Raw genomic sequence first — 255,047 nt, forward strand, 5'->3', positions numbered from 1 at the left:
TTCAAGGCCAACCATGGTACTGCAGCATTGTTAGCAGAAAACAGGATCCTCCATTATTGTGAATCGAAACATGGCGATCTTCGTGGTCAATCTTCTTGTAAAGAAAAGTTTTGAAGATAATCATGTTACCAATAATTGCTTCTAATAGACCAGATGTATTTCCTCGAACCAATTATTTTAAAATCGCACACAGAAAAAGTAATGATAATTTAGTTGCTAACTGCAGCCTGGAGTAACCCAGTCGGCCTTCAAATCAAAAGGTAATTGCTCACATACGCATGTTTAGCAGGTGTTATTGCGGGTGAGTCGAAATGGTTTTTTTCTAGCTCCAACAATATAGTAATATATAACAATTCTCAACAATACATACAAACCTAAAAGTAAAAGAATGGAATGAAGGAATATAGAAATATTAGGATTAGCAATGTCAGAGTGGCATAGACTCAAATACAGTAGAATAGAATACAGTATATACATATGAGATGAGTAAAGCACAAATTTGTAAACATTATTAAAGTGACTAGTGTTCCATTATTAAAGTGGCCAGTAATTTCAAGTCTTATGTATATAGGGCAGTAGCATCTAAGGTGCAGGGTTACGTAACTGGGTGGAAGCCGCCTAGTGATGGCTATTTAACAGTCTGATGGCTTTGAGATAGAAGCTGTTTTTCCAGTCTCTCGGTCCCAGCTTAGATGCACTTGTACTGACCTTGCTTTCTGGATGATAGTGGAGTGAACAGGCAGTGGCTCGGCTGGATGTTGCCCTGGAGAGCTGATAGTTTGCCACTCGTGATGCGGTGGGCAGACCGCACCACCCTCTGGAGAGCCCTGCGGTTGCAGGCGGTGCAGTTGCCGTGCCAGGCGGTGATACAGCCCAACAGGATGATCTCAATTGTGCATCTGTAAAAGTTGAGGGTTTTAGGTGCCAATCAAAATTTCTTCAGCCTCCTGAGGTTGAAGAGACGCTGTTGCACCTTCTTCACCACTCTGTCGGCGTGGTTGGACCAATTCCGATGGAGCAGTGGACCGTCGGTGATGTGTACGCTGAGGAACTTGAATCTTTCCACCTGCTCAACTGCGGTCCCGCGGATGTGGATAGGAGCATGCTCCCTCTGCTGTTTCCTGAAGTCCATGAGCAGCTCCTTTGTTTTGTCGACATTACCAGGGCTCTCACCTCCTCCCTGTAGGTTGTCTCGTCATTGTTGGTAATCAGGCCTACTACTGTTGTGTCATCTGCAAACTTAATGATTGAGTTGGTGGCGTGTGTGCCCACACAGTCATGGGGGAACAGGGAGTACAGGAGGGGACTGAGTATAGGAGGGGGTTGACTGGAGGTGTTGTTTCCTACCTTCACCACCTGGGGGGCGGCCCATCAGGAAGTCCAGGACCCAGTTGCACAGGGCGGGGTTCAGACCCAGGGCCCGGAGCGTAATTGTGAGCTTGAAGGGTACTATGGTGTTGAATGCTGAGCTATAGTCAATGAACAGCATTCTTACATAGGTATTCCTCTTGTCCAGATGGGATAGGGCAGTGCGATGGCGATTGCATCATCTGCGGATCTATTGGGGGCGGTAAGCAAATTGAGGTGGGTCTATCTACGGTGTCAGGTAAGGTAGTGGTGATATGATCCTTAACTAGCCTCTCAAAGCACTTCATGACAGAAGTGAAGAGAGTCATTTAGTTCAGTTACCTTTGCTTTCTTGGGTACAGGAGCAATGGTGGACATCTTGAAGCAAGTGGGGACAGCAGACTGGGATAGGGAGAGATTGAATATGTCCTTAAACACTCCAGCCAACTGGTCTGTGCATGCTCTGAGGACGCGGCTAGGGATGCCGTCTGTTCCGGCAGCCTTGCGAGAGTTAACACCTTCAACTTGAGTTCAATGACTGTATATGAATGGACAAAGCTATTGATCATCTGCCACTATTAATTCCTATGTGAAGACTCAATAATGTATTAAAGCCAAATAAAGTATTGAGCAACCCCACTTCTGACCATTGAAGCAAATTCGGGGTGGGTGTAGGCGGCTCAAACCTGTCACTGCACATTACACCAGAAGGTCAAAAACTCTTGATGAAGTCACTAGGCATTGTTCTAAGGTAAACAAATACCTATAGGCATCCCATCGCTGCCACCAATGTAGCCAACCGATGTAGCGCAAGTGAATGCTATAGTGCCTTCCAGGGGGTTTTCAAACCTCTCGTAGCGGACCTCCAGTCATGTATTTGAATTATTCCAGAGCTAGCACACCTGATTCAACTAAGCAACTAATTATCAAGCCCTTGATTAGGTCAGCTACACTGAACAAAAATATAAACCCAACATGTAAAGTGTTGGTCCCATATCTCATGAGCTGAATAAAAGATCCCATAAATGTTCCATACGCTCAAAAAGCTTATTTATCAAAAATCATGGCATATCAAGTAGCTGATTAATCAGCATGATCATTACACAGGTACACCTTGTGCTTGGAACAATAAAAGGCCATTCTAAAATGTGCAGTTTTGTCACCCAACACAATGCCATAGATATCTCAATTGTTGAGGGAGCGTGCAATTGGCATGCTGTGTGCAGAAATGTCCACCAGAGCTGTCGCCAGAGATTTTAATGTTCAATTCTGTACCATAAGCCGCCTCTAACGTTGTTTTAGAGAATTTGGCAGTACAACCAACCGGCCTCAGAACCGCAGACCAAATGCAACCATGCCAGCCCAGGACCTCCACATCTGACTTCTTCACCTGCGGGAACGTCTGAGACCAGCCACCCAGACAGCTGATGAAACTGTGGGTTTGCACAGCCGAAGAATTTCTGCACAAACTGTCAGAAACCGTCTCAGGGAAGCTCATCTGCGTGCTCGTCATCCTCACCAGGGTGTTGACCTGACTGCAGTTTGGCATAGTAGCCGACTTCAGTGGGCAAGGGCTTGCCTCTGATGAGCACTGGCACGCTGGAGGTGTGCGGATTAATCCCAGTTTCAACTGTACTGGGCAGATGACATTGTGTGGGTGAGTGGTTTGCAGATGTCAACGTTGTGAACAGTGCCCCATGGTGGCGGTTATGGTATGGGCAGGCATAAGCTAAGGACAACAAACACAATTGCATTTTTTGACAATTTGAATACACAGAGATGCCGTGACAAGATCCTGAGGCCCATTGTCGTGCCATTCATCCACCGGCATCATGATAATGCACAGCCCCATGTCGCAAGGATCTGTACACAATTCCTGGAAGCTGAAAATGTCCCAGTTCTTCCATGGCCTGCATACTCACCAGACATGCCACCCATTGAACATGTTTGGGATGCTCTAGAGTCTGGCTTGGCGTGTACGACAGCGTGTTCCAGTTCCCGGGAATATCCATCAAGTTCACACAGCCATTGAGGAGGAGTGGGACAACATTCCACAGGCCACAATCATCAGCCTTATCAACCCTATGCAAGGAGATGTGTCACGCTGCATGAGCCAAATGGTGGTCACACCAGATACTGCCTGGTTTTCTTATCCACTCCTCTACCTTTAAAAAAAAGATATGTGACCACCAAATGCATCTGTATTCACAGTCATGTGAAATCCATAGATTAGGGCCAAATTAATTTACTTGAATTTACTGATTTCTGTAACTGTAACTCAGTAAAATCTTTTAAATGGTTGCATGTTTCGTTTATATTTATGTTTAGTGTAGTTCAGGGCTACAACCAAATTGTTAAACTGGGGGTCCCCAAAGAGAGCTTTGAAAACCACTGCCGTAGTCAACGAGTTTTACCACCTCCACCGCAATAGCCCAGGCCTTGGACAGAGTCCAGTGTATTTTGGATGTAGCTAACGAATCCGACACAACTAACCAGTTTTGTTAGCAGGTTTCCAGGGCTTGGATCCTGAATGCTCAGATGTACTGTGAGCCTCACTGTATTACAATTTACATGGTAGTTCAGTGTATAGCATCTACAGGCCTCAAACTTGACTCTAGATCTCGAAGCCCATTCCACTGCATTTTTTCATTGTTCCCCTCTAATCAGGGACTGATTTAGACCTGAGACACCAGGTGTGTGAACTCTTTCTCACACCGGGCTGCTACACCGGATGCCAATTAGCAATACTCAACCAGGGTGGTGTTCAATACGCATGAAAGGACAAAAATGGTCAAAACGGGAAGGTACTATCTGGACTAGCCCAATAAGATAAGCTTTATTCCCTTTTCCGTTGCAAACGTTTTTACACTGTCTTCCCTAATGAACAAGAACCGTCTCACCAATCACAGCAGAAGGCACAACTTGATAAAAATATCCTAAAATGGTGACCGTGAAAAGATCGATGTTCCTGGCACAAGCTCTATGAATATGTTGTGGAGCAATTGGGATCTCCCCGGTGGCAGCGCTGCAGGCAGAGTTGGGAGAGATGCCGTTAAAGTTAAGACAAAAACTAACCATGACATATTGGGTTATTCAAGAGTTTTGGCCAGGTGTCCGGTTGGTGTATGCCATTCCTTAAACCAAGGATAACACTTTGCGGAAGAGCTGACAGTAACGTGTGTAGAACCTTAAGAAACATTTTTGTCTGCACTGAGGTGAGTAGCTAGCTAGTGCATTTGCTAGGCTAGATATACACTACATCACCAAAAGTTTGTGGACACCTCTTCAAGTTAGTGTATTTGGCTATTTCAGCCACACCCGTTGCTGACAGGTGTAGAAGATCGAGTGCATAGCCATGTAATCGCCGTAGACAAACATTGGCAGTAGAATGGCCCATACAGAAGAGCTCAGTGACATGCAACAACGGATCAGCCTCAAAGTGGTAGGCCACACAAGCTCACAGAACGGGACCGCTGATATGCATAGCGTGTAAAAATCGTCTGTCCTCAGTTGCAACACTCAATACCGAGTTCCAAACTGCCTCTGGAAGCATCGTCAGCACAAGAACTGTTTGTCGGGAGCTTCATGAAATGGGTCTTCATGGCCGAGCAGCCTCACACAAGCCTAATATCACCATGCGCAATTCCAAGCGTCGGCTGGAGTGGTGTAAAGCTCACCGCCATTGAACACTGAAGCATTGGAAACACGTTCTCTGGAGTGATTAATCACACTTCCCCATCTGGCAGTCCAACGGACAAATCTGTGTTTGGGGGATGCCAGGAGAATACTACCATCCTCCAATGCATAGTGCCATCTGTAAAGTTTGGTGGAGGAGGAATACGGGTCTGGGGCTGTTTTTCATGGTTCGAGCTAGGCCCCTTAGTTCCAGTGAAGGGAAATCTTAACACTACAGCATACAATGACATTCTAGATGATTCTGTGCTTCCAACTTTGTGGCAACAGTTTGGAGAAAGCCCTTTTCCTGTTTCAGCATAACAATGCCCCAGTGCACAAAGTGAGGTCCATACAGAAACCCTATCAAACACCTTCGGGATCAATTGGAACGCCGACTGCAAGCCAGACCTAATCGTTTGGCTGAATGGAAGCAAGTCCCCGCAGCAATGTTCCAACATCTAGTGGAAACCTTCCCAGAAGAGTGGAGGCTGTTATAGCAGCAAAGGTGGGATCAACTCCATATTAATGCCCATCATTTTGGAATGACATGTTCGACGAGCAGGTGTCCACATACTTTTGGTCATGTAGTGTATTTTGGATGTAGCTAACGAATCCGACACAACTAACCAGTTTTGTTAGCAGGTTTCCAGGGCTTGGATCCTGAATGCTCAGATGTACTGTGAGCCTCACTGTATTACAATTTACATGCTAGTTCAGTGTATAGCATCTACAGGCCTCAAACTTGACTCTAGATCTCGAAGCCCGTTCCACTGCATTTTTTCATTGTTCCCCTCTAATCAGGGACTGATTTAGACCTGAGACACCAGGTGTGTGCAATTAATTATCAGAACAAAAAGCAGCAGGATCTGGACCTCGTACTGTTAGAGTTGAGTACCCCTGATCTACAGTATGTCTACATTGGGATTTAACAACTCAACATTGATTTGACTTAAAATTGTTATATCACAGCATTTCATTGAGGGAGAGCCAACAGTGAGATACCCTCCCTGACCCAGTGCCTTTTGATCCTCAAGGTATACTTGCCATAGGGAAGAGAATGAGCAATTGACAGACATCTCAAAAAGCACAAGAAAGAGGATTTCGACAGCCACCATCTCAGATTGTTCTGAAATCGTTTCTGAAGTTAGAAATGGTTAAGATTAGCATTCCTAATCTTATTTATTGCACCCAAATTAGCCCGTTTAATTGATAAGATTCTTGTAATCTTCAATAAATATAGTACCTTAATCTGAGTTGGACCATAACTACATCTAACAATGAATAAGACATGGAGAATCCAATGAAATGATCAAAAGCCACCAACGGACGCCACACACCCCACGCCAATCCCACCCCAACATCCAGTATACAGTATCAGTTCTCTATGTCTGACATGTAGTGTGGAGCTGCTGCTTAGACTATTGCTTCTTCATCCTTTGTAATGTATTCCCTGTGAATCTGGTGATGTTTTTTTTTTCCTTTCAAAGAAATTAGAGAATTGAAGTTGATGCATTATTTACCGTAATAATTAGTGGGAAAGTACCACGTTTTGCCCACTAGACGCCACTGTTCCTGCTACTGCCACCACACTATTTTATCCATGTTGCTGGTCTTTTGTGTTTATTAAATGGATCATATTTTCTTTGTAACTTTGGGTAGAAAACCAATAGATTTTGCTCATAATGAAAATGCATTGTATGGTCATCCTCACAATTCAAGCAATTCAGTTTGTCCTTCTCTTAGGCTTAATTTGTGTCCTGGAAACTGTAAATTATTCATTCCGTTCAAAAACAGGTCTGGATTGTGACTAAAATGTTGTGACTAAAACGACAAAATCTAGTGGGCAAAATCTGGTACTTTCACACTAATTTATGTTAAATAATTCCATGGCAAATTTCTCTGAACAAGGGGAAAAAAGCATCAACATATTCACAGGTAATATATATCAAAGGGTGAAGAACAATACGCCAAGCCTCAGCTCAATACTACTTATCAAACATGGAGATCTGATGCTGTAGACTGGTTGTTGGGGTGGGATTGCTGTGGAGTGTGGGGGTCCATGGGTGACTTTCAGCAATTTTTTGGATTCCTCATGTCTTACTCAAGGGTAGGAAGAATTTTTGTCCAAATCGGTAGTTGGGTACTGTATTTGTTGAATATTATGTGAATCCTATAAATAAAATGAAATGGTCAATTTGGGTGCAAGACATTAGCCTAATTTCTCAGAGATCAAATACAATTTAAACAAAAAAAAAATCAGGAATGCTAATCTTATCTGTTTCGAACATAAGAAACGATTTCAGAACAATCTGAGATGGTGGGTGAAATAACATGGAATGACCCAGAGGTTAGTTATTTGCAATATACTAATTCCTATTAAACAACTGAAGAAAATTATTTAACTACGGGATTGATGTCCCTAAACCGGGGCAGTTGTTGCTCAATATGTGATAATGTGACTAGAAAACATTGTAAACAACAGCCAACTTCCGGGACATAGACATGTCTGACATGGGCATAAAGCTTATATTCTTGTTAATCTAACAGCAGTGTTGAATATACAGTAGCTATTACAGAAAAATAATACCATGCTAAGAATACCATGCTATTGCTTGATGACGACAAAATACTTTTATCATTGTTTGATACATTCCCCTCGGAAGGTAAATGTACTAACATTCAGTAATCTTGCTCTGAAAATGTAGTGTAGATTTGTTTGAAAAAATACATTTCTATATTCAATTGTAGGAACTGGTTCTACAGTTTGAACCCATTGCTGTCTCTGGCTCCACACCCACCCCGCCCGGTCATCTAGATGTGTGAAGGTTAGTGTATTTTCTGTAGGGAAGCTAATTATCTATCATGAATGACATTCCTGGGAGTGTGTACAGTCATGGCCAAAAGTTTTGAGAATTACACAAATATTAATTCCACAAAGTTTGCTGCTTCAGTGTCTTTAGATATTTTTGTCAGATGTTACTATGGAATACTGAAGTATATTTACAAGCATTTCATAAGTGTCAAAGGCTTTTATTGACAATTACATGAAGTTGATGAAAAGAGTCTATATTTGCAGTGTTGACCCTTCTTTTTCAAGACCTCTGCAATCCGCCCTGGCATGCTGTCAATTAACTTCTGGGCCACATTCCTGACTGATGGCAGCCCATTCTTGCATAATCAATGCTTGGAGTTTGTCAGAATTTGTGGGGTTTTGTTTGGTCACCTGCCTCGAGGCTTGACCACAAGTCCTCAATGGGATTAAGGTCTGGGGAGTTTCCTGGCCATGGATCCAAAATATTGATGTTTTGTTCCCCGAGCCACTTACTTATCACTTTTGCCTTATGGCAAGGTGCTCCATCATGCTGGAAAAGGCATTGTTTGTAACCAAACTTTTCCTGGATGGTTGGGAGAAGTTGCTCTCGGAGGATGTATTGGTACCATTCTTTATTCATGGTTGTGTTCTTAGGCAAAATTGTGAGTGAGCCCACTCCCTTGGCTGAGAAGCAACCAGCATCCCAGGACACTTTACTGTTGGCATGACACAGGACTGATGGTAGCGCTCACCTTGTCTTCTCCAGACAAGCTTATTTTCGGATGCACCAAACAATCGGAAAGGGGATTCATCAGAGAAAATGACTTTACCCCAGTCCTCAGCAGTCCAATCCCTGTACCTTTTGCAGAATATCAGTCTGTCCCTGATGATTTTCCTGGAGAGAAGTGGCTTCTTTGCTGCCCTTCTTGACACCAGGCCATCCTCCAAAAGTCTTCTCCTCACTGTGCGTGCAGATGCACTCACACCTGCCTGCTGACATTTCTGAGCAAGCTCTGTACTGGTGGTGCCCCGATCCTGCAGCTGAATCAACTTTAGGAGATGGTCCTGGCGCTTGCTAGACTTTCTTGGGCGCCCTGAAGCCTTCTTCCCAACAATTGAACCGCTCTCCTTGAAGTTCTTGATGATCCAATAAATGGTTGATTTACTGGCAGCAATATTCTTGCCTGTGAAGCCCTTTTTGTGCAAAGCAATGATGACGGCACGTGTTTCCTTGCAGGTAACCATGGTTTACAGAGGAAGAACAATGATTCCAAGCACCACCCTCGTTTTGTAGCTTCCAGTCTGTTACTCAAACTCAATCAGCTTAACAGAGTGATCTCCAGCCTTGTCCTCGTCAACACTCACACCTGTGTTAATTAGAGAGTCACTGACATGATGTCAGCTAGTCTTTTTGAGGCAGGGCTGAAATGCAGTGGAAATGTTTTTTGGGGGGATTCAGTTAATTTGCATTGCAAAGAGGGACTTTGCAATTAATTGCAATTCATCTGATCACTCTTCATAACATTCTGGAGTATATGCAAATTGCCATCATACAAACTGAGGCAGCAGACTTTGTGAAAATTATTATTTGTGTCATTCTTAAAAATTTGACCACGACTGTAAACTTACATTTTTTATTACGATAGCACTTTTGTATGTTCTCTGTAGTTATGTACTTGAAAATGTATAAATTGACCAATTCGGCACATTTGGGTAAACTCCTGCAGACATGAAACAAAATATTGTGTAGTGAATCAATTGCCAGAGTTAAATCTCAAAAGCTCCTCTGTTCACACAGACATAATATAGTTCTAAGAACCCCCTATTGTTTTGCATAAAACAACCATTTGATGCAATAACAGTATTATAACATAATCTTGTAATTTCACCACCACACACTGTGAAACTATAATTTCCCAAGGATATCAAAAATGTTCTGCACAATCAGGTCAGTTTATGTATCACAGTATCCCAAATATGATCTGTTGTTCATAGTATCAATGTGATTTCACTAAATCTCAACAATGTCCATCCTGCCTATAGACTATTTAGAGCACACCCATAGACACCCTTGTGTCAAAAAGTTTTTTTTATTGCATTATGTCCCGTAGGATTAACTTGCAGATACATGTTGGAGAGGGACCAAACTTATCAAGGCACAAGGTGAAACCCAGATGTAGACACAGGAGGCAGATGGTTGGAGTCTTACAATGTTTAATATTCCAAAGGGGTAGGCAAGAGAATGGTCGTGTACAGGCAAAAGGTCAAAACCAGTTCAGAGTCCAATAGGTACCAAAGGGCAGGCAGATACAAGGTCAGGGCAGGCAGGATGATCAGACAGGCGGGAAAGTAGTCCAGAGTCAGGCATTGGTCAAAACCGGGAAGACTAGCAAAATAGGATAGAAAAGGAGTACAGGGAAAAACATGCTGGTTGACTTGACTAAACATACAAGACGAACTGGCACAGAGAGACAGGACACACAGGGATAAATACACTGGGGAAAATAAGCGACACCTGGAAGGGATGGAGACAATCATATGGGGAGGTGAAACAGATTAGGGCGTGACAATACGAGTGCTCCCAGTATCACAAGTGCTTCATCCGAAGTTCCACTCTGGCCAAAGACCATGCTCCTGCCCCACCTGTGGCAAAAGCTTGATGTGCCCCACCTGCTGCAAGGTGATGTCAATCAGCATCTGGTGGTGCATGAAGATGTTCTTCCCTTTGCCTGTGACCAGTGTGGTAAAGGCTTCAAGCGGGCAGGCTGCCTGACCAAGCATCAGAAAGTCCACTCCACAGATACGGGTACTATGTTTGGGTGCTGCAATGGTGACCAGTGAGCTGAGATAAGGCGGTGCTTTACCTAGCAAAGACTTATAGATGACCTGGAGCCAGTGGGTTTGGCGACGAACACGAAGCGAGGGCCAGCCAAGGAGAGCATACAGGTCGCACTGGTGAGTAATATATGGGGCTTTGGTGACAAAACGGATGGCACTGTGATAGACTGTATCCAATTTGCTGAGTAGCTTGTTGGAGGCTATTTTGTAAATGACATTGCCGAAGTCAAGGATCAGTAGGATAGTCAGTTTTACGAGGGTATGTTTGGCAGCATGAGTGAAGGATGCTTTGTTTTGCGAAATAGGAAGCCAATTCTAGATTTAAGTTTTGATTGGAGATGCTTAATGTGAGTCTGGAAGGAGAGTTTACAGTCTAACCAGACACCTAGGTATTTGTAGTTGTCCACATATTCTAAGCCAAAACCCTCCAGAGTAGTGATACTAGATGGGTGGGCGGGTGCGGGCAGCGATCGGGTGAAGAGCATGCATTTAGTTTTAATTGCATTTAAGAGCAGTTGGAGGCCACGGAAGGAGTGCTGTATGGCATTGAAGCTCGTGTGGAGGTTTGTTAATTTAACACAGTGTCCAAAGAAGGGCCAGAAGTATACAGAATGGTGTCCAAAAATGATGCAGAAAAATTAATCCATGCTTTTGTCACTTCTAGGTTAGACTACTGCAATGCTCTACTTTCCGGCTACCTGGATAAAGCACTAAATAAACTTCAGTTAGTGCTAAATACGGCTGACTAGAACCAAAAGATGTGATCATATTACTCCAGTGCTAGCCTCCCTACACTGGCTTCCTGTCAAGGCAAGGGCTGATTTCAAGGTTTTACTGCTAACCTACAAAGCATTACATGGGCTTGCTCCTACCTATCTCTCTGATTTGGTCCTGCCGTACATACCTACACGTACACTACGGTCACAAGACGCAGGCCTCTTAATTGTCCCTAGAATTTCTAAGCAAACAGCTGGAGGCAGGGCTTTCTCCTATAGAGCTCAATTTTTATGGAATGGTCTGCCTACCCATGTGAGATACGCAAACTCGGTCTCAACCTTTAAGTCTTTACTGAAGACTCATCTCTTCAGTGGGTCATGTGATTGAGTGTAGTCTGGCCCAGGAGTGTGAAGGTGAACGGAAAGGCTCTGGAGCAACGAACCGCCCTTGCTGTCTCTGCCTGGCCGGTTCCCCTCTTTCCACTGGGATTCTCTGCCTCTAACCCTATTACAGGGGCTGAGTCACTGGCTTACTAGGGCTCTTTCATACCGTCCCTAGGAGGGGTGCGTCACTTGAGTGGGTTGAGTCACTGATGTGATCTTCCTGTCTGGGTTGGCGCCCCCCCTTGGGTTGTGTCGTGGCGGAGATCTTTGTGGGCTATACTCGGCCTTGTCTCAGGATGGTAAGTTGGTATTTGAAGATATCCCTCTAGTGGTGTGGGGGCTGTGCTTTGGCAAAGTGGGTGGGGTTATATCCTTCCTGTTTGGCCCTGTCCGGGGGTGTCATCGGATGGGGCCACAGTGTCTCCTGACCCCTCCTGTCTCAGCCTCCAGTATTTATGCTGCAGTAGTTTATGTGTCGGGGGGCTAGGGTCAGTTTGTTATATCTGGAGTACTTCTCCTGTCCTATCCGGTGTCCTGTGTGAATTTAAGTATGCTCTCTCTAATTCTCTCTTTCTTTCTCTCTCTCGCGGAGGACCTGCCCTAGGACCGTGCCGCTGGACTACCTGACATGATGACTCCTTGCTGTCCCCAGTCCACCTGGCCATGCTGCTGCTCCAGTTTCAACTGTTTTGCCTGTGATTATTATTATTTGACCATGCTGGCCATTTATGAACATTTGAACATCTTAGCCATGTTCTGTTATAATCTCCACCCGGCACAGCCAGAAAAGGACTGGCCACCCCACATAGCCTGGTTCCTCTCTAGGTTTCTTCCTAGGTTTTGGCCTTTCTAGGGAGTTTTCCCTAGCCACCGTGCTTCTACACCTGCATTGCTTGCTGTTTCTGGTTTTAGGCTGGGTTTCTGTACAGCACTTTGAGATATCAGCTGATGTACAAAGGGCTATATAAATAAATTTGATTTGATTCGGTGTCGTCTGCGTATAGGTGGATCAGAGAATCACCAGCAGCAAGAGCGACATCATTGATGTATACAGAGAAAATAGTCAGCCCGAGAATTGAACCCTGTGGCACCCCCATAGAGACTGCCAGAGGTCTGGATAACAGGCCCTCCGATTTGACACACTGAACTCTATCTGAGAAGTAGTTGGTGAACCAGGCGAGGCAGTCATTTGAGAAACCAAGGCTGTTGAGTCTGCCGATAAGAATACGGTGTTTGACAGAGTCGAAAGCCTTGGCCAGGTTGATGAAGACGGCTGCACAGTATTGTCTCTTATCGATGGCAGTTATGATATTGTTTAGGACCTTGAGCGTGGCTGAGGTGCACCCATTACCAGTTCGGAAACCAGATTGCATAGCGGAGAAGGTACGGTGGGATTCGAAATGGTCGGTGATCTGTTTGTTAACTTAGCTTTCGAAGACTTCAGAAAGGCAGGGTAGGATAGATATAGGTCTGAAGCAGTTTGGGTCTAGAGTGTCTCCCCCTTTGAAGAGGGGATGACCGCGGCAGCTTTCCAATCGGATAATTTTAGAAAGCGGATAATTTAAGAAAGAGAGGGTCCAGATTGTCTAACCCAGCTGATTTGTAGGGGTCCAGATTTTACAGCTCTTTCAGAACATCAGCTATCTGGATTTGGGTGGAGAAATGGGGAGGCTTGGGAAAGTTGCTGTTGGTGGTGCAGAGCTGTTGACTGGGGTAGGGGCCAGAAAAATGCTTACTGAAATTCCTGAGTAACATAGATTTATCGGTGGTGACAGTGTTTCCTAGCCTCAGTGTTGTGGGCAGCTGGGAGGAGGTGCTCTTATTCTCCACCGTGTCCCAGAACTTGTAAGTGGAAATCATGATGTCTTTATAAGGCAAATTATTTGAATTAATTTATTTTGTTTAGCTTTTGTAACATTGTGAATTGTAATTTAAATATCAGAGATTATTTGAGATTATTTTATTTTGTAATCTAGGAGGCCTTAATGACTTGTTGATCATGTTTGTATGGAAATAGTGAGTCAATGGTATGATGACACCAATAAAAAGGCAGAATAATTTAAAAAGCCTTTTCTCAAATTACGAATTGGTTGGTATCATATACACTTCACAATGTATATGTAACTGAGTAAGAACGTACCGCTCACTCCATAGCTTGCTTGAAAAATCACCAATGGAGCCATCCAAGAGTTACAGTTGAATTCGGAAGTTTACATACACTTAGGTTGGAGTCATTAAAACTCATTTTTTAACCACTCCACAAATTTCTTGTTAACAAACTATAGTTTTGGCAAGTAGGTTAGGACATCTACTTTGTGCATGAAACAAGTAATTTTTCCAACAATTGTTTACAGACAGATTATTTAACTTATTTACTGTTTCACAATTGCAGTGGGTCAGAAGTTTACATACACTAAGTTGACTGTGCCTTTAAACAGCTTGGGAAATTCCAGAAAATGATGTCATGGCTTTAGAAGCTTCTGATAGGCTAATTTGAATCAATTGGAGGTGTTTGAGTCAAAAGGCCGCTCAGCAAAGAAGTAGCCACTGCTCCAAAACCGCCATAAAAAAGCAAGACTACGGTTTGCAACTGCACATGGGGGCAAAGATTGTACTTTTTGGAGAAATGTCCTCTAGTCTGATGTATATAGAACTGGGGGAGGCTTGCAAGCCGAACAACACCATCCCAATTGTGAAGCACGCGGGTGGCAGAATCATGTTGTGTGGGTGCTTTGCTGCAGGAGGGACTGGTGCACTTCACAAAATAAGGCCAGCATCACGGAGTCGCCTCTTCACTGTTGACGTTGAGACTGGTGTTTTGCGGGTACTATTTAATGAGGCTGCCAGTTGAGGACTTGTGAGGTCTCTGTTTCTGGACACTCTAATGTACTTGTCCTCTTGCTCAGTTCTGCACCGGTGCCTCCCACTCCTCTTTCTATTCTGGTTAGAGACAGTTTGTGCTGTTCTGTGAAGAGAGTAGTACACCGGGTTGTACGAGATCTTTAGTTTCTTGGCAATTTCTCGCATGGAATAGCTTTAATTTCTCAGAACAAGAATAGACTGATGAGTTTCAGAAGAAAGGTCTTTCTGGCCATTTTGAGCCTGTAATCGAACCCACAAATGCTAATGCTCCAGATACTGGAGTCCAGTTTTTTAAAGTCCAGTTTTATTGTTTCTTTAATCAGCACAACAGTTTCAGCTGTGCTAACATAATTGCAAAAGGTTTTTCTAATGATCAATTAGACTTTTAAAATGATAAACTTGGATTAGCTAACACAACATGCCATTGGAACACAGGAGTGATGGTTTCTGATAATGGGCCTTTTGTACGCCTATGTAGATATTCCATAAAGAATCTGCAGTTTCCAGCTACAATAGTCATTTACAATATTAACAATGTCTACACTGTATTTCTGATCAATTTTATGTTATTTTAATGAAAAAATAAATTGTGCTTTTTTTTTTTCAAAAACAAGGACATTTCTAAGTGACCCCAAACTTTTGAACAGTAGTGTACATGGGCCCATTGTGTAATGATTAACAAACATGGAGATGTATAAAGGTCATTCAACTGTCCGGTTACGCTTAAACATTACCTACTTTCCCAAATTAGGGTATTGATCCGTGCTACTTGTGCAGAGAATATATCTCATCCCTATCCTTAAGACTGAGACAAATTAAAGGATTGTGCCTTGCTGGCAGACCCATGAACACGCAGACAAGAGAGTCCTTAACTTCTGGTGTGGTTATAAACATGTCAGCGGCTCTGTAGATAGGCTGAATAGTGTGTAGGGGTGTTGCATGTTGAGGGGTTTGACCTGGAGTCCACCAAGAGCAGAGGAAGATGGCAGGCTGCCAAACTGAACTCGCTGACACTCATCCAGGTCCCTGAGCTGAGGCCAACATTTGGACGGGGGCGAGGCAGCTAAACCTGGCCAACTGGAACACTTCTGGATTTCTAAGGTCTTTCACACAGTGAGTCAGATTGCTGCCCCTGATCGCCACGCAGATCCAACTCCTGCCCACACAGCCATGCCGATGCCTTTTCAGTCTCACCCAAGAGTGTGGCAGGCAGGAAAACGGTAAACAATCCTGTGGCATACAGTGAAGCTCAACAGAACCATAAAAAAACACAGCACATACAACCTATGGAATGGTATTCTGATAAGTGTACTTACTGATTGTGTTTTTCTGGCCTTTGCCATCCCTGGATATTGAACAGAATTGAGATGTGTGTGGCTAGGGGTTATAATTGCAGAGTGTAAGTAGAGAAAGTCAAAGTTGCAGGTCCATTATGATATTCTGAGCGAGCATCTTGGCATATATAACAAGGCAATTAGAAATGCCAGACGGGGTCATTTATTGCTCTTCTCGACCATTGATGGCCTGATAAATCCTATCCTCGCAAACCTGTGAACTTTCCTCCACATCTATACTGTATGTGATGAGTTTGTGGCATATTTTAGAGATATGATAACAAACATTAGGTTGGTTATCAGTCAAGCTGGAGACTTATATCTCTCTCACTAACTTCAAGCATCGGCTGTCAGAGCAGTTTACCGATCGCTGCAGCTGTACACAGCCCATCTGCAAATAGCCCATCCAACCAACTACCTTCTTCATCCCCATATTTGTTTTTGTTTTTTATGCTCTTTTGCACATCCTCATCTGCACATACAGTGGGGCAAAAAAGTATTTAGTCAGCCACCAATTGTGCAAGTTCTACCACTTAAAAAGATGAGAGAGGCCTGTAGTTTTCATCATAGGTACACTTCAACTATGACAGACAAAATGAGGGAAAAAAATTCCAGAAAATCACATTGTAGGATTTCTAATGAATTTATTTGCAAATTATGGTGGAAAATAAGTATTTGGTCAATAACAAAAGTTTATCTCAATACTTTGTTATATACCCTTTGTTGGTAATGACAGAGGTCAAACGTTTTCTGTAAGTCTTCACAAGGTTTTCATACACTGTTGCTGGTATTTTGGCCCATTCCTCCATGCAGATCTCCTCTAGAGCAGTGATGTTTTGGGGCTGTTGCTGGGCAACACGGACTTTCAACTCCCTCCAAAGATTTTCAATTGGGTTGAGATCTGGAGACTGGCTAGGCCACTCCAGGATCTTGAAATGCTTCTTATGAAGCCACTCCTTCATTGCCCGGGCGGTGTGTTTGGGATCATGCTGAAAGACCCAGCCACGTTTCATCTTCAATGCCCTTGCTGATGGAAGGAGGTTTTCACTCAAAATCTCACGATACATGGCCCCATTCATTCTTTCCTTTACACGGATCAGTCGTCCTGGTCCCTTTGCAGAAAAACAGCCCCAAAGCATGATGTTTCCACCCCCATGCTTCACAGTAGGTATGGTGTTCTTTGGATGCAACTCAGCATTCTTTGTCCTCCAAACACGACGAGTTGAGTTTTTACCAAAAAGTTATATTTTGGTTTCATCTGACCATATGACATTCTCCCAATCTTCTTCTGGATCATCCAAATGCTCTCTAGCAAACTTCAGACGGGCCTGGACATGTACTGGCCTAAGCAGGGGGACACGTCTGGCACTGCAGGATTTGAGTCCCTGGCAGCGTAGTGTGTTACTGATGGTAGGCTTTGTTACTTTGGTCCCAGCTCTCTGCAGGTCATTCACTAGGTCCACCCGTGTGTTACGATCAACTAGGTGTGGTGGGTGGAATCAGGCGCAGAGAGCAGGGTTCAGTCGTTTTTTAAATTTATTCCCCAGCGCAACAAAACAGTCACGCCAACACACAGGGCGTATGTATATAAGTTGCCAGTCCAAACAACAGGACAAAATAGTCCGGAGAATAAATACACAAATAAATCACACCATCAAACACAGAGTAACAAAAACAAGCCCGCACAAATACCCAGCGGGCCTAGTGCCCTTAAATACCCTACAAACAAACCCTAATACAAAACAGGTGTACCCAATTACCCAATAACCCAAAACAAACGGAAAGGGAATCGATGGCAGCTAATAGGCCGGCGACGACGACCGCCGAGCACCGCCCGAACAGGAAGAGGCACCATCTTCGGCGAGGTTTGTGACACCGTGTGGTTCTGGGATTTTTGCTCACCGTTCTTGTGATCATTTTGACCCCACGGGGTGAGATCTTGCGTGGAGCCCCAGATCGAGGGAGATTATCAGTGGTCTTGTATGTCTTCAATTTCCTAATAATTGCTCCCACAGTTGATTTCTTCAAACCAAGCTGCTTACCTATTGCAGATGCAGTCTTCCCAGCCTGGTGCAGGTCTACAATTTTGTATCTGGTGTCCTTTGACAGCTCTTTGGTCTTGGCCATAGTGGAGTTTGGAGTGTGACTGTTTGAGGTTGTGGACAGGTGTCTTTTATACTGATAACAAGTTCAAACAAGTGCCATTAATACAGGTAACGAGTGGAGGACAGAGGAGCCTCTTAAAGAAGAAGTTACAGGTCTGTGAGAGCCAGAAATCTTGCTTGTTTGTAGGTGACCAAATACTTATTTTCCACCATAATTTGCAAATAAATTCATAAAAAATCCTACAATGTAATTTTCTGGATTTTTTTTTCTAATTTTGTCTGTCATAGTTGAAATGTACCTATGATGAAAATTACAGGCCTCTCTCATTACTTCGCCACTATGGACTATTTATTGCCTTACCTCCTCATACCATTTGCACACACTGTATACAGATTTTCATTTGTGTTATTGACTGTATGTCTGTTTATTCCATGTGTAACTCTGTGTTGTTGTTTTTGTTGCACGCTTTGCTTTATTGTGACCAGGTCGCAGTGGTAAATGAGAACTTGTTCTCAACTAGCCTACCTGGTTAAATAAAGGTGAATAAAAATAAATAAAAAAAGCAAGACCTGTTAAAAAATTTGATATGTGCCCTAGCCTACCACACAAAGGCACTATGGATTTATTCTTCCTGGTTGACACAGACATGCTCAGGAAAGTGATATCACAACTTAAGACTTCTACCTGCCTTCTCGATCATATCCCCACCATTTTCTTCAAAACAGTTTTTAATTGCATAACTAAAGAAGTGCAAGCTATTGTTAATCACTCTCTGTTTACAGGCACTTTCCCACTGCACTAACAACTGCTATGGTGAAAGAATAAATGTAATCAAGATTCTTCAGCTCTTAGCAATTTACGGCCAATCTCCAACCTTCCATTCTTAAGCATTCTTGGTGTTCAAATAGCTAAATTACTGCCAACTCTAGTTTTTTTTTTTTAATATGTCAATCTGTTTTTTGTGCCCACCACAGCACAGAGACACCTTTGGTTAAAGTGGTAAATGATCTTAGAGCCAACAGACGCCAAACAGCTCTCTGTCCTTGGATTTAAGTGATGCATTCTACACTGACCATGATGTCCTTCTGGACAGACTGGAGATGTGGGTTGGCCTCTCTGAGACAGTTCTAAATTGGTCTAGGAACCTATTTAACTGGTCAATAGTTCTTTGTCACCCTTGGTGAACATAAATCAAAGAAAATACAGATCACACGTGGTGTACTGTTCAGTTTATATATATGTTACCCCTTGGCAGTGTTATCAGAAACCACAGCATTGATTTTCACTGCTTTGCAGACAGTACACAACTTTACATCTCTGTCTCACCAGAGGATTTTAGCTCCACGGATAAATGATTAGACTATTAGTGATTTAAATACTTGGATGGCTCACAATTTCCGCCAGCTAAATCAAGACAAGTCCGAGGCACTTATTGTTGGAGCCAAAGCAGAGAGAGAATCTAGCCACACATTTTAATTCATGGGCAATAAAGATTAAACACCAGGTAAAAAACCTTGGTGTTATTTTAGATTCTGAACTCAATTTCGAATCACAGGTTAGGAATGTGTCCAAATTAGCTTTTTACCACCTGAGGAACATTGGCAAGGTATGGCCGTTTCTATCTCAGGCTGATACAGAGAGACTCATCCATGATTTTATTACAAGCAGGCTTGACTACTGTAATGCTCTCCTGTCTGGTCTACCCAAGAAAGCCATTGGTCAACTGCAAAACATACAGAATGCTGCAACATGGGAACTGACCAAGACCAGATGGAGAGCACACACACTACACCGGTTTTAAGGTCTCTGCACTGGCTGCCTGTGAGCTTTAGAAATACTTTAAAGATTATTCTATTGGTTTTAAATCAATCCACAACTGTGCACCCAAATACAAGTTAGACATGATTTTAAGTTATGTACCCAGTTGGTCCCTCAGGTCCTCTGGCACTGGCCTTCTAACTATCACAAGCCTAGGACCAAGAGGCATGGAGAGGCAGCCTTTAGTTACTATGCCCTCAGCCTCTTGAACAGCCTGCCAGAGAACATGAGGGGGGGCAAAACTGTGGACATATTTAAAAGAGATCTTAAAACACACCTTTTTAGCTTTGCTTTTCCTTAGGGTGCTTTTTAGTCATTCAGTTTTTGTTATTATTTTGTTGTTTATCCTCTTGTGTTTACTGTGTAGTAAATATATAATATAATTTATTATATTTTATTTTCATTGATTTGTATTTGTTTTTTCCTGTATAAATAAAGCTTGATTTAATAATGTAACCTCTCACATAGAAGCCTTCTCCAGGTTGAAAAAGTAAAGGAGACACAATCTGCAGTTTATAAATGAAATACTGCTGCCCCCTAGAGGATTCTGAGGAGAGACTCCAAGATGTGTTTGAATACCCATTCTAACATATTGTATACTACATACTTAATGACTATATACTACATACTATTAGTTAATTCTAGTATACTGTAAACGAACGGTATTGTTTCAGTTGAGCGTACTAGAGCTTCGCCTGTCTACCAGATGTTGATGCTGTTGCTATGCAACCTCTTACTAGCTTGATGGCGTAACAAATGACTAGCTAAACATTTTACGTTTTCGGGTGTGTTTGGAAATCCAATCTGGAGTGACAGAGCGCGCTCTGCGCGTTTGTATATTCTGCTCGTTGTCAGATTGTCTGTTAGTAAATTCAGAGCACACACTGGACGCTCTGGCCGAGGAATAGCCTGTAAATTTGATCCAAGCGTTCAATGGCAGTCAAACACTTAAGCTAACGTTGGCTAGCTACTTCCAGACACAAATGAGAGAACACCTCACTGACCATTGTACTCTCCCTAGCAGAGCTGGTTAGGCTGTTTTCCAGAGCGTTGGTGACTGTAACTGCTGCTGGCAACAATTTAATTATGCTGTTTTTAGGACTTTTACTGACACCGGCCATTTTCAACTTTGTGTTGAGTGTTCATAAATTAATCAGTTATTCTGCACGAGAGTTCTCTGAAATCGGAATAGATAGCCAGAATTAACCATGTCAAATGAAATGCACGACTATACCGCTAAGCTAAGAATTAATGTGAATAATCATGTCAATAAACGTTGTGTAGTTAGTTAGATATCATATACTTTAATATACTGCCTAGCCAGTTTGTTGATTAGGTGCCAACTAACGTTAGGTAACTAAGTTAGCTAACATACCGGTACATTTATTTATATATTTTTTATTTCACCTTTATTTAACCAGGTAGGCAAGTTGAGAACAAGTTCTCATTTACAATTGCGACCTGGCCAAGATAAAGCAAAGCAGTTCGACACATACAACAACACAGAGTTACACACGGAGTAAAACAAACATACAGTAGAAAAATAAGTCTATATACAATGTGAGCAAATGAGGTGAGATAAGGGAGGTAAAGGCAAAAAAAAGGCCATGGTGGCAAAGTAAATACAATATAGCAAGTAAAACACTGGAATGGTTGATTTGCAGTGGAAGAATGTGCAAAGTAGAGATAGAAATAATGGGGTGCAAAGTACCAAAATAAATAAATACAGTAGGGAAAGAGGTAGTTGTTTGGGCTAAATTATAGATGGGCTATGTACAGGTGCAGTAATCTGTGAGCTGCTCTGACAGCTGGTGCTTAAAGCTAGTGAGGGAGATAAGTGTTTCCAGTTTCAGAGATTTTTGTAGTTCGTTCCAGTCATTGGCAGCAGAGAACTGGAAGGAGAGGTGGCCAAAGAAATAATTGGTTTTGGGGGTGACCAGAGAGATATACCTGCTGGAGCGCGTGCTACGGGTGATTGCTGCCATGGTGACCAGCGAGCTGAGATAAGGGGGGACTTTACCTAGCAGTGTCTTGTAGATGACCTGGAGCCAGTGGGTTTGGCGATGAGTATGAAGCGAGGGCCAGCCAACGAGAGCGTACAGGTCCCAGTGGTGGGTAGTATATGGGGATTTGGTGACAAAACGGATGGCACTGTGATAGACTGCATCCAATTTATTGAGTAGGGTATTGGAGGCTATTTTGTAAATGACATCGCCGAAGTCGAGGATTGGTAGGATGGTCAGTTTTACAAGGGTATGTTTGGCAGCATGAGTGAAGGATGCTTTGTTGCGAAATAGGAAGCCAATTCTAGATTTAACTTTGGATTGGAGATGTTAGTTGTCCACATATTCTAAGTCAGAGCCGTCCAGAGTAGTGATGTTGGACAGGCGGGCAGGTGCAGGCAGCGATCGGTTGAAGAGCAGGCATTTAGTTTTACTTGTATTCAAGAGCAATTGGAGGCCACGGAAGGAGAGTTGTAAGGCATTGAAGCTCGCCTGGAGGCTTGTTAACACAGTGTCCAAAGAAGGGCCAAAAGTATACAGAATGGTGTCGTCTGCGTAGAGGTGGATCAGAGACTCACCAGCAGCAAGAGCGACATCATTGATGTATATGGTCCAAGAATTGAACCCTGTGGCACCCCCATAGAGACGGCCAGAGGCCCGGACAACAGACCCTCCGATTTGACACACAACTCTAACTCTACATTCAACATTGGTGCGGTTGGCTTCCGGGTTGGATGCGCGCCGTTTGTTCCTGTTTTTATGTTATTCTGTATTTTTCCGAGACAAAATACAGAATAACATAAAAACAGGAACAAACGGCTACTTAAAGGCCGAGAAAGGCCATGGCCCTGAAACAAGCCAGCTCACGTTATAAGCAGCCTGACTAGTTGCTTGACCGTATTGCTTGACCGGACAGGGCTAGTTGCTTGACCGTATTGCTTGACCGGACAGGGTTACACAACCCAACCAGCCGCACTGCTTCTTAACACAGCGCGCATCCAACCCGGAAGCCAGCCGCACCAATGTGTCGGAGGCTACACCGTGCACCCGGCAACCTTGGCTAGCGCGCACTGCGCCCGGCCCGCCACAGGAGTCACTGGTGCGCGATGAGACAAGGACCAAGCCCTCCCTAACCCGGACGACGCTAGGCCAATTGTGCGTCGCCCCACGGCCGGTTACGACAGAGCCTGGGCGCGAACCCAGGGACTCTGATGGCACAGCTGGCGCTGCAGTACAGCGCCCTTAACCACTGCGCCACCCGGGAGGCCGCCTAGATCATGTTAAACAAGGTTGGAGTGTTGGAATGTGGAGCAATGAAATGGTGTATAAGTACTCGGTGACACCTACAGAACACAACTGTGAAGAGTTTATGCAAATATTAGCCTCTTATTGCAGGACTTTGACTATGGGAAATCACCTCCCCAGTCAGCCTATTGTGCATATTGAAATTCAAGTTGCACTGTACAGCCTTACCTAAGGATTGGGGATCAATGAAATGAGGTATCAGTCTACTCAGTACACAAGTGCTTTTTTCCCCAAAGTCCTCAGAGTGATCAGGCTCCAAAACATCCACATTGCATAGTTTCTCCTCTGGAATTGTGTTCAATACACATAGTAGGTTCACTGGTAATATGTGGCTCAATTCAGTTGTTTAAGAGTCCTGCAATAAGAGCTACGACGCTAATGTTCACTAGATGTCACTGAGTAGACTGATACCCCATGTCATTGATCCAAAATCCATAGGTAAGGCTGTACAGTGAAATAGGTATTCCCCAAATGCAATTCTATAGTCGTAACAATGTGATTTTCTGGATTTTTGTTTTAGATTCCGTCTCTCACAGTTGAAGTGTACCTATGATAAAAATTACAGACCTCTACATGCTTTTTAAGTAGGAAAACCTGTAAAATCGGCAGTGTATCAAATACTTGTACCCCCCACTGTATATTGTGGCTAATATATATATATATATACTCCGTATTTTGGCAAATTTAGTACGACATCCGGGAACTTTTGGCATACTAACTATAGCCATACTATGACCAATAAGCATACTACTAGATTCACGTCATAACTAATACGGTTAGTGAGAGTATTCGAACACAGCTCCTGTTTCACTATTAACTACTGTACTGTGGTCATCTCTACATGCCATGACAATGCTAAGTAAACACATATTGATCAAGGACAGGTGTGATAATATACAATGAAGAGAGAACATACATTCCACATATGAGTTTATCAAGAAAACATGTTTCAATGATTCATGTCCACAGAGCTAAATATAGATTTCCTGCCCAATTATCATGAGGAAATCATATTTAGAAATGGGGCACAGTACACAGTACATTCAACAGTAAAACAAATTATGAAACTGGGCAATTCAAGTACCAGAAATGAGGTGTAATTTAGAGCTATATGGGAACAGCAATAGAAAGTGATATTTTGCTGATTACACAAAACATATCAGGCCAGGACTGATAAGGGGGTGAAATCATGTTGTTTGGCCTCTGTACTTGACATTTGTAATTCTTTACAAATTGTCCCCAAATCTCAATTACGCATAATTAATGTGGTTTGTGTGTTTGAAATTCCATACAATAAGATGCAACAACTGGCTCAGAATGACCCCAAATAAAGATTTTAAATAATTTTATTGAAAGATCAATTTCAGTCCCAGACCCTTATGGTTTCAAAAAGCAGGCTTTGGGTTTAAGCGACAACATCCCAGACTCTTTTCCAAAGCCATCTCTTTGCCAAAACAGCAGCATTTGTAATCATATGAAAACTTATACAACAGGTCACTTGGCACATCCAATTCATACCATGGTGTACTGTTCTGGCAGTTAATACTTAACACAACTAGTTCCATATCCAAGCAAATGGATTGACCGCAAGTGAAATGTATACAGTAATCATATCAGAATGTCTCTATAAAACAACTCAATGAGAGTATGAGACCAGCGAAAAGTTGCTTCTTATTTAAAGAGCTCATCATTACTGGGTGATGACAAGAATGGATTCTGGTCACAAAACATTCACCAGACCGCAATGTTCTCTTTCCAGAGGCAATCTGTCAGCCCCGAATGAATCTTTCAGCATCAGCCATGTTGCGTAGTGTTTGGATTTCATGTGTGATGAAACAGTAAACTTACACGGAAACATCTAAGCAGAGGCATGTAGATCCATTTGAAGTGAATAAGAGCCCCACTCACATCTTAACCAAAGGCTTGATGACATGTTATAGGGCAATACTGGTTAAAAAATGGGATGTTCAAAATAAACCAGCATTTACTCTGAAATGGATTATTATGCCATTTGGTCAATTCCTGGGAGAGCATCTTGTTTTGGTATTGAATATGGTCAGAACAATGTCAAATAGTTTCCATATTGAGGTTTAAAATCAGGGCTTTGCATGTCGTTGGGAAGCTGTTTCAAGTAAAGATACTAATACGGGGCATTAAGACATTCGGAAAGCATGCACTGATGGACAAAGTGAAAATATACATTTTGACAAAACCCAGGTAAGAGTAATATTTGCAACAAAAAAAGTGGACTTTTCATATTCACATAAAATGTCAATATCAGAAATGCATTAGTTGACTAGACCAAACTTGACTGAAGGGATTGAGAGCTTAGTGAAGAACAGTTTCCAAAACATTACAGCTTTTCTGATCATTTCAGGGGCTTTCAGGACATGTTGAAGAGCTGTAATACTGTAGCCTGGCAGATACACAAGAAGGATAATTGAGTCATCCACTCCACTTGGAAGATGTGAGGCTGGTCCTGGGTTAACAGTCACCTTGACAATCATATTGATGAACAAACACGGGGTTGAAAAAAAAAAAACTTGTTTAAGAGCAAATTGTTTGTATTGACTAAAGGGAAATTATAACCAAAATATTCCACTACATTGAACAGAGAAGTTACAATAGTAAATGCTGCTGCATGGGGTATACTATTATCTTCCAATTTATGATTAAAACAGACAACATTATGTTGAAGCTGATTATTCCATCTTCCCTGTTTGCATTAGGTGATAATTTTGCCTGAGGAGTGGGTTTTGCACATTTCTGACAGTGAACTGGCTTTACAATTGCGTAGGGAAGCTGAAAACAACCTTGCCCCACAGCAGATCGGCATAGCCAAGTACCATCACTAACTAGAATTACAGTTTACCATGACCAATTATGAAAAATACTTGACCAGCCTGTGTTAACCCTTTATATTCATTAAGCTCCTATCAGCCGAGGATGCAGCTGCTCTTCCATGATGTCCTTCTGGTTAAGACATATGAACAAGAAGTAAGAAAAGCCAAACAGAGGCACCTGTGCCTGACTGGAGTTTTTATAGCATTGTCTTTATTAATTGATGGGGAGTTGTATCTCTTTAAAAGGAAACAAATTATGAACAGCAACAGATGGATAATTTGATGGCAGCTTTTGCATAAAATACTGGCTGACATTCAAGATGAAGAAAAAAACAAGACACTGCCTTGTAGTACTGATTGAGGAGTGTAAAATTATAACAGATCTTGTTTCCCCTATGTAAGTCCAAAAGAAAAAAATAAATTAAAAAAGAAAACATAGTAAAATAGTTGATCAGAAAACGTGATATCACAATCCATATTTTTTTTCTCTGAAACTATTTGCATTTGGCTTAAGATCTGCTGACTCCCTTTCAGTGTCACTATCACCCCCCAGTCTACAAACCAGGAAAGGCTGTTTGGAGACGTCCAAAGAATGTGGATTTTCCATTTCTACTCTTTGAGAAATCTGTGTGCACTAAGGTGGGCTGAGAGTATGAGAAACACCACCACAAAGCTTTTCCGGATGCAATGTAGCTACACAACGATCTGGCCAAACATGCCACAGTCTTAAAAAAAGAAAATATAATGTGGTCTGCTTTGTCCTCACTAGTGCTTTTGGCCCCAATGAGGGGAATACTCCCTTCATGGCATCTTTAATAAGTACTTTTAGAGCAAGCAGAATCCAGTTTCTTTCTCTGTCTGGTTTCCAGAGAGAAAAGAGTAAATGTCAAACTAGTGCCAGTTATGAAGTTGCTGATGATCATATTCTGCTATAAGTTTCTTTATATGTGCCAGTTTGTTGTGTAGATATTCACAGCGATTCTTCTCTTGGCTATAGTTTCGATTCGTCTGTGAGGGATAGAAAAACAATTAGTATTTGCGCAGAAATTCCTTGAGCAGCTTTACGAAAAGGAAAAAAAAAGAAATCACAGATGCAAAGCTTACCTTTTTTATTTTACGATACTCTTGGAGTATCTGATTGTGGATTGTCTGTAAAAGAAAATACAAAACGATTTATAAAATGGATCAATCAGTGATTTCATTCAAATTTTAATCCTGAAGTCAAACATGAAAACAAAAATAACTCTGGACGGCACCATAGTGCAGCTGAAGTGCTTAGGCAGAACAGTAGTCACAATGCTCCAGGGGGTGTACCTTGTACTGGTCTGTGCCTTGTTGGAGCTGCTTGAGCTCAGTGTCGAGCACAGTGAACTGCCGAGTGATGCCCTCTATCCGAGAGTGGAGGCCACGGTACTCACTGTACTCAGTATTAAAGTCATTCTTGTAGGTCTGACGCTGCTCGGAAGAGCCAATCACGGTATACTTCCTGTTCAGAGAGGGGGGGGGGGGGGGGGGGGGAAATGCAGAACTAAGAAAGAGGAGTGATTCAATGAAATACCTTTCAATTGCGTACTTTCCATGTCGTCAAGATCTGTTGCTGGAAACAGTCATTTCATTATACATGTATTGTGGTTTTGTAAGAAGAAGGAAGTGCTTACGATAAATAGTCTGCCATCTCAGTCGATGACGAAGGAACACTGGTGTTGTTGCACATTCCATTGAGATCTGAAAGGAAGCACAAGGTGACTTAGTAAGATAACCCTTCTCCATTGAAGCCGATACATGAAGACTCACTATTTATTATCACTTACATCAGTCAGAGCTTCCATTCACAAGAACGCAGACTGCAGTAATCTAGGTAGTGTTCATATATACATTTGATCAATTCATGTCAATTGGGACAAAATCAGATATTTGAACTGTAAGGATGAGTATGTGTTGTCTTTCCATTGTGCAAAAAGTCTGATGAATTACCCGATTTAAAACTCATTAACTAGAATCATGCTTAGCAGTAGAGGTCCCCAATTTTGCCAATTGGTCACCTGATTTAACTGAGTGCCAATGTGATTACTACAAACAATGACTATAGATCTCTATACTATGACAACTCACCTGCGCTCCTGTGTGGAATACTGCTGCTCTTCAGGTTGTCAGGGCTGGAAGTGATGTCACAGGCCTTTCTTGGTTCAGGAATACGCTCCTCCACTCCCTTCCTCTCCCTCTCTTTCTCTCTCTCCTTGGACTTTTCCTTGTCTTTGTGTTTTTTGGACTTCTTCTTGGACTTGCCGTGCAGGGAAGGCGAGGAGCTCTTGCCTCGGGGCCTGTCAAGGCCCATGTGTCTGGGGGACGAGTGGCCCAGGCTTGGTACGGACAGTGCTGCAGGCCCAGAGAAGACGGGTGGCTGGCTCAGTCTCTCGGCCATGGCTGCCTCCTGGCTCTCACAGTCCCGGCCATTGTGGCTGGAGTCGTTGCTGACGTCAGAGAGTGGGTCGAAGGGCCGGGGTATGTCCAGCAGGGGGAGCTGGGAGCTGGATGTCACACTGTCTCCTACTGCCGCGACCACGGCCCCGCTCACCTCCTTCCCATTAGAGGAACTCAGCTTGCCATTTACTGGTCCCGCTGCCTTGTTGGCTAGGTGTGATATCCTGGGCTTTTTGTTGGCCAGTGGATCGATGAAATCCGCAGCCGGCCGTTTCTGGCAGAAACAGAGTTTGAGGCACAAAATGAAACTGGGAATGTGAACTCATTTCACCTCTAAGGATTCTGAGAAAAACTATGAGCTATAGTTTCTATTGATGACACATCAAGATAAAGAATATATACAAAAATTAAGTTAATGTGAAGTGCTGGTGAGAAGCAGAGGAGAAGGTCAGAGTAGTCAGAGTGAAAGGGAACTCAGCTACACTGAGTGTGTGATAACCGTGCCCTTTCCACACAATGCATGGTATTGTATTACTAACAGACTTCATTTGAACCGGCCTACACTAACAACTTCAGAAGTGGCTGACCTAATCACAGTGGAGCAGGAAGTCCTTGGTTCTGAAATAATACTAGGCCCAGTTTAAAGCCCTGTGGACCGGCACAGCTCCTTAACCTGTTTAGTTTGGCAGAACTCCTCGAACGTCTCTCACCAAACCAAACTGGCCACATAGACAACTGCTCCGCTGTGGGTTTCTGTTTACAGCTAGTGTTCAAAAACTCCCTCTTTTCAACACCATTGCACGTTTGTGTGTACGAAGGAGGGGGAGACTGGAGTGTGTATTTGCTAATGTGTAAGGGAGGGAACGGAAGGGAAAGGACATGAGGTGTCTGAGGTGAAAACCCAGAGGGGAAGGAGCTAATAATAAAATCTATAGTAACTCCACAGAGAACAATGAGACATATTTCCCTGGATGTATAAATGCTCCTTGCTTGTTCTGCCCACTATGACTAATTTGCTCCCATTGGAAACGACAAGCTGTGGTCTCTCTTGGTTTAGTTATAAAAATCTTTGGTAACTCCTCCTTAGAGGACGCTCTGTGAAGACGGTGGGGAGGAGGTGGAAAATATTAAAGGGGTGGAGGAGCATGGCGCGTGTAGCTCAGTTGGTAGAGCACAACGCCAGGGTTGTGGGTTCGATTTCCACGGGGGACCAGTATGGGGGGAAAAGTATGAAAATGTACGCCCCTCACTACTGTAAGTCGCTCTGGATAAGAGCGTCTGCTAAATGACTAAATGGCTAAATGGCTTACCTGCAACGGGGAGCTGCTGGACAGCTCTTTGGGAGGGCTCACTGGGAGTGGGACCTCAACTGGAGGTGGCGGAGCCACTGTGGTGGTGGTCGTCGTGTTCTGAGTCTGACTTTGGGCCTGACTCATTTTCCTAAAACAAAGCAAGTCACAAACTGAGTCACCACACAGTGAGACATAAATAATACATTGCAGAGGCCAAAATTTTGACTTTCATTATTTGGGGGAAAACTTTGAGTTCGGGTTAAATCTATTACTGAAGTAGGTCGAGGCACATTGGGGCCATATCTGCGAATATTAGAAAAGTGTAAACTTTCTCAGGTCTCAAAATGCGCATCAGACAATTAAAATCAATCAGCGTAGTTGCACTTGATGAAATACTACATACTGTATATCCACCAACCAATGGCATTTCTTAAAATAGGTCAAATTGGCCACCAGCAGGATATTTTAAACCTCCAGATTGAAGTGTTGAATGCCAATATAGCATGATGCATTCTTGACTAGGCTACTAACGTTAGACAAAATGCAAAAGGCAAGTCTTCGCATATAGGCCTATGACAAAAATTAGATTTTTGCTAATCCGTTTCACACACACACTCTTCTGTGGGAAAAATATCAAGGTCTATACAACATTTAATGCACATGAAAAAAAAAAAAAAAGTCAAAGAGCCATGGCCTTTTCAATTGGCTGTCATGTACCATCATCACATCCTGGTGGTACACACTGCCAAAGAGTTTGACTCTAAAATGGCAGTGTACATTAAAAGGAAAAATCCGACAACACTGGAAAAAAAAAAAAACTGTTTGGTGAACAAATGTTTCATTTTGGCATTATAATAAGGTTGGTAGCAACATGGAAAATCTTTGTGGAAACCTGTTGCAGCTCAAGTCGACAAAAAAAAATCCACAATGCAATTCTCTGTGCTGACTGGCTAGCTAGGTAGCCAGCCAGCAAATGTAGCTACACACAATAATCCCAAAGACAATATCAGCATGCAAAGTAGCTAGTTCACTGTAAAATCACCTAAACAAACTGCACTATCAATTTAGAAGTCTAGCCCATTTTTTTCCCACAGCAAGAGAGTTGCCATATTAATACAATAAACCCTTTTTCATTATCAAGCCAATTAAGAATATCGTAGAAACTTGTAACGGCGTTAGAAATGCAGTAATTATTATATTGTGAAAAAAACACATTGTGAGCTATGACATGAAGTAATTTGAATATGTTGCAGGAGAATAATTTGCCCTTATTTAACTCGCCAGATCATTTCCCATCAATGGATGTCGATTTAACTCGATTGAATGCTATGATTAAGCAGTAAGACACAAGTGGGTATGGGAGCCAAGTGGTTAGAGTGTTGGGCCAGTAACCAAAAGGTTGCTGGATCGAATCCCTGAGCTGACGAAGTAAAAATGTGTCGTTCTGCCCCCGAACAAGGCAGGTAACCCACTGTTCCCCGGTAGGCCGTCACTGTAAATAAGAATTTGTTCTTAACTGACTTGCCTAGTTAACCTGTTGAGTCTATGGGGGCGCTATTTCATTATTGGATAAAAAACGTGCCCGTTTTAAGCGCAATATTTTGTCACGAAAAGATGCTCGACTATGCATATAATTGACAGCTTTGGAAAGAAAACAGTCTAACGTTTCCAAAACTGCAAAGATATTATCTGTGAGTGCCACAGAACTCATGCTACAGGCGAAACCAAGATGAAACTTCAAACAGGAAATGAGCAGAATTTCTGAAGCTCTGTTTTCCAATGTCTCCTATATGGCTGTGAATGCACCAGGAACGAGCCTGCGCTTTCTGTCGTTTCTTCAAGATGTCTGCAGCATTGTGACGTATTTGTAGGCATATCATTGGAAGATTGGCCATAAGAGACTACATTTTCCAGGGGTCCGCCCGGTGTCCTGTGTCTAAATTGGTGCGTAATCTTCAGTTGCGGTCATTTTCTCCTGGAATTCAGGACAGAAAGCACACTTCCACGAACGATATATCATTGAAGAGATATGTGAAAAATACCTTGAGGATTGGTTCTAAACAACGTTTGCCATGTTTCAGTCGATATTATGGAGTTAATTTGGAAAAAGGTTCGGCGTTTTGATGACTGGATTTTCGTTTTTTTTTTTGGTAGCCAAACGTGACGCACCAAACGGAGCGATTTCTCCTAACCAAATAATCTTTCAGGAAAAACTGAACATTTGCTATCTAACAGAGTCTCCTCATTGAAAACATCTGAAGTTCTTCAAAGGTAAATTATTTTATTTGAATGCTTTTCTGGTTTTTGTGAAAATGTTGCCTGCTGAATGCTAATGCTAACGCTAAATGCTACGCTAGCTAGCTACTGTTACACAAATGATTGTTTTCCTATAGTTGAGAAGCATATTTAGAAAATCTGAGATGACAGTGTTGTTAACAAAAGGCTAAGCTTGAGAGCTAGCATATTTATTTCATTTGCGATTTTCATGAATAGTTAACGTTGCGTTATGGTAATGAGCTTGAGTCTGTATTCATGATCCCGGATCCGGGATGGCTAAGTGCAACTGGTTTTAAATAAAAGGTTAAATAAAAATATGGCCAATATACCACGGCTATGGGCTGTTAAGCATGACGCATCACGGAGTGCATGGATACAGTTGTTATCCGTGGTACATTGGCCATCTACCACAAATCCCCAAGGTGCCTTATTGCTATTATAAACTGGTTGCCAATGTAATTGGAACAGTAAAAAGTATATTTTTGTCATACCCGTGGTATATGGTCTGATATCAAATCAAAGTTTGTCACGTCCGCCGAATACAACAGGTGTAGACCTTACAGTGAAATGCTTACTTACAGGCTTTAACCAACAGTGCAAAAAATGTATTAGGTGAACAATAAGTAGGTAAAGAAATAGAACAGTAAAAAGACTATACAGTAGCGAGGCTATATACAGTAGCGAGGCTATATACAGTAGCGAGGCTATATACAGACACCGGTTAGTCAGGCTGATTGAGGTAGTATGTACATTAAGGTATGGTTAAAGTGATTATACATATGATGAACAGAGAGTAGTAGTAGTGTAAAAGAGGGGTTGGCAGGTGGTGGGTGGCGGGACACAATGCAGATAGCCCGGTTAGCCAATGTGCGGGAGCACTGGTTGGTCGGCCCAATTGAGGTAGTATGTACATGAATGTATAGTTAAAGTGACTATGCATATATGAACAGCTTTCAGCCCAATCAGCATTCAGGGCTCAAACCAGGTTTATAACTGTAAATAAATCCCCTTTGCGGATATGCATAACCATAGATAAATCCGACAGCAGAGTTTGAGTGATGAAAGTTGGACAGAGGATCTTAATCTCTGAGCAAGAAATACTTGGACGAACATAATAAATTAATGCTAGGCTATTTCCTGGCAAATGTGCTGTTATTTCCCAGATGTTAAGACTACAAACCATTATAAAATAGCCTATTTGTGAGATTGACTTGTCATTTCAATAGGCATAGGCTACAGACTGATTGCAATTCAACTTTGCCATTGTTTGCTTAGACAAAGGCAGGTAGCCTATAGGTCTACATCTCATTTCAGATTGTCTAAGCAACTGTAGACTATATGTAGTCAATATGTAAACTCAATGATTTAGCAGCTTGCTTAGTTCAAATTAAGATTTATTCAACATGAATAGCGAGGCGATTTTGAGGTAAGTGCTTGTGTTTCCCAAACCATGCTGGAATAGGCTACTGAGGATGGGGTCATAACTTTAAATCACTGAATTAAATATTAATGTATATGAAGTGAATATGCTTGTCAACAAAAGTATTTTGTTTTGTTTTTTAACTTGTAGCCTAATCTAATCTGACCGCTGTTACCGTCAACTGATCGGCAATTGCGATAGAGCTTTGATAGCTTCCAATTTATTTAACTAAACATGTCCCTTAATAATGGCATAATAACATTGAAGTTAGGCTATTTATTAAATTGGTTTGCCAGCTACAGGTAGGCTACACAAGTGACAAATTGATTTGCAATGACTTCAGTGATATCGTCATTTCAACATATGTATTGTATCAAATGGTTACTCACAATGGCATATAAATTAATAGGCTACTTGATGGCCAGAGGAAAATGTATCATTCTCCACATTTAATGTCAGTTTCATTGAGGACTTTTGTCAATGAAAAGAACCACGCAAGGGTGTTCCATAACTTCCACTTCAAATTCTCTCTTGGCCAGCCCCCGAGACCAAAGAATTGAGCATGTGTAAAACCCTTCGCTTTATATGGTTTTCCATGAGAAAAGTTGACATTGGAATCAACAGAATTTTGCAAATATATCCAATGCGCTCTAGAGCGCCTATAGTCGTTTTTCCTGTGCTTTGTTGCCTGATTTCTTGATGTGCATCAGTTCTAGCGCGTTAATGTTTTATGGAAGAAAGGTTGGAAATAGGTGTCTCCATAATGACAACGTGAACGTGATTGGTCGACAATCTGCTGGTTGAGGCGTTATACGTTCATTGGATCCATATCTCCTTTCTATAATATCTCTAGGATTTGGCACCATGCGATGCACCCCCCTGGACTAAAGGGGCAGACAAATAGGAAACATTTGCAAGACCCTCTGTTAAATTACACATTTCCTGAGGTAAGAATATCTTAAAAAAAAGATATATATATATGATCAATGGCTCATTCGAGAGTTGTGACATCAGATAGTATTGAAATCTGACATGTATGATAGACGTTTTCGCGATCTTAAAGTCGTATTCTTATTAACTTCCAATGTAGCGAAAGACTTCATCACAGCGCTACATCATGCCGGACGGATTTCTACCTGGTTGAATACCAATAACTCACAGATACACATGAAAACATTAAATGACCCAGGTAAATCAACAGATCAGAGATGCACAAAAACAACATAACATTCAACAAACATTTTTGTTAAGGAAAACACTTCACTGCTGTCCTCGATTCAAAATAGCTCATGTGATTATAATTAGGCATATAAAATATTGTACATGTAAAGTGTAGTATAGCAGCAATTATTATTTAGGTAGCAGTGCCAGTAGCCTGTGTGTCAACAAGATTATATTTAAATGTATTTGTAACAGTTATTTACAAGATTTTGGCTCCACTTCTCAACACAGCAACACAATAAATGTAATTCCACATTTCAAAAGGGGGAAAAAAATTAATGTGAGATTCAAACCCTTTCCATAATCTGCGACAATTACGCAGAGCTAGGCACTACATAGAGCTATTTGACCAGTCAGTCAAGCATGAGATCGAGTTTAATTGGATGATATGGAATTTGAATCATATATAAAATCACCACCAGCTGTGCAGGTTAACACAGAGCTAAATCAGCCAGGTTATCGGCGGGGAACAGATAACAGTGTGTGCTCACGAGCAACTACTTTGACGGTTTTAAATTACTAATGCGCATTGAGATGGAGAAAAAAGTTTAAACAAACCTTTTCTAATGTTCTGTTAAGGGATTTATTTGATCAATAATGACTAATTATGTATACATTTCAATCAGGACTAACTAATCAGAATACTATTATGTTACTGTATAGATGTATGAATATTATTTTAATCCTAGTACTGAATATAATGTGTGTAATTATAATCAAGAATTAGAACAATGACTGTCTGTTCCTTGGTAGAAACAAATTAACTTATCGTCAGACTGGCTAGAATGCTTATCTACACAGGAAGACCTTGGCTCGGTCATAAATGATCTAAATTGGAGGGAACGATGCAGGAAGACTTGAGAACTAAACTGCCATTGTACCGGAGTGGAGGAGAGACGCGACAGTTCGAAACCTAAATGAAGTCATTTTCAGTTTATAACCTGTTGTAAATTGTATCATGTTCAGTACTCTCGAGAATAAACGCTAGTGCTTGATTTTGAGACTGGTCTCCACGCATTTTATGCAAATAAGTTTCTTACAAATCCTTAGAAATGAGCTGAGTGTATTAATTTAATTCCTCTAACATGTTCACAAGTAGAGCCCCATTGAGTTGGCAAGTCTGGAATGAAACTAGTACTAGGTGGTTGTGTTAATTCATAGCACCAACTCCAAGGTTAACTCTATTCTCTGTTCCAATGGACCTGTGACATATTGGCACATGACAGCATTATGGTGGCCTTGCTCTACATTGTTATTTTCCTCAACTCAATGCCATTCAGTCTCAGACAGATACAAATAAAACTGACCTGGTTTAACACAAGTCAGACATCGTGAACAGATCATTGACAAAGCCTTGGGTGAGATGTTAAGTTACAGTTGCATAAAAAAATAGAAAGTGTGTAATGTGTACATAAACAGAAGGTTATTTGTGTATGTTGGTAGTGTGGACAGTAGGGGGCAGTGGGATACACTGGGGAAATCTCCAAACCCCACCCCGACAGAGAGCAAGTGGTAGGGAGGAGAAAGAGGGAGAGAAAAAGCGAGAGTGCGCTAGAGGGGTGGGGAGAGCAGACTAGGGGAAAGGCTAGCTGCTGTGCTCTGGTCAAGTCCCAACTGAAGACGAGCAAGCCCAGGCCTGGACCTTGGACCAGTGCCACCTCACACATGGATCAGCATGTGCTGGAACAGTGTTGCATCACAGGCCTTCCGATCATTTTGCTCACTACTCTTGCGTGACTACAGCTGGTGTTCAAACTTTAGGGGAGGGAGGGTGGTCAGCTCATAAGCTAGCCAAGCTTAAAGTCCAGTCCAAAAATACATATGGTTGAAATATATTGCTTTGGGATGACTTCCACAGAAACATTGAATAATTGAGTATGTGAAATATTCCCTGCTATATTGAGTCCAACAAACTTTGGGTCAACTCCGTAAACCCAGCTAAGACCTCTGCAATGCCTGCTCTAAATTTAGCTGGGATGTACATTTCCTTACTGCCCCAGATCTTAAAAAACAGCTTTTTCCACTGGGTCCCACCAAGAAAAAAAGCCAGCTAGTTCTGTCAACAAAACAGGGCAGAGGGAATACTCAGAGCAGGGACCCACACAGAGAGAGCAGTGCCTGGTTTCAGACTAGAATCTACTATTCCCTGAGCATACCTGGAGCTCCTGGGATTCTATGGAAGTTTGTTTAAACCAACACACAAAGCAGAGGTGATAAACTCCAGAAACCAAAGTGGGGATGATCCCATTATTGCTGGTTTATGCTGCTGGCAGTTATTGACATGTGGAGCTACACACAAAAGCATTGGTTTAATATGGCATGCGGTATAGTAATATAGCACCAACTAGCACATACCGAACAAGGATCCGCTTCAGAAGTTGCTGGTCTCCCTCAGTGTAGCCTGGCCAGTCCTTCTGAATGTCCTTAAACAAAGAGTCCTTCAATGTGAAGGTGTTGTCTCTCCCATTTAGGTTAGCCACCTAGAGACAAGCGACAGCAATCAGTGTATTACAATAATGCCATGATGCAGTATTCTGGAAGAATGTATTTCCTAAGCCTGTTCAAGAAATATACCATTATTAAATACCCTGCACCACTGGCAGTGACTGACTTGTTTTCAGTGGGCTTCAGGGCCAGCTAGGACTTACCTGTAACTACAGGCTAAGCCCTGGCTCGAAGTGTCTTGAAGGCTTGGGTCCTGTGACTAATTGATCAGTTGTGGGACAGAGCTCAGAAGGGCCCTCGGTTTGCCAAGGTCCAGCATACCCAACCTGTTGTGAAAGGCACTCTACCTTATGAGCATGGGTGTTATAAGATGGGTGGCACCGGCCTGAAATATGATTGACCCCATGTGAATTGGGGAGAGGGGGCACTAAGGGTGGCCAGAGCGCTGTCAATCTGGCTCAGATTAGAGAGAAAATACAGTGCGTTTGTTCTGGCAGTTTAGTGGGCTGGCTTTGGGACCAATGTTCCCTCTATTTCCAGCACCGAGCAAATTTCAGGTCTGCTGAGCACAAACTTGGATGTTTTGAAAAGTCAGTGCAACTTCCAGTGTGGGTTCGTTGTGAGCACAGAGGCTGTACCTGCTTTAAATTAAAACTAACTAGGGTTGTCCCAACTAAAAATAATCTTGGTCAACCAAGAGTCGTCTGTTCTTTCGACCAATCAATTGGTTGAAATGTTCAAACGTGTATTTTTCCATATATAGACATCCTATGTGTTTTATTCAAATTAACTATATGCACTGAGCTTGTATGATGTTTTAAGCGAACTGTTCAATTAAATAATTAAGACACAAAAATGACTAGATTTAGTCTGACCGCACTGACGAGCAACCGTTGTATCTCTTCCCTGCTGCAGCGACCACCACAGAACATCAACAGTGTGTATCGTGCTGCTGAAGCTGCATCATAATTACAGCCATTTCTGACTGAGAAGTTGTTACAGAAATCCCTCATTTGTTTAGGAAAAACAATCCCTATTCCCTCAACCCTTGCTCTCTTTACGTGATGTATGCAGATGACCAATAGGGCCTGACCTATAGCATATCATAATCACATAAATAAATCGATTATAACAAACTCTGAACACATAACAGCAAAATTAATGCATAGGACTTGACAAATAAACCTGAAACGGAGGAATGTTTACTGGTTGCTCAGGAGGTAAAGGGGAAGTCAAATGTGTGGAAAACAATTGACTTGTGGAAAATACTGATCAAGAAAAAGGAGCAAGTGCTGCATCCATATTAGGTGTGTCAAACAGGTGCTGTTAGATTACAATACAACTTTTGAGCGATTGGAACAATGTAAAAAACATTTTTAAAAATAAAGCGTACCAGAGAGGCTGTTAATTACAGCAAATACTAAAAACAGTCATTCATTTGTGAATGTAATTTCTGAAATGGAACAGTTTAGGCCTATTTAATATTCAATGGTCACTTTGCTTTTTTTAATTAAAAAAAACAAATGCTTTGATTGCATTTCATATCATGAATGACTGTATGCGGTGTTATGACGAACTAAAAATGAATGATTGATACAGTAGCCTATAAAAGTATTGAAATATAGACCTAACTAAGTTACGGTATTAAGAATTAACAGGATGTGCTCTTAGGCCTACAGCTTGATGGTGGTTATACAAGGATGGGTGCTCCCAAGCGGCGCAGTGGTCTAAGGCACTGCATCCCAGTGCAATACCTGGTTCGAATCCAGGCTGCATCACAGCCGGCCGTGATTGGGAGTCCCATAGGGTGGCGCACTATTGGCCAAGCGCCGTCCGGGTTTGGCTGAGGTAGGCAGTCATTGTAAATAAGAATTTGTTCTAAACCGACTTGCCTAGTTTAAAAATATATATTTAAGGCTGCTATGCTAAGCCTATTAATGATAATGAAATGAATTATCATTAGCAATAACAATAAGGAGATCAAGGTTATAATTATTATGAACAGTGTAAACACAAATTTAATTATAAATATTACCAGAGAGGCTGGTCTAACGGAAAAAAAGTGTGAAGCCTTTATTACAGCATAGCAAAGATTAAAAACAGACTCATTTGTGGTTGCCTGAGGCTTGGTGCTCACAGAGCCAGTAGGCTATTAAACACACAAACAAGCAACTGAAGCAGGATCTGTCTTATTTTAGTAGATAAGGATGATTTATAAAGCCAGGCACATTTAACAGTTAGGCTATTGATTAAAGAACTAATTAAGTTGGGGTTTCCTCTCTCCTCACTTTTCTTAGACAATTAAGGCAAGGGCTGTTGTCTCATCTCAATAACTCCGCTGCCGCCTCCGGTGCATTGTTCTCAATACCAATATGCTGGATACCTTTGCTATTATGCACATAGCAACATGGTCTAGGAAAAGGCGCCAATTCAACAGCGCACCGACGTGTTTCAGAATCGCTATCCAACGCGGGAGAAAACATGTTATTTGTTGCACCATTGTTCTTACATATAACCATATAAAATTCAGTAAAACAGAAACGTCCCTTTTTCCCATGCTTATTCAATGACCCATAAACAATTAACATGCACCTGTGGAACGGTCGTTAAGACACTAACAGCTTACAGACAGACAGTAGGCAATTAAGGTCACAGTTATGAAAACTTAGGACACTTAAGAGGCCTTTCTACTGACACTGAAGAACACCAAACAAAAGATGCCCAGAGTCCCTGCTCATCTGTGTGAATGTGCCTTAGGCATTCTGCAAGGAGGCATGAGGACTGCAGATGTGGCCAGGGCAATAAATTGCAATGTCCGTACCGCAAGACGCCTAAGACAGCACTACAGGGAGACAGGACGGACAGCTGATCGTCCTCACAGTGGCAGACCACATGTAACAACACCTGCACAGGATCGGTACATCTGAACATCAAACCTGTGGGACAGGTACAGGATGGCAACAACTGCCCGAGTTACACCAGGAACGCACAATCCCTCCATCAGTGCTCAGACTGTCCGCAATAGGCTGAGAGAGGCTAGACTGAGGGCTTGTAGGCCTGTTGTAAGGCAGGGCCTCACCAGACATCATCGGCAACAACCTTGCCTAACCCAACGTCGCTGGACCAGACAGGACTGGCATAAAGTGCTCTACACTGACGAGTCACGGTTTTGTCTCACTAGGGGTGAAGGTCGGATTGCCGTTTAAGACATCCTCCTCCTTCATGTCGTACCCTCCTGCAGGCTCATCCTGACATGACCCTCCAGCATGACAGTGCCACCAGCCATACTGCTCGTTCTGTGCGTGATTTCCTGCAAGACAGGAATGTCAGTGTTCTGCCATGGCCAGAGAAGAGCCCAGATCTCAATCCCACGTCTGGGACCTGAGCACGTCTGGGACCTGTTGGATCAGAGGGTGAGGTCTAGGGCCATTCCCCCCAGAAATGTCCAGGAACTTGCAGGTGCCTTGGTGGAAGAGTGGGGTAACATCTCATAGCAAGAACTGGCAAATCTGGTGCAGTCCATGAGGAGGAGATGCACTGCAGTACTTAATGCAGCTGGTGGCCACACCAGATACTGACCGATACTTTTAATTTTGACCCCCCCCCCCCTTTGTTCACGGACACATTATTCCATTTGTTAGTCACGTCTGTGGACTTTGTCAGTTTATGTCTCAGTTGTTGAATCTTGTTATGTTCATACAAATAGCAGGTGACAGTGAGAGGACGTTTCTTTTTAGCTGAGTTTACCATTTCAGTAGCACATGTCTTAGTGATGGACTGTGCCATCCCCACAGCCTCCACAATGGATCAGTCCACTCAGACAGGTGCCAATCAGACAGGTTTCTTGTACACAATGATCACCATTTTTTTGCAACTTGCTCAACTAAAGAAATCTCGGTCGACCAACAGCCTATCGACCAAACCGGGTCAGCCCTAATTTTAACAGCGGCCAAGTAGACGACTGTGTCTTTGATAATGTAGGCCTACCAGAGTGGCCTACCATAAAAAACAATGCAGAAAATCCATCCCACAACATTTTAACATGGAAGTTGCTGTTCTATCCTTCAGCCTACATTATCAGCCAATGTGTAGTGTTCAATGAAGGCCTACATTCAATGAGACTTTTGAAAAAACATGCAGGGTTTGACATGAACCTGTCTATCCACTTGTCCTTCAGACAAGGTGGTGACTGAAAATGTTGTATTGTGTTTGATGCAAGAAACCACAATCAAATAAAATGCATTAATCATATACCATCATCACTATAGAGTATATGACAAATGTACGCTACTCTGCGTATTGGCTACTTAGTTTATTCAAGCCTGTCTAGAAATACAACAATACCCCTTTAATAAGACATAAAAAAGCTCTTGACTCACTTTTCAAAGAAGTCTAGGAATGTACACGTTTTGTGCTCTTGTAGGAAGCAACCACTCCCCCATTGTGACCAGAAATGAGCTATAACTGGAATAATAACTCATCAACTAGCAAAAAATACGAACATATGGCTACATGGAGCCTTAGTTTTAATCTAAAAAAAAGTGCATCTATTCCTGACCGCTTGTGCCTGTCAATGCAATAGAATCCAACTCCGACACACTGCAAAATCTCCTGCATTGTTAGTTTTGCATTAAGATTGGATGATATTTGGGTAGAACACTATGATATGTTACTCCAGAGATCGCAATATCATCGTTTTACTACGTTAACAGGGACAAGTGAAGTTCAATCTCATGCTTCTCTGCTCGGGCTGGAATTTCTTCTGTGCGGCAGAATCGAGGGCTCTGCACGCAGGAACATTGTTTAGGAACATGCGGATGGATGCCTTGGAGCAGGTGCGAAGGCTGTTAGATTGTCTGGCTGGCTTTAGGACCATGGAGAGTGCAGCTGCATTGACTGAAAACTTTATAGTGCGAGGTTGAAGATGGATAGCTAACTGCTGTTTGACTTGACAGGAAACTAAACAATTGTTTTTAATCCCAGCGCTCAGCTAGTGTGAAGCAGCTAATTGCTATGTGGCATGCGTCTGTCCTAAAATGTTATGCATCCCTTATCGACTGAGTTGAATGAAGCTACAGCAGCCAAGTTGATAATGTCTGGAATAATTATTGCTGTTCTCGAAATCACATTTTAAAGCTGAAATCCCTAGTTGCTACATCCATTTATTTTAAGTATAAATAAATTACAGATACACCTCTTGATTCTTGATGAATATGAGCTTAGTTCAACTGTCGTATCCCATCAGAAGCCAAAATATAAGATTATTTTACGACAATGTTTATAAACAATGTAAATGTAAAAACACTGTATAGCCTCAAAACATGGTTAAAACTATCATTTTGATTTCATGAAAGGTAATTCCTTGCATCCATAGCGCTATCTATGAATTTGAATGGTTACATTTCTTCAGGCCCATCAATCAGATTTTTAGCAAAGCCCATTTTTTATTGTTTCAATTGCGGTGACTAGCTTTAAAATTGCATAGAAATGCAGCCTTTACAACATTTCTTGGAGGGGGGAAGGGGGGAAGAAACCACTGAACTAACTTTTATATTTTCCCTATGTTAATTTTCAAATGAATTTATTTTAATAAATTAGGGCAGATACAAATTAACACAATGCATCAATTTTCAAAGCTATTTGTGATACCCCAAGAACCCATGACTGGTTTTTGGTCCCCCCCATTAAAAAAATGTCTAGAAAGCCCCTGCCTATGAGTCTGACTGACTTGACTAACCTGTTGCAGGAGGCTGTCAAGAGAGTCTTTGTCGAAGGGCAAGAGGCCGTCCTTCTGCAGGCGCAGGATGAGCTCCGGCTTCCTATAGGGCTTGAGGGCCAGCAGGTGGGTGAGGCGCTCCCTCAGGGGCCTCTGCTGCGCCGTGCTCTTTTTCCCCGTGCTGCTGGAGATTATGACAGGCCGCGACGTCCGCCGCGACGGAGCGATGTCAGACAGGCCAGGCGCTGGTTTCCGGATCTGCACCTTCTTACCTGAGAAAAGCAACATTGTTGTTGAGCCTTTGTGACATCTAATCATGAGAGGTTGGGATTGTTATGAGAAGTTCTAGGGTTATCTGAAGTTCTCTTCAACAGAGAAAAGAAAACACTCCTATCAGGGTGAACTTTATGAGAGAACCTACGTTGTCTAGAAAGTTACCACAGTACAATTAGTTGAACAAGCTGCTTCCTGGCAAAACAGCCACATTAATCAGACATCTGTGAACCTGTGATGGTGTTTGTGGTGACTGGGCAGTTAGTTGGTTCGTTTGAGTCAGAGACGTGAAGCTCTGAGCACCTAACCATCCGGCCAGCCCATTGGGCCCCACACAGGGATCCATGAGCATGCAATTATCCCTACGCTGTGAGCTCAGCCATTTTCACCAGAATTAAGGTCATACGGAGATAGTGTGACTAAGGCACAGCTTGGGACTCAAAATAAATTAAACCACACCGTTTCTGACTTCCTCTCCAACAAGTCAATTACAGCGTATTCTAGAAGCTTAAAAAAAAATGCATAACAGAGATTATGGTGTTTCGGTTCTAGGTACACTTCTACTTCGTTTCTGTTCAGGGCTACTATGGTCTTTACTGAAGTGCAGCAGAAACAGTTTCAGTATGCAGCTCTCCTGAGACTAGTAAAAAGCCCACAGTCTGATGTTCACTTGAAGCAGCCATGCATGTCTCTGTGTGTGCGCGTGTGTTTTCAGTGTGGAAATACAATCTCTAGACTGGAGGCAGCTAGGATAGGAGGCTAAAACTGCCACTGGACAGGGCATCACTAGGAGGACGAAGAGCTGCTTGACTGATGCGGAAATAACACCATATTGAATTATAGCCTAGCTGATGAGCCTGCCACTGCTCTGGCTCACTGTCGCGGGACCCAAACACGCCCTAATATGAGACGGCTCACCATCAGCATTCACCCTGGATTTGAACCGACATGAGGGAAAGTGTCACAAAACAAAAACAGGAATGTAAAACCTCTTTCTAATACAGTATGCATACAGTATACATACATCCCTGACAGGGCTACAGGCCTTTTAAATTAGTAGCCTGTGTTCTGTTTGACTGAGGGCCTTACCACAGCTGAGTGTAAAGCGTAATGTCGAAGGGCCTTACCCACGTATCTCCCCCCAGGCTTGATGACGATCGCACCCCTGCTGCGGGTCTCCTCCTCTGCCTGAGCCATGCTTTGCCTGGCCTTCTGATAGGAGTCGTCTGTGGCACACACAGTGATCTTGTCCTGGATCCCACCCAGGCAGTCCAGCTGAATGCTCCCTTCACTGGGACAACAGAGGACAGGGTTACACAGAAACAAAGCCCTAGAGGTCAACTCACTCCCACGCTTGGGGAGATTCTCTTAGCTTCCCTACAAAAACCAAATGGCATTAGCTTACAGTTTGAGGAACATGTAACGAAAACAGAAACTAAATCAGTGCTTTTATTGCTACATTTTTTTTATTTTTTAATGTAACAATTTAGCCTTTCTTTATGCTGCCCAACGCACCTTGCTGTGCTAATATTCATGACATACCACTGCCTTGAGTGCACCATCATTTGATTGTCTATTCAACTGTGGATTCCCACATTATCAAACCAATGTTGCATCAAATCCTATTCTTTCCTGGTTTTCCCTGCCTTTGATTCCTCCTCACATTGATGACGGTTTGGCAGGGGATACAACGGAATTGGCAGCCCTCAGTGGCTCTGCCCCGGGTTTATGGCGGAATTAGAGGCTCATGAGGATCCAGGTCGATGGGTGAACTCCAGCCGACCCAGTCTCTCATTAGAAATAGTTGAGGACATGGGTGTTAAAAAACTAGACAGTCAGAGCCAGGATTCAGTTCCTCTCCTTCCACCTCAATACGCAGACATCTGGCCCAATTCAATTAATTTGCTCAACATTTGTCTTTGATCAGACTGGGAGGCAAATAGGACAGAAAGCACACATGAGAGCAGATGGCACTCACTCTGCACCAAAGCCTGTGATCAGGAAGTTCTCCTCCAAACATTTATCAGAACTCTCCTAATCCAGTTCATCTCTTGACCATGTTAACAAACTCCTCCGTATGCAAACAAACAGTCACTCAATTTAGCCTGTCCAAATATATTTTTTCAAACCTACTGACATAGTGGAGTCAAGGTAGCTTCATTCCAAAAAAAATTCATTTGAAATAAACTGTGTTTGCATGCATCAATGCTTATTATGCATGTATATGAGTGATGAATGTCTCATATGTCAAAGAGGATGAGGCCAGTGCCTCTGTGCTCACTCACCTGGTGATGTACTGCTGAATGCAGTCGAAACTTCCCTGTGGGTTGTCTCTACCAACATTGGACAAGTAGAAAGTAAACGTCCGCAGCTCATTTGGATTTTCCGACCGTGGTATTGAAATTTTCTGTGGACGGAGGAGAAAATTAAAAATCAACGGCCGACATTCTTCACGAGAGTGCATTTAAATTAACAATATAGGAAAGGTCATCCATAATATGTTCCATCCAATACATCCAGCAGCTGATGTCACAGATTTAGAGAACAAAAAAGTCTTTGCTGAACGTCTCACTCAACCCAACTGTGTCAGTAGGGCGTTTGGGCCACCGAAATCCCGAACAGCTTAAATGCGCCTTGGGATAGATTCTACAAGTGTTTGGAACTATTTTGGAAGGATGCAACACCATTCTGCCACAATAAATACCATCATTTGGTGTTTTGTTTATGGTGGAAAACACTGTTTCAGGCACCGCTCCAGAATTGTTGAGATCTGTTGAGATCTGATGGCCGACACACACACCCTTTGGGAGCCCTCTTTCAAAGACACGGAGATCTCTTCTTCTAGCCATGGTAGCCCAAATAATGGGCAACTGAGAATTTTTATACATGAAGCATGATAGGATGTTAATTAACTCAGGAACCACATCTGTGTGGAAGCGCCTGCTTTCAATATACTCAGTATCCCTCAATTACTCAAGTGTTTCCTTTATTTTGGCAGTTAACTGTATGTGTACTGTAAAAACAAATGTACAGTATAGGTAGGTGTCGATCAGGCTTGCATGGTGGCGATGTGGGAGGATGATGAGTAACAGGGTGAGGCTTGAGGCTAAAAGATGGGAATGCATAGCTGAGCTAGGCTAGTCTACAAGTCCCCACTGATCTGTGACATTCTGCTTGTTTAACTGGTAATGTAAGTAAATGTAACAAGCAGTAAATCGTTACACATAGGTATTTCTGAAGTAGTCAAGCCTGCTTAGCCATAATTGCTCTACTACTCCCACGTTACAGGTGTAGCTTCTAGGCAAACTTGGGAATGAGTGAAATTACCACCTAGACTACTGCCCAGCGCGGAGGCCTCTTAATCACAGGGTTCGTAGCTGGCCCACACATCTGAGGGAAAATAATTAGCCAAACACTGGGCTGCTTTTAAGAGACCCATGTGATGCAGATGTTGGGTTTTCTTGTAAAACGGATCCCGATTCCAGTATCACTATAGACAGGTGATGGTTGAGCTGTCAGAGTTCCGTTTTCAGTGAAACACCCTGTAATCTTCTTCAAACAACAGTGAGTAGGTTAAACTGGTAGTGAGAGTTTGGAGAAATGAAGACCGATTTTAAAGCCATATGCCTCTCTCCTACAATGGAAAACAAATTCTAGAATTTGGGCCTGGACTCCCATGAGGATTTTAGTTTTTTAAACCTACGCCTGCTGGGGTAGAGGGTAGTTGGCTATGTGAGCAAGTCTGACTTGTCTAACAGGAGTGGAGCTCCAGGCTTGAGAGAAGAACAGAGTGTTGGCTGGGGTAGAGCGAGGCATGGCAGGGGAGAGGGTGGTGTTGTTGGGAGTTCTGGCAGGCTTGCTGAGCAGGATGACCCCTGGCTTGGTCTGTTGGCTTCCTGCAGTGTTGGAGAGCTGTGACCCACTGCTCCTCTAACACACTGGGGCTGATATACTCAAAGACCGCTATCTCGGTCTCTCTCCCTCTCTCGCTAGCAGCCCAACTCGGTTTACCCAAGGTCCTAACACGTGTGGAGCCTGCAGGTGGCCAACTATAAATAAACACTGGGCTCTCGGTTATGTGAGACGCTCAGCCTCAGCTCCAGTACAAACCTGCCTTTTATGCTCCACATGAAGAGATCTAGCCTTTCACAGTGTGGAGTTATCAACCCATTGCTTTGTGTGTTTATAAGAAACTCTGAAAGGGATTAGACCCATTATTGTAATGTCCAATTGAGGTAGCCTGGATATTGCAAGAAGAAAACAAACAGGACAATGATCATGCTTCCTCATTCAAACGTTCAGCTGAATATGATCCAATTCACCATTTCCTGATCATGCTTCCTCATTCAAACATTTCAATGAATATGATCAATTCACCACCTCCTGATCATGCTTCCTCGTTCAAACGTTCCACTGAATATTATCAATTCACCACCTCCTGATCATGCTTTCTCATTCAAACGTTTCAATGAATATGATCAATTCACCACCTCCTGATCATGCTTCCTCATTCAAACGTTCTACTGAATATGATCGATTCACCACTTCCTGATCATGCTTCCTCATTCAAACGTTTCAATGAATATGATCAATTCACCACCTCCTGATCATGCTTCCTCATTCAAACGTTTCAATGAATATGATCAATTCACCACCTCCTGATCATGCTTCCTCATTCAAACGTTTCAATGAATATGATCAATTCACCACCTCCTGATCATGCTTCCTCATTCAAACGTTTCAATGAATATGATCAATTCACCACCTCCTGATCATGCTTCCTCATTCAAACGTTTCAATGAATATGATCAATTCACCACCTCCTGATCATGCTTCCTCATTCAAACATTCTACTGAATATGATCGATTCACCACTTCCTGATCATGATTCCTCATTTAAACGTTCTGCTGAATATCAATTCACCACTTCCTGATAACTGAGGTGACTGCAGATGTGCACACCAGACACCCCTCTCATCAGTAAGACTATGTCAATCTCACACACACACACACACAATTTACAAGGGTAGTGAGTGTATATGTATAACCTGTGATGATTAAGAGGCAGTGGGACTCACTGGAAGGCAAAGGAGGGGTGAGTCAGTCTGACACAGTACAGGATTACAGAGTCGGGCCCCAGCTGTGAATGTGGGCTGATTGAGGCTCCACGCAACAGATGCCCTGAACCCACTGCAGGCAGGCCGGGGCCAACCAACCAACAGTAATGCTGCAGCAATGGGCTACTGCTTGAGCCTACTGGCAGTTATCTATGGACACTGGAACTTCACATAGACGTTACAGTCAGGTGGTGAATTACTACCCTCTCAAAAATACTTTATCAACATGAAAACCAGCGAGCCTCAAACCCACACTACAACCAGACAGGTCGGAAGCTGCCTTCTCTCAGAGGAAATGCCAAGCCAAAAGGATGCATTTTATTACCAAAACCTGCACTCAAATGAGAAACAGGGAGCATGGAGAGGGGTAGTCCATCCTCAACAAAAAGCTGAATGAACAGCACACTCCAGCGCACCCTCTCCACCAGACAGACACGGTCACCCACCCTACCCCCTCTTCCATCTGAAAAGCAAATGGATTTTAACAACTATTTCCAACCCCCTTTTCTCTCTGCCTCCAGCTCCCCTCATCTTTTGCACAGTCCTGCAAACAAAGCCTCTTTTCAGGCCAGGGACACTGGAGAGGACTGGCCCTTCACAGCAGCTCCTCCTTAGCGCTGTAATTAATGAAACAGCTGAGGGAGAGGCCGTGCAAAGCAGGGGGCATTCATCGCTGACACAAGCCTGTCCTCCTCGCCAAATACAGCCAGACATACAGCCTGAGGAACACTGACACACTGTCGTCCACCCACACAGGATGTTTACCATCCTTGGCCTGTTTACCTTTCCTGACTATTCTATGAGCTGGTTCTATTATGCCACCTTGACCCTGGAAGTGACTGAATGAAAGCTCTGCCAATATGAATGAATGTAAATGCTATGGTCACACTGAGCAGCCAACACATCATTTAGCAGCAAACCCCCTCACTCCCCCGCTCTCATTAGCATTCCAGTGAACTAATAGAACAGGTTCCTATCCGGCCCAGCCATGATTCAGCCATTAAACACATGCATAATTCAGCACTTCAAACACCCAGTAAAAACACCATATTTTCTAACCATCTGATCTCTCAAGTTGATGGGAGCAATTACTGATACCTCCCGCTCCCACTAGAAGCATGAATTGGAGGGGGGGGGGGGGGGGGAGACAGGCATCTGATGAAGATTTAAACTACCATATGAAAACGCAGACACTTTAAACACCCTCCAGCTTTATCAAATATTAGACTGAGGGTTTCAAGTTTTAATGTCATGTGTACAAGTACATGCCTTTATTGCAAGCGCTAAACCCAACAATGCAGAAATCAATATTAATGTAGTACTAAAAATAACATACGGTAGAACAAAAACACAAAAATAAGAAAACAGGGAATAAGCTATATATAGGGTCAGTTCCATTACCATATTTACAAATGGTTAATTAAAAACAAAAACATGGTTGTGCATTGCTTCAAATGAGAGAAAAGACTGTTCAAGACGTTTAAAGCACAATCCAATGGCACTGAAACCTCTCACTTTGTAACCACGTTAGACACTGGATTGCATGTGACCCAACTACCTTCTGTACACAGTACTGTTCAGACAGCTCGCTTAGCTTTAGCTTATCTAGGCCTAAACAGTACTTATTATCCAAACAATGTAAATTCGACACATTAGCAACATCTGTGGCACCGCTCCAGTTTATGTTCTGATGTCTGAAATGAAAACAAATCTAATCTACACCGCCAAACACTTCAGTGTAAATGTCACTAACAAACTGACTCACATTAGTGAGGGCTTGTTTGATGGAGAGATGTTGGACCAGCAGCGTTAAATGTCTGGAATGCATACAGTGCTGCTCATACTGAGAATGACAATGCTCGCCTTGAAGAAAATATATTTTTTCTACGGGCTAATTTGTACAGGCTGATGCTGTCCATAGTAGAAGAGCATGTGATGGGACTTGTCTGGGTAGTGTGTCCAGGCAAGTTCCTTGTCTCTCAGACAGACGTTCTGTCCGTCTGTCCACCATGCGAGGGGAATATCTAGGCCTGCTAGTACAGCCGCTCTCGTCCAGCTCAGTGCAGATGTAATTGTAGCCACGCATGTCGCTGCCAAAATATGACAGGAAATCTAATCCTGCCAGCAGCTCGCAGACAACACAGCTCACTGCAGCTACAGAGGCCGTCTAGTCAGTACTTGGTTATACACACACAGAACACAGTCCCTGAGTTAATGCTTTACCGATAGAAAAATGTAGTATGTGGTGCAAACTCATTTGCAGACAGTGATCACATAATTTTACTGCAAAATATAAAGAGTTGTTATTTATAACTGAAATGCACTTACCCCTTGGTTTCCAGTAAATCGGATCAGAGGTTGTGAAGACAGGTCCTGAGAGAGATAGAGGACAAATAAACAGTCACATTGAAAACTGATCCTACTGAACAAGTGGATTTAAATGGGTCAAACTTCATAGATCCTGCTTGGTGGGCAAAAAAGAGGACCGTTCAGTAAAGCCCATTCAGGAGACAGGCACATTAAACAGTATAAACACTGTGCATTACAATTGAAATCTAACCACATCCAAATGACCACTGGATTACTATGATGAATATTTAACTAGTCTAAACATACAGAAACCAGATAAGTAATCTGGATAATCTAGCTGTCCTTTATGATGGGACTAATCTGTCAAGCAGCGTCACCTTTCACACAGCAGTAACAGGTGAGGAAGTAGTTGTTCTCCCATATGCATACTACTCACAGTGGACCGCTGCTTGCATGGAACATTTAAAAAAAAATCCTGTTTGGATGAGGTAAAAGCCTTCTGTATTTCATATCAAGCACTCAGTTTAGAGTTTTTTCTCGAAATTGACTCGCTGTGCTGCTCCAACTAGCCTCCCTAAAATGTCAAGGCCTTGCCATCACTCAACATATTAAAACAGTCTTTAGAGGGTGACAGGATAGAAATGCAAAGCAGGCAGCAGGCCATCCACGTCAATCAGCTGCGCTCCCTTCCCTGTTTTCATATTTCACCTACATAGGCACACAAAAAACTCACACACAGGCATTTCCTGCAAAACAATCTGTACACAAAAAGAAGCATGCCAGTTGTGCTGCAGTAAAATAAATGTGTGGTGTCCTCATTTGTTTTTCCATCACTCAGACTATTCAGTGCACCGGTAAGCAGTTGGTACACTGCCAGCCAATCAGAATGGTGTTCCTGGTGCTGACAATTTTGTTGTTGATATTTTCCACTGTTAGCAGCCACCAGATGAGGCTCAGATAAATATGGTGAAGTTATGGGGGACAAACATAAAATAAATCTAAACTCCATAGATGTTTGCAAAGCACTTGCATAAAATCAGATGAGCAATGAGCATAGGACTTGCCTGATCAATGTACTCAAGAGCACAGCCAATCATATTCATTTCATAATGACACAGGCAGACTATTCACACAACTGAGTTGTGTGTATAGCCATGTGAATTACTGCACAAAAAGCCTAACACACAAAATGTTTTTGTTGTGACCAAATATTTGTTCTAAGTAAAGTAACTTTGGTAAGTAACAACTTGTACATAAACTTTTATCCATAGCACTGCGGTTCTGGAACGCCATCAGTGTAGTCATCTACAAGCCTTACCGTGTCCGAATGTGTGGAAGAAAAATAAGATGGTTTAAGAACAGGCGCTGAACTCAAAACAAGTTACCCCTTTCACCTAAGGTAAACCTTTAAACCTATTGCACAATGGGGCACACTGCTAAAGAAGCCATGGTCTGCAGTACAGCAGACCACTGGGCACATCAGCATAGAGCTTACTCTATCAAGTCAAGCAGACAAAGCAATAAACACACCACTACTGAACAAACCATTGATTGCATGATAGGAGACTATACAGGAGCAGAACATGATTTACTTGAACAAATCAAAAGTTACTTGTCACATGCGCCGAATAATGCTTACTTACAAGCCCTTAACCAACAATGCCGTTAAGAAAATATTTACTAAATAAACTAAAGTTGAAAATAAAATAGAAAGGCACACAAAACAATGAGGCTATACACAGAGGGTACCAAATCAATGTGCAGGAGTACAGGTTAGTCGAGGTAATGTCTACATGTAGGTAGGGGAAAATTGACTATGCATAGATAATTAAACAGTGAGTAGCAGCAGTTTAAGGGGGGGGGGGGGGGGGTCAAAGCAAATAGTCTGGGTAGCCATTTGATTAATTGTTGAGCAGTCTTATGGCTTGGGGGTAGAAGCTGTTAAGGAGCCTTTTGGTCCTAGACTTGGCGCTCCAGTACCGCTTGCAGTGTGTGGTAGCAGAAAGAACAGTCTATGACTTGAGAGACAGGTGTCTTGGGACAATTTTTTGGGCTTTCCTCTGGCACCACCTAGTATATAGGTCCTGGATGGCAGGAAGCTTAGCCTGGGCTGTACGCACTACCCTCTGTAGCGCCTTACAGGATGCCAAGCAATTGCTGGCTAGTCTAGGAGACTAAGCACAACATGTTTTCCACTAATCATAGCCAAGCTTCAAGGAGGAACATGCCTGACAACTCTGACAAGCAATTGAGGAAGTCCCTCTGGTTTCCTTCCTCATTGACACTTCTGGAGATCACATGTGAACCAGGAAGAGGCTAGCCTGCCCGGAGCACAGAGGAGCCTTTGGAAAGAGTAGGGTGACGCTGCCATTGAGCAGATGGTGGCACTGCAGAACATCCAACGGCTGACACTGAGCCCACTCACACTGGCAGATGTGAACATGGCACGTTGTGAACCGGGTAGCCCCCTGGTCTGTGGACTTTCCCATTAACCAATGTAAAATACAGGTTGAAGTTCTATACATTTATTTGCGGTCTGAAAGTGTATTCTAATCATGGATGACATTGTAGTTTCCTTACATTTTGCATTATTCCATTACAATGTTAGTTTACCTTTCTTTCCTCTCAAGTTTGTGTGGTTGTGCTCAAATCAAAACATGTAAAAGGAATACATTTCCTACGTCTGAAACGGGCCCTATGTAAGTAAGGTGCCAACTGGCTGAACTCACTTTTTATGATGAATGCAATTGGGCATAAAGAACACAACGCACAATGTATCAAAACCAATTGTGACACGATGATTTGGAGTGGAATACGTGATGCAACATGAGAATTTCACAAGTAATTTCGAATCCCATAGTCATTGAAACATGCATGTCAAATTTCAGACCAACAGAATAGAGATCTTTTCCCAGTACAACCCTGGCCTTTACTGGCTAGTCTAAAACCCAGACCTAGGAACCTGAGCACTAGGTCTGGGGAGGATGTCAGATTCTATAGGACATTTGGAAAGGGGAACAATTTTTATCCAGGGAGGATCTTCTTCACAGACAACTCTACCAACAAACCATGAGTTCGGGTATGCAGGGCTTAAAATAAAGGCGGGAACTGTGCTCATGTTTAGCTAGGGTAACAAGCGAATACAGCAATAAAGTCACAGGTGACACGCCTCTCATTTCCAACTGACGCCGGAACTTCTACAGACATGTAAGCTGGAATATTGGTGCATTGCGGGAGGCAACCAGTCTGTAGAGAGACCATTTCCTGAGATCTAGTTTTACCCAGACCTGTGCTCAATCTGAACCAGCCAGCCATTCAATGGAGCCTGCACGTTCCGTCAACCCCACCACTGCAACGTAAAACAGAGTACCGAATTTAGCTCCCCCTCCCCCCCACTGACATAGTGCAACACTCAGCCTGTTCATTTGAATGGGCTGCTGATATGTCACTATTCTCTGGGACTGGAGCCAAGAATGTTCCACAGAGCTAACCGTAGGACAGAGTGTGGCTCCTGAACGGGCCATGGATGTTCACAAAACTGGAGAACGGCCACCAGCTGGTGTCACGCAAATAAGAGAAACCTCAACGAGTCTAAGCCCAAGATTATTCTGGGGCGTACCTTGGCATGACGAAGATGAAGCTAGAACAGAGAGTTGGGGTAGGGCTGGGCGATAAATATAATTATTTAGACTCATTCAAATATATGCTTCTGCGCGATTCCAAATGACTGTATCCAAGAATCAAGTTTTTATATATATATATATATATATATATATATATATATATATATATATATATATATATATATATATATATATATATATATATATATATATATATCACGCTGAGTGTTTATGACATGTTCTCATGTCTTTTTGGTCTTGTCTCCTTCGCTCCCTCTGTGCACCTTTCCATTTTCCCCAGTGATCTGTATATAATGTCTCCGCCCTAACAATGGGAGTTGTTTTCCCAAAGGCGGGAAGGCAGGCAGCAAGCTTATGTCTAAAATAAGCCCATAGAAACGCATTGGGCTTATTTTGGACACATTTTGGCGAGACACACACACACCCACCAAGCCCGTCCCCATCATTTAAAACAAAGATGAGAGATCACTTCTTCCTCTCTGACAAGTGGTTTCAAGATGCTATTTGCGTTGGAGGTTTGGTCCAACAGAATTGGTCGTATGGACACCGAAACAGACTTTATTTTACAGTAATAGAGCATAGAAAGGCTAACAATACTCTTTTTATGTCTCAACTGCTCAAGTTGCATGCAGACACTACCAAAACAGGATAATCAATGAACATTCATTTTCCAGAATTAAATGCAGTTTTCGCACAGCCACATCCCGCAAGCAGCATTTTAACTGTTTTACTGTCTAGTCTGTTTTATAAATGTGCAATAAGCATAAAACACAATTATATAAAAGGAATTGGCAACTCGTTCCCATTCTGAGAAATAAGGTAGGCCACTTGATTTCAACATCTGAACAAAGTGGACAGGCTAGCATGCTGTTCAAAAAATGTTGGAGACGGACAGAAGGGTGTGTACATAATAATTAAACTTCTGCCTTGTTAGCTAGCAAATAGATCCAAATTGACTAAACATATATATATATATATATATATAAGCTGGCTACTTACTAGCACGTGCATTATGCATGGTTCTGGTCATTTAAAAACATTTGAAAGAGTTTGAAAGCCAGATCAGTGATTACTATAAAAAAGGGTGAACTATTTTGATAAAATAATGAATTGTTAGTGGGTCTTGTGGTTGTGGAAGACTTACAGGCCCTTCAGAAAGTATTCATACCCCTTTCCTAATTCCATATTTTGTTGTGTTACAGCCTGAATTCAAAATTGATTAAATTTATGTTTTTCCTCACCCATCTACAAGCAATCACCAGAATTACAAAGTGAAAATATGTTCTTAGAAATGTTATAAAATTGAAACACACAAATCTTATTTACTTTTTCACATCTGACTCTTTGGCAGCGATTACAACTGTGAGTCTTTCTGGGTAAATCTCTATGAACTTTGCACACCTGGATTGTACAATATTTGCACATTATTATTTTAAATTCTTCAAGTTGATTGTTGATCAATGCTAGACAGCCATTTTCAAGTCTTGCCATAAATTTTCATGCCGATTTAAGTCAAAATTGTAACTAGACCACTCAGGAACATTCAATGTTGTCTTGCTAAACAACTCCAGTGTAGATTTGGCCTTGTGTTTTAGGCTATTGTCCTGTTGAACGGTGAATTTGTCTCGCAGTGTCTGTTGGAAAGCAGACCATCAGGTTTTCCCACAGAATTCTGCCTGTACTTAGCACTATTCCATTTCATTTTATCCTAAAGAACTCTATAGTCCTTGCAGATGACAAGCAAACTCATTACATGATGCAGCCACCACCATGCTTGTTGAATTTGCCCTAAACATGACACGTTGTATTCAGGACAATAAATTAATTTCTTTGCCACATTTGTTGCAGTTTTACTTAAGTGCCTTATTGCAAACAGAATGCATGTTTTAGAATATTTGTATTCTGTACATGCTTCCTTCTCACTCTGTCAATTAGGATAGCATTATAGAGTAACTACAATGTTGATCCATCCTCAGTTCTCCTATTACAGCCATTAAACTAACTGTTTTAAAGTCACGGTGAAATCCCTAAGTGTTTTTCTTCCTCTCCAGCAACTGAGTTAGGAAGGATGCCTGTGTCTTTGGGTGTATTGATACACCATCCAAAGTGCAAAAAATATCACCATGCTGAAAGGGATATACAAATCTCAATTTTACCCATCTACCAATAGGTGCCCTTCTTTGCGTGGCATTGAAAAACCTCCCTGGAATTTGTTTGCAATTCACTGCTCGAATTATGGACCTTACGGGTAATTGTATATGTGGGGAACAGGGATGCGGTAGCTATTGAAAAATAAAATGTTAAAACACTTGTTGCACAACCTGTGACGAACAAATGTTTACTTCTGAACTTATTTAGGCTTGCATAAAGGGGTTTAATACTTAGACTCTAGACAGCTTTTCATTTTTTATTCATTTGTAAAAAAATAAAAACATAATTCCACTGTGAGGCCATTGGGTTATTGTGTGGAGGCCATTGACAACATCTCAATTCAATCCGTTTTAAATTGAGGCTGTAACATAACATGTGGAAAACGTCAAGGGGTGTGAATATTTTCTGAAAGCATTGTACTGTATATTTAGCCTAGGTATAATTTCACAGGACCTGAATTAAGATTATTCCTGACTGAAAAGCAGTGCATTTTTACCTTTGATTGTACAACAAAGCATAGAGAATACAGATATCATAAATACATTCATTTGAAGGGAAAAAATGTACATATGATTTTTAGGCTATAATCACCCAGCCCTAAATTGAGGGATGGTGATCCTTCAACATTCAACTGTTGTTGGCAATTTAATGGGTGATTTGGACACTGGGAAGTTCTTGACGTGCAGATTAGTTGGCAAAGTGTCAGCTGATCTGCATGCAAAGAGATAAGGCAGATTACATGCACAGACCGTGCCAAAGTAAAAGGCACAGCACAATGTTTTCACCAGTGCTTTCCCCTTTTAAAGTTAGGCCTCTAGTTGGATTAGAGTCCTGCAATAGAATAGGGAGTTCTAATCCCCATCCACAGGACCTGCCGGTAACCAGACTATCCAAGGACTAAAATGTCACAGGGTCATTAGGAGACCTAGTCCTAAAACACTGCAGGTGGCAAATTTTCACTGTGCATTTTGTACCAAATCAACATGCCTGTAGATAATCTCAACAGTGCAGTGATGAGACTTCCCTCACCTCTCCGGTTCAAGTTTTAAATTGAATGTAGCATCAATGCTCACAAAAATCAATCATTGCGTCAAAGGAGTCCATATTGGCACAGATCTTTGAGATAAAAATGTATTGTTTTTAAACAGAAATCAAGTTATATAACTGCTAAATGTATTAAAACAACATTAAAACAGCTAAAATTATGATTGACTGCATAAGAGGCTGTCTCCACATGTAAATGTGTTTTAGAAATATCACAGTGGCATAGCACCAAAGTTCCAATCATTGGGAAGATCTGTGTAACACTAAACACACTCAGGTAGTTTACAACAGCTGTCTGCAGAGGAATTGATAAAAAATTCCATAAATAAAAAGTTGCAACGTGAAGGTGAGAATTTCTATAAAGCTTCTACAATCATCTTAAATTGGAACTTGATGTAATCTACATATTCTTTAAATAACTTTGCGAAATCACCCAATGACACCAAAACACAACAGTTGGGAGTTCCAGTTGTAGGTAGGAGCGAGGGAAAACTATTCAGCATGTGACAAAGCACCAGCCAACTCAAACTTCAAATATCAGCGCATGTCAAATCAAATGACCATACAAATATGTGACATTAACTAAACCTGTGACACGAGTGTAAGAACAGACGCTGTTATGAGGATAACCCTGAACTTTCCAGGACTCCTCTATGAGGGGGCCAGTGGAACGGAGCAGCTCCCCACGTTGGCCCAGGGCCTGGGACATGGTGCTAAGATCCACCAACCGCTCATTTCCACACACAGTGATGGCACCGGATCAGCACTCAGCAGGACAGGACATCATCTGGGGCAGCTCCCAACGCTTGACTACTGGGAAATTCACAGCGCAATGACTAGACACATGAGACCTAGCAAGAATGCAGGTCAGCTCTGTACACAGTGATACCAGACCATCCAGTGTGACTAGCCCACGGGACTGAGGGCCACACCATCCATGACATTTTGGAGTCATATTTGGCTGTGGTTATGATCTCGCTAGCTAGTGCCCCATTTGTTCTGTTCAAACTGGGGAGTCAGCATTACATAAATATCCATGGCACCAGGGGCCTCAAATATAACCGCTGCGTACATTTTACACTAAATATCTGAGCAATTTTAGAAAAGACTGCGCACATACAAAAATAGATATATAAAATTGCTGCACGCCATATATACACATATTTCCCATTATAAATCAGACCCATCCTGAAATTGTGTGCGTGAACGAGCATTAAAACTCAGCCTGAAAAATGCCCTTATATGCTGTATACTTTGGAAGAATTGAAATTAGGCAAAGGATATTTAAGGAAATACCAAGGAATAACTTGATTAAATATCTCTGGAGGTGTTGAGAGAATGTTTTATTTTACTTATTCAGTGACATTTGCTGTATTTGACTGTTTCTGAAAGAACAATCTATTGCAAATTGTGATCATTTCAATTCACTAATGTTTTGCGTTTACTTTTTCTAAATATGCTGCACTGCCCACATTTCCTAGCATGTCTACTCAAAAAAAAAAATGTTTTAATTACAGTAGGCTTACTTAGTGGTTCATAGCGCAAAATACTTGTTCAACACACACAAAAAGCTTAATTCTCTGAAATTATGTGCACAAATTTGTTTACATCCATGTTAGTGAGCATTTCTCCTTTTCCAAGATAATCCATCCACCTGACAGGTGTGGAATATCAAGAAGCTGATTAAACAGTATGTTCATTATACAGGTGCACCTTGTGCTGGGGACAATAAAAGGCCACTAAAATGTGAAGTTGTCGCAACAATGCCACAGATGCCTCAAGTTGAGGGAGTGTGCATTTGGCATGCTGACTGTAGGAATGTCCACCATAGCTGTTGCCAGAGAAGCGAATGTAAATTTCTCTACCATAAGCCGTCTCCAACGTCGTTTTAGAGAATGTGGCAATACAGCCAACCGGCCTCACAACCGCAGACCACATGTAACCATGCCAGCCTAGGACCTCCACATCCGGCTTCTTCGCCTACGGGATCGTCTGAGACCAGCCACCTGGACAGCTGGTGAAACTGTGGGTTTGCACAACCCAAGAATTTCTAACCAAACTGTCAGAAACCAAGATAATCTGCATGCCCGTTGTCCTCACCGGGACCTGACTGTGGTTCGAAAATATTCACCTTCTATGGCCACTGGTACGCTGGAGAAGTGTGCTCTTCACAGATGAATCCTGGTTTCAACTGTACTGGGCAGATGGCAGACAGCGTGTATGACATCGTGCAGGCGAGCAGTTTTCTGATGTCAACGTTGTGAACAGAGTGCCCCATGGTGGCAGTGGGGTTATGGTATGGGCAGGCATAAGCTTTGGACAACGAACACAATTGCATTTTATCAACAGCAATTTGAATGTACAGAAATACCGTGATGAGATCCTAAGGACCATTGTCATGCCATTCATCTGCTGCCATCACCTCATGTTTCAGCATGATAATGCACGGCCCCATGTCGCAAGGATCTGTACACAATTCCTGGAAGCTGAAAATGTCCCAGTTCTTCCATGGCCTGCATACTCACCAGACATGTCACCCATTGAACATGTTTGGGGTGCTCTGGATCGACGTGCATGACAGCATATTCCAGTTCCCGCCTGTATCCAGCAACTTCTCACAGCATTGAAGATGAGCAAGACAACATTCCGCAGGCCACAATCAACAGCCTGATCAACTCCATGCAAAGGTGATGTGCTGCATGAGGCAAATGGTGGTCACACCAGACACTGGTTTTCTGATCCACGAACAAACCTTTATTTTTTTGTAAGTATCCGTCCTCCCATTCATGTGAAACCCATAGGTTAGGGCCTAATTAATGTATTTAAATTGACTGATATAAAACTGCAACTCAGTAAACTCTTGAAATTGTAGAATTTATATTTTTGTTCAGTGTAATAGCATACAACAGACCCAGTTAAATGAGAGATGAGTATGGTAATTTCTTGCAAGTTAAACGGTCATCGGGAATATGAACCCATTATGACAAGAAAAAGCAGTGAGGAATTAGTGTAATGTTATGAAAATATGTATTATGTTTATTCATAAAACATTGTTTGTTTACTTGCGATATTAGAAATGACAGTAGGCTATTCAGAGACATATACAGTAGCCTAAAACACAAATGGAAAAGGTATATAGTCTGTTCTACCGTTAAACTGTGCTCAGGATCAGATAGATCAAAATACTTAAAATTGTTTATATTTAGTGTAAAGTGATGGCACTTTGTAGGCCTATATGTTACTTCAGAAGTATGAAACCATCAGTCAGAAAAGATGAGGAATTTATTCTGAAATGATAATGGAAATTAAATAGATGCCCATTTCTAACTATTTTAGAATGCAAAAATGCCCCAAAATCTTAGCGCTTCTCACTAACAGCAAATGTTTGCATCTTATTATATTTCCCCGTTTTTTGTTATGAATAAGCGTGTGGTCATATCCCCCATTTTCTCAAAATACTAAGCTACTTGCAATGCAATACTTCAACCAATAGAAACGGTGCATACACATGGTCTACAGTTAATGCGAAGCACATTCTCACGTCAACTTTTGCGTGACAATTGGCGCACATGTTTTAGGGTATATTTTGTACGTACGCACTGGAGACCTGCACAAAACCTGTACCAGTCGCTGTTACTTAAACCTACCTTGAAGAGTCACAGAGCACATGAAACAAACTTCCAATGTGCGTTCTTTGTCAATTAAGCAAATTACATTTAAGTTTCAGATAACAATATATGGGATACAGTTACAAAATTGGTTTCATCCAAAGCGTGGGAATTTTTGTTGTAAAAACAGCAACAAGATGTAAAAATATACATTTAATTTAGTCTTACTTCATGGGATGATTGAGCAATTGGGTGGAAATTGTGTATTCCATTCTTATAAAAGACACATTGCCAGTGACAGAATTGAAGGCTTTCACCAGGAGAGGTAACAAAAGCTCATACTAAGTGGGATAGAGGACAGCTCTCATTTAAGCTCAAACAGTTCCTTGTCTCTGGTGTCAAGGTGAATTTTTTTTTGCCCAGAGCACTAATGTCACTCCTTGTGCCCGTCAGCAAACTAAAAGGCTTTAGCCTAGACGGAAATGCTCCACAAAGACGAGGCTAGTTTGTGAAGGAACTTATATCAAATATCTCTGGAAGCCTACTAGCAAGACTGGATCACTTGTGAGAAACACAAAATGTTCATGTTGTATTCTGAGTAACTTAATGGGTAAAAGTTTTGGCTAAGCTTTAATGAAAAACTCATTTGAAATTAGAAACACTTCTGTTCACCCTTGTATTATATATTGAGCTAAATTCTCTACACATACCAGGGGCCTGAGGGTTGATGTACTGTGTAAGGAATATAATGTAAAAATTCACTGCCTGCACAGAATCCAAGAATAACCTGGCCATTACCTAACCCACTGACACCAAAAGGCATTGGGCCAAAACATTAGTGTCAATCATACCACAGAGGGACACCAAGTTCAACTCTTTAAATCCATTTAGCTGAAATAGCACATTTTAGGAGCCATTTTAGCTGCCAATTTTAGGTGCCATCTTAAAGGTTCTGGCATGATTTGATACAATGACTGCTTTTCTATAAAAAGGTAACTGCTGAAGTAACTTGAGGCATCTGGCAGCAAAATATACTTAAACAGAAACAGGCAGCCAGTTAAATAAACACTGCCTATCAACAGAAGACTGTACAGTAATAGGATGTTCTGAAAAGGTATTGGACCGGTATTCAATTCTTTACATCAGGCTAGTCTGACAATAGGGGAAATCTAGGCCAGAGAATTACTGATTCCTCATAAGAAAATGGTCGTGTTACAACACTTTGCACAACATTAATTATTTTCTGGATCAAAAAGGGGTTTAGGTGGTGGGCCTGGCAGGTGGCACGATCAGCACATCTACATTTTACAGGACCCATTTATGGCTGCGTAAAGGATTTTGTTCATTTTTAAAGACAATTTTCTAAGATTCTACATACTCTGCCAAGGAGCTGAGATAAAATTGTATAGTTTTAAAGCTAGTTTCCTGACATCCTATGAATTTTGCCATAGCTAATGCGGTGTGCTTTTGCTCAAACAATCAAATGAATACTGTTTAAGTCAGTGTTTTTGGAATTTTCAATTCTCCCTGTCTAGCTTTTACTGTAGTAATGTTTAGTTCTCAAAGATATTATAGGTCCATTGTCATTTACACATACTTTCTAGTTTAAGAGGTTAACGTTTACACAAAGCATTTTTATATCACGAAAATGTAATTTCCAATTGTATTTATAATAATTTCTGGACTTTTTTTCCTCTTCCTTTTTCAGATTGCCTAGGGACCAGCCCAAAGATAGATAGATAGATGGATAGATGGATGGATATATAGTAATTTTCAACTGAAGGCACATTATTTCCTCATGTGTGTCAGTCTCCAGGCTGAGAATCCCCAGGATGGAGCTCCAGTTCACTCTGTCCTTCTGATCAGATGTGCAAACAGAGCAACGGGTTGACATTGGCACTGCTCACGTCAGACATGGATAACAGTCTGTCTGCCATGCTACCTGAGGAATATTGCACAATGCACTTACAAAGCACAATGCTCTAAAGGCTGTATATTATAATACCATTCTCTGAGTAGGACTTGACCTAGACAAAGAATGAATGAATCACTGGATGGTGAAAAAGGACATGGTGTTAAAACAAAACTTTTTATATGCCATATGTTAGGGGGTTCACTCACTGCTCTAGAATGTAGAGAAAAACAGCGCAATTCAAGGGGGTGCTAAGTAATGTCAAAACGTAGTTCTTTGCCAGAATTAATTAGATCGTTCTCTACAATATTGTAACCTTAATGTACTTGACAGTGTTGATTAAATAAGAGCGTTAATTTTCTGTGACAGTTGCTTGTTTTGACCATGCTGCTCTTGGTTGCATCTCCTCCATATTTGGCGTTGGCAGGTGGTACCATTTGAAGGTGCTTCTGTGGGTTGAACCAATCAAAATTAACTTAATACGTCGTCATTTTCATTTCCAGATCCTTGTCTTTCATTGGCTATATTGGCGATCAATCTACATTGAGAGGCCGTTTCTATGGCGATTTAAAGGGCAAGACTCAGAAATACACAATGTCCAAGGTCAGATATTGAAATTCAGTCTTAATATATATTTAAGTCCCCATTCAGTTTTATATTCAGCAGATTTCATTTAGAAAAAGCCCATGTTTTCACTCACGAACCTGTAGCCACTAGTTTGAATGTCTGCTGACAACCAAAGTTATTGCCGTTCTACCGCGAAACAGCGCCACAGAGTTCTATTGAGCAGTGACCACTTTTTGATCATGCCCATGATGACATTCCATTCACTCTAAACATGCTAAATTCTCAGAGTAAATCTGTAACTTTTGAACCATATATGGCAAAGACATGGAGTTTGGATTATTTTTCTGAAGCAATTCTGCATTTGTTATAAACCTTGAATTAATAATTTTATGGGTGAACACCCAAATGTGTTATCGACTTCCTCCTGGTCAATACAGGGCCAGAGGCAGTACTTAACTATTTAATCTACAAAACATTTAAGTAATTCTACTGTGTGTTTGGAATAGACATAGAACTCCCCAGACAGAGGAAAAGGGACCAGTCAGACCTTGGGAAATCACTTCACAGCTGTTTATCCTGGGCACAGATATCAAAACTGGAGCACAAGGCATTGCTTGTCATCTTAAACCGCAAAGAAGGGAGGGAAGTTATGGCCTTTTTCAAGATGGCTCTTATTGTGTTTTTGTCTCTGTGGCCAGTCGACTACAGGGCTGCGGCTGAGGGACAACACCCCCTAAATGATGCAAGATTGACCTCTCACCCCTCCCAGCTTCAGCTTCCAAACCACAGTGTTCCATAAGGGGGGGGGGGGGGGTCATCAAAAGGGAATCAATGGCTCCCTCTAACAGGAAAAGAAGATGTCTAGCTAGGCCAAACTGTGACTAAGGGGTTATTCTTAAACACCAGTGAATATAGGACGAGGTATACAATGACACAGTTTAAGTGCTTACTCAGGCATGTCTGTACAGGAGGACTTGCATATCAACTGTAAAAAGGCTTAAAGTGGGATACATTTCAACACCTCAATCAGCAGATACTCCAATATGAAAATATCATACCAAGTAGTGATTGGGGGAGGAGGTCATTACTGATGTCAATCACAATACATACTAAATTGTGAGAACCACAATACTTATGGGCACCTAAGTGTAGTATTAATATCCTATTGTGAGGTCCCTGGCAATTCCCAGCCCTAGTACTAAGTATCAAATGTTTGTTACATGTGTTGAACACAACTGGTGTAGGCTTTACCGTGAAATGCTTGCTTATGACACCTTCCCAACCATGCAGAGTTAAAAAATAATAAGAGGCTGTATCTTTAACTCGTGTGCAGTAAGCACAGACACAAAAAAAAAGCCAGATTCCCACAAATTGGCAATTAGACAACAGTACAGTGGACAATGGAGCCTGGGGATGAAAGGCATAAAAAAGTGCCTCTATTCATCAACTACAAAGCTGCGTAATGTCTGCATCCTCTGAAATCAGAGCCAAGCTGGGGTAGGGAAATAAAAGAGAAAAGCTACGGTACTATCCCTCCAGCTGAACGACTGCAGCTTTCATTCAACAGAATTGGCCAGTTCTCCAATGACTAGGCATCACAAAATACATTTCTCAAGCACAAATCCCATACACAGATTCCTGTAATTTCAAACCCTTGAATGTACAATATTTGTGTATCCAACATCAACTGTAACTAACAATGTAGTCTTTAAATCAATGTTTCTTTAGCGGGCAAAAATGTGCATGAACAGCATGATTACCACATATTTGGAGCAAGATTAGCACGTGTTACAAATAAAATGTTTTAATACTAATAGGCCATATTTTTCAAAGAAAAGCACAGCAGGATACCATCTATGTTCTTATTAGCTACATCAAGGACGCTGCATTGCTATCAAGCTAGGTACATAATGTTGTTTTTTTTCTCCAAACGGTTTCAAAGCACACTGGCTATGTTGGCCACTTCCTCTTCCCTAACTTAATCAATTTAAAGACAAGAATCATAAAACTACTTGCCATACTACTGGGTGTTAGACTGTAGCTAGATGTGCATGAACACAAACCTTGTAGTTGGTTTCCTGGCCTGCCAGGCTTTCTCAGTCAAATGTATGTATGTTTTGTTTATTCCATGTGTAACTCTGTGTTGTTGTATGTGTCGAATTGCTACGCTTTATCTTGGCCAGGTCGCAGTTGCAAATGAGAACTTGTTCTCAACTAGCCTACCTGGTTAAATATATGTGAAATAAAATAAAAATAAATAGAATAAAATATAGATGGCATGGATCAATGTAGCCACCGGTGGGAACCATATATATCTAGCTAGCAATTCAAAACAACTCAAAGTCCATGACTGAATAACATCACAAGAACATTATTTACCAGCTGGCAAAAAACAAAAAAATCAGTCAGGGAAATGCTGTAAGTGGGAGGTTAAACTGACAAAAAAAAATACAGCAAGCTCGATATGGTAATTTGGGCTACTGGTGGCTAGCCTCCAAGATGTCTCACTTTTCACGACTGCCAGAAGTAATATAAGCAAAGCAACATAACGCAAGGGTTTTATTGCACTTCACTTGTTGACTGCAATTCATACATGGCTGGTTTGCTAGATAACGTTGAACAAACGACATTGCTCGCCTGAGTTTAGCGTCAGCTCAGCAAACTTACCTAGCCTCACGTTTGCTACTAAACTTGGCCAAATGTCATCGATCGCTGTTCAACATCACTACATGGATAATTATGCGTTTTAGCTAGTTGGTTGTGATACGCCCCTAGCTTCATTACTGACCCTAAATCAAAGGTTTAACATCAAAGCTAGCCAACTTAACTAATTGGCTGGTAAGCGAACGTTACAGTACCATAGTTTGCAACGTTATGTAAATGTTTGCTAGTTGGCGAATCAAGTTGACCGTTTTGATCGTTCCAATTAGTGGTGGTAATGAAAAAACTAGACATAACTAGCTAACAACCTGAATCCTTGCGGAATTCTTACTTTGCCTGCCAACATAGCTAGCGCACTTGTTACGTTAGCTAGCAAATCTTTAAAGGCTGATTGGCTTGAGTTTTATATTGAAAACACACACACTGGAAGCTACCAGCCTCGTTTAACACTGGGTTCATTTAAAAGGGTAGCTGAACGGTAATCCTAAAATGACTCGTTTGTGTGTAGTAATAAACATGCATCTAACTCGTGTAGCTAGCTAAATAAATAAGTAACGATGGCTAATGAAGCTTGCTGGCATGGCAGCGAAGTAGCCAGTTGCTAACCAGCTAGCTATGTCAGCCAACGAGCAAAATATACCTAATATGTAGTTACATTTACTTGAGTTGTTCAATTACCTTGCTACTCTGGTAACCTTCAAATGCCCTCAAGGCGCTGTCAGTGAGTTTTACGTGAAAGACGGAGACATTACTGCCATTGCTCACTCGTCCACAGGACAGTCCGTAGCACTGCTCCTCCTTCAACGCCGCCATCTTGCTACCATTGCCTCCACGCTCGCGCACGAGCAGCACTCTGTCGTAAACGCAGAAAAACTCCCACAGCTTTCTAATGAATATACATGTTACGTACACGGCGTGATGAAGTCATAAGTTAATAATACATTGAAACATGCTACATAATATAAACATAACATTTATGCGCGACAAATAAGTTCAATTTTATCGGGAGGATTTATCATAAACTGTTTCTTTACTTCAATAAAATGAAGCACTGAGGAGAAAATATGAATCATTAAAACATGAGACATGTCTGACCACTGGTTACCAATGGAAAGCATATCAGAGATGTGCGTAGGAAGGAAGAAGGAAACATTAGGTCACTGGACTACGTCAACGTCTCATTGAATCCATGAGTTGGGAATGTCCAGTCTAACACATTGGTACCAAAGAAATGGAACATGAGAGGAAACACTAAGTAAATGACTATCGGTCTTCAGACAGATACAGTTAGTTGAAAGGAGAGGAGTGTCAAACAATACAAAATAAATAAAATCAAGGACACAAAAAACATCACAGTCTAGTGGTCTCTACCTTCTATAGTGCTGTCAATCCATTTACTAGGAGAGTAACAGTGGCGAGCTTTCAAATTGGCCCAATTGTGTAGGCATGGAGTCTATGCACTGTAATAACAGAGGTGATGAAGTACTCCCAACCTGTCAAAGATAGCTTGACAGTTGTATGGATGACAAGACAACTTCAAGATTACAGTATTATCAACCTTCCGGAATCTAATGAAACAGCATCGATATCCATGCTTATAAACCTAGGGTTGTTGCAATAAAGGTTACTTGGCTCATAGTAAAAGAGTTGACAAACTTTTATTGAAATAAATACAAAAGCAACAAGTGCGAGAATGTGAGAAACTCAAAAGCAACAAATATCTGCAACATTTAACTCTTTTTACATATGGTCTATTGTAGAGAAAAAAACAATTTCTCATGTGACAACAAAATGATAGAAAAATACACCTCAAAATAGAAACATTTCACATTTAAGTTGTCAAAAACAAAAACTACAAAACAAGCAAAGTGACCAAACCTAAAATTGGTATTAGAATGTACACCCTTCAAAGTTTGGTCTCAGAATCATCAAAAGTGAGGTACACTCCATTTACTTTATAAATAACAAATTATATATTAAAGCATGGGTTTTAAAGGAATGTGACAGTTTTCATTGACCAAGACTGTCTGAGTGTGGATCACAGGGCCAGATAATACACCACCTAGATTAATCCCATACCCCCCCAACATTGGCACCATCCCAATAACAAACAAGAGCAGAATACCTTTAACATTTTTTTTTTTTTACAGAATTGTACACTTAAAAAAATAAATTAACACACATGACCACATCAGCTAATTTTAGATAATTGACAGATCATTCCTAGAATTATAATTTCAGAGTGCTCAATCAATTCATTTTTAGAATCACTACCAGAGGAGCTCAATTCATTGGCAGCAATTAACAATTAGTGTCTGTCAAATGGACATACATACATTTGAAAATCTAGAACTTTTCATATACAAATATTGATTGTATGGTATTTGTCACATATAATTATCATTCTCCCAAGGAGTAACAGAATAGTGTGACAAACCTATGGACAGCCACACTAAAGAGGTGACATAAGACCCATTTATCCCCTTTTTTTTTGTTTGTTTAGTTCCAAAAGGCACTGCCAGATGTCCAGTTGCTTTTTGTGGGTCCCACTTTGCATGGAGCAGGCAATCACCAGAAAAGTATTTCTCTCATCTAATTTCTGGCAGCTATGACAACTGACAAGGCGACACCTCCAATGGCTACTGCAGTGGCACCGAAGAGCCATTTCCAGCTGACAACCTGTGGACAATATACAAGAAATGTAAGGCTTTCTGTTGACACCTGGAATAAATCAATTTCTGATCCCCAGCTGATTTTACATCAACTAGTGTTAATTCCAGCATCAGTTTGTTGACATGAGCAGGTGAAGCATCTTGAGAGGATGGTCTCACCCATGAAGACCTGGCCTGGTGTTTCTGCATGCCGCTGCTGCCGCTGGCTGGGTTGCCTAGCATCTTCTTGTACATGGCCTGCTCTGCGCCTTTCTGCTCCGAGTGCTTCTTCACCAGCTTGGAGAGTTCTGCATGGATGGTCTACCCCAGGAGACAGAAAGTGTGAGAATAATCTGAGGCGTACTACTCCCCACTCACGTGTATATCATACACATTCACTCATAACACTTTCCCAATGGCTTGTGCACCATAATCGTCAGGTGTTCTGGTAACTGCAGATGGCTTGATTATTGGCCCTTGATGCTACTGTGAATTTAATTTGCTTGCTAATAAAAAAAACATGACTTTATATCAAGTCTCTGACTCATTCCTCTGAAGGGTTGGTAAGTTGGCAATTTAGGACATTTTCACAGCATTGGTCAAAATGTCTTATACAGCCTCTGAGGAGCCACTTACTGGCACTGTGTTGTGGACAGAGGACGGTAGAGACTTTGGGTAAGTGGCTGCTCTTAGTCTCCTCTCCCACTGCTGCTAAGACTAAATGGGTGCTTGACAGTATTACATTTCTACAGGACACCATTGGCTTCTCCATGTTGCAATACTTCTGATCATGTACAGTCGTAGCCAAATGTTTTGAGAATGACACAAATTTTCACAAAGTCTGCTGCCTCAGTGTCTTTAGATATTTGTCAGATGTTACTATAGAATACTGAAGTATAAATACAAGCATTTCATAAGTGTCAAAGACTCTTATTGACAATTACATGAAGTTGATGCAAAGAGTCAATATTTGCAGTGTTGACCCTTCTTTTTCAAGACCTCTGCAATCCGCCCTGGCATGCTGTCAATTAACTTCTGGGCCACATTCCTGACTGATGGCAGCCCATTCTTGCATAATCAATGCTTGGAGTTTGTCAGAATGTGTTTGTTTTTTTGTTTGTCCACCCGCCTCTTGAGGATTGACCACACGTTCTCAATGGGATTAAGGTCTGGGGAGTTTCCAGGCCATGGATCCAAAATATTGATGTTTTGTTCCCCGAGTCAATTCTGACAAACTTATGGCAAGGTGCTCCATCATGCTGAAAAAGGCATTGTTCGTCACCAAACTGTTCCTGGATGGTTGGGAGAAGTTGCTCTCGGAGGATGTGTTGGTACCATTCTTTATTCATGGCTGTGTTCAAAGGCAAAATTGTGAGTGAGCCCAATCCCTTGGCTGAGAAGCAACCCCACACATGAATGGTCTCAGGATGCTTTTCTGTTGGCAGCGCTCACCTTGTCTTCTCCGGACAAGCTTTTATCCGGATGCCCCAAACAATCGGAAAGGGGATTCAGAGAAAATTACTTTACCCCAGTCCTCAGCAGTCCAATCTCCGTATCTTTTGCAGAATATCAGTCTGTCCCTGATGTTTTTCCTGGAGAGAAGTGGCTTTTTTGCTGCCCTTCTTGACACCAGGCCATCCTCCAAAAGTCTTCGCCTCACTGTGCATGCAGATGCACTCACACCTGCCTGCTGCCATTCCTGAGCAAGCTCTGTACTGGTGGTGCCCCGATCCTGCAGCTGAATCAACTTTAGGAGATGGTCCTGGCGCTTGCTGGACTTTCTTGGGCGCCCTGAAGCCTTCTTCACAACAACCGCTCTCCTTGAAGTTCTTGATGATCCAATAAATGGTTGATTTAGGTGCAACCTTACTGGCAGCAATATCCTTGCCTGTGAAGCCCTTTTTGTGCAAAGCAATGATGACGGCACGTTTCCTTGCAGGAAACCATGGTTGACAGAGGAACAATGATTCCAAGCACAACCCTCCTTTTGAAGCTTCCAGTCTGTCATGCTGATTGAGTTCAAAAAAACAGAGTGATCTCCAGCCTTGTCCTCGTCAACACTCACACCTGTGTTAATTAGAGAGTCACTGACATGATGTCAGCTGGTCTTTTTGAGGCAGGGCTGAAATGCAGTGGAAATGTTTTTTGGGATTCAGGTAATTTGCATGGCAAAGAGGGACTTTGCAATTCATCTGATCACTCTTCATAACATTCTGGAGTATATGCAAATTGCCATCATACAAACTGAGTCAGACTTTGGTGAAAATGTATATTTGTGTCATTCTCAAATTTGGCCACGACTGTACACACCAGTAATGTTTGAAGACAGAAATGACATAACTGCTGCCGTTCTTGTCATCTTTCCCCATTTCACAAAAAAAGTTATTTGAGAAGATAAAAGCTAATTGCGTTTACTTTAATGCATGTATTCGGACAAGAAAACCATAACATCCATAAAAAAATAAGTAGGGAGTGGACCAACATTTTTTCATCTAAATCTGCAAGCTTTTAATCTAGACCCTTGAAATTATATCTGTAATGGTTTATTGCTCCTAATCTTAAAACACTTCAGTGAAAACATCACCACAAACATGCCCGGGTAGCTACACGTTAGAGAGTATACAACCAACTCGTCAGTGGTGCACTCTGCATCCCAGTTCAGATGGCAAGAGCATGCCTAGTGCTAATGGAAGATTTAAAAATAATAATAATAATAATAAGTTTAACTAGGCAAGTCAGTTAAGAACAAATTCTTATTTACAATGATGGCCTACATCAGCCAAACCCGAACAACGCTGGGCCAATTGAGCGCCCCCCTATGGGACTCCCAATCACAGCCGGTTGTGATACAGCCTGGTTTTGAACCAGGGTGTCTGTAGTGACGCCTCAAGCGCTGAGATGCAGTGCTTTAGACCGCTGTGCCAAATCGGGAGCCCCAAGAACCACTGAAAAACCTTAACCACCCACAAAACACACTTGTGCACTACATTAGAGCCCGAGAAACAAAACACACTGTATGGGACATTTATAAAAGACATTCAGCGAAAGCACGATTTCACAGGTTGGTGTGCAGGACTGAAAAAAAAAAGGACAGTCGGCAGGAGTGGGGAGGGTTGGACATGAGTGGTAAGTATTAACATGCAGCTGGTCCAAGAAGACCACACTCTGTAGTGCGCTCTGTCAGATTGCCCCGTTCACTGAGCCTCATGTCTAAGCAATGCCTTATCACCTGGGAACAGAGGAACCAGCCTATTTACAGAGACAACAACAAACTCAGATCACCAAAATGAGTATGCAGTCCACCTGGTTTCCCTTGTCATCAATATTAGAGAATGTGGTACCACCTGGTGGATGTAAGTGAAAACTGCAACAAATTGTGGTCCTGAGAATTTGTTTACGTTCTCCAGCTTTCTAAATAATGTTTTTGTGAAGGTGGAGTGCAATACCTTGTTACTTGGTTCCAACTTCAGGGCCCTCTTCAAAATCTTTATAGCTTCAGCATATTCCCCTTGCAAGGCCAATACCTAGAGACACAGATGTAGTCCATGGTGATACTTTCAGAGACGGACAGTCATATTCACAATTACACAACTGGTCAGTTGTGTGAGACCTACCTTGCCTTTGCGGAATAGGGCTTTTATGTTGTCTGGCTGGTGGGCCAGTACTGAAACGCAGGACCGTAGTGCCGCTTCATAGTGATCCAACTTGAGCTGGGCAGCTGCCATGTTGTTTAGACACTTCACCTTCACGTCCATCAGCTCCTCCTCTTCCTCCGGGCTAATGTCCACTGAAACAGACACACAGCAACAGTAAGTTACAGGGAGCCCAGCCCCATCCAAAAACAGTTATTTTGCAAAAAACACATCTCTGTCACCTTTAGAGCTGGACTCCGTGACCTGCAGGGCGATGCCATAAGAGTTAACAGCGAAGGCATAGTCCGCTCTCTGGTAGTAGACATTTCCCCTCTCCCTCTTCTGCCCAGCCAGGGCGATCCTCTCCTGGGGGGACAGGAGCTCAAGGTCGGGGGCCTCAGTGGCATCAAGCAGCTGGACCTCCAGGGCCAACGCCGCATTGGGAGGCACATCAGGGGCAAGACTGCCAGCGGTGAAGGCCAGGGCACGGAATCAGAGAGCAAAGTCAGGACGTGTACTATAAGCACTGAGCTCTAGAGATTTTTACATTTATTTTACCAGGTAAGTTGACTGAGAACAGATTATAATTTACAGCAACGACCTGGGGAATAGTTACAGGGGCGAGGAGGGGGGGGGGATGAATGAGCCAATTGGAAGCTGCGGATGATTATGGGAACAGTGATGGTATGAGGACCAGATTGGGAATTTAGCCAGGACACCAGGGTTAACACCCCTACTCTTACGATAAGTGCCATGGAATCTTTAGTGTCCACAGAGATTCAGGACACCCGTTTAACATCCCACCCGAAAGACGGCACCCTACACAGGGCAATTTCCCCAATCACTGCCCTGGGGCATTGGGATATTTTTTAGACCAGAGGAAAGGGTGCCTCCTACTGGCCCTCTAACACCACTTCCAGCAGCATCTGGTCTCCCATCCAGGACCAACCCGCTGAGCTTCAGAAGCAAGCCAGCAGTGGGATGCAGGGTGGTATGCACCATTTCACTCACTGCTCTTTCTGAGAAAGAAAGAGGGCTGAGGTGTTTAGCTTTGCTCCCATTAAAAGGTGCAGCTACAAAGAACCATATCAGGCACAAGTTCATGATATCTACTACGACTTCATGAAGCATAGGGAGAATTTCAGAGTTATCTTTATAGGAAATTACAATCTCAGAATAGATTACTTGTTTGGGTAACAAGACATGCCAGTGAAACCACAAAGAACCAGCAAGATTAAGAAATCCTCCATACCTCCCCAAGGCACCATATGCATATTTAGCATTGGCTTGGACAAGGGCCTTCTCCCTCATTTCCATGAGCTGCACTGTGAGATCCAGAGCCTACAAGAGCACAATAGACTTAAAGCACTTCTCACCATCTTGGTTTGGATGCATTGCTAGTGAATATAAACTCGACACTGAACTTGAAATACAATTCCATCCATTTACACTTCTGAGATCGACTAACATCATCACTACCTTGTATGCAATCAGATCGGATTTGCCTTCACATAAAATACTGAGTATTTTAAGTGAATACTGAATGTACCTGGATGACATCACCATCTCCCAGAGTGAAAGAGAGCTCAGGTTGCTCTTCTATAAGAGTCCCATCAGCCAGTGAAGTCTTCAGGTGAATCATGACATTCTGGCCTTTTGTGGGCCTGCTGTCTGGCCCATTCCCTACCTGTAGGACTTTCTTCTTTAGCTGGCCATTACCTGCAAATAGATATGTGAGAATATGACGGTCACCCAGTGATGTTCCTTTCTCTTTGACCTAAAAATAGAAAAGGTAATTTTGTTACCTAGCATATCCATCCATTCATCTAGTGGAGCTGAAGTGCCAGTGTTTTGATCCTCTGCAGGCTCCTCTGTTTTAGTCTTCTTCCCACCCCCAGCATCTTCCAAAGGAGGAGGGTTGTCATCAATGTCATCATCCAGCATCTCAAAGTCTTCCCCACTGTCCAGCAGCGAGGCTTTCCCTGACTTCTTCCCTAAGAGAACCATCTCCGGGTTATCCCCTGCACCCTTCACCTCTTTGTCAGTCATCTGTTGAAATGCCTTCAATGCGATTTAGAAATACAGATGAGAATAAACAGGGGTAATTTGGTTAGCAGCATCAATTGTGCTGCCAATTAAGGGGTGTTATTGGCTATACACACACTCTCTGGCATCATACCATGCAGCTTGTTTGGAAAGAATGGGTTGCTGTGGTTTGGCCAGAATCATCCATGATTCTGGGTCTGGTAACGTTAGCTAGATACCACAACAGTGAAGACGCATGGCGTTCATGGCGCATTGACGTTCACTCCCACTGCACTAAAAACTGCTATGGTGAAACGCCTTCTGAAGAAAAGTAATCTAGATTCTTCAGCCAATCGCCAACCTTCTATTCTTAAGCAAAAGTCTGGAGAAATTTGGTGTTTAAACAGCTAAAACGAATTAACTGCCAACTGTATTTTTGAAAAATTCAAATCTGTTTTTTGTGCCCACCACAGCACAGAGACACCTTTGGTTAAAGTGGTAAATGATCTTAGAGCCAACAGACGAAAACAGCTCTCTGTCCTTGGATTTAAGTGATGCATTCTACACTGACCATGATGTCCTTCTGGACAGACTGGAGATGTGGGTTGGCCTCTCTGAGACAGTTCTAAATTGGTTTAGGTCTTATTTAACCGGTAGAGTGTGTTGTCACCCTTGGTGAACATAACTCAAGAAAATACATTTCACGTGGCTTTCCACAAAGTTCGATTTTGGGTCCGGTACGGTTCAGATATATATATATATATATTACCCCCTTGGCAGCATTATCAGAAAGCACAGCATTCATTTTCAATGCTACGCAGATGATAACATTTTTATTTCTGTGTCACCAGAGGATTTCAGCTCCACGGATAAATTATTAGTGATTTAAATAATTGGCTGGCTCACTTCCTCCAGCTAAATCAAGACAAACTCGAGGCACTTATTGTTGGAGCCAAAGCAGAGAGAGAATCTAGCCACACATTTTAATTAATGGGCAATAAAGATTAAACACCAGGTAAAGAAAACCTTGGTGTTATTTTAGATTCTGAACTCAATTTCGAATCACAGGTTAGGAATGTGAAGAAAATAGCTTTTTACTACATGAGGTACATTGCCAAGATGCAGCCGTTTCTCTTTTAGGGTGTTACAGAGAGACTCATCCATGCTTTTATTACAAGCAGGCTTGACTACTGTAATGCTCTCGTCTGGTCTGCCCAAGAAAGCCATTGGTCAACTGCAAAACATACAGAATGCTGCAACATGGGAACTGACCAAGACCAGATGGAGAGCACACACACTACACCAGTTAAGGTCTCTGCACTGGCTGCCTGTGAGCTTTAGAAATACTTTAAAGATTATTCTATTGGTTTTAAATCAATCCACAACTGTGCACCCAAATACAAGTTAGACATGATTTTAAGTTATGTACCCAGTTGGTCCCTCAGGTCCTCTGGCACTGGCCTTCTAACTATCACAAGCCTAGGACCAAGAGGCATGGAGAGGCAGCCTTTAGTTACTATGCCCTCAGCCTCTTGAACAGCCTGCCAGAGAACATGAGGGGGGGCAAAACTGTGGACATATTTAAGTGATCTTAAAACATATTTTTAGCTTTGCTTTTCATAAGGGTGCTTTTTAGTTGTTCAGTTTGTTTTATCTTATGTCTGTAGTGTAGTAAATATTTCAGCTTTTATTTTCATGTTTTTAAATAATCGTTTTCCTGTAAAGCACAATGCGTTGCAATCCATGTCTGAAATGCGATGTATAAATAAAGCATGATTTGATTTAGAGAAACGTCAGAAAACAGACAGATAGCTAGCTAGGTAATTAGTGCGTTAGCTAGCAAGCAATGTAGCTAACTAGGACTGTGCATTAGCTATTGGTAACTACTATCGCTTGCCAGCCATATTACTTAGCTAACTGTTCACATTTTTAAAATAATTTTGGTGATAAGAATGTACAGGATTTCAGTGGATGTTTCGAGAACTTTGAGAAGTTTCTTGTTGAGAGACTACTTTAGCTACAGTATTTAGCTACCCGGTTTCGTTATCTTATACAAATTGACTTAACTGTAGCTTCGTTAAAATGAACATGAAGAACAAAATGACAACAAGGAATCAATTAAATTACAAGTTACCTTAAAATATTATATGCTTGGTAAATAGACTGAACACTTGATCGAAGAAGAGTTTGTGATGATAGCTTCGCTTGATCCTTCAGTAAATTCAGCAGGCTCTTCCTGTTCACCTTGGGCCTGACATCTTTCCTGTATTTCTATTGGCTTATAATATTTAATCAATCACACGATTGGTAGATCCCAATGACAGTCAAACAAATGACCTGACTGTTCAAACCAATAATGTATACACACCCTGGATTGCTAAAGATATGTATTGGCCCTTGAGAGTGTTTGAAGCAGATAGTATGCCATATTGGCACTCCTCAGTAAGAATAGTCCTCCATTGGAATGAATGGAATTCTGCAGTATTTCAATTAAATGTTTCAAGGACTAAAATACATGTATTTAAGCATTTTTGTTGTTATAGTGGGGACATTACATTAGTCATCTCCAAAAAAGTATACTTTAAAGAAATTGTTTTATATATACTTTTTAAATGTTTATGTTAAACTCACATAATTTAAAATAATAATTGTGGCAAAAACGAATGTCGACATTAATAGACATATTTCTATGGCTTCCAAAATATTTTTACGTCGTGACGGAGTGATAAAGATGGAAGCACAGTGACTTCAACACAGCGCCCCCTATAGTCATCTAGTGTATATATAAATCGTTGGTTCAAACGTGCAGTTGAAGTTAGAAGTTTACATACACTGAGGTTGTAGTCATTAAAACTCATTTTCAAACCACTCCACAAATTTCTTGTGAACAAACTATAGTTTTGTGAAGTCAGTTAGGACATCTACTTTGTGCATGACAAGTAATTTTTCCAACAATTGTTTACAGACAGATTATTTCACTTATAGTTCACTGTATTACAATTCAAGTTGGTCAGAAGTTTACATACACTGACTGTACCTTAAAACAGCTTGGAATATTCCAGAAAATGAGTCAATTGGAGGTGTACCTGTGGATGTATTTCAAGGCCTACCTTCAAACTCCGTGCCTCTTTGCTTGACATCATGGGAAAATCAAAAGAAATCAGCCAAGACCTCAGATTTTTGTAGACCTCCACAAGTTTGGTTCATCCTTGGGAGCAATTTCCAAACACCTGAAGGTACCAAGTTCACCTGTACAAACAATAGTACGCAAGTATAAACACCATGGGACCACGCAGCTGTCATAATGCTAAGGAAGGAGAAGTGTTCTGTCTCCTAGAGATGAACGGAGTTTGGTGCGAAAAGTGCAAATCAATCCCAGAACAACAGCAAAGGACCTTGTGAAGATGCTGGAGGAAACCGGTACAAAAGTTTCTAGATCCACAGTAAAAAGAGTCCTACAGTGCCTTGCGAAAGTATTCGGCCCCCTTGAACTTTGCGACCTTTTGCCACATTTCAGGCTTCAAACATAAAGATATAAAACTGTATTTTTTTGTGAAGAATCAACAACAAGTGGGACACAATCATGAAGTGGAACGACATTTATTGGATATTTCAAACTTTTTTAACAAATCAAAAACTGAAAAATTGGTCCACGTATTCTAAGTCAGAGCTGTCCAGAGTAGTGATGCGGGATGGGCGAGCAGGTGCGGGCAGCGATCAATTGAAAAGCATGCATTTAGTTTTACTTGCGTTTAAGAGCAGTTGGAGGCCACGGAAGGAGAGTTGTATGGCATTGAAGCTCATCTGGAGGTTAGTTAACACAGTGTCCAAGGAGGGGCCAGAAGTATACAGAATGGTGTCGTCTGCGTAGAGGTGGATCAGGGAATCACCAGCAGCAAGAGCAACATCATTGATGTATACAGAAAAGAGAGTCGGTCCGAGAATTGAACCCTGTGGCACACCCATAGAGACTGTCAGAGGTCCAGACAACAGGCCCTCCGATTTGACACACTGAACTCTATCAGAGAAGTAGTTGGTAAACCAGGCGAGGCAATCATTTGAGAAACCAAGGCTGTCGAGTCTGCCAATAAGAATTTTGTGATTGACAGAGTCGAAAGCCTTGGCCAGGTCGATGAATACGGCTGCACAGTAATGTCTCTTATCAATGGCGGTTATGATGTCGTTTAGAACCTTGAGTGTGGCTGAGGTGCACCCATGACCAGCTCTGAAACCAGATTGCATAGCGGAGAAGGTATGGTGGGAACCGAAATGGTCAGTAATCTGTTTGTTAACTTGGCTTTTGAAGACCTTAGAAAGACAGGGTAGGATAGATATAGGTCTGTAGCAGTTTGGGTCTAGAGTGTCATCCCCTTTGAAGAGGGGGATGACCGCGGCAGACTCGACAGCCTTGGTTTCTTTGGGAATCTCACACGATACGAAAGAGAGGTTGAACAGGCTAGTAAAAGGGGTTGCAACAATTTCGGCAGATAATTTTAGAAAGAGAGGGCCCAGATTGTCTAGCCCGGCTGATTTGTAGGGGTCCAGATTTTGCAGCTCTTTCAGAACATAGGCTATCTGGATTTGGGTAAAGGAGAAATGGTGGGGGCTTTGGCGGGTTGCTGTGGAGGGTGCTGGGCAGTTGACCGAGGTAGGGGTAACCATGTGGAAAGCATGGCCAGCCGTAGAGAAATGCTTATTGAAATTCTCAATTATAGTGGATTTATTGGTGGTGACAATGTTTCCTAGCCTCAGAGCAGGTTGCAGCTGGGAGGAGGTGCTCTTATTCTCCATGGACTTTACAGTGTCCCATAACTTTTTAGAGTTAGTACTACAGGATGCAAATTTCTGTTTGAAAAAGCTTGCCTTAGCTTTTCTAACTGCCTGTGTATATTTGTTCCTAACTTCCATGAAAAGTTGCATATCACAGGGGCTATTCGATGCTAATGCAGAACGCCACAGGATGTTTTTGTGCTGGTCAAGGACAGACAGGTCTGGCGTGAACCGAGGACTATATCTATTCCTAGTTCTACATTTTTTGAGTGGGGCATGCTTATTTAAGATGGTGAGGAAGGCATCATCTACTGACGGGATGAGGTCAATGTCATTCCAGGATACCCCGGCCAGGTCGAATAGAAAGGCCTGCTCGCAGAAGTGTTTCAGGGAGCGTTTGACAGTGATGAGTGGAGGTCGTTTGACCGCTGACCCATTACGGATGCAGGCAATGAGGCAGTGATCGCTGAGATCTTGATTGAAAACAGCAGAGGTGTATTTGGAGGGCAAATTAGTTAGGATGACATCTATGAGGGTGCCCGTGTTTACTGATTTGGGGTTGTACCTGGTAGGTTCATTGATAATTTGTGTGAGATTGAGGGCATCAAGCTTAGTTTGTAGGATGGCCGGGGTGTTAAGCATTTCCCAGTTTAGGTCACCTAGTAGCACGAGCTCAGAATATAGATGGGGGGCAATCAGTTCACATATAGTATTGAGGGCACAGCTGGGGGCAGAGGGAGGTCTATAGCAAGCGGCAACAGTGAGAGACTTGTTCCTGGAAAGGTGAATTTTTAGAAGTAGAAGCTCAAATTGTTTGGGTACAGATCTGGATAGTAAGACAGAACTCTGCAGGCTATCTTTGCAGTAGATTGCAACACTGCCCCCTTTGGCAGTTTTATCTTGGCGGAAAACGTTTTAGTTAGCAATGGAGATTTCAGGGTTTTTGGTGGTTTTCCTAAGCCAGGATTCAGACACGGCTAAGACATCTGGGTTGGCAGAGTGTGCTAAAGCAGTGAGTAAAACAAACTTAGGGAGTAGGCTACTAATGTTAACATGCATGAAACCAAGACTTTTACGTTTACAGAAGTCAACTAATGAGAGCACCTGGGGGGTGGGAGTGGAGCTAGGCACTGCAGGACCTGGATTAACCTCCACATCAGAAGTAGGATAAGGGTACGGCTAAAGACTATACGAACTGGCCGTCTAGCACGTTCAGAACAGAGAGTAAAAGGAGCAGGTTTCTGGGCACGATAGCATAGATCCAAGGCATAGTGTACAGACAAAGGTAAGGTAGGATGTGAGTACATTGGAGGTAAACCTAGGCATTGAGTAATGAAGAGAGAGATATAGTCTCTAGAGATGTTTAAACCAGGTGATGTCATCGCATATGTAGGAGGTGGAACAACATGTTTGGTTAAGGCATATTGAGCAGGGCTAGAGGCTCTACAGTGAAATAAGACAGTAATCACTAACCAGGACAGTAATGGACAAGGCATATTGATATTAGAGAGAGGCATGCCGTAGTCAAGTGAACATATGGGTCCAGTGAGGGGTTAGCAGGCTAACAAGCTAACAGTTAGTAGGCCGGAGCTAAACAAGCTAGCAGCTAGTAGACCAGGGCAAGCTAGCAGTTAGCAGGCCGGGTTAGCAAGCAAGCAGTTAGCATGGGCTAGACCTCAACTGTACCTGTGGTTCAAACACATCAAGTAAATTAATGCATTTATAGGGTTATCAATTGCATTCAAACATGCTCAAACCACACATTTATTTATAATTTAGTAAGTTAAGTTGTCTCACAGGCTTTGAGATAATGGAATATAAAATACTTTGGGAGATCATACTCTTTTTTTTAGCTGAAGATCAAAAGAGGTGCACAGAAGACTCAAACAATTGGGAAAAATCAAATTACATTTATTATTGATGCGGTCGTTTCTTTTGATAAGCAAATATTTTATTCTTTCAGTCTAAAGAAACTTTACAATATAAAGAAACATACAAAGGACATCTTTATTACCTACACAAGACACCTAAGTCCCTAAGACAAGATCTGAACTATCCTACCATGAAATACAAAGCAAACCCAAGAGACAGACTGCTTCATATAGAATACTGCCAAGTCGTCAGAAAGGACAATGAACGATACAGGATAATATTTTTTTCATTCCCCCTTCGACTCCCCCCCCAAATCTGTCTAATGTTACAGTATTATATATCACAATATAAGTACAGAGATGGCCAACAATTGTATTACACAGAGGACTGAGAGAGGATCAGTGAGCATCAATCTTTACAACGCTATTTCATCAGGAGTAATAGCAAGGACACAGTTTTCCCCCATAAGTTTGACTTTTATCTTTAAATTTAAAATGAGGTTCCTTTAGTATTTTTTCATTTTAAAAGTTTGTCTTAAATTGATAAAAATCCTTCATATTAAAAACTGTAATATGTGGTCGCATGTTAACGAGACGATGGCCTTTGAGTAGGCAATAACCATTCTTGGAACTAATTTGAGATTATTTCCATTGGCAACAGGGGTCAAGGACAGAGTGAGGACGCTGTAGTTGCAAGAATAAACTGTATCAATGACATCAGACATCCCCTTCACCTCTCTCTGTCCTTACAGCTAAATTAAAGGTAGATTGTTTTCACATTTCCTACATGTATACTGACCAGAAACAATAGTGTTTAGGATGCAGTTACTGCATGTTCACATGTTCAAGTAAATATACATACATATTTAATTTTTACCACAATTTTGTTTTTAGCCAACTTAAATCAAATGTCAAGCACATCGTCTCTTTATTATGAAAACATGGACAGTTCACTTAGAATTTACTTTAAGCTGTATTCATTGGTAGTGACTGACATATCAAAACATGTCAATGATATCAAAATGCATTATACAGTATTTACAAAGAGGAAATGAAAGGAAAGGAGGGCTCAAGAGTGAGGATGGGGCTGTAGGGGGCGAGGGCGGGACAGAGGGCTGTGTGCCAGTCAGTCTGCTAGAGGAACACTGGAGCGAGTCATTCCTCAAGACAACCTACCCAGAAGATGGACCTGTTTAGCTCTGAATCTGTTTAGCTCCGAATCCAAGCTACTCCATACCGGATCTGCCAACACTATAGCAAGGTCACTGGCAAAAGACCAATCACAGACAGAGGCCAGAATGATTTTAAATAAGAACAAAAATATGTAACTTGTTGATAAATTACTTTTTTTCAAAAAAGCACAACACGTCTCCCTCCGCAAGAGAGTCGAACCCCTTGGATTAATAACCATTTCATATGAAAGTTTGAGGAACAGCCTTAGGCAAAGTCTTTCCTTAGGTGTGCAGATTCTATGGGCTGTAAAAAAATAATCATCTTAAATACACTTAATAGAAATTCAAACAATATCAAACAAATAAACTAGAATAAAAGAAATAGTTTGACTCACAATTCAGTCCAACCAGGTAGAATTGTCTCATTTCTCAAAGTATGTATTTGAGGTGAGCAGGTGGACTTAAAGGCAGTCTATGCTCTGTAGAACACTCCTTATTTGTAGCGGGAGAGTGAAGCCCCACCGTGTAGTCACTCCAGTAATTTCACACTCCCATCACCAGTGGTGTTACACCCCCCCCAAACACAGGATCTAACAGCCCATGGATAGGCCTAGACCCACAGAGGGAACTGGTGGATGGGAGCTCTGTGGTGTTAAGGCGTCAGCATGCTTCAGTTCGGCTGGCACCTAGTGGAACTCGGCTAGCCGAACCGAACGAGTGTGATCTCATACTCTATTACAAAAATACCTTTGCGGCAATAGTAAGGTTTGTCCATTTTGAGACGCTGTAGCCAGTATACACTTCCTCAAAATAGTAAGAATTCATCTTAGATAACTCAAGAAATCTGTCAATAAGTTTTATGTTTTTGCCGAGGAGATCTTAGTCGTGCAACTTTACATCTAACAAAGATGTTTGGTGCACTATTTCTCAATTTTTTTTATTTTTACAAAATGTCATAATATATGCACAAACTCAATCGAACGGTTTCAGATGGGAAGCATGCGGACACCTTTTGCCCCTCGCTAAACTATGGTTGCATGTGAGAGGGGTCAGACACCAGATCATAAGGATCTGTGAGGTCAACCCTAACTGGAAGGAAGCAGCTAGAGGTTTGTACACCAAAGACAACATGGAAACCAGTAGCAAGGGGCCTGTATCACGGGATCAGATCAGTAAAATAACATTGAGCCTTGAGTTTGTATGCAGGGTAACAGTGAAATCAATGCAGGAGAAGGAACCACTTTCAGGATTCTCAAGTTGTATATCAAAACAACAAATAAACAAGCACAATACAAGCTCAATATGTTGTATTTACAGGCAAGAACAAAGCCATAGAAGAGCATAGAGGGTCTAAAAACCCTTTCTCTTTACTGAATAGGAAGGACACTGGTCGCAAGACAGAAACATTATTGTTCCAAACCACCTGAACTGAAAGTAGAATTAGGAGCAACTGTCCAACTTACATTCGATCAGTCCCTCCTTGCACAGTAACAAGCCTGTAGAAATACATATATTATGACATTACATTTTGGGAGGGGTGTGTGTGACCAGACATGTAGATTGACAGACTATTGAGTACCAAAAGATAAAGACATTTCTGAGATCGCCACCCTTTTCACATTCAGAAGTTTTGGGGAACTCCCATGCTAACATGGATGGATGGATGGATGGATGGATGGATGGATGGATGGATGGATGGGAGTTTTAGGAAGGATTATTGTTAGATAAGAGCGATTTCAAACAGCTATCCTTGTAGTCCTATAACACCCTGCTTGAGTGTTGACATTTTTTCTGACATATTTTTCTGGTAGTAAAGACACTGGCCACAAATTCTGCGAAGAACAGAAGACAGAGGTATGTGTAGGGGGTTGAAACCAATAAAACAAACAAGAAACATCCAATACCTAAAATCATGTAAACAGAAGTGTCATTGTGCATTTTTTGAGTGTGTGCTCATTCTGTTGTGTATGTTGTTGAGATACAATGTGCCATTAACAGGAAATCAAAACTACAACATTATAGCAATATCAATTATGAAAATTATAACAATAATATTATTAATAAAATACAAACATATCATGAAAACTGTTCTTGCCCTAATATATCACCAGTTCAGCTTTTCATTTCAACAAAAGGACACAGGAATTGAATGAGGGTGAGCTTTGAACCTCTCACTCAACTGCTGCATGCAAAAACAACATTTCAATAAAATAAGAATACAATTATTGAGTGGAGCCACCAGCCTTGATGCTGAAAGGCCTGTTGCTGAGGGGAGTTCCTGCAGACAGCCAGACAGACAGAGTCCCTCATTCTCACTGTCCTGGGCCTGTGAGGAAGCCAGGCAGGCAGGAAGAATCACTGAGTTGGCTCTTCCTGTGGCTCTGAGACTGTTTCCTGCCCTGAACCCCCACTTTGCAAACACTGGGATGGGTGGCCTTGATGGGAATCCTGCGATCCAGTGACATCCCAGGGGGCTGTGAAACACAGCATGCCATCCAGGGGGGAGGAGGAGGGAGAGTAGTGGGGGGGTGGGGGGGGGGAGAAGGGAGGAGAGGAGAGGGAAACGCAAGATGCAGCGGGGTGAGAGGGAAAGGGGGAGAGATAAAAAAAGAAAGAAAATAAAGAAAAATAAAATAAAAAATAAAATCACACACTCATCGTCATGTTGGGTGAATACTGCAAAGAGAGAAGAAGGGAAGGGGGGAAATAGATGAGCCAATGCTAGATTACACTGTTTATATGATGCTACAAAATTCAAGATGCAAGCAATAAGAAACTCCACTCAATGTAATTATGATTCTGTCAATGTATAAGTTTGTTATCATGCATAAGAAGTTTATATAAGACACCCAGGTAAGAATGATACATATTCTCTATGTTGACATTATAAAACAAATCTAATTTCGACAAAGTAAGGTAAAGCCTGAAGGGAAAGTGTTTAGGATAAAGGAATCAAGTCAGCAGTGAGATGAGAATTTCCTCTCAGAAGCACGCTGCCTGATGGTTGCGGGTTAGTGAAGAGAAGGACTGTAGTGCTGTAAAGTACTCACACTTTCACTTTGGAATGGGTTTAAAAAGTTCCCTGCCATCTCCCCATCATCCCGCGGAGTTCCCGGAGGGTTGTTCATGACTGCCATGTTGTTGGGAGAATTCTACACCAAGAGGGAAAGAAATCCAGATTTAGGCTTGCCATTTCTAGTGAATGGATGTTTCATTATAAAGTGCCATTATTTAATGAATGCCTGCTTTGGGTCCAAACCAAGTCATCAGTATTAGAAGTGCCTTCGATAAACTTTAGCTGATGGGTCTGCATTGAAATGAATGCAAGTTTATCTGGTGTGGAGTCTTTAAAGTCTCACCTTTGGCAACCCATCCATGTCACCAGAGCCTGAAAACAACAAGAGAGAGAGATTGACATGAGAGAAAAGCTCATCAATATAAAGCTATGATCAACTGCTCCTCTGGCCGGGGATCACAGGTCATATGCTTTAATTAAGCTATTTGTTTCAAATACAGATGAAACCCAACTTCATTGGCTTCATGTCTCACCTGCCTACAGAATCAATGTGCCCGCTTGCTGCCCATATAATCTGCTTCCATTTCAATCAATATTATGAAAGGAACGATCCCTCTAGTGTCCACAAGGGGGCACAGTCACACTAGGAAAGCGCTACTTCTCAACTCAGCTACCGGATTTCAACAATTCAAGCCGGATGACCACATTACTATTGTACAGTAATTCTAAATTACCGCCTAATATTTATATAAAAGTTTCAGAAATGTAAATGTTCATGTTTGTCAGAATGATTGAATGAATTCCAGGTAACAGTTTTACGTGCTGCTGACAGATGAGAAGAATATCATCATATTGATCAGCTGATAGCTGCTATTAAAACTCACCTAGCGATCCGTTCATATGGTGTGGCTCCATGCTTCCCATTCCACCCATTGGGCCATCAGGGCCCGGCCCCATTGTGAACTGTAAGAAAAAAACAAAAGAACAACACAAAAAACAGAGTTACAACTTAATGATGTTTGTCATTATCATATCAAATTGCATAATCAGTGCCTCTACCCATTTCAAAACAGGAACCCCATGAAAAACAAAGAGCCTACTTACATTAGGCCTGTTACCACCAGGGCCAATAGGATTCATCATTGTGTAGATGTTTTCACTGGAATTTGTGGAGTCTGGTGAAAAGGAAACAACAGTTAGTCCAGCCTACAGTATATTTAGGGCTCCCGAGTGGCGCAGCCATCTAAGGCACTGCATCTCAGTGCTTGAGGCATCACTACAGACATCCTAATTAAATCACAACCGGTCGTGATTGGGAGTCACATAGGGTGGCGCACAATTGGCCCAGCGTCGCCCGCGTTTGGCCGGTATACGCCATCATTGTAAATAAGAATTTGTTCTTAACTGACTTGCCTAGTTAAATAAAGGTTAAATAAAAATAACAAAATAATCATATTTGAGCAGAACTACACAGTACTGTATTGCCTTCTCCCACATGAATGAACAGCCTTGAGATTGAACACTACAAAACCACCAAAACATGCCAATGATTCACACTTAAACATGCAGGCTATAATTCATCTACCCAATGCCTAATGTCTCACACTTTTCAAATCTCATGTTCCCATGAACTTGGGGTTAAATCCTGATGACTACAGAGCCAGTGGGAAGTAAACAGGACCAGCACATCATGCTGCTCTCATTGTGTCTCCATCCTGCATAGAATATGAGAATTGAAGGGACCTTGATCCGACATTGTAGTGTGGTCAGAGTAGGAGATAGATGAACATAAAAAAATAAAGGAAGAGAGGGAAAAAGAGGGCAAGAGAATGGGAGAAAGAGAACAATAAACAGAAAGAGGTAGGGAATGTGGTGTAGTATGTGCAGTCGTGACTGGGTGTATGTGTGTGCAGTCGTGACTGGGTGTATGTGTGAGCAGTTGTGACTGGGTGTATGTGTGTGTGGGGAAGGGGGGGGGGGGTCTTGGCGACTGTAGTGGAAAAGCATGTGAGAAGTGCTGTGCCCATGTTGCCCAGGCAACACATCACAATAGGTGTATGTAAATAATAAATAGTGGATACAAAAAGAAACCTCTCCACACCCCAACACACCCAGCACATCCACAGGATGTTTGTCCAGAGCGGTGTGTTCTGACAGTACTGTCAACAGGAACATCAGACTGATGCAGCATCAGTGAGAACAACAGATGATCGCAGCTTGGTAGTCTGCCAATTCATACACATCCAGTATGTAGCTATCCACAAAATAATCAAAGATTCCTTAAAATAAAAATGATTAGGTAAACAAAGTGGCCAAGTGTGACTGACAGCAGAATGGTGAATGAGAACAACCAGTTTAAATAGACTGAGGAGTGATATGGAGACATAAGTGTTGCGTACCTCCTGGGCTAGGCATGATGGGAGTTCCTGGTGGGCCTCCGCCCCCTGGAGGACCCTGGGAGAAAGACGAGAGGAGGAGAGAGAGAGATTTAGAGGAAAGATATTTCCAAAACATCTAGACATACAGTGCCTTCAGAAAACATTTACACCCCTTGACTTTTTCCAAATTTTGTGGGGTTACAAGGTGAGATTAAAATGTATTTATTTGTGATTTTTTTTGTCAATGATCTACACAAAATACAAATATTTATGAAAAATAAAACACTAATATATGTTGATTATATAAGTATTAAAAACCTTGAGTCAATACATATTAGAATCACCTTTGACAGTGATTACAGCAGTGAGTCTTTCTGGGTAAATCCATGAACTTTGCACACCTGAATTAGAAAATAATTGCACATTTTTATTAAAAAAAATATTTAAACTCTGTCAAGTTGGTTGTTGAGCATTGCTAGACAGGCATTTTCAAGTCTTGCCATAGATGTTCACGCTGATTTAAGTCAAAACTGCTAAGCCACTAAGGAACAGTCAATGTTGTCTTGGTAGGCAACTCCAGTGTATATTTGGCCTTGTGTTTTAGGTTATTGTCCTGCTGAAAGGTGAATTTATAAGCTTTATTCAGTTTATTTTTATCCTTAAAAACTCCCTAGTCCTTGTCGATGACAAGCATACCCAAATCATGATGCTGCCACCACCATGCTTGAAAATATGAAGAGTGGTATGCTCCAAACATTACACTTTGCATTCAGGACAAAGTTAATTTCTTTGCCACATTTTTGGCAGTTTTAATTTAGTGTCTTAAGTCCAGGTTGCATGTTTTGGAATATTTTTATTCTGTACAGGTTTCCTTCTTTTCACTCTATCATTTAGCTTAGTATTGTAGAGTGACTACAATGTTGTTGATCCATCCTCAGTTTTCGCCTATCACAGCCAATACTCTAACTGAACTTTGAGCGGTTTCTTTCCTCTCTGTCAACTGAGACACCTGTATCGTTGTAGTGACTGGGTGAATTGATACACCATCCAAAGTGTAACTAATAACTTCACCATGCTTAAAGGAATATTCAATGTCTTTTTTTTTTACCCATCTACCAATAGGCACCATTCTTTGCGAGGCATTGGAAAGCCACCCTGGTCTTTGGTTGAATCTGTGTTTGAAATTCACTGCTCAACTGAGGGACCTTACAGATAATTGTAGCCCTTCAAAAATCATGTTAAACATTATTATTGCACACAGTGTGAGTCCATGCAGCTTATTATGTGACTTGTTAAACACATATTTACTCCTGAACTTATTTAGGATTGCCATAACAAAGGGGTTCAATACTTAGACGCAATACATTTCTGCTTTTCATTTTCTATGAAAAACATAATCCCACATTGACATCATGGGGTATTGTGTGTAGGCCAGTGACACACAATCTCAATTGAAATCGGTTTTAAATTCAGGCTGTAACACAACAAAATGTTGAAAAAGTCAAGGGGTGTGAAAACTTTCTCAACGCACTGTATACAGTAGCATGCCAGTCAGATGTCAGCTATGGCTAACAATACTAACCAGTGTTTAGGCTTGAGACTTACCACATAGTTGCCAGGAGATGACGAGGAATAGGCTATCTACAGAAAGAGAATAGAAAGGGGAAACAATCAGTAAACTCATGACTTTCACAACAAAGAAACTCCTCTAAAATCAATGAGGCATTAGAGTGAGTGAGAAGGTGAGTGAGCATGACTTACTGAGTTTGCGTTGGGATTGGGCCAGGGACCTCGACCTCCAGGACCCCTGAGACAGAGAGAGGGGAGGAAAATAGGCTGTGTGAGAGAGGCTCACTGCGGAACAAATTAGAGCTTGTATTTGCTCAAATTGTTACTTGTCAAATATTCTTACATACTATCAGTGCTATTAATAGCAATTCCAATCGTACTTCAGATATTTGGACCAAAAAATATCATGGTAAGTAGATGGAGGTGATTAAATGCCTTTGGAGAATGACTGTACTCACATATTCATCCCTGGCATTCCTGGCCCCATGGAGTTGGGAGGAGGCCTCATTCCACCACCATAGTTCTACACAGAGAGAGGAATAACCCGCGTCAACCCTTGGTACTAGTGAGGACAATACATGCCAGGGATCCCCTTCTCATTTGTTGTGTTTAAGACAGATACCCGTTTTTAATGACTTGATCCTGATCAGCAATGTACGTGCATAATAATAACAGGGGCATGTGTGTCTGAATATGTGGTGTGCGTTTGCACGTGTGTGTTGTGATGGTTGCACAGTGGGGGCTTGGCATGACAGTAGCGTGGAGCAGGACACAGAGTAGCTCCATTCAGAGGTAGAGTTTTGTTCAGCGGATGATTACACTGGTCGAGCAGTTGTCGCACAAGCTGCTGAATTGTTGTCTGCCAAAGTTACACAATGAGGGTAGCTGGGAGGGGTAGGGAGAGGCAGGGAGAAGGGGAGGGAAAAGGGCATAGAGAATGGAAGGGAGAAGGGGAGGGAGAAGGGCAGGGAGAAGGGGAGGGAGAAGTTGAGGGAGAAGAGCAGGGAGAAGGGCAGAAAGGCAGGGAGAAGGGCAGGGAGAATGGTAGGGAGGGGCAGGGAGAGGCAGGGAGAAGGGGAGGGAGAAGGGCATAGAGAATGGAAGGAAGAAGGGGAGGGAGAAGGGCAGGGAGAAGTTGAGGGAGAAGAGCAGGGAGAAGGGCAGAAGGGCAGGGAGAGGCAGGGAGAAGGGCAGGGAGAAGGGCAGCGGGGCACATGAAGCTCAAACTGACTTGGTGATTGGAAACGAGACTGTGGATTTATACTTAACAAGGAAAGGGGTGCTACTTGAGGGGTCTGATGTCGGGCACGCTTTGAGACAAAGCAGATAGAAATAGCTGGGGGGAAAAAAGTAGCAAGAGCGATTCAGGTATTCCAAAACAACCACAGGTGCTCTTGGAGGGGAATAGTACTAGAAAAGCTTAAGGAGAAATTATAACCACAAATAAATGCTAAGTGGCATAAATGCTAAGTGGCATAATCCAAGTCCAGGCACTTGCGTGAGTTAAAGGCTAAAGTCAAAAAGCCTTTAAAGTGTGGGCTACTACACTATTAAAATACACCAATGCGTTTTCGGCCTTCATTTTTTAAAATGTATTTTATTTCACCTTTATTTAACCAGGTAGGCTATTTGAGAACAAGTTCTCATTCACAATTGCGACCTGGCCAAGATAAAGCAAAGCAGTTTGACACATACAACAACACAGAGTTACACATGGAGAAAACAAACATACAGTCAATAATACAGTAGAAACAATTCTATATACGATGTGAGCAAATGAGGTGAGATAAGGGAGGTAAAGGCAAAAAAAGGCCATGGTGGCAAAGTAAATACAATATAGCAAGTAAAACACTGGAATGGTAGATTTGCAGTGGAAGAATGTGCAAAGTAGAAATAAGAATAATGGGGTGCAAAGGAGCAAAATAAATAAATAAAATAAAATAAATACAGTAGGGAAAGAGGTAGTTGTTTGGGCTAAATTATAGATGGGCTATGTACAGGTGCAGTAATCTGTGAGCTGCTCTGACAGCTGGTGCTTAAAGCTAGTGAGGGAGATAAGTGTTTCCAGTTTCAGAGATTTTTGTAGTTCGTTCCAGTCATTGGCAGCAGAGAACTGGAAGGAGAGGCGGCCAAAGAAAGAATTGGTTTTTGGGGGTGACCAGAGAGATATACCTGCTGGAGCGCGTGCTACAGGTGGGTGATGCTATGGTGACCAGCGAGCTGAGATAAGGGGGGACTTTACCTAGCAGGGTCTTGTAGATGACATGGAGACAGTGGGTTTGGCGACGAGTATGAAGCGAGGGCCAGCCAACGAGAGCGTACAGGTCGCAATGGTGGGTAGTATATGGGGCTTTGGTGACAAAACGGATGGCACTGTGATAGACTGCATCCAATTTGTTGAGTAGGGTATTGGAGGCAATTTTGTAAATGACATCGCCGAAGTTGAGGATTGGTAGGATGGTCGGTTTTACAAGGGTATGTTTGGCAGCATGAGTGAAGGATGCTTTGTTGCGAAATAGGAAGCCAATTCTAGATTTAACTTTGGATTGGAGATATTTGATATGAGTCTGGAATTAGAATTTACAGTCTAACCAGACACCTAGGTATTTGTAGTTGTCCACGTATTCCAAGTCAGAGCCGTCCAGAGTAGTGATGTTGGACAGGTGGGCAGGTGGTCGGTTGAAGAGCCAGCATTTAGTTTAACTTGTATTTAAGAGCAATTGGAGGCCACGGAAGGAGAGTTGTATGGCATTGAAGCTTGCCTGGAGGGTTGTTAACACAGTGTCCAAAGAAGGGCCAGAAGTATACAGAATGGTGTCGTCTGCGTAGAGGTGGATCAGAGACTCACCAGCAGCAAGAGCGACATCATTGATGTATACAGAGAAGAGAGTCGGTCCAAGAATTGAACCCTGTGGCACCCCCATAGAGACTGCCAGAGGTCCGGACAACAGACCCTCCGATTTGACACACTGAACTCTATCAGACAAGTAGTTGGTAAACCAGGCGAGGCAATCATTTGAGAAACCAAGGCTGTCGAGTTTGCCGATGAGGATGTGGTGATTGACAGAGTCGAAAGCCATGGCCAGATCAATGAAAATGGCTGCACAGTAATGTTTCTTATCGATGGCGGTTAAGATATCGTTTAGGACCTTGAGCGTGGCTGAGGTGCACCCATGATCAGCTCTGAAACCAGATTGCATAGCAGAGAGGGTATGGTGAGATTCGAAATGATCGGTAATCTGTTTGTTGAATTGGCTTTCGAAGACCTTAGAAAAGGCAGGGTAGGATAGATAAAGGTCTGTAGCAGTTTGGGTCAAGAGTGTCCCCCCCCTTTGAAGAGGGGGATGACCGCAGCTGCATTCCAATCTTTGGGAATCTCAGACGACACGAAAGAGAGGTTGAAATTTTAGAAAGAGAGGGCCCAGATTGTCTAGCCCGGCTGATTTGTAGGGGTCCAGATTTTGCAGCTCTTTCAGAACATCAGCTGACTGGATTTGGGAGAAGGAGAAATGGGGAAGGCATAGGCGAGTTGCTGTTGACCGGGGTAGCGGTAGCCAGGTGGAAAGCATGGCCAGCCGTAGAAAAATGCTTATTGAAATTCTCAATTATAGTGGATTTATCAGTGGTGACAGTGTTTCCTATATTCAGTGCAGTGGGCAGCTGGGAGGAGGTGTTCTTATTCTCCATGGACTTTATAGTGTCCCAGAACCTTTTTGAGTTAGTGTTGCAGGAAGCAAATTTCTGCTTGGAAAAGCTAGCCTTGGCTTGTCTAACTGCCTGTGTATATTGGTTTCTAGCTTCCCTGAAAAGCTGCATATCACGGGGACTGTTCGATGCTAATGTGTTGGTTAAGGGCAGTCAGGTCTGGGGAGAACCAAGGGTTACATCTGTTCCTGGTTATACATTTCTTGAATGGGGCATGCTTATTTAAGATGGTTAGGAAGGCATTTAAAAAAAAAAAAAACAGGCATCCTCTACTGACGGGATGAGATCAATATCCTTCCAGGATACCCCGGCCAGGTCGATTAGAAAGGCCTGCTCGCTGAAGTGTTTCAGGCAGCATTTGACAGTGATGAGTGGAGGTCGTTTGACCGCTGACCCATTACGGATGCAGGCAATGAGGCAGTGATCGCTGAGATCTTGGTTGAAGACAGCACAGGTGTATTTAGAGGGCAAGTTGGTTAGGATGATATCTATGAGGGTGCCCGTGTTTACGGCTTTGGGGAGGTACCTGGTAGGTTCATTGATAAATTGTGTGAGATTGAGGGCATCAAGCTTAGATTGTAGGATGGCTGGGGTGTTAAGCATGTTCCAGTTTAGGTCACCTAGCAGCACGAGCTCTGAAGATAAATGGGGGGCAATCAGTTCACATATGGTGTCCAGAGCACAGCTGGGGGCAGAGGGTGGTCTATGGCATGCGGCAACGGTGGGAGAGTTGTTTTTAGAGAGGTGGATTTTTAAAAGTAGAAGTTCAAATTGTTTGGGTACAGACCTGGATAGTAGGACAGAACTCTGCAGGCTATCTTTGCAGTAGATTGCAACACCGCCTCCTTTGGCAGTTCTATCTTATCTGAAAATGTTGTAGTTAGGGATGAACATTTCTGAATTTTTGGTGGTCTTCCTAAGCCAGGATTCAGACACAGCTAGAACATCCGGGTTGGCAGAGTGTGCTAAAGCAGTGAATAAAACAAACATGCATGAAACCAAGGATATTACGGTTACAGAAGTCATCAAAAGAGAGCGCCTGGGGAATAGGAGTGGAGCTAGGCACTGCAGGGCCTGGATTCACCAGAGGAAAAGAGGAGGACTATGACTATCGGTAGCAAGCTAGCATAGGATGGAGGTCTGTTTTTAGCCACCTCGTGCGTTTCCGTCGGTAGGATTAGTGGGGTCCCGTGTGGTAGAGGGGATCAATCCAATTCGCAAAAAAATTATAGATATAGTTATAGAGGCCCAAGAAAAAAGAAAAAAATTGTCCAATAGATCTTTTCAGATAGCAGCCGATAAGACAGCTAACGATTAGCGGGCCGCAGATGGGCGTTCAGGTAACGTCGCGACGGAGGAGCTAGCTGGATAACTCCCTCGGGCAGATAACATCGGTAGTCCAGTTGTGAAGGCCCGATGGAGCTCCGCGACGGCAGTAAAACGGGTCCGGATAGGTGATTGTAGCCCAGGAGTGGCTGATGGAACTCTTCAGCTGGCTAGCGCCGGAATAATTGATGTTTGCTCTGGGATCGACGTAAGCCGATAGTCACACGGATAGCAGCTAGCTAGCTGCGAGATCCAAGTATAAATGTCCAGAGCTTGCGGTTGAAATCCGGGGACATGGAGAGAAAAATAGGTCCGGTATGTTCCGGTCCGAGCCACGCCATACAAAACTGGCGATAGATTTTCGAGCTAAAGGATAGCTGATGACCACAAACCGTGGTTAGCTGAATACTAACGATTAGCCAGTAAAGAAGCTAACTAGCTTCAGACTAGCTTCTGATTAGCTTCTGGTTAGCTTCAGGCTAGCTTCTGGCTAGCTTCTGGTTAGCTTCTGGTTAGCTTCTGGCTAGCTTCTGGTTAGCTTCTGGCTAGCTTCTGGTTAGCTTCTGGCTAGCTTTTGGCTAGCTTCTGGTTAGCTTCTATGGAGGATTACAGATTTTAGGTAAATAATACTTTTTTAATAAATTGGTGAGGCGTGTTGCAGGAGAGTGTTTTGAAGTTGAGTTTATGGAAAATAAAAAATATATATAAAAAAGGTATGCGAAGAAAGTTGTAAATATATATATATATATATATATATATATATATATATATATATATATATATATATATATATACACATACAGGACACGACAAGGACACCACATGACCAAAAGTATGTGTACAGCTGCTCGACAAACATCTCATTCCAAAATAATTGCCATTAATATGGAGTTGGTCCCCTCTTTACTGCTATAACTGCCTCCACTCTTCTGAGAAGGCTTTCCAATAGATGTTGGAACATTGATGCAAGGACTTGCTTCCATTCAGTCACAAGAGCATTAGTAAGGTCGGGCACTGACGTTGGGCGATTAGACCTGGCTGGCAGTTCCAATTCATCCCAAAGGTGTTAAGGTCAGGGCTCTGTGCAGGACAGTCAAATTCTTCCACACAAACCATTTCTGTATGGACCTTGAATTGGGAATGGGGGCATTGTCATGCTGAGACAGGAAAGGACCTTCCCCAAACTTTTGCCACAAAGTTGGAAGCACAGAATCATCTAGAATGTCATTGTATGCTGTAGCGTTAAGATGTCCCTTCACTGGAACTAAGGGGCCTAGCCAAAACATGAAAAACAGCCCCAGACCATTATTCCTCCTCCACCAAACGTTACAGTTGGCACTATGCATTTGGGCAGGTAGCGTTCTCTTGGCATCCGCCAAACCCAAATTCGTCCGTCGGACTGCTAGATGGTGAAGAGTGATTCATCACTCCAGAGAAGGCGTTTCCACTGCTCTAGAGTCCAATGGCGGCAAGCTTACACCACTCCAGCCAATGCTTGGCATCGCGTATGGTGATCTTAGGCTTGTGTGCAAGCTGCTCGGTAATGGAAACCCATTTCATGAAGCTCCGGGACAAACAGTTATTGTCCTGACATTGCTTCCAGAGGCAGTTTGGAACTCGTAGTGAGTGTTGCAACCTTGGACAGATCATTTTTACGCACTACGCGCTTCAGCACTCGGCGGTCCCGTTCTGTTAGCCCCACCCCTTCGCGGCTGAGCCTTTGTTGCTCCTAAACATTTCCACTTCACAATAACAGCACTTACAGTTGACCTGGGCAGCTCTAGCAGGGCAGAAATTTGATAAATGGATTTGTTGGAAAAGTGGCATCCTATGACTGTGATGCATTGAAAGTCACTGAGCTCTTCAGTAAGGCCATTCTACTACAAATATTTGTCTATAGCGATTTCATGCAAAAAATAGTGTATTTGTGATTACCGTAAAAAGCCGCTACTTTTTTCCCACGCTTTGAACCTGGCGGTTTATACAATGACGCGGCTAATTTATGGATTTTTCCCGCTTTCACAAGATTCATGCCGCCAAAAAACTGAGCACCGTCACATAATGTGACGTAAATCGAGCGCGCTCAAACTTCCCATCATTCTGATTACGGTAGTAATTTTGTCACCCTCATCATGGCAAAGACACGGAGAAATGCATATGATGTAGTTTTCAAGTTGTAGGCGATCGATCTGGCTGTTGGAAAAGGAAATAGAGCTGCTGACAGCGTGGAGCATTGTCAAAAAATCCACTATCATCAACGGGTTTCGAAAGGCTGGACTGCTGCGTGTTGAAGGGGCAGCATGAGCTCAGCGGGGAATTTGCCTCCGGATGAAAGTGACGAGAGCGACAATGAAAACGATCCAACATCGGATGAAGCAATTCTGAGACTATTCAACTCCAACACCAAAGGAGATGACTTCAGTGGTTTCAGAGCACAGGAGGAGGAAGATAGTGACCAATGACTTTCTTGGTAGGCTACTGTTTACTGCTATTTTTTTATTTTTTGTTACAAGCCGTGTTTCGTTTAAAAGCCTATTTATTTTTGTTACAAGCCGTGTTTAGTTTAAAAGCCTATTTATTTTTGTTACAAGCCGTGTTTCGTTTAAAGGCTGTGTAAAGTTAATTTGTTTCAATGTACCGGTAGGCACCTGCGGCTTATAGACATGTGCGGCTTATTTATGTACAAAATACATATTTTTTTTAAATTCAGTGGGTGCGGTTTATATTCAGGTGCGCTTAAATAGTCCAGAAATTACGGTATACATTTTTAATTGAGCTTTTCCAGATAGAAATACTTTAGGTTGGGACAGACATTAGTGAATAAGTAGCGATGAAAGCAACCTTGTGTGTTTAGTGTGTTATGCTGTAAATGGACATGGGGATCATGGATAGAGGGGTGGAGCAGCAGAGTTTAGGGGGAGTCATGGTGTCTGCCTGTACCTGTGGGCCCATGCCACCCATCCCTCTGGGGGGATTCATCCGCATCGGGCCGCCCATGTTTGGATGTCCTGGAGGAGGGATGATCGAGAGGAAGTCCGTCAGCATTGGACAATTTCAGACCAAATACATTCTACAAGCACATATCCCTAAAGCTGCAATATGCAATGTTAGTTATAGATCTGTCATTTTCATTGAAAGCAAATCTAAGAAGCAGTAGATCTGTTCTGTGTGTACAATTTCTATGCTTCCCGTTCTTAAGTTCCGTTTTTGCGTATTTTACTTTGGGTTTTGTACACCAGCTTCAAACAGCTGAACATACAAAAATGGTGGTTATTGAAAAAATATTTTACAGCGGTTTAGATGGTTTTGCTTGTTTTGTCACAGAAACTATTGGAATTTTTGCAACCAGGAAATGGCGGAGTGATTTCTGCATATTGCACCTTTAAAGGGATATTGCACCTTTAAAGGGATACTGTGGGATTCTGTATTTAACTCCTTTTTGGGGGTAGGCACAAAACTACCTTTATACTTCCATAAATGTTATCTTCAGACGAGTCCTGTGACACTTGGAGAACCCCATTGTGATCGTAAGAATCTCCCCTTTCGCCTCCCGGGTGGCGCAGTGGTTAAGGGCGCTGTACTGCAGCGCCAGCTGTGCCATCAGAGACTCTGAGTTCGCGCCCAGGCTCTGTCGTGAACGGCCGCGACCGGGAGGTCCGTGGGGCAACGCACAATTGGCCTAGCGTCGCCCGTGTTAGGGAGCGGTTGGCCGGTAGGGATGTCCTTGTCTCATCGTGCACCAGCGACTCCTGTGGCGGGCCGGGTGCAGTGCGCGCTAACCAAGGTTGCCAGGTGCACGGTGTTTCCTCCGACACATTGGTGCGGCTGGCTTCCGGGTTGGATGCGCACTGTGTTAAGAAGCAGTGCGGCTTGGTTGGGTTGTGTATTGGAGGACGCATTACTTTCAACCTTCGTCTCTCCCAAGCCGGTACGGGAGTTGTAGCGATGAGACAAGATAGTAGCTACTAAAACAATTGGATACCACGAAATTGGGGAGAAAACGGGGTAAAATTCAAAATAAATAGAGAATCTCCCCTTTCCACAGTGGAGTCACATTAGTTTGTAGCCCAAATGCAACTAACAGAAGTTGGCACATCGACGGTACCGACGTCAGACAAGTCCCCTGACACTTGGGAGGGCCGTAGAGCAAAACTGAGAACACCATCGTGAGAGTGTCCTCTTTCCATAGAGTGGTAATGGTTTCTAGGTCAAACTGTTCAGACGCTACAGACGTTTTCGTAAGAAGACCGATTTTTGGATATCTCATGGTCTGACAAACACCATTCTAGCTCTGCCACCTTGTTATGTCATTTAGATTGATGCAGTGGTGTGTCAATCGACTTTAGGGGGTTGAGGTGTTTTTCTACCCAGAGGCAGAAAACATACCCCCCTGCAGTACATACCCCTTTCTATCACGAAAGCAATGATGTCCGATGATAAGAAAAACAGTGTTCGTTGTGGCAGTTTCACCAAGTACTGATTCCAGCTTTAAGCTAATAGATATTACACGTTACAAAATGAATAGAAGTGTGAGGTGTTTACCCTGTGGTCTGGTGGGGTCCAGGCTGTTTGGCAGGAGAGGCTGTGACCCTGGGACTCCCACAGGGGGCTGAGAGACAAAGGGTAAGAGACAGGAACATTAGCACAGAGCATTCAACTCCCTGACAATGTACTACTCACATATAAGACACATACTTCTAGTAGAGAACACCTTTTTTGGGGGGGGGGGGGGGGGGTACTTTACCTGATTTGGCATGCGGAGTGAGGGGCGAGGTCCACCTGGGTACCTTGGGGACATGAAAGGCTGCGGGGAGGAGGACAGATGTCAACGTCAGTCTTATCCATCATGTTACTGTACGACTTTCAGCTGTCAGCAGGGGGAACCATTGTGCTGGAGAAAGTGAGCTTTGTTTGCATTCTACACAAGGCAAAGGTTGTGTCTGAACAACAGTCTGAACAATAGTCCTCAGATGCTGAAGACTAATAGAACAGAATAGAACAGGGGAAATACAGAGGGAAGATAAAGAGATAGGGGGGGAAGAGATGGAGAGAGAGAAAGGTGGAGTAGAGGATGGGCGTGGGTGATGTCAGCATGTTGAATGAGGGAACTGTAGAGGATGAGGGATGAGGATGGGAGGGTGTGTGCAGGAGGGTAGTGGAAGAATACACATCTATATCGGTTTTTACACACGCACACACCCCCACACACACAAACACAACTGACTGTATTGATCAATTGTCCAACAGAGCTACCAGACAACATTTTGACAGTGTGATAGAACCACAGAAAATATCTCAGTGTATCTAAAGGTGTCAACATGCTTCAGTTCGGCTGGCGCCTAGCCGAGTTGTGCTCGCATACTCCTTTAAAAAGACCTTGGCTTGAAGAGCAAGAAAAAAGCAGCAATAGTACCGTTTGTCCATTTTAAGACACCGTAGCCAGTATACCCTTCCACAAAATAGTCTGACTTAATCTAAGATAATTCAAGAAATCTGTCATTAATTTTGATGTTTTTGCCAAGGAGATCTTAGATGCGCAATTTGACATCTAAATAAGGTGTTTGGTTCAGTATATCTCAAGTGAGAAAACATGCAGGAGTACATTCAAGAATTCCTACTGTTGAATAATGTCCGATGAGGGGGCGTAGACTTCGGCTACTGACTTCAGCTTGCCTCGAGAAAAAAATCCAAGACGTCACAAAATGTTGTCATAATATGTGCATGGACTGTTCTGAACTGTTTAGGCTGAGAAGTATTCGGACGCCTTTGTCTAAAAAATACTTTCATTAATCAAGGGAAAACAAAATATAATAATGATTAAGAACGCAACTAACCAGTCTTATTGACAATGACATAACACACAAATTATCATGCTATGAGAGATGTGTACGGTCAGGCGAAACATGACGCCATGACAACACAGAAACAGGCTTTCAGAGCCAATTAAACACAAGGTACTACTTGGTCGAAGGGAGACGAGGCCAGCTGGAGGACAGGTTAAGTAATGACCAGGCCCTGGAGGGAAAGACTGCTATTTCCCCTTCACCCTCTATCGCTCTCCCTCTATCCCTTCCCCTTCTCCCTCCATCTAGCTGTCCTTAATTCTCTCCCCCCCTCTCCCTTCTCTCTCCCCTCTCCAATCCCTCTCTCCTCTCTCCCATCTCTCTCTCCTCTCTCCCATCTCTCTCTCCTCTCTCTCTCTCCTCGCTCCCATCCCTCTCTCCTCTCTCCCATCCCTCTCTCCTCTCTCCCATCCCTCTCTCCTCTCTCCCATCCCTCTCTCCTCTCTCCCATCCCTCTCTCCTCTCTCCCATCCCTCTCTCCCCCTCTGCTTTTGTCTAAGCCAAGTTGTGGTGAGTTTGTGTGTGAGCGCTCCACAGTGCAATATTAATGGGACATGAATGGGATATTGATGGGATATGGGATAGTGAGTGCCGGGGTCAGGGAGAGGAGAGAGCATGCCTGCTCTGCTCAGCCTTGCCAGATGCACCCCCACTCTTCCTCTATTCTCTACAGCTGGGCCAACACAGCTGAATTATTTATCCAATCTACAGCGTCATGGCCACTGTCTGTCCACAACTAGAGAGCAGGGCTGTTTGTATGGACATATGTTTTGGGGGGTGGGAGGTGGGTAGGGAGTGTGGGTGAGAGACAAAAAGAGACAGATAAGGAGTGAGGGAGTGCAAAAGAGGAAGAGACCGAGGGAGACAGAGGCCTCTCAGTGTGAGTGGACAGGCAGAGAGGAAGAGACCAAGGGAGACAGAGGCCTCTCAGTGTGAAGTGGTCAGGCAGAGAGGAAGAGACTAAGGGAGACAGAGGCCTCTCAGTGTGAAGTGGTCAGGCAGAGATAGTGAGTGAGAAGTGAAAGAGGGAGTGCCTGCCTATGCAGCAAGAGGTGAGGGAGAGGGGGCAAAGCGTGTGTGAGAGAGAAGGGTGTGTGTGAGTGTGTCTTACCTGGCCATGAGGTCCCATCATGGGGTTGTTGGGGTTGTGTGGGGGTGGCTGTGCGTGGGGTGACGGCTGGGAGCCGGGAGGTCCCTTTAAGAGAGAAGAGAGAGGGAGATGAGTGACACAGTGAGGCTCGGAGGGCCATGGAGTTGAGCTAGCTATAGGTGTTGATGCTCCCTCTACATCTAGCACACATAAAAACACCTGCCCAGGATAGAAGCACTACACAACCTCTGGCTCATGGATCAGCTGTGCTTTTAAACACACTAGACCACTATGGCTAACTGTTTAGAATTCATTCCTATTTCACTGCAGGTGTGTGTACTGTGTCTTTATTCATGAAATGTGTTAAAATAATCAACTTAAACTTAAATATAATATAATTTAATTAATCTCTTAGCAAAACAGTCATACTTAAGTAATTCCCAACTGACAGTGTAGAAAAGGAAATCTTACCACATACAGTAACTATGTACGTAAATACATTACATAAAACATCTAACCTCAGAAATATGTATACCTAGATAACCCATTAAGAAAGCACCTCCTGTTCTCACTTGAACACACCGTATGTAAACCCAATCATACAGAGGAGACCACACACGTTCACAGTCATGTGTTGTTTTATCAGCCAGTCTTTCAGAGCCTCCATGATGCCTGAAGCTCTCAGGTAACCATGCAGTAGCAGCATACCCCCCCCCCCCCCCCCCCCCCCCCCCCCCCCCCCCCCCCCCCCACACACACACACACACAACGTGCACACCAGTCACGCATGCATACACACCCTGCTGCACTGCTGAAGCCTTCAGGTAATGTAGCAGACTGGTAATCCCCTAATCCTGCCATTTCAAATCTGCAACACCAGACACACACCTGTATGAGCACTAACTAAACACACACACACACACACACACACACACACACACACACACACACACACCTATTTCAACTGAATGTCTGCCCACGGGAGCAGACACTTATCTGTCTAACACACTACACATGTCTGCACCTGGCCAGGAGACAATCCTTCTATTTAACACATCTCACTAGAAGATCCAACCTGTCTGATGAAACCTAATTCCTACTAAATCAAACAAACTCTCTTCAGTTCCGACAGACCAAGCAGCAGCAGACACCAGCAGTATCTCCCCTTCTCCTGCTCAACCACCCTGAGAAGCCCTGGCACTGGGGAGAATGGTGGTGCGCTGACAGAGGGGAGAGCAGTGAAACAAAATTTACAAAAATTGAGCTTGAGAATGAAAATAAATAAAATCTCAACTCTAATGCATTCAACTACTTTTTTTTAGCAGTACAACAATGCTTCAGCCCTAAGAGGCAAGCAGCAAGACAACCAATGCTGACTTAGAGGTGTACAGTGTTAGAGGTATATGTACCCACTAAGTCATCATCGTCCTCCTCGGCCACCTCATGTACAGGCCTCTCCAAGTGAGTGCCGTGTTGATAAGGCACATAGCTATGGACTTATGAGGAGCTCTTGTGATTAAGTGTTTCCAGCGAGAGTTTAACATGAGGTTTTTACAAGTGTGTGTTGTATGTAAAACCCACTTACTATAGCAGCCTAATGCTTTCATTTACAATTCTAACCTAGAGAAGAGAAAAAATATGACATTTTTTAACAGTAACAAATATGACTGCAGCTGTAGAGTTCTGTATCTGAGTAAGTGTTATGAAAAAGACAGATGTCACAAGTCATGATAGTAGACTAGGTGAAAAATATGTCGATATATCGTTAAACAAGACAATTAACCCTAACTGCACCTGTAAGTGGCTCTAGATAAGAGCGTCTGCTAAATGACTAAAATGTCAAATGTAAATAGTAGCGTTGCGGCAATGGCTGAGCATGGGGCCGAGGTAGCTAGCAGCTTTTTGGATGGTGGTCAACACCAGCTGCACTACCTGGCCTCCCAGCAGTTTAAAGTGGTGGACTGTGTGTGTGTGTGTCTGTACGGGTGCGTCTGTACGGGGGAAGAAGGGGTTGGGGGGGTGGGGGTTAAATGAAGCAATTAATAAAATCATTTTCTACACAGCTAAGGAGATAACAGCTTGGCAGCGTACCACAAACCCATCAACAAAAGCCACCCAATGTACTCCCAGACTCACCCTCCCCAGATCTGCTTTAGGAACAACACAACAACTCTGCTGCTTTCCCTGAAAAGGCAGTAACTGAACACAGATTGGATGGCAATACTGAGCCAGTCATGTGTGTATGCATATACAGTACTTCTCCATCTCCACTAGAGGGCAGTGCAGATCTACCATAGACAGGCCCGAACACAAAAAGGCAAACTGAAACACAACAAACAAAGCCTGGTTGAACAACAGCACAACGCACACTCATTGTCATTCCTTTCTACATTCCAGCAGCAGTGCTACAGGCTCATGGCATGGCAACCTGTCAGCTCAGTGAGGAGAGACTGCCATGAGGGTTTGCTCCCCGAGGAGACTGAAGAATAGTGCGCTGATTTAGCGTGTTACTATGGTATGAAGCCGCGAGTCACTGTCGTGTATCTGTGATTCCTGCCACAGTGGTCAGGAATGTCAGTCTTCGTTTCAGTGGCAGACCTGGAATAGGCTCTGCAATGGTTGAACATAAACTAGAATCCTGAATCAACAGCTCAAGAGTCTTCGTCATTAGAATCCAAACCAGGTTTAGTTGAACCACTCATACAATATGCTACTGCCAGACTAGGCTACAGAGAGACAGTTGACAGCGTGAACAACAGACTGGGACTGGAGAGAGAGAAAGAGTTGGCCCAGGAATGCCAATACTCCTTTTCCAGTGGTTCTATTCACATATCACTTCTACCAGGCATTCTCAAACTTTAACCCATAGGATCCAGTCTAACCTTCTACCATAGAGACCAAGACATGTTCAAACACAATGGGTAGTCCATCAACCCAACAGAGTTCAAATCAAATCATAGAAAATATTATTAAAATCACATGCTTCGTAAACAACAGGTGTAGACAGTGAAATGCTTACTGGATGGCAGGGAACTCGACCCCAGTGATGTACTGGGCCTTACGCACTACTCTCTGTAGCGCCTTGCCAAACAGTAGCCATACCAAGTTCTGAAGAAACCAGTCAAGATGCTCTTAATGGTGCAACTGTAGAACTTTTTGAGGATCGGAGGGCCCATGCCAAATCTTTGCATCCTCCGGAGGGGGAAGAGGCGTTGTTGTGCCCTCTTCACGACTGCCTTGTGTGTGTGTGGACCATAATAGATCCAGAGTGATATGGACACAGAAGCTCTCGACCCGTTCCACTACAGCCCTGTTGATGTGAATGGTGGCGTGCTCGGCCCTCCATTTCCTGTTGTCCACAATCAGCTCCTAGTCATGTGTGAACAGGGAGTACAGGAGGGGACTAAGCATGCACCTCTGAGGGGCCCCCGTGTTGAGGGAAAGGGGGATATCTAGTCAGTTGTACAACCGAATGCATTCAACCAAAATGTGTCTTCCGCATTTACCCCAACCCCTCTGAATCAAGTAGCGTGGCAGATGTGTTGTTGCCTACCCTCACCACATGGGGAGGCTCGTCAGGAAGTCCAGGATCCAGTTGCAGAGGGAGGTGTTTAATCACAGGGTCCTTAGCTTAGTGATTAGCCTGGAGGGCACTACGGTGTTGAAAGCTGAGCTGTTGTCAGTGAACAGCATTCTCACATTGGTGTTCCTCTTGTCCAGGTGGGAAAGGGCAGAGTGGAGTGCGATAGTGGTTGCGTCATCTGTGGATGATTCTCTAGAACAGAGTAGCTACTACACCCAAGCTAGACATTATCACCTATCAGTACCTTGACTCTTAAGACTCACTTGACCAACAAACCCAGCCCCAGACGACATAACTACGATACGCACCAACGGTGATCCAATTTTAGATGACAGTTAGCTAGCTGTCTCTGACTATGGAGAGACATTCCTGTAACAGTGCATATACTGTAGATTAGAAACCAGCTCTGTTCTATTTATGACCACGGTTTACTGCTTTAAGAATATGGCTTGAAATAACAATGGATTGAAATAGGAGCGGCAGGTAGCCTAGCAGTTACGAGCGTTGGGCCAGTAACCGAAAAGACTCTGGTTCCAATCCCTGAGCCGACTACGTGAAAAATCTGTTGTGCCCTTGAGCAAGGCACTGAACATGAATTGCTCTGGATAATTTTGAGGCTTCCGAGTGGAGCAGTGGTCTAAGCCACTGCATCTCAGTGTTAGAGGCATCACTACAGACCCTGGTTTGATTCCAGTCTGTATCACAGCCGTCCGTGATTGGGAGTCCCAATGTCGGCGCACAATTTGCCCAGTGTCGTTTGGCCGGCGTAGGCCTTCATTGTAAATAATAAAACTGACTTGCCTAGTTAAATAAAGGTTAAATATATATATATTTTTTAAATGTAAAACCTAATAATTTAACAATGTTTTTTGCTAACCTCACTGGGGTAGCCTGCTGTTACTGTGTACCAGCAGTCTCCTGGTCCTCCACTCTCCTAGTGTGCGTTGGGCCTGCCCTTCCCAGTGAAGTTTTGCCGTGAGGATTATTAAGCGGGCCGACCCCTGCTATATCAGGGAGAATCGCAGATCCGGGCCAGATGCCAACACACAGGCTTTGTGGTCCTCCTTCCCCAAACTCTCCATCCTTCCATCCCTTCCTCCCTCCCCTCCGCTGCAGGACCCTGATGTGAGCCCTGGCCTATGAGGTACAGATTAGGGGAGTCTCTCGGGCTGCTCTCGGGGCTACCCCATCAGTGCTGGGGTCACCTATGTTAATTACCCCTCTCCTCTGAATTTGGGAGGGATGCTGGAACACACACCACTCGCTACTATTGTACAAACACGCATATACAGCCATGTACAGGCACAACCACGTACACACACACACACACAGCCACATATACACACATGCACACGCACACACACTCATGCATACACACACATTCATGCACGCACACACACACAAACTCATGCACACACATACACAGCCATGCACACACACAGCCACGCACACACTCACAGCCAAGCACACCAGCACACAGCCAAGCACACCAACACACACGCACAGCCACGAACACACACGTACACACACACACACACACACACACACACACACACACACACACACACACAGCCTTGAACAAACACACACAGCCTTGCACAAACACACACAGCCTTGCACACACACACACACACACACACAGCCATGCACACGCTCACAGCCACGCACACACACAGCCACATACACGCACACACACACAGCCACGTATACACACACACACACAGCCTTGAACAAACACACACACACACACAGCCATGCACACACACACACACACACACACACACAGCCTTGCACACATACAGCCTTGCACACACATACACACACACAGCCATGCACAAGCACACATCCATGTACACGCACACACACACACACACGCACAGCCATGTACAGGCACAACCACGTACACACACACACACACACACAGCCACATATACACACATGCACACGCACACACACTCATGCATACACACACATTCATGCACGCACACACACAAACTCATGCACACACACACACAAACTCATGCACACACATACACAGCCATGCACACGCACAGCCTTGCACACATACAGCCTTGCACACACATACACACACACAGCCATGCACAAGCACACATCCATGTACACGCACACACACACACACACACGCACAGCCATGTACAGGCACAACCACGTACACACACACACAGCCACATATACACACATGCACACGCACACACACTCATGCATACACACACATTCATGCACGCACACACACAAACTCATGCACACACACACACAAACTCATGCACACACATACACAGCCATGCACACACATACACAGCCATGCACACACACAGCCATGCACACACACAGCCACACACACACTCACAGCCAAGCACACCAGCACACAGCCAATCACACCAACACACACGCACAGCCACGAACACACACGTACACAGCCACACACACAGCCACGCACACAGCCACGCACAAGCACACACACACCACACACACATACACACACACACACAGCCTTGAACAAACACACACAGCCTTGCACACACACAGCCATGCACACGCTCACAGCCACGCACACACACAGCCACATACACACAGCCACGTACACACACAGCCACGTAGACAACCACGCACACACACAGCCATGCACACCAACACACATAGCCAAGCACACAAACACACACGCACACACAGCCATGCACACACACACACAGCCATGCACACACACACACACACACAGCCATGCACACACACACACACAGCCACGCACACATAGCCATGCACGCACAGCCACGCACACACAGCCATGCACACATAGCCATGCACGCACAGCCACGCACACAGCCACGCACACACAGCCATGCACACACAGCCATGCACGCACAGCCACGCACACAGCCACGCACACACAGCCATGCACACGGACACAGCCACACACACAGCCACACACACACACACACACACACACACAGCCATGCACACGCTCACAGCCACGCACACACACAGCCACATACACGCACACACAGCCACGTACACACACAGCCACGTAGACAACCGCGCACACACACACACACAGCCATGCACACCAACACACATAGCCAAGCACACGAACACGCACACACACACAGCCATGCAGACACACACACAGCCATGCACACACATACACACAGCCACGCACACACAAACACACACACACAGCCACGCACACACAGCCATGCACACGCACGCACACAATCATGCACACAGCCACGCAAAAGCACAGCAACGCACACAGCCACGCACACACAGCCACGCACACCGCCACACACACACACGCACTCATGCGCACAGCCACGCAAAAGCACACACAGCCATGCACAAGCAAACACACACACACACACACACACACATACACAGCCACACACACACACACACACACACACACACACACACACACACACACACACACACACACAGCCTTGAACAAACACACACACACACAGCCATGCACACATACACAAACATACACAGCCACACACACAGACACACACCAGCACAGCCATGCACACGCACACAGCCACATACACGCACACACACACAGCCACGTACACGCACAGCCACATACACACACACAGCCATGCACACACACACCAACACACACACAGCCATGCACACACACAGCCTTGCACACACACTCACACACACAGCCACACACACACACGCAGCCACGCACACACACACAGCCACGCACGCACAGCCACACACACACGCAGCCATGCACACACAGCCATGCACAAGCACACACAGCCATGCACAAGCACACACAGCCATGCACGCACACACACTGCCACTCACACACACACGCACTGCCACTCACACACACATACACACAAACACTACCACTCACACACACACACAGCCATGCACACACACACACACACACACACACAGCCTTGCACAAACACACACACGCACACAGACTTGAACCAACACACACGCAGACACACAGCCTTGCACACACACACACACACACACACACACACACACAGCCTTGCACAAACACACACACGCACACAGACTTGAACCAACACACACGCACACACACACACACACACACACACACACACACATACATACAAATACTATCACTCACACACACACACAGCCATGCACACACACACACACACACACACACAGACACACACACAGCCATACACACAGCCATACACACACACACACTGCCACTCACACACACACACACACTGCCACTCACACACACACACACACAAACACTATCACTCACACACACACACAGCCATGCACACACACACACAGACACACACACAGCCATACACACACACACACACACACACACACACACACACACACACACACACACACACACACACCACACACACACACACACACACACACACACACACACACACAGCCATACACACAGCCATACACACACACACACACTGCCACTCACACACACACACACACTGCCACTCACACACACACACACACAAACACTATCACTCACACACACACACAGCCATGCACACACACACACAGACACACACACAGCCATACACACACACACACACACACACACACACACACACACACACACACACACACACACACACACACACACCACACACACACACACACACACACAGCCACACACACACACACACACACACACACACAGCCCCCCCCACACACACACACACACACACACACAGTACTGTACAACCTTGCAAGCACATGCAAAAACTCTGATTCATGCACAACTTTTTAATACTTTTTCTTGTACTTTTTTCCCTGACAGAAAGAAACAGACAAGTCAGCTGAGGAGAGAGAGAAAGAAGCAGGAATATTGAGGAATGATGGGTGATGGTGTAAAAAGTGAGGAAGGTAGCTGAATCCTGCATGGAGGAGAGATTAGCAGAAGAAAGAGGGGGCAGAGGCAGAAGTCACTGTGTTGTTGTTGTGTGTGTGTGTGTGTGTGTGTGTGTGTGTGTGTGTGTGTGCGCGCGCATGAGATGTTGAGAGAGTGAGACAGAGAGTGAGTAAGAGATAGAGAACAAAAGTGAATGAGAGAAAGATAGCAGGCACATGAAGGAGGAGGGAGAGGAGGAAGGTCATTAGTAAAGAGAAGACAGAGCTTGTCCATAACAGTGAAGGGGTTATCATTTTTCAGAACACACCACAGCTCTGCTGGAGAAACCTCTACAGAGGGCTAAGCTTGGATAACAAATACAGTAGTGGAAACAGAACACATGATTAGTAAGATCTGACTGTGCATAGACAACAGACTAAATGACTCCGAGGGGCAGTCTGTCAGAGAGCTCTGTCTGTGTGTGTGTGTGTGTGTGTGTGTGTGTCTACAGTACACCATTGTAAAACGATGCCAAGGGAATAACTGGTGTCATCTTTGCTCCATACTTTACTACTACACACTGACCCAGCATGCTTGTGTGTGTGTGTGTGTGTGTGTGTGTGTGTGTGTGTGTGTGTGTGTAGGCTTTTGTTTCACCCCCCCTCCCCCGCCCCACTCTCTTTTGCCTGACTGGCCGCTGAGCAGGGAGGCAATTGCTGCAGTGGAGAACAGTGGAGTAAGACTTCCCTTCTCTCACTCCCTCCCTCTACTTATCCATCTCTGCCTCTTCCTCCCTCTCTGCCCCATCTCTCCTCTCTCTCCCAGTCCCTCTCTTTCTCAGTCATTCCCTCATATCTGCCTCTTCTCTCTCTCCATCTTTCAGTCCCTCTCGGCCTCTTCTCTCTCTCCCTCTCCCCCCTCTGTCTGTCACACACGCTCATGGCTAACAGAAGACAGTACAACAGCCAGCCCCGCAAAAACACACACTGGACAAAAGCCCACACACTGGACAAAAACCCACACACTGGACAAAAACCCACACACTGGACAAACACCCACACACTGGACAAAAACCCACACACTGGACAAAAACCCACACACTGGACAAAAACCCACACACTGGACAAAAACCCACACACTGGACAAAAACCCACACACTGGACAAAACTGGAAACCATATTTGCAGTAGCTTCATGACATTTGATCAACAAGAGTATACAGTGCCTTGCGAAAGTATTCGGCCCCCTTGAACTTTGCGACCTTTTGCCACATTTCAGGCTTCAGACATAAAGATATAAAACTGTATTTTTTTGTGAAGAATCAACAACAAGTGGGACACAATCATGAAGTGGAACGACATTTATTGGATATTTCAAACTTTTTTAACAAATCAAAAACTGAAAAATTGGGCGTGCAAAATTATTCAGCCCCTTTACTTTCAGTGCAGCAAACTCTCTCCAGAAGTTCAGTGAGGATCTCTGAATGATCCAATGTTGACCTAAATGACTAATGATGATAAATACAATCCACCTGTGTGTAATCAAGTCTCCGTATAAATGCACCTGCACTGTGATAGTCTCAGAGGTCCGTCAAAAGCGCAGAGAGCATCATGAAGAACAAGGAACACACCAGGCAGGTCCGAGATACTGTTGTGAAGAAGTTTAAAGCCGGATTTGGATACAAAAAGATTTCCCAAGCTTTAAACATCCCAAGGAGCACTGTGCAAGCGATAATATTGAAATGGAAGGAGTATCAGACCACTGCAAATCTACCAAGACCTGGCCGTCCCTCTAAACTTTCAGCTCATACAAGGAGAAGACTGATCAGAGATGCAGCCAAGAGGCCCATGATCACTCTGGATGAACTGCAGAGATCTACAGCTGAGGTGGGAGACTCTGTCCATAGGACAACAATCAGTCGTATATTGCACAAATCTGGCCTTTATGGAAGAGTGGCAAGAAGAAAGCCATTTCTTAAAGATATCCATAAAAAGTGTTGTTTAAAGTTTGCCACAAGCCACCTGGGAGACACACCAAACATGTGGAAGCAACAATGCAAAACGTTATGTTTGGCGTAAAAGCAACACAGCTGAACACACCATCCCCACTGTCAAACATGGTGGTGGCAGCATCATGGTTTGGGCCTGCTTTTCTTCAGCAGGGACAGGGAAGGTGGTTAAAATTGATGGGAAGATGGATGGAGCCAAATACAGGACCATTCTGGAAGAAAACCTGATGGAGTCTGCAAAAGACCTGAGACTGGGACGGAGATTTGTCTTCCAACAAGACAATGATCCAAAACATAAAGCAAAATCTACAATGGAATGGTTCAAAAATAAACATATCCAGGTGTTAGAATGGCCAAGTCAAAGTCCAGACCTGAATCCAATAGAGAATCTGTGGAAAGAACTGAAAACTGCTGTTCACAAATGCTGTCCATCCAACCTCACTGAGCTCGAGCTGTTTTGCAAGGAGGAATGGGAAAACATTTCAGTCTCTCGATGTGCAAAACTGATAGAGACATACCCCAAGCGACTTACAGCTGTAATCGCAGCAAAAGGTGGCGCTACAAAGTATTAACTTAATGGGGGCTGAATAATTTTGCACGCCCAATTTTTCAGTTTTTGATTTGTTAAAAAAGTTTGAAATATCCAATAAATGTCATTCCACTTCATGATTGTGTCCCACTTGTTGTTGATTCTTCACAAAAAAATAGAGTTTTATATCTTTATGTTTGAAGCCTGAAATGTGGCAAAAGGTCGCAAAGTTCAAGGGGGCCGAATACTTTCGCAAGGCACTGTATTTTCAGGATACAGTATGTTTAAACGACGGTGTGTGTGTGTAGTCAGATAGGGTGCGCACCCCCATCATCAGGTGACCTCCCTAGCTTCCCAGACAGCCATCAGACAGCAGTGATGACAGGAGGAATTAGCAGAGTAACACAACCCAGAGAAAAACCTCCCTCCCATCCCAACCTCCCTGTCCCTGGCCAGCCAGACCTAGTGTACTGCAAGCGAGCGAGAGATCTTACTTGAAAGAAGCCCGGGGGCATGGGTCCACCAGGCATGCCATCGTTGGGGGGCATGTTACCCATCACCGGACTAGGGGCAGCAGCTGCACTCTGCAAAACACAAAGTAAACACACACACACACTTAGTACTCTGAAACAAACACGCACACACAAGTCATTCACACTCACTACTCAGAACAACACATATCTTATACATTATACTACACACAAAGGCAATTAAATAAATCTGTCCCTTCACAATAGAGTCTGATGTAGCCTAGTCTCCACTGCTTGGGGTTGTATTCCACATGAGGAAAGATGTGGATTGTTTTGGGTGGTTTTGGCGTTTTCAGACAGAAGAAATGGGTGGAGTGTAAGGCGTAACATTATCTGCAACCTGACCGTCTGGCTCAGATTGCTTCTTCTTCGCTGCATTCAGACCATATTAAAAAGACAAGCATCTGTCTCTCTTTATGAATTTGTAAACATTTATGCTGAGTAGAAATACAAAATAAATGAAATATATGTTGTGTGTGCTTTTGTTTGTGTTTGGCTAGCTGTGGTGAAATCTCTCCTAAGCAGGGGGTTGAGCCCCCTCCCCCAAGGTATGTAAGGCAGTGGCTGAGTCTGTTGTATGTTTCTCAGGCTGTCTATTCACCAGGCAGCACCCAGTGAAGGGGATTACACAGCTGCCCAGAGCCCTCTCCTCCCCTCTCACCCCATGTAACCAGACCCCCCCAGCCATCACAGTGCAAACAGCCCCTCCATCCCTAACCCGCTCGGCCCAGACACTCACTAACGGGCCCTGGGGCCACAGGGCAGGCTGTGTGTGTGTGCAACACACACACACACACACACACACTCACACACACACACACACTCACTAAGCGGATAAAAAAAGCTTGATGTGATTGTAAGATAATGGTAGTGGGAAGGTATTTTCATTACATATAGTTGAACCAGTTGCCAGGGAACAGAGGCTATGTAGTTACTGCTTTATTCAGTAGACAAAGAAAATATAGTGACTGCATAAGTGGTGGATTATAAATGTCTTCAAATAGCTTCAAACCTGCCCTATCTGGGCGAGGACCAACTGCTGACCATTTAGTTACCGCTCAACGACTTCTAGTGCATACTATGTATGGGAGGCAGCAGTGTGAATGCTTGGTCATGGAGAGGGGGAGAGGGGATAAAAGAGAGGAGAGAGGGGGAGAGGAAAGAGTGTGACTAAGGGAGGGATGTGATGATAGGAGTGAGGGGAGAGAAAAGAAGAGTTGGAGAGGAGAGAGAGGAGAGTGAGGGGGAGAACAGAATGAATGGAGAGGGCAGAGGGGAGGTGAGTGAGTGATGAGAGGTGGTTAACTGGGTTTGTCAGCATGTACAGTATTTAGTCAATGGCAGCTGTTTGTCCAGTACAGTGGAGCCACCATGTTGGCTGATTGAAAATGGAACCCAAGGCCACACTACTACCATCATGTTAGTTTTTTACGATTGCTTACACACTAAAATTGAACTTTTCCCACGAATAGCAAAACCTTACACTCAAGGAGCAAAACACAAGACTAGATTTTCACAACTGTAAGCACATTGTCAGCTTCACACTATTTGCAAAACATTACACACAGTGATTTGCAAAACACTAAACACACTTGTATACATCAGACACAGAGGTATATCATTATGTCAATTCCTTGCAATTCCAAAGCACTGACTGTCAAATTACCACACCTATGAGCCAATCTGTTAAACACAGCCATCAGGTGCACAAACACATGACTGCTAAATTGTAGACACACCAATCAGGTTTAAGCACTATAAAAATGCAGCAGGTAGGTTCACCTGCCTTCAACCAAAATGGAAGGAGTCAGAAGAAGAGTGAGGGTGAGAGGAGGGGTACACAGAGGAGGAGAAGGAGTACACAGAGGAGGAGAAGGAGTACACAGAGGAGGAGGTAGAGGAAGTGGCAGAGGCTGAGCCAGAGGCCGAGGAAGACCTGAAGCAGGAAGAGAACGTGCACAAAGAAGAAGAGGACCAAACTTATCAAATGACATTCGTGCAACACTAGTGGACCATGTTGTGACCACGGATTGACGCTGAGGGAGGCTGGACTGAGAGTTCAGCCAAATCTTAGCAGATATACAGTGGCATCTGTCATAAGGACTTTTCGACAGGAAAACAGGTAAAGGAAGATCTGTCAACAGTTACAGTAATCAGCTGCTTATTGTCTGCACCATATCAGCACTTGTGATACCCCTTCCTGTGACATTGTACAGTAAGTTACATGTATTATTCTCCACATAGGATTGAGGGTCGGGAACGACAAGGAGGAAGGGGGCCCATATTCACGCAAGAACAAGAGAGAGAGATAATAAACATGGTTTTGGCCAATAATGCTATCAGGCTCAGAGAACTACAAGCCAACATTATCAGTGACCATGCCATTTTCAATAATGTCCATCAGGTCTCTGTCAACACTGGCACGCATCCTGAAAAGACGTCAGGTTCAAATGAAACAAAGAGATCTTCTGTTGAATCTGACAATTAATCTTAATGGTTGTACAGTCGTCTCAAATAAAACGGTGAAGGACCTCAGCGTTACTCTGGACCCTGATGTCTCTTTTGAAGAACATATCAAGACCATTTCAAGGACAGCTTTTTTCCATCTACGTAACATTGCAAAAATCAGAAACTTTCTGTCCAAAAATGATGCAGAAAAATGAATCCATTCTTGTCACTTCTAGGTTAGACTACTGCAATGCTCTACTTTCCGGCTACCCGGATTAAGCACTAAATAAGCTTCAGTTAGTGCTAAATACGGCTGCTAGAATCCTGACTAGAACCAACAATTTATATCATATTATTCCAGTGCTAGCCTCTCTATACTGGCTTCCTGTCAAGGCAAGGGCTGATTTCAAGGTTTTACTGCTAACCTACAAAGCATTACATGGGCTTGCTCCTACCTATCTCTCTGATTTGGTCCTGCCGTACATACCTACACGTACGCTACGGTCACAAGACGCAGGCCTCCTAATTGTCCCTAGAATTTCTAAGCAAACAGCTGGAGGCAGGGCTTTCTCCTATAGAGCTCAATTTTTATGGAATGGTCTGCCGACCCATGTAAGAGACGCAAACTCGGTCTCAACCTTTATGTCTTTACTGAAGACTCATCTCTTCAGTGGGTCATATGATTGAGTGTAGTCTGGCCCAGGAGTGGGAAGGTGAACGGAGAGGCTCTGGAGCAACGAACCGCCCTTGCTGTCTCTGCCTGGCCGGTTCCCCTCTTTCCACTGGGATTCTCTGCCTCTAACCCTATTACAGGGGCTGGCTGAGTCACTGGCTTACTGGGGCTCTTTCATACCGTCCCTGGGAGGGGTGCGTCACCTGAGTGGGTTGAGTCACTGATGTGATCTTCCTGTCTGGGTTGGCGCCCCCCTTGGGTTGTGCCGTGGCGGAGATCTTTGTGGGCTATACTCGGCCTTGTCTCAGGATGGTAAGTTGGTGGTTGAAGATATCCCTCTAATGGTGTGGGGGCTGTGTTTTGGCAAAGTGGGTGGGGTTATATCCTTCCTGTTTGGCCCTGTCCGGGGGTGTCCTCGGATGGGGCCACAGTGTGTCCTGACCCCTCCTGTCTCAGCCTCCAGTATTTATGCTGCAGTAGTTTATGTGTCGGGGGGCTAGGGTCAGTTTGTTATATCTGGAGTACTTCTCCTGTCCTATTCGGTTTCCTGTGTGAATTTAAGTGTGCTCTCTCTAATTCTCTCTCTCTTTCTTTCTTTCTCTCTCTCTCGGAGGACCTGAGCCCTAGGACAATGCCGCTGGACTACCTGACATGATGACTCCTTGCTGTCCCCAGTCCACCTGGCCGTGCTGCTGCTCCAGTTTCAACTGTTCTGCCTTATTATTATTATTATTATTATTATTATTATTATTATTATTGGACCATGCTGGTCATTTATGAACATTTGAACATCTTGGCCATGTTCTGTTATAATCTCCACCCGGCACAGCCAGAAGAGGACTGGCCACCCCACATAGCCTGGTTCCTCTCTAGGTTTCTTCCTAGGTTTTGGCCTTTCTAGGGAGTTTTTCCTAGCCACCGTGCTTCTACACCTGCATTGCTTGCTGTTTGGGGTTTTAGGCTGGGTTTCTGTACAGCACTTTGAGATATCAGCTGATGTACGAAGGGCTATATAAATAAATTTGATTTGAAACAACTTTATCGAGTGCCTTTTTAGCAGAATTCAGAGAGGGTCAAACGGCTGCGGCATGAGTATGTGGAGGTTTGTATTGTTCACTTTAGCACTGTGATGTTGCATACTGCACACATTACTTTTCTACATTGACTGTATACTAGACCTATCCTGAACTACACAATCTTATCTTTCACTGTATTTCAGGGAGTTTTGCAGATGGATGCTGAGGAAATCCTGCATGAATTCATATATATTGATGAGGCAGGGTTCAACCTCACAAAAGCAAGAAGGAGAGGCAGAAATATCCTTGGCCACAGGGCTATAATAAATGTCCCAGGGCAACGTGGGGGTAACATCACCCTTTGCTCTGCCATTTCACAGCAGGGGGTTGTCCTCCGTCATGCCAAAATGGGCCCTTACAACACACATCACATTCTCCTTTTTTTTTGGACCGATTGCACCACATCATCACAGCAGGTAATGAAATGCACCAGATGCAATACACGGTCATCTGGGACAATGTGTCATTCCACCGCTCTGCTTTGGTCCAGAACTGGTTTCAACACCATCCACAGTTGACAGAACTATACCTTCCACCACACTCTCTGTTTCTAAACCCTATCAAAGAGTTTTTCTCTGCATGGCGGTGGCTGGTTTACGATCTCCAGCCCCAGGCTCAGGAACCCCTCACCCTCATTCAGGCCATGGAGGTTTACGATCTCCAGCCCCAGGCTCAGGAACCCCTCACCCTCATTCAGGCCACGGAGGTTTACGATCTCCAGCCCCAGGCTCAGGAACCCCTCACCCTCATTCAGGCCACGGAGGTTTACGATCTCCAGCCCCAGGCTCAGGAACCCCTCACCCTCATTCAGGCCACGGAGGTTTACGATCTCCAGCCCCAGGCTCAGGAACCCCTCACCCTCATTCAGGCCACGGAGGTTTACGATCTCCAGCCCCAGGCTCAGGAACCCCTCACCCTCATTCAGGCCAAGGAGGTTTACGATCTCCAGCCCCAGGCTCAGGAACCCCTCACCCTCATTCAGGCCAAGGAGGACGCCTGTGACCAAGTCGACGCCGCAGCTGTTCAAGGATGGATTCGACATTCAAGACGGTTCTTCCCGCGTTGTCTTGCTAATGACGATATTGCTTGTGATGTTGATGAAATTCTCTGGCCAGATCCAGCTAGACGAAGAGGTAATGTATAGTATGTTTACTGTAGTATTTTCTGTACAATATCGGCAGTTTTTTTTCAGATGATTGTTTGTTTGTTGTTATTTACTGTAATTGTAACCTGTACTGGATACAGTATTTTACGTTTGTCTGTTTGCTGAGCTAACAGTGTTATGCACACTACTGTAGTAGCATGAAAACTGAGACATGTTATGTTGTGATTCTCCATGTTGACATGCTGACTGATTTGGGTATATGGAGAGAAATAAATGATCATTTCCTCAGTCTGCAGCATTGGTCTTGTGTAGTGTTTGTATAGTTGCACTTTCTCTGTGTACTTCATTTACAGTACTCTAATCCCTGACAATTAGACTTGCTAAAAGTGTTTTAGGTTAGCAACAGCAGTGTGTAACTGGTTCAAAAAGATTGAAGTCTTATGAAATGTGTGTGTTTCGTATGGTAACAAAATTTTATTTTTATGAAGTCGTGTATGGTTTTGACAAGTGTTCCATTTTGCAAATTATCTGAAGTGTTGTGCTACTTTGTAGGGTTGTGCTAATTGTGTGTAGTGTTTTGACAAACCGGGCCCTGTTTTCAAAATTGTGCTTAAACAATTGAAAAAAACGAATGCTAGAAAGCCATCAGAAACACACACAGCAGCCCTCAGCATGTTAAACATGTACGACTGAGCGAGGGCTGAGCCAGTGGAAGATCAAGGGAGAGACAGACTGGACTAAACAAAAACAGGTATAATGGAGGCACATAGGAATAAAGAATTTTCACTGGTGACCCCAAATAAACTACTGGTAGTTGTATGTCCAGTCAGTTGAGGATACTGTGGATAGAGGATATTCACACACAGAGGCAGACAGTGGCGAGTCTGTCTGAGCAGAGAGAATTACAAGCGGGCTCATCTGCATAATCTGCAGTGTGATCAGAGGCATTCTGGGTAGCTGTGCTGACCGCAGGCGGCCAGTTGGTCAGTAGAAGCTGACATGGACTGGTCAGGGTAGGGAGGAGGAGAGAGGAAGAGGGGAGGGGATGAGGAGGAGAGGAGGGGTACATGTTTGTGAAGCACACAGCCAGTCAGCCAGCCAGCCAGCGATGTTCCACTGCACTCCCAGGTAAAGCAGCAAAAGGCCTGTTCTCCTTGTTGCCATGACAACACCAACCTCAGCTCTCTCTCTCCAGTGCCCATTAAAACCCTCAGGCCGTCAATCATCAGCCTGGCCAGGGAGCAAGAGAGAGCGAGCAAGAGAGAGCGAGAGAGAGCGCGATGTAGTTTAAAGGAGCCTGTGGCTTTTGATAGCTGGTCTGTTAGCCACCTCTATCTCCCCCTCTCTCAATCTCTCAAACACACAAACGGATACACAAAATCCCCACAGTATTGAACCCTTTACACACCATTGTCTCTGCTCCTTCTCTCTCCTGTATTTATGCAGCAGCAGCACTATGCCCTGCTTACGCTCCCATCCCTCCCTCCTAGCCATCAATAATAAAGTTTATGATGTCTTCCAGTGGGTCTGTATATCTCCTAAGAAGGAACACACAACCAACCCAAACCCATTGATTGTTCTGTGAGCACTCTGAAGTAATTAGCTACTGCTTTTTTAATTATCAGTATCACTTGCTGCCTAGCTGGACATGAGACAGTGAGTGAGCGCTGCAATCTGCCCCATTGATCTGGACATCGGTTCCAGGGGGGTAATGGATCCAGTCTTATCTGCTCCGAGACAAGCAGGGCAACACTGATCACCTGCTGGCTGGCCACAACACACACAGACACAGACCGCCAGACTCCTGCAGACACACACACTGCTCTGCACATATCCAGGAGTGGATTTAGCCACTCGGCTAAGCCTACAATATCCACCAATGCTATGGCTTTTCTATTTCTGCTACTGGAACAATATGAATATCAGAGCTGGAGCTGGAGATGGACAGCAGAGTGGAGTTAATTCATGGTAAGACGCTGAGGTTTATGGGGGATGGGAGGATTCAGAAAGAAATACATCTGGAGCTGATGAGCAGGTGGGAGAGGCTCCAGACAGGTTGGAATCAATTCATTTCGGAAAGATGGTGCTGCGTGTGTGTGTGTGTGTGTAGACAGTCATACACTCAGCCAGTGGTGGGACTGTAGTAGTCAGTAGATCAGAGTGGAGCTGGCAGACAGACGGCTTGGCCATGCATCTGCCTGGGACTGGGACTGGGGCTGGAAAGCCTCAGTCGATCTCCATGACAAACCACTGCATTCATGGCCACGCGACTGCTGCCTGTCATCACCGCCCCTCCCTCTCCTCCTCTCTCCTCCTGTCCTCAGACCCAGCTTGAACTGCTCCAATAACTCTGTCACTGAAGTCAGCTCTATAAAGATTAGCAGGAGAGGCTGGAATGCGTAATCAGGGCTGCTGGCTTACAGATGTGCCCTTTAATCAATTGGAGAGAGAGCAGCATGGTGCAGGAACTTGACTCCAAACATGACTACATGGGAAAGCCCTCCATGACAAGTGGAGAAAGGAGGCCGGCTCGGCACACCGCTTGCTTTCCTCCCACTGATCCGGCAGCTGTTGTGTCAATCAGGAAAATGAATTATCAGTAAACAAATCTTCCAGGGAGGGAAGAAGGAACCCCCTTGCCGCCCTGATCTACCACCATGACCAAGCCAATCCTCAGACCCCTCCCAACCACACACACATCTGCCTCGGCAGCATCCCACATCAGGGCCCCTGGAGCATCTGACAGCCCTGTGAGATGTCAGCCCAGGAGGAGGACTCTTGGCTGGGGGACTGTCTCCACTCAACACCCATCTTGCCCCAGACCCCCTGCTTTGGCTCCTGCTGCTTAACAATCTCCCCATCACAGGCACACGGAGGCAGATATAATACCTGGCCGACACTTGTGCTGAGAGCAGACCAACACATACAATAACCATCAGTGTGTCAGCATTCATCAGTGTCTGGCTAATGTTTGCGCAGTAGTGGAAGAGCCTAACTAGCAGTTAGTTTATACAGTGGGGCAAAAAAAGTATTTAGTCAGCCACTGATTGTGCAAGTTCTCCCACTTAAAAAGATGAGAGAGGCCTGTAATTTTCATCATAGGTACACTTCAACTATGACAGACAAAATGAGAAAAAAAATCCAGAAGATCACATTGTAGGATTTTTTATGAATTTATTTGCAAATTATGGTGGAAAATAAGTATTTGGTCACCTACAAACAAGCAAGATTTCTGGCTCTCACAGACCTGTAACTTCTTCTTTAAGAGGCTCCTCTGTCCTCCACTCGTTACATGTATTAATGGCACCTGTTTGAACTTGTTATCAGACACCTGTCCACAACCTCAAACAGTCACACTCCAAACTCCACTATGGCCAAGACCAAAGAGCTGTCAAAGGACACCAGAAACAAAATTGTAGACCTGCACCAGGCTGGGAAGACTGAATCTGCAATAGGTAAGCAGCTTGGTTTGAAGAAATCAACTGTGGGAGCAATTATTAGGAAATGGAAGACATTCAAGACGATAATAATCTCCTTCGATCTGGGGCTCCACGCAAGATCTCACCCCGTGAGGTCAAAATGATCACAAGAACGGTGAGCAAAAATCCCAGAACCACACGGGGGGACCTAGTGAATGACCTGCAGAGAGCTGGGACCAAAGTAACAAAGCCTACCATCAGTAACACACTACGCCGCCAGGGACTCAAATCCTGCAGTGCCAGACATGTCCCCCTGCTTAAGCCAGTACATGTCCAGGCCCATCTGAAGTTTGCTAGAGAGCATTTGGATGATCCAGAAGAAGATTGGGAGAATGTCATATGGTCAGATGAAACCAAAATATAACTTTTTGGTAAAAACTAAACTCGTCGTGTTTGGAGGACAAAGAATGCTGAGTTGCATTCAAAGAACACCATACCTACTGTGAAGCATGGGGGTGGAAACATCATGCTTTGGGGCTGTTTTTCTGCAAAGGGACCAGGACGAGTGATTCGTGTAAAGGAAAGAATGAATGGGGCCATGTATCGTGAGATTTTGAGTGAAAACCTCCTTCCATCACCAAAGGCATTGAAGATGAAATGTGGCTGGGTCATTCAGCATGACAATGATCCCAAACACACCGCCCAGGCAACGAAGGAGTGGCTTCGTAAGAAGCATTTCAAGGTCCTGGAGTGGCCTAGCCAGTCTCCAGATCTCAACCCCATAGAAAATCTTTGGAGGGAGTTGAAAGTCCGTGTTGCCCAGCAACAGCCCCAAAACATCACTGCTCTAGAGGAGATCTGTATGGAGGAATGGGTCAAAATACCAGCAACAGTGTATGAAAACCTTGTGAAGACTTACAGAAAACGTTTGACCTCTGTCATTGCCAACAAAGGGTATATAACAAAGTATTGAGATTAACTTTTGTTATTGACCAAATACTTATTTTCCACCATAATTTGCAAATAAATTCATAAAAAATCCTACAATGTGATTTTCTGGAATTTTTTTCTCATTTTGTCTGTCATAGTTGAAGTGTACCTATGATGAAAATTACAGGCCTCTCTCATCTTTTTAAGTGGGAGAACTTGCACAATTGGTGGCTGACTAAATACTTTTTTGCCCCACTGTACATGAGGTTGTAGTGTGTGTGTGTGTGTGTTTGTTCTTGATAGGGTTAACGTGTGACAGACTCTCTGGGGATGTGTGTGTGCCCCCATTACAGGTGTAAAAACAACAAACACACCTCTCTCCATTCTCCCTGCGTTGGCGTTTAGAGAGCAAGGAGCAGCTACTTACCTGAGCCTTTCTGTCTGTCGGGGTTAAATTACAACTAAATGAAACTGACACAAAACCGCGTGAGAGGGATGCAACATCAGTCCGGATGCACAGGGCTGTGGAGGCCTTTATTGGCCGCGTCAGATGTTAATAACCAGTGGTGAGGATACCCTTCTGTTTATTTCACTGACCCCGTTCCACTGGTCCCCCCTGCTGGCCTGCTCTTTAATTACTGAGAGGAGAGGACACTGAACCCTGCCCACATACACACAGCTACAAAACATCACATTTAGGAGCACCAGGAAAGAATGTTTGAAATAGATTGGGATATACCCTATATTGGCCCTTTACGTATTCTAGCTACTTCTGAAGTACATGTTGTACCCTAGATACTTAACTTCTTGGTGACAGGGGGCAGTATTTTCATGTCTGGATTAAATGCATGCCCAAATTCAACTGCCTGTCTCTCATCCCCATTAGATAAGATATGCATATTATTAGTTTTGATAAAAAACACTCTGAAGTTTCTAAAACTGTTTGAATCATGTCTGTGAGTATAACATAACTTATTTAGCAGGCGAAACCCCGAGGACAAATCATTCAGATTTGTTTTGGTTTTGAGGTCACTCTCTTTTCAATGGGTTTTCATTGGGAATCCAGATTTCTAAGGGACCTTCTTGCAGTACCTACCGCTTCCACTGGATGTCACCAGTCTTTAGAAATTGGTTGAGGTTTTTCCTTTGTGTAATGAAGAAGTAGCCCTGTTCAGAACGAGGGTCACTTGTAGTGTACTGTTAGATAGAGGAGCGTGACCAGAAAGCTAGCAACAGTTTGTTTTCCTCCTGTATTGAACACAGATCATTCCGTCTTCAATTTTATCGATTTTTTACGTAAAAAAATACCTAAAGTTTCATTACAAAAGTAGTTTGAAATGTTTTGGCAAAGTTTACAGGTAACCTTTGAGATATTTTGTAGTCACGTTGCACAAGTTGGAACCAGTGTTTTTCTGGATTAAACGCGCCAAATAAATTGACATTTTGGATATATATCAACGGAATTAATCGAACAAAAATACTATTTGTGATGTTTATGGGACATATTGGAGTGCCAACAAAAGAAGCTCGTCAAAGGTAAGGCATGAATTACATTTTTATTTCTGCGTTTTGTGTCGCGCCTGCAGGGTAGAAATAAGATTTTCTCTTTTTGTTTACAGAGGTGCTATCCTCAGATAATAGCATTGTTTGCTTTCGCCGAAAAGCCTTTTTGAAATCGGACACGTTGGCTGGATTCACAACAAGTGTAGCTTTAATTTGCTATCTTACATGTGTGATTTAATGAAAGTTTGATTTTTATAGTAATTTATTAGAATTTGGCGCTCTGCATTTTCCCTGGTTTTTGGCCAGGTGGGACGCCACATATCCCAGAGAGGTTAAAGGTAACACTGTAAATACATTTGTTAAAATTGTTTAAAAAAAACACAATTATACAAATACCTGTTATTGTACACTGTCTCTTTAAGAACACTGTGAGTGAGGACATGCAAGAGATCAGTGATTAATTTATTGCTATGATCATTGATCTACTGAAGAAGCTATCCATTTCCCTTTCTTTCTGTGTCCCCAAAATTTCAATATAGCCTACCAGTAAAGTTACCAGGTTGTTAGCTAGCTAGCTAACAACCTAGCTAGCTAGCTAACAACTTAGCTAGCTAGCAAAATATTTTGGAGCATATGCAACCAAAACGTTCACACTTTAGAGCCCTGCACACACACACACACACACACAACACACACACACACTCCTTGTAGTGTGAAAGGTGGGCACCCCTCCTCTGCCTGTGACCTTTCCCTCCCTCATTAGGTCAGTGTCAGCCACTAGAGAAAGGTGCCATGATGGAACTTAAACGATTTAAATGAAATCAAATCCATTTTTATTTGTCACATGCTTCGTAAACAACAGGTGTAGACTAGTGAAATGCTTACTTATGGGCCCTTCCCAAAAATGCAGCTCCAGTCTAAACAAGGACAAGGCGCCTCTCCTGACTGCCACTGGCCACACACAACGTTTAATTAGGGAATAAGGTGGCTGGCGCTAGAGGACTCCACTGTATGTGTAATATACAGGAGCACAGAGTGTGATGTTGATCTCCGCCTCTCCAAATCCTTTAAAACTGCTTTCACATTTATTTTATTTTATTTATTTCACCTTTATTTAACCAGGTAGGCAAGTTGAGAACAAGTTCTCATTTACAATTGCGACCTGGCCAAGATAAAGCAAAGCAGTTCGACACATACAACGACACAGAGTTACACATGGAGTAAAACAAACATACAGTCAATAATACAGTATAAACAAGTCTATATACGATGTGAGCAAATGAGGTGAGATAAGGGAGGTAAAGGCAAAAAGGCCATGGTGGCAAAGTAAATACAATATAGCAAGTAAAACACTTGAATGGTAGATTTGCAGTGGAAGAATGTGCAAAGTAGAGATAAAAATAACCACATACTGTAGGTGTCACCACTGCTCTGCTCTGACGGGGACCATATATACTATATTGACTGAGTCAGACAGACAGACAGATCCTGGGGATTTCTCCAAATGCACTCTACAGTGCTCCGAGCACGGGAGAGTACAAATCAAAATATGTAATATGGAGCATGGAGGGCACTTCTCAAATGTGTACTCTGTTTGCATGCTTCAAAATATGTACATCGATGCAAGCTTCAACGGAAAGTATGCAGAGAAAAAAATGACGTTTCTTGAAAGCAATGCCGGATATTATTTGAGCTGAAGACAGAGAAAATACACTCGGACTTTGGAATGAATGTTGCCTATTCACATCTCATATGTTCCCTGAATATAATATTTTACATTGGCATGATAATAAATACATGCCATGTTATTTTGGCATGTTCACCTGCCTACAATACTTACTGTGGTGTGCATAGATCGCAAGTCCATAGTACATCACTAGGGCTAAATGGATAGCTACTACTGTTCGTTAGCCAGATAACAATTCTTCATGGCTATCTACAGTGCCTTGCAAAACTATTCACCCCCTTAGCATTTTTTCTACTTTGTTGCATTACAACCTGTAATTGAAATCGATTTTTATTTGGATTTCATGTAACGGACATAAACAAAATAGTCCAAATTGATGAAGTGAAATGAAAAGTAGATCAGAAGTTTACATACACTAACTGTGCCTTTAAACAGCTTGGAATATTCCAGAAAATGATGCCATGGCTTTAGAAGCTTCTGATAGGCTAATTGACATCATTTGAGTCAATTGGAGGTGTACCTGTGGATGTATTTCAAGGCCTACCTTCAAACTCAGTGCCTTTGCTTGACATCATGGGAAAATCAAAAGAAATCAGCCAAGACCTCAGAAAAATAATTGTAGACCTCCTCAAGTCTGGTTCATCCTTGGGAGCAATTTCCAAACGCCTGAAGGTACCACGTTCATCTGTACAAACAATAGTATGCAAGTATAAACACCCTGGGACCACGCAGCTGTCATACCGCTCAGGAAGGAGTCGTATTCTGTCTCCTAGAGATGAACGTACTTTGGTGAGAAAAGTGCAAAACAATCCCAGAACAACAGCAATGGACCTTGTGAAGATACTGGAGGAAACAGGTGCAAATGTATCTATATCCACAGTAAAAAGAGTCCTATATCGACATAACCTGAAAGGCTGCTCAGCAAGAAAGAAGCCACTGCTCCAAAACAGCCATAAAAAAGCCAGACTATGGTTTGCAACTGCACATGGGGACAAAGATTGTACTTTTTGGAGAGATGTCCTCTAGTCTGATGAAACAAAAATAAAACTGTTTGGCCATAAAGACCATCGTTATGTTTGGAGGAAAAAGGGGAGGCTTGCAAGCCGAAGAACACCATCCCAAACGTGAAGCACGGGGGTGGCAGCATCATGTTGTGGGGATGCTTCGCTGCAGGAGGAACTGGTGCACAAAATAGATGGCATCATGAGGCAGGGAAATTATGTGGATATATTGAAGCAACATCTCAAGACATCAGTCAGGAAGATAAAGCTTGGTCGCAAATGGGTCTTCCAAATGGACAATGACCCCAAGCATACTTCCAGGTTGTGGCAAAATGGCTTAAGGACAGTTTACGGGAATTTTTACTAGAGGGCCACCCATCAAAACTCACAGACCAGGCAAGGAGGGCATTAATCAGAGGCGCAACAAAGAGAACAAAGATAACCCTTATTAAGGATCTACAAAGCTCCACAGCAGAGATTGGAGTATCTGTCCATAGGACAACTTTAAGCAGTACACTCCACAGAGCTGGGCTTTATGGAAGAGTGGCCAGAAAAAAGCCATTGATTAAAGAAAAAAATAAGCAAGTGCGTTTGGTGTTCGCCAAAATGCATTTGGGAGACTCCCCAAACTTATGTAAAAAGCTACTCTGGTCAGATGAGACTAAAATTGAGCTTTTTGGCCATAGAGGAAAATGCTGTCTGGCACAAACCCAACACCTCTCATCACCCCAAGAACATCATCCCCCAGCGGAGCATGGTGGTGACAGCATCATGCTGGGGGGGGGGGGGGGTTCATCGGCAGGGACTGGGAAACTGGTCAGAATTGAAGGAATGATGGATGGTGCTAAATACAGGACATTTTTTGAGGGAAACCTGTTGTTTCAATCTTTCAGAGATTAGACTTGGATGGAGGTTCACCTTCCAGCAGGAAAATGACCCTAAGCATACAGCTAAAGCAACACTCAAGTGGTTTAAGGGGAAACATTTAAATGTCTTTGAATGGCCTAGTCAAAGCCCAGACCTCAATCAAATTGAGAATCTGTGGTATGACTTAAAGATTGCTGTACACCAGCGGAACCCATCCAACTTGAAGGAGCTGGAGCAGTTTTGCCTTGAAGAATGGGCAAAAATTCCAGTGGCTAGATGTGCCAAGCTTTTAGAGACATACCCCAAGATACTTGCAGTTATAATTGCTGCAAAAGGTGGCTCTACAAAGTATTGACTTTGGGGGGGTGAATAGTTATGCACTCTCAAGATTTCTGTTTTTTTGTGTTATTTCTTGTTTGTTTCACAATAATAATATTTTGCATCTTCAAAGTGGTAGGCATGTTGTGTAAATCAAATGATACAAACTCCCCAAAAATATATTTTAATTCCAGGTTGTAAGGCCACAAAATAGGAAAAATGTCAAGGGGGGTGAATACTTTCAGCAGCCACTGTAGCTAGCTACCCATGAAGAATAGACATCTACCTCACATAACATTAGTTTTAGGTCATTTTTGCCTGTTTAACTAGATGGCTAGCTAGATTATTATGATTCACATATAGCTAGCTGATAATTATGTCATAAAATGTTTTCTTTGTGAATATATTATTTCATCTCAATTGTTGTACTTGTCCTTGCTGGAAGAAGGTTGAGTGAATGGGGAGGTGCAGCATTAGGTAATACAGTAGGGGGAGTGCGAGTGTTTAGCAAATGTAATGTTTTATGCATTCTCCACACAAGATCGTACTCAAGAGAACGTCCTCTGAGAATGCACTTGGAGCATGACAGTGCACGGTAGTATGCATATTGAGAAACACTCCTTGTCTTTTTCACTCATAAGTTAACTTCAGTCAATGGTAGTATATGGCTGGAATAGTAAGTGTATGTTCTTTCTAAAAAGGTTATTTTGAGAATGAGGCATGAAGCAAGTCGGACTCTAGAAACAATAAAACTAACAATATAAACACAAAATCCAACAAGTCCAGCACCTTGGCATTGAATACTACATACAGACCTCAGATAGGGTAGCCAGAGTGAACTGTATAATCCCTGTCTGCCAATGAGATGTCCAATGAGGTCTACAGAAATCATCACGGCAGTTCTGATGCACCGTTTCCTACCTGCAGGCTGCCTGATCAAAGGGCACATTTTGTAGGCCTCAGACAGACTTCCTCTCTCTCCAACACTTAAAGGGCCAGTGTAGTTCCAAACCAGGATCCCAGTACCCCAACTTGGCCAGAAGGTTTGTATAATATAATATACTTTATGGGCAAGACCTCCTTTGGGACTTATTAAAAATGAAGAGTTTCTGGCAGTCTGGATACCAAAATCCACCCTCTCCCTTTTTCCTCTCTCACTATCCCTGCACAACTGGATTTGCAGAGTTGCGAAAGTGGAGGATGGAGGGAGGTGAGGGGAGGGGAGGCTTAGAGAAAGAGAAAGAAAGAAAGAAAGAAAGAAAGAAAGAAAGAAAGAAAGAAAGAAAGAAAGAAAGAAAGAAAGAAAGAAAGAAAGAAAGAGCAAGGAAGTTAGAGAGAGTTGCAAACATTCCAGAATGCCAAAGGCAATATGGTTGGACCTTAAAAGCCTAAACGAGACGTCTATAAATCGCAACAATGAAATAATTACCATATATTACTCCTACTAATGTAGAGTAAGGAGAGAGAGGTGAGGGAAGAGGCGAGAGCAGGAGCAGTTTTCTCAACCGTGGGGTTTCTGAGTGCTACTTTCAGGGACAGTATCACTTGCATGCTGTCAGTATTGTCAGAAATGAGCATACATGTTGTGACCATTTTCAGCAACTAGGGCTTGAGAAATGCTAATAAAGAACTAAGTAACACATCTCCAATTGAACAAACATACACCTCCTAATTGGAAAGGCAATAGATGGGGGTTGAGCTGCGTGTGGAAGGCTGAGACCTTTAAAACGGTCCAAGTCAGCCCAGTCTGATCCAGTTCCAGTTTAGCCAACCTATTTCAGATGGGGAGTATTATGGGCCTGGCTGGCAGGAAGGGCAGTCTCAGGGGAGCAGGCGTCTGCTCCAAATCCAGAGGGGGGTAAGGCGCAAGGGGCGATTGCCAACCTTTCACTCAGGAGCACCACTGTCCCTATCTCCCCTCTGACCCTCCACAACGGAGGCACCAGTCCTTTGTTGACAAAACCTCAGCTCATACACCTAATGGTATACCTAGTGATGACTGTGTGGCTACTTGGGGAACCCCTGGCTGTTGTTGACCATCTCATGTCAGTGTTGCTGTGACACCAGCTTCTGGAAACATTTTGGTAAGTACATAATACTAGGGATGCACTTTAGAGTCTTCGACCGCTACTCTTAACAAAGTGATTTTCGAAGAAACACAAAAGAGCATAGGTAGGAATTTTCTTGCGCTCACCCACGATGCACATACATTTCAGAAAGCCATTGTCGAATATGATCCAAGTGAAAATCAACTAGTAGGTTTATAAACATTTTTTTTTTTCAAGGACAAAGGGAGCTAGAGGGAACAGGAATCAGACGAGTAATTCACAGGCGATGAGAAAAAGGCAAATGTGAGACCTCCTAATAAAGAGCAGCTGTCTTTTCAGCATACCGAGACAAAGGTTTCCCCCTGTACGCCCCACGCACACAGACCTCCCGCTCCACTCCTCTCCAGGTCTCTGTGCTGTTTCTCAGGTCAGAGTCAGTAACCTAGTGGCCATCAGGACCCAGGAGCACAGCAGAGCACAGCACCCCAAGCTCCTGCAAGAGAGAGGGGGGAGGATGAGAGGGGAAGGAGATGGGGAGGGAGGAGACAGCTACCACATTCCCAAGACAATGGAGGGTCTGTGGAGCTGCCTGGACCTTTGAGGGGCCTGGGGTACGAAGAAAGAACGAGTGGCAGAGAGAAAGAATGAAGGAGAGCGAGAAAAGGAAAGATAGAAGAGAGAGAGAAAGAGGGAGTAAACAGAGTAGAACGAGAGGGCAGAGGGAGAGACAGAGCAGGAGAGTGTGGACACAGGGGAGGAGGTGTAAGAGTGAGTGAGGGTTGGCACGGCTGTAGTATGGAACTGATAAGGATAAAATGGGCTGAAAGAGAGCAGGGTAAAAAAAAAAAGGATGGAGCTAGTTTTCAAGAATACAGGGTAGGAGAGCTGAGGAACAGAACATCTCTCTTGCTCCCTATCTCTCACGTCGCCTGCCTGCCTACCTGTGCAGCCATTACAGAACTCTGGGAATACAAAATGTTCTGTTCGCCGCACCACCGAGCATACACACATGGTCATTTAAAATCCCTTTGTCATTAGCTGTCACTGAGGACTACATGAGTAAAAGGCAGGAGTTATTTGTGAGTGGTACTCCCATAAATCACGTCTCTGTCCATCCACCCTGGCCCGCGTCCCTTGGAGCACAGGGGAGAGACAAGCGACTGGCAGCAGAACCACGTTCCCTAGAAGAGTTCACTGGGCTGACGGTGGGGCAGGCAGGCAGGCAAACACACACAGGTCAAACAGCCAGCACCCTGACATTTCCTGGGTTCCAACTGCCATTTGGGCACTATCTGGTAAATATTTACCTACCAAGATGATTGTAATGAGGGAGAGGGGATGTGAGAGGAAAAGAGAGGAGAGGAGAGAGAGGGCATTGGTAAGATTTTCAGAGAGCACCTCTTAACATGCGTGTGCATGTTCGTGGGCTAACCTGCACCAGATTCACCATAAATAAATACATCCTAATAGAAACATTTCTCACCCTGCATAAAGCACACCACTATCATGCTTCCTCAGAGAGAGAGAGAGAGAGAGAGAGAGACAGAGAGAGAGTGAGTGAGAGAGGGGTCAGAGATCCCCCCCATTACTTTTGTTGTGAGAGGGGCTCCAGTAGACTCCTCAGCGGAGGGGATTCATAGGAGTGAAACATGTGGTTTACTCCTGTTTGGTTTGTTCTGATGGGTTTCCCCAGTATTTTCCCCCCCTAACAGCACCCCTCCTCCCAGCCAGCCACTCTCCCATCCGACCCCTGGGTCTTACCTCCCCAACCCCACAGGCTGTCCTGTAGCAGTGCTGCGACCCCCTCTCTGTGCCTCCTTTTCAACTTCTGGTTTTGATTTGGTAGCAACCGCCCTTTGACCCTCTCTCTGTGACACTGTACATTGCTGCCAACTGGAAAGGGATACTCAAACGCGTTTGCAGGCACAACTAGAGACGTTTACTCCTTCTAGGGTGTATGGATACACACCAACAAACAGGCAAAGACATGAGCCCACACACACACAGATCAACACAAGGGACCATATTCATAGCCACATGCTCCCCCTCCTCGATTATTGGTCTAAATATGTCAGTGTTCACAGAGAGGCAGACCGCCCTGATCTCACACTCTCTCCCTCCTCCTCCTGCCTCTCGTTGCCTCTCCCTCCTCCTCCTCCTCCTCCTGTCTCTCGTTGCCTCTCCCTCCTCCTCCTCCTCCTGCCTCTCGTTGCCTCTCCCTCCTCCTCCTGCCTCTCGTTGCCTCTCCCTCCTCCTCCTGCCTCTTGTTGCCTCTCCCTCCTCCTCCTGCCTCTCGTTGTCTCTCCCTCCTCCTCCTGCCTCTCGTTGCCTCTGCCTCCAGTCCCTTACTCTCCTCTCCTTCGCTCTCTCCCCATCTCTCTTGCTCTCTTTTCTCCCTCTTTTCTCCCTCTTTCATACAGTTTTCATTAGCTATGTTCACTTAGAGCTGAGGCGGCAGCCTGCCAAACTCCACATAAACACGGTGCACTGCATTTCACAGCCATTCCGCAGGTAATGCAAACACTGAAAAGATTTCAGCCACATCAACAGTCCACTGTATCTCAGTCAGAACCATTGTCTCTGTGCTTTGAATTTAATCTTGCAAGATCAATTAAGAAAGTTTCCATGAACAGGTGATCATGAAATTTAAGAAAAGTGGATCTTCCAGTGTTCTCTGGATCAAATTCAATAAATTGAAATGGAAACAACCGTAATGATATTAATTCAGGAGGAAAGCACACATTTTAGGGCTGCAAAAGTGTTTAGAACCAGAGTCAGTCCTTGGTTTCTGGCCTCACGTCACATCAGAACCATGGTGATATTTCAGAAGTCAAGGCTTCCATCTTTTCTTCATCAATGAACGCAAGATCTTTCAGTCCAAACTTACAGCTAGCCACAGAATTGGCAGGTGCAGCACATACAACCAGGGTTCCACAAAACTAGCAATACCATCAACCAGAACGTTGGGTCTTTAACTTTGAAAGGGAGAGGCAGTGAGACCCCAGTAATCCAGTGAGTTTAGATCTGATCCTAGATGCTTCTCCAGATAAGGGTGTGTAAGAGGGATGGAGAGGAGGGACTCAGAGGGCTGATCTGAGGAGACTAGAGCAGGCCATTCACAAGCTACTGTTGTTGAAACGCACATAGGCCAACAAATGCTATGGAAACATCCCTTGTTTTACAGTCGGCAGGGGTCAGTTAGTGAACAAACACACACGGAGGCGCACACACACACACACACACACACACAGATAACTGCATGCGCTACAAGGCACTTTGAGAGTACCATCTTACAGTACATTGAAACTGATGTATGATTCATATACTAGGCCTATATAAAATAACATATCACAGCTTCTAAAATGACACCACAAGCCTCTTGGCTTCAGTCTGGCCAAGAACAGACATGGCCACTAGGACCTAGGGGAGATCCCTTATGGACACGCCCCCACACCCTTCAACACACAGTGCCCAAACTGCCTCCTTCTCCCTCTCTTTATGCTAATTCTGCATGTGAACATGAGCAGGTCGCAGAGTCCCTGGAGGAGAAATGGGGTCGTCTGCCTCCACCCTCCTACCCCCTCTTCACCCCCCCCCCCCCCAAGCCAATAGAGTCTGGGTGTCAGGCAGCTCACAGAGCCGTTGTCATGGTGACAGCTCCTGTCTGTGCTCTGTCCCTCAGGCATCTCAGATCGAGAAAGCATCATGTTTACGATAGAGAGGAAGAGAGAGAGAGAGAGAGGAGAAAGAGAGGCAGATAAAGAGGGAGAGAGAGGGAGCGCAGAGGAGAGAGAATCTGTGTGTGCTGGACAGAGGAGAGAAAGAAAGAAAAAGGAGGGGTTAGAGATGAGGGCAGAGAGAGGGAGAAAAACAGACCTAGAGAAAGATGTGAGGGACAGAGAGGGGAAGGAGGGGGTTGAAACTGTCCTTCTTTGACCAGCTATTGTTCTGCTGATCTGGGTTTGGGAGGGCGGTGTGTGGGCTGGGTGGGGCAGGCCTCCCCGCTGGGGGGCTCACATGGCCTGGAGACACCCAGGCATCTCACACCCCTATTCCTGGCACCTCAACCCAATCTCTGACCTTTCCTCAACTCCAGCATACAGACAAGGCTGACCCAGTCACAGGACCAGTCACACTTTTATTCCTACTCTCTCCTTCTATTCCTCAGGGTCGCACATGGACCCCCTGCACATTTGCTCTGGATCATGTAACAAGCACTAAACACCCGGCACCTGGTGTCGCCTAAAATAAAGTCGCCAGCCGCTGATCCGTGGCGTGACGACGACAGGCTGCTCAGTGGTGCTGTGTCAACGCCAGGGCTCCATCAGGAAGACTCCTCACCCACAGCCTGATACCACGGAACAACATCCCAGACACACACAGCACCAGGGGGAGGGACACACATGGCACTATCATATGGCAGCAACATCATATCCTAACCATGCCATAGCCATCATAGAACATACTAGCCAAGACAGATATGAGCTAATAGCTGCTTGGCCATCTTCCTGGTCACCCATTATTTTAAAGAATGAAACGCACAGAGAATCTCACTGCAGATAGACTGCTGATAGGTACTTATCACAGCGGGAGGCCGTTCCTTCTCTTGCTAGAACTAAAGCGGTACCTGCTGTGTGCCGACCCAGTAGCAACAAACCTGCCCTTTCTATTTGTAGAATGGCAATGCTCGTCAGTGGCCAACAACATGACTTTGAGCCAATCAGAGAGCATGAACCCCCACGTGGGGGAGCCAACAGGAGTGATAACAAAAATTAAATAAAATGTTCACCTTACGTTCTTATTTATCCAACTATCACAAGTGCATAGCATACAGAACCTATTTTGAGTGGGATTTCTCCTGCAGATCCTCAGCTGGTTGCTGCTGGAGTAAAACGGGGCTTTTATAAGCTCATTCATTGCTCAACAATTGAAAATGCAATCGCGTGTTAAAAACAGTTATGTGCACGATTAAAAAGAGCTTCTACTAGTAATTGAAGCTTGCCTCCCACTCACCATTCATGTGCAGGCAACAGGCTATCAGCACGCCACCCACTACTTTACAATGTAAGCTGGAAGCAGTATGCATTTTGAAAATATACTTAACGAATGACATTTTATTTTCATGTCAAATCGCCAATTGGCAACCCATCCCTTATGGGATTAATTGACACATTAACAAACATTACAATAATTCACCATGGTAATGAAATGATCATTCTTCCTCCAGCGTACTCTGCATTGCCCCTCACATAAAGAGTGAAAAAAATACAATACATCAATACATAATAGTCAATAAGGTTATCCAAACAATAATTACATCCCTATCCTAAATTGTTTGAAACCTTCATTGTTTTATTTCCTATTATGAGGCATGTCTTACCCTTGCTTCAAAGTAGCCTATAGGCAAAATCTCACCATGGAAACGTGAATATCTTTCATAAAGACTTCATAGGTGACGTGTGACTTTGGGGAAGCTTACAATTTATCCAACCATTTCTACTGTTCTGTGTACCAGTTATGATTTTCAAAATGTGCATTTTCATGGAACTGTTTCATTTCAATAATAACGTTTTTGTTTCTCAAAAGCTTTGTCACATGGTTAATCGTAAAAATATGAATTTAAATGATTAAAAAATCTAAAAAGTTAAGTCAACTAATGTGAAATCCCCAGCCTCTGCCATAGACACAATGATACACCATGATCCAACGGCGGCTAAAGAAATGAGCGCATGGAACTCATAGCGTATAGGCCAATGCAGCAGTAGGCCTATAACTTCCATTGCTTTTTCACACTAAGGATGGCCGGTTATCGAGGGGGAGATTGTTGTAAAGATTTTTCAAAATAGCTTACTCTGACACACTATTTTTGAATATATTATCATTCGCAATGGATGTTCAAAAAACCCTTTCCTACATATCACCGCACAGCAGGCTAGGTACTTCTATGCCTGCTCAGGTGCGTGCAATCCCTCAACATTATCAGAACTCCCTCAACATTATCAGCGCCGAAAAACCACGCACCTGCTCATTGATCACATGGGGAGCCCTCCAAACAAAAGACGATGAAAATATTTACAAATCTTGTAAATGATGGTTATGAAATAAACCAAAACATGATTCTCACAAGTGTAGCAAGTTGTGAACTCTGCAAATAAAATGTTTCCACTCCAAGAATGAGAACAGTAAACTATTAATTATTAATACAGGAAAGGGCACATGCAGTAGCCCTTTCCTGCAGTCAATGACCAAAAGCGCCCTCTTTGCCCTCATGGGAGGATTGTTATTTTTTTTAAATAATTAATACTTTTGTGTGGGGGTGGGGGGGGGGGGGGACAAAAATCAGGTGTTTCTATGTCAAACGGTTTTGTTATACTGTATTTCAGTCTTCTGTGATGTACAGTGGCAAGAAAACGTATATGTGAACCCTTTGGAAATACCTGGATTTCTGCATAAATTGGTCATAAAATTTGACACAACAATAGACAAACACAGTCTGCTTAAACTAATAACACAAAAACAATTATAGGTTTTTGTGTCTTTATTGAACACACCGTATAAACATTCACAGTGTAGGGTGGGAAAAGTATGTTGGATTTAATAACTGGTTGACCCTCCTTTGGCAGCAATAACCTCAACCAAACGTTTTCTGTAATTGCGGATCAGACCTGCATAACGGTCAGGAGGAATTTTGGTTTTCACAAAACTGTTTCAGATCAGCAATATCCTTCGGATGTCTGGTGTGAACTGCTCTCGAGGTCATGCCACAGCATCTCAATCGGGTTGACGTCAGGACTCTGACTGGGCCACTCCAGAAGGCGTATTTTCTTCTGTTGAAGAAATTCTATTGTTGATTTACCTCTGTTGCATCACCCAACTTCTGTTGAGCAATTGGCGGACAGACAGCCTTACATTCTCCTGCAAAATATCTTGCTAAACTTGGGAATTCATTTTTCCGTCGATGATCGCAAGCTGTCCAGGCCCTGAGGCAGCAAAGCGTCTCTCAACCATGATGCTCTCTCCACCATACTTTACAGTTGGGATGAGGTTTTGATGTTGGTGTGCTGTGCCTTTTTTTCTCCACATACAATTTAAATCAGAAGTTTACATACACCTTAGCCAAATACATTTAAACTAACTTTTTTCACAATTCCTGACATTTAATCCTAGTAAAAATGCCCTGTCTTAGGTCAGTTAGGATCACCACTTTATTTTAAGAATGTGAAATGTCAGAATAATAGTAGAGATAATTATTTATTTCAGCTTTTCTTTCTTCCATCACATTACCAGTGGGTCAGAAGTTTACATACACTCAATTAGTATTTGGTAGCATTGCCTTTAAATTGTTTAACTTGGGTCAAACGTTTTGGGTAGCCTTTCACAAGCTTCCCACAATAAGTTGGGTGAATTTTGGCCCATTCCTCCTGACAGAGCTGGTGTAACTGAGTCAGGTTTGTAGGCCTCCTTGCTCGCACATGCTTTTTCAGTTCCGTCCACAAATGTTTAATAGGATTGAGGTCATGGCTTTGTGATGGCCACTCCAATACCTTGACTTTGTTGTCCTTAAGCCGTTTTTCCACAACTTTGTAAGTATGCTTGGGGTCATTGTCCATTTGGAAGTAGGTAGGCATTGAAATACATCCACAGGTACACCTCCAATTGACTCTAATGATGTCAATTAGCCTATCAAAAGTTTCTAAAGCCATGACATAATTTTCTGGAATTTTCCAAGCTGTTTAAAGGCACAGTCAACTTAGTGTATGAAAACCTCTGACCCACTGGAATTGTGATACAGTGAATTATAAGTGAAATAATCTGTCGGTAAACAATCGTTGGAAAAATTACTTGTGTCATGCACAAAGTACATGTCCTAACCGACTTGCCAAAACTATAGTTTGTTAACAGGAAATTTGTGGAGTGGTTGAAAAATGAGTTTTAATGACTCCAACCTAAGTGTATGTAAACTTCCGACTTCAACTGTTTATTGATTGCAATTATTCCCAAATGAGGGAGCGTTCATGTGCAAAGGATTAGCATTTCAATTAATATAATGATAGTAGTACTGTGTAGTGAGCCCTCTGTTATTTCCCGCCTTTTCAGTCCACACCCACTTCCCTTTGTCCACCAAGCCGTCATTGTGGCCTTGCCCACTAGGGAACCTCCCCTATCATTTCCTTGTAACCATAACGGTTGTTTGTTTATGCATTTCTGTGACCATTTAGTTAGTTAGTAAATAAATGATTAAGACAATTGGTGTTTGTATGATTCATAGTAAAGGCTGGGTTCGTGCAGATAACCAACAATTTACGATGTTTGGAATTAAACTAACGTGAAGAATAATTAATTAATTAGAAGACTAATTGATCAGATATTCAAATATCTGAAGAGTTATATTGGGAACATTTTACTTTATAATCTGAAGATTTTCCTTGGTGCCCCGACTTCCTAGTTAATTACATTTACATGATTAGTTTAATCATGTAATAATAATTACAGAGAATTGATTTGATAAAATAACAGTCTTCACTTTAATGATGCCAAAGACACGACACTAGCGTGTGTGTGTGTGTGTGTGTGTGTATGTGTGTGCGTGCACGTGCACGTGCGTGTGTAGGCTGCCTGGCCCTCCCCTGCAAAGCATAGGCGTGACTCAGAAATGAATGAGAGGTTTTTAATTGGAGAAGAATGGATTCACTTTTCAACGATAGTTAAGGATTATTTTGGTTACAACCGCTGGTGCTAGCTAGTGAATATGCAAACATTAGCAAGCTAGCTAAACATTTGGCTATGGGCTGGCACTATCAGTATGGGATTATGAAGAGTGAATTAAATTGTATATTGTACCATCAAAGGCATTTTACAAAATAGCCACATTTGCGCAGCTAGCTAGCTAACATTGAAATCAAGACCATAAACTAAGCAACACAGAGACATGCATTACCAAACAACGCTACCGCCACCTTCTGGATTGGAGTATTTTAACAATGCTGAGTGGCTGACAACTTCTAGCTCTTTGCTGTGTGAACACAAAGATCTTGACTGCAGAAGTACTGTCAGCAGGCAAACGTTAACAATCCAACCTTTGTGTCTGAGTTATAAGCTATAGTAATGGTGATATTATTGCAAAGGTGAAAGGGAACAGAGCTCCAACATGCAGTCAAACTAGGGAACTACATTACCAAAAATTCACACTGCTTGTTAAATCATCCACTGCTACAGTATCGCTGCCATCGTCAAGGATATGCCTCTTTCCTTGGCAAAGCTTATCCGAGGCGTTAATTGTAATGTAAACTATTGGAGAGGCACATTACCCCCACAGGAACCCCTTCTGAAGTTGGAGGTTAGCTAAGCTCCTTTTCATAAAATCAGAACAGAACTGGACAAGTACCAGTTGGAAGCTAATCCCTTTTGGCGACCGGACTCCTCCCCTGAAATGGCATAGCGGGGTGCCGCTGATGAAAGAGGGGGTGATACGAAGCACATGAAAGGCTGGAGAGGCTGGGGCGCAGCTGCGTTTAGCCAGCATTGTGTTGTGCCACTGTACAATATGCTAGTTAAATCATTAAAATGGTACAATATGGTTCAAGTCATTTTGTTATTTGGAGAAGGGCAGCCATCCAACACGTACCTGGATACGAGCCTCTGTTGTGAATGTTAAAAGCCACCTGATGCAGCTATTAAGACAGATCTCTGTCTACAGGAACACATGTTCTACTACTGCGGTGGTTGTTACCACCAAAATGTCAAAAATAAATAGCTCAAACCTTGGTTCACATCAACATAAACATTTATAAAATTAACAATTAAAAGTAAAAATTTGACTAATGGTGGAATTAGAATGATTCTGACGAGACAGAAAAATGTGATATTGAAAAATATATTTGTTTATCCATCTGTTTTCATATCTACTTTGATGTGCTGTGTTTAATTATTGGTGTTGTAATATCTGAGCAACGTACAACCAAAGACGTAAGACAACTTGATAACAGATAGACACAGATTAATGGCAAAATAGCATTAATATTCCATCTCTTAACCCCCAACCCAACCCTAGCTGTCATGTGCCTGCCTGCCACCCACTCTCCCAATGTACAGTGGGGCAAAAAAGTAGTTAGTCAGCCACCAATTGTGCAAGTTCTCTCACTTAAAAAGATGAGAGAGGCCTGTAATGTTCATCATAGGTACACTTTAACTATGACAGACAAAATGAGAAAAAAAATCCTGAAAATCACATTGTAGGATTTTTAATGAATTTATTTGCAAATTATGGTGGAAAATAAGTATTTGGTCACCTACAAACAAGCAAGATTTCTGGCTCTCACAGACCTGTAACTTCTTCTTTAAGAGGCTCCTCTGTCCTTCACTCGTTACCTGTATTAATGGCACCTGTTTGAACTTGTTATCAGTATAAAAGACACCTGTTCACAACCTCAAACAGTCACACTCCAAACTCCACTATGACCAAGACCAAAGAGCTGTCAAAGGACACCAGAAACACAATTGTAGACCTGCACCAGGCTGGGAAGACTGAATCTGCAATAGGTAAGCAGCTTGGTTTGAATAAATCAACTGTGGGAGCAATTATTAGGAAATGGAAGACATACAAGACCACTGATAATCTCCCTCGATCTGGGGCTCCACGCAAGATCTCACCCCGTGGGGTCAAAATGATCACAAGAACGGTGAGCAAAAATCCCAGAACCACACGGGGGGACCTAGTGAATGACCTGCAGAGAGCTGGGACCAAAGTAACAAAGCCTACCATCAGTAACACACTACGCCGCCAGGGACTCAAATCCTGCAGTGCCGGACGTGTCCCCCTGCTTAAGCCAGTACATGTCCAGGCCCGTCTGAAGTTTGCTAGAGAGCATTTGGATGATCCAGAAGAAGATTGGGAGAATGTCATATGGTCAGATGAAACCAAAATATAACTTTTTGGTAAAAACTCAACTGGTCGTGTTTGGAGGACAAAGAATGCTGAGTTGCATCCAAAGAACACCATACCTACTGTGAAGCATGGGGGTGGAAACATCATGCTTTGGGGCTGTTTTTCTGCAAAGGGACCAGGACGACTCATCTGTGTAAAGGAAAGAATGAATGGGGCCATGTATTGTGAGATTTTGAGTGAAAACCTCCTTCCATCAGCAAGGGCATTGAAGATGAAACGTGGCTGGGTCTTTCAGCATGACAATGATCCCAAACACACCGCCCGGGCAACGAAGGAGTGGCTTCGTAAGAAGCATTTCAAGGTCCTGGAGTGGCCTAGCCAGTCTCCAGATCTCAACCCCATAGAAAATCTTTGGAGGGAGTTGAAAGTCCGTGTTGCCCAGCAACAGCCCCAAAACATCACTGCTCTAGAGGAGATCTGCATGGAGGAATGGGCCAAAATACCAGCAACAGTGTGTGAAAACCTTGTGAAGACTTACAGAAAACGTTTGACCTCTGTCATTGCCAACAAAGGGTATATAACAAAGTATTGAGAAAACTTTTGTTATTGACCAAATACTTATTTTCCACCATCATTTGCAAATAAATTCATTAAAAATCCTACAATGTGATTTTCTGGAATTTTTTTCTCATTTTGTCTGTCATAGTTGAAGTGTACCTATGATGAAAATTACAGGCCTCTCTCATCTTTTTAAGTGGGAGAACTTGCACAATTGGTGGCTGACTAAATACTTTTTTGCCCCACTGTATGTGTGTGAGTGTGTGGGTGCATGAGTGCATGCGTGCGCCTGTGTGTGTTGCGGCTTCACCTGGTCCAAACAGGAACAATACTCTAAACAATGGCCTTCCCCTCATGCAGCCCTGCAGCCTCAAGGAAAAATAGAGAGAAATCCCTTGGTGGGACGGCCAGATTAAACTGCCACTGTAATCGGCTTGGCTTTCACCTTCTTGTCCTCAACCGAAGAGAGTGGGAGAGAGGGACGCAGGGAGAGAGGGACGGAGGGAGAGAGGGACGGAGGGAAAGAGGGACGCAGGGAGAGAGGGCTGGAGGGAAAGAGGGATGCAGGGAGAGAGGGCTGGAGGGAAAGAGGGACGCAGGGAGAGAGGGCTGGAGGGAAAGAGGGACGCAGGGAGAGAGGGCTGGAGGGAAAGAGGGACGCAGGGAGAGAGGGACGGAGGGAGAGAGGGAGAGAGGGAGAGAGGGCTGGAGGGAAAGAGGGATGCAGGGAGAGAGGGCTGGAGGGAAAGAGGGATGCAGGGAGAGAGGGACGGAGGGAGAGAGGGACGGAGGGAGAGAGGGATGGAGGGAAAGAGGGACAAAGGGAGAGAGGGCTGGAGGGAAAGAGGGACGCAGCGAGAGAGGGACAGAGGGAAAGAGGGCTGGAGGGAAAGAGGGACAGAGGGCGAACAAGAGCGAGATGGAGGTGGAGAGAGAGAAGAGGTGGAGAAAGGGGTGAGGAAGAGAGAAGAAGCGGGAGGGAAGAGGAATAGTGAGATGGAGAGGAGAGGGAGGTAAATGACAATAACGGCACAGAGAAAAAGAGAATAACAATTTTTTCACTCACGGCAGAATTTGAAGAGCTTCAAAATAATGAATGCTGTAAAAGACATATGAAGGGAGTGTAGAAGAGAGACAGCAAGAGGAACGCTGGAAACGGAGGGTAAGAATGTAACAGTTGCAGACCATGTAATAATATCCATCGCAGCATTGAAACCTGATGTGGGCCCTTAGCAAGGATTGTCTATTCATATAGCGAATTGCACAACAATATACACTGTAACCAGTGCCACTCAATAAACATATAGTCTAGACAATCTCAATAAACATAGTCTAGATAATCTCAATAAACATAGTTTAGATAATCTCAATAAACATAGTTTGGACGAAGATGATTTATTTAATGAGTCTGACGCAAAGGATATACTGCTTTGTCAAGGCCCAAATCCCTGTCATCAGCGTGAAGAAAAGACAGAGAAAAAGGGGGAGGAGGGCAGGGTGCCTTGTAAGAATTCACTGACGAGTAGGTAAACCACCACCACCCTCCCTATTATTGGCCAACGTGCAATCATTGGAAAACAAACTGGACGATTAAGAGTACGCTACCAACGGGGACATTAAAAACGAATATCTTATGTTTCACCGAGATGTACAATGGCACAGATAATATAGAGCTGGCTGCCTTCTCAGTGCATTGGCAGGTCAGTGCAGCTACGTCTGACAAGACGAGAGGAGGGGGTGTGTGTCTATTTGTCAAAAACTGCTGGTGCGCGATGTCTAACATTAAAGAAGTCTTGAGGTATTGCTCGCCTGAGATAGAATACCTCATGTTAACTTCTTGGTGACTGGGGGGCAGTATTGAGTAGCTTGGATGAATAAGGTGCCCAGAGTAAACTGCCTGCTACTTTTTAAACTTTTTAAAAATCTGACACGCTGGGTAGATGAACAAGGTGTTTATCTTTCATTTGAGGTATTGGACTTGTTAATGTGTGGAGGTTAAATATTTCTAAGAATATTTTTGCATTCCCTGCGCCACCGTTTCAGCTGAACGGGGGGGTGTAGTTCCCGCATGGGAACCCATAGGCACAACAGGTTCAGCTTCTACCCCCAAGCCATAAGACTGTTGAACAATTAATCAAATTGACACCTGACCTACTTACATTGACCCCCCCCCCCCCTTTGTTTTTACACTGCTGCTACCCCCTGTATGTAGCCTCATTATTGTTATGTCATTTTCTTGTGTTACTATTTGATTTTATTACTTTACTTTATTTTGTAAATATTTTCTTAACTCTATTTCTTGAACTGCATTCATTGTTGGTTAAGGGCTTGTAAGCAAGCATTTCACTGTAAGGTCTACTACACCTGTTGTATTCAGCATTTCACTGTAAGGTCTACTACACCTGTTGTATTCAGCATTTCACTGTAAGGTCTACTACACCTGTTGTATTCAGCGCATGTGACAGATACAATTTGATTTGATTTCATTTGATTTAGCCCCTCTCAACCAGCCATAAGACCTCCTGCATGTTCATTGTCATATAATTGACAACGATGGATGAAATAGATGGGCCCAGGTAGAACCAACATACAGTGCCTTGCGAAAGTATTCGGCCCCCTTGAACTTTGCGACCTTTTGCCACATTTCAGGCTTCAAACATAAAGATATAAAACTGTATTTTTTTGTGAAGAATCAACAACAAGTGGGACACAATCATGAAGTGGAACGACATTTATTGGATATTTCAAACTTTTTTAACAAATCAAAAACTGAAAAATTGGGCGTGCAAAATTATTCAGCCCCCTTAAGTTAATACTTTGTAGCGCCACCTTTTGCTGCGATTACAGCTGTAAGTCGCTTGGGGTATGTCTCTATCAGTTTTTCACATCGAGAGACTGACATTTTTTCCCATTCCTCCTTGCAAAACAGCTCGAGCTCAGTGAGGTTGGATGGAGAGCATTTGTGAACAGCAGTTTTCAGTTCTTTCCACAGATTCTCGATTGGATTCAGGTCTGGACTTTGACTTGGCCATTCGAACACCTGGATATGTTTATTTTTGAACCATTCCATTGTAGATTTTGCTTTATGTTTTGGATCATTGTCTTGTTGGAAGACAAATCTCCGTCCCAGTCTCAGGTCTTTTGCAGACTCCATCAGGTTTTCTTCCAGAATGGTCCTGTATTTGGCTCCATCCATCTTCCCATCAATGTTAACCATCTTCCCTGTCCCTGCTGAAGAAAAGCAGGCCCAAACCATGATGCTGCCACCACCATGTTTGACAGTGGGGATGGTGTGTTCAGGGTGTTGCTTTTACGCCAAACATAACGTTTTGCATTGTTGCCAAAAAGTTCAATTTTGGTTTCATCTGACCAGAGCACCTTCTTCCACATGTTTTGTTTGTCTCCCAGGTGGCTTGTGGCAAACTTTAAACGACACTTTTTATGGATATCTTTAAGAAATTGCTTTCTTCTTGCCACTCTTCCACAAAGGCCAGATTTGTGCAATATACGACTGATTGTTGTCCTATGGACAGAGTCTCCCACCTCAGCTGTAGATCTCTGCAGTTCATCCAGAGTGATCATGGGCCTCTTGGCTGCATCTCTGATCAGTCTTCTCCTTGTATGAGCTGAAAGTTTAGAGGGACGGCCAGGTCTTGGTAGATTTGCAGTGGTCTGATACTCCTTCCATTTCAATATTATCGCTTGCACAGTGCTCCTTGGGATGTTTAAAGCTTGGGAAATCTTTTTGTATCCAAATCCGGCTTTAAACTTCTTCACAACAGTATCTCGGACCTGCCTGGTGTGTTCCTTGTTCTTCATGATGCGCTCTGCGCTTTTGACGGACCTCTGAGACTATCACAGTGCAGGTGCATTTATACGGAGACTTGATTACACACAGGTGGATTGTATTTATCATCATTAGTCATTTAGGTCAACATTGGATCATTCAGAGATCCTCACTGAACTTCTGGAGAGAGTTTGCTGCACTGAAAGTAAAGGGGCTGAATAATTTTGCACGGCCAATTTTTCAGTTTTTGATTTGTTAAAAAAGTTTGAAATATCCAATAAATGTCGTTCCACTTCATGATTGTGTCCCACTTGTTGTTGATTCTTCACAAAAAAATACAGTTTTATATCTTTATGTTTGAAGCCTGAAATGTGGCAAAAGGTCGCAAAGTTCAAGGGGGCCGAATACTTTCGCAAGGCACTGTAGACCTTCAATAGAAAAATACAGAACTAAGACTGCTCCTTCCTAACAGCATACTCTAGCATCCAGACATCCTCTCTCTCTGGTTGTGGGAGCATTTCCGCAGGGTATTTGGGAAGACTGCTAAAGTGTGGAGAAGAAATAGAGTTAACATGTATTCCCCTCAGCCCCCACCCCTCCATACCTCTATCCCGTGGGCTGAACGAGAGAGAGAGAGAGGGGGAATAGAGCTAGCCTAGGGAGAGTCAGACAGGAAGTAGGAGGATATCCTGTGAGAAAAAGAGGGGAGGGGTATACAGAAAATACCCACGCCCTGAAGCAAGGTTCCAAAAAATTGGAATGGAAACGGCGCTCCACCAAACTGGAAGTACTCAGACTAGCTTGGAAAGACAGTAACGTGCAATATCGAAGAGCCCTCACTGCTGCTTGATCAGCCTACTTTTCCAACCTGATCAACAAAACAATCCAACATTTATTTCTGATACTGTTTCAAAGCTAACTAAAAAGCAGCATTCCCAAAGTTAGGATGGCCTTCACTTCAGCAATGAAGTCATGAACTTGGACAAAAAGATCATGATCATTAGAAAGCAAATTACTGACTTCGAATCAGTGTAATTCTGAGTTTTGTAGTTGTCCTGAGTCTGCACAAGACCTAGGATCAATGGAGACACTCAAGTGTTTTAATCCTGTATCCCTCGAGACATTCACGAAAATAGTAATGGCCTCTAAAACCTTTCAGCTGCCTACTGGACCCGATTCCAACTAAACTACTGAAAGAGTTACTTCTTGTGCTTGGCCCTCCTATGTTGAACATAATAAATGGCTATCTATCTTTCGGATATGTACCAAACTCACTAAAAGTGGCAGTAATAAACCCTCTGCTGAAAAAGCCAAACCTTGACCCAATTGTTTAAAATAATAAATAAAAATCATCCCCATCCTGAAGACAAATAATGTACACGAAATGCTCCAGTCTGGGTTTAGAGCCCATCACAGTACTGACATTGCACTCGTGAAGGTGGTATATGACCTTATAATGGCATAAGACCAAGGCTCTGCATCTGTCCTCGTGCCCCTAAACCTTAGTGCTGCTTTTGACACCATCGATCACCACATTATTTTGGAAAGACTGGAAACCCTAATTGGTCTACAGGGACAAGTTCTTGCCTGGTTTAGAGCTCATCTGTCAGAAATGTATCTGTGGATGGTTTGTCCTCTGACAAATCAATGGTAAGTGTTGATGTTCAAGGTTCCGTTTTAGGACCACTATGGTTTTCACTATATATTCTACCTCTTGGTGATATAATTTGGAATTTGGAACACAATGTCAAATTTCCCTGCTATGCAGACAACACACAGCTGTACATTTTGATGAAACCCCAAACATGACCTACACTGGAAGCCTGTGTTTCACACTTAAGGAAGTGGATGGCGACAAATGTTTTCCTTTCAAACTCGAAACTATCAAAATAAAGAGAGTCGCACACTCCATATATAAACTCCCAGTTATTTATTGGGTATTTACCAACGTTTCGGAATCACTGTTCCTTCTTCAGGGTAATGACATGAATACTTGAACCAGGTTATGTAGACAAACAATGCAAATAGTGCAACCAATGACAATAGTGAGGGGTGTGTCATAATGATTCAATTAATTAGAATGAATTAGAAAAACAACAGTTTATGGTATATTAAATATATTAGGCTATTGTTATCATACAGAAACATAATTGAATAATGTACATAATATTAGCATCAACATAAATTGAATTAAACAATAATGTAACATATTTCATCGTTTCGTATTTCATTTCGGACATAACAGAGATGCTAGTTCTAGGTCCCAAAAAACAAAGAAATCTGCTGTTTGATCTGACAATTCATCTTGATGGTTGTACAGTCTCAAACAAAACTGAAGGACGTCGGCGTTACTCTGGACCCGGATATCTCTTTTGACGAACATATCAAGGGCAGCTTTTTTCCATATTCGTAACATTGGAAAAATCTGAAACCGTTTGCCCAAAAATGATTCAGAAAAGCTAATCCATGCTTTTGTCACTTCTAGACTACTGCAATGCTCTACTTTCCGGCTACCCGGATAAAGCACTAAATAAGCTTCAGTTAGTGCTCAATACGGTGGCTAGAAACCTTTTTTTTTTTTTTTGGCTGGAAAACGATGCCCAGAGCACATGATCGTTCTAGTGCTGGCTTTAGTTCTTTTTGAACCACCTACAAAATATTAGAGCTAACACGTGTGGGCTCCTTACTTCCTGTTGACAAACTGTTGCTACAATTTCTCTTCTTTAAATGTGATTTTAAACCAAACCTTAACCCTAAACATAACCACACTGCTAACCTTATTCCTAATCCCAACCTTAAATTAAGACCAAGGAAGACATTTTAATTTTCATGAATTTGTATGCAATTTTGACTAGTGGAAACAGGCTACTGTGGCTTACTACCAGTCAGCAATGCACTTCGACTGTCGGGAGATATCGGATGGGCTAATGCCAGTGAAATGTTAAGAAAATAGCTATATTATTCTGATGAGTGGATGAAGTGGATAGCTGAAATGTCAACACAGCTGGGACTCGTCGTCATTTCTGGAGACATGTTATAGCAAGAGTGGAGTTAGCTAGCAAGTAGCAGTTGCTCCCTAACTACACAGGTTTGGCTGGCAAGCTTGTTTGGTCATTTATTGGTCCAGGGACTAGGTTAGCTAGCCTCTCGCGCCGCCTGTAAAACTCCAGCATTACCGCTAAACTCTTTATTCATCCCTGATCATTCAATTCCATTGCAGAAGAGAGAGGAGAGTGAATGTTCCTTTGCCTTGTCGTAGCTACCGTTAGCTGTGCTCCGTAGTGATTAGCGAAACTACCCTGACTTTTTCTGATTTGTTTACAGATCACGGAGTGTTGACTGTGCCTGAGAACATATGGGCTGTGCACTCGTAGGAAGGTGGAGACATGCCAATATTTATAATGGAGCCTGAAGTCGGTGTTCGGGGTTTGGAAGAAAACAAGCTATTCCGCACTAGGGCAGGAATTAGGTTGAAATAGTGACGGCAACTTCCTCTGGAGGGGTCCTTTAATGTTTCTAGGTAGGAAGTGATAGTCCCCTATAACATTCTATAAAAATGCCACTTTGGAAAATCCCCTCAAAGTAAAGCTGTGTGTGAGTATAGTAGGGGGCACCTACAGACCGACACCAGGGGGTGCCTTTTATGTTGAAATGAGCCACGTCAAGTGACCCCAACAACAGTTTTCTGAACGTCAATTTCAAATCGGAGTGATGGAAACACACTACAGCACATGGAGATGTGCAGGGCTGCTTGTCGTGTGGAGTGGATAAGGGCTGGTGTGTTGAGGGGTTCTCACCCCCTGCTAGGTTGCACGCACACACACACACACACACAGGTTAGGGATTGATGGGTTCAGGAAAGGACTCTTCAGCTCGGGAAGTCCATTCTGGGTCAGTCACAGTCCACGGACACTGGCCTCGGCATGGGCACCGTCAGCACGTGCTCAGAGGGCCTCCACCTCATCCCCACACTCTCCACACAACGCCTCACAGCAGTCAAGAGACACAGACCACTTTTTTCTTTTCATATTGTATATATTTCTACCAGAAAGCATATAATCAAACCATTCCACGACTGAACATACTCAAACACACAGGCTGACACACACCGACACAGGTCAGTAAAGCAGTGACAGGCAGGCATTATTGGGCAATACAGGGCAGATACCTCTAGGCAGAGGGATAAGGAGGGGGTGAGGGGTGAGGAGGGATAAGGAGGTGTGCATACAGCACACACGTTCCAGTTTGGAGAGGGAGTGTGTGTCTGCGTCCGGGCTGCATGAGGCCGTTTCTGACGGAAGCCATTACAACAAATAATTGAATGCCAAATGAAGACAAATGGTATGATTGCACTGCGAGCACAGCAGTCAATCCCCCATCTTGGCGGTTCCCATTCAAACGCATTGATCAGCTTTAGAGCCTAAGTTGCTGGCCAGGAAACTAAATGGTGGCGATCAATGCTTTTTAACAGATTATTAACTGTTGACTGGTTCTTCCAGGGTTTAAAATAAAAAGGAATGGAGAGAAATAAGCTAATAAAATAATGAAATGAAAACAAATGAAATTGGAATCTGTTCCTGTGGATCACTGATGATGAATGGGATAGGAAAACACACTGAGGCAGGACAGAGTGTGTGCGCTCCTGTGGTTCCCTCTGTGCCTGTTTTTCCCCAAATTCTGCAGGTTTACAAATACAAAATTGGATTAGAAGCTAGGCTCTGTCCTTGAGTCAGCATCGACACACTGCATGTGGAGCGAGAGAAGAAGTGTGCCGGTTCGATACTGTTTAAAGACTCTTACTAACCACAGTTTAGCTGATGTAGATAGGAGTCCAATAAAAATAATGAAACACCGTGCCAACACAGCCTTCTACCCCTGGGATCTCATACCAACATATACTGTACTAACATACAGCCTCAGTGGCTGTGGATCATATCAACTCCTCATCATGGGAGCGTTGCTTAGAAAGGTTGTAGCACAAAGAACAGAGAGAAGGGGGAGAAAAGAGGCTGCTGAGAAATGAGGGGGGTGGAAGTGTGTGTGCGTGTGTGTGTGTGTGTGTGTGTGTGTGTGTGTGTGTGTGTGTGTGTGTGTGTGTGTGTGTGTGTGTGTGTGTGTGTGTGTGTGTACAGAAGGGGGGTTAACACCCTCCACCGATCCCAAAGCGCTGTAGTGTTTTACATACACAGCACAGTGTTACCATAGTGACTAGGCCCAGTTCTGGGGCCTGATCCATGAGGCAGTGCCTGCCTCTGTACATGTACTGTATGTTACTGTGATCTAGTCAGTACACTTGGAGACTCGCAAATATCTAAAAATACAAATAGGCAATGTAAGGGTTCTATGTGGAACGCATGAATGTCTTCAGATTCAATTGAGAGATTTGGTGCAAACATGTTTACTACGATTCAACTACAACGCATATATATACACATATGTTGTTTTGATTTCCCCCCCCCATTTTTGCATGCAATATGTACATTTACTAATGCCAACTTTTTAGGAGAAATAATATATGTGAATATAAATTGTATTGAGCATTCAAGCATCAGTAAGAGTCTGTTTGCATGTGCATATAGGAATGTGGATTTGCAGGAGTTTGCATGTAAGTGTGCACCTACTGGTATTTAAAAGCTGTGTGTGTGTGTGTGTGTGTGTGTGTGTGTGTGTGTGTGTGTGTGTGTGTGTGTGTGTGTGTGTGTGTGTGTGTGTGTGTGTTTGCCGTTTCTCAGTTCAGCAGAACCTCATTAATTCAGAAATTGAAATCATTTCTGCATGGAGTGCACAGGAGATGAGAGCTATGGCGAGGAGGAGTGCACGAGAGAGAGAGAGAGAGAGAGAGAGAGAGAGAGAGAGAGAGAGAGAGAGAGAGAGAAAGACAGAGAGACAGAGAGACAGCGAGAGAGACAGCGAGTGAGAGAGCGAGAGAGAGAGTGAGAGCGCGAGAGAGAGAGCGCGAGAGAGAGAGTGAGAGCGAGAGAGAGAGCGCGAGAGAGAGCGCGAGAGAGAGAGAGCGAGAGAGAGCGAGAGCGAGAGAGAGAGCGAGAGAGAGAAAGAAAAGTCTTAACATTCATGGCATTGAGATGTTCAGTATATTATCATAAGGAGTGTAAAGTTGGTTATTTGGGTAGCAGTCTATGCTCTAGATCTTGACAATTATTTTACAGTTGCCAGTGTTAATTGGTTGATAGAAGGTAGAGTAATCAATCTAGATTTTGGTATAATACTTCAGTATAATATAAAAGTATAAAAACACATACTGTATAGAGATTTAGTCCATGAAGTGCAGAGTATAAGACATATTACAAATTCATATGAAAATACATTGTAAAACATAACACTAAATTATTCTGGTATTGAGAGGTCAGAAATATGAACAACCAACCTCAAGAGTGTTAGGTTTGAAAGATGTTCACCTCTCAATACACATGTAGTACATCATCATAGGTATAACTGTGGCCATGAAAATACATCATCACCTTTGTCATTGAAATGTACACGTGAATATTATATTGTTACTTCATTAGTGTACCAGTCAGTCAGTTAACAGACACACATTAACACTGCTAATAAACTTACTGTACATCCACTACTATTGATTAGACTAAATGAGGAATAAAGTCAAGGCAATATTCAATACCATGGAAACAGTGGATATGGGACCAGACGGTAACCTATACTCTCCTACTATAGAACCTATATTATTTTTGAATATGTGATGTTGTGAAGTCAACGTGTGCATAAATAAACAAATCATGAAATAACTGGCTAGTAGTATAAATAAATAAAGAGCCATCTCCCTGTCGGAGGGGAGATCCATGCTGAGCCTTTTAGAGCAGCCTCCTCCCGCCCCCAGACAATATGGAGCAGACAGTAATCTGGCCATGCACTGAGGGGATTAGAGCCTCCACAGCACAGCACAGCACAGAAGCCCCCAAACAAGGTCAGGCTAGTCCCAACGTAGCACAGAGCCTCCGCAGCAAGGCACATACTGTACAGCACAGCACCTCAGCCCCTAAACCAGGTCAGACCAGCCTCTCTCGGTCCGGACTAATCCAGTCCAGTAAGTACAGCCTAGATCAACACAGCAGCCACCAAAACCAGGTCAGCCCAGTGTGTGGCAAAGGCCAGCATAGATCAGCCCAGATGGGTCAAAACCAGCTTAGTCTATAGCATGCAAGAATGCCATGTCCTACTATGTAACGACTGCATCTTATATATAAATAAGACCTGAGGGGGTGTGGTGTCTTGCCAATATACCACAGCTAAGGATTGTTCTTATGCACGACGCAACGCGGATTGCTTGGATACAGCCCTTAGCCGTGGCATATTGACCATACATCATACCAGTGGTATACGTTCTGCTATACCACAGCTGTCAGCCAATCAGCATTCAGGGCTTGAACCACACAGTTTATAAAGAACATTATCTGATCTAAAGCTTTCACTCAGCAACTTAACTACAAAGGTTGGAAGCTCAGGCAATGTACCGTCGAGGACATGGCAAAGTTAAAGCAATGTGTGATTTAAAATGTAGGATTCCGGTCCTCTCAGAATTAAAAGAACTAAGATTAACAATGGGACAGCTCTGCTCTGACCCCTGGATAACCCCTGGCCTGCCTGACAAACACAACACAACAGCAGCAAAAGCCACATAAAAAAACACAAACTGGGACTGATTGCACAGGATGACATGACTCTTTACACAGTGCAACAGTGCTATGTATCATCCCAGATACCCTAGACCCACTCCAATTCGCATACCGCCCCAACAGGGTAGGCAACAACACGACTCCACAGAGTCCAGTTGGTGGTGGTAATGTACCTTAAAGTTGGATGCCAACTGCCATATAAAGTCCAAAGAAGAAGAAGCCTGAAGTAGTAGAGATTACTAGAAACAAACTCGGTTTACCATTTTATCTGTAGATTAATTGTCAGAGTAGAGGACCTTGTGCATTTCAGGTAAAATAACAACACAACATTTATATCCCAGGACAAATTAGCTATCAACAGCAAGCTAGCTAGCTAAATTGTCTTAAATGTTTGCTTTTCGACCTGTCCCTAAATTAATTGAATTGAATAAGAGTTTGTTTTGATATTTCAACGTGTATGTCCTGATAGCGTCTGGTGTGGGTGGACAAAATGAACATGCGTGCGCGAGTGGCCGGTTTGGTCAACATGTTATGACACAGTGGTTGACTTGACAGGGAAAAGTACCATGCTGGGGCAGTGGTCTAACTCTGCGTGCGTGCGCGCGCGTGCGTGTGCGTGCGTGTCCTACCAGTCTTACATTAGCCCAGCCTGATTCTATGTGATCTGCTGTCTGGGGGGAGAGGAGTGCTGGGCACCCATGGCAGAGACCCAGAGAGAGACCCTCAGTGCTGTCAGATGTGTCACCTTCTCATCTCCTACACCTCTGTCCGAGGTCCAGGCTAACGACAAGTTAACTACAGGCCATAGGAAGGGATTTCACTTGCCCCTCCCATTCCTCCAAACGTGTAAATATTGGACTATAAATTGTGCCCTTCTGTACTATACTTATGCTAACACATTTACTCTATTCTACTAAACCATTTACTTCATGTTCCTATATTTCTTATTTCTTATTGTTGTTGCATTGTCAAGAAGGAACCTGCAAGTCAGCATTTCATTGGACGGTGTATACCATGTGTCTCCTGTACATACGACTAATAAAACACATGGCCGTGTCACACCACACAGATGAAGATGCACTGTTATGTTGATAATGAGTACTGCTTCTTACTGACCACGGGGAGAGAGCTGGATTAAATCAATTCAATAAAAATACGTTGTTGCATGTTTTTGTGCAATTTTGGCTGATTCGGCATGAATTGGAGCCAAAGCTCCCGAAAAGGCACTTGCTTGCTCACACACCCACTCTTGAGAGTACACACACACACACACACACAGGGCCCAGTAGCTCCCACATGGTGTGTGTGTCTTCGTGGGGATGAGGTGCTGATAGAAGCTCTACCCCGGCGCACATGCTTCCCTTTACTGCTATCCTGGGCATATTTACAGACAGTGACTTTAATGCACAGTAATGACTATTTTTATACCATGTACTTCCTCGGCCTTTTACTGAGAGTCAGTAAAACAGCTCCCCACTGACCTAGTGATTACCTTGTTGGCTGCCAAAGTACCTGGCTCCCCACGCCGGCCTCCCCCTGGCTCCCTCCTTTACCTACTGGAGAGACGCCTCGCCAACACCCCCAGGTTCTCCTCAAGGCCCTGTGGATGTGTGTGCGGAGCTGTGAGGGATGAGGTACTCACTTTTCATCCTGATTCTTTGCATTCTTTCCATCATATTGGCAAAACGCTTCAACAAGGAACATTTTGTTTTCTAAATATAGACAAACCTAACCAAAAGCACCTTCATTATCCACTATAACATTTAAATGTTATTATAGCAACAAAGTCATATCCAGACAGAGGCTTGAATTCAATCTCTCTGTGTTTACTCTGCCTATTCAAAATATGGGGATTACGTCTGCATTTAGAGAATTTAAATTGCAAATAAGACTAATTGTTTTTGTCTTTAATCCTAGCAGGGAGGGCGTCAGTGTAATGTGAAGTTGCACCTCTCAGGAGGAGTGGGTTTGTGTCGCTACTTAATACGCATGGTATACAACTGACACACACACAGATATTAAAAGAGGCAAGTTTATTTTTTATGAGTTGGGGTGCCCAGCTGGTAATTGAGACTGTTACATTGGTAGGCCTTGGGTGGCACAGCTAGGGAGCACTACAGCAACATAGCAGACCCACAGAATGGCAGCAGCACTGCCAGCCCTGCCAACTACACGGCTGCCCACTGACCCCTCTCTCTCGCTGTCAGTGTCTGGGAGTGAGAGTGAGTGAGGAGATTGTTTGTTCATGATTCTCTGCTCAACAGAATATAGTTCAAACAGGAAAAAAAAGCATATGATGTCAATCAAGGAGAGGAAGTGTAGAAGGGGTCAGAATGGGAAAAAGCAAAGATAATATCAAAGATGCTTGTTAGTTCAATCATTAAAATAGGCAAAAAAACACTACTCTGTTAACACTTCATATACCTAGATACTCCCCTGCTCATCTTTTTAAAGTTGTCATACACCTAGCTGGATTGTGATGTGTACTCTTGGACCATAAAACGCAATCAAACTTGTGTTATATTAACTGAAGCAGTAGCTCAAACATGAGTAGATTCAATTGGGGATTTGTGTGTGAGAAAAAAAGCCTTCCCTCTACAACTCCCAACAGCAATAACAAACGTATGTTTGAAGATCCATTTCATTCCCGTGGAATTAACTGACAATCCATAGAACCATCAGGGTTTGCTCTCTAATGAGGGATGGCATCGCCACTGTGTTTCTTCCTAGCCTCGCAGGTGTTGGAGTGACTACATGGCACGACCAGGTTGACCATGGGCATTCTACACAAGAGCTGGTGTGGACACTCATTGCCATCTCAAAGAGGTTGCCCTTTCTTCCTGTCTCCCCCCTCAGCAAGAGGGGTAAGTGTACCGTAATAACAACAGGTTGCCCTCTATCCCATATCCCCCCCAGCAAGAGGGGTAAGTGCACCGTAATAACAACAGGTTGCCCTCTATCCCATATCCCCCCCAGCAAGAGGGGTAAGTGCACCATAATAACAACAGGTTGCCCTCTCTTCCCGTCTCCCTCCTCAGCGAGAGGGGTAAGTGCACCGTAATAACAACAGGTTGCCCTCTATCCCATATCCCCCCTCAGCGTGAGGGGTAAGTGCACCGTAATAACAACAGGTTGCCCTCTCTTCCCGTTTCCCTCCTCAGCGAGAGGGGTAAGTGCACCGTAATAACAACAGGTTGCCCTCTCTTCCCGTTTCCCTCCTCAGCGAGAGGGGTAAGTGCACCGTAATAACAACAGGTTGCCCTCTATCCCATATCCCCCCTCAGCGTGAGGGGTAAGTGCACCGTAATAACAACAGGTTGCCCTCTCTTCCCGTTTCCCTCCTCAGCGAGAGGGGTAAGTGCACCGTAATAACAACAGGTTGCCCTCTATCCCATATCCCCCCTCAGCGTGAGGGGTAAGTGCACCGTAATAACAACAGGTTGCCCTCTCTTCCCGTTTCCCTCCTCAGCGAGAGGGGTAAGTGCACCGTAATAACAACAGGTTGCCCTCTATCCCATATCCCCCCCAGCAAGAGGGGTAAGTGCACCATAATAACAACAGGTTGCCCTCTCTTCCCGTCTCCCTCCTCAGCGAGAGGGGTAAGTGCACCGTAATAACAACAGGTTGCCCTCTATCCCATATCCCCCCCAGCAAGAGGGGTAAGTGCACCACAATAACAACAGGTTGCCCTCTCTTCCCGTTTCCCTCCTCAGCGAGAGGGGTAAGTGCACCGTAATAACAACAGGTTGCCCTCTCTTCCCGTCTCCCTCCTCAGCGAGAGGGGTAAGTGCACCGTAATAACAACAGGTTGCCCTCTATCCCATATCCCCCCCAGCAAGAGGGGTAAGTGCACCGTAATAACAACAGGTTGCCCTCTCTTCCAGTCTCCCTCCTCAGCGAGAGGGGTAAGTGCACCGTAATAACAACAGGTTGCCCTCTCTTCCCGTCTCCCTCCTCAGCGAGAGGGGTAAGTGCACCACAATAACAACAGGTTGCCCTCTCTTCCTGTCTCCCTCCTCAGCGAGAGGGGTAAGTGCACCGTAATAACAACAGGTTGCCCTCTATCCCATATCCCCCCTCAGCGTGAGGGTGGCCTGTGTCAGAACTTTGCCTACAGAAAGGTTAGGCTTCCCAAAAACAGACGCAGCAGCATTACTTGTGTAATCCCAGAACTACTGTCGACCATACAGCTCGGGGGCACAGATTTCAACCGTTTGTTCTGAGGTTCAGCTAGGAAACGTCTACACAGAGATACATACAGAGACATGAGAAGTGGACTGGCCCTTTCATTCCAAGCAGAGAGAAGAGAGGATGGGAGACAACAGTAAACACAAAGCAGAAAGAAAGCCCCACTCATTCACAGGTGTCAGCCCACAGCCAAGAGACAAACTGTTTGAAAGCTAGGGAAAACAGAGGACAGGAAGAGGAGGAGAAGAGTAGCACAGAGAGCGAGCGCTACGAGAGAGAGCGAGAGAGAGAGAGAGAGAGCATGCTATTACAGTGTGTACATATCACCGTAATGCAGGGGGATATGTATGAATAAGATCTCTCTCCTCCATGTCGTCATCCCGCTTCTCTCCTTTCCCCGAGCGAGACAGATTACCCAATCAATCTCCTCAGAGAGAGAGAGGGAGACGAGATGGAGAGGAATAAGGAGGGGACAGAGACGAGGAATGGGGGGGGTAGCAGAGTGAGAAAGACTGTGCTCTACACCTAAGAGAAATTGAGGCAAGAGAAAGGCGTAGGATGAGAGATTTTTTTTTCAAGGACAGAAGGTGAGAGGGAGGGAATAGAGGCAAAGAGAATGGTTTTAAAGTGAGCACCTGTTGTGGATGAGAGAAAAGGGTGGCCTCTCAATGGTTGTTGTTTACAGAGAAGCCCCCCAGCCACCTGTTTCAGTCCTGCTGGACACTCAAGTCTGTTACAGCTTGGCTACATCTCAAATGACACACTATTCCCTATCAAGTGCACTTTTGACTGAACCATAAAAAGGGGAAAGAAAAGTGTAATCTCAGACACATCCCCGTCATTTGCCTGCCCTGACACCCAGCAAACCCCTACATTATACCATCATGGACTGTATATAAGTGTTATCACACTTAGGTATTCAAGTCAGCGCAGGTGTCAAAGTGACATTTTACAATAGAAAACCCTGTCACACAGACCAACATAATGAATGTCATTACTGCCTGATGCAACAGGACCTGTTTTGAGGCACACAGTAGACAGAGGAGAGTTCTGGAGTTCTTTGTGTGGCTGAGGAGTTCTGGTCACTGCTCACAACTCAACGGCCCAGCGACAAGCCAAATCAACGCTTAAAATGAAATCTTCAGAGAGTTCAGGGCTCAATGATAAGCAGTTGCTATTTTTCAGAATGTATTGATAATTATCAGAAACTAAAAAATTGCCTTTATTATCTTCCTTTACTTGTTCATTGAAAGGTTCCCCACCTCCATTGACAGGAGAGTCTCCCTCATAGTGGTCTGAATGATCAGTCAATCCACAAATCATATAGACAAGCACGGAGCTTTATGCAGAGAGGAGCACTAAGGCATTGCTTTTTCAATGACGCACTACTGTCACTAAATCAGTGACACTCCGGAGGCGCTGATGTCACAGTAGCAAGAACCGCAGATGTGTGGGGTCATGACCTCTAGCTTGTGCAAAGAACAAAGTCTGTAACGATGGGGGCCTCCCAGCATGCGTTTCTGACTTTCTTCATCATTTATGCCTCTATCCCTCTCATCACTCAGTCTGAATTACCAAAAGACGTCTCATTATTTCAATAAAACATTTACTCCACAAACCACTCCTCTTTTGAGGAACATCCGCATTCAAGTAGGAATGACATAGGAGTGTGGATTTTCTCTCAGTAAGTAAACATGAGTGAACACAGTTTCAACAATTAGGAAGAAAGGAAAATATAACTTAAACAAATCTACTAAGGCTGTGTTTCACTTCCATGTTCAGTATAACATTGTGGTGTGTTTAGGGTGTGTGTGTGTAGGTTTGTACCACATTGGTTCTCCCATCCAGGGGTGCAGAGTCCTCTAGTTCCGGGAGCCCAGCCAGAGTCACAATCCCACCAAAATCCAGGGATTAGCCATGAACCATCCCTCAGATTTTAGGATTAGCACATTATATTCCATTATCTTCTCCAAACTGGAGGGCCTACAAAGTCTTCCACCCTGGGTCATGGTGGATTCCTTCTAACCCAGCCAGGGCCACCATCACGTCTGTGGACAACAGCCCCACTCCTCAACAATACCCTGACACTGAACCAGTCAGTCAGAGATGGCACCTAAATGTGTGGACCCATACATATCCAGTCTAACACCAGAGAGCAGGTCTTCTGTTTCTCCTGTGAGAGTGACTTACTGGAGTCGTGTTTTTTCGTGTCCATGTGATCCTGGGAGACACGGCGGGGGATTAGGGCTGTTATCAGCCGGGCCGCGATAGCTACTTGGTCAGGCTGCTGGTCCAGAGGGATCGGAGGGGCTGGAGTTAATCAGACAGAGACAGGCCGCAGAGCAGCGACCCAGGGGATTCACGCCTCCACCCCCACACCCCGGTCCCCCCGCCACAGCCACGTCACAGCCCCAGATAAGGTTCTTCACACAACATTAGCCCTGTGTCTGTCTGTCCATAACGCCAACACACACAGACACGCCGGGTTCACCAGCAACACTGACAGAGTTATGGAAATGAACAGGACTGACGGATGGGGAAGATGACTATAGACAAACTCATTGAAACATTTCATGGTTATGCATTTTCATACAGTCCAACCTTCTCAATAACCTGCTCAATCCATCCAATACAAATATACAGATAAACATCTCGAATTACAACAAACTTGCCGACCACCAACAACAATAATTTACTGTCAAATGATATTGATGACCAGTGATATTGATGTACTCCTTTCACACACACAGAGCCCTCTCAGTCCATCAATCTGGAGGTCGCCGGACGGACGGATACACTCTGACCCTTTAAACTTCAGCCAGGTCAGAGGTCAAGGCAAACTGGACATTAATCCATGAACTAGAACAAAAGAGCAGGACATCTGAGCCCCAGTGACATTCCCCAGAGCCCCACTGCGGCCACACTGATTGACCACCCTACCACTGGGTAGGACAGACCCCCTCAGAGGACCTTGGAATGGAGCCCCACATCTGGACAATGGAGCAGAGGGAGGAAGTCTCAAGGACACGTGTGTGTGAATTGTGTGGGTTAGGTGCCAAACGAAGACCATGTTGGATGAGAAACGTTGTGCGCACGCGCGTCACTAAAAGCTTGCGAGCGGACATTGCTTTATTTATTTGTTCAGTGCCTATGTCACATTTAGATGTATGTAAGTACTCTCTTTTCTAGGACGTCGTAACCACCTGTCCTGCTACCAACCTAGTTAGTTGGTGGTCAGAGTTAGCATGCAGGGCAGCTGACTGTTGAGACACCCAGGTAGCTAGATACCTCGGGAGATAGGCTAGGTGTTGGGAATGATTAGGCATATAGATTAATTGGAGACACTTGTCAGATTTAATTAACCATGGGGTTTAATTAACCATGTAATTAATCTTATGCTGGTGTAATATACACTCAAAACAAATGAGTCTGTTCTGATGAGGTCTGGTCTGTTCATACTTGTCAGACTACATGGGAGTGCGGAACTGCAGAGAATTTAGAAACCGGCTAAATTGAATGTCCAGTGCAGGAATAGAACCATCATGATCCATTTCCAGAGCTCCTTCCCTAACGGCCCAGGTGAATGATAAGCTAGTAGTAATACAGTCTGACCAACATAACCTATTAGCTGCATAATCCTTACTTTAAATGTATTAAAGGGTATGTATTTAATACCACTATTTAGCATAGCCAAAACACCAGAAAAGGATAATTGTACGCTAAAGTATAGCAGTGACAAAAAAATCTAACGGATTTGACTTGAGTGGGGCAGATGAAGTAAGAGGACTGCAGCTTAACCTTCAATCATTCAGGTCCTGGCACTGAGTTAGAGGTCACAATTAGTGGGCTCATTAACATGGTCATTTGCAGTCCAAGGGCTGTGTCAACAAAGAGCCTCCTTTTGTAAGCCGGCCACTCTGAGGCCCTCCACACATGTTCAAGCAGCACATCAGTGCTAGCGCCAGTGGAAGCTCCAGCTCTTCTACAGATGAGAGGGTCAGGGAGGGCAAGCCCATGACCCCCAGGCCACCCCCAATCGTCCCCCATCCATCGGCCACAGCATTGTACTTAATCCAGGCCAACAGCTCACCCAGCTGCTTTATTTGCCAATAAAAGCCTTGCAGCAGCCTGACATTTCACCTTCAGCCGACAGTTTAGGTAAAGCTCGAAGGGGTCACAGGGAGGAAGTGAGGGAGGTAGGCCGGACACTTTCACTGAGTTTAGGAGGATAGAACCTATTGCAGTAGGAGACGCTACAGAAACCAAACAAAACTACATTCATATTGTGACTAAAACAATCATGTATGCAAATGTATTAAATTGATATTGAGAAACTAACATGGATTAGAGATAGACATTCTATAGCGATGACGATGGCCACCCGTGCCTCTGACACAACACCAGTGACAGGTTGACTCACATAATCGTGGAAAGCCTTGGCCTCGCTGGAATGTTCACATGTCTCCCTCCGGTCTGGAGCAGCGCAGTACAGATCCCAGAATACACTATGGGGAGAAGAGGAGAGAGACAGAGAACATGGTTGGACATAGACATCAGAGTACAGCAAACACGCAGATAGTTTCAGTTTACACAACATTATCAACAGTTGGGGATGGTTCACATGACTGAGTTGGTTGGAGCATGGTGCTAATCCCATCTCTTAACACATTCATGAAAATAGAAATTGCCTCTAAACATTCGAACTGCATACTGAACCCTATTCCAACTAAACTACTGAAAGAGCTGCTTCCTGTGCTTGGCCCTCCTATATTGAACATAATAAACGGCTCTCTATCCACTGGATGTGAACCAAACTCACTAATAGTGGCAGTAATAAAGCCTCTCTTGACAAAGCCAAACCTTGACCCAGAAAATATAGATTTTTAAATGAATCGGCCTATATCGAATCTCCCAATCCTCTCAAAAAAATTGAAAAAGCTGTTGCACGGCAACTCACTGCCTTTCTGAAGACAAACAATGTATACGAAACGCTTCAGTCTGGGTTTTAGACCCCATCATAGCACTGAGACTGCACTTGTGAAGGTGGTAAATGACCTTTTAATGGCGTCAGACCAAGGCTCTCCATCTGTTCTCGTGCTCCTAGACCTTAGTATTGCGTTTGACTCCATCGGTCACCACATTCTTTTGGAGAGATTGGAAACCCAAATTGGTCTACACGGACAAGTTCTGGCCTCTTTTAGATCTTATCTGTCAGAAAGATATCAGTTTGTCTCTGTGGATGGTTTGTCCTCTGACAAATCAACTGTAAGTTTCGGTGTTCCTCAAGGTTCCGTTTTAGGACCACTATTGTTTTCAATATATATTTTACCTTGGTGATGTCATTCGGAAACATAAAGTTAACATTCTATGCGGACGATACACAGCTGTACATTTCAATGAAACATGGTGAAGGCCCAAAATTGCCTGGAACCCTGTGTTTCAGACATAACGAAGTGGATGGCGGAAAATGTTTTATTTTTAAACTCGGACAAAACAGAGATGCTAGTTCTTTGTCCCAAGACACAGAGATCTGTTGGATCTGACAATTAATCTTGATGGTTGTACAGTCATCTCAATTAAAACTGTGAAGGACCTCGGCGTTACTCTGGACCCTGATCTCTCTTTTGACTAATATATCAAGACAATTTCAAGGACAGCTTTTTTCCAACTTCGTAACATTGCAAAAATCAGAACATTTCTGTCCAAAAATTATGCAGAAATGTCCATCCATACTTTTGTCACTTCTAGGTTAGACAACTGCAATGCTCTACTTTCCGGCTACCCTGATAGAGCACAAAATAAACTTTAGGTTAGTGCTAAACACGGCTGCTAGAATCTTGACTAGAAGCAAAACATATTACTCCAGTGCTAGCCTCTCTACACTGGCTTCCTGTTAAGGCTAGGGCTGATTAAGGTTTTACTGCTAACCTACAAAGCATTACATGGGTTTGCTCCTACCTATCTCTCCCATTTGGTCCTGCCGTACATACCTACATGTACGCTACAGTCACAAGACGCAGGCCTACTATTGCCCCTAGAATTTCTAAGCAAACAGCTGGAGGCAGGGCCTATAGAACTCAATTTTTATGGAATGGTCTGCCTATCTATGTGAGAGAAGCAGACTCTGTCTCAACCTTTAAGTCTTTATTTGAGACATCTCTCTCAGCCTTAGGACCATGCCACAGGACTACCCAGCCTGATGACTCCTTGCTGTCACCTGTCCACCTGGTTGTGCTGCTGATCCAGTTTCAGCTGTTCTGCCTGTGGCTATGGAACTCTGACCTGTTCATCGGACGTGCTACCTTGTCCCGGACCTGCTGTTTTCGACTCGCTCTCTCTACCGCACCTGCTGTCTCTATCTCTGAATAATTGGCTATGAAAAGCCAACTGACAACCACTGTGATTATTATTATTTCACCCTGCTTGTCATCTATGAACATCTTGGCCATGAACTGTTATAATCCCCACCCGGCACAGCCAGAAGAGGACTGGCCACCCCTCAGAGCCTGGTTCCTCTTTAGGTTTCTTTCTAGGTTCCTGCCTTTCTAGGAAGTTTTTCCTAGCCACCGTGCTTCTACATCTGCAATGCTTGCTGTTTGGGGTTTTAGGCTGCGTTTCTGTACAGCACTTTGAGATATCGGCTGATGTAAAAAGGGCTTATAAATACATTTGATTGATTGATTGATTGTGGATTTGATTCCCTCATGGGACACATACTGAATGTATACATGTGTATGTGTGAAACGTAACGCTAAAATACCATCTATCACGAAGTGAAACTTGATCAAGCTGAAGTTATAAAGGGAATGAAAAAATATATATTTTAGTCCACCGCTCGCCTCAGAGCTTCAGCAAAGTGAGGTCATCTAATCGAACCATTTCATGTAGCTATCGTTCTGCTTGGCCAGAGCTGCAGGCGAATGATCTATTAGGCATTATATTTGTTAATTAAGGCAAATCCAGCACTTAAGGGCTGGAAGGGGCACCAAGTTCCAATCCAAATACACTCTTAATTACTTAATTAAGCACCTGTTTAACTGGTCCACATTAAATGGTTCTTTCACCTAAGATATTGATTTAATGGGTAGCACATAAAAGCTGCTGATCTGACTGGGGCTCAAGAGCAATGTTACGCTTTTTCCAATCCATTCAAAGACGAAGATTCCACGATATGCATGCTTTCTGCTGAGGCGGCGAAACCAGACTTCTAACAACGTGTGATACACTGAGCACTTGATATGACTGCAAAATAGAGCAGAAAATATTAGCTGATCACCCATAACAGTGTGTAAGATATTTTGTTACAATTCCTATAGAGTGATACTAAACATGTGTATTTACTGCATATGGAAGGTACATTTGCATGTACTGTCTTCTTACTGTGTAAGCACAGTAAAGTAGTGAAGATACAACTTCCCTGTTTTATATCATAACAAAGCATTTCTGCTGAAGAAATGCTATTTTCTACAAGCCCCCGGCCTTTGCTCTCAGGTGTGCACTGTCTGGGTCAGCTGGACAGGCTGATGCACAGCACAGAGAAACAGAGAGGAGAGGGAGAGATCGAGAACAGAGGTGTGTGTGTTTGTGAGTGCCTTGCGTGCGTGCGTACGTGCATGTTTTATGCGTGCATGCGTGTGTGTTGAAGGGGTCATGAAGCCTGCCCCTCAGTCACTTGACAATAAAGCCAGGCTGCATTATCATATCTATCAACTGCCGTTAAAGAGATTGCAGCTTTGTCAGAGCCGTGCCTGCCTGCCGGAGGGAGACAGCGGGATCATCTCAAATCCAATCAGCTCTCTGGGAAATGAAATAAGACACACGTTAGAGTTTGTTACTGACAAGCCACAACTAGGTGCAAACAGGGGATGGGGACTGGAGAGCCGGGTAATCATAACCTGACACCCACCAAAGTTTCAAATAGTAACTTATAAACTGGGTGGTTTGTGCCCTGAATGCTGATTGGCTGACTGCCGTGGTATATCAGATCGTATATGACAAAACATGTTTTTTTACTGCTCTAATTACGCTGGTAACCAGTTTATAATAGCAATAAGGTACCTTGTGGGTTTGTGGTATATTATACCATGTTGCGTTGTACCTAAGAACAGCCCTTAGCCGAGGTATTTTGGCCATATACCACACCCCCTCGGGCCTTATTGCTTAAGTAGATCATATCTGGGTGGGACTGCTCATGCAACACGGCTAAAAAAGGTAAGACTAGCTACCTACAGGTTGAGAAGGTCAGCAGTTTCTTTTTGTCAACTGAAGATTTTCATACTGTGGATACACTCTCTCCTCTGACTCCTTTAAATACATTTACTTGGCTGTGTGGAATCCCTAAGATCAATCTGGGTGTGAGATTCATAGTCCAGTTTAGAAGGCATGCAAATTCTGCCATATTCAAATTAAATGCCAGTCAAAACAATGTGGAAGTGTGGACTGACAGCATAAACAGGACATACACACTTTCCACTTCATTGTGTCCCGAACAGCGGATTAGCATCCACATTCACAAGACAATTACAACAATTAAATACCATCATGATAATTATTGCAATTAACTGTAGTCTGACAACGCCTGGAGGTAACAATGTGCCTTCCGCCATAATGGGCAGAGTAAACAGAGACACATGGTTGAAGGGGCCTAGGCATTAATCCACACACTCTAGACTGGGGTGAGTTCCTGTCAGGCAACAGAGAAGCCATGCTAAGGAGAGGAGAAAGAAGAGGAGAGAGAAAGCCAGGTTGACTATGGCTGCTACTACTCTTATCAGCCTGAGCTGCTCTTAATGGGACAAAACGCTACAATCAAAGGCAGAAGAAAACAAAACCTTTCAGAGTGTTTTTTACCCCACTGAAGTTTGCTATTCTCCTGGTATTAATGCTTGCATTGTGAGGCAACAAGAGAAATAGGCACTCCGTAGCTCTTAAAACAGCACGCCATGTAAATCAGCTGTTCTATAATTCCCTGGGAACACTCCCCTCGGACTTCGCTAATAAATTCAACATCTGACAAGGGCCAAAGAAGGAAAGAATAAAAGGAAATGTATGTTGTGTGCATATTGTTGAATATGAGATACAGTAGAATAACTCCTTTATTAATCTAACATGGGGAGGCTCAATGGTCAGGCCAGATGCTCTAGCGCAGGGATGGGGAACTGGCGGACCCCGGATCAATTCCCTCCACCCTAAAAAAGTATTCTTATTTTGCAACTCAGTCAGGGCCTCAACTTACTGTTGAGAGTTAGAATGGCAAGTTACAAGTTTAACTGGTCGTCCAACAAAGCGCTTACTTGCAGGTTCTTTCTCGACAATGCAACAAACAAACACTATAAGAAATATACATTTTAGCATTAGTATAATACAGGAAGGCGCAATTTCCAGTCCAAGATATAAATGTGTATCGGGGGAAAGGGGGGGCAAGTGTATGAATTGAGCAGTATAATAAGAGTCAAGTAAATATTAGGAAGGTGTTCTTAATGTTTTGTACACTCAGTGTATGTTTGTGTGGGTGTGTGCATGAGTAAGTGCATGTGTGCTAAGGTGTGGAGAATCAGAGCAGGTGGTCAGTCCAGTTCAATTATCAGCTGTCTGATGGCTGGCAGATAGAAACTGTCTCTGAGTCTGTTGGTATCAGACATTATGCTCCGATAGTCTGCCCGGCGGTAAGGGAGAGAACAACTTGTGGCTGGGGAGTGTGGGGTCCTTGAATATGCTGCGTGCCTTCCTCAGGCACCGTTTTGAGTAGATGTCCCGGATGGGTGGATGCACGGTCACAGTGATGTACTGGGCAGTCTTCACCCCCCAATGAAGGGCCTTGTGGTCGTGGAGGAGCAATTCTCATACCAGGCCATGATGCAACTGATGGTCTCAATGGTGCAGCGGTAGTATTTGGAGAGGAACCGGGGCGGCATTCTGAATTTCTTCAGCCGCCTTAGGAAGCAGAGACGCTGTTGCGCCCTCTTGACAAGAGTGGTGGTGTTGTTGGTTCATGACAACTCCTCGGTGATGTGGACGCCCGGGAACTGAAAACTCGTGACTCTGTACTGTAGTCCCGTTGATGTGGATCGGGGGCATATTCCCTACTCTGCTTCCTGAAGTCAACAATCAACTCCTTTGTTTTGCTGACATTGAGGGAGAGGTTGTTATGACACATGTGCCTCGACCTGTTGTTTCAGCTATTTATTTCAGAAGTTTTATTTTGTTCATAAGTGTGTGTGTTAAAACCTGCTGGTTTGGACTGAATGTTTACCAACTAGCCAGCTAGCTAGTTACCTAGCCAGCTAGCTAGCAATGGAGCCCGCTATGCCTGAAATGGCTAACAAATATTTCCAATGCTGTAGAAGCGGTCTTTATTATGCTCTTGTCCGGGACAATATTAACAATCCGGAATTTCAAATGTGGCAATTGTTTGCTTGTGGGGGGGGGATTACAGGAATCAGGTGGCTATCCTTAGCAAGCAAATTTCAATTCTGCGTGAACTTATGGGGAAAACGCAAACGAGTCCTCAACTCCTGTGGCAAGACGCAGCTTGGGCTTAATGGATGTATCCCTGCATTGTCATCTGTCCCTATCCGAATGGCCTATGCTACCTGGAATTTTCCTGCTAAGGAAGTTGTTTCAATCTGCTTCTCCTCCATCTTGTAGTGGAGTAGATGGAGAACAGCAAGAGGATAGTTCCAATCAGCGCTGGTCCCATGTCACAAGTCGTGGAAAGCAAAGGCAGCCGCATGCTGCTAAACGGAGGTCTGTTTAGTGAGAGGTCTGGAGCAGATTGACATGAGAAATAGCTTCACCACCCTGGTGCCTGATCTACCTGCGCCTTCATCGCTGGGACTACCTGGGTCTGCGACAGCTGTGCCGACTCCAACAGCGGCTTCGTCGTCATGCTCGGCTCTCTTACCTCTCTCTGGATCTGACGGGGTTTTGCCTGATGTTGGAGGTCTGGACCTATCCCTGGGAGCTGCAGGTGTATGCGATCTGCTCCTCGTGGGCCCTTGAAACGATCCACAAATTGTGTGAGGGGTAGGAATGGGTGTATTTCTCCATCCCCTTCTCTGGCCGTTGTGTTGGCCAATTCAATGGTGAGAACTTTCTCAGTACCTTGAGTAAAAACATTTGTGCTATCCAGGAGCACCAGTATAGGACATCAATAAACTGCTCCCAAACATTTTAAACCTGCATCAGGAAATTGAGTCTATCATAGTTCATGTCGGATTCAATGAAATTATGAAGGAAAGCTAAGAACAGCTGAAGATGGATTTTAAAGAACTGATTGGGTCTCTGCTTAACACCAACAAACGCATAATCTCTGGCCCTGTGCCCTCCCTAAATCATGGCATTGAACATTCAACAGACTTTTAGCTCTCCATAACTCGCTACGTGCCTATTGCAGGTACGTGAGTGTATCATTTATTTTCAATTTTGATACCTTCTGGAAACAAAGCTTGTTTAATAAAGAGGATGGGATCTACCCAAATCATTTAGGTTCCTGGATCCTTTCACAGCATTATAAGGCAGGAAGAGTAGCTGCTGCCTTGGAGCAGCTAATGGGGATCCTTAATAAATACAAATAGAGTGCCAGTTCACTTACCTCCTCCCTATAGGCGGACTCATCATTGTTGGTTTTCAGGCCTACAACCGTGGCGTCGTCAGCAAACTTGATGATGGAGTTGGTGTCGTGCTAAACCACGCAGTCGTGCGTCAACAGGGAGTACAGCAGAGGACTGAAGACACACCTCTTGGGGAGGCCCTGTGTTAAGAGTCAGTTTGTAGGTGTTGTTGTTGCCAATCCTTACAGCCTGTGACTTGCGCGTCAGAAAGTCCAGGATCCAGTTACAGAGGGTGGTGTCCAAACCCAGGGTTCTGAGCTTGATGTCGAGCTTGGAGGGAATAATAGTGATACATGTTGAACTGTAGTCAATGAACAGCATTCTCATAGGTGTTCCTCTTGTCCAGATGCGTTACGGCTCTGTGAATAGCGATAGAAATAGCATCTTCCATGGATCTGTTGGAGCAGTAGGTAAATTGAAGCCTCTCCAAGCACTTCATGATGACAGAGGTGACCGCGGCAGGGTGATAGTCATTTGGGCATGTCACCTTGTTTTTCGGGCACTGGGACAATAGTTGTCCAGCAGGTGGGGACGACAGCCTGGGACGGGGACAGGATGAAGATGTCTGGTTGGCACCCACTCGGAGGATGCGGCCAGAGATGAGCCGGTGGCTATGTTAGTATTCAAGCTTTTGAGAGTTATACTCATGTCAGCCTCAGTGCGTAAAAGCACCTAGTGGTCTGGAGAAGCGAGTCTCTTCCTGGATGGCTCGGTATTGTCTGCCTTGAAGGGAGCATAGAATGTGTTAAGCACGTCTGGGAGGAAGGCTTCTGTGGGTACCGCACTGCTGGATATGCCTTTGTATTTTTGCATCCCTAATGGATTTGCGGAGCACGTACCTGCTTGCCTTGGAACGACTCATCAGGGTTTGTTCTACTGACATTGAATGCTGCAGTTCAGGCTTTCAGCATTGCACGGATATCTCTGTTCATCCAGGGTTTTTGGTTTGGATATGTCCGTATTGTAATTGTGGGTACAACATCAACAACACATTTCCTAATGAGGCCTGTGACTGACAATATATATTCCTCAAATGTTGATGGATGAGTCCTTGGTGAAAATTTGAACATGTTCCAATCAGCATTCTCAAAAGAATCCTGCAGCATTGAGACTGCCCTATCTGTCCAGCACCTCAATATTCTCTGTGTTGAAGGCTCTTTCTTGAGTTGCTGCTTGTAGGCGGGGAGGAGGAACAGAGAGACGTGTTCTGACCTGCGTTGTAAGTGTCACGGATGTTGGTGTATACATGGTCAAGCACACTGAATCCTCATGTGTGACAGGATAGATGTTGGTGATATTTTGGGGAAATGTGTTTTAGACCGGCTTAGTTTTAGTCACCACCAACAAAGACTGCTACCGGGTGAGAGTATCATTGCTGGCTAATGATCTTGTACAGTTTGCTGAGTGCGCTGTGCTTGCTTATGGCGGTATGTACACAGCTGTGATAAGACGCCTGAATTTCCTCTGGATGTGTTTTATTTTATTTAACTCGGCAAGTCAGGCAAGTCAGTTAAGAACAAATTCTTATTTACAATGACGGCCTACCGGGGAACAGTGTTTGGGGGCAGAACAACATATTTTTACCTTGTCAGCATGGGGATTCGATCCAGCAACCTTTCGGTTACTGGCCCAACGCTCTAACAACCAAGCTACCTGCCACGCCAAAATGGATATAAGGTAGTGAAATATATACAGCCTTATTCAAAAATGTATTCAGTTGTTTTTTTCCACCTTCAATCTACACACAATACCCCATAACCAAATCAAAAACTTTTTTTAGAAACTTCAGCAACTTTACCAAAAATAAAAATGGAAATATCACATTTACATAAGAATTCAGACCCTTTACTGAGTACTTTGTTGAAGCACCTTTGGCAGCGATTACAGTCGAGTCTTCTTGGGTATGATGCTACAAGCACACCTGTATTTGGGGAGTTTCTCCCATTCTTCTCTGCAGATCCTCTCAAGCTCTGTCAGGTTGGATGGGGAGCGTCGCTGCACAGCTATTTTCAGGTCTCTCCAGATATGTTTGATCGGGTTCAAGTCCGGGCTCTAGCTGGGCCACTCGAGGACATTCAGAGACTTGTCCCGAAGCCACTCCTGCATTGTCTTGGCTGTGTGCTTAGGGTCATTGTCCTTTTGGAAGGTGAACCTTCACCCCAGTCTGAGGTCCTGAGCGCTCTGGGGTAGGTTTTCATCAAGGATCTCTCTGTACTTTGCTCTGTTCATCTTTCCCTCAATCCTGATTAGTCTCCCAGTCCCTGCCACTGAAAAACATCCCCACAGCATGATGCTGACACCACCACGCTTCACCGTAGGGATGGTGCCAGGTTTCCTCCAGACGTGACGCTTGGCATTCAAGCCAATCTTGGTTTCATCAGAGCAGATAATCTTGTTTCTCATGGTCTGATGGTCTGAGAGTCTTTAGGTTCCTTTTGGCAAACTCCAAGCGGGCTGTCATCCAAGCGGGCTGTCATGTGCAGCCAGCTCTAGGAAAAGTCTTGGTGGTTCCAAACTTCTTCCATTTAAGAATGATGGAGGCCACTGTGTTGTTGGGGACCTTCAATACTGCAGAATTTTTTTGGTACCCTTCCCCAGATCTGTGCTTCGACACAATCCTGTCTCGGTGCTCTAGGACCATTCCTTCGACTTCATGGCTTGGTTTGAGCTTTGACATGCACTGTCAACTGTGGAACCTTAAATATACAGTTGAAGTCGGAGGTTTATATACACTTAGGTTGGAGTCATTAAAACTAGTTTTTCAACCACTCTTCAAATTTCTTGTTAACAAACTATAGTTTTGGCAAGTCAGTTAGGACATCTACTTTGTGCATGACAAGTAATTTTTCCAACAATTGTTCACAGACAGATTATTTCACTTACAATTCACTGTATCACAATTCCAGTGGGTCAGAAGTAATACTTATTTTCCACCATAATTTGCAAATTAATTCATTAAAAATCCTACAATGTGATTTTCTGGACATTTTTTCTCATTTTGTCTGTCATAGTTGAAGTGTACCTATGATGAAAATTACAGGCCTCTCATCTTTTTAAGTGGGAGAACTTGCACAATTGGTGGCTGACTAAATACCTTTTTGCCCCACTGTATGGGCTGAAAGTAACCACAAAGCCCCACTTTCAGCCTGATTATACCTGTTTTATAAAATATAACCAGGAGATTTAGGATGGGGTAAGTCTGTTTTGCTTGACTTCTTTTCTTTGCCCCTCGCAAGGATGAATTTCAGCTGGAAGCAATTTGAGGGATGATCCGTGTACATAGTATTGTGGTGAGGTTCTGAGAGGGTGAACGAGTGGATGTCCATTGAAAACTGGTTAAAACAATTGATTTGGTCAACAAATGAAGAGGGCTAATGAAACAATCAACACCTGCACCCCTCTCGGAACCCTGGCTTTATCCCTGCGTCCATAACAACAGATGTGGATGACCTACCCCCCACCTCCAACCCACCGCAACCTGTAGCTCCCCCCCTCAGCCCATTCAGGCCTGCACGGCCCAACTGGAAACTGCTTGAGACAGAATCAGGGAAGAAAAATAGCCAAATCCCCCACCCTGGGTTAACACAAAAGAGACTGGAATGCAAGGAGTTAATCTGTTAGGGGTCTCTCTGCAAACAAAGGACAAGCCTCCAGACAAAGGTTGAGGGAGTGGGAGCAGGGGGGGGGGGTTGGCTTTCCCTTACCATCTGGACCCTTTGTTTGGGGGAGGAGGTTGGTGAAGGGGGAGGTGTCCTGGTGAAGGGGGAGGGGTCCAGTGAGCCTCCCCATCCAGTGCTGCAGCCCCAGACAGACAACCCAGCTAGCACATAACATTCTGAGAACCATATGTTTCTTAGAACGTGGTTGTCCTATGGTTATTTTGCAAACAACTTTCCCACAACTTTCTGGAAATGGTGCAGAATAATTGCTTGGCTTTGTAACATTCTCAGCACATTTAAGGCACTTGAAAAAAACACTATTTTCTTGGTATTTCATTACTTTAACAGTGCTAGAGGGGTCAATACAGACCCGGGTTCGATCCCGGGCTGTATCACAACCGGCTGTGATCGGGAGTCCCATAGGGTGGCGCACAATTGGCCCAGTATCGTCTGGGTTAGGGGAGGGTTTGGCCAGGGTAAATAAGAATTTGTTCTTAATCTCTGAGCACGGAACCCGGTAGCGGGATGAAATTCGACAACGTACGGTGATCGCTAGATAAATAGTCATATTAAACATTCATGAAAATACAAGTGTCTCACAAGTGTCTCACACTCACGGGCGACAGGGTAGCCTAGTGGTTAGAGCGTTGGACTAGTAACCGGAAGGTTGCGAGTTCAAACCCCCGAGCTGACAAGGTACAAATCGGTCGTTCTGCCCCTGAACAGGCAGAATTGACGCACAATTGGCTGTTCCCAGGCCGTCATTGAAAATAAGAATTTGTTCTTAACTGACTTGCCTGGTTAAATAAAGGTAAAATAAAATAAATAAAAAAATAATAAAATAAAATGTTTCGAAAGCCTAGAATCTTGCTAATCCAACTGCATTGTCAGATTTAAAAAATGATTTACTGCTAAAGAATATGATGCGATTATCTGAGGATAGAGCCCCATAAAAAAACTACTATTTCAACCAGCACAGGCGTAACAAAATCACAAACTGCAATAAAATAAATAGTTTACCTTTGATGATCTTCCTCTGTTTGCAATCCCAATGCTCATTGTTACACAATGAATGGTCTTTTGTTTGATAAAATCCATTTTTATAGCCTAACACGAAACATTTTGTGAACCGCTTGTGTCGTGAATTCCGCTTGTGTGAACCGCTTGTGTGAACACATTCGAGGTAAATACACACGCAATGGTTTCATTGCAATCAACTGGTTTGTTTGTAACACAACCAAACCTGATGGGTCATTTCACGGGACGTATTGACTGAAAGAAACCGATTTGAAGACAACAAGTAATGACATCATTTGGCACCAATGATTTGCCCGCTGTTTCGTTGATTGACTGTATTTTAACCCAATGACCACTGATCGTCTTGAAATCTAGCTGGGTAGATAGCCAATGAGCTGAGGTAAACGGCAATATTTAATGTTTATGTGTTGGAAGACCAACCCATGTAGTAAACTCCGGCGTAAAGAGGTTCATTCGCCATTGACGATTCATACCGGATGGAGCAACGCATGTTGCGCACAGGCTTGTTTTGGTAAAGTGCATATTCAGCTGTTTATATATCAATCAGTGTGGCGACTAAGTCTGGAAAAGCAAAATCTAAGTCTAGATATACAGATGTACACACAATTTTAGAAGAAATTGATCGAGGACGATTCATTTATCGATTCCCAAATGGAGGAATATTTTTTGAACAGAGAGGACGTTTTGGACTGGTAAGTTCTTCTCATGCAAATGCTGTTGTTTGAAATTAATAATATAAAATAGTATTTGTGAAATGAAATAGCCTACTTGAGGCTGTTGAGGGGAGGGCAGGCCCACAACAATGGCCAAAGTGAAATGCAGACAGTAGATCTAGCTGAGATGTCATAATATAAATGAGACAGTAGATCTAGCAGGTCTATAATAATATATTCAACCTTATGTTCCCTGTACTCTATATATATATATGTTTATTATACCTGTTGCTACAGGGCTCATTTGTGAAACTATTCTAACTGAACATTTTCTTTCACAGTGACATTGACTCCGAATGGGAGCCCCCAGTGCCAAGGTGTCCATCCCCCACTGAAGCTGGTTCATCCAGCTCCTGCCACAAGTGGTGTTCATCTGCCCAAATGTATTTCTGCAGGCATGGATGTGCTATGGCACCTGGCATCAGCAGCATAATATTGTGTAGAGGACTGAGGGTCTTCCAAATATTGAAAGTGTTATTTTGTAAATGTATATATTTTTTTCATGTTTTTTCAAAAAAATTTTTTTTGGGGGGGGTGTGTTTGAATACCATTTTGGTATTTTGTATATAGTTATTCCATTCAAAATGTATAACTTCACCAATTTGGCCACTTTGGTACATTTGGGCTACTTGTGTGGGACACCTGGGTGACTTCATGATAAATGTCATGTAGCACACTCATTTTGGAAGTTATCATTCTGAAACTTTGCACAAGTACTGTTGCCCTCTTATGATTTTCACTGAAATTGTCCCCATCATCCTATCTGAATGTTTGTTTTATCTTGTTCATTTTAAAGATGATACAACAATAAAAATAAAAAACGTATGTTTTTTCATTATATTATCTAAACCAGATCTATTGTGTTATATTCTCCTACATTCAATTCACATTTACACAAACTTCAGAGTGTTTTCTTTCAAATGGTACCAAGAATATGCATGTCCTTGGTTCTAGATTTGGGTATGTCTTCGGGCGGATATTGAAAAAAGTAGGGGGTAGCTCTAAGAGGCTATTCACTGACTTGCCTAGTTAAATGAAGGTTACATTTAAAAAATGACATTGTCCGTCGCTTATGCCTTTCCATACCATAACCCCTCCGCCACCATGGGGCTCTCTGTTCACAAAGTTGACACCAGCAAAGCGCTCGCCCACATGACGCCATACCTTCGGTCTGCCATCTGCCCAGTATAGTTAAAACCAGGATTCATCCGTGAAGAGCACACTTCTCCAGCGTGCCAGTACGACGCCAAACTGCAGTCAGGTCAAGTCCCTGGTGAGGACGAAGAGCACACAGATGAGCTTCCCTGAGATGTTTCTGACAGTTTGTGCAGAAATTCTTTGGTTGTGCAAACCCAGTTGGCTGGTCTGACGATCCCGCAGGTGAAGAAGCCGGATGTGGAAGTCCTGGGCTGGTATGGTTACACGTGGTCTGCGGTGGTTACACTGCCAAATTCTCTAAAACGATGTTGGAGGCAGCTTATGCTAGAAAGATTTACATTAAATGATCTGTCAACAGCTCTGATAGACATTCTTGCAGTCAACATTCCAATTACATGCTCCTTAAAAACTTGAGATATCTGTGGCATTGTGTTGTGTGACCAAACTACACATTTTAGAGTGGCCTTTTATTGTCCCTTGCACAAGGTATACCTGTGTAATGATCATGTTGTTTAATCAGCTTCTTGATATGCACACCTGTCAGCTGGATGGATGAATATTCTTGGAAAAGGAAAACGACTCACTAAAAGGGATGTAAACCATTTTCTACACAACATTTGAGATAAATAAGCTTTTGATGCTTATGGACAATTTCTAGGATATTGTTTTCAACTCGTGTTAAGTGTGTTCAGGTGTGGTGGCGCAGCCACTAATCATGGCCACACCTTAATGAGTGCTTGTTTAGTTTGAAATGGGGTCTGTTTGAATATACAAAAATGTAACAGCTTTGTATATGTTAAAAAACATGGCATGCTAACTCTAGCCTGATGGCGAAGTGGACTAATTCCATGGATAGAGAACAGAAGAATATAGCTTTGAATCTCACTGATAAAAAAAGGAATGCATTTCCACGATTAATGCCTAAGGAAATTAATTTCAATGTGTCCTATTCAGTAGCAGTGCCTGGAATTCCAAAAAGTTAACCCAAAATATGCTAGCCGTGTTATTAAAACACTTTCAGAGCGTCAATAAAACCTACCAGGAAAACTTAAGGAACTGGAGTAAAATGCTCTCTGAAACTCCCTGCAACTGAAAAAATATTTTCTATAAAAAGGACAGTAAAATTGAATGTTTTTTAAACAGTCAGAAAACATGGCTTCGTTACCACAACCAATGCGAAACCCAAATACATACGTTCCCACAACTTCAAATGAACCAAATGTGCTAGCTGGGAACCCTCCACTGGGGCCCTGCTCAGCTAATAACCTGCCTACTCTCCGACTGCTCACACACGCACACGCACACACACACACACACACGAGGCTCCCTCAAACCATGTCTCAGCACATCAACAAACCCTGAGACTTTACAACTTCTCTAGAGGGTTAGGCAACGTGAAAGTAAACTTTGTCTAAAAAAAGGTATGTTTGTATATGTCAATCTGTCTGCAACTCTGGTAGCTTTTCAAGTGAAATCTGTCAGACGGAGGGAACACAGGCTCTCTTAAGGGCCATTATGAGCTGTGTAAACATGATTCACAATTAAAGCATGTTGGCGATTCAGGGAGAAGAATGCAGCTGAAAGACCCCTGTTCAGAGATTGAGGGTAGAGGGGCTTTTCGGGATGAGCAGCGCTGGACAAACAAAGACTGCCTGTGAACTCACTCCCTCTCTCTTTCTCCCAGTCTCTCTCTCTCTCCTTCGATCTCTCTCTGTCTCTTCATCTGTCAACTGGAGGAGAACCCAGGAATGGGCGTTTCCTTCTCATCCAGTGAGACTGAGAGAAATACGTGTCAGCCTGTCAGTCCAGAGGCAGACCACTTCCAGATAGCAAATACACTGAAGAATTTTTTGGGCATTAACACCTCTGAAAGGTCGGCTAAAACATATACAGCACAAGCTGGTTCTACGAATATCATGGATAGAGATCATAATGAGTTAGCTGTTTTTTTACTCTGGCCAGAAACTATAAAAGCTATTTACAGTATAACAGGTATACAGTTGTGGCCAAAAGTTTTGAGAATGACACAAATATTAATTTTCAAAGTCTGCTGCTTCAGTTTGTACGATGGCAATTTGCATATACTCCAGAATGTTATGAAGAGTGATCAGATGAATTGCAATTAACTGCAAAGTCCCTCTTTGCCATGCAAATGAACTGAATCCCCAAAAAACATTTCCACTGCATTTCAGCCCTGCCACAAAAGGACCAGCTGACATCATGTCAGTGATTCTCTCATTAACACAGGTGTGAGTGTTGACGAGGACAAGGCTGGAGATCACTCTGTTAAGCTGATTGAGTTCGAGTAACAGACTGGAAGCTACAAAACGAGGGTGGTGCTTGGAATCATTGTTCTTCCTCTGTAAACCATGGTTACCTGCAAGGAAACACGTGCTGTCATCATTGCTTTGCACAAAAAGGGCTTCACAGGCAAGAATATTGCTGACAGTAAATCAACCATTTATTGGATCATCAAGAACTTCAAGGAGAGCGGTTCAATTGTTGTGAAGAAGGCTTCAGGGCGCCCAAGAAAGTCCAGCAAGCGCCAGGACCGTCTCCTAAAGTTGATTCAGCTGCGGGATCGGGGCACCACCAGTACAGAGCTTGCTCAGGAATGGCAGCAGGCAGGTGTGAGTGTATCTGCACGCACAGTGAGGTGAAGACGTTTGGATGATGGCCTGGTGTCAAGAAGGGCAGCAAAGAAGTAACTTCTCTCCAGGAAAAACATCAGGGACAGACTGATATTCTGCAAAAGGTACAAGGATTGGACTGCTGAGGACTGGGATAAAGTCATTTTCTCTGATGAATCCCCTTTCTGATTGTTTGGGGCATCCGGAAAAAAGTTTGTCTGGAGAAGACAAGGTGAGCGCTACCATCAGTCCTGTGTCATGCCAACAGTAAAGCATCCTGAGACAATTCATGTGTGGGGTTTCTTTTCAGCCAAGGGAGTGGGCTCACTCACAATTTTGCATAAGAACACAGCCATGAATAAAGAATGGTACCAACACATCCTCCGAGAACAACTTCTCCCTACCATCCAGGAACAGTTTGGTGACGAACAATGCCTTTTCCAGCATGATGGAGCACCTTGTCATAAGGCAAAACATCAATATTTTGGATCCATGGCCAGGAAACTCCCCAGACCTTAATCCCATTGAGAACTTGTGGTCAATCCTCAAACAAAAACCCACAAATTCTGACAAACTCCAAGCATTGATTATGCAAGAATGGGCTGAATGTGGCCCAGAAGCTAATTGATAGCATGCCAGGGTAGATTGCAGAGGTCTTGAAAAAGAAGGGTCAACACTGCAAATATTGACTCTTTGCATCAACTTCATGTAATTGTCAATAAAAGTCTTTGACACTCATGAAATGCTTGTAATTATACTTCAGTATTCCATAGTAACATCTGACAAAAATATCTAGACACTGAAGCAGCAAACTTTGTGAAAATGTATATTTGTGTCATTCTCAAAACTTTTGGCCACGACTGTACATACGCAGTAAAGCATAACTTCACTTTTAAAGTAATACTGACTATGCTCCAATTTGAGGGAAATGGAACTTATTTGAGTTGGGTTCCATTTTCTTATCAGGGCAAGTTCATCATCCAGTGAAGAGAGTACAGTGACGTCAGAAGACATTGCGCTTAGCATTCCCCAGAAATGACCTCCTCCTCACTCCTACACATTCTTTCATGTCGTGAATAAATTGCAGCTGAGTGTGTTTACAGTGTGTGGTGTTAAATGGGCATCTTTGTAAAATCGCTCTGGATTAGAATGTCTGCTAAATGACTCAAATGTCAAATGTACATAGACAGTGCACGTACCACCACCATGAGTGAAGGAATCCAGGGGGCTCCCCCAGTGTAATGTTCTTCTCCCATCGGATCTAGGAGAGGAGGAAGATAGTGGAGAGACAGAGAGTGATAAAAAGAGGGAGAGAGAGTTAAGACTCCACTGCATGTGCATCCATAATGCATAAAACACCACATCTCACTCCACTTCCACCTCAGACAGACACGCAGTAAGAATGGAGTGCAGAGAGTGTGGTTCTGACTCTAAAAACATCTTAGGAGCAGCTCCTCACGCTTCAAACACCTACTCCCCATATCTGGTGACTGAGATAAGATCAACCCAGAGATTGCTAGCTACCACACTCAGCCCTATTATCACTGTCTGTGGCCACTGTGTAAGCTTCAGTATATTGCAGGTACTGTGCGTAGCCTCCCTTGTGTACCAAGATTTCTCCGCCTTTCATCTCATAAGTAGGACCCAGGGTTCTTGCCTTTGTGACTTGACCAGGAAAAGTTCATGTAACTAGGGCCAGGACCTTTTCTTGGTAAGGGTCACATGATCGGGCAACAACTCATACAAGTGAGCCTTAAAACGTGGCATGTAATAGAGGCTACCTGCAATGCAATGTAGTTCTAAGGCATATGTCTTGTGGTCTACACTATATTGTAGGTGGATCATCTCCTATAAACCCCACAGCTGGTGGATGAGACGGAGTTGTGTGTGGGACAGAGAAGCTGTTTTAGGAGGTGTTCTGCTGTGAAGGGGAGGGGCTGTGGGGACTGACTGTGTCCCTGGGGGACAGGGTCGTGTGCAGGGGGAGGATGGGAGGTTAATTGAGAGGCAGTAGGAGAGTCCAGGCGATAGCTCTCATTAGGTGCAATGAGCAGGTGTGTTTTTCTTCAGCCTACCTGTGGGGACTGAATTTTCTTATCTGTTCAGGGATTTTGGGGGGAGAGGAGGGTTGGAATGGGACGGGATGAACATGCTTTGGAGAGGTCCTGAGACTGACAGGCCTATATTAATGTAGTAATTGAATTGGAGTGACGTGGCTGACTGTAGCACTGTTGACATCTATTTGATGAAAAGAGACAATATAGTTGGAAGTATCATTACCAGGATAAGTTATAAAAGCATTTTATTTTTTATAATGTGTACTTACTCATAGCCTATGAAGGACAAGCAGAGTACCAGAAAATAATGGTTTGAAAACATCCCTGATCAGCATCTCTGCATTATACTTTGTATGAGATTTCATACATTCAAGACACAACTACAGTACAAGCAAATTACCTTGACCCTGGCCTCTGCATGCATGTCTCACGGACGTGGACTTTGTGAGGAGCGGTGTCTTCGTCCCATTGCCTGTGACCCATAACTTAACCCCTATCCAGCAGCACACCATTAACACTCCATCTCAGGGAGGAGATTCACCCAGGAGGGTTCTGCTATCAGAACCTCACTTCAGCCCTGCTACTTAAAGTGGAACTGACAGTATTTTAGCTAAATTAAAATCTGTTCATATACACTCCCAGGAATATATATATATTTTTTTACATTTTCTGACAAGCGTGTTTGGGAATTACATGTTCTAATGCATTTGTGAAAATTCTATAGCAATATAGTGTGGGAAAGTGGCTGTGCGCTTGGACAATTAATAGACATGGCAGTAAACAAAACCTAATAAAAACATTGTCTCGTCCAGGACCAGAATCTGCGCAGAGGTACAGTAGGCCTACATGCAAACAGTCCATTTGCCACAAGGGCCTGCCATCATTCACTTTGAACTGGACTGTGTGTTTACAAGCAGTTGCAACAGCGTGACTTTAGATCATTAGAACGCATTCATCAAAAGCCATAAAATACACTTGAATGGATTTCTGCAAATATGTAGCTAAATACCACAGGAGTCACCCTCAAACTTTTACAGATGCACAATGGAGAGCTCCCTGTTAGGCTGTATCACCGCCTGGTAAGGCAACTGCACCGCCTGCAACCGCAGGGCTCTCCAGAGGGTGGTGCGGTCTGCCCAACACATCACCAGGGACAAACTAGCTGCCCTCCAGGACACCTACAGCACCCGATGTCACAGGAAGGCCAAAAAGATCACCAAGGACAACAACCAACCGAGCCACTGCCTGTTCACCCCGCTATCATCAAGAAGGCGAGGTCAGTACAGGTGCATCAAAGCTAGGACAGAGAGACTGAAAAACAGCTTCTATCTCAAGGCCAACAGACTGTCAAATAGACATCACTAGCACATTAGAGGCTGCTGCCTATATACATATACTTTAATAAATCACTGGCCACTTTAATAAATGAACACTAGTCACTTCAATAATGTTTACATATTTTGTATTACAAAACTCATATGTACATACTGTATCTTAGTCTATGCCATTCTGACATTGCTCATCCATATATTTATATATTCTTAAATCCATTCCTTTACTTAGACTTGTGTGTATATGTTGGGAAATTGTTAGATATTACGTGTTAGATATTACTGCACTGTTGGAGCTAGAAACACAAGCATTTTGCTACACCCGCAATGACATCTGCTAACACGTGTATGTGACCAATAACATTTGATTTGATTTGAGTCCTCCTACATTTGGGAACTTTACAGTCCTATTGATCAAACAACAATGAAAAAGGTTGGCTATATTTCCCTATATGCACATCAACAAGATCAACGTCTAATGCTAGCCAGAGCAAGAGGAGCTCAAATCTAACAAAGGAACATTAGATAAACCCTCTCAAACTTTTTCAGCTATACTGAACAAAAATATATTAAACGCAACATGCAACAATTTCAAAGATTTTACTAAGCTACAGTTAAGGAAATCAGTCAATTGAAATACATTCATTAGGCCCTAATTTATGGATTTCACATGACTGGGCAGGGGCGCACTGGGGAGTCAGGCCCAGCCAATCAAAATTAGTTTTTCCCTCACAAAAGGACCTTAGAGACAGAAAGTAGTTTCATTTCAAGCTAAAGTGTACTGTTAGCTTGCTAACGTTAGCTGGCTGCCTCCCTAGCTAATGTTAAGTGTATGACATTATTCGTATCCCAGAACCGTTTGATTTGCTAGAGCCTAATGTCAGCTAGCTGACATTGAACCTGGTTCGTTAGATCCCAGCAGATTCATGCAGGGTAGTAACGACATGATTTGGCACTATGTTCATTGTTGTTTAACTAGCTAACTAGCTACGTGTGTGATCTTACACATTGTTTACCTAGCTACATGTCTTAAGCTAAAGTGTACAAAGCCAATTGAATATGGCCAGTGTCAGTAAATGTCGGCAAAAAAGAGTAATGAAATTGTTGCCAGCAGAGCTGGTTAGGCTGTTCATGTTATCCAGAGGTAAACATATCATCGGCCAGAACGCCAAGTGTGTGCTCAGAACACTCCAAGAGCGAAACGAGATGTGTGAGGCTTAAGCTTAAGCGGGTGTAAACTATGCTGAATGGATGTAAACAACAAAGAGCTCTTCACTAGATACTAAAACATTCAAAGGCCATTTTCTCAAAAGTAAGTTTATAAGTTTATCAACTAAACTTTTATCCAATGTAAAAAAACACCATTTCAAATGTTGCTACACAAGACCAAATCAAGGTTGTGAGTCACAAACATGTAAACAAAATAAGAGAAGAATATGGAAAATGTGAGTACGGAAAATTCACTGGGATTTGTTTTTCAGCTCATGAAACATGGGACCAAGAATGTTTGCCCTTATATTTTTTTCAGTATAGTTAACATAGATATTGCACCGATAAACAATGGGGAATGGCCTGCACGTCCTTCTGTAGCTTGCCTGCCAATGTATGCGTTGTCCCAATCAAGCACCAAAACGAATTGGCTAAAGTTGGCTAGCTTGCTAGCTAGCTACTTTCAGATACAACTGAGAATACCTCACTGACCATGTTACTCGCGTAAGCAGAGCTGGTTAGGCTGCTTACATGTTCTATAGAGCAATCGTGACTATTAACTATTACTTTTTTTGCCTAAGTTTTACTGACACCGGTCATATTATCCATTTTAGAATAAGGCTGTAATGAAGTGCCTCCCGGGTGGCGCAGAGGTCTAAGGCACTCCATCGCAGAGTCTGAGGCATCACTACAGTCCCGGGTTTGATCCCAGGCTGTGTCACAGCCGGCCGTGACCAGGAGACCCATGAGGCAGCGCACAATTGGCCCAGCATCGTCCGGGTTGGGAAGGGTATGGCCGGCCGGGATTTCCTTGTCCCATCGTGCTCTAGCGACTCCTTGTGGCGGGCCAGGCGACAGCAAGCTGACTCCGGTTGCCAGCTCAATGTTTCCTCCGACACACTGGTGCGGCTGGCATCCGTGTGTCAGTGCGGCTTGGCAGGGTCGTGCTTCGGAGGACGCATGGCTCTCGACCTTTGCCTCTCCAGAGTCCGTAGGGGAGTTGAAGTGATGGGACAAGACTGTAACGACCAATTGGATATCACAAAATCGTGGAGAAAAAGGGGTAAAAGTAAAAATAAGTCTAACTTAACCAAATGTGGAAAAAGTCAAGGGGACTGAACACTTTCTGAATTCATATTTAGTTACGTTACAGACTTATATATATTTTTTAAATCATGTTTTTTCCCACTCATCAATCTACACAAAATACCCCATAATGATAAAGGAAAAACATGTATTTTCAGGACTCTCCAGAGATGGGCCGGCGGGCAGGCAGGCAGGCATACAATTGAAGTCAGAAGTTTACATACACCTTAGCCAACTACATTTAAACTCAGTTTTTCACAATTCCTGACATTTAATCCTAGTAAAAATGCCCTGTCTTAGGTCAGTTAGGATCACCACTTTATTTTAAGAATGTGAATAATAGCAGAGAGAATTATTTATTTCAGCTTTTATATCTTTCATCACATTCCTAGTGGGTCAGAAGTTTACATACACTCAATTAGCATTTGGCATCATTGCCTTTAAAATTGTTTAACTTGGGTCAAATGTTTCAGGTAACCTTCCACAAGCTTCCCACAATAGGTTGGGTGAATTTTGGCCATTCCTCTTTGCCTCCTTGCTCGCACACACTTTTTCAGTTCTGCTCAAATTATCTATAGGACTGAGGTCAGGATTTTGTGACGACCTCTCCAATACCTTGACTTTGTTGTCCTTAAGCCATTTTGCCACAACTTTGGAAGTATGCTTGGGGTCATTGTCCATTTGGAAGACGGATCTGCGACCAAGCTTTAACTCCCTGACTGATGTCTTGAGATGTTGCTTCAATATACACACATAATTTCCCTGCCTCGTGATGCCATCTATTTTGTGAAGTGCACCAGTCCCTCCTGCAGCAAAGCACCCCCACAAAATGATGCTGCAACCCCCGTGCTTCACGGTTGGGATGGAGTTCTTCGGCTTGCAATCCAGAAAATCAAATTGTAGGTACTTTAATGAATTTATTTGCAAATTATGGTGGAAAATAAGTATTTGGTCACCTACAAACAAGCAAGATTTCTGGCTCACACAGACCATCTTTAAGATGCTCCTCTGTCCTACACTCGTTACCTGTATTAATGGCACCTGTTTGAACTTGTTATCAGTATAAAAGACACCTGTCCACAACAGTCACACCCCAAACTCCACTATGGCCAAGACCAAAGAGCTGTCAAAGGACACCAGAAACACAATTGTAGACCTGCACCAGGCTGGGAAGACTGAATCTGCAATAGGTAAGCAGCTTGGTTTGAAGAAATCAACTGTGGGAGCAATTATTAGGAAATGGAAGACATACAAGACCACTGATAATCTCCCTTGATCTGGGGCTCCACGCAAGATCTCACCCCGTGGGGTCAAAATGATCACAAGAACGATGAGCAAAAATCCCAGAACCACACGGAGGGACCTAGTGAATGACCTGCAGAGAGCTGGGACCAAAGTAACAAAGCCTACCATCAGTAACACACTACGCCGCCAGGGACTCAAATCCTGCAGTGCCAGACGTGTCCCCCTGCTTAAGCCAGTACATGTCCAGGCCCGTCTGAAGTTTGCTAGAGAGCATTTGGATGATCCAGAAGAAGATTGGGAGAATGTTATATGGTCAGATGAAACCAAAATATAACTTTTTGGTAAAAACTCAACTCGTCGTGTTTGGAGGACAAAGAATGCTGAGTTGCATCCAAAAAACACCATACCTACTGTGAAGCATGGGGGTGGAAACATCATGCTTTGGGGCTGTTTTTCTGCAAAGGGACCAGGACGACTGATCCGTGTAAAGGAAAGAATGAATGGGGCCATGTATTATGAGATTTTGAGTTTAAATCCATCAGCAAGGGCATTGAAGATGAAACGTGGCTGGGTCTTTCAGCATGACAATGATCCCAAACACACCGCCCTGGCAACGAAGGAGTGGCTTCGTAAGAAGCATTTCAAGGTCCTGGAGTGGCCTAGGCAGTCTCCAGATCTCAACCCCATAGAAAATCTTTGGAGGGAGTTGAAAGTCCGTGTTGCCCAGCAACAGCCCCAAAACATCACTGCTCTAGAGGAGATCTGCATGGAGGAATGGGACAAAATACCAGCAACAGTGTGTGAAAACCTTGTGAATACTTACAGAAAACGTTTGACCTCGGTCATTGCCAACAAAGGGTATATAACAAAGTATTGAGATAAACTTTTGTTATTGACCAAATACTTATTTTCCACCATAATTTGCAAATAAATTCATAAAAAATCCTACAATGTGATTTTCTGGATTTTATTTTATTTTTTGTCTGTCATAGTTGAAGTGTACCTATGATGAAAATTACAGGCCTCTCTCATCTTTTTAAGTGGGAGAACTTGCACAATTGGTGGCTGACTAAATACTTTTTTGCCCCACTGTATATATTTAACGAGGCAAGTTAAGAACTAATTCATATTTACAATGACAGCCTACCCTAGCCAAACCTGGATGACCCTGGGCCAATTGTGCATCGCCCTATGGGACTCCCAATCATGGCCGGATGTGATACAGCCTGGATTTGAACCAGGGACTGTAGTGATGCTTCTTGCACTGAGATCCCTCATTACCAACATTTCTGAGGATGAAATATTGTCCCTGTGTCCATTGTTTGATGCTGTAGTTTTGGGTTGGTTAACACTTCATGAGGCAAGCAGACATTCCGATCACCAAAACTAGGCCCCAAAGGACTCGTCTGCTGCCTAATGGTTTACGATCGACGTGAGGTGTCATAAAACCCCCACATCCATGCCTCTCCCCCTAAACGGGAGAGAGAGAGAGCTCTGTAGAACTGATCCACTGTAACCTGATCTCTTGGATCCTCACAGGAGAGTCATGACACCTGCCTGATGACATCACCAGGCCATAAATTACACCAAAGAAAAATATAAAATGCAACATGTAAAGTGTTGGTCCCATGTTTTATGAGATGAAATAAAATATCCCAGAAATGTTCCATAAGCACATTTGTTTACATCCCTGTTAGTAAGTGTTTCTCCCTTGCCAAGAAAATCCAGCCACCTGACAGGTGTGGCATATCAAGAAGCTTACTAAACAGCATAATCATTACACAGAAGCACCTTGTGCTGGCGACAATAAAAGGCCACTGAAATGTGCAGTTGTGTCACAACACAATGCCACAGATGACTCAAGTTTTGAGGGAGCGTGGAATTGGCATGCTGACTGCAGGAACGTCCACCAGAGCTGTTGCCAGATAATGAAATGTTTATTTCTCTACCATAACCCGCCTCCAACGTCATTTTCGAGAATTTGGCAATATGTCCAAACGGCCTACAAACCGCAGACCACATGTAACCACACCAGCCCAGGACCTCCACATCCGGCTTCTTCACCTGTGGGATCTTCCGAGACCAGCCACCCACACAGCTGATGGGTTTGCGCAACCGAAGAATTTCTGCACAAACCGTCAGAAACCATCTCAGGAAGCTCATCTGCGTGCTCGTCATCCTCACCAGGATCTTGACCTGACTGCAGTTCAGCATTGTAACTGACTTTAGTGGGCAAATGCTCACCTTCGATGGCCTCTGGCACACTGGAGAAGTGTGCTCTTCACGGATGAATCCCAGTTTCGACTGAATATGGCAGATGTCAGACAGCCTGTATGGCGTCGTGTGGGCGAGTGGTTTGCAGATGTCAACATTGTGAACAGAGTGCCCCATGGTGGCGGTGGGGTTATAGTATGGACCGGCATTAGCTACAGACAATAAACACAATAGCATTTTATCGATGGCAATTTGAATATACAGAGATACCGTGGTGAGATCCTGAGGCCCATTGTCATGCCATTCATCTGCCGCCATCACCTCATGTCATTGTAAATAAGAATTTCTTGTATTTGATAAGAGATTAAAAAAAGGCTGCATTGGACCTTTAATCTCTTTGAGCTTGTCCCAGATCTGTAATTCATATTTTAGTCCACTTCTGTGCCTTGTTGGCACTTAGTCAAACCCTGCTGCTGTACTGAAAGGTTTAAGGCAGAAGGAGGCAAAAGCATTTGGGCAAGTTAGGTGTTTGATGGATTGATTTCTCAGCATTGTGATTGACTAGACTACTGTATGACGTTCTGTTGTGTTAACCTGGCCAGGTTGTGGCTTGATTTAGTCTTGCAAACACACATAACACCTGAACAGCTACCTTGATATCCACCCTTTTATAATATGACCATTAACCTGAGAGTGACAGATTATTTCAGTTCCATTGAAGGCTGCTCTCTTATAACAGGTCAGTTATGTTTTTATAACACTTCCACATATGGAATTTATGATTAATTGTGAAAGATAACGAGCAACAATTAAGCTTAAAGGGTAGGAACCTTGAGTTTTACTCACCAATGTAAAAACAAACAGTGTGGTCAAAGACTTAGTAAGTAACTTAGTTGTAGTCACGTTCGGGTTATCTATAAGTACAAACAGTTATGTTTTTGGAATATTACATATTTATGAACTTATTTCCCGATATCTTCTAAGCTACTCACAATGCACTATTTGTCAATGTCATATGGAGGATCAATGGAGGATTTTCCACCTTGGCTTAGTTCTAGCGCACTACCCGACGGACATCTGGAATCTATGCATTTAATATTTCCCTGACTCTCCCTCTGCCCGGCGAAGTGCCCGCCTCCCCCTTGCTTTGGTAGCCAACTCAACATGCACGCTTTTAAAAGTTTTACAATCGGATGGGCCCCAGCGATCAATATCTCTAACTCTTTCAATCTGAGGTTGTGTTGTGTTAGTTGTGTTCTAGCTCATCTCCAGTAGTTGGGCTCTAGCTTTCCGACCATAACGGTGGTAGTTGGCTAAGCTACTAGCTAGTTGACTAAATAGTTCATGTTGGCTGGCTGCTGGCTAAGATGGCTATATGCAGTTAATATTCTTTCATAACTGGTTAGATGGCATTATGTAGTTTCAAAACTTTGGTTTACTTTAATGTAGCTGTAAGCTAGGGGTTGATAGCAACTGGCTAACTCATGCACTGCTAATGTAAGGTTGGCAGGCTGGTAAGCCTAATGTTAGCAGGCTAGTTGGCTAGCAACCTTGCAGGTTGATTTGTAAAAATACATTTATTACGTATTTGCTTGTAAGTTGGTTGAAAATGTAATTGAAACTAGTTGTCATCAGCGCAAACAATTTGAAGTTATACATTTAAAAGTTATTTCTGTTGGAGTTTACATTATAGGGTATAGGCTGGCTTGTCGGGTCCTACATATTACACCACACCCCAGAAAAACCCTTTTCCGACAAGACTTTTAGATTGGTTTTATGTTATAACTCGAAAAATAGAAAAAGTGAGGTGTAACTTTGCATTGGGACTTTTGATGTGTATACTAATGTAAATCCATATGTTACATGTTGTGACGTTTATGCTACCTACACTGTAAGGCTCGAGGGGAAATAAATAAGTATAGCATATTGTGTATAACGTTGTGCCATTGATTCCATGTCTTGAGAGTATCTCAAAGAAAATGAGGCCGTTTTAGAAAACCGTCATCTAATGTTCCTCCTCCTGTGTGGTTGACAAAGGGAAACCCAACTGAGGCTAACAATGTTGTGTCTGTATCTTCCAAATATTTCATGTAGGCCTGGGCCATGCTCCATACATGTACCTCAAAGCATGTTTGAACACAATGACACACAGGTACAGTCATGAACAGTAGTGGAATGCTGTAATACATGATAACAGCTGAACAGATTATAATACAGAGAGGAGACATGTGGAAATGTGAGCTGGGTGAATCACACCACTGGCATAGTTCTGTGCTTGAACACAGGCCAGAGAGTGTTTTATATTAAATAAATTAGAAACCTCACAACCTTTCATTGCATATGAAAGGGATCACCTTAGCAGGTCCGGGGGTTAAGAACACTATTATTAACTATTATTAAGTGTACCCATTCACCCATCAAACTACACTTATTTAATCTGACTAACACATGGGAGTGTTTAAATTGCCTGACGACTCAAACTGAATTATTCAGCTGCTCTATGATCCCTACATACTTCTGTCGAAGACCGCCATCATTGAAGTTGTTTGCAGTGATCACAAAATTAGGGGTGTTGTTCAAAACAAAAAGTCATCAGCAATTGGATAATTTCTAACCAATCAGAGTATCAAAGCCAATGACACATTTTCTAAAACGCTGCTTTACCTACATGTGTTCTGGCTCAAACCATCGGTTTCTGGGACCAATCAGAACAGTTAGAACATGTTTGCGTTCTAGAAATCGTCAAAGAGGTACTCCGATCCAGACTCGTTGCGGAGTAAAACTAATGTCTGTGGGCTTGGCGTTTCGCAGGAACAAGTAGTCTGGGTAGCCAGGCAAGTGTTTAAGAACAGTTATGAACCAAATGAACAGAGGCATCAACACCACTCTAGAAGTGTCAAGCTCTCACTGCTGGCTAAATGAATGGTAAAGAATATAGGAGCTAAATAGACTAGTATGAGCATCCAGGGTATCACTGATTAAGGATACTGGAGTTTAATTAAACCTCTTAAGGATCTCAACAGATCGGTGTCCCGACCACGGGACAGTTGAGCTAACGTAGGCTAATGTGATTAGCATGAGGTTGTAAGTAACATAGACATTTCTGATATTGTCAGAAAGCTTACATTCTTGTTAATCTAACTGCATTGTCCAATTTACAGTAGCTATTACAGTGAAAGAATACCATGCTATTGTTTGAGGAGAGTGCACAGTTATGAACTTAAAAAGTTATTAATAAACCAATTAGGCACATTTGGGCAATCTTGATACAAACATTTCAACAGAACAGCAATGGTTCATGGGATCAGTCTAAAACGTTGCACATACACTGCTGCCATCTATTGGCCAAAATCTAAATTGCACATGGGCTGGAATAATACATTATGGCCTTTCTCTTGCATTTCAAATATGATGGTACAAAACATTTTTTTGTCTTTTTCTTTGTATTATCTTTTACCAGATCTAATGTGTTATATTTTCCTACATTAATTTCACATTTCCACAAACTCCAAAGTGTTTCCTTTCAAATGGTATGAAGAATATGCATATCCGTGCTTCCGGTCCTGAACTACAGGCAGTTAGATTTGGGTATGTCATTTTAGGGGAAAATGTAAAAAAGAGGTGGATCCTTAAGAGGTTTTAACCTAACTGCTAAAAGTTTCAGAGACACATAGAGAGGTATAAGCAGGGACATGAATTTGTCCTGACCAAGTAACCTGGGAAGGAAAAACTCATGGCCCTACTTATGGCTTCCTGCACAAGATAAGTGGTCAGGAATTCTCCTGGCCCTAGGGAAAGGGAACAGCGGCCACATAATAGAAATTTAACGTTTGTCTTTAACATGAATAATATAGTCCACAGTGATTTGTGTATCCACAGCTATAACGGTACGATATTAAGTAAGCTGCTTAAGACGTGGAGATGTTATAGAGGGGAAGGCCTGAATACTTGGCCATTATGAGGAAGGATGTCCATTAAGGAAGATGATGCAACACATTAGAAGGGCTTTACCTCACTGACAGTTCAGGGGCTATCAGACTAATAGGGGAAGTGTGTGGCCTAGGTGTTGTTATGGAAAGCAAATAGAATAGTTGCCATTTTGTATTGTCCTTATAGAAATCTTAAGACTAATACTGCTGTTATTCCTCAGCTTAGTCTTACATTTAAATCATTGTATACAACATTTTGGGATCCGATTACTTGGTGTTACAAAGCAGAGATTACCAAACTGTTCCTTGACCCCAGGGCTACCACTAAATGTAAATTCCATCCCTCGCTATACAACGGAGAAAAATCCCATTCATCCATTCACCTCAAAGTTATTCTAAAGCTGTTTCTTACCTCTGACAGGAAGGTCTGTGCTGATTTCTGTGCACCGACGTGCAGCAAATACTCATACACATATAAAGCTAACCTGTAAAACAAAGAGAAAAGGGTCAGCATTGAGGCTCCATCTCACACCTCCATTCCTCCTTCCCCTCCTCCTCACTCTGGAGAATCTCTCACCCTCCCTCCTGAGGTAGCAGGCAGCCTAACCCACTGGTGCTCAGGTGAAAAATGTGGCTTTACTGGATCTCTCCTTACAGGCCAGTGGAATTAAGCAGGAGAAGGAAAGCTTTGTCACAATCACAAACACAATCGTATTTGAGTTCAGACCTATAGTATGTACACCAGGGATCATCAACTAGATTCAATCACAGCCAATTTTTTTCTTGAGCGGATGGTCGGGGGGCCAGAACATAATTACAAATCATTTATAGACTGCAAATTGACCACAAGAAGCCCAAACAGATACTGTATCCGTTTCTTTTTCTTTGTTCTTTTACCCCTTTTTCGTGATATCCAATTGGTAGTTACAGTCTTGTCCCATCGCTGCAACTCCCGGACGGACTAGGGAGAGGCGAAGGTCAAGAACCATGCGTCCTCCGAAACACGACCCTGCCAAGCCGCACTGCTTCTTGACACACTGTTCGCTTAACCCGGAAGCCAGCCGCACCAATGTGTTGGAGGGAACACCATCCAGCTGGCGACCGAAGTCAGCTTGCAGGCGCCCCGGGCCCACCACAAGGAGCCGCTAGAGCATGATGGAAGAAAGAAATCCCGGCCGGTCCAAACCCTCCCCTAAACTGGACGATGCTGGGCCAACTGTGCGCCACCTCATGGGTCTCCCGGTCAGGGCCGGCTGTGAAAGCGTATGATCAAACCCGGGTCTGTAATGACGCCTTAAGCACTGCGATGCAGTGTCTTAGACCACTGTGCCACTCGGGAGGCCATGATAGTGTATAATATTTGGCTGAAACATTTCAAACCTTGCTTACATTTGTATATGATCACGTGTCTCTCTATTATGTGTGGAAATACTTGGGGAACAGATTTACCAAATTAAAATCCATTAGAGCAGATTTCTTGGTGTTTTTACAGATTATGTCCAAAAATGAAAATTCAACAAAAAATAAAAACATTTTGCTCAGAAAACCCGCGTGCCGCCAGTTAGGGAACCCTGATGCACACAGTATTGACATGTACAGTAAGAACCAGAGACTGTTTCACTATGAGGATAGGCAGAAAAACATTGCTGACTCTAAGGAACATCCATTGGGGCGCTCTAGAAAAAAAATATTTTTTAAACTTTGTGGCATGATGCCACAACTCTGTGGTTTAAGGAGCTCCTTCTTTAACATGAAGGCTGATGAAAACAAGAGGCAAGTAGAGAGAGCCAAGTAAGGCTTGGAGCAACACTATCTGACAAGCCACACTGCCGCATGCATTTTTGTCATTTTTGGTATCCATTACGACTGTCATTTAGCCGCCTGTGCTGGCAATTACTGTGCTCCCAATGCTCCTGGACTAATGCTGAAACCACACTGCTAGGGGGGGGAAACATCCCCTGTTCTCCCCAGCTAGACTGAACAGAGGGGACAACAAGGCAGCTCAGTAACAGTGTGGTTTTAGAGAGGACAGGGACCCCTGTCAGTCTGGTCACATCAGATTACGTCCACTGTAGCAGCAGAGGCTCAGAAACACTTGGGCCTATGATAACGAATTGTGTTGAACCAAGCACCAGGGACATAATTGTCTCGAAGTAATCATTCCTTCGATATGCCTGCTTTTCATGTGGGAGACTTCTCTTCCACCGTCTGCCAAAAACCAGTTCTGACTAACGTTAGACATTAGTTAAAGGGGGACCTATCTTCTTAAAGATGCAAAATGTCACCTTTTGGGGTACCTGACCAAATGCATCTGTCATTCTCATTGAAAGCAAGTGTAAGAAGTGGTAGATATGTTCTATGTGCGTTCTATTTTCATGTCCGGATCAAATGCATGCCCAAATTCAACTGCCTGCTACTCATCCCCAGAAGAGTGGGTTTTCATTGGGAATCCAGATTTCTAAGGGACCTTCTTGCAGTTCCTACCACTTTCACTGGATGTCACCAGTCTTTAGAAATTGGTTGAGGTTTTTCCTTTGTGTAATGAAAAAGTAGCCCTGTTCAAAACGAGGGTCACTTCAAGTGTACTGTTAGATAGAGGCGCGTGACCAGAAAGCTAGCAACAGTTTGTTTTCCTCCTGTATTGAACACAGCTCATCCAGTCTTCAATTTTATTGATTATTTGCGTAAAAAAATACCCAAAGTTGTATTACAAAAGTAGTTTGAAAAGTTTTGGCAAAGTTTACAGGTAACCTTTGAGATATTTTGTAGTCACGTTGCGCAAGTTGGAAGCAGTGTTTTTCTGGATCAAACACGCCAAATAAATTGACATTTTGGATATATATCGACGGAATTATTCGAACATTTGTGATGTTTATGGGACATATTGGAGTGCCAACAAAAGAAGCTTGTCAAAGGTAAGGCATGATTTATATTTTTATTTCTGCGTTTTGTGTCGCACCTGCAGGGTTGAAATATGTTCTCTCTTTGTTTACAGAGGTGGTACCCTCAGATAATAACATTGTTTGCTTTCGCTGAAAAAACTTTTTGAAATCTGACATGTTGGTTGAATTCACAACAAGTGTAGCTTTAATTTGGTATCTTACATGTGTGATTACATGAAAGTTTGGTTTTTATAGTAATTTATTTGAATTTGGCGCTCTGCATTTTCACTGGCTTTTGGGCAGGTGGTATGCTAGCGTCCCACATATCCCGGAGAGGTTAACCAGGAAGTACCTGTGCTCTCCCTCTCAGAGTGATAGTGCAGCTGTTTAAACTCTTCTGTTTTCTGGTAAAGACTGGAGGCAGTTGGTGTAAAATGTAAGAAGACTACCTCTTGGCTGTGTGTAATACCCAGCGGCATGCGTCGGCTTATATAAGCTGGTCCATGCTGAACTGGATCGAACAGAGATTCCTATGAGTTGATTAAATTTTCATGGCTAGACTGGTGTGATCTGGGGTTCTATGCCCTGGTGATGGGCACCTGCCCCTTCTCTAATGCATTATTTAAAAACACTCATTCAATCCTGGCTTCGGGGGACACCTTTTGTTGCACTGTCAGAAGCACTGAGTGTAACTCCGCCAAGGGAAGAGGGTTGTGGAGACTCTTCCTGTGCAGGTAGATGAATCAGTGGAGAGGGAAAGAGAGAGCGAGAAACTCTAGGCGTTAAGACTACTGTGTGATGACAAAAGGGCTAACGACCGTAGTGGAAACCACAGGGCCAGACATGACAGGAGACAGAGCTACGACACCAAACACAAGGCATATGGTCATACAAAAGCCTTCTCTGAAACTAGAAACAGCTAGCGCACACACCATGTCCTGTGACCTCCCAATGGGAACATCTCCATAATAATATATTTACAACCCCTGAGTAACAAGCGTGTTGCTCATTCTTCTCCTGTCTGTCATAGTGTTGTCTCAGGTGCCTAGAAAAGAATCTCAACATCCTAGTTGATTGCTCAGCTGGTCTTATCCACCCCTCTACCCCTCTCACCTAATTCTCTCTGCCCTGCTGTGACACTCCAGGTAAAGAGGTCAGAGGCCACTGAAACCCCATCATCATGGATAATGTTCATACAAATGACATGCTGCAGAAAGATGAGGAAATCAGAGGCCAGCTGACTTCTCTCAGTCAGAGAATGACTATTGAGTAGGTGGTTGAGTTTGGTCCCCTCTGTAGTGACTAAGGGCTCAGACACACCAATAGCGTTCGCTGGACGAGAGTACTTAGCACCTCTGAACGCAATTTGCAATGTGAACCGATTTTACATTTAGAAAAGTGGGTGGTCCCTAAAAACACAGCGTGGTGAACGATCGGCAGACGAACAAGAGATCCAAATATGGTGCGATGTGTGCTAGCCTTAACATTAGAGGCAGGGCCAGGGAGGGAGACAGCAGCCTCCAGCAAGCTCGGAGCTTTGCACTATGTCCACACTTCAAGGGGAGATCTCCCACCTCAACCCAGGAACACACCTGTCCTGACATCTCGCCCCAGGCTCCCAGACTACGCTCCCACTAGACATGAAAGCACCTCCGCCAAGTTTAGCCAGCTAAAGCACAGTCTGTTAGCAAATTTACTTTCCGGTCTTGATTTCAATAATTCAGCAGTGAAAGCATGGCCTTGATTAGATAAGGTACGCAGGAGAAGTGATGGAGAAGGGAGTCGAAGTAAATGCAAGATAGTCATTTCACAAAAGCCTACAGTAATTAAGAGTGTATTGGAAAATGTGGACACAGTTGACAGGAATGGCGCCAGAGGGGATGCCTGCCGTTTTACGGGCTCCAAACCAACTGTCATATTTTGTTAGTTTTTTCGCATTGTTTGTAACTTATTTTGCACATAAAGTTGCCGCTACCATATCTTAAGCGATTACTCGCCTAACAAAACTAACCCCTATCTGAGATTTCTACTGCAGCCCTCATCCTCCACATACCACACCCATTCTGCAAGTCAAATTCTGTTAAAGGTCCCCAAAGCACACACATTCCTGGGTCGCTCGTCTTTTCAGTTCGCTGCAGACAGCGACTGGAACGAGCTGCAACAAACACTCAAACTGGACAGTTTTATCTAAATCTCTTCATTCAAAGACTCAATCATGGACACTCTGACAGCTGTGGCTGCTTTGTGTGATGTATTGTTGTCTCTACCTTCTTGCCCTTTGTGCTGTTGTCTGTGCCCAATAATGTTTGTACCATGTTTTGTGCTGCTACCATGTTGTTGTCATGTTGTGTTGCTACCATGCTGTGTTGTCATGTGCTGCTGCCTTGCTATGTTGTTGTCTTAGGTCTCTCTTTATGTAGTGTTGTCTCTCTTGTCGTGATGTGTGTTTTGTCCTATATTTATATATTTTTTATCCCAGCCCCCGTCCCCACAGGATGCCTTTTGGTAGGCCGCCATTGTAAGTAAGAATTTGTTCTTAATTAACTAACTTGCCTGGTTAAATAAAAGGTTAAATAAATCAAATAAAAAACTTGAATATTTTTTCTTTAATGAGTCCGACGCAAAGTATATACTGCTCTCCGGAGACCAGGCCCAAATCTAAGTAATTTGCATGACAAAAAGGCGGAGATACAGAGGGAGAAGATCGGGGTGCCTTGCTAAGATTCATATGCGAGTGAATAAATCACAATTACCATCGGTTCTACTGGCCAATGTTGAATCACAGCTGGTGTGCAATGTCTAATATTAAAGAAGTCTCTAGGAATTGCTCGCTTGAGGTGGAGTACCTCATGATAAGTTGTAGACCACACTATCTACCAAGAGAGTTCTCATCTATATTATTCGTAGTCGTCTATTTACCACCACAAACTGATGCTGGCACTAAGACTGCACTCAACGAGCTGTATAAGACCATAAGCAAACAAGAAAATGTTAATTCAGAAGCGGTGCTCCAAGTGGCTGGGGACTTTAATGCAGGCAAACCTAAATCCGTTTTACCTCATTTCTACAACCAGAGGAAGAAACAAATAAAAACAACTCCACACACAGAGATGCATACAAAGCTCTCCCACGCCCTCCATTTGGCAAATCTGACCATAATTCTATCCTCTTGATTCTTGCTTACAAGCAAAAACTAAAGCAGGAAGTACCAGTGACTCGCTCAATACGGAAGTGGTCAGATGACGCGGATGCTATAGGACTGTTTTGCTAGCACAGACTGGAATATGTTCAATGATTCATCCAATGGCATTGAGGAGTATACCATCTCAGTCAACGGCTTCATCAATAAGTGTATTGGCGACATTGTCCCCACAGCGACGGTACGTAAACATCCCAACCAGAAGCCTTGTATTACTGGCAACAACTGCGTCGAGCTAAAGGCTAGAGTTGCCGCTTTCAAGGAGCGGGACAATAATCCAGACGCTTGTAAGAAATCCCGCTATGCCCCTTTAGACAAACCATCAAACAGGCAAAGCGTCAATACAGGACTAAGATTGAATCCTACTACACCGGCTCGGATGCTCGTCGGATGTGGCAGGGCTTGCAAACTATTATGGACAAAGGGAAACCCAGCCGCCAGCTGCCCACTGACGCAAGCCTACCAGATGAGCTAAATGCCTTTTAGGCTTGCTTCGAGGCAAGCAACACTAAAGCATGCATGACAGCACCAGCTGTTCCGGACAACTGTGTGATCACACTCTCCGTAGCCGATGATAGCAGGACCGTAAAAACAGGTCAACATTCACAAGGCTGCTGGGCCAGACAGACAGATTACCAGGGCGTGTACTAAGCACATGCGTGGATCAACTGGCAAGTGGCAAGTTTCTTCACTGACATTTTCAACCTCTCTGAGTCTGTAATACCCACATTTCAAGCAGACCACCATAGTCCCTGTGCCCAACAAAGCGAAGATAACCTGCCTAAATGACAACCGCCCGTAGCACTCACGTCGGCAATCAAGTGCTTTGAAAGGCTGGCCATGGCTCACAACACCATCATCCCGAAAACCCGAAACCCACTCCAATTTTAATACCGCCCCAACAGATCCAGAGATGACGCAATCTCAATCGCACTCCACACTGCCCTTTCCCACCTGGACAAAAGGAACACCTATGTGAGAAAGCTGTTCATTGACTACAGCGCAGCGTTCAACACCATAGTGTTCAACACCAAAGCTCATCACTAAGCTAAGGGCCCTGGGACTAAACACCTCCCTCTGCAACAAGATCTTGGACTTCCTGACGGGCCGCCCCCAGGTGGTAAGCAACAACACATCTGCCACGCTGATCCTCAACACTGAGGCCCCTCAGGGGTGCGTGCTTTGTCCCCTCCTGTACTCCCTGTTCACCCACAACTGCATGGCCAAGCACAACTCCAACACCATTAAGTTCATTAAGTTTGCTGGCAACACAACAGTGGTAGGCCTGATCACTGACAATGATGAGACAGCCTATAGGGAGGTCAGAGGCCAGGACAACAACCTCTCCCTCAATGTGAGCAAGACAAAGGAAATGATTGTGGACTACAGGAAAAGGAAGGCCAAACTGGCCCCCATTAACATCAACAGGGCTGTAGTGAAGTGGGTCAAGAGTTTCAAGTACCTTGGTGTCCACATCACCTACAAACTATCATGGTCAAAACACACCAAAAAAGGTGTGAAGAGGGCACGAAAACACCTTTCCCCACAGGAGACTGAAAATATTTGGCATGGGTACCCAGATCCTCAAAATGTTCTACAGCTGCACCATCAAGAGCATCCTGACCGGTTTCATCACCGCCTGGTATGGCAACTGCTAAGCCGTTACAGAAGGTAGTGCGTACGGCCCAATACATGACTGGGGCCAAGCTTCCTGCCATCCGGGAACTATATACTAGGCGGTGTCAGAGGAAGGACCCACAAAATTGTCAAAGACTCCGGTCATCCAAGTCATAGACTTTTCTCTCTGCTACCACACGGCAAGTCCAAAAGGCTCAACCTCCAAGCTATAAGACTGCTGAACAATTAATCAAATGGCCACCCGGACTATTTACATTGACCCCCCCTTTGTTTTTACACTGCTGCTACTCACTGTTTATTATCTATGCATAGTCACCTTACCCCAACCTACATGTACAAACTACCTTGACTAACCTGTACCCCTGCAAAATGACTCTGTATCGGCACCCCGTGTACATAGTCTCATTATTGTTAAGTGATCTTATTGTGTTACTTAATTTTTTACTTAAATTTATTCAGTAAATATTTTAACTATTTCTTATACTGCATTGTTGGTTATTAAGGGCTTGTAAGTAATACACTGTTGTATTCAGCGCATGTGACAAATACAATTTGATTTGATGTGTAATGACAAGTTTTGTAAGCAAAGGAGGAGGCATTCCCAATATGTTAAGAGTTCCATCCCATAAACAGGTAGCCTAAGAACTAACATTTCCTACATTGGCGGTATTTTTTTTTGCATGGCTTAAATCAGCATGGGTTAATCCACACACACACACACACCCACACACACACACACACACACACACACACACACACACTTAATGGGCTGGATTCCCATTGCCAAAGTCATCTGTTTCTTTACCAGGAGGAGCTAGCCTGCAGCTAAATTGACTCTACAACTATGGACATGCTCTGCTTGAAAGGATGCCATTGTATTCTAACCTGAAAGTCTTCATTTTGGGGCAATTGATACATTAAGATGGTTTTCTTTCCCACAGAATAAAACTAACAGAATATAAATAGACAGGGTTTATACATGGAATAAGCAGTTAATAGGTCTTGTTAAGTTAATAATACAGTTACTACTACAGTACACTCTCTATAGGTAATAATTAATTAGCTACATAAAAATAAAAAGGTACATTAAATATATACAAAGTATGTGGACACCCCTTCAAATGAATGGATTTGGCTATTTCACCCACACCAGCTGCTGACAGGTGTATAAAATCGAGCACACAGACATGCAATCACCATAGACAAACATTGGCAGTAGAATGGCCTTACTGAGGAGCTCAGGTGACTCAACGTGGCACCGTCATAGGATGCCACATTTCGTCAAATTTCTGTCCTGCTAGAGCTGCCCCTGTCAACTATAAGTGCTGTTATTGTGAAGTAGAAACTTCTAGGAGCAACAATGGCTGAGCCGCAAAGTGGGAGGCCACACAAGCTCAGAGAACGGACCCGTGAGTGCTGAAGAGCGTAGCGTGTAAAGATTGTAACCGAGGACAGACAACACTCACTACAGAGTTCCAAACTGCCTCTGGAAGCAACATCAAAGGAATTGTTTGTCGGGAGCTTCTTGAAATGGGTTTCCATGGCCGAGCAGCAGCACACAAGCCTAAGATCACCATGCGCAATGCCAAGCGTCGGCTGGAGCAGTGTAAAGCTCACGACCATTGGACTCTGGAGCAGTGGAAACGCGTTCTCTGGAGTGATTAATCACTCTTCCCCCTCTGGCAGTCCGACGGGCGAATCTGGGTTTGGCAGATGCCAGGAGAGCGCTACCTGCCCCAATGTATAGTGCCAACTGTAACGTTTGGTGGAGGTGGAATAATGGTCTGGGGCTGTTTTTCATGGTTTGGATTATGCCCCTTAGTTCCAGTGAAGGGAAATCTTAACGCTACAGCATACAATGACATTCTAGACCATTCTGTGCTTCCAACTTTGTGGCAACAGTTTGGGGAAGGCCCTTTCTGTTTCAGCATGACAATGTCCTCGTGCACAAAGCGAGGTCCATACAGAGTTGGTTTGTTGAGATCAGTGTGGAAGAACTTGACTGGCCTGCACAGAACCCCGACCTCAATCTCATCAAACACCTTTGGGATGAATTGGAAGGTCCGCTGCGAGCCAGGCCTAATCATCCAACATCAGTGCCAACCTCATAAATGCTTGTGGCTGAATGAAAGCAAGTCCCTTCAGCGATGTTCCAACATCTAGTGGAAAGCCTTCACAGAAGAGTGGAGGCTGTTGTAGCAACAAACTCCATATTAATGACCATCATTTTGGTATGAGATGTTCGACGAGCAGGTGTCCATGTCACGTAGTGTATCATGTTTCTATAACATTTCTATAATATGGGGGCCAGTGTAATAAACAGCATACACACATGCACTTCATAAGTTTGTCTGTGCTGTGACCAACCCCATTGCTGACTTAATGCACGTAGCCTCAATATTTATACTGTCTCACTTGTTTCAAGTGAAGAAACAAAATATGTGCGGATGCATGAATAGCATCCAACAAAAAGCTAAATTAATTGACTGCTAACACCTCTGAATATGAGCATAATTATTCCAAGCAAAGCAGAGGAAATCAGAGGTTCTTTACAAAATAGTGGCGTGTTTTTGCGTACGTGAGTATGTGGTTCTTTGTCTCTCAAAAGGCCAAAACGCAGACGGCAGTACCATCTGTGTTAAATCAAAAAACCGTGCATTCAGACCTCAAGAACTAAATACAAATATAGGGGCGTTGAGGGGAGGATGTAAAGAAACAAATTCAAATCAAACGGATGACTCTTCTACAACATGTGTGACAGGGTCAAGCACTACCAACTTTCATGATGAAAAACATATATTTTATTCATCCAATGGAAGGGCCCTGTGACAGCGATGGCCGGTTTCTCAGCACATTTCAAGAGTTGTAATTAACAAACAGATCATTTGAATGTTGGAGCCTCTAATTCAACCCCAGTTAAAATCAAATTAAATCAATGCAGAAAGAGTGAGTGTGAGGTGTAATTAATTCCTCTCGTCACAAGGGCACAGCGTTCTTGTTCTACCTTTTTCCACAGGCATCGGCTGCTTCCTCACGTACACAAGCACTTTCTTGAATGACACCATCCCTCAATCTAGGACTTTCAAAGTTACATGTTTATCGGCGTCTCCATTTCTTCACTGCACAGAACATTTTAAGTGCATGTATTTCCACACAGACACTTAAGTGCAGAACACAACACGGAACACAGCTATAGTCAATGCTGCGTCTTTACATCGCTAAAGACAGTGCCCAAACATTCTTAGAACTAACCCAAGATGGGCTGTAGTCTGTCGTTTCCAATGGGAACAAATGTGTCATAGTGGGCCGAACAAGCAAGGTGGCGGGCAGAGCCAAGCACAAGCTAGTGATATCCTTCTGGCGTGTTCTAGAATGCATATTTCTGTTAGGTAACGCATACCTCTGAAGTGCATGTGTGCAATAACTCAATTCGCCTTTGCACTCCTAAACAATGCAATTTTTTTTTACTTTGGCAAAGGGTCAATTTTACAAAACTTATTCCACTCTTTTCGTAACAGGTTTTAGTTTGGGGAATAGAAACTGTATTGAGATCAAATGTTTCATCGATGAGAAAATTTGTCAGCCAAAATTAAATCTCATTCCATCTTCTCCCACTGCCGGCCAGTGGGCTTCCTCTCACCATCATATTTGGTAATGAGTGGAAACACAAAGCAGATGATTCACATTTATACATGTGGTGAAATATCAGTCTCATTGTTTTATCTGTGGTATGCCTCTAGCCAAAAGCATGTAAAAGTTACACCCAATATTACCAGAACTATGTTTTTTCTTTCTGCCATGTGTTCGTGCTAATGTTGCAGACATGTTTTAAACTACTCAAGCCAATATATTTTGGTTTGATAACAAACATTGTTTAGCTAGCTAGGCATGTTACCTAGCTAGCAACCTGATAACTTGACCACTGACTAGGCTATGCACAAATTTAGATGGCACAGGAAGAACTGAAAATTAATAGGCTACTCAAAGAGATGCTTCAAAAGGTAGGCTGCATATGCAAGAATGGGTTGTGTATGATTGTGTGTATGTGTGTGAGAGGATGTGTGTGAAGCAGCAGTAAGTGAAACAGTCTTTTTCGGGAGGGAGAGCGTGTAGGCCTGTGTGAGTGAGTGTGTGTGAGAGAGAGAATATGTGTGCAAGTGTTAAACTTCAAGAACATTGATAAGAGGAAGTAGGCCTACTTATATAGCTAGCTGTATGTTACAATGACTTTTGTGTTGTTTATGGTGAAAATGATATTAAACCATACTGATGAATATAATTGTTTCCATCCCTTACAATCAAACACAGTATGCCTGTAACTCAATTAGGTACTTTTTAACTGGAAATGTCTTCTTCAGGACCAAATTTGAATTTGCAACTAACTAATGCCACCACCTTGATTAATTATTTTAATCATTTGACAACCCTAATTTTAACATGTTAGTAATTCTGTCAACAAACTCCTAGATTCCTCCAATGCTTTTATTAGCCATTATACCATTTACATCCGTGGTGCACTTTTATAACTTGAATCTTCTCTACTATTGGTTATATACACTAGACACCTTGACTCTCCAGTCTCCCCTTCGCTCTGCCAAAAATTGGACTACCTGCACAAACAGAGACCATATGGGTTTTTCATTTCAATTTCCAAATGAAGTAGGAGTTAATCTAACAAGCCTTCAGACAACATGGACAGCATCATGACTAACAATAGTGTAAAGAGAGTGAAACAAGCGTTTGTTTTACAGTGCATGGCAGAGTGATTAGTTAGGTGATAATGGCATTGAATCCTCACTCTGGCCATCAGCTACTTACCTGACTCACACACAGACACCCAACAAGCATGAAGCAGTGTCTGTCAGAAGGTTCAATGCTTAAACTGATGACAATCAATCAAATAAGTGAATTTTCCTTGTTAGGGAAAATGTGTGGAGTGGTATATACAACAAGACAAAGTGTATCTACAGTGCCTTCGGAAAGTATTCAGACTTCTTGACTTTTCAACATTTTGTTACCTTACAATTATAAAATGCATTAAAAATAATAATAATAAATAAACTCTGCAATCTACATGCAATACCCCATAAAACCAATGCAAAAACATTTTAGGCAGTCTTTTCAAACAGCTCTTATACTAAAAGAGCATTATCATAATTTTCACAGTATCATTCCAATCTCATAGTATGTACAGTGCATTCGGAAAGTATTCAGACCCCTGCCCTTTTTTCACATTTTGTTACATTACAGTCTTATTCTAAAATGTATTAAATACATTTTGTTCCCCATCAATCTACACACTATACCCCCCAGGTTTTTAAAAACATTTGCAAATGTATTAAAAATAAACACACCCTATTCAAACCCTTTGCTATGAGACTCTAAATCGAGCTCAGGTGCATCCTGTTTCCATTAATCATCCTTGAGATGTTTCTACAACTTCATTGGAGTCCACCTGTGGCAAATTCAATTGATTGAATATGATTTGGAAAGGCACACACCTGTCTATATAAGGTCCCACAGTTGACAGTGCATGTCAGAGCAAAAACCAAGCCATGAGGTCGAAGGAATTGTCCGCAGAGCTCCGAGACAGGATTGTGCTGAGGCACAGATCTGGGGAAGTGTACCAAAACATTTCAGCAGCATTGAAGGTCCCCAAGAACACAATGGCATTCATTATTCTTGGTCAGGGAGGTGACCAAGAACCTGATGGCCACTCTTGACAGAGCTCTAGAGTTCCTCCTCTGTGGAGATGAGAACCTTCCAGAAGGACAACCATCTCTGCAGCACTCCACCAATCAGGCCTTTATGGTAGAGTGGCCAGATGGAAGCCACTCCTCAGTAAAAGGCACATGACAGACCACTTGGAGTTTGCCAAAAGGCACCTAAAGACTCTCAGACCATGAGAAACAACATTGAACTCTTTGGCCTGAATGCTAGTCTGGAAGAAACCTGGCACTATGAAGCATGGTGGTGAAAGCATCATGTTGTGCAGATGTTTTTCAGTGGCAGGGACTTGGAGACTAGTCAGGTTCGAGGCAATGAATGGAGCAAAGTACTGAGGGAGATACGCGATGAAAACCTGCTTAGGTTCTCAGGACATCAGACAAAGCAGGAGTGGCTTCTGGACAAGTCTCTGATATGTCCTTGAGTGGCCCAGCCAGAGCCCGAACTTGACCCCAATCAAACATCTCTGGTAAGACCTGAAAATAGCTCTGCAGCAACGCTCCCCATCCAACCTGACAGAGCTTGAGAGGATCTGCAGAGAACAATGGGAGAAACTCCCCAAATACAGGTGTGCCAAACTTGTAGCGTCAAACCCAAGACTTTATGTTGTAATCGTTGCCAAAGGTGCTTCAACAAAGTACTGAATACTTGTGTAATATTTCAGTGTTTTTTATTTATTTATTTATGACCCATTAAAAATTCTAAACACCTGTTCTTGCTTCGTCATTATGAGGTATTGTGTGTAGATTGATGAGGGGGAAAACAACAATTGAATCAATTTTAGAAGAAGTCTGTAAAGTAACAAAATGTGGAAAAAGTCAAGGGATCTGAATACTTTCCGAAGGCACTGAAGAAAAATAAGCTCAACAATGAAAGTGTTGGTCCAATGTCTCATGAGCTGAAATAAAAGATCCCAGAAATGTTTCATACACACAAAAAGCTAATATCTCTCAAACTTTGTACACACATTTGTTTACATCCCTGTTCGTAAGCATTTCTCCTTTGCCAAGATAATCCATCCACCTAGCATGTGTGGCATATCAAGAAACGAATTAAACAGCATGATCATTACACAGATGCACCTTGTGCTGGGGACAATAAAAGGTATCTAAAATGTGCAGTTTTGTCACAACACAATGCCATAGATGTCTCAAGTTGAGGGAGCATGCAATTGGCATGCTGTCCGCAGGAATGTCCACCAGAGCTGTTGCCAGAGATGTAATAATAATTTCTCTACCATAAGCCGCCACCAACGTCATGTTAGAAAATTTTGCACTATGTCCCACTGACCTCAAAACCGCAGACCACGTGTAACCACACCAGCCCAAGGGGGGTGCTGAGGAGTATCTGTCTGTAATAAATCCCTTTAGTGGGGGGGAAACTAATTCTAATTGTTTTCAATTGACTGATTTCCAGGAAAGCCTACAAGTAATCCTCATCATCATGATCCCCACACAGTCAGCCATAGGATGAAGGCAACTTCGACAAAGCATTCCAGGTTATGCTGGTTGAGAGAATGCCAAGAGCATGCAAAGCTGTCATCAAGGCAAAGGGTGGCTACTTTAAAGAATATAAAATATTATATATATATATTATTATTATTATTATATATTATTTGTTTAACACTTTTTTGGTTACTACATGATTCCATATGTGTTATTTCATAGTTTTGATGCCTTTACTATTATTCTACAATGTAGAAAATAGTAAAATAAAGAAAAACCCTTGAATGAGTAGGTGTGTCGAAACTTGACTGGTACTGTATTTTATTTTTCTCCATGATAAACGTACTGTATTTATTCATGCAGGAGAAAAAAAAGCAACATGAGATAGCACTGCCATCCAGGTGCCTTGATCGAAGTCTCCACATTATCTTTGTGATCTTGGGACAAGAAACTCGGTTCATAGTTGTGACAGTCATCGTTACATCGTGTGTGAAGGCTAAATATGTAACGAAGTGATGATCATATCAGGATCACAACACAATAGCTTGTGTCGCAAAGAAAGCAACAAAGTACATGAGATGTTGCCTTTATGCAAAGCACTGGTTAAAATCTGTGCCTCCACTTATAATCAAAATCGTTAATTTGACACTTTAAAAGTTATGGCAGTTTCTTTGCCTTCCCCCAAAGAGGATAAAGGCTTAGCTTGTACTACGATATAGCCGTTATTAATATGCAAAGCCTCATAAATTAGACACTTTGATATTTGGACAAATTATTTCAAAAGGATTGAGGTTATTTCGTTTGTAAGTGCTAGTCCAAGGCTTTTCAAACATGTATCAGTTATATATTTACACACATTTTACAGTAACACTCCTCTTGACATTGATGTTAGGCTGCATTGCTTACATATACCACGCTTACAAGTTTACGTAGCTGTAACTAAAGTTTATTTAACAGACAAGTCAGAACTTCCCTTCATTTGCTCAGGTGGGATGTCCAGCACAAATTCTTCATTAACACGAATAGAGTAAGAAGAAATCTATAATAAGACGTCTAGAGAAGATATCTAGTAAACCTACTGTATGGGTCAATTGCATTTTTTAAAATCACTACAAACGCGTCTCAAAACTTTGCACATTCAAACAATATGTGAGTCAGCGTCCATGCTGCATGCAACTGCTTACAGAAAAACAACATACTTAGATTCCATATCTTCTAAAATAGAATGTCATGCACAAAATCGTTGTTCGAAGTAGCAATTATGTTATTTCTTGCAATCGCTGCATGAGCACTATATTTGATATTTAAATTCTAGACAACGATACATTTATAACCCCAAATGAACAACTATTCGGTTGATTGCGATAATGTTGCGATCATGTTTTAAGAAATATCCTCTAAAAGAACGAGAAAGTAAAAAAAAAAAAGTTAGAGACGTACCATCGCTGGAGCAAACAACACTCAGGAGAGCGAGCGAGTAATGTACAGACCTATACATTATGGTAGCTATAGTTTAGAAAGTTGGAGCTTCCTTTTAACCAGGTAAAACTCTTAAATAGTGCATAATTCACTTACTTTTCTCTCGCTTGGCTATCGGAAGGGACGACAGCTCCTTTACCTTTAGCGTACATGCTGGATTCTGTTTTAAGACTTTTACCCCACTCAACACCTGTCAAAGAAAGCAGCCAGCCAAACGTTCTATCTCCATAGCTACCCCTTTAGTGTTTTTCCTTATCCTCCTCCTCCTCCTCCTCCCCCCCTCCTCCTCCTTTTTTTCACATCTCCAACATTGGCCACAAATCAGGCACAGTTTCTATTGGGGGAACTTGAAACAGACCGATGGTGGATTTTTTTCCCCCTCAACCGCTGTTCGAGAATGCATTCACACTCCCTCCGCTAAAGGACGGTGGGGGCTTCTTAAAGGGGAACGCACACGCTTCTTGTTTACTGACCTCAGAAACGTGTAAGAATTGAGGTAGGAAAAACCGAAGTCTTCCATTTAGGCCAGCATTTCCCAAACTCGCCCATTGGGATCCCAAGGGGGGCACGTTTTGGTTTTTGCCCTATCACTAACTGATGGTTTACATTTCTCAAATCATAAATTCAAAAAGACTACTGGATTGACCAAAGGCTCAAGCCCGTTTTATCCGCACAGCAACATTGACTTAATTTACTGAGCAGTCCTGGGTAGCTGAGGGGTTGGACAAATACATTTCATGGTAGCTAATTGAATTACACAAATAGCCAAACTGACCATGATGTGAAAGGCTACTTACTGCCTGCGTGAAAACGTATCAAAATAATGAGTCTCCCCAAAATGTAGCAGTTACAGTGTTGTGCTTCGCAACTGAGTCAAGTATGTTTTATTATTTTTGAATGAGGACATAAGTTTGCCCGTTGGTGAGCCAAAGTAGATATTTAGTGCGTGCTTAGTGTTGTAGCAGTTGTTGTCATCTTTTGCTTAGAGTTGTAGCAATTCTTTAGCGATTCATAGAATCACATGATGAGGAACCTTGTCTGAGACATAAAAAACATTGTAGTCTCCAGACCAAAAGCTAGTTGGAGTGGTGAGCATCAACAGCCAGGGTGTAAACCAGTCGGTTACATTGGTGCCATGACCTGTATCAAAGAGCTGAGGTTGATGATGAGAGGGGTTTAAAGGGGAGTGAATGTAAAGCAGGCAGCTAGTCTGGAGAGTTGTAGCCTTTGCCTGTCGAGTAACCTCCACCTAGAGACCTAAAAAGTCAACTGCCCCCCCCCCCCCCCCCCCCCCTCTTATTGTCAGTTGTTGCCTCAACTTACTGTCATTGTCAACCTAATGATCGAATTGAATAGCTACGTTCTGCCTCTATCGTTAAGATCCTAAGTGGCTGGGGGTGGAGCTACTCAGGTTCAATTATTTATGGTTTTGATATGGTTAAAAATAACCCTCATAGACCACCACACTGCACCGAGCAACCTTCCTCTGTAGCAAACGTCTTTGTTATACAATGTCAATAGAAACACAATGGATATGTGTAGTGTAGCAACCATTTCAAAATATTCTACAGTTGGAAGAAAAAATCTATAAATTGCTGTCCAGCAGAGGAATTCCCCCAGCTCCTCCCATTGTGTGTGGGGGGGGGGGGGGGGGGGGGGGGGGGGAATGATAATTAATCACAGGTTGAATAATTTAATGCAGAGGCATTGGATGCCTTCCCCAGCCCATTTCTCAGCACCTGCCTTAGGAGATGTGTGTGTATGTGTGTTTGGTGCTGGGGCCTCTTTTGGGGCCAGAGACGGGGAGCACAGAGCACATCTCGTAGGGGGCTTGGGCTAATGCACCTAAATGTGCAAAGTATGATTTAAAACATGGATGCAATTGACATTTGGGTACAGGACTCGTGTCCTGACATTCAAACATGGTTAAATGGTTCTGTCTCTAATAAAGACATTGAAGTAAATTATTATAATGTATTTAGATGTGACAGATTACAGAAAGGGGAGGAGTGGCCATATATGTCAAATATAATTTCATGGCATCCCAATCTTTAAATATTTCTGTTCCCAAGGTCATCAAACACACAAATTTGGTTGAAGATGTGTCCATAAACCAGAATACACATTAATTGTTGCTGGGATTTACCGCCCCCCCTGCTGCCATGGCGGATGCTGTGGGTACTATATCTGAGCGTTTACCACCTTTTCTGTCTTTGGAGTTTGTCATTTTAGACAATTTGAATCTAGATTGGCTATCCCCGGCCTCAAATCAATATAAGAGTATATGCATTGATTTATTCTGACTCGATTGATCTCAAAACCCACACGGCGAAATTTGAAAAAACCTATTAACTCCTCATTGATTGATTTAAATCTTACAAATAACCCCTATAAATATTGTCTAGTGGAAAACTTGCATTTGAGCTCAGTGATCATTTTCCCATAGTAAAAATTAGAGATATGAAACAGCAAAATACTAATCCTTGTTTAATTTATTAAGAAGAGACATTTTAAAAAGTTTTCTCCTCAAGGGATTTGACATGTTCTACTCTGCCACTGTCTCCTGTTTTCCTGATCCTGAGTTGGCTCTTGAAAATGTCTCCTCCATATTTATTCCTCTGGCAGATAAACACGCACCTTTTAAACAATTCAGAGTCAAAGATAGCTCAGAAGAAAACCAAGGGTTAGATCTATCTCAGCTCATTCAGACAAGAAATCAGGCCTGGACCAAAGCAAGGAAAACTGACTAGTTTGGTGGACTGGTTTAGTGGACTGGCAACTTTCAGACAATTGAGAAACAGATGTACTATCTCGATTAAGAAAGCATATCAGACTGCTTTTTTCCCCACTACATCACCAGATTCTTGCCGCAAGCTCTGGACCATTACACCGGATCTTCACAGCTAGCTAGCTGCTACTGAGTGGCTATTGTGGCTAACGCCCTTGTCCAGAAGCATGCACCAGTTAGCCTCGAGCTAGGCCCATCTCCCGGCTAGCAAACAAAGTACACCAACTACAATACCTCTCTTGCCAATTGGCCTGGACCCTTTGTCAACACGGAGCCCCGCATATCCAACACGACTGGTCTGCTGCTCTGCTGACTTAATTTGGCCGATGTGTTCTCAACCGGCCTCTGAGTCGTGGATGTTGGTCATGATCCATCTGCTAGCCCCGGCCCGCTAGCTTCCTGAACGTCGTGTCTCCCACTCAATAACCGACTACCGAACTGCTCCCTGTTTAATCTATTGCTGCTCATTGGACCCTATGATCACTCGGCTACACAGCTGATGCCTACTGGACTGTTCATTAACACGGTACTTCATTTTGTTTATTTGTCGACCCCAGCCTCAAACTCAGGCACTGTGTGTAGCTAACTGACCCTCTCTGCCCATTCATCGCCATTAACCTGTTGTTGTTGTCTTAGCTGTTTACCCGCTGTTGTCTCATCCGTTGTCTTAGCTCTCCCAATCTATACCTGTGCTTGCTTTATGCCTCTCTCTAAAGTCAATATGCCTTGAATACTGTTGTTTAGGGTAGCTCTCATTGTTTTATTTTACTGCGGAGCCCCTCATCCTGCTCAACATGCCTCAGATAGCCCCCTTGTCCCACTTCCCACACATGCGGAGACTGCACCTAGCTTAACTGGCGCCTCCAGAGATGCAACCTCTCTAATCGTCACTCAATGCCATGTCTGTACACTATGCCCTGATTCTATCCTACCACGCCCATAAATCTGCTCCTTTTATTCTCTGTTCCCAAAGCACTAGACGACCAGTTCTTATAGCCTTGAGCTGTACCCTCATCCTACTCCTCCTCTATTCCTCTGGTGATGTAGAGGTTAACCCAGGCCCTGTGTGTCCCTAGGCGCTCTCATTTGTTGACTTCTGCAACTGTAAAAGCTTTGGGTTCATGCATGTTATTATCAGAAGCCTCCTCCATATGTTTGCTTTATTCACTGCTTTAGCACACTCCGCCAACCCCGATGTCCTAGCCGTGTCTGAATCCTGGCTTAGGAAGGCCACCAAAAATTCTGAAATTTCTATCCCCAATTACAACATTTTCCGTCAAGACAGAACTGCTAAAGGGGTGGAATTGCAGTCTACTGTAGAGAAAGCCTGCAGAGTTCTGTCATACTATCCAGGTCTACGCCCAAACAGGTTGAGCTTCTAATTTTAAAGATCCATCTCTCCAGAAATAAGTCCCTCACTGTTGTCGCTCGTTATAGACCCCCCTCAGCTCCCAGCTGTGCTCTGGACACCATATGTGAATTGATTGCCTCCCATCTATCATCAGAGTTCGTACTGCTAGGCAACCTAAATTGGGATATTCTTAACACCCTGACCATCCTACAATCGAAGCTAGATGCCCTCAATCTCACACACAAATTATCAAGGAACCTACCAGGTACAACCCCAAATCCGTAAACATGGGCACCCTCATAGATTTCATCCTGACCAACTTGCCCTCTAAATACACCTCTGCTGTTTTCAACCAGGATCTCAGCGATCACTGCCTCATTGCCTGCGTCCGTTATGGGTCCGTGGTCAAACGACCACCCTTCATCACTGTCAAACGCTCCCTAAATCTCTTCAGCGAGCAGACCTTTCGAATCAACCTGGCCCGGGTATCCTGGAAGGATGTTGACCTCATCCCGTCAGTAGAGGATGCCTGGTTTTTCTTTAAAAGTGCTTTCCTCACCATCTTAAATAAGCATGCACCTTTCAAAAAATATAGAACTAAGAACAGATATAGCCCTTGGTTTACTCCAGACTTGACTGCCCTTGACCAGCACAAAAACACCCTGTGGAATACTGCATTAGCATCGAATAGTCCCCGTGATATGCAACTTTTCTGGAAAGTCAGGAACCAATACACACAGTCAGTAAGGAAAGCAAAGGCTAGCTTGTTCAAATGGAAATTTGCATCCTGCAGCACTAATTCCAAAATGTTTTGGGACACTGTAAAGTCCATGGAGAATAAGAGTACCTCCTCCTAGCAGCCCACTGCACTGAGAATAGGAAACACTGTCACCACTGATAAATCCACAATAATCGAGAATAGCAAGAAGCATTTCCCGGCCAACAGTTCTGCACCCCCCGCAGTAGCTGACCCAGCCCCCCCTGCTTCTCCTTCACCCAAATCCAGATAGCTGATGTTCTGAAAGAGCTGCAAAATCTAGATCCCTACAAATCAGCTGGGCTAGACAATCTGGACCCGCTCTTTCTAAAATGATCCGCCGCCATTGTTTCAACCCCTATTACTAGTCTGTTCAACCTCTCTTTCGTATTGTCTGAGATTCCTGAAGATTGGAAAGTGGCCGCGGTCATCCCCCTCTTCAAAGGGGGAGACACTCTAGACCCAAACTGTTACAGACCTATATCTATCCTTCCCAGCCTTTCTAAAGTCTTCGAAAGCCAAGTGAACAAACAGATCACCGACCATTTCGAATCCCACCGTACCTTCTCCACTATGCAATCTGGTTTCCGAGCTGGTCATGGGTGCACCTCAGCCACGCTCAAGGTCATAAACGATATCATAATCGCAATTGATAAAAGACAGTACTGTGCAACTGTCTTCATCGACCTGGCCAAGGCTTTCGATTCTGTCAATCGCTGTATTCTTATCGGCAGACTCAGCCTTGGGTTCTCAAATGACTGCCTAACCTGGTTCAAAAACTACTTCTCTGATAGAGTTCAGTGTGTCAAATCGGAGGGCCTGTTGTCCAGACCTCTGGCAGTCTCTAGGGGGTGCCACAGGGTTCAATTCTCGGGCCGACTCTCTTCTCTGTATATATCAATGATGTCATTCTTGCTGCAGGTGATTCTTTGATCCACCTCCACACAGACAACACCATTCTGTACATATCTGGCCCTTCTTTGGACACGGTGTTAACAAACCTCCAAATGAGCTTCAACGCCATACAAAACTCCTTCCGTGGCCTCCAACTGCTCTTAAATGCTAGTAAAACTAAATGCATGCTCTTCAACCGATTGCTGCCAGCACCCACCCGCCCGACTAGCATCACTATTCTGGAAGGTTCTGACTTAGAATATGTGGACAACTATAAATACCTAGGTGTCTGGCTAGAATGTAAACTCTCCATCCAGACTCACATTAAGCATCTCCAATCCAAAGTTAAATCTAGAATCGGCTTCTTTTTCGCAACAAAGCATCCTTCACTCATGCTGCCAAACATACCCTCATAAAACTGACTATCCTACCGATCCATGACTTCGGCGATGTAATTTACAAAATAGCCTCCAACACTCTACTCAGCAAATTGGATGCGGTCTATCACAGTGCTATCCGTTTTGTCACCAAATCCCCATATACTACCCACCATTGCGACCTGTATGCGCTCGTTGGCTGGTCCTCGCTACATATTTGTCGCCAAACCCACTGGCTCCAGGTCATCTATAAGTCTTTGTTAGGTAAAGCCACACCTTATCTCAGCTCACTGGTCACCATAGCAATACCCACCTGTAGCACGCGCTCCAGCAGGTATATTTCACTGGTCATCCCCAAAGCCGCCTTTCCTTCCATTTCTCTGCTGCCAATGACTAACGAATTGCAAAAATCACTGAAGTTGGAGACTTATATCTACCTCACTAACTTTAAGCGTCAGCTGTCAGCTCAGCTTACAGATCGCTGTAGCTGTGCACATCCCATCTGTAAATAGAACATCCAAACAACTACCTACCTCATCCCCATATTTGTTTTTGTTTTTCTGCTCTTTTGCACACCAGTATTTCTACTTGGACATCTTCATTTGCTCATATAACACTCCAGTGATATATCACTCCATTTGCACACACTGTATACAGATTTTTATATTGTGTTATTGACTGTACGTTTGTTTATTCCATGTGTAACTCTGTGTTGTTGTTTTTGGTCGCACTGCTTTGCTTTATCTTGGCCAGGTCGCAGTTGTAAATGAGAACTTGTTCTCAACTGGCCTACCTGGTTAAATTATGGTGAAAATATATACAGTGCCTTGCGAAAGTATTCGGCCCCCTTGAACTTTGCGACCTTTTGCCACATTTCAGGTTTCAAACATAAAGATATTAAACTGTATTTTTTTGTGAAGAATCAACAACAAGTGGGACACAATCATGAAGTGGAACGACATTTATTGGATATTTCAAACTTTTTTAACAAATCAAAAACTGAAAAATTGGGCGTGCAAAATTATTCAGCCCCCTTAAGTTAATACTTTGTAGCGCCACCTTTTGCTGCGATTACAGCTGTAAGTCGCTTGGGGTATGTCACTATCAGTTTTGCACATCGAGAGACTGACATTTTTTCCCATTCCTCCTTGCAAAACAGCTCGAGCTCAGTGAGGTTGGATGGAGAGCATTTGTGAACAGCAGTTTTCAGTTCTTTCCACAGATTCTAGATTGGATTCAGGTCTGGACTTTGACTTGGCCATTCTAACACCTGGATATGTTTATTTTTGAACCATTCCATTGTAGATTTTGCTTTATGTTTTGGATCATTGTCTTGTTGGAAGACAAATCTCCGTCCCAGTCTCAGGTCTTTTGCAGACTCCATCAGGTTTTCTTCCAGAATGGTCCTGTATTTGGCTCCATCCATCTTCCCATCAATGTTAACCATCTTCCCTGTCCCTGCTGAAGAAAAGCAGGCCCAAACCATGATGCTGCCACCACCATGTTTGACCGTGGGGATGGTGTGTTCAGCTGTGTTGCTTTTACGCCAAACATAACGTTTTGCATTGTTGCCAAAAAGTTCAATTTTGGTTTCATCTGACCAGAGCACCTTCTTCCACATGTTTGGTGTGTCTCCCAGGTGGCTTGTGGCAAACTTTAAACGACACTTTTTATGGATATCTTTAAGAAATGGCTTTCTTCTTGCCACTCTTCCATAAAGGCCAGATTTGTGCAATATACGACTGATTGTTGTCCTATGGACAGAGTCTCCCACCTCAGCTGTAGATCTCTGCAGTTCATCCAGAGTGATCATGGGCCTCTTGGCTGCATCTCTGATCAGTCTTCTCCTTGTATGAGCTGAAAGTTTAGAGGGACGGCCAGGTCTTGGTAGATTTGCAGTGGTCTGATACTCCTTCCATTTCAATATTATCGCTTGCACAGTGCTCCTTGGGATGTTTAAAGCTTGGGAAATCTTTTTGTATCCAAATCCGGCTTTAAACTTCTTCACAACAGTATCTCGGACCTGCCTGGTGTGTTCCTTGTTCTTCATGATGCTCTCTGCGCTTTTGACGGACCTCTGAGACTATCACAGTGCAGGTGCATTTATACGGAGACTTGATTACATACAGGTGGATTGTATTTATCATCATTAGTCATTTAGGTCAACATTGGATCATTCAGAGATCCTCACTGAACTTCTTTGAGAGAGTTTGCTGCACTGAAAGTAAAGGGGCTGAATAATTTTGCACACCCAATTTTTCAGTTTTTGCTTTGTTAAAAAAGTTTGAAATATCCAATAAATGTCGTTCCACTTCATGATTGTGTCCCACTTGTTGTTGATTCTTCACAAAAAAATACAGTTTTATATCTTTATGTTTGAAGCCTGAAATGTGGCAAAAGGTCGCAAAGTTCAAGGGGGCCGAATACTTTCGCAAGGCACTGTATATATTTTTTAAACAGAACGGGACCGCTGAGTACTGAAGTGCATAGTACGTAAAAAATGTCTGTCCTTGGTTATAACACTCACTACTGAATTCCAAACTGAGTTCAAACTGCCTCTGGAAGCAACGTCAGCACAAGAACTGTTCGTCGAGAGCTTCATGAAATGGGTTTCCATGGCTGCACACAAGCCTAAGATCACCATGCACAATGCCAAGCGTCACCTGGAGTGGTGTAAAGCTTGCCGCCATTGGACTCTGGAGCATTGGAAACCCGTTCTCTGGAGTGATGAATCACAATTCACCATCTGGCAGTCCGATGGATGTATCAGAGTTTGGCGGATGCCAGGAGAGCGCTACCTGTCCCAATGCAAAGTGCCAACTGTAAAGTTTGGTGGAGGAGAAATAATGGTCTGGTGCTGTTTTTTTTATGGTTCAGGCTAGGTCCCTTAGTTCCAGTGAAGGGAAATCTTAACACTACAGCATACAATGACATTCTAGACCATTCTGTGCTTCCAACTTTGTGGCAACAGTTTGGGGAAGGCCCTTTCTGTTTCAGCATGACAATGTCCCCATGCACAAAGCGAGGTCCACACAGAGAAATGGTTTGTCGAGATCGCTGTAGAAGAACTTGACTGGCCTGCACAAAGCCCTGACCTCAACCTCATCTAATACCTTTGGGATGAATTGGAAAGCCGACTGCGAGCCAGGCCTAATTGCCCAACATCAGTGCCGACCTCATAAATGCTCTTGTGGCTGAATGGAAGCAAGTCCTCGCAGCAATGTTCCAACATCTAGTGGAAAGCCTTCCCAGAAGAGTGGAGGCTGTTAAAGCAGAAAAGGGGGGACCAACTCCATATTAATGCCCATGATTTTGGAATGAGATGTTCGACAAGCAGGTGTCCACATACTTGTGGTCATGTGGTGTATATTGTTCTTGTGTGCATCAAAATAACTCTGATTATTTTAGCGTATTTACTTTAGATGGAGTCCATATTGATCGTGTCCCTGCTTACAAATATCTGGACATCTGGATAGATGAAAAGCTGTATTTTAAAAAGCATATTGATGAGAAGCTGAAAACAGGTCCTGCCTCTCATTAAATAGTAGAAAGCAGAATATTCAGTCGAGGTTCCTATCGGTCCTAGCCTATGGTGACATCATCTATATGAACACAGCTGCCACTTCCTTAAAGCCATTAGATGCACTTTATTATATCACGCTGCGTTTCATTACAGGCAACCATTTTAGTACTCATCACTGAATTCTCTACCAGAAAGTTGGTTGGCCCTCTTTGATGTCACGCATAGTAGGTTGATACTTTGTTATGTTTTCATCTTAGGGATGGCTAACTAGAAATTCCTTTGGCCTCTACTGAGAACCTTATTTGTGGAACAATGTTCTAAATGTTCTTAAATTTGATGTTTTGGTGTCTCTAGACCAATTCATAAAGCTGATTGAGGACCTTTTTACTGTTGAATGTGTGTGTTGTTTTTCTTTCTTCTTGTATTTATATTTTGACGTGTGTATTTTTGTTCATTTCTGTCCTTTATGCCTCATCTGTAAAAGAGACCTTGATCTCGGTATGACTCCCTGATAAAATAAAGGTTAACTAAAATAGAAACAGATCCCAAAACAAGTCAACACAAGGCAGTACTGAAACCTCCTCTCTGGCTCACCACTGACTCAAATGGCACCCTGATCCTTCTCTCTCTTTCACTTTGGAGACTCCTTTTTGTGCTTGTAAAACTACAAACCTGAGGCCTTGAACAGCATATTCAGGCATACTGTCATACATGCTTAAGGTTATATACAGTGCCCTCTGAAAGAATTCATACCACTTGACGTATTCAACATTTTGTTGTGTTACAGCCTGAATTCAAAAGGATAAAGAAAATAATCTTACCCATCTACAAACAATACCCCATAATGACAAAGTGAAAACATGTTTTTAGAAATGTTTGCAAATGTATTGAAAATGAAATACAGAAATATAATTTACATTAGTATTCACAACCCTGAGTCAATACTTTCTAGAAGCACCTTTGGTAACGATTACAGCTGTGAGTATTTCTAGGTAAGTCTGGATTGTGCAACATTTGCCCATTATTCTTTTCAAAATTCTTCAAGTTCTGTCAAATTGGTTGTTGATCCTTGCTAAACAACCATTTTCAGGTCTTGCCATAGATTTTAAAGGAGATTTAAGTCAAAACTGTAACTCGGCCACTCAGGAACATTCACTGTCTTCTTGGTAAGCGACTCCAGTGTAGATTTGGCCTTGTGTTTTTGGTTATTGTCCTGCTGAAAGGTGAATGAATCTACCAGTGGCTGGTGGAAAGCAGACTGAACCAGGTTTTCCTCTAGGATTCTGCCTGTGCTTAGCTCCATTCTTTTATTTTTTTATCCTGAAGAACTCCCCGGTCCTTAACAATTACACGCATACCCATACATGATGCAACCACCACTATGCTTGAAAATATGGAGAGTGGTACTCAGTAATATATTGTATTGGATTTACCCTAAACATAACACTTTGTATTTAGGACAAAACGTTATTTGCAGTATTACTTTAGTGCCTCGTTACAAACAGGATGCATGTTTTGAAATATTTGTATTCTGTACAGACTTCCTTCTATTCACTCTGTCGTTTAGGTTAGTATTGTGGAGTAACTGCAATGTTCCCATCACAGCCATTAAGCTCTGTAACTGTTTTAAAGTAACTATTGGCCTCATGGTGAAATCCCTGAGTGGTTCTTCCTCTCCAGCAACTGAGTTAGGAAGGACGCCTGTATATTTGTATATTTGTTAGGAAGGACGCCTGTATATTGATACACCATCCAAAGTGTAACTAGTAACTTCACCATGCTTAAAGGAATATTCAATGTCTGCTTTTTTATTTTTACACATCTACCAATAGTTGACCTTCTTTGTGAGGTCACCTATTGTGGTTGAATCTGTGTTTGAAATTGACTGCTGAACTGAGGGTCCTTACAGATAATTGTATGTGTGGGGTACATCGATGAGGTAGTTATTCAAAATTCATGTTAAACACTATTACTGTCCATGCAACTTATTATGTGACTTGTTAAGCAAATTTTTACTCCTGAATTTAACAAAGGGGTTGAATACTTATTCACTCAAGCCATTTCAGCTTCTCATTTTGAAATAATCTATTAACATTTTGAAAAACATCATTCCAATTTGACATTATGGGGTATTGTGCGTAGGCCAGTGACCAGAAAATCTAAAAGTAATATATTTTAAATTCAGGCTGTAACACAAAAAAATGTGGAAAAAGTCAAGGGGTGTGAATACTTTCTGAAGGCACTGTATTCTATACTTTTAAAAAGATCAGCGTGCATCTGTGGTGACATACCCAAGATTCCCAGGATTCATTTAATCAAGTTCCTGCTCATGCACAACACTTGGGGCAATAGTGCATGTAAAGAATAATTGATTATCATGCTGTTTTGAATGTACTGTTGATGTTTACAACATATGATGACTCCTTGCTGTCCCCAGTCCACCTGGCCGTGCTACTGCTCCAGTTTCAACTGTTCTGCCTGTGATTATTATTATTTGACCATGCTGGTCATTTATGAACATTTGAACATCTTGGCCATGTTCTGTTATAATCTCCACCCGGCACAGCCAGAAGAGGACTGGCCACCCCTCATAGCCTGGTTCCTCTCTAGGTTTCTTCCTAGGTTTTGGCCTTTCTAGGGAGTTTTTCCTAGCCACCGTGCTTTTACACCTGCATTGCTTGCTGTTTGGGGTTTTAGGCTGGGTTTCTGTACAGCACTTTGGGATATCAGCTGATGTACGAAGGGCTATATAAATAAATTTGATTTGATTTGATGATAATTGACTGTAAATAGTCAATTCATTGTGGATTCAGCCACGCAAGCACAGTACAGTAGAACCCAGATTGGGATGAATTTTCACTGAATTGACATTCTCTTGCTGATTGGATTAGGAAGTCAGAAGATCTCTTTCACATTATCGGGTGATTTCCCCACAGATGTCTACAGTGTACACTGAGTATACCATACATTACGAACACCTTCCTAATATTGAGTTGTGGCACTTCACTCTAAACATCACCCTGTCCATCCGCTGGCTTCTATGTGAAAGCCATTGGCAGTGTGGGGTCTAGAACAGGAAGCCTGGGAGCTGCTTGGCACACTGTGTGCTGTGGTGCTGGGTGTCACGGTAGCTCCTCCACTCGCTCGCCAAGCGACCGCCTGTTCCTTTAAGAGGGGAGCCGGGCAGGGGAGAGGGACAGAGAGGCAGCTGCAGCAGTGGTAATGCTCTCATGTGTTCTCCTTCTGTGGGAAGTGCCACAGCCCCACCACATCACACACACACACTTGCATACACACATGTACAAAAACATACACACAAGCAGGCACGCATACACACACACACACACACACACACGCACACACACGCACACACACACACACACACACACACACACACACACACACACACACACACACACACACACACACACACACACACCCCTCTCTCACAGCCAGAGGAAGGAGGTTCACGTTGTTGATGACTATATTCCACTGCTGTTTTCCAATCAGTTCACTATAGGAGACTGGAGAAGAAGAGGAGAGGAGAGGAAAGGAGAGATGGGGTTTGTGTTGGAGAGAGAGAATGACACCAGACCAGATGGGCTGCTACTCTGGCTGCTCTTAGAAAACATTGCAGTAATGATGCCAAAAGACCTCTGTTATTTTCTGTGATATCTGGAAGAAAGAATTTCCAGTGTTTTCCATTATGGCTCCCTCCCCTGTGTTAGATGGAGGCCACAAACAGACTTCCAGTGCCATGCAGTGTACATGTGATCCAATGCGTGCTCTAAAGCCAATAACCATTAGACTGTATTCCAGGCTATTCCCCCAATGCTCACGGAAAGCAGACCACAATAGCAGCTCTGAATGTGGCAGCGTTTGTGGCTCTGCCTGTTCCTTTAATAAGCTTTGTGCTGCTGAGATGCGCAGGCGCACGTAAGCCAGACCTGAACGACCATGGCTTACCGCAGTCAGAGCCTGATAAGGGCGCTGGTAAAACATGTAACACGACAGGCACAGAGGCATGGTGAATTGCATTGTTGGCATAAAGGCAACCAGCATACAAAATGCCTCTGTAGAACCCACAAGATGTGAACGGTGCCAAGATTCCTCATTCTTTCTCTCTCTGCACCCCCCTCTTTTTCTCCATCCCTCCCTACCTCTTTCTCTGTTTCTGCCCCTCTCTCTTCCAAAACATGCACATGAACACACTTTCCAGCACGCGTGGCCACACAAACGGTGCATACATTCCCCACCACCATGGCTGTCTCTACTGCTCTCCCACACGCCCTGGACACTGCTTCCAGTATAGAGCGCTATGACCTCCGAATGCCCGGAGGGGGATGTGTGTGTGTGTGTGTGTGTGTGTGTTTGTGTGCATGCGTGTGAGGGGGAAGGGATTCAGGATTTTACCAGACGGGTAATGGGGGTTGTCACACCACAGAGTCAAGGATCTCTTGTCTGTTAAGGCGTCTGCATGCTTCCCAGCCTAAACAGTTTGGAACAGTTTGTGCTTATATTAGGATTTTTTTTTGATATTCGACAAGGTTTTTTTGGGCTGTTGTTTTTGGCTGTTTGTGCAAACAAAAATATTGAGGCAAGCCGAAGTCGGTAACCGAAGTCTACACCCTTTCGTTGGTGAATGGTCAACAGGGATTCTTACATTTTACATCTAACGAAGGTGCTGTATTTCTCAAGTGAGAAATCATTCAATGACAACAAACACTTAATTGACCAATGTTGATCGGTACCTGAACTTCGCTTGCCTCGAGGAAAAAAATGTGTGTGCACCAAAAGCCAAAAAAACCTTGCCGAAGACCAAAACGAACAAAAACGTCACTAAATGTCATCATAATATACACACAAAATGTTTGTAATGGTTGCGTATAGGAAGCATGCAGACACCTTTACTGTCCTATACTGATCACTGGTATTGTATTGTCATTCTGCCTCTACCATTTATCATCACTGCTCACCAGTATATACTGTAACACATCCATCCCATACAAACAGTCAGGGGTCATCCCCAATCAAGATATTATATTCATGGTACACTATGTGTAATGTAATAAATGTGTAAAACACATTTTGGGAACTTTTGAATGGTAGCCTATATTTTTACACATAAACACATTGGGAAAAAAATATTTTGAAAATACATGTTTGTAGTGACGACAATGGAGGAAGAAAAAAAACATGAATTTCACGTGATCTTATGTGAAGTTAATGTGATAACGTGACAACATGTAAGCAACGTGATAAAATGAAACTGCAGTTGTGAAAACGTGATCACATGTGAAGTGTTCCAAAAATACATGTTTTCACATGTTTCATGTGACATTTCAGGGGAAATCAAGTGATTTTCCAAATGTGAAATCATTTGATTTTTCTGTATGTGTGTTCTCAGGGGAAATCAAGTGATTTTTCTATAGGGGTATTCTCAGGGGAAATCAAGTGATTTTTCTATAGGGGTATTCTCAGGAGAAATCATGTGATTTTTCTGTACGGGTATTCTCAGGGGAAATCAAGTGATTTTTCTATAGGGGTATTCTCAGGGGAAATCAAGTGATTTTTCTATAGGGGTATTCTCAGGAGAAATCATGTGATTTTTCTGTACGGGTATTCTCAGGGGAAATCAAGTGATTTTTCTATAGGGCTATTCTCAGGGGAAATCAAGTGATTTTTCTATAGGGGTATTCTCAGGAGAAATCATGTGATTTTTCTGTACGGGTATTCTCAGGGGAAATCAAGTGATTTTTCTATAGGGCTATTCTCAGGGGAAATCAAGTGATTTTTCTATAGGGGTATTCTCAGGGGAAATCAAGTGATTTTTCTATAGGGGTATTCTCAGGAGAAATCATGTGATTTTTCTGTACGGGTGTTCTAAGGGGAAATCAAGTGATTTTTCTATAGGGGTGTTTTCAGGAGAAATCATGTGATTTTTCTGTACGGGTGTTCTAAGGGGAAATCAAGTGATTTTTCTATAGGGGTATTCTCAGGAGAAATCAAGTGATTTTTCTATAGGGGTATTCTCAGGTGAAATCATGTGATTTTTCTGTACAGGTGTTGTCACGCCCTGGTCTTTATATTTTGTGTTTTCTTTATTATTTTGGTCAGGCCAGGGTGTGACATGGGTTTATTTATGTGGTGTGTTTTGTCTTGGGGTTTTCGTAGGTATTGGGATTGTTGTTTAGTGGGGTTCTCTAGCTAAGTCTATGGCTGTCTGAATTGGTTCTCAATCAGAGGCAGGTGATTATCGTTGTCTCTGATTGGGAACCATATTTAGGCAGCCATATTCTTTGAGTGTTTCGTGGGTGATTGTTCCTGTCTCTGTGTTAGTTTTCACCAGATAGGCTGTATAGGTTTTCACGTTTGTTGTTTTTGTATTGTTCGTTTTTTCTTCTTCATTAAACATGTTTCAAGAATACCACGCTGCATTTTGGTCCGACTCTCTTTCACCCGAAGAAAACCGTAACAGGTGTTCTAAGGGGAAATCAAGTGATTTTTCTATAGGGGTATTCTCAGGGGAAATCAAGTGATTTTTCTGTAGGGGTATTCTCAGGGGAAATCATGTGATTTTTCTGTAGGGGTATTCTCAGGGGAAATCATGTGATTTTTCTGTAGGGGTATTCTCAGGGGAAATCATGTGATTTTTCTGTAGGGGTATTCTCAGGGGAAATCATGTGATTTTTCTGTAGGGGTATTCTCAGGAGAAATCATGTGATTTTTCCGTAGGGGTATTCTCAGGAGAAATCATGTGATTTTTCCGTAGGGGTATTTTCAGGGGAAATCAAGTGATTTTTCTATAGGGGTATTCTCAGGAGAAATCATGTGATTTTTCTGTACGGTTGTTCTCGGGGGGAAATCATGTGATTTTTCTATAGGGGTATTCTCAGGAGAAATCATGTGATTTTTCTGTAGGGGTATTCTCAGGGGAAATCATGTGATTTTTCTGTAGGGGTATTTTCAGGGGAAATCAAGTGATTTTTCTATAGGGGTATTCTCAGGAGAAATCATGTGATTTTTCTGTAGGGGTATTCTCAGGGGAAATCATGTCAGGGGAAATCATGTGATTTTTCTGTAGGGGTATTTTCAGGGGAAATCAAGTGATTTTTCTGTAGGGGTGTTCTCAGGGGAAATCAAGTGATTTTTCTGTAGGGGTATTCTCAGGGGAAATCAAGTGATTTTTCTATAGGGGTATTCTCAGGGGAAATCAAGTGATTTTTCTGTAGGGGTATTTTCAGGGGAAATCAAGTGATTTTTCTATAGGGGTATTCTCAGGGGAAATCAAGTGATTTTTCTGTAGGGGTGTTTTCAGGGGAAATCAAGTGATTTTTCTATAGGGGTATTTTCAGGGGAAATCAAGTGATTTTTCTGTAGGGGTATTCTCAGGGGAAATCATGTGATTTTTCTGTAGGGGTATTTTCAGGGGAAATCAAGTGATTTTTCTATAGGGGTATTCTCAGGGGAAATCAAGTGATTTTTCTGTAGGGGTATTCTCAGGGGAAATCAAGTGATTTTTCTATAGGGGTATTCTCAGGGGAAATCATGTGATTTTTCTGTAGGGGTATTTTCAGGGGAAATCAAGTGATTTTTCTATAGGGGTATTCTCAGGGGAAATCATGTGATTTTTCTGTAGGGGTGTTCTCAGGGGAAATCAAGTGATTTTTCTGTATGGGTGTTCTCAGCTGCTGTTTGGTTGTCAGCTGCTTGTACTGGAGTAACCTGACTAAAGAGTGTGTGATGCAAAGCGGGGGTCACCAAAGAAACAGTATAAAAGGCTATAAGGAAACAAGCAACATTGTGATCCAGCCTGAGCTCTGATAGGACTAATGCTCTAAAGTAAACAACAGTTCTACAAACACCTAGACACCGGATGAGCTTTGTGATCCAGACTGTGGAGACATATACAATATATCCATGCAAGACGCTAGTCTTATCCTTGAATTCTATTTTTGGACTTTATTTTATAATTTTTTAACACACTGTTAAAAAATTATAAAATAAAGTCCAAAAATAGAATTCAAGGATAAGACTAGCGTCTTGCATGGATATACTGTATATGTGCTCGGTGCTCCAATGACAAAAACACCTTCTGTATCTACACTAGTTACTCTGTAGGAAACAACCTCTCATATGAACCTATTCCTCTTACACTCACATTCATAACATATAAATCAGGGAGGTTAAAGCAGGGGTACAGGAAGAATCTCTTGTATCGTTGTGTGGATGTGAAAAGTAAAAATGAAAGCTGAGATAACACCATGGGAAGCCTGGGGACCGGCAGCATTGGGCCCCACGCTGTGTTGGAGGCTTCACAAGATGCTCTACTGTATTTTTTTGCTCTGTGTGAATGCATCCTGGTATGTGCCAGTAAGGTAGTCAATGCTCCAGCATCAGTGGAACTGGCACAAACTAAAAATGGGTATTTGAGGAAGCGAGGGAATAAGAAGAGATTTTAGGGTTTCACGTCTGACTGTGTGTGTGTGCACACATGTATGTGTGTGTGTGTGTGCATGTGTACATGTGTGTGTGCACAAGTGTGTGCGTGCATGCTAGTGTGTGCGGAGGGCGGTGGGGGGGTGGAAGCCTTGTGGAAAATAGTTTGATGTGACCTACATAACCACATGGCTGCTCATTAGCATACGCGCATAATTCTAAGGCAGATCATAAACAGTGACTTGTGTCACAGAGATGGGCAATAAGAAGCTAGCGGTGAATAAGAAGGCTATTTACATTATTTGCATTGTTCCTTTTTCTTGCCTTTAACTGTCTCACCTCCAGGCCAGATGGCACAGTTAAGTGATAATGCCAGAGAAGCTGGTGTTTGGAGGAAATCCAATCATACACCAGTTGAGGGCATTATCACTTTTATTAAACAGGTTACCAACGTATTCAAATATTGATTGACATACTTTCATTAAAACGATATTTTGATGAATGTATTCATACTATTTCAACCTTACACAATATATAGTCCCAACACAGATGTAGGGATGCTAACCAAGCCGGCAGGTCGTTCCTTCTAGCGGTTCAGTTACCAGAGATCCCAGTCGTTCAGTCTTTTTGTTCTGTGTCTATGGACGCAACCCAGTCGATCATTCTAAGTGTTCCATTGCCATCCTGGCTGGCAACATTCTTATCCCTTGCTTGCTAACTAGCCAACTACGGCTAACTTATAGTCACGCCAAAAAGTGCAGCCAGAATAATAGCAAAGGAGCTGCATTTGCATTTGTTTAAGTTGTTTTCTAGTGACATTTATTTGGATGCATCCATAACAATGAGCTAATGAGGTGCGATTTCGCCTGGCATAGAAAATGTGCTCTCTCGTCAGGACAGAGAAGAGGAGCCAACAACAGAGATAACACAATCACTTCAAATGGAAGCTGGAAAGACTGCAAACTAGCTGTACTTAGTTTCTTTTCACCTTTTTTCAATTGACATTTCTTTGTATATATCCATAAAAATGATGCCAGCTGATTCATGATTTAGACTGGCTGAAAAACGCTGCCTGCCTGTCTGTATGTCTCGTCCCGACTCCCGACACGTTCATTACTATGGGACAGCTGGGGATCGAATTTGAATATTGAAACAATGTTGCAAATGTCGGAAAGACAGACAGCAAGGTTTATACAAATCTCCACTGTTGAAAACGAAATGTTAGTCTTAAAGAAATGTGAGATAATGTCTAGATTACTTTTATAGTGGAGATCAAGTTCATAAATAGCCTGGCTGGGCTGATGAGACAGTGGATTGCGCAGTCAGATTGAACAGAGTAAATAGTAATTTTAACATCATACATTTAGCCGGTGGTAGCTTGTGGAATACATACTGGCTGGAATGCACTTTTAACCAATCCGCATTCAGGATTAGACCCACCCGTTGTATAAACTCAAATAAACCTCAACAGCTCATAGTGACACACTGAATGGACAAGTGAACCTGCCTGACTGATTGGGGATCTCTCCATTTTGGGGAATTGCATGAAAGAAATGTACATAATGACAGTAATATTATAATGGTGGAGATCGCTAACCCCTTTACACTCGAGGTGATAACAAGTCTGTATACTTTAGTGTCAGTGCTGAAGATCAAATCTAACATGTCAATTTAGACCACATAAACATAGCACTTAAAATGTATCTTAGACACTTTAGACACACCAAAAAAGAAAGAAGGGGAAAATTAACACCTTGATGGCCATATACTTCAAAACATAAAGTGGAATGGGGGGAATCTCTGTTTAACAATAGTGAGTCACATGATCCTTTACAACTTTCAATTCCTATACCTTGTAAATACCACAGATCCAAATACCACAAATACCACAGATCCACAGGACACATGGATAGATATTTGAACCTTGCCAGTGTTCCCAGCCCCCTGACCGTGGAGGCTGTGTGCTGTTGTTTATATGTTCGCCTGGCTCTCTGTGGCTGGAGTTTGCAGCAGTCACCCCCAGGACAGCTATTAATCACAGGCTGAAATGATAGATGTTCTGCACACTAGCAATGCCATCTATTTTGCCTAAGTACAAACAGTAGATGTGGCATGCATATTTATCAGCAGTCGTGGCTCAAGGAGCACACACACAGCAAGCACACACACAAACCTAGCACACACACAAACCTATTCTTCACCTCTGCCTTCAAAAAGCATCAGCACCACAATGGTGTAGTGTTTAGAATGAAATATAACAATTACTGTTACTATGTAAGGGTGCATTTTATTTTACCTTTATTTAACTAGGCAAGTCAGTTAAGAACAAATTCTTATTTTCAACGATGGCCTAAGAACAGTGGACTGCCTGTTCAGGGGCAGAACGACAGATTTGTACCTTGTCAGCTTGGGGATTTGAACTTGCAACCTTCCAGTTACTAGTCTAACACTCTAACAACTAGGCTACCCTGTCGCATTGCTGACTCTCTGGAGCCATTTTGATTAGGCACTGGAGGAGTACTGGTCAGTCTTTGGCGCAGGGTCTCTAAATTACTTTTCTTCTGGCTTTTGTGACTCAGAGGACCAGTGGATTCAAATGCATATGAATAGAGGCTCATTAACCCAGGCCTCCCTATCCTCTACTAATGACAAGTCACTGGTGTCCTGAAATACATATTAGACCACATACCTTTTATATATTATAAATGGAGAGGTGGCTTTATGCAACATATTTCGTACAGTATGACATGTTTTTGGTCGCTGTTAACTAGATCAGTGAGAAGTATATTCACAGAGCTGATCAAACCCACTTTCTAATGATGGACACTTACAGTATCCAGGTCTTAAACACAGCCCGAAATAACTCACTTTATTGGCTCCTTCTTGTCCAACCCCCTCCAAGAACAACAGAACTAGGTCTCTTAGTATAATGGCCTACCCACCAATAAACACAGTTGCATGATAGAAAACAATGTATTATAAAATGGCTGCAGTTTCATCTAATGAAGTAAAGAACCCAAAACGCAGAAGGATGTCTTGGTAAAAATAGAGGTAAATACAGTAGTGTAGTATCGATAATGAGGACACAACCTTCCGCTGTAGTCTGGGCCACGAGCGATTAAATCAATTCAGTATGCCAGGAAGTGTCCAAGTAAATAAATCAAAAATAACTGCATGGTTCCCCTACATTCCCCAAACTGAGTGGATATGAAGAGCCACAACCGGATAGGATTAGACATCAGTCACTTCTCTGCCTTCATGGGTCACTGCCTAAAACAATAGGAATCCAACCATAACTGTTTACCATATTTTGGGGATTGTAGTTTTTTTTAAATTCATATCAAGATCATTTAGTCCATTTTGGACCAGGGCTGGAAAATGGGCTCTGGAACAAATTGTTATAATTATCCTGTTTTCTCTCACAAGGCTTTCTGAAATGACTGTCAAAAGCGAGTGTGGCATCCTTGGTGAGACTTTTGTTTTGTGAATGCATGTATTATTTCATTGTCATACTTCTCCTATTATGTCATCACATCATATCATAATATATGTGGTTGTCGCAACTAGCTATCTTAAGATGAATGCACTAATTGTAAGTCACTCTGGAGAAAGCTCTCAAGTGGCGCAGCGGTCTAAGGCACTGCACCTCCGTGCAAGAGGTGACACTACAGTCCCTGGTTCAATTCCAGGCTGTATCACATCCGGCCGTGAATGGGAGTCCCATTCGCACAATTGGCGAATAGTAGGCCGTCATTGTAAATAAGAATTTGTTCTTAACTGACTTGCCTAGTTTTAAAAAAAGAGCGTCTGCTAAATTACTAAAATGTAAATGTAATATCCTTTCGAAAAGTTTTGAAACTAAGCTGGATCCAGAATAGACATCAGTAGTGCACGAAAGCAACGCCAGAACAGCAACATTCCTGACACTGAGATGTGAGGAACATCAGTCTGTGTTTGTGTAACAGAGTTAAGAACATACCATAAGCTCACTCCACAGCTAGCTTGAAATGTTGTGGATGGAGCCATCCAATTGGTACCTTGTGGGTGGCTAAAACTGTTGGAACGTTGTCAACGAGGGCGGTCAGGTTAGCAAAGCAGAGGTCCCGAGTTAGAATTGGGGGGAAGTGGTACTCGCTGAGCAAGCAACATGATGTCAGCACTCAGGTACACAAGATTTATATTTCAACAAAATGCATGACCATAGGGAGACCTATAAACAAAAACCTGAAGAATAGGGTAATATATGGTGTGTGGAAGTCTGAAATGGGGTGAATCATTCGGTACACAGTGCCGTCTCAGTGCCCTTGGCCGATGGGATGGTTTTCCTGGGCTTCAGCAGATCTATCTGGGTTTACAGGGGCAGTGAAGGAGGAACATCCAGACAGCATCCTGACAATGTAAGGCACTGATACACTGGCAGACCTATACAGGCACAGGTTCTCCCTCATAACCTTTGGAGCTTAATTGTCCGTTTACACAACGAGTTGGTCTAATCCTGAATGCTGATTGGTTAAAATCACATTCCAGCCGGTGTCTATTCCACAAGTTACCACCAGCTAAATCTATGACGTTAAAATGCCCTGTTCAATCTGACTGCGCAATCCACTGTCTCATCAGCCCAGCCAGGCACATTAAACGCTTGATCTCCACTATAAAAAGCATCTAGACATTATCTCACATTTCTTTTAGACTAACATTTCGTTTTCAAAATTTTAGATTTGTATAAACCTTGCTTTCTGCCTCTTCAACATTTGCAAAATTCAAATTTGATCTCCAGCTGTCCCATAGTAATGAACGTGTTGGGAGTTGGGACAAGACAGAAAGGCAGGCAGCGTTTCTCAGCCAATCGAAATCATGAATCAGCTGGCATCATTTTTATGGATATATACAAAGAAATGTCAATTATAAAATATCAAAAGAAACTAAGTGCAGCTAATTTGCAGTCTTTCCAGCTTCAGTTTGAAAAGATTGTGTTAGATGTGTTGTTGGCTAGCTCCTCTGAACAACAGTAACCTGAGGAGAGAGCACATTTTCTATGCCAGGTGAAGTCACGCCTCATTAGCTCATTATTAAGGATGTGTCCAAGTAAATGTCACTAGAAAACAACTTAAACAAATGGAAATGCCACTACTGTTGTTATTCTGGCTGAACTGTTTGATGTGACTGTAAGTTAGCCGTAGTTGGCTAGCTAGCAAGCAAGGGATAAGAACGTTGCCAGCCAGCATGGCAATGGAACATTTAGAATGAATGACTGGGTCGCGTCCATAGATACAGAACAAAACGACTGGGTCTCTGGCGACTGAACCTATAGAAGGAACGACCAGCCGGCTTGGGTAGCAACCCTAGATTTGTGTCGGGACTATATCTTGTGGAAGGATGAAGTAGTATGAATACATTCATCAAAACATTTTTTATGAAAATATGTCAAACTTTATTTGAATATGTTGGTAATGATCAGAATACAAATACTAGATTAACTGTCAAGTCTACATATGGCATGAGTGTGTTGTATTTAAATAATGCCAGAGAAGCCGGTGTTTGGAGGATAAATTGGCACGGGCCAATATAATAACACCCGTGTCAATATATCCTCCAAACATCAGCTTCTCTGGCATTATCACTTAAATACAACACACTCATGCCATGTGTAGACTTGACAGTTAATCTAGTTTTTGTATTCTGATCATGTAGTGTTGGGCCCAGATTCACAAAACACTTCTTACACTAAAATGTAAGAAGCTTCTTAAGAAAAAATAAGTAATTCATAAGATAGTTTGTAAGTGCAATTCCTCAACAATATCTTAAGATGTAATTATTTTCTTACGAATCATCTAAAGATGCTTGTTGCTAGCCAAACAATCTGGCATGGCAATCATGTTAGCATAGTTCGTACTGAGTTTACTGTTCTAAAACATGTTTTTGGGTTTAAAATAATCAATACTGAAACTTTCAGATGAAGCTTGTGAGTGAATTAAACATGTTCAATTGCTTTCATGAGCTTATTCTCTCACTGCCCTGAGTTTAAGACAAGGGTCTAGGGTCTTAGCTAGCTTGGAATTAACAACATTTCCAATAACTTTATATTCAAGAATCTAATTCCTTCTTAACTTTTTGCTTAAGGAGAAGCATAAGAAATAGCGCAAATACATTTCCAATAACCTTTTTGAGCAACTGTGCTTAACTTTCTTTTTAAGTTTATAGTTAAGGAAAAAATGGCAGTTAAAAAATTTATTTTAAGGAAGGTTTTGTGAATCTGGGCCCAGATCATGGAAATCCAAACACATCATGTGTCTACAGCAGTGGAGGCTCCTCAGAGGAGGAGTGGGAGGACCATAGACTTACACATTAATTATGAAAACTTCCAGAGGAAGGAGGAAGCCCTCCAAACTCTCAGAGCTCTTGTAGCATGAACTGACATGTTGTCCACCCAATCAAAGGATCAGAGAATGAATCTAGTACTAAAGGCATAAGCAATTGCTAGCTAGCACTGCAGTGCATAAAATGTGGTGAGTAGTTGACTCAGAGAGAGAACGTTTTTTTTTAAATGAAGAAAAAGCAAGAGAGAGATTCCATACTTTTTTTCACTTTCCCTTACTTAGCTAACAAATGCAGCTAGCTCATTTAGCCTACTCAGCTATGTTAGCTAGTTGGCTATGACTATCCAACACAACACTGGAGCTCTTCCAAGTCAAAGTAAGCTTTTAGCAGTTATGATATGACTTTGGCTTGGAAAGGTTTTTTCGGCTGGTCACATACAGCTGATGTGTTGTCCACAAGTGAAGGGAAAAGATGAGACGAGGAGAGCGTATAGATGCAAGAAGGAATACGACCTGGCTGCTATGAAAGTGAACTGTGTTTTGTGTGATCTGGGGTGTAACATAGTTCTGCTTGTAAATGTGCTGTAAGACACCTCTCGTCACTGCAAAGTCCATCCATCCCAATACATTGGTACAGGTACTTACGGTTAGTGTAAGTACAGTGTAAAAAGTATTCTAATTACTCATTGTTACACTGTTAGGGCTAGGATTATGGTTGAACCGGGATGTAGACATGAACTAGGGTTAGGGCTGATGTTGGGGTTAGGGTTAAACAGAGATGAAGACAAGAAGCTAGGGTTGGGGTTAGGGTCGAGGATTAGGGTTGAACTGGGATGTGGACATGACCTAGGGTTAGGGCTGATGCTGGGGTTAGGGTTGAACAGGGATGTAGACATGAAGCTAGGGTTAGGGCTAAAGTACTGCTGTAAGTGCAGTGTACATACAGTGTAAGTACTGTGTAGCAATGAGAAATTACAATACTTGTACCTACAGGAATAATTACACAGTAATACGGGCACTGTAATGTAAAGTGTCACAACTTTACTATACTATACATTTATATAGGACTAGTGAAAGACTTTCGATAATTAGGCAGCCAGCTTTGGTTGCAGTCAGGGAGATCCTAGCCCAACTAGTCCAACCTGTTCTGGTGTTCCTGCCTGCCTGGCTAAGCCTGCAGCCTGACAACCATGGAACTTGCTGCTATTAGCATATTGTGAGGACAAGGCTTTTATAAATAACACCATGTCAGACACTGTGGAATTCTATGATACTGTAAATGAGGGATGTTGAAACCTGTCAAATTGTCTTTGGGCCAACTTCTATGTATATTTCTATAGAAACCATACTACTGTACACTTCCTCTGGTTCAATCGATTGTAACAAAATACAATTTAGATTGTAAGTTGGTCACAAATTCACTAAGCGATAGAAAGGAGACCATACAACCATGTACCTTATGCAACTTGCAAGATTATGCGGGTTTAGGTGCTAAAGGAAACAAAAACACTCACAGGAGAGCTGGGATTAACCGGGAGAACTAGTTGGACCAAAGCAGAGTCATCTTCAGACCGATGGCCACAACATTGCCTAATTGTCCCCGATAGTCCCGGTCTAAATACCCAATCCATTTTAGGACAGTTAACATGTTTTCCTCAGCCAGAGACAAAACCTATGTTGATTCAGAATTTTTCTTCTGTAAATGACTTTTTTGGTACTCAGTGAATGTCTGAGGGTGAGAGGCCTTCTTGGCAGTCTGGCCCTAAAGACTCAATGTAAAGTAGCAGCGCTCGGTCCAATAGTGCATCACCCCTGCAGCCGACAGGGGCTTGTGCGGTGGTGTAGCCTACCTCTGGCTACTTATTAGCACTGTGCTAGCTAATTAATACTGCCAAGGGGGGCAGAATTTGAGGGGTGGACCCAGGATAATTAGGGATTAAACAGAGGTTGTTATGTTGTTCCCTTTTGATGGAATTATTTACACACCCCTCACTGCTACTTTAATAACTCCTGTCCTGATGTCACTGAAAACATAACCTCTAACCACCGTGTGATGTAATAGTGTGAATGGTAGTTCTGGGCTGGATGAATGGATGGAGGGAGCACTCCACTCGGACACCACGGAACCAGTTCATTAACCCTATATACTCTTAGAGAAATGGGTTCTTCGGCCGTCCCCATAGGCTAACGCTTTTTTATTCCAGGTATAACCCTTTTTGGTTCCAGGTATAAACATTTTGGGTTACATGTAGAACCCTCTGTGGAAAGGGTTCTACATGGAACCCAAAATAGTTCTACCTGGAACCAAAAAAAGGTTATTCAAAGGGTTCTCCTATGAAGACAGCCCGAGAACACAGAGTCACAGAGTTAAAGTTCATTTAGGGATCAAATACACGTTCTGGTGCTCATGTATGCAAATGTATGCATACCTGCTTGTGTGGATTTTTGTGTTTGTTTGGGGCTGGGGCAAAGTGAATTGACCCTCAACAACAACATTGCTAAATTAACTGCTCATTCTCTTCAGCACACCACAGATCCACGTGTACCTGTACTCCACAACATTGAGGTCCACCTGACCAATGGGACCAACCCAGTAGGATTACTTTTGCCCTACAATGACATTAGGCTGTGATTCCATGTCAACGGTGGAGTGCTGCGTACTCCATATAACTCCTCCCCATCACACCATCCCCAGGCAGTGATTAGCCTCCCTGGCCATGTGCCTCACCTGCCTGGCGAACCTGTCTCCAGATGCAACTGTTTGTCAATATTTGCATTAGTGATGTTGCCTCTTTTCTGTCCCCTCGCATATATCACGTGTCAATGACAAGCTAATCCAGGGAGTACATTTTCCCCCATGTTTTGTGGGCTCTAATTTTACTGCTGTTGGAAAATTACACATAATTGCAGCCTGTAAATGCTCCTTTCTCTCCTCTCCAGCAACTATCCTACCCTCTGTCCCCCTCCAATTCCACACCCCCTACTCATCTGGCTTCCACTCTCCTCACTGCAGCGTCAGTAAGATGGCTTCTGCTGGAGGATATGGCAACATGTTTATCCATGTTCACTGAGACACAGGTGCATGTCCTGACACACACATACAGTATTCAGTGCCTTCAGTATACAGTATTCACACTCCTTGACTCTTTCCATATTTTGTTGTGTTACAGCCTGAATTTAAAATAGATTAAATTGAGATGTTGTGTCACTGGCCTACATACAATAGCCCATAATGTCAAAGTGGAGTAATGTTTTTTGTAATTTTGACAAATTGAAAAGGTGAAATGTCTTGAGTCATTAAAAAGTTTTCAACCCCTTTGTTAAGGCAAGCCTAAATAAGTTCAGGAGTAAAAATGTTCTTAACAACTCACATAATACGTTGCATACAATAATAGTGTTTAACATGATTTTTGAATGACTACCATCTCTGTACCTCACAAATACAAGTATCTTTAAGGTCCCTCAGTCAAGCAGTGAATTTCAAACACAGATTAAACCACAAATACCAGGGAGGCTTTCCAATGACATTCCCTTTAATTATTGTCTTAATTTATTATATTTTTCTCATAATTTTGATTTGGTTCAGATGCCATTGCAGTTTCCTTTAGACCACAGAGTTAAGTGTATCATGTCACGGGGCTAGCCAAGCTGTATAGAGTAAGAGTACCGAAGCACCTACACACACCTATTCTACCATAGTCATTTCATTCATCAAGGTCTGAGCAAAGCTAACTTCCTACAATTCTACACATTTTGCCATGGGGCAAAGAGAAACATTTTCACTTTTATAGCTAATCTCATGCTATTCTACCCATTTTGCCATGAGGCTGAGAAAGAAATTGGCTGTTTTAAAGGACATTTCAGCAATTCTACACATATTGCCATGATGCAGAGAGAAAATGTGCGCTTTTATAGCTAATCTCATGTTATTCTATCAATTTTGCAATGAGGCTGAGAGAATTTTGCATTTTTAAAACAAATTTCCTTGAATTCTACACATATTGCCATCGGACAGAAATAAAAAGAAAATGCAGTTTTATAGCTACAGATGTAGGATCTTAATTTGAGCCAGTTTTATACAGCAAGAAAATAATCCTGCAGCAACAGGAAATTTGAATTATTATTTGTATTATAATGAATGGTTGTTTTCTGTAAGGATTGATACATTTTTTGGGATGTAAACAAATTTGTGCACAAAATTTTTGACAAATAAGCTTTTTGTGCATATGGAACATTTCTGGGATCTTTTATTTAAGATCATGAAACATGGGACCAACACTTCACATGCATTTATATTTTTTTTCAGTATAAAATCTGTTCCTATACACCCTCGGGAAGAAAATGACACTTTTTAAAACATTTTCTGACAAACGACCACTTAGATATGGCCATTTTCACGTTTTCATAAATTCTTAGAATGTTTTGGAATTACGTATACTAAGGCATTTTCTATAGCAATATAGAGCGAGAAAGCGGCTGTGCGTTTGGACAATTAATAGACACTGCAGTGAATAAAACCAAATAAAAACGTATGTGTTGTCCAGTACTGGAGTCTACACAGACCGGTGCACTATAGCCAATCAGTGCTACAGTAGGCCTTTATACAAACAAGCAATTTGCCACACGGGCCTGACATCATTCACTTTGACCCTTACTGTGTGTTTACAGGCAGTTGCAACAGAGCGACTTCAGATTATTAGAACACATTTGCCAAACACCACAAAATACACCTGAGTGGATTTCTGCAAATATGTAAATACCACAGGAGTCCTCTTACTTTTGGAGACTTTACAGTCATATTGATCAAACAATCATGAAAAGGTAGGCTCTATCTCCCTCAATTATGCACATCAACTTCAACAAATAATGCTAGCTAGAGCAAGATGAGCTAAAATCTAACTAAGAAACATTAGATAAACCCTCTCAAAAATGTTCAGCTAGTTGGCCGTCAAAATGACACTGATAAACAATGGGAATTGTACCCTCCTCATCCTTCTGCAGTTTGCCTGCCAATGCATGCTTGTCCCAACCAACCATCCAAGCTAACTGGCTAAAGTTGGCTAGCTTGCTCACTCATTTTACTCACCGTAGCAGAGCTGGTTAGGCTGTTTCCATGTTATCTAGAGCATTTTTGACTAACAATTACTTTTTTTGCCTACGTTTACTGACACTGGTCAGTTGCACGTTCACAAATGTATCAGTTGTTCTGGCACACTCAGACGAGAATGCTCTGAAATGAGAGTAGATAGCCAGAGGTATTTTTGCGAACTCGAGAGATATGCTAACTGGATAACAGTTGTTCAAGGTCTTAAAAGCTAACCAAATGACACCTGCATTTCTAGCTGTGTATAGCCACCGAAAAATGATTTGAGGGGGAAAAGTCAGTCACACCCACTCCTCCAATGGCATGACATTGTACTAGCAGCTAGCTATCGAGCTAACGTTAGGTTCTGTGTCTTTAGCTTGCTACATAAATAGATATGCTAGCCTATTAGCCACATTATGAATGATTTGTGATCATTGCCCTTGCGAGTTTGATTGTATTGACATTCGCAGTGTTAGTTTACATTCGTCCGTTTTTGTCCAGAATATTGAGTCCTTGAAACTGAAACAGTGCATCCCGAATGGAGGCAGCAAACAATGTACCAGGACAGCTGGGATGTAGGACAGCCGATAAATGTATTGGTGAATCATATTAATCAAGAATTGAACTGCATCCATCTATTCTGCCAACAATGCATTAGTGTATGTCTTGGAACATTGAGTCAAATAAAATTTAGAAAACCTCTTAGAAAGTTGGTTTTGTGACATAAACTTGGAATTGGATATTTTTTACTGAACTATGATTGTCTGTTTGCTTCATATGTGCAAAGTAAGTAAAACGCTGTCAGTTCCACTTTAAACTTTAGGTTACCAGTTACTTCTGTACTACAATGGGAAGTAAGAGTTGTCAATTTCAATTGGGAAATGCTTAATGGTTGTGTTTTTGTATTCTTGTGATTGGGACCTACTGGCTTATTATGTCTGAGTTTATGGACTGCTAATCCTTTATCCTGCTGTCATCAGCCATATGTAGTGGTGTAGTGGTACCCGGAGAAGTGGGTATACTCAAATTTGGTCAAAAAGTTCCCAAATGGCTCTCCTAGCAAAAGAAGGGCACCCTGTGTTAAAAAAATCTGTCTCCCCATGGGCCCTTGATGCAACCAGTGCATGATGACAATTGTTCAACACAAATAGCATACTAACCAACACTTCGGACTAAACTTTTTCAATACTTGGTTTGCATACCGATTGTTGCCTTAGTTAGAATTTACTGGTAGATATCATACATTTAAACGTCTTTCCTACCCTACTAGCTACCGATGTCATTCTTCTGTGAGCTGCTCCATGCCAAAACCATTTGAGAGCTGCATGCTTGCAGCCTGCAGATGATTTTCCATTTAAACTAGGCTGTATGTAGCTCGCATTTGAATACATTTCACATGCTTTTTGATTGTGTAGGCTACTTTGTGCATGATTTCTCTATTGTACTACATAATTGATACGTCCTATACTACACTACTTTGATACGCATCACTAGGGGTTAAGAAGTAAGTGATACCCTCCACTACACCACTGGTCCTTTGTGTTTAACAAAAAGTGCACTCTCCTACATGAGTATGCTGGTATTACATTTACTGTCCTTTCAGATTCACTAAGCTGTCACACACCGAAGGCCCCCTTGACTTTTTCCACATTTTGAAACGTTACAGCCTTATTCTAAAATGTATTCAATAAAAACATGTCTTAATCAATCTACACACAATATCACATAATAATAAAATGAAAACAGTTTTTTTGTTTTTGTTGTGCAAATTTATTCAAAATAAAAAACAAAAATACTTTATTTACATTCAGACCCTTTGCTAGGAGACTCAAAAATTGAGCTCAGCTGCATCCTGTTTCCATTGATCATCCTTAAGATATTTCTACAATTCAATATATTGGACATGATTTGAAGGTCGAAGCAATTGTCCGTAGAGCTCCGATATTGTGTCGAGGCACCGATCTGGGGAAGGGTGGCAAAAACATTCTGCAGCATTGAAGGTTCCCAAGAACACAATGGCCTCCATCATTCTTAAATGGAAGAAGTTTGGAACCACCAAAACTCTTCCTAGAGCTGGCCACCAGCAAAACTGAGAAATCAGGGGAGAAGGGCCTTGTTCAGGGAGGTGACCAAGGACCGGATGTTCACTCTGACAGAGCTCCAGAGTTCATCTTTGGAGACCTTCCAGAAAGACTAACATCTCTGCAGCACTCCACCAATCAGGCCTTTATGGTAGAGTGGCCAGACCTCAGCCAGTCCTCAGTAAATGGCACATGACAGCATACAGTACTTGGAGTTTGACAAAAGGCACCTAAAGGACTCTCAGACCATGAAAACAAGATTGAACTCTTTGGCCTGAATGCCATCACATCTGGTGGTGGCAGCATCATGCTATGGGGATGTTTTTCAGCAGCAGGGACTGGGAGACTAGTCAGGATTGAGGGAAAGATGAATGGAGCAAAGTACAGAGAGATCCTTGATGAAAACCTGCTCCAGAGCTTTCAGGACCTCAGCCTGGGGCGAAGGTTCACCTTCCAACAAGACAGCGACCCTAAGCACACAGCCAAGACAACATAGGAGTGGCTTCGGGACAAGTCTCTGAATGTCGTTGAGTGGGCCAACCAGAGCCCGGATCAAATATCTCTGGAGAGACCTAAAAAAAAATGTGCAGCGACGCTCCCCATACAGCCTGACAGAGCTTGAGAGGATCTGCAGAGAAGAATGGGAGAAACTCCCCAAATACAGGTTTGCCAAGCTTGTAGCGTCATACCCAAGAAGACTCGAGGCTGTAATCGCTGCCAAAGGTGCTTTAACAAAGTACTGAGTCTAAATAGGGTCTAAATACTTATGTAAATGTGATATTTCATTTTTTTTTTTATTAAATGTGCAAAAGTTTCTAAAAACCAGTTTTTGCTTTGTCATTAAATTGTAGATTGATGAGGGACATTTAAAAAAATCTATTTTAGAATAAGTTTGTAACGTAGCAAAACGTGGAAAAAGTCAAGGGGTCTGAATACTTTGCAAATGCACTGTAGCGCCAAACCTACCGGGTTGATTTATGATTAGTTGAATGCTTTTAATTAGATGCCAGGACTTTTCACTGTATTAAAAAAAATAAATGTATTGTGTTACATATTAACCACTATCAGTAGCCACCGTCAGTTATACCCACATACATTTTTATAACTTTTACTTTAGTGTTAATTTCCTTACATTTTGCATTATTCCATTACATCGTTAGTTTACTTTTCTTTCCTCTACCACGTTTATGTGGTTGTTCCGGAGGACCGCTAGCAATAGTGGATCATATTAGGCTAACGTATTACAAGTTGTGCAATAATTTGGGACTTGAAGCCTATTTGAATCGTTATGGAATACAGACCATACGTAGCAGCTTAAACCTGGAGCCTGGCGCACAGTTCACAAGGACTAGACCGTTGTCTTCACAGTTCCATGATTAGTGAGGATTATTAGGGTAGATTTATAGGACTACTGTTCAATCCCTATTGTACACTTTTCTCACCTTCCAATATTTCATGGATTGAACAAATTAATATGTCAACTTTCAGGATGAATCAAACCACTATATTTTTGATTCACCAATGTATTTAGTGTGTAAAGGCTCTCTAAACCTGTTTTCTTTTTTATTCATAAATACTTTCCTAACCTTAAATAATATACAAGATCAGAGTATTTTTAAACCTCCCAATTGGTGCTGAAAAGGAGATCCCTAATATTGATCCCAAATATCCTGAACCGTTCTCTCTATATATTCTGGTGAGTCTGTCAAGAAAATTCATATTAAAGGTACACAATATTTAAAGGGACAAGTTTAGATAAATGTAAGGAAAGCCCTATTGGATGACAACTCCCTGAGAAAAGTTGATGGCCAGCAAGTGTGAGCGTTTTCAGCTGTTGAATTAAATTAATGCAGCGCATGTTAAGGAACCACACCTGCAAAGCCCTTTAAAAACGTTTTTTTGGGGGGGGGGTACTTTTACCTCTTTTTCTCCCCAATTGGTAGTTACAGTCTTGTCCCATAGCTGCAACTCCCCTACGGACTCGGGAGAGAGCCATGCATCCTCCGAAACATGACCCCGCCAAGCCGCCCAAAGTCAGCTTGCAGGCGCCCAGCCCACCACAAGGAGTCACTATAGTGAGATGAGACAATGAAATCCCGGGCCAGCCAAACCCTCCCCTAACTCGGATGACTCTAGGCCAATTGTGCGCTGCCTCATCGGTCTCCCAAGACCGCTGCGCTACTCGGTAGGCGCCTGTTAAAAACCTGCATAAGTGAAGTCTGAATACCAACTATTGAGAAATGTGTAGGAAAGGCTACATTTCCTTAGTCTGAATCGGGCCCTTGGTGTGTAAGTCCTCATGCATGTCATTGTTAAATCTTGTTGTTTCAAATGTATTGTTATATCTATTTATATCAACTATTTATAAGAAACACACTGCTACTTTTTATACTGTGAAACATGATGAAGCTTACTGTAAAACATTGAAATCAGAATTGTTAGTTGTAGCCATTGAAACTCACTTGCCCTTAGGTTCCCTCTCTTCAAACAGGAAATGGCAAACTTGAGTTGGAAGAGGCCAATTGCAATAGCAGAGGTGCACTTACCACAAATTCCTTGTTATGCTAAATTTGCCATATTGTACATTTTTTTGTATAGTCATTATCAGAGTATATATGATCCCAATTTTAGCTTCAAGACACCTGCAATTCGAAAAACTGAAAAAGCAGATTGTGCTGATTTATTGGCACATTGAACCATGCCGCGCACCATAGTTTAAACAGTCAGTAGATTTGGAAATATTTATCTTATTTTAATTCTTTTAATTCTCATTTACTTTGATTCATTTACGGTACCTCATTACGTTTGTGAGAATGTTATTTGTTATACTCTCTGTGGTTCTCTGTGGTTTATGTCCCAAAAGACCGGAGTAGCTAGCTCCTCATACAGACCATGAGAAACCTTTGATGCTTAACTAAAGCATGTAACTTTTAGGAACCAAGCCAATAGATAGCATAGAGGAGATTGCACTGTAGCTTGTAGTTGTAAAATGCCAATAACCCTGACTAGATGATATGTTGAACTGTCTTCACGAGAAGCTGAAGAGTCTAAAGGCTAATTTCTATCGTCTTATTCTTCTTCCTGTTGATCACAGACGAGGCGTATTTTATTCTTTCCGAGCAACAAATCAGGCCCGCAGCAGAAAAGAACCCCAGTACCGCTCTGGGCCACCACTTCTAATCTGGACGGGGACTGCTGTGGCCCACAGGGAGAGAACAGACTCAGATAGAGATGGAGGAAAAGAAAGAAAGAAAGACAGAGAAGAAATACAGAGAGCCTTGTACAGGAACAACACTGTACAATGGCTGAATAGTGTGAAGAGAGAGAGAGGAGGAGAAGAGAAGATACGAGAGAAAGAGGTCATGAAGTGGTTATGAAACCAGCTCTGACCTAATCTGGCGTGTTTATGGCTTTTTTCAGGCACAGAGATGCAGGTTGGAATTAGAATGGGTGGTGTGGTGGCTTAGGATCAGATCAGAGGGAGAGAGAGAAGAGAGAGAGATATATGTAGGAAAGGGGGATGGGGAGGGGTTGCAGATAATTCATTCAGATGCACCTAGCAGCACCTCAACCCCAAATCACAGTGGACCAGCAATTATTAACCCTCTAAAATCAGTACAACAATAGAAATGTGTCTCCATTGTACAGAGAGAGAGAGAGAGAGAGAGAGAGAGAGAGAGAGAGAGAGAGAGAGAGAGAGAGAGAGAGAGAGAGAGAGAGAGAGAGAGAGAGAGAGAGAGAGAGAGAGAGAGAGAGAGAGAGAGAGAGAGAGAGAGAGAGAGAGAGAGAGAGAGAGAGAGAGAGAGAGAGAGAGAGAGAGAGAGAGAGAGAGAGAGAGAGAGAGAGAGAGAGAGAGAGAGAGAGTCAGAGAAGGGGCATCGGAATGGCAAAAAAACACCATTCATCCTTTTCGACAGTCAAAAAGTAGAAAATGTTCAAACATTATATGATTAAATGTTAATTGTCAAGCACTGTTCTCCACTACATACCATTCTCTGGGCTTTTGTATTGCTCTTATCTGATTTCCCTCGAATTATAGATTTTACATCATATTCCAGTTGACCCGTTCCTCTCATTGGGCACAGTGTATTGTAGTGTCTCATGGACATCATCATTGCACTGTGTGTGCAGATAGGAGAGTATCAGTAATGCTATCCCACCACAGAATAATGATATCAACAGTTATCTCAGATCAATCAACCACAGACCAATTAAAAGCACATAAAGTCGTTCATAGTTATAGTATTTTGGATACCTTTGTCATGATCATAGCAATACCATCATTGTCATCATTGTAATGTTGTGTCTCTAAAAGCAATATCATATTATGATATTATTATGTTATAATGATGATTTAACAGTGAGATGTTTTGTGGCAGGGTCAAAACCATTTCTTCACTTACAGGAGTACAAGGAGGTAGCAACGTTACAGTATATCGTTGAATCAGTGGAGACATCAGCCAAACCCCTGAAATAGGACCCATGCATTGTGTCTTGTTCTGGAATTGCAATTCATTAATGAACTGTAAAGTAGGTGTGTGTGTGTGTGTGTGTGTGTGTGTGTGTGTGTGATGTTTTCATCTGCGTGTGTGTGTGTGTGTGTGTGTGTGTGTGATGTTTTCATCTGCGTGTGTGCGTGTGTGTGTGTGTGTGAGTGATGTTTTCATCTGCGTGTGTGCGTGCCTGTGGGTGTGTGCCTGCATCTGTGTGTTTGGTAGCTCCACTAGCAGGTTGTATGGTTGTAATTATAAACCCATTCTGTCATATGAGTAGCCTGAGCAGGCCCTGGGGACGCAGAGAGAGCTGCAACAAAACGCTGTTACCACTGCTGCTGTCCAGCCATTACACCCCTCCTCTCTCTCTCTCTGTTCCTCTCTCGATCCAATTCTTTCCTTCTGCATTCCTCCCTCTGTTCAGATTCTGAGGTTACTGCAGGATGTCCTTCACTTTCTCTTTACTCTCTCCAGCAGCCATAGGGATCTTTGTTGTGATCAAATCTTCTGTTGTTTCAATTCAATATAAAGCTTGGGTTACAGATTATTCAAACTCTTATTGCTTGTCTATGTTGACAAGCTGACATTTATTCCTACAGAGCTATTAGTTCCTTTCGGGGAGATCTGTGGCATGCTGTATTGTCAGATCTCAGGCTGCAGTCGGTTTGGGTCCAAGATTTTTCTGGGAAAATGCAAAGACAGTCTGGAAAGAATGCACAAATAGTCCAATGCATCTGAGTTCTCAACATACGTTGTTATTCCCAGAATAATGTGTATTTAATTTACGGGTGAACAAAGCAACACCATAAGACATCTTTGTTTGAGTATGTCTGTTGATATGACAACTCAACATATTGCTAATGACAGTGGCTTGCTGATAGAACCATTGATTGTGTTTTTTTCCCCCCAACGTTGCTTAACTTGTCAGCTGCAACATACTGTAACTAAGCATAGCTAAACATGTAAACACGGTCCTTACAAGTGTCTATAAACATGTACAATGTCTCAGTTGTTATTATTTAGTATCAAGCATCATTTACAGCCCTTTCCAGAACGCCAAACAACTGACTTCAGGATCTGTCTTCTCCGTTTCGGGGCCTTTACACCCCTTAACCCTCTCCCCTCACACACACACACACACACACACTCCTCCCCCCTCAGCCGAGGGGGCATGTGGATAAATGGCAGGCAGGGAGAGGTAGCGAGAAGAGAGGGTCAGACCTCCACTTTCACTGATTACTGCAGGTGAGGACAGACGCTACTGCCAACTCATCTCACAAGAGAGAGACAAACTTCTGCAGACAAACTTCTGCAAACTTCCGCTATGCCTCACTGCTGCAGGCCCAGCACACACATGTACACCCTCAGACTCAGACATATACATGTACCACTCACAATATAAAATCAAATAAAATGTTATTTGTCACATGCTCCGAATATAACAGTGAAATGCTTAATTACAAGCACTTAACCAACAATGTAGTTTTAAGAAAAATACCCCAAAATAAAAAATTACAAAAAAATTAAAAATAATTAAAGAGCATCGGTAAAATAACAATAGCGAGGCTATATACAGGGGATACCGGTACTGAGTCAATGTGCGGGGGCACTGGTTAGTCGAGGTAATTTAGGTAATATGTACATGTAGGTAGCGTTATTAAAGTGACTATACATAGATAATAACAGAGAGTAGCAGCAGCGTAAGGGGGGGTAATGCAAATAGTCTGGGTATCCATTTCATTAGCTGTTTAGGAGTCTTATGGTTTGGGGGTTGAAGCTGTTAAGAAGACTCGTGGTCCTAGACTTCACGCTCTGATACAGCTTGCCGTGCGGTAGCAGAGAGAACATTCTATGACTAGGCTACACAATACACAATCTCGGAAATATATGAAACACCGCCAGGGAAATACTGCTTGAACATTCTACACAAACACACTGAGGAACATACACTGACCACACACACAATCATACACTGCTCACACACACTGAGGAACATACACTGACCACACACATGATCATACACTGCTCACACACACACACACACACTGAGGAACATACACTGACCACACACACGATCATACACTGACCACACACACTGAGGAACATACACTGACCACACACACGATCATACACTGACCACACACACTGAGGAACATACACTGACCACACACACGATCATACACTGACCACACACACTGAGGAACATACACTGACCACACACACTGAGGAACATACACTGACCACACACACTGACCACACACACGATCATACACTGATCACACACACACACCAAATATGCACAAAGTCCTCAAGTAAATAAACAAACACACTGAGGAACATACACGATTATACACTGCTCACACATACACACCAAATATGCACAAAGTTCTCAAGTAAATACACAAATACACTGAGGAACATACACTGACCACACACACGATCATACACTGCTCACACACACACACACCAAATATGCACAAAGTCCTCAAGTAAATACACAAATACAAGCATGTCTCATATGTAGAAACTGCCATATGCTTTCATGCATCACCCTCTCACAAACATTTGCACTGGCTCCCCCACCTAGATACTTCCTCAAACTCTTAAACGATCTTGTTCTAACACTCACATGTTTATGGAGACACACACTCACACACATTCACACAGATGGATATCTAGCCGACTCAGTGCACTGCACTTGTAAAACATACACATTACTGTAACATACACAGCCACTGATCCAGCACTCTCACACTTCAGCGGACACCAATGTACACTCACGAGTATGAACATTCACTTGCCGGTGCACCATATCTCCTAAAAGGCCATATCAAACCAGTGGTTGTGTTGGCTGTGGGTTTCGGGGACTGGTGCCAGGGAGGAGGGAAGCAGTGTTTTCAGAGGTAAAATGGACAATAAAATGTCCTCTCAAGCATTCATGTCTCCCAATAAAACATTTGTTCCATTGGGAACGCTACCCAGGGTTAGGTCTGGCTAGTCAACCCAGCAAAGGGCCTTCTCTCCTGGGCCATATGTCTCCCTGCTGCCTGCTCTCTGGAGTTTCTCTGGAGCTGTGTGCCTGCTCTCTGCAAAAGCACAACTAGCCTGCCTCTTCCGCGTGGTACCACAGATCCCATTGGTTGGTTCCATTGCTCTCTCTCTCGCTCTCTCTCTCGTCCTCTCTCCACGTATTATTCTGTAATTCTGCCATTGTTGCCACCCCAGCCCTGGATGCTGCCCAGTGGTGTGAGCTGGAAGTTGACGTTGTGCAGGGTACAGTCATGATCCTCCACACAATATTTCTCTTTTTGCAGCTCCCCATATCACTAAAGCATATGGCTATTTGCATGTATATTACAAACCTACACATCCATATGGCTGCAGGTCTCTGTGAAATCCCCTACCTCTCTCACTCAGATGTATCGATACTTTTTTAAATTCTTCCTTTTATCGGTAATATATTTCAGCTTTATATTCTCTCTAATACATATTTTATGGGCGTTCAGTTCTTTTTTTGGCTTCTCTGAGATTGTGACATTAATGTGAACTGCATTTTGAGTTCCACTTCCACATTCTCTATCAATGAACGCTTCCTGTCCTCACTCCAGCACTCATGATAGGGTCCTTCAGGGCTCTCTGGCACCATTCATAATTTTCATGTTAACTACCTATGAAGTTAACTACTGTACCTCTTTGGGTTTATAAAAAGGGAAGGAAAACTTCATGGTTCCAGCATATAAAGACTCCTGGTTCAACACAATTTAAATTCATCCAGAAAAAAAGGCATCTACAGTGCAAGAGAAAAGATACAAATATTGCTAATGATGTGGCCATCATTCTAATTCCAATTTATTCACAATATATTCACACATGAAAACAATATTAATTTAAAGATGTACATCCCTGCCAGAGCAGATAAATGAATAACCCTGTGATGATGAATAGACTGGAGACTCTGAATGAACCGATAGAGAGCATCTCCTCCTCCCCTCTCCTCTCTGCCATTGCCATCTCATCAGTGAACCTGAACAGCAGAGGCAGGTCTAACTGATCTGTTTAAAGACACACGAGCTGGCCTAATTATCGTCTCTGTATCCGGCCATAAATAATGAGATTTAGCTCAACTAGAATCCACTTGAGGTGTAAAACAAGTGGAAAGGCTAGAGTAGCCAGCAGTAATAAACACACATCCTGCTCTCTGCATAGGGGATTAGACCCCGGGCCCAGTTTATCCTTTACGTAAACTATCCCCTCCAGAGCAGACACCTCCTCACCAGATAGGATCTGATCCCAGTCGCTTGACGAACAACAGGGCACAGTCTGGTTTCTTCCACTGCACCAAACCCCAAGCACATTCCGACTCTCTCAGTCTCACTCATGTACAGTTCAGATTTAAGGGCAATTTCATAACTATTAGCTCATTGATTGGTATGGTGTGGTTCTCTGTAGCCACCTGTAACACAGATTGAAGAAACATAACACTACACCCATGCTTTGGAGTTCAATCAACTCACTGATGCTGGCAAGGAGTTAATGAAAAAGCTCAAACAAGACATGCTGAACAAGCTAAACAAGTGTTTCCAGATTAGGAACAACAAGGCCTTCCTCTGTGCTGCACTGTGATGCCCTCAGGATTATGAAGACGGCAGCATTAAAATTGACATCATTGGGTCAACAACAAATCATCCTAAATCCCATAGAATGGCACCATGATGGACAGGAATGATGATGGAATGACTAAGTTTACATTTCTAAGACAACTTAATCTTCACCTAACCCTACTAAGTGTTTGACAGTGTTAACATTGCATCATTGTCTGTCCAGAATGATTGACATGTACAATACCACAGGTGAAAAAACACACTCTGCCCACTGAGGTATAACATGTCAGGGGATGGGGTGAAAACCCCCAGATTTTCAGATGGTTTGGAATCTCTCCCAGCCAGGTTAAAGAATCTTGGGCTTCCATTTTATGGACTGTTCCCCATTCCAGCAAAGATATGGTTTCATTCCCTCAGAGCAGGGTAGCTACAGCCTGTCACAGGCCTCTCTGCTGACAGCAGGTTTTATTTGATGTTGACGTCTTGTACTTGGTTTCAGTGCAGCCTCAACATATGATTCCAATTATGGCCATAGCAGGAGCTCATGCTGGTTGCTGACTTTTGACGTTGGGCAAATGGACAGATGGATGGAAAGGTTGATGTAAGTGTTAATAAAGATCAGTTGGGATCAGCGCTTAGGTCCTCCTTTGCTCTGGCGGACTATGGGCACGTACGCAAGAGGCAACAGTAAGTCCAAAAGGAGATACTATTCTGAGTCTATATATGCCAACCGAGCAGATGGATAACATTTTGGAAAACTGTTGAAACTTAACCGATTTATTGTTTATTTCAAAAGGAATTCATTTAATTCAGCATTTCAAGTCACTGGTGTAACTAGATTTAGCAAGAGAAGAATCGATTTGTGATAACATGTTTCTTCTGTTGTTTGATAACTTGGACTCTATCTAATAGCCTAATCTGAAAAATTATCAAACTGGCTCAATCTCTCTAAAATGAAGAAAAAAAACTGCTTTCCTCATAAACCTCTAAGGATAAAATGTATGTTTACTGTTTAATCTCTTCCATAACCAAAGAGGCTGAACTTTGATAAAAACACTTAGTCTCTCTGTTGGTGCCCTATGTTCAACTGGTGTTGTTGTTTAAAAAGATCAATGGTTTAAGGTGTATTGTTGTTCATTTCAGCCTACTATTGATTCTTAAACAGAGACATTATGATAGGAAATGCTCAACTTTGACTTCTGGAATGATAGTAGTTCAAAACAAGACATAGATCAATTCAAAGAAAACATTGCGCAATGCCATGACCATGAACTTGAATCCATTTCTTAGTAATGGTTACGTCTCCATTATGAAAATGATCTGAGACTTGCCAGTTAATAAGTTCTAACAGTCCATTGAAAGACCAAACGTTGAGACACCAGACAGAACGTGCTGTTGTTGTAGGATGAAATGCTCCTATATTACTGTTTCAACCCACGGTCTCACAAACGTTAAGAGAAACAGTAATTATCAATGAGAAGTGAAAAAAGTTAGATAACGTTATGACAGTATTGAAAATACATTGTCAAAAAAGAATGGGAGTGGTAGGCCGATACATAGTGAATTCATCTGAGCGTCATGGGGCAGACATGGCCATTTACACAGCACTCACTGTGTAAGGTCAAAATGATTAGTGACTTGATTGCAGTGTACAGTATATCATTAGGCTAATTTATAAATTCTCTGTAATATGATTGTAAGAAGCCGCAAAGACCGATAAAGAAATATGCATGAATTAGTGACATCATACAAAGACCACCCCTCTTAATATGTTGCCCCCATCAATCAAATTATTGTCACACTTCCAGCTAAGGGCTGTGATTATTGCACGAACCATGAGGGATCAGTGAAATTAACAAATTCATATTATCAAGTGCTCCCAATAATCACAAATATCTCTACTCCATAGACCACAATTATTGGAATATGTGTCCTTTAATATCATATTTAGTTAATTATTCAATTCATTATGGTATGATATGATATATTGTTACAACAATGATAGTATCAGTGTGTAAACACAGAAGGTATAGGTTATTATGTTCAATAGGTTATTATTCTGATTACAGTACAGAATAGCTCCTTTGTGTTCAATCATTTAATGGTATATAGGAACAAAATCATATTTATGGGTTTTAATGTTTGGGCGGCACACTATTCTATATTTCCCCTTTATCAGCTAAAGGCTTTAGTTATTTACTTTAAAATTGACTAATTTCTTATTCCAGCGGAGGGAGGAATGGACGCTGACTTGAACAGCTGCTTCATGACCCAAAAAACTGTCAGTCTTTCCCTGGAATAAATTGTGGAATGTTCCATTTTTCAAAGCGGGGGACAGAAACTGTGAGAAATAAGAAAACCGAGAGATAACCATTTAGAACACTATTATTTTGGCCATCAGTAAAATGAAATAAGGTTTATAACATTATTATTAAGTATTTTATTCTCCAGATATTATGTATTGATCATAAACGAAGAGATAGACTTTAGATTAGTAATACACACCCCGCTCGAAAAAGCGCAGATAAGAGTAGGCTCATAGTAGAATCAATTCACAGAGAGGGTAGCTTGAAACCGTCAACTCATGCCTGTGCACGGAGTTTGCAGAGTGGCGTGTCGGGCAGTTTGGAGTTTAATAGTCCGAATAGCATCCGTACAATGTAGTCTGTCTATCCATACATATGAATACATGTAAGAGTTAAAAACGAATATTATTATTATTAGTTTAAATACAGATGTTTAGCCCAGGAAGAAGAGCGCAAATACGGGTTAAAAATGAAACAGAATTTGTTGTTACCAAACTAACTTGTCATAACTTTTTTGCTTGCTTGCTCCTGTATGTATATGTGTGTGTGTGTGTGTGTGTGTGAAAGTGAAAGTGTGTTCACGTACGTGTGTGTTTGAGAGAAAGGTGTTTAACTTTCCCTGTCAATTTAACTACAAATACTGAATAGTCTGTCATCAGGCAATACTCATTTTTGCAGTGCCAGAGCATTATATAGTAATAACACCCATGCACAATGACAGAGTTGCCAGACCTGGATTAGGCTACAGTTCACAGGCATGTTTTGCACCTGTGTATGGCCACATTTGAAATTGATACAATGTCTTAGCATATTTTAATTGCAACTGACCAAACTATCACAGATTCGAATAGTTACATAGCAATTTCAAGGTATCACTCTCCTTTAAAATTGTTTCTCACTCAGCTAGTAGTGGGTATTGATTATAGCCCACATTGAATTATGGAAAACAGTCCCCTTAAGTGTTTACCCATGAGAGATCTGCCAGGAGCTGTTACTAGGGTCAGGAAATTTTCCTGTGAACTGACCAGGAAAAAATCCTGGTCCTTATTATTACCTATGTCACCCAGAACTTCAGTCCCAAAACAAGACTGTGTTTTATGTTCAGATGCCCCATACACTCACCATTTATCATAATCTCACATTTATTTCAATCCCTGGCGTTGTCTTACAAATTAAATATCTTACTGTAGCACATCTACAATAAAAGTTTATAAATTCCAGTTTGGCACTTTTGAATAGGTTGTCTGTCGAGGGATTTTGTTTTCTTGACCATAGTGTTTTAACTACATCAAGAAGTACAGGGAAGTGGAGCTTCCTCTCCCTAACACAGGAGTTTTGTGTTACATTGTAATTAGATTGTAGGTCCAACGACAATTGAGGATCAGATAGAATCTTTCAAAGTCTGTCCTTGCCTGTCTTCATAGGATACCAGTAGAAACAACATAATACACCGTATGTACATCTCAAATTTCACACAGATATCAATGATCTTCAGGTTGGAGCTCTAGAAAGAGGCCTGAGTTCCCGACATGCAATTATGAGTTGGATGACCGCTCAAAACTTATTTTCCCAGTCGGAACTCGTTTTTTTCTGAGTTCCCAGTTGTCTTGAACTCACTGAAGTCTGAGATTTCTCAGTTCCATGTTTCCAGTTGTTTCCGGTTGTTTTGAGCGTGGCAGAAGTCATGCTTCATTGACAGCGTGGCAAACACTGAATGTTTATCCTTTTAAGCTTGAAAAAGAGACCCTTAAACCCAGACTTCGACCACACACCCACTCCAATGAATAGCAGGCTAGTGATTGCTTTGCAATTCTTGCAGTTAGCTACTGATTCCTCCAAACCACTCATTGTTGAATTTGAGATTTCCTTGTTGTGTAATGTTCATGTCCAATGGCCGATGAACACCTTCACATTTTATCTATAATTTCTCTTCATTATTTCTCTTCATATGACAAGGCTGGAAAAAGATTTGCAAGTAGATTGTCGACTTGACTCATGATGATGACTGCTAACTTGCTAGCTAAGATTTTGAAAGTATGATGTTGACGATCCATTCAAAGCTACTGTATACATAACATGATTTGACAAATTTTTTATGTGGCCAGTGACCTTGAGCCTTCTTGAATGGGCACTTCTAATGTAACTCCGTATTTTCCGCTGGCTGCCCCACCACCACAGAAAGCACTGAGCTAGGCTGAAACACCTGCATTTAGGAGCTGCCTTACTCAAGAGAGCAAAAAAGACACCAAGTTTGTATGCTGCTTTATTAACTCAAAGATTCTGTTTTGTTTTACATTGTTTGCAAACTGATATGTGACACGTATTAATGCAAAGATAACATGCAAAACAGGTGTGGCTCAAAAAAGGTGGGTCTCTGCCCCATCTGCCCTGAAAGACGAGTTGCCACTGCACCAGAGCTGTTGACAGATAATGTAACTTTAATTTCTCTACCAAAAAGCCGCCTCCAATGTCGTTTTAGAGAATTTGGCAGTACGTCCAACCGGCCTCTCAACCACAGACCACACGCCAGCCCGGGTTCTTCACCTGCGGGATCTTCTTAGATCAGCCACCCAGACAGCTGATGAAACTGCATCGATGGCCATTTGAATGCACAGAGATACCGTGACAAGATCCTGAGGCCCATTGTCGTGCCATTCATCTACCGCCATCACCTCATGTCTCAGCATGATAATGCACAGTCCCATGTCGCAAGGATCTGTACACAATTCCTGGAAGCTGAAAATGTCCCAGTTCTTCCATAGCCTGCATACTCACCAGACATGTCACCCATTGAGCATGTTTGGGATGCTCTGGATCAACATGTACGACAGCGTGTTCCAGTTCCCGCCAAATCCAGCAACTTAGCACAGCCATTGAAGAGGAGTGAGACAACATGCCACAATCAACAGCCTGATCAACTCTATGTGAAGGAGATGTGTTGCACTGCATGAGGCAAATGGTGGTTACATGCACCTACTTTTTTAAGGTATCCGTGACCAACAGATGCATATCTGTATTCCCAGTCATGGGAAATCCATAGATTAGGGCCTAATGAATTTATTTAAATTGACTGATTTCCTCATATGAACTGTAACTCACTAAAATTTAAATTGTTGCATGTTGTGTTTATATTTTTATTCAGTGTAGTTACAGATTGAGGGGAGTGATGTGTGTTCTATGTGGTCATGGGTTGTGGGACATTTGTGAGATTGTGTAGCGTTAGTTGTTTAGTCGATTGAGTGGGTATTCGGTAGTTTTACATCTTCATCGTGTTTTATCTGATGCTTTAGTGTTCTGTGTTGATTGCGACTGAGGAGATGCTCAGGAGTCTAGCTCCGACTAAACTCAGCAGAACACGATGAAGATGTAAAATTACAGAATACCCTCTCAATCGACAAAAAAAACGAACACTACAGAATCTTACAAATGTCCCACAACCCATGACCACATAGCATACACATCACTCCCCTCAATCTTGCTCATTACTTCCACCTCTCTCTTTCTCTCTCCCTCCTTTCCATCTCATTATTCTGTTAGTTTCTCCAGTCCTGTTCAGTGGTGCTGTGTATGTGTGGTGGTGGGCTGTGCTGTTTAATGCACTGCAGGTTGGATACAGCAGCAGCAGGTTTGGCCAGATAAGATAGCTGCTATGCTTTCATTCTGCTCTGTGATAGCACAGGAGAGAGAGGAGATGAGTGGAGAGGAGAGAGGAGGAAAGGAGAGAGGATAGGAAAGGAGAGGATAGAAGAGGAAAGGAGAGTAGAGAGAAGATGAGAGGAGAGGAGATATGAGGAGAGGAGTGAGAGTAAAGGAGATGGAAGGTGAGAAAAGGAGAGAGGGGAAATGAGAAAGGTAGAGGAGAGGATAGAAGGGGAGAGGAAAGGAGAAAGAGTGGAGGGGAGAGGAGAGGAGAGAGAAAAGAGAGCCTGTTGAAGAAGCCTAGTGCCTTCAACCCATAGGAACTAATGTAAGGAGCAGATCTCAAACCTGGATCCATGGCTCCCTCTGTGTCTGACTCACAGTATTGCAGACACTGGAGTAGACCATTTTAGAGCTCATGATTTGGTAAGACACCAGTGCTACCACCAAGTTGGTAGCATGGCGTGCCAGGCTTGTAGGCTCTGTCATCAGACACACAGCTGTTAGTGGAGACTAACAAGGCAGTGCTCCATGTTAATTGAACCAACATGGATTTGTACAACAAACAGCTTTCGACCCCCTATTAGACAGACAGGCAGACATATACTACCGTCTGCTTATGAATGTTGAATTAGGAACTGTAGAGGGTATTATTTCCTTGAGGTCACATTTCACAGCTTCAAATGCATGTAAGCCAAGGCTGAAGGCCTAAAGTAATGACCATAAAAAATCACAGCTTCATCAACAGACCCAGGGAAGCCAGCAGACTGTATTTGCATTAAAGAGCCTATCTCACAATGAAAGAGCACCCAACAACTTTCTTGTGTTGTTGCTCTTCCTCAATGCCTACGCAGAAACCAGGATATGTTTAGCCAGATCAGATACCCTGTGCAGTTTGACGCCCGCAACAGAGTGTTTACAGACTGAGGCATCAGCGCATGTGATCTGTGTCCTCCCCTTCAGCGGGCCTACTTATCCGGCATTGTTATCAATGGGAGCCCAGCTGCAGCCCGCCTCATTCATTCAAGCTGCAGCCCGCCTCATTCATTCCAGCTAGAGCGCGGGTGGGTCACGTTATTGGAGTGGCGCTGCAATGGGATGCAGGGTTTAGTCTGTAGAGCCCCTGAACATACACTATGGGAGACAATCAGCACATTGAGGCGGCTCTCAGCCCCGGTGTGCCACTGAATGGGAGACGGGTGGCATTGTTTTCACACAGCGCTGGCTGGCTCATCCCTCCACAGCGAACAGGCTTCTTCTCAAGTTATGAGGGAGAATGTCTTCCCCTCATTGTGGACCCTGACGAGGCTGGGGGC

At 43.0% G+C, this 255,047-nt stretch overlaps 3 protein-coding genes across 6 annotated transcripts; all 3 read right to left on the reverse strand.

The window, feature by feature from the left end:
- Positions 1-24,530: 24,530 nt before the first annotated feature.
- LOC110521446 (RNA polymerase II elongation factor ELL) lies at positions 24,531-67,000 on the reverse strand. Of its 2 annotated transcripts, none has more exons than XM_021598990.2 (12): positions 66,801-67,000; positions 50,554-50,598; positions 45,394-45,515; positions 44,236-44,399; positions 42,857-43,107; positions 37,030-37,154; positions 29,775-29,904; positions 28,156-28,738; positions 27,702-27,768; positions 27,358-27,529; positions 27,148-27,192; positions 24,531-27,051 (listed from the first exon to the last, which is right to left on the reverse strand). In XM_021598990.2, exons 1-12 carry the CDS (start codon positions 66,933-66,935, stop codon positions 26,935-26,937), a joined length of 1,956 nt encoding a protein of 651 aa, XP_021454665.1. In that variant the 5' UTR covers positions 66,936-67,000; the 3' UTR covers positions 24,531-26,934. The 2 variants fall into 2 exon arrangements, with proteins under 2 accessions (XP_021454665.1, XP_036825168.1); XM_036969273.1 differs by having other exon boundaries at positions 66,888-66,974.
- Positions 67,001-67,764: 764 nt separating this feature from the next.
- LOC110521447 (peptidyl-prolyl cis-trans isomerase FKBP8) lies at positions 67,765-76,712 on the reverse strand. The gene is made up of 9 exons (XM_021598991.2): positions 76,565-76,712; positions 74,211-74,466; positions 73,955-74,124; positions 73,658-73,746; positions 72,648-72,868; positions 72,388-72,560; positions 72,220-72,297; positions 68,954-69,094; positions 67,765-68,801 (listed from the first exon to the last, which is right to left on the reverse strand). The coding sequence occupies exons 2-9, from the start codon at positions 74,452-74,454 to the stop codon at positions 68,715-68,717; spliced, it is 1,203 nt and encodes a 400-aa protein (XP_021454666.1). The 5' UTR covers positions 74,455-74,466; positions 76,565-76,712; the 3' UTR covers positions 67,765-68,714.
- Positions 76,713-81,088: 4,376 nt separating this feature from the next.
- On the reverse strand, positions 81,089-207,349 carry LOC110521448 (single-stranded DNA-binding protein 3). 3 transcript variants are annotated; one of them, XM_036969341.1, is made up of 18 exons: positions 207,176-207,349; positions 191,122-191,194; positions 178,838-178,899; positions 161,249-161,333; positions 112,648-112,737; positions 101,192-101,275; positions 98,982-99,041; positions 98,780-98,846; positions 97,178-97,245; positions 89,665-89,729; positions 89,399-89,444; positions 89,243-89,278; positions 87,659-87,713; positions 86,364-86,434; positions 86,144-86,222; positions 85,603-85,631; positions 85,294-85,395; positions 81,089-84,717 (listed from the first exon to the last, which is right to left on the reverse strand). In XM_036969341.1, the coding sequence occupies exons 1-18, from the start codon at positions 207,229-207,231 to the stop codon at positions 84,556-84,558; spliced, it is 1,290 nt and encodes a 429-aa protein (XP_036825236.1). In that variant the 5' UTR covers positions 207,232-207,349; the 3' UTR covers positions 81,089-84,555. The 3 variants fall into 3 exon arrangements, with proteins under 3 accessions (XP_036825236.1, XP_036825238.1, XP_036825237.1); XM_036969342.1 differs by having other exon boundaries at positions 84,575-84,919; positions 207,176-207,348; XM_036969343.1 differs by lacking the exons at positions 178,838-178,899; positions 191,122-191,194; positions 207,176-207,349 and adding an exon at positions 130,103-130,251 and having other exon boundaries at positions 161,249-161,320.
- Positions 207,350-255,047: the final 47,698 nt, after the last annotated feature.

This window comes from Oncorhynchus mykiss, chromosome 30 (genome assembly GCF_013265735.2).
Source record: "Oncorhynchus mykiss isolate Arlee chromosome 30, USDA_OmykA_1.1, whole genome shotgun sequence".
Classification (NCBI taxonomy): domain Eukaryota; kingdom Metazoa; phylum Chordata; class Actinopteri; order Salmoniformes; family Salmonidae; genus Oncorhynchus; species Oncorhynchus mykiss.

What these genes read in the sequence shown, in the direction of transcription:
- LOC110521446 (XM_021598990.2), bottom strand. Translation starts at nt 66,935, where the DNA reads ATGGCGGCGTTGAAGGAGGAGCAGTGCTACGGACTGTCCTGTGGACGA. An exon ending in AAGGTTACCAGAGTAGCAAG is followed by an intron (nt 50,599 to 66,800) that starts GTAATTGAACAA and finishes TATCTCTCTCAG; the next exon opens with GACCTGTCTTCACAACCTCT. An exon ending in AAGGCACAGACCAGTACAAG is followed by an intron (nt 27,193 to 27,357) that starts GTACACCCCCTG and finishes TTTCTTTTACAG; the next exon opens with ACAATCCACAATCAGATACT.
- LOC110521447 (XM_021598991.2), bottom strand. Translation starts at nt 74,454, where the DNA reads ATGACTGACAAAGAGGTGAAGGGTGCAGGGGATAACCCGGAGATGGTT. An exon ending in CCCTATTCCGCAAAGGCAAG is followed by an intron (nt 72,298 to 72,387) that starts GTAGGTCTCACA and finishes CTGTGTCTCTAG; the next exon opens with GTATTGGCCTTGCAAGGGGA. An exon ending in ACCAGGCCAGGTCTTCATGG is followed by an intron (nt 68,802 to 68,953) that starts GTGAGACCATCC and finishes TATTGTCCACAG; the next exon opens with GTTGTCAGCTGGAAATGGCT.
- LOC110521448 (XM_036969341.1), bottom strand. Translation starts at nt 207,231, where the DNA reads ATGTACGCTAAAGGTAAAGGAGCTGTCGTCCCTTCCGATAGCCAAGCG. An exon ending in GATAGCCAAGCGAGAGAAAA is followed by an intron (nt 191,195 to 207,175) that starts GTAAGTGAATTA and finishes TTTGTTTTACAG; the next exon opens with GTTAGCTTTATATGTGTATG. An exon ending in CTGGTGGTAACAGGCCTAAT is followed by an intron (nt 86,223 to 86,363) that starts GTAAGTAGGCTC and finishes TTTTTCTTACAG; the next exon opens with TTCACAATGGGGCCGGGCCC.